This window comes from Betta splendens, chromosome 22 (genome assembly GCF_900634795.4).
Source record: "Betta splendens chromosome 22, fBetSpl5.4, whole genome shotgun sequence".
Lineage (NCBI taxonomy): Eukaryota > Metazoa > Chordata > Actinopteri > Anabantiformes > Osphronemidae > Betta > Betta splendens.
The window spans coordinates 11,788,040-12,072,680 of record NC_040900.2 but is presented as its reverse complement, the minus strand read 5'-3'; the positions used below and the strand labels follow the sequence as shown (position 1 = coordinate 12,072,680).

The 284,641-nt window shown below is 44.8% G+C and overlaps 14 protein-coding genes, 2 long non-coding RNA genes and 1 pseudogene across 32 annotated transcripts in view; 13 read left to right on the top strand and 4 right to left on the bottom strand.

Annotated features, from left to right (window-relative positions):
• LOC121201981 (angiomotin-like) overlaps window positions 1–1,091 on the top strand; it is a 1,500-nt gene extending 409 nt beyond the window's left edge. The window contains exon 3 of the mRNA XM_055505725.1: window positions 1–1,091. This exon is cut by the window's left edge and continues 146 nt beyond it. Within this exon, the coding sequence (XP_055361700.1) occupies window positions 1–1,026 (1,026 nt within the window). The 3' untranslated portion in view covers window positions 1,027–1,091.
• A 571-nt stretch (window positions 1,092–1,662) lies between these two features.
• Window positions 1,663–1,759, bottom strand: LOC114850788 (U6 spliceosomal RNA; annotated as a pseudogene).
• Window positions 1,760–3,537: 1,778 nt separating this feature from the next.
• On the bottom strand, window positions 3,538–8,542 carry jkamp (jnk1/mapk8 associated membrane protein). The gene is made up of 7 exons (XM_029140044.3): window positions 8,378–8,542; window positions 7,329–7,408; window positions 6,575–6,729; window positions 6,155–6,361; window positions 5,355–5,536; window positions 5,197–5,273; window positions 3,538–4,638 (listed from the first exon to the last, which is right to left on the bottom strand). The coding sequence occupies exons 1-7, from the start codon at window positions 8,379–8,381 to the stop codon at window positions 4,420–4,422; spliced, it is 924 nt and encodes a 307-aa protein (XP_028995877.1). The 5' UTR covers window positions 8,382–8,542; the 3' UTR covers window positions 3,538–4,419.
• An 840-nt stretch (window positions 8,543–9,382) lies between these two features.
• On the top strand, window positions 9,383–13,002 carry LOC114848787 (G-protein coupled receptor 135). Of its 2 annotated transcripts, XM_041069162.2 has the most exons (4): window positions 9,383–9,796; window positions 10,381–10,479; window positions 10,915–12,308; window positions 12,621–13,002. In XM_041069162.2, exons 2-3 carry the CDS (start codon window positions 10,424–10,426, stop codon window positions 12,260–12,262), a joined length of 1,404 nt encoding a protein of 467 aa, XP_040925096.1. In that variant the 5' UTR covers window positions 9,383–9,796; window positions 10,381–10,423; the 3' UTR covers window positions 12,263–12,308; window positions 12,621–13,002. The 2 variants fall into 2 exon arrangements, with proteins under 2 accessions (XP_040925096.1, XP_040925095.1); XM_041069161.2 differs by having other exon boundaries at window positions 10,915–13,002.
• Window positions 13,003–13,367: 365 nt separating this feature from the next.
• LOC114848300 (disheveled-associated activator of morphogenesis 1-like) lies at window positions 13,368–24,807 on the top strand. 6 transcript variants are annotated; one of them, XM_055505430.1, is made up of 27 exons: window positions 13,368–13,539; window positions 13,767–13,808; window positions 16,167–16,382; window positions 16,499–16,588; window positions 17,208–17,279; window positions 17,396–17,490; window positions 17,573–17,792; window positions 18,194–18,307; window positions 18,704–18,814; window positions 18,922–19,025; window positions 19,100–19,166; window positions 19,250–19,367; window positions 19,460–19,598; window positions 19,783–19,841; window positions 19,955–20,139; window positions 20,364–20,615; window positions 20,833–20,940; window positions 21,056–21,150; window positions 21,251–21,335; window positions 21,425–21,531; window positions 21,633–21,721; window positions 21,832–22,000; window positions 22,085–22,192; window positions 22,488–22,548; window positions 22,624–22,758; window positions 23,576–23,746; window positions 23,880–24,807. In XM_055505430.1, the coding sequence occupies exons 3-27, from the start codon at window positions 16,191–16,193 to the stop codon at window positions 24,072–24,074; spliced, it is 3,141 nt and encodes a 1,046-aa protein (XP_055361405.1). In that variant the 5' UTR covers window positions 13,368–13,539; window positions 13,767–13,808; window positions 16,167–16,190; the 3' UTR covers window positions 24,075–24,807. The 6 variants fall into 6 exon arrangements, with proteins under 6 accessions (XP_055361405.1, XP_028994520.1, XP_055361404.1 ...); XM_029138687.3 differs by having other exon boundaries at window positions 21,053–21,150; XM_055505429.1 differs by having other exon boundaries at window positions 13,368–13,562; window positions 21,053–21,150.
• A 617-nt stretch (window positions 24,808–25,424) lies between these two features.
• On the top strand, window positions 25,425–32,157 carry LOC114848301 (mitogen-activated protein kinase kinase kinase 7-like). Its single transcript, XM_029138688.3, has 14 exons — window positions 25,425–25,773; window positions 26,068–26,178; window positions 26,442–26,507; window positions 27,014–27,059; window positions 27,881–28,019; window positions 28,235–28,359; window positions 28,573–28,701; window positions 29,068–29,198; window positions 29,480–29,564; window positions 29,671–29,786; window positions 29,863–29,986; window positions 30,385–30,446; window positions 30,690–30,805; window positions 31,171–32,157. Exons 1-14 carry the CDS (start codon window positions 25,708–25,710, stop codon window positions 31,337–31,339), a joined length of 1,485 nt encoding a protein of 494 aa, XP_028994521.1. The 5' UTR covers window positions 25,425–25,707; the 3' UTR covers window positions 31,340–32,157.
• A 2,553-nt stretch (window positions 32,158–34,710) lies between these two features.
• bach2a (BTB and CNC homology 1, basic leucine zipper transcription factor 2a) lies at window positions 34,711–54,978 on the top strand. Of its 3 annotated transcripts, none has more exons than XM_029138497.3 (5): window positions 34,711–35,123; window positions 43,446–43,716; window positions 46,170–47,462; window positions 50,300–50,506; window positions 50,956–54,978. In XM_029138497.3, exons 2-5 carry the CDS (start codon window positions 43,462–43,464, stop codon window positions 51,343–51,345), a joined length of 2,145 nt encoding a protein of 714 aa, XP_028994330.1. In that variant the 5' UTR covers window positions 34,711–35,123; window positions 43,446–43,461; the 3' UTR covers window positions 51,346–54,978. The 3 variants fall into 3 exon arrangements, with proteins under 3 accessions (XP_028994330.1, XP_028994331.1, XP_028994332.1); XM_029138498.2 differs by lacking the exon at window positions 34,711–35,123 and adding an exon at window positions 35,164–35,662; XM_029138499.3 differs by lacking the exon at window positions 34,711–35,123 and adding an exon at window positions 35,671–35,825.
• Window positions 54,979–55,030: 52 nt separating this feature from the next.
• On the bottom strand, window positions 55,031–62,623 carry gja10a (gap junction protein alpha 10 a). Its single transcript, XM_055505432.1, has 4 exons — window positions 62,464–62,623; window positions 58,057–58,550; window positions 56,027–57,409; window positions 55,031–55,294 (listed from the first exon to the last, which is right to left on the bottom strand). The coding sequence occupies exons 3-4, from the start codon at window positions 57,368–57,370 to the stop codon at window positions 55,256–55,258; spliced, it is 1,383 nt and encodes a 460-aa protein (XP_055361407.1). The 5' UTR covers window positions 57,371–57,409; window positions 58,057–58,550; window positions 62,464–62,623; the 3' UTR covers window positions 55,031–55,255.
• rragd (ras-related GTP binding D) lies at window positions 61,637–70,926 on the top strand. Of its 3 annotated transcripts, none has more exons than XM_055505433.1 (8): window positions 61,637–61,725; window positions 61,818–62,063; window positions 63,217–63,512; window positions 63,714–63,913; window positions 64,884–64,998; window positions 66,832–66,974; window positions 69,154–69,302; window positions 70,195–70,926. In XM_055505433.1, exons 2-8 carry the CDS (start codon window positions 61,958–61,960, stop codon window positions 70,347–70,349), a joined length of 1,164 nt encoding a protein of 387 aa, XP_055361408.1. In that variant the 5' UTR covers window positions 61,637–61,725; window positions 61,818–61,957; the 3' UTR covers window positions 70,350–70,926. The 3 variants fall into 3 exon arrangements, with proteins under 3 accessions (XP_055361408.1, XP_028994335.1, XP_040925084.1); XM_029138502.3 differs by lacking the exon at window positions 61,637–61,725 and adding an exon at window positions 62,262–62,338 and having other exon boundaries at window positions 61,740–62,063; XM_041069150.2 differs by lacking the exon at window positions 61,637–61,725 and having other exon boundaries at window positions 61,740–62,063.
• Window positions 70,927–85,025: 14,099 nt separating this feature from the next.
• Window positions 85,026–105,024, top strand: gabrr2a (gamma-aminobutyric acid type A receptor subunit rho2a). Of its 2 annotated transcripts, none has more exons than XM_055505754.1 (9): window positions 85,026–85,569; window positions 86,697–86,803; window positions 93,097–93,164; window positions 93,987–94,210; window positions 95,111–95,193; window positions 97,625–97,765; window positions 98,181–98,447; window positions 99,244–99,452; window positions 100,552–105,024. In XM_055505754.1, exons 1-9 carry the CDS (start codon window positions 85,382–85,384, stop codon window positions 100,885–100,887), a joined length of 1,623 nt encoding a protein of 540 aa, XP_055361729.1. In that variant the 5' UTR covers window positions 85,026–85,381; the 3' UTR covers window positions 100,888–105,024. The 2 variants fall into 2 exon arrangements, with proteins under 2 accessions (XP_055361729.1, XP_028994904.1); XM_029139071.3 differs by having other exon boundaries at window positions 85,098–85,569; window positions 98,295–98,447.
• Window positions 105,025–113,414: 8,390 nt separating this feature from the next.
• On the top strand, window positions 113,415–132,965 carry syne3 (spectrin repeat containing, nuclear envelope family member 3). Its single transcript, XM_029139469.3, has 17 exons — window positions 113,415–113,550; window positions 114,910–115,067; window positions 116,161–116,333; window positions 117,310–117,619; window positions 119,216–119,371; window positions 119,802–120,161; window positions 122,265–122,401; window positions 123,287–123,461; window positions 123,980–124,162; window positions 124,825–124,968; window positions 125,214–125,348; window positions 125,496–125,657; window positions 126,567–126,739; window positions 126,906–127,368; window positions 127,615–127,758; window positions 129,469–129,654; window positions 130,593–132,965. Exons 2-17 carry the CDS (start codon window positions 114,924–114,926, stop codon window positions 130,773–130,775), a joined length of 3,228 nt encoding a protein of 1,075 aa, XP_028995302.1. The 5' UTR covers window positions 113,415–113,550; window positions 114,910–114,923; the 3' UTR covers window positions 130,776–132,965.
• A 2,232-nt stretch (window positions 132,966–135,197) lies between these two features.
• On the bottom strand, window positions 135,198–137,145 carry LOC114848269 (uncharacterized). Its single transcript, XR_003784396.3, has 3 exons — window positions 137,009–137,145; window positions 136,675–136,737; window positions 135,198–136,569 (listed from the first exon to the last, which is right to left on the bottom strand). It is a non-coding gene; the product is annotated as an uncharacterized LOC114848269 (long non-coding RNA).
• clmna (calmin a) lies at window positions 136,852–263,706 on the top strand. 4 transcript variants are annotated; one of them, XM_055505427.1, is made up of 13 exons: window positions 136,852–137,314; window positions 143,486–143,547; window positions 144,938–145,033; window positions 145,114–145,197; window positions 145,573–145,665; window positions 146,647–146,843; window positions 147,182–147,375; window positions 147,799–147,881; window positions 147,962–150,034; window positions 152,112–152,236; window positions 152,572–152,638; window positions 152,708–152,763; window positions 153,572–154,853. In XM_055505427.1, exons 1-13 carry the CDS (start codon window positions 136,867–136,869, stop codon window positions 153,693–153,695), a joined length of 3,702 nt encoding a protein of 1,233 aa, XP_055361402.1. In that variant the 5' UTR covers window positions 136,852–136,866; the 3' UTR covers window positions 153,696–154,853. The 4 variants fall into 4 exon arrangements, 3 of the variants coding, with proteins under 3 accessions (XP_055361402.1, XP_028994462.2, XP_055361403.1); XM_029138629.3 differs by having other exon boundaries at window positions 147,959–150,034; XR_008693540.1 differs by lacking the exons at window positions 152,708–152,763; window positions 153,572–154,853 and having other exon boundaries at window positions 147,959–150,034; window positions 150,105–152,236; window positions 152,572–152,595.
• Window positions 156,385–175,854, top strand: dicer1 (dicer 1, ribonuclease type III). Of its 3 annotated transcripts, none has more exons than XM_029138634.3 (28): window positions 156,385–156,545; window positions 159,838–160,042; window positions 160,210–160,372; window positions 160,502–160,632; window positions 160,719–160,853; window positions 160,938–161,095; window positions 161,410–161,578; window positions 161,784–162,256; window positions 162,382–162,514; window positions 162,908–163,150; window positions 163,237–163,391; window positions 163,468–163,600; window positions 163,681–163,756; window positions 163,845–163,984; window positions 164,111–164,290; window positions 164,389–164,602; window positions 164,704–164,857; window positions 164,938–165,120; window positions 165,214–165,319; window positions 165,802–165,977; window positions 166,625–167,363; window positions 168,014–168,166; window positions 168,934–169,566; window positions 169,664–169,919; window positions 170,309–170,577; window positions 171,154–171,316; window positions 171,404–171,479; window positions 171,777–175,854. In XM_029138634.3, the coding sequence occupies exons 2-28, from the start codon at window positions 159,929–159,931 to the stop codon at window positions 171,940–171,942; spliced, it is 5,691 nt and encodes a 1,896-aa protein (XP_028994467.1). In that variant the 5' UTR covers window positions 156,385–156,545; window positions 159,838–159,928; the 3' UTR covers window positions 171,943–175,854. The 3 variants fall into 3 exon arrangements, with proteins under 3 accessions (XP_028994467.1, XP_028994466.1, XP_055361401.1); XM_029138633.3 differs by having other exon boundaries at window positions 160,935–161,095; XM_055505426.1 differs by having other exon boundaries at window positions 159,838–160,046; window positions 160,214–160,372; window positions 160,935–161,095.
• Window positions 193,470–197,169, top strand: LOC129603560 (uncharacterized). The gene is made up of 3 exons (XR_008693541.1): window positions 193,470–193,754; window positions 193,874–193,981; window positions 197,029–197,169. It is a non-coding gene; the product is annotated as an uncharacterized LOC129603560 (long non-coding RNA).
• gsc (goosecoid) lies at window positions 206,415–208,986 on the top strand. Its single transcript, XM_029139990.3, has 3 exons — window positions 206,415–206,890; window positions 207,245–207,504; window positions 208,451–208,986. The coding sequence occupies exons 1-3, from the start codon at window positions 206,575–206,577 to the stop codon at window positions 208,598–208,600; spliced, it is 726 nt and encodes a 241-aa protein (XP_028995823.1). The 5' UTR covers window positions 206,415–206,574; the 3' UTR covers window positions 208,601–208,986.
• On the top strand, window positions 259,458–263,482 carry si:dkey-87k14.1 (leucine-rich repeat transmembrane protein FLRT2). The gene is made up of 2 exons (XM_029140121.3): window positions 259,458–259,714; window positions 260,740–263,482. The coding sequence occupies exon 2, from the start codon at window positions 261,050–261,052 to the stop codon at window positions 262,997–262,999; it is 1,950 nt and encodes a 649-aa protein (XP_028995954.1). The 5' UTR covers window positions 259,458–259,714; window positions 260,740–261,049; the 3' UTR covers window positions 263,000–263,482.
• Window positions 263,707–284,641: the final 20,935 nt, after the last annotated feature.

Here is a 284,641-nt window from a genome sequence, read left to right as displayed (position 1 = left end):
GCCGCCGCTGCCGCCGCAGCTTCACTACAAGAACATGCTGCAACCACTGATTCACCAAAGGGTGCTGGGGCCGCAGCCGCCGCCGCCGCCGCGGCTGCCGCCGCTGCATCAGCTGCCTCGGCAGCCGCCACCGCTGCTGCCGCCGCTGCATCAGCTGCCTCGGCAGCCGCCACCGCTGCTGCCGCCGCTGCATCAGCTGCCTCGGCAGCCGCCACCGCTGCTGCCGCCGCTGCATCAGCTGCCTCAGCTCCCTTGGCTGCCGCCACCGCCGCTGCATCAGCTGCCTCAGCTGCCTCAGCTGCCTCAGCTCCCTCGGCTGCCGCCACCGCCGCTGCATCAGCTCCCTCGGCTCCCTCGGCTCCCTCGGCTGCCTCGGCTGCCACCACCGCCGCTGCATCAGCTCCCTCGGCTCCCTCGGCTGCCTCGGCTGCCACCACCGCCGCTGCCTCGGCTGCCTCGGCTCCCTCGGCTGCCTCAGCTGCTGCCGCCACCGCTGCTTCCTGTACCCGCCACAGTGGTCCATCACGGATGACTGTATGGAGAAGAAAGAAGGCAAAACAGGAGGATGCAGAAGCCTTAAAAAAGGAGGAAGGGCGCCAACAACAGCCCCAAGAGGAGCCCCAAGAGGAGCCCCAAGAAGAGCGCCAAAACCAATGCCGACATTGTGGACTTCCCAGGACCCTGTTGAAGGGGCATGCCTTTTACAAAGGGCATTTCTACTGCACACACACTGCAGGGCCTGGGGCAAAGTCTGCCAATGAGTGGCTGAAGGAGCAGGAAGAAAAGGAATCACCAAAAATTCCCAGGACAACTGCCTTCACCATGAAGAAAAAGTGGGAGAATGAGCATAGTTTCAAACCTCCAGAAAACAAAAGGAAGCGGAATAAACTTAGAATCTGCCAGCTGTGTGGCCTGCCAAAGCAGAAAGATTATGGCCACAGCCAGCACCAGTCTGAACACTTTTGTGCTCTTTACGCTGGCAAATCTGTAGAGTTGTGGCTGGCAGAGAGGAGGTGTATGGAGTGACCCACCACAATATCACTTGTGTCATTATGTTGTGTGTGTGTGTAATAAAAATATGTTACCTCTAAGTTTTTTTGGTAATTCTTATTATAACAATACAAATAATAATAATTATAATAACAATGATGATGATGATGATGATAATTTGGCTCGTTGGTCTATCTGATTCTCGCTCTGGGTGCCAGACGTTCAGGGTTCAAATCCTGGACGAGCCGTCTCCAGGTATTAATGCAGTCAACGAGTGCCACATAAGAAGCTAACTTAAGCGCTGCCGACCCGTTCAGGGTCTACCCTGCCTCTCGCCCATACCCAGCTGGGTTAGGCTCCAGCGCTCCCGTGACCCCGCATATGGGAATAGGCCGATTGGAAATAGGATGGATGATGATCATAATAATAGCTTCGATCTTTACGAGATGTGCATAAACGCAGCTCCCTCCGGCCACATGGCTAATTTGCATGCATGCGTCACAGGTCACGCCCCAGGTCACGCCCCAACTTCCTCTGTAACGTTCCGTTTTGTCTTCACGACGTCGGGCAAAAACCTAGGACAAAAAGAGCAGGAAACAAAAGGGCCAGCTGGCTGCATCCCGCGGAGACGCGCCGGGCCGTACCGCGTGTGGTGGGCGTGTCCGCGGGTGCAAAAAACTATCCGAACCGTTGCCAAGCATTGCGCAGGGGCCATGCTAATCTTCTCTGTATCGTTCCAATTTTAGTATATGTGCTACCGAAGTAACACAACATCTCACTGAAACCCACCCCTACTTATAGGAGCTATGTCCAGCAACACGCTGGATTATGGTGGCGTAATAATGCTAAAGGTTTGAAGTGCCAAGCAGCTTCTAGTGGCCTTAACAGGCTATAAAATATTGGTCTATACAGACATTCATGTTTTCAGAGATCTGTGTCTGTTAGGACACATTCTGACCCAGGTTTACTGCGATCTTGTCCTGTCTTTGCGCTCAGGAGCTCACGGGGCTCATGGGAAATATTTAAATCAGCCCTTACGTCAGGCGCTCACGATTGGAGGACTGCAGGTCATGGAACAAAAGATTCACTCATAGCTCCTCCTCCAACAACTGCCGCCTGGAACCTCACGCAGAAATGAGGGTGGGGGAGGAAGCGGTAGGGTGGGGGTGGGACACACACACACACACACACACACACACACACACACACACACACACACACACACACACACACACACACACACACACACACACACACACACACACACACACACACACACACACACAGGCGGCACACGATCCTTCACCTTGTATTTTCTTCACCAGCCTGTGCTCAAACCTCACCTGCAGTTTTTCAGTGTCACCAGCAGATGTCAGTCTGTGACCACTATTTGAAACAGCAGCAAATGTGAAACTTCAATGTTCGGTGTTGCCGCACTCACAATAGCACTGCTCTCTCCCTGCAAACAATTTAACGTCCTCGATTGAGCGGTTTCTGTCAGACAGCTGTGCACTCTCACATCTTCTAATGCTCCATGTTTCCTCCTGTGACGACTTAAACTGTTATGCGCAGCGACCAGCAGGTGGCGACAGAGCGCTTTACTGCGCACTGTTTGTGCGTGTGTGTTTTAATTTCTGGGCCGTTGAGGGATTTCTACTGGACAAAAACACGAGGACTGTACCCAGGGCTAAACACTGACTAAACAATTCATCAAAAATAATGAATATAAGTTGAGCTCCTATTTTAAAAAAAGACAACATGAGTAGAAACACGAAACCTCGATAATCGCTCATGCGATTAGATGAACGTGATATATGACGAGTGTAAAATAAGACTACTGACTTTCAGTTGGTGTTGAATCGCGTCTGTAGTTAGTGAGCGATCAGCGATTCGCACAGTCAATCTTATCTTATTAACCCTCCGGCTTTATGATATCCTCCACACTATGCACTTGAACATAGAAAAGTGATGATCACCCCTACACACACCACCCCAACTCCCTCCCTCTCACACACACACACACACACACAATCATCATCAGGTCCCCCCAGGACAGAGTAGTGCGAGAGTGGAAAACACCATAAAGATGATGCCAGCGTAACACAGTATGTGATATCTAGTGTGAATGAAATCAAGTCCAACTTCCAACTTCATTGCAGCTCATTGGTACACACACCTGCCAGAGACAGCCCACCGACCTGTGGTACTGTTCCACAACATCCTTGATGTTCTTGATGAATCCCTGATGGTGTGGCCATCGACCCGACCTGGCATAAGGATGCATTTCAAGGGAAGCCTGTTCCTAACAGAGCTGGGAACGCTTTGGTGACTCTTCTTTTTCAACGGCACCAGCACATTCCCGCACCCAGCCTCTGCCAGTGTGGTTAGGAGGAAATGGACAGAAAAGGACGCTCTGAGCCACTTGAAACATCAAAACAAGTTTGAGATGCTGCAAATGTGATGCCTATATTTGTAGTACATGTGAGTGTCACATGCGTCCATAAATATTCAAATACACTAACAGCAGACATGAACCCACATCTGCACTTGTTTTCAGGCAGGTTGCACTTTACTTCGTAAAAGTAGCTTGAGACATGTTTTCACAACAGTTTGCACAAATATTCCAATAAAGGAGGGAAAGAAACAGCCCATGAATTCCAGCTCCAGCCAAGTAGAAGCTGGTTGACCAGGCCTGAAGTGATGGAAGCGGTGAGTTGCGTGTTTCAGACTTCACTGAACACAGCAGAAGCAGCTACTGCTGTTATTTACTCAACATGATTTACAACTACTTACATATTTACATTAATGTACAGACATTCATCAACTCACAACTGACTGAAGGCATCTTCCATGATTACATCTTGGATCAGAACCAGCAGACAGGTGCTTCTGTTCTCCCCCATCCATAATCCCGAGAGGCTTTTGTCTTCATATGCATGAACATGTAACTGGATGTTTAAATTAAAAAAAAAAAGTTTTTGTATTTGTTTTGTTTTGGCTGGATGTGGCTAGATTCCACTTGATCACAGCCAGAAGTCTTTCTTTAGCCACAACAATGATTAATTATGAGAAAATGTACAATATTCACACATGGACCTCTAAAGCAAATGCGTTTTTTAAGCTAAATGTGACCTTTAAATTAAGTGACCTACTCTAAAAAAAAGGATTTCAACATGCCAGCATTCAAACATAACTACAGCTGCACAAATAGGCCTTCCATAGGAAGCCTTGTGGGTTTGATGATCAACAAATGACCACTTATGAGCAGTGAAATCAGATCATCTGTCCTGTTTGCATTAAAAGACAGGCATAATAAATAGATTGTACCGTTTTAAATAAGTATCACTGAGCTGTTTGATGTTGACAGATAATTTTAAGACAATTCCTCCAAATGAATTGGTTGAGCAGGTTTGGTCTCATCAAGTCGTCTTAGTGCCCGGGGCCGCCCTCAGACAGGATGCGGCTGGGCTCGGTGAACTTGGCTGTGGTGATGTAGAACAGCGCGGGTCCCGGCACGAGGGCCAACAGGGGCAGGTCCTGCCGTAGGTTGTCAAGCCGCGAGATGGAGATGATGCCGTATGCGTGGAGCAGCCAGTGGCTGAACAGGACGACCAGACGCTTTTTCTTTACAAGCAGGTTTTTGAAGGACTGATGGAGGGGGCGCACAAACACACACGGAAAGTTATAGTTAATGTCACTGGAGATCAGCTTCCAACACATTAAAAGCTATGTGATCATAACATACTGGTCATACACAGAATAAAGTTTTGGGGCCTGTAAAACTCCAGCCTCTAATATCTATATTGATCCTTTGATGTGAACAATTTCACAGCAATAAGTGGCTTCCTTAACTTCTTTAACACGTAATTATATGTTTTCTGTAGTTGTTACAGTTAATAAACATGCAGCCTCAAATTAAAAACAGTAGCAAATATGCGACAATAACTGTTTAGGATTTAAAGCTACAATGTGCAGCTTTGGGGCATCACGCTACCTGTAGTCAAGCCCTAAAAAGCAGTGAGACCAAAGCATCAAACACTGACAAAACCACAAATTCATGAGTCCCTCAGCCTTATATGTGACACTTCATACAATAGGTTACTGTGCAGACCTCACCTAGAATTATAATTATGGCTTCAGAGCATTGAGAAATTCATGAATTATGTACAGCGACAGGTGTGACAGGTGGCAGGTTAGCTTTGTTACCTGGATTTCGGAGGCGGACATGTAAACGGCCAGTGTGACCAGGGACAGGACCAGTATGATGTAGGGAAACGCATAGTCTGAAAGAGAATGCGTCAGTCACAGCAGCACCAGTCAGCCTAGGTCATGAAGCATGATACGATCACAGGGGTAGAACTCACAGAGCAGCCCTCCGCCCACAGCCTGCAGCACGGTGAGGACAGGGAAGAAGTACAGAGCAGCATAGATGCTCTTAAAGCGGTCAGATTTACCCAGACCGCACGCAATCTTCTTCACGAGCAGCGGACGCAGCAGCATCATGAGCACCAAGCAGAAGGCGTAGTAGATCAACACGATGGTGTAGCTGAAAAACATGAAAGCGTTCACATGACACCAGAACATCCGGGTTCTTGCAGAGCAAGGAAGACACTAAAGAGCACACAAATGACGGATGAGTCTGTAACACGAGGCAGACCTGTCTCGGTGGTCAGGCTTCCTGGGGCACATTGGAGTCACTGTTTTAGTGTTAGGGAGAGCTTGAGGAGGATGACTGTCCTGGTGGACGACATCTTACCTGCCATGGTCCATGAGGCCTGTTTATAGGCGGTCGTCCTCTGGTCTCTTCAGATTATTATCATCACTGTTATTGTTGTTGATTATTATCATTATGGTGGTTGTAAAAACAGAAACATTAACTCAAGTGGGAATATCTTATTGGACCTGTTTGCTTGACTCCCATGGTCACGGTGGTCCCATGTTCACAGTCACACAACCAGCGTGGGATCTCTGTTATCATATAACAGAGGTCCTTTTGTGTTTCTTTATCCTGAACTCCTAACACACTATACCTACATTTTAATATTGTTTGACGTCATTGTTTGATATTGTGATGATGTAGATAGTGTTACATTCTCTATGACAGGTTTCTCCAGAAGTGTAAATGAGATGAAAGACAGCAGTACAGGCTGACCTCAGTACTCACAGCGGGTAGACGGCCTCCTGGGTGCAGTGTAACGTGTTGACATAATCTGGACTGGGGTTGTATAGCATGGTGTACCAGTCCGACAGCATCTGGACTCGACAGGATCGGATGCCGAACATTCCCACGGGTTCTGTGATGAGCACAGTGACCACTGCTGACGCGCTGCACTCCAACATGGCTGTGACATGCTGCAGCAGAGCACTGGAGCTAAACACAACAAAAAGGTTTATGTTCAAATCAAGTCTAAAAGTCATGTACAAATCATACAGCTCCACTCAGGAACTACACACATCTCAGACAAGATGTGATGAAACAGGACACACCTGACTGCATTCTAAACACCAGAGTAACCCCCTAGAATATGTTCTACCAAGATGATGAGTGTAGTGTTTTTCACATGAGGCCAATGTGTAACCTTACCTCTTTTTCCCGGAGTACCACTCAATAAAGAACCAGTGCAGCACTAGCGGTAACATGGCCATGAATCCCAGATAAAGCCAGTCATAAAGATCTGGGGACCCATTGCAGCGTTCGCAAACCTTCTGGAGGTTGGCCCGTTCCCCACGTGGACAGACCTGTCAGGACACACAAATAACAAAACCTCATGAAGCCCCAGGTTTCATACTTAGAACTTTCACTTTCAGTTTTTACTTTTCCAATGGGCACAGAATTTCAAACCGCATCTGCCAGCATGATCACGACATTATGGTCATTCACACTAGTTGTGATAGTTACCTACTTTTATCACTCATGTGCGTTTACACCAAATCTCTATTGTTATATAATCATGCCTGAAAACCCCAAAATATCTATTTTTATGGCAACCTGATTATGAGCATTCTCATTGGTCTCAATAGAGTCACATATAGCTTACAAGCGTTTGCAATAATGAGCCAAAAACCGAGCCTAAGCCAGTTGGAACCCTGTTAGCAGGGTTTAGGCAACTTTCGCAAACATCACAAACGTATAAAAATTAATGAGACAGGAGTTTGACATATAGCACGTGGCTGACGACCTTTAGACCGAGGCCCAGATCTGCCATGAGGCTGTCATCCTACAGACCTTGCCATCAGTTGCATTTGAATCTTGCGACTGTGGCCTCATTTGGTTATAATCGTATTGTTATAGGATAAGTGGACAGCAGACAATGCACACCGCAGCATTTAGTACTCACACCACACAGTCCCTCCACTGATCCATTGACCATCATCCTGCCACAATACAGGCCCGGACATGTTGCGCTCATAGTCAGAACTGTAAAAACAAACAACTACAATTATTTGTTGTACAGGTGCAGAAGTGTTTGTACAGATAGGCTCAGTCTTTTGGTTAAAGTTACATCCCAGATTATGGGGAATGTCAGTTGTTTAGTCCCAAACTAAAGAGTAAATTAACATTCATCAGACATCCAGTTCCTTGGAAAAAAATCAGTCCTAGTTGTGTGGTGGTGGTGTGGGCAGAAAGTGAATAAAGGGGTCGAGCAGTTGCCCTGTAGTGGTTTCATTCCTTTATTTAACTTCAGTTATTCTATAAAGGACCATTTTAATGGAGAGATTTAAAAAGTACATCCCGAGCTTACATTATAGCGACAGCCAGGTTACACAAGGCATTCGCTTGTGTAGTTTGACAATAACTACTACTCATTTCAAAGCATTCTCACTCCTCACTCATGACGTTGAAGTAATATATATTAATCTAACAGCTGCAATGCTTCCATGGAGTCACTTGTCAAAGAGCTGAGTGTAAACTGCTAAAGTGTAGCCTTAACTGTTGTTATATCCTAACATGTGATGAAGCAGTTAAAGCTGAGGGGACGGAGATGAAGATTCGAACATTCTTGCAAAACAATAAAGCTCGTTTGAGGAGAATATCTGCTGTTGACTTAAATCCAGTATGTTAATATAGTAGTGAGAGCATCGTTGAAACAACGCGTTTTACGGACAAATGCAGATTGAACAAACGTGTGTATAAAATGTCAGGCCGAGAAAAAGCTTTTTTATGGCCGAACCACTAGCACCAGCAGTTTAGGTTTAGTAGGTAGACGTTTGAGAGTCAGAAAATCTCCTCAAAAAACGCCGAGTTCTCGAAAACGTCCCTATGGTCCCGTGTAGATGTTACGTCCATATAAATCTGAGTGTAACCAGCTAGCGCTACCTGTGCTAAACGGAAGTTGCTAGCTGCTTAGCAGCCAACGCTACCCCAGTGAAATGAAGCTTAACTTACCCATCTGAGCCAGCAAATAGTGAAATGATTATTCGCTAATGATTAAATGATTATTTTGCTTGTATGCGCCAGCGTCTATGGTTGACATCTAAACCGGATGAGGAAACACGGCGAATGGCTCGAGGCAGCGTCTGCAGGCTGAATTAGCGCCACCTAGCGCCAGCTAGCGTCCTGTGCTGAGGCGGCGCTGAACAAAATCTGAAGAGAGAACTACGAAAGTCAAAACAATGAAAAAAAAACGAACTCAAGCAAATCAATAAAAAATTCACGTGTTCAATCCAGTAAGAGAAATCAAATACGTAAAAATCGATGATTATAACACCGTGGTCAGAGGAAGTCTAGCATTCATTATCCTACTATAATTTTTTTATGCGAATAAAAAAATTAGACATTTGAAGGTCTGTAAGCGGTGGTTCATTTTATATCAACTAGCAGTATTATTGGATTAGACTTCATGTGGCGCTATACATTTTTCTACAGCAAAGGAAATAATACAAAAAATGACTGGCCTTTAATTTAATGATGTGACTATATCGAGTAAATGAACCTGTTAAATAAATGTTACAAAGTAAAAATAAGATGTTCTTCCTACTGCACTGCATGAAGTAAAAATAAAACATGAAATGTAAACACAATATACAGTAAATTAGAAGTACTGTAATAAACGATCTGTGGTGAGTGTTAGTGTGAAAAGTACAGTAAGCAAATGCAGCCGATTGCTGCTCATTGTATATTAAGTATAATTAAATATTAAATGTTACCATAACCATAATATAAATAAATGATAAAATGTTTCTAAATTGTAAATTGAAATAATTATTATTAAAACATTTTTAAGGGTATGAAAAAGGACGAAAACATTTTAGCTGAAAATAAATGAATACATTTTAATAACTGTGGCCTATTTGATTTGAATGTGCTGTGACTTTCCTCAGGTGAAATTAGTACAACAGTTGTCTCATATGTCTGTATTCTTGAGAATAAAATGTCTTTGCCCGTCGCCATGGCAACTACATCAAACGTCACACAAAAGTCATGGTGCACGTTCACGTGGAGGGCGTGGTTTAACACAAGGAGCGAACCCAGAAGAGGGTCTCGTCTCTGAGTGGATGTCACCTGCACCCGCTTCTGCAGCGGACTGTCGTCAGCGGAGAAGAGCAGCTTCGTGCTGCTCGTCGCCCGGAGGCTGGAAGCCGTTATCTCCCACGTCCACTGAACACGGACCCAGCGGCTTCTCTACAGGCCAGAAGCCGATCAGCCCGTTGATGAAGCGGGGTTGTGCTGGGTTCCGGTTCCCAGGTTGCACAGGCCACTGTTCTCCAGAACCAGGGAAAAGACGTGTCTTCCTGAGCTCCACGGAACAAAGCGGAGGCGCAGTGATCTGGAGGATCCACCGCTACAGCGCCGGAGGAAACCGGAGTGAGTAACGGTGCTGCTTTAGGAATAAACTGGACACAAGCAGCTGGAGCTCAGCCCACGGTTCTGTTATACTCTGTGGACCTTTGTTTGAGAAACTGAGCTTAGACTCAGTTTATCTTCAGATGTATCAAACAGTCTGTGATCTGTCTGAGGTTCAGCTGCACCAGCAGGACAGAAGCGGTGTTTACCAGCAACGGTATCACAACATGACAGTGATACTGCAAACGTTAAGTCAAACGATGTTAAAACGTGATTTCGGCAAAACATGAAGTCAGTTTTCTTTAATAATTGACCACGCATGCATTTCTTCTAATGCCGGTCTTCTATTACTGGTTTATTACTGGAGCTGTTATAATCCCATATAAACACTGTTACATCAAATGTTATTGTTAGATTTAAAAATATCAACCACCAATATTATGGATGGATTGGTGGATTTGAACATATTAAGAACTGATGACTTGAGCTTGGATGAGTTGTCTGCAGCTGTGGCAGAATCCAGGAAACCACGACGCACTGACTCTAATCTAATGGACGTCTTCAGGACAACGTGTGAGACCTCTCCTTTTGTTTTGCCCTGCTAGCACGGCCCCGCAGGGCTACAATGGTAGGAAGCACACAGCTGACATGTCTGGGCCACGCTTCAGCAGCCAGCTGGGCACTGCCCCACCTGTCGGACCAAGGTAATCCACATCCGCTCTCCATCAACTATATAGAATCTCTATTTTGCTCAAACTGTCACGATTCATGTTTATAAGTGTATTACAATGGAACCAACCTACAGCACGTGCTGCTCCTAAACATTGGGACGTTCACAGCTTCCATCACTTCTCAATTTAAGTTAAACACAGGAAATAATTCTGTTCAATTTTAGCTATATAGCAGAGTTATCTCAATGCACTTTACAATCAGGGAAGATTGAAAATACCAAAAAGGTATTATGAAGACAGTAAATACATATACATATATGTACATATCTACATACATATCTCACCTTGGCACCTTCCTGCAGTTGAAGGTTTATACCAAAACACTGATACTGGACCAACCTAGCACAAAGTCTAGTTGTAGACCAGGAGAAAACACCTGTTGATTTATACGTTATCTGTGTTCTCCAGGGTTGTTTCCATAGTCACCAGCCTTGTGACCACCACGGCAGAGGCCGCCGTTGGCGCCACAGGGAACCTGTCGGCGTTCAGGGACCAGCGGGGGAACGAGCCCGGCCGAGGCCCGGGGGCGGTCACGCCATCAGTGCTGAGCGCCGCCGACGCCAACTCCGTGTTGCAGGGCATCACGGTGGCAGCTCAGGCTCTGGTTCTCCTCTCCATCTTCCTCCTGTCCAGCTTCGGTAACTCTGCGGTCGTCATCGTCATCATCAAGCACAGGCAGCTTCGGACGGTGACCAACGCTTTCATCATGTCCCTGTCGCTGTCCGACTTCCTCACGGCTGTTCTGTGTCTGCCCTTCTCCTTCATCATGCTGTTCAGCAAGGACGGGATCTGGATGTTTGGGGACCGCTTCTGTGTTGCCAATGGTTTTTTTAACACCTGCTTCGGTATCATCTCCACCTTGACGATGACTTTGATCTCCTTTGACAGATACTACGCCATTGTCAGACAGCCACAGGCTAAAATGGGCTGGCAGAGAGCCACTCAGCTGTTGCTGGCTGTGTGGCTGACTGCTGTTCTCTTTTCTCTGCCTTGGTATTTGTTGGTGCCGACACCCGCACAGATCCACAAGCGAGGCTTCTACCACTGTATGTACGTGTTCCACTCGGGGACCTCGCGCATGGGGACGGCCTACAGCATCTGCCTCATTGTTGTCTGTTACTTACTGCCTTTCTCCCTTATGTGTTTTTGTCATTATAATATCTGTAAAACCGTGCGGCTCTCTGAAATCCGCATCAGGCCGGTGACCACGTACGCATATTTGCTGCGCTTTTACAGTGAGATGCGAACGGCCACCACGGTCCTGATTATGATTGTCTTTGTGATTTTTTGTTGGGGGCCATATTGTTTAATGGGCTTGGTAACGGCAATGGGAGACTACACATTCAACCCCGCTATGGACACGGTGGCCGTGTGGCTCGCGTGGGCCAACGGAGCCATCAACCCCCTGATCTACGCCCTGAGAAACCCCAACATTTCCATGCTCCTGGGCCGCGGCAGAGAGGAAGGCTACCGGACCAGGCACGTAGCCGCCTACCTGTCCGGCCAAACCCGCGGCCGCGAGACGCAGCTCAGCCACGCAGACCGGATCAGAGATCGGCACGCGAGTCGCGTGGGCGCGAGCAACAGCAGCCGGCTGTCGACGTCAAGCCCCGGTAAAGGAGGCGGTGGAGAAGTGGCCATGTGGGCCTGTAGGAACCCGGCTCTGTTCTTCTGCAGGGACGCTCAGCTCGACACCGCGACGCTCCCCAAGTCTGCCGGCGCACCCGCGACCAAGACGACGGACACCAGCCTGTGACGCGCCGAGTCACAGCGTGGAGGACGAACGTGCTGGAGGCCGAGCGGTGAGGCCCATTGGTCTTATTGGTGCATTCCTCAAGAAGATATGTTGGAAATGCTGCAGAGGTCACCTGGGTACAAATGTACTGTGAAGTAAATGGAGTGATCTTCATCGAAACATATCACCGAAGAGTCACTGCACAAACTGACACGGTTTAAAGACTCTGCAGCTGTGGATGTGTTCAACCAGGACTTCTGGAGACCTTTCTGACAGCATAGTTGTAATAAGCTAATGCTATAGCAGCTTCCTATATTTTGGACTGTTATGTGTGACAGGAGCCACTGATGCAAATATTAATACATGACTTTAACTTTAGGTGGACTCTACCTGTAACACTGGTGGGTGCAGCAGCACAGAGGAACCGTCCAGCAGACCCAGGCTGAGGGGATGACGATGATGACGACAGAAGTCAGGACTTACACCCTGGAGACACGCGAGGCCGACACCTGTTGAACAGAACAGAGGGTTAGGCGTGTCCGTAAAGGGAGGAGGACGTTGGGTGCAGCCGTCTGAATTAACGGGATGCTGCACTTTATCTCTGTAGCCAACCTGGTATCTGACCAACCTCTAATGGCTACAAATCACAAACTACACAAAGCAGTTGATTTGACTTTAGGTTTAAGTATTTTATATTTTTTAAAATTGAATGTTGGCTTTCAGTGTTAAAGGTCATGCCAAAATAAAGAGATACAGATGTAGATGGGAACTTGGTGTAATGTGTCTGAAACTTGGCAGCAGGTGAAGACTGAGCGGCAGTAATTAGAAAAACAAACAATCACGTCAGATGAGGAACTAAAATATTTAATGGGCATCGTGTGAGTGAGGCCAGAGTAGGTCAGGCGTGTAGTAAATCACCCTGATCTCAGCTGTAGGTGAGAACGGCACTCAGGTTGAAGTGATGCTGAAAAGTAAACATGACATTTGATCTGCAGCTGAAAAACTTTAAATGATCCTATACACTGAAACACACACACACACACACACTGTGCCTGTGGTAATGCTGTGGGCGAGGTCTGGGCGTCTCCACCTGGAATGCAGTAGTGTGTGTTTGAGCACTCGCATATTCTGCGCGTCACCCAGTCACAGGACGCAGAGGCGCTTGGACGCAGCTGGGAGCAGCTAGAGTTTCTTTCTGGTAGAACCCCGGCCCGGATCATCTGCTCCGGGTGGATTTTGAAATCATCTGACCCAGCTAACCTCTGGTGGATCATGACATCAGCCTCAGAGTGAACAGTGTGAGTCGACTTTACTGACACAGGCAGGTTTTCAGCTTTGCTCCTGTTGATGTTTCGCTGTGGTTGAGGCAGGCTCAGTTGCTCACTTCTTCTGTTCACCTTTCTACATTAAGAATATACAGTTCTGTTACTTTGAATATTAAGTGGAATCTTTAGTTTTTGTAATGTTCTTATGATTTCATTCATCTGACGTCAGACTGATGATTTACAACACATTTCTCCAACAGAACATGGTCTCTCACTGCATCACTTAGACGTGGATCTCAAAGGTATGAGACCTGTGACGGTCATTATTTCACCTAAATCAATCTTTGTATCGTTTTGTTTCCAGTAAAAACACAAAAAAAAATTGTACTCTATTAAATTTACGCGAAGAAGCTGCAGTTCACTTAAAGATATTCAACCCATCTGTGTAACTGACATCCCATAACCAAGGACTAATCAAGGAGCTCACATGTAGGCAGAGCTTCCAGAGCATCATGGAGCCACTGTGCTTCAGGCACCGGACCGGTCCATCCATACATTGTCCTGTGCTGGTCACTGGGCAGCGTTCATTCTGTTCATCCACCAGTTAATCCAACACACAGAAACCAGCAGCCCTCGCACTGACACCTAACAGCTGCTTGGAGTCACTACAGTTCACCTCACTGCAGGTTCTGTGTTTGCTTTTTTTGCAGCAAACGTAATCATTCAGCTGTGGTGTTGTGTGTTATTTGAATGACGTCCTGAAGACAGTAGTAATGTGTTCAGTTTACTTTGGCTGCAGACAGATGGACTCACTATTTATTGTACTGTAAAGGGCAATTTCTCAGGGTTTCACTGGCAAGACATCACTCACTGTGGTGAAATAATAGAAGTGTTAATAATTGTTAATGGACCAAACTCAGCAGCAGGCAGAATCTTCCAGAATTGTTCCCAACCAATAACCAGGCAGGCCAGAGCTCTGCCTGCACTAGTGCAGTAGTACAACTAGTGCTATTAGGAAGGGTGTTGATGAGGGTGATCAGATGTGCTGTGGAGGGGTTTCTGTGTCAACTTTGACCCGGTAAATGCCCACGAGATCGATGCAGAACTGGGTTGTTTCCTCGGAGCGAGCTCTGCAGGCTGCTGTGGCCCAGTGCCCCTCTGTCCTGCAGCCTGGGCTGGTTGGCTGCTTGCTCTCGCCAGCACCACATCAGGCCAGATGGCAACGCCGTACAGAGGTGGCAGCTGAGGCAACCACGGAGACGGTGGTCGGGAGCAGACTACAGGCGAAGCCCACTTGAAACATCCGCTGTGAGGATGGTTGTCATTGGGTCAGACAGAGGTTAACGTGTCCATGCTGCTGCAGGCCTTATTCTTTGAGCCTAGTCCTACGTTATATAGGAACAGACCACCAGACTAATGATGAAAGGAGACCTACCTCCTCCAACAAGTGTCTCCTCTAAGCTGCCTTCAGGTGTGCGGGGTTGTAGCATTACCCTCACAGTCACATCATTTACTTTTCATTGCATATTAATGAACTCTGCAGGTGTTTAGGTCTGTAGGCACCAGTGTAGGTTCATTCACGGGACACCGTCTCCCAGCAGCAGTAGCGTGTGTATCTGGGCCTGATTACCGATCAGTACTAGCTTTTCCTGCTCAGGGTGTGTTACTGGACACGTCTGACAGGTCCGCATGCTCAGTGCAGCAGCCACTCCCCAACCAGTTGATTCATTGGTGCCGACTGTCGCTCACTAACCTAACCAGCGCTGGTCTTGGCTCAGGTTGAAACTGAAGATGTGTTTGATTGGGAGTTTTGATCCTGTTGCTTCCCCAACAGTAACCTGCACTTTAGTTCATACATGTGATTAAAGCAGGGAAACGTAAAAGGGCAAATATTAACCTTATATGTTTAATTATACTATTTACTATTTACCTATTATACCATTTACTTATCTGTTGAGAATCTTACAGATACAGTAGTTGATGAAATGCATTGGATCCACCGAAGCCACAAACACTAACTTAAAATTGTGTGACTGTGGAATGTGACTTTAATTAATGAGTCAGAGGAAATAACAACACGAGTCTCAGTCTGTGTTTTGTTTCTGTCTGGACGTATGTTTTCACGTGTCTGTTCTCACACCTTGGCCACGCCCCCATGCATCATGCTTCCTGGTTCACCATCCCACAGGACGGCCCCTTCCACCTGCACTCTATTTGCTGGATTCCCCTCTTATCAGTGTGCCGTGTTGTTTGTTCTCTTGCTTTGTCCCACTTCTGACCATCACCTCATCTGTTTGTGTTGGTTTTTGTTCTTGCCTGTTTGAATTGATCGTTGTCTCATCCGCTTCGTGTTTACACATTCCGTTATAAACCTTTTGTTTGTCCGGAACTGTGGATTCTCACTCTTTGTGAGTGAAGGCCACCATTTCATACTGTGCATCTCAGTGTGTAGGTAACAACTGAACAACTCAACTTATTTATTACCTCAGTCTAAGAAGCATTTAAATCTAAGTCTAACTCTTGGCTCAGTGACCTGGACCAGCTCTAGTAGCATTATGAGCCTCGTGTCCCTGAACCTGAAGCTGGCTCCACGAGAACCACGGTACCAACATATTGGCACACATCCTCTTATGCCAGTTGTCTTAATTTTTTTTTGCCAGCCAGTGCCGGTCTCTGCTGGAACCATGGCATCGCAGGACACGCAGAAGAAACCGCTCGGCCTGTCCTCGTTCTTCCCCTGCTGCTTTAAAGACCGGGATCAGAGATCACCAGAGATCACCTACCGCCACGATGACGTCATCGCTGCCTCTGTTCTGGAGCCCACCCTGCCCATGCCGGCCCCTCAGGACCTGGACTCCATGTTCACCGAGCTGGTGGTGAGAGGCCACACAGCGCTTTGTTGTGCACACGACATTTAACATGTAACATTTGCGGTTGTTGAACACATTTCCTTTCCTTTTTCATTCTTTCATTCTGTTCGCTTGTGTCTCAGGACGAGTTGGATCTCACAGAAAAACATAGAGCGGAGATGTTCGCTTTGCCCGCAGAGAAAAAATGGCAGATCTACTGTAGTAAGAAAATGGTATGAAGTTATGTGTGTGGTTTGAACGTCTTGGTGGACTGGTCACACAGGCCTTCAACATGACATACACTGTAAACCCTGATTAGTTAACAGAACTCAAAAAAGAAACAAGGCAACTGATTGCCTCAAAACCTTTAATTTTATGATCTTCAAAGTCAAATGCCACAATAACTTAAAACAGTTGATGTTACATATTATTTTTTGATTGCTCAGTTGGCTAGTATTATTTTGGAACACCTGAACACCTGAGAGAGCTACAGTCAGCTAGCAGTCAGTGAGGCGGCGGAATAAATTAAATGATGCTGCGTTAATAACATTAATGCTGTCTTTTTTATACAGTTCCGAAGCAGCCAATCACAAAGCTTCAAATCCTGTCTCCATAGAGACACAAACACGTGATCATCACTAACAGTTAGTGTTTTTTTAACCAGATAAAAAGTTCAAGGTCATCAAATATTATTAGTTTAATTTACTCAAAACAAAAAATGTCACAGTAACTCAAAATGAGAGCTTTTTTTAAATAAAAATGTGTTTAATCAATTTAATTATTTTTAACATTCAGGTTTACAGTGTACAACACTTTATGTCATGTATGTGTTTGTATGTCTGTGCTTTTCAGGAGGCCGAGGAGAACAAAGGGGCAGGTAGATGGCCCGAGTATTACATAGACCAGATCAGGTCCATAGCTGCTGTGAGTCACAATCTGTCTCCAGGTGTAATAATGATCGAAATGCTAACTTCCTGAATGAGGTGAGGACTCAGGATCCAGAGTAACCATGTGAAGAGGCTGCTGTTGTTTCTGTGCAGAGGAAAACCCTGCTGGCACTAGAGGGGGAGGAGGAGCAGGAACGCTACAAGGTTATAGACGCTCTGAAAACAGCCCTGAGGACACAACCCATGAGGTGCTGCTCCCACTGTCCCACTTCCCCTCATGCCCTGCACTACAGGCTCCGGACGTTCTAACTCTTTCCTTGTAACCTGCAGATTCGTGACGCGCTTCGTTGAGCTGGACGGCCTGTCTTGTATACTCAACTTCCTCAAGTCGATGGATTACGAGACCACGGAGTCTCAAATTCACACGTCACTGATCGGCTGCATCAAAGCACTGATGAACAACTCCCAGGGCAGAGCTCACGTTCTGGGCCACAGCGAGAGCATCAATATCATTGCACAAAGTCTGGTCACTGAAAACATCAAAACCAAGGTACGGAAAAGAAGCTGAGTGTGAACGGAACAGGAAAGAAACTTATTTAGAGACACACTGAACTGGTTTGTTAACTCACACATATGCTGACAATGTTTAAACACATTCATTTTAACCCATCAACACAAAAGTGTAAAGATGGCGCTAATATGAAATGCTCAAAGTAACTATGAAAACATGAAAGCTATCCCTTAAACCAACTAGACACAGGGCAAAAACAAGTAAACAGTGATTCATAAAGGTCTTCACGTTGTGCTGTTTATGTTTACTACTACACGTGAAGACCTTTATGAATGACACGTACTATAAACATGATTTGCCTGACATTACCAGTGGGACTCGGCCTGTTTCGTGGGTTCCATCAGCTCGTTATAAATCCCTTTTGCACATTCTGCTCACAGGTTGCAGTGTTAGAGATCCTTGGTGCGGTGTGTTTGGTGCCTGGAGGCCATAAGAAGGTCCTGGAGGCCATGCTGAACTACCAGACGTTCGCCTCGGAGCGAGCTCGCTTTCAGGTCTGACTCTCCTCCACCTGTGTCTCAATCTGTCGGCCCTCGGGCCTGATGGAGGCGCTTTGTTGGGTTTCTGCAACTCACTACTCTGTCGACGCTGTGTCCTGTTTCCTGTTTCCTGCCCTGAATTCTTCACCAAAACTTTGATCACTTGGTCAGAGGTGGTTGTTGATGTTCATTTACAGGAATAATGTCTAAAAGTCTAGATTAGCAAATGTCAATTTGTAGTAATCTATTAAATGTGGTTTAACAGAATCATCAGCTGATCAAACGTACAAAAGAAGCTATTTTTAATTCAGTCAAACAATTAATCTGTTGGTTACTGAAACTACTGGGAATCAGTGGGGTCTAGTGGAACTGATCGGAAACCTGCATCGCTGTGTCTGAACATGTGTGCAGACGCTGCTGACAGACTTAGACAGATCCACGGGCCGCTACAGAGACGAGGTCAGCCTGAAGACGGCCATCATGTCGTTCGTCAACGCTGTGCTCCGCCCGGGAGCAGGTGAGGTGAGGAAGCGCCTCTGCCCCCGTGTCTGCCCTCCCTCCAAACATCCAGTCAGGTCATGGCTCCGTCTGTCTGGTCAATAGGAAACGTGTATGTGTGTGTGTTTCAGACTAGCTTGGAGTTCCGCGTCCATCTGCGCTATGAGTTTCTGATGCTGGGCATTCAGCCAGTCATTGATAAACTGCGTTCTCATGAGAACGCCACCCTGGACAGGTAGAGTACCCGGCACGACTCAAAGCTGCTTCAAAGCTCCGGCTCCAGCCGTGACAGTGCTTGTCCTCTTCCAGACACATGGACTTCTTTGAGCTGCTGAGGAATGAAGACGAGCTGGCATTATCGAGGCGTTTTGATGCTGTACGTCCACATGTGACCGATTACAGTGCAAGCGTGTCGTTCATGTGACTCAATCCAGTGAAAATGTCAATGCATCACTCCAGGTCCATGTAGACACTAAAAGTGCCAACCAGATGTTTGAGCTGATCAAGAAGACGCTGAGCTACACTGAATCCTACCCTCACTTCCTGTCCATCCTGCAGCACTGCCTCCTGATGTTGTGTAAGGCTGCTTCACTGTGCCTGTAATTCACTGCTCATAAACTTTATCTGTGAGTCTAGTAGCTTCTCTTCAGCTCCCTCGTCTGCTTGCAGATAAGCAAAGCAGAACCACGCACCAGTACTGGGTGTTGTTGGACAGGATCATTCAACAGCTGGTGCTGCAGACGGACGCAGGTGAAAACCCTGATGTTGCTCCGCTGGACGACTTCAACGTGAAAAATGTGGTTCGCATGTAAGTGTCCAGTGTTTAAAGGAGAGTCCAGCAGCATGCATGTGCTCAAACACACAGACACAGACCGGGTCCAGTTCACCTGCAGCTTTTAGTTTTGTTGAAACATTGCTAAGTTCAGACTGAGTCCAAACTTGGACAACTTCTGTACTGTGTGTTTGTAGTAGTGACATGTAACTGTCTATAGGCTCGTCAAGGAAAACGAGGTCAAGAAGTGGAAAGAAGAAACCGACAGTTTGAGAAAAGGTAAACACGACTTTCATACATTTTGTCTTTACAGCCATTGATGGATGCACAGACTCATGAGTCTTGAATCAAAATTATTAGATTTTAGCTAATTGGCTTTTATTTTTCTGTAGAACATCACAACCTACAACAACGGTTTGAGAAGAAAGAGAGAGAGTGCGAGGCCAAAAATAAAGAAAAGGAAGAGATGATGGAGTTGCTGAACAAGATGAAGGAGAAGCTGGAGAGAGAGATCAAGGACCACAAAGAAAGCAAACAACAAGTGTCACTCCTGTCTGCTCAGCTGCAGCAACGCAATGTAAGTACGAGGTCAGCAGACAAAGGGCAGGCAGCAGACAGTGACTTCACTATATCCAACAGGCTAGATGAGTAAGACAGGCCCAGCATTACACAGGGTGAGGGGTGTGACTAGTAGCAGACCCAGGTGGAGCAGCGGTTGAAGCAGGGTGAAGGGCTGGACACACAGAGCACCAAGCTGTGTGTGTTCCTGTGCTAACGGAGCAACTGTTCTCTTCCCGTCAGACGTCCAGTGTTCCAGGAGGACCTCCTCTCACTTCAGGGTCAGTTCTTCCTCCACCCGTCCCAGACCCCTCAGCGTCTCTGGTTCCTCCTCCTCCTCCTCCTCCTCCTCCTCCTCCCGGAGGCCCACCAGGTTTTGGCACGGCTCCCTTGGCTCCACCTCCTCCTCCAGGAGCTCCGAGACCAACTCGCCAGAAGAACATTCCTCAGCCCTCGAACCCGCTCAAGTTGTTCAACTGGAGCAAACTCCCTGAGGTGGTTTCATCCCTGCTTCTACTGCTAATGTAGCTGGGGCAGCTGTTGCTATTGGCAGCATGGATCCTCCCAGTCCTGGTTTATCAATGTGTTGTAATGTACAAATGAACAGAAACTATGGAAATCATGACGCTACAGGATCAGACGTTTGGTTTAATGTAAGGGTGCAGGAATTTGTTCTCCGTGTCTCATGCCACAGTGTGATCCTTGGTTTCAGAGCAAGTTGGAGGGAACCATATGGAAAGAGATAGATGACCTCAGGGTGTTCAAAGTTCTGGATCTAGAGGAATTCCAAAGGACCTTCTCTGCCTACCAGAAGCCACAGGTGTCTGAGCGCCTTTGCACTGACAAACGTGAAGTCAGACTGACTCCGTTTACGTCACTGTAAATGTGTTTCCTTATATTTTATCCATTTGTTCTTGTTTGTGTATCGTCAGAAGGACAACGAGGACGACCACGCTCTGGCTAAGAAAGTGAAGGAGTTGTCAGTGATCGATGGGCGTCGCGCACAGAACTGTAACATCCTGCTGTCACGGTCAGTGTGTGAGGGTGAGAGCCGGAGGAGGCGGACAACAAAGAGGGAACGTTAATACACAGCCAATGGAATCATTACATTGAACACGTGTGTGGCACAGGCTGAGGCTGACCAATGAGGAGATGCGCTCTGCCATCCTCAGCATGGACGAACAGGAGGACCTGCCCAAAGACCTGCTGGACCAGGTACAGTACCCCGAGCTCAGAGATACGGATGCTGCCGGTACCATGGCCTCCGGGCTCTAACCAATCAAACGGCGTGTCTGCGTGTGAAGCTGTTGAAGTTTGTTCCCGAGAGGAGCGACATTGAGCTCCTGGAGGAGCACAGGCACGAGCTGGATCGCATGGCCAAAGCCGACCGCTTCCTGTACGACATGAGCAGGTAACGCGCAGCAGAGCTGGCCCGGCGTCAGTCTATGAGCGGGTCGCGCCCGTGAGTGCCCACTCATCGCAAATGGGGTTGGCTCTTTTGTGTCCGTCCAGAATCGACCACTATCAACAGAGGCTACAGACTCTCTGCTTCAAGAAGAAGTTTGCTGAAAGAGTAGCAGAGCTCAAACCTAAGATCAAAGGTAATAAAAGGTTGCGGGTTGTGTAGCACTAACATCAGATTAAGGCGGAGGCTGCATAGGACAGTGTGTGACAGCAAACAGACCGGCCAGTGTGAATCCTGTGTCTGCAGTGCTGTGTCTGGCGTCCAGGGAGCTGATGCAGAGCGCGGCCCTGCGGCAGCTGCTCGAGCTGGTTCTGGCCTTCGGCAACTACATGAACAAAGGACAACGGGGAAATGCTTTTGGATTTAAAGTGTCCAGCCTCAACAAAATAGCTGACACCAAGTCAAGCACTGACAAGTACGGACGCCAAAGCGGTTTTCACAGTTTTCACAGGAGACATGTATATGGAACCAACTGTCACCCGCTGCTGTGTCTTTGCAGAAACATCACTTTGCTCCACTACATGGTCTCTGTCATAGACAGGAAGTTCCCTGACATGGTCATGTTGGATCAAGACCTGCAAAATGTGCCAGGAGCTGCTAAAGTCAGGTAAGACTGAACATACAAACACACCAGAGCCAGTCACACCGGAACATTTATTATCTAGTTAGGTTCTGGTTAACACACCATCATAAACGCATGAGATGAGCAATAACGGACTCTGTGTAACAACGTCCTTGTTGTCTGTGAGGGTGTCAGACAGCTGTATCTGCTCTAACCTACCGTAGCTTTACTGTCGTCAAGGTGTTAATAGATTCAAACACAGGCAAACACACAAACAAACAGTTCTTGCTTCAGAGGTGATGGTGCAGTCAGTAGGCCTTTGTTGATGTCACTTTGCCAGTATGACCGAGCTGGACCAGGAAGTGGGCAACCTGAGATCTGGCCTAAAGAGTGTAGAGGCGGTAAGTGACCTCATCCACCAACAACAGGTACGAACACATGAACAACACCTGGATGCTCCTGTTGCTCTGTTGCAGGAGTTAAACTACCAGCAGACCCAGTCGCCTCAGAGTCCTGGCGATAGGTTTGTCCCTGTGGTGAGTCAGTTCATCACTATGGCCTCCTTCAACTTCTCAGAGGTGGAGGAGTCGCTCACTGAAGCCAAGGACCTGGTGAGTGGGTGACAGATGGATGTCATACATGTGGAGGGTGATGTGGTGGGATCCAAACGGATGGAGCCAGGTGGATGTCTATAGGCGCAGTGGTGGGATCCAATAAATGGTCAAAGTCTCTGCGTCGAAAGGTTCTTTTTGTTTAACTGACATAATTTTGTCTGAATGGTTTTTAAATTAAACTACATTTAATTATTATATTTAATTAAATATATTAAATTTACATACAATTGAATACAATTAGTTAAAGTTGAGTGTGACATACGAGCTGTAGCTCATTTTTAATGCTAGTTTGTTTTTGAGGAAATGCTGACTTTGTGTTTTCTCCTGCTGTTCATCCATGTCATGGCACAAAACGTTGGAACAAATGACAGAGTTTATGTTTTCTGCTTTCATTTGGAGACACAGCAGTTTAAAGCTCATGTTTAACACTTTTTATCCAACCAAACTGTGGGGTCTTTTTCTATCCACAAAAACAAACCTCTATTAGGATTTTTCCTTGACTCTTATAACGCAATAGTTCCAAACTCTGACTCTCCCCACTGCATTATGGGATTTGTAGTTTGTGAGGCTTCATATCTGCGTCATCTACACCAATCACTGCTTCACCTGTGGAGTCACAGGTGCTGACAGTCTGTGAACAGTCCAGGTTCTGTCCTGGTTCACAGCGATGCTCGGCTGCTCCATCCGCGTCATCAGGTGTACGTGGGTTATGTGACAGACCAGCTAGGAGTTCTATGTGGCATAGCAACATCTTTACATGTGTTTAGAGTAGAGGAAGCTGATTACATTGACCCTTTTATGTGTCTTATTGAAGTTTGGAAAAGCCCTAAAACACTTTGGAGAAGACGCGCCCAACCTGCAGCCAGATTACTTCTTTGGGATGTTTGAAACCTTCCTCACAGCTTTGTCAGAGGCCAAACAAGACAATGAGAACATGGCCAGACGCAAGGTTGAGGAGGAAAAACGGAAATCGGTGGAGGCCCAGGTTAGTAGACGGAGTGGAAGCCGAGACCAGAGCCACGGAAGCTGTTCATTTAAAAGGACAATGCGTAACAACCACTTCATTTGCTCAAGTCAGTGGATGTTCTGTCTTTCATGAGCTTTTCTTTCTTATCCAGTTGAAGAAAGACAGAGAGACAAAGAAAGGCAAAGCTAATGAGGAGGAAGGCGGTGAGTTCGATGACCTGGTTTTGGCTCTGCGGTCTGGAGAGGTGTTCGATCGGGATTTGTCTCAGATGAACCGCAGGAAACAACGAAGGAACAATGTCTTTGACGGAAGTCGAGAGAGACCAGTGTCAAAACTAAACCAGTAACAGAAACGTCATGGAAACCAGCACCTCGGGAGAAGAACTGCATAGATGTCTGCCTACCACTGTGTTACAGAAACAGTATATATGTAATATATAGAAGTAATATATAGTCTTATTCCACTTCCATGCACTATGTACAGCCAATATTAAGATTGCACTAAATAGTTAATTTCTGGTAAAGTGACCAGAATGAAGAATATAATGGATGTGTCAGTGTGTTTATAAATCTGCTCAAAAGCCAAGTTTACATGTTACCCAACACGTCAGTGCTTGACACAGGATGACGCCTGTCTTGAACCTGGCAAGGACACCTACACACATCTACACTCTTTTCTCCCCACGGGATTTGCACAAAGAACTTCTTGCATAAGATGTGAGTGAGGTGTTTGTAAGAGTTCTTAAGCTGAAGAACTAGGAACTGCACTAAATATGATCTAAAGGTCCTTCACCCTGTGTTTGTGTGTGTTTCCTATGTGTGCATTGATGGGACATTTGGACGTTACGACATCATGTATCATAAACCATGAAGTTTTCTGTTTATTTGTTTTTACTTTTTGATGCATCTTGTCATTCGAGCAGACAAAAGTCGACGCGGCGGTAGCGATTGTATGCTTGTGATTGTATATTTTATATTTGCCAGATTTGCACACCTCTTGCTTAATTATTCTTTAGAACACAAGAAAGCTGATTATTACAATACTGACCATTATGAGATTAACACAATTTTCAAAACTGACATTTTACTATGTCTCTTTACTGGTTTCACCGGACTCTGACGTCATTATGACGTCAAATTAACCCGAAGGCGTGAGCGTAACGCCCTTTGGCAAGTCGTTTTAACATTTAAGGGTTTTAAGGTGTCCGTAATTGTATTTTATATATCCATATCTGCCTAGGTACGTATTTTAAATATATATACAAAGTGGTGAATTATAGATATCTGTAATTGCAATTGTGCCTAGGCGAAAGGGAATTATGGTTATCCAAAACTACTTTCCTATTTAAGTCAATGGGCAATTTTGCCTAGGCAAAATTGAATTATGGATATCCAAAACTTCAATTGTGCCTAGTTAAAATGTAGTTGTGGATATCTTAAATTATAGTTTTGACTAGGTGGAAAAACATGCCGGATATCTATTTGAATTCTGACTATCTAATAAATGTTAAAACGGCTTGTCATAAACGCCAGATACGTCCTTGGTGCAACGTAAAGTTACTGGTTCCTACGGCAGTTTTCCATGACTGTCGCCCCCCCGTGGAGGCTCCAGGAAAGCCAAGCTGCGTTCACAATCGCCAAACAATGACGAATGACGTTATTGTCCTTTATCATGAAACATACGGTTGATGCAGTTGGTTTTGTCGGTTAGGACTGACCGCATTGCGGGCAAGCACGTAGGAACCGCCGCGTTTGCCCGTGTTTGGCTCCATCCTGAGACGTTCCCCGTCGGACGCTATTTGCGGGTGGACCAACAAGCAACGATTACGCAACAGAGCTGCGCGAGCTGCTGCTACTTCCTGAACCATAGTAACAGATGAAAAAGGAGCTTTTAGCCGCAGCCAACAAGCGGCCCAGACTGCGATTTGTCCCCGCGAGCACCGGAGAAGCGTCGAGGCTCGTCTCCAGCAGCGTGCTGCCATGGTGGAGACTCCGGCCGGCTGTCTGTTCGAAGACATCCAGTGCGAGGACATCCAAGTGGAAACGGTAAAGTTCCGTCTCTGAGCCAGCACCGCTGGTTTAGCAGCGACATGTATGTTTTCACCAGATCAGACACAGACACGGTACTGTTGGTACGTTTAGTTACTCTGGGCCGAACAAACAGGGACTATGAAAAGCCTTAAAGGCGTTTAAGGACCAGATCGGACGCTAAAACGCAGCTGTGGAATTATACTGTGATCCTTGTATATTGAGGGACACGGTTATAGTCAATCAGTCAATCAAAGCAGGGGATGGACCTCTCTTCTCTACATGGTGCCTACAGTGTCTTGTCTCCTGCAGGCTGTCGGCAGAGGCACGTTTGGAGTTGTCTTCAAGGCTGTGTGGAAAGGAAAGGACGTAGCCATCAAGACCATTGAGAGTGAGAATGAGCGCAACGCTTTTCTTGTGGAGGTACAGTAAGACGGCTCCGGTTCTTCGTCCTTAGTTAGAGCTCGTCACAGGTGATGGATCACTGCTGGATGAGTGTAGGCAGCGACTAATGTTGTGGTGCTCCCTGTTGCTGAACCACGGAAGTGTGGACTCCACTACACCCTGAAGCTGTTCTGTGGGATGTGGCAGCAGTGCCTTCTTTAAATCAGTATAAACTGTGAGACAACCCATGTTTATGGTAATAAATGATTGATAATGCTGCGTATGTCTGTCTTTGTGCACAGCTCCGTCAGCTCTCCCGGGTCAACCACCCCAACATTGTTAAGCTTTATGGCTCCTGTGACAGTCCAGTACGTATATAATATTGCTCTAATATTGCTCTAGTTTTAGGAGGGTTGCTGCTCATTATTGTGGTTTGATGAACTTGTTGCATTATTATGATTAATGTAAAGTCCACATAAGGCTCTGTTCCATCCAGTATTTGCAGCTTATGAAGGTTCAGTCTCTAGTTAGAGTTTACTTTAGTTACACTTATCCTCTGTTATATAGCAAACAGAAGATCTACATTCATACACCTGCTATAATTTTGTCTTTAATCACAGCAGGGGTATGAATGCTCTTTTATCCCCACTATCTACACCCTATCTACACCAGGCTTGCCTTAAAAGCTCATCAGAAATCTGTGCAAATAAACCAGGATTTTTCTTAGACCCTGGAGATCTTCATATCACAATCACAACCTGTAGCCTCAAGTTTGACGATTGTGAAGCAAATTTTACAGTAATACATTTTCAGGCCAAGATGATATATTTGTATGTAGGAATTTGACTGCTGCTAACATAGTTTGTGTTTTCAGGTGTGTCTGGTGATGGAGTATGCTGAATGTGGATCTTTGTACAACCGTAAGTCACATTGTGTAATGTGAAGGTTTGACTCATGATGGGCTCAGTGGTGCTCGTTGTCTTTAAGGTGCTCAGCAAACAAACTTATAGCCCCTAAGCCTTCCCACGAACAGAGCGACACAGAGTGGCACATAATTATAAAGTAAAAGGGAAGTGATAAATGTTTTCCAAATTTTTGAAAGCTGAACTGAGATGTGGATCTCTGCAGCTCCTATAGCGTCACTGTGGGCCTCTTGGCTCCTCTGATTAGTGGCCTTCTTCAGCCTGTTTGTTGAGGTTGGTGGCCTTGTCTTGGTAGGTTTATAGCTGTGCCATACTCTTTCCATCTTTCAAATGAGTCGACCAGCGCTCCCTAAGATACTTAAAGCTGGTGTTTTATAGCCTAACCTGCTGTAAACCTCTCTATCCAGTCTGGTTCATGATGCTGTTTGTTCAGCTTCACTGAACAGCTGTCTTCATACTGACATTAAATTACACAACGGTGGAATCTATTCATTAGTTCACTAGGTGATTTCTGAAGGCAACTGCTTCCGTTGGATTCAGTGAATCAGAGTAAAGGAAGCACCCCAGCCTGTTGATGGCGTCATTTGTAAGAGAGTTTCCTACAATTTCCCAATTATTTGTCACTTTGTGTTTGTCATTTGTGCTGCACGTTGGCCGGATGACGGCCTTCTGACCTGTCCAGACTGCACCACTGGTCTCAGTCACATCGTAACTCTAAGATGTTCCAAGCTGCATTAGAACCTGACAGCAGGCTAATGGTATGGACAGTATGACAGACGGTATGTATAGTCATGCTGTGTTTTCTGCTTTGTTTGAAGTTTTGCATAGTGCTGACCCACAGGCCCAATACACAGCAGCCCATGCCATGAGCTGGTGCCTGCAGTGTGCCCAAGGGGTTGCCTATCTGCATGCCATGAAGCCAAAGGCCTTAATACATCGGGATCTCAAGCCACCAAAGTAAGAACAACCCGTTTTTAAACTATAATAGCTGAGGTGAGTCATTCTGTGTGGAATCAACAAAGTCCTCCTGTAAGCTGCACAAAGTTATGCTAAAATAGCAACTAGTAGCCGTCAAACAATAATGGTTGTGAAGATACAGACAGAAGCTTGAACCTGACTTGTAAGACCTGACCTGACCTCTGCAGCACCTCTGACCTGTTCTCCTAATTCAGTCTGCTGCTTGTCGCTCGTGGTACCGTACTGAAGATATGTGACTTCGGTACAGCCTGTGATATTCAGACCTACATGACAAACAACAAAGGCAGTGCAGCTTGGATGGCACCGGAGGTTTTTGAAGGTGAGCTACTAGCACTGCTTCACCTAGTGGGAGATTAACATCCCAGTTTGGTGTGTCTCTCTCTGAATTACATGACCTTCATGTTATAACTCGGCTGATGAATAGAGTCTTCAACAACATTTACAGTAGATTAAGCCTCCATCCAGTTAGTTTATAACCCTGGTTTTACCTGCATACCTGTCCTATAATAACTCTGACCTGTGCTTTCTTTAGGCAGTAACTACAGTGAAAAGTGTGATGTGTTCAGCTGGGGCATTATTCTGTGGGAGGTCATCACACGCAAGAAGCCCTTTGATGAGATTGGTGGCTCTGCATTTTGTATAATGTGGGCTGTTCACAGAGGTGAGTGACATCGTGTCTGATACTGCAGTATTGTATACAGCTCCCCTCCAGGCTACAGGTTCAACAGCAACATGCTTTAATTATGCATCGAACACTGGTGAAGAAAGAGTCAACAGTTGGCTGAGTGTGTTTGTTCACTGGTAACAGTTATGAATGGACCAAAGCTTTGCACAGCCAGAGGACATATTAAGTCTTTGTCGGATCAAAAGTTCTGTCAGTGCCCAAACATTCTGACTCTTGCATTTATGCCCCGGAATTTACTTAACCTACTGCAAACTGTGGATGTCGCAGTTACATAATCAATATCAACATTAATGATACCTGAATGCGATGGGAGCTGACCCGATTCCTTTGTTTGTCATGCAGGTACACGGCCTCCTCTGATCAGAGACCTCCCTGAACCCATAGAGACTCTGATGACTCGTTGCTGGGACAAAGAGCCCAGCCAGAGGCCTTCCATGGAGGAGGTCACAAACACCATGAGCCGTCTCATGAAGGTACGAACCCAGCATGTAACAGTTGTAGACAAATGTTCCTAAGGCTCCTCCATAGGTGTCTTCAACTGCAACGGTTGCTTTTAAATTGTATTGTACTAAAAGTAACAAAATACTAGTAATAAAGTACAAGAACCTAAACATTGTGTGTTAGTATAGTGTTTATTTCTACGCTTGGTTACCTCTAAATCAAGGGTTAGTGTAATGTACTAGCAACAACATGGCCACACATGATGCTGTTCATTTAGGACAACTTAATGTAATGCTCTGTTGCTGTGATTTAGTTTTTCCCAGGTTCTGATGAACCACTCGACCTCCCCCACCAGCCTTCGGCCAACAGAAGCGGCTCCTCCCCAGGTACAAGCTCAGGTAACCGTCAGCTCGCTGTCTTCTACTGGTCCATAACTGCCTCTGTTGACCCAGTGCATGTCACAGTTACGATGCTGTTCCATGACTCTGTGTTTGCCGTGTGCAGACTCGTGCGCCGACTCCACCATCAACAGCACCAAGAGTGATGACAACACAGATCCCAGAAACTCCCTGGGCAGAGAGGAAACCCTGAAGATCCCGCTGCAGTTCAAGCCTTCAAAGGTAACGGCACCTCCAGGCTGATTCACACATGGCTCAGCGGCTCCTTGATGAACAGAAACCTCTCTTTCCTTTTCAGACTGCCACGTTGCGTACTAACGTGTCCAGGGTAGAAAATCAGGCAGCACACCCCCAAAGCCACTGCTCCAGTCCTGTCATCACCAGCGGCCAGTCAGAGCTGAGGATGACCTTAAGTTCCACAGGTACAGGAAGTAGCTTTATGTACACAAAGACGTCAGCTGATGCCAAAGCTAAACTCCAAACTTGTTATTATTTATATAACACGCTGGTGATGATTAACTATATCAAGTCAATAATGATTCGTTACCCAACAGGCACACAACCAACCTTCAACATTAAAATGTGGATAAAAATAATGTCAGTTGTTTTTGTGCCGTTGATGTAACCTTGAAACAGCATTTAATGCTAATGCTTGTAAAAATATTGATTTAAACATTGTCAACATTGATTTATCCTTTAAAATCAAAGCATGATCCAATGGTTATTCAACCATGATCCATGATGTTGATTTAAACATAAATGGGCCAGTAGTTGTACTGTGTCTCTAATACTGTGTGTGTGCGTGCGTGCGTGTGTGTAGCCATCAATGGCGTGGACAGCTCTGTCCCCATAGCCTGCCTCAAACTCGACTACCAGCTGCAGGTGAGTGAAAAGTGCACATGCAATAACTTAATGTGAGGTTAGTTTAGTGTGAGGAAGGTGTTTTCATTGCTTCAGTGCCTATGCATCCAAACACAACTGTGTATGCATGTGCTATACATGGTTCCAATTATCAAGTGTTTCTTCAACTGCCACCACTCAAACATACTTTTAACCATCTATTAAGTAACACACCTATGATGTCTTCTGGCATAAGAGGGAATAAAATGTTTTTAAATCTTTCAGCCTCTGGCTCCATGTCCAAACTCTAAAGAGTCCATGGCTGTGTTTGAGCAGCACATCAGGATGGCACAGGAGTACATCAGAGTGCAGTCAGAGATTGAGCAGCTCCTTCAGAAAAAGTAAGTCACTTGCGTATTTATTGTCATTATTGTTTCTGACTACATCTACGAACATCTTGTGTCGTGTGAATACTTAAGCTTTAAGCAGCAGGAGTGAACAGATCGGTCAGGGACCTGCTCTGCAGCTGCTGTCCTTAACTACAGAGTTAAGCAATGCTAAGCACAGCGTCTAGAAAGTGAATGTGAGCTTCAGTATTTTACAAATACAAAGTCATTTGTGTTTGTGTTTTGTCTGTTTATGACGGTTTAACATAGTGTGGCTCGATCAAAGAACATGTGACAAGTTGACCAGTTTATGCGGAAAGACAAGACAAAAGGATTGATTGTGAGCATTAACGGACACCTCGTGCTGCTGCTGTGTCCAGACAGGAGCTGATGTCTCAGCTGGAGCAGGAACAGAGGGAACAGCAGTCTTCATCTCGTCTCATCCAGGAGCACAACAAGCTGCTGGAGGACAACGGTCAGCTCCTGGCCTACAAACAGGACCTGAAGAGCAAACTTAGTCTGATGAGGAATCAGGAGCAGCACAGTTAGAAGGGGACTGGACCACGGCCGGTGTCCTCCGCTGATGCTCCGCGGATCCTCCCTGCTCTCCTATGGACCTGTGTATCTCAAGATGAAAACGGGAGAAAACAAAAACAAGCCAAGGAGCTGTGACTTTTAAGTGCCTGCATCATTTATTTCACTATGGACGCTGTTTAAATCCACAAATTACCAACAGATCATGAGCAACTTTCCTCACAGCTTCATTTTTGACCATATTCCAAATATAGGCACTTTGTGTCTACATCACATTTTATATTAAACAAAATGAAACTGAGCTCATTTGACTATATCCTGCCAACAAATCAAACCCCACAGGATGATTAAACCTTTAAGTTCTAACTTTTAAAATATGTATTTATTCAAACAAAGGTTAAAGTTCCATCCCATTCACAGCACAGACGTCTGGACAATAGTGGGACCAACATACAGACTTTTATTGTAAAGTGGCTTTTTATTGTTTATGAATAGTTGGAGGAACTTTTGGATTTTGTAATTTCTGACTTTATTCATTCACTTGTCACATTTTTCTTGTGTGTGTGAGAAGAGGGATGATGTTGAGTCAGTGTTCGTGTGAATACCAGCCTTACCAAAGCGACAAGCCTTCAGAGGTTTGTCAGTGTTGGTTAGTTTGAAAAGGAACTGCTCCGCATGGTGTAGTCTCTTCAGAGGCTGCTTCATTTGAATGCACATACTTTGCCTTAGGTGCTCTGTATAGTTTACGTGTTTTCATATTTGTTTAACATATAATACATTGAGTTTTTTTGAAAAATATAACTGGATGAATAAATAACAGACAAGTATATAAATCACAGTGGAAGTATGAAATAATGTAAAACACTCGAAGCAAAAATATTACTAGCTATGACGAATAACTTTAATTATATGACATCACTTACTTTCCATTTGTTCCTGGAAAAAATACTGTCAAGTTTTTGGTCACTAGCGACATGAATACTACGACATGTCTAAATGAGCAGATCCTGAGGTGGAGCATAACTATAAGGGTCTATAGGGCAGCAGGTTGGAACAGGTGTAGTAACGCACCACAGCTTGTGTGATGAAAGCACATCAAAGAGATGGAAGGAAGGACAAAGGAAGGATGAAGGAGAGGCTGAGCTTCACCTTTGAAGACCAGGAGTCGTGTCAGATAAAGTCAGATTAAAGTGGTTTGGACGTGTTCAGAGGAGAAAATATTTATCAGTAGACGAACGCAGGCGTTGGATGTAAGCGAGAAAGTGAGTTAGTTGGTGTGAGGGAAGAGGAGGCCGAGAGCCAGGAGAAAGAGGAGACGAGCTCAGGTCCTATTTCAGAAACATCATCGCTGCCTGCATCAGTCAGTTAAAGCATGAAGGTCGCTGCTTTTCAGAGGCTCTGACTCGGCCACAGTGGGAAAACGGAGCAGCTCCATTAAGGAGAGTTGGTGCCACCAACCCAACATTACTTATGAGGCTCATTCACAAGTAAGGTCACACGCTGACAACAGCGTAGGAGGAGGGTGGAGACACCTGAAGGGCAGAGGTGCAGCTGGAGAACAGGAGGCTTTCAGACTGACACACAATTTGATTCCACCTCCTTCCCCCACTTTCACACAGTGGATCCAAGTACCAGCCCCAGATGGTTCCTCCCTTCCCCCGTCTTCACACCTCCCTCCTCCACATCCATCCTCCTTCCGCCGCTCCCCAGCTCGGCCCCTCTCTCCCTCAGACTGGGTGAGGAGACGCCTGAACTGTGCCGATGAGCCGCGGTGGTGACGTGCATCTTCAACCCGAGCCTCGGTCTGCAGATGATCCAGTGTGGGTCCAGCGCACAGACGACCCAACGCTCATGGAGGCCAGAGGAGGTTCCACCGGAGCCACCGGTCCATCCGCTGCACCTCCATGGACCCGCTGCAGGTTGCTACAGGACCAATACTGGGCCGGATGCACTGTGACCCACGTGGACACACAGAGCTGTGTGTGAAGCTGCAAAGACAATGACTAATGCAGCTCACTGCGTCTGTAGCTCTGTGTCTGTGCTTCGCAGCTCTGGGTTTGCTGCTCACTGCTGTTCACCACATAAACCTCAGACTTCACACACAGCAGCTGTAGCTTCCAGTTCTTTCAGCTAAATCCAACCTAATTAACTGATTCATCTCAATAAACGAGGCTTATTAATCCCAGCCTGACTCGTTGTATGATCATGTCCTACGTCCAGGTCACGGGGGCAACTGACAACAGATGTGGCTGCTACAGTCAATGAGCTGTATGGTGAGACAGACACAACAAAAAACCACAGACACAAACAAATCCCGGCCTCAGGCAGATTAAGCTGATGCTTCAGCTTGTGTCTGTCTGGGTTTGGTGACTCTTCATTTATAGCAGATACTGAAAACAGAAAACCTGTACATCACATGTAGAACAGTCCCGGTGCTGGATGAAGTTAATTGGCAGCTTGTGTGTAGATTTCAGCACCATGATTACGTCATCGCTCAGCAACCTTTACACTGCAACCAATTCAATTCAATTCAATTCAATTCAATTCAATTCAATTCAATTCAATTCAATTCAATTCAATTCAATTCAATTCAATTCAATTCAATTTATATAGTGCCAAATCACAAAATAGTTATCTCAAGGCACTTTACAATGTAATGTTGAAGACCATACACAACCAAACCCAACAAATACCACATACAGCAAGCCTTAAATTGTAATTATGACAATTTGACAACAGTGGAGAGGAAAAACATCCCTCTCTGAGTAGAACCAGGCTGGATGTGGGCGGCCATCTGCCTTGACCGGTTGGGGTGAAGAGAGAGAGGGAGAAACGAGCACAAGAACAATCAACAACAGAGCAGAGACTGGACGGTGGGATGAGCAGGAGGGTAAACAACACAAAACTAGATATAAATGCCTGCTACTCCTCCACCTCCACCTGTGCTTCTAGGAACATAGACTCATTGGCCTCACATCAACTCTTAACACTTGGAAGGAACAATATGGGTTTGTGCTTCTCCACATAACAACAGACAGAAACCATGTTGAGGCATTAGCTTCTTCTCAGCCTCGTGGATTAGAACATCATGTCCTCTGTGAGCTGGGTTAACGTAGGCTGATCTGATTCATTAGAAGGAGGCTCGCGCTGATCTGGGCCAAAGGATGAAACCTTCCAGCTCCATCATTTGTCCCGTGCTTCGAGACAATGACGGGCCTTCCCGCTTGGACTACAAACATGGATGCTCAGTAGGAGGTTCGTGTGCCACTGGATCACACGGGCTACGGAGGAATTCAGTCAAAGAGCGAGATAAACAAGCATCAGGCTCCTCGAGGCTCAGACGCGGACAAAGGGACATCTGGGAAGGTTTCTAAATCCCCGTTCACGTCCGTGTCCGACCTCTGAAAATCACAGCGGTCTGTGTTAGAACCGTCGCGTTTCTCAGTACAAAGTCTTTATTGTAGCCGCTGTGTGTTTGTCACGGTGGGCTCTGCCTCGTGAATGAATGAACCTCCAGACGCATCCACACAGCGGCAGAAAACGCGTAAACATGTCGGCCGCATCGACGCGTTACGCGTTCGGCGGGGTGGGTCCGTGGCCGCGCGAGGGGGGGCTCGGCCGCGGTTGTGAATGGGAGCCAGCATGACGTCAGGGAGCCAATGTCAACAATGCAGCTCCTGGAGGAGAAAAGGCGTTTCATCCCCACACACTGACGGATGAGCAGCGGCGGTTGCTGCGAGGGCTGCGGGGAGAAAACACGATGTGGACGCGCTCCGTCTTTCTGAGGAAGTGAACGGAGGTGAGTGGCTCCGTCGGGGAACGCGCACCGCGGAGCCTTTTCTCCGCCAGGATTTGTTCGCGCTAATCCGCCCGTCCGCTCGCGCCGCTCGTCGCGCCCACGGATCGCAGCTCGCCGCTGTTCCGTCGCCTCCATGTGCCGCGAAACCGAGCGCGGTTCCGACTTCCAACTTTCCACTCAACGCACGCCCGCGCGCACCACCACAAAGGCCGGATACCGAGGCGACGCTCGCGGAGCCTCGTCGGCGCGCGGCTGCAGCTCGTGTCGCCGTGACAGAGAACCTTGGCGGGGGCTTAACCTGCACGAGCCGACCGCCCCCGCCCGCTGGGACCGCTCCCTAACCCCGGCGTGACCGACGGCACCGGACGCACATGGTTCCACGGGAGACGGTGCCACAACGGGGGCAGCGCGCTTGGAGGAAGCGGCTGTAGAGGGACAAAGGACCCGGGCTCCTGCCGCCGCGTTCCCGCCCTCTGCAGCTCGACAATCGCGTCGCCGAGCGGCCGCTCCGGAGCAAGACGGACACGCGTTCGTGGACGGTGTGTTGTGGTCCGTCATAGTTTGCCTCCGAATAGCGGCGGGGATGCGTCCCAGAGCGCAGCGCAGCCCTACGCGGCCGGAGGTTCGCAGCAGGAACCGCCGAGCTCGCTCATAATCGTGGCACGTAGACGTGAAATGACGCGGGGGTCGTAGCCGCTCCAGGTAAGATGCGGTGTAATGACACGCGCGAGTGTCCGCGTCTGAGCTACTGAACACGCGCTGGCGTAAACAGATTAGCTCTTTGTTATCCTGTTATCCTCGAGGCCTTCCTCCACAGCCCCTCACCCCCTCATCTTCCACCTTCCATCACTCTGCAAAGTAAGCGGCACCGAGCCGCCGCTGCCGGTCCACGGCTCGCCACGTCTCCGTGGACGCCTCCCGAACAAAGAGCCGTCAAACGCGGCTCTGTCTTTGTTTGTCATCATCCCTAAAGCTCGAGGCTACAGTTCAGTCATGTCGGTTAAATCTGATTAACTTGCGTTACAGTGTGAAAAGGGGGCTTTGGGGGGGGGGACAGACCGTGGAGGTGCATTGTGGGAAGTGATGCTGCGTTTTAGGCCACAGTGCGGACGCACAATCGCTGGGCCCGAACTGACGGCAATCGGTTCGCTAGTGGAAGTTCAGCAGAGTAAACACGGGTCCGTTGTAGCGCTGCAGCCTCGCCGTCGTCCTCGGTGGCGCCGCTAGAGGGCGACAGCGAGGCTCGAAGCGAACCCTTGGTTTCTGAGGCGTTGTGTCCTCGGGTGATTCGGTCCAAGGTGTTTGCATATTGAACCCATGAAATTTATTGAGTCGTTCCAGTAAAAGCATCATGTGTTTTAACGTTCACCACACGCAATGGTGAGAACTATTTGCAGTATATGACTATTGAACAGATGAGTATTACACTACATTCTGTGACACACAGACTTTCCAAACAGCTTGTGTTCACTTTGTCAGTATGTGTAAACACATAAATGACATTTGAGCTGCAGGTAAAAACAGACACATTCATTGTGACTGGCCCTGGGGCTCAGAGACGGATTTAACAAGCAAAGATGGGAATGTTTGGATATTAATACAGTCAGTTATTAGACATATGCATTGTCTAGCTTGCATGCATGTTTGTTTTTGGTTGTTGTCCCAAATCACATGTTTGCATCACTGTTTGTCTTGTTGTCAATAATCCTGATAATTATTAAATAGCTCAGTTAGAGCAGGACACACATTCAGCTCCACAGGGTTCTGTACCTGAAGACACCCTTTGTGTTTAGGTTTGACTACCATAATAATTAGATTCACTCCCCAAACCCCCATAAAGGAACACTAGCTGATGACACGCTGTACTTAGAGTTAGGAAGGACACTGCTGACTGGACAAAGGCATGTGCTATGGTGACAAAAACAAATGTGACGTGTTTGTCTCTGAAGTGGTTCTGATTCTGGTTCTGTGGTGCGTCAGTGACGCAGAGGGATGCTGCGCTTGTTTGGGGATTCATGGTCAGTTAGTCTGTAAAGGAGGCTGAGTGTCCTTTGTGAAAATGACACATAACTGACATTAATAGCACTTTAGTGTCTGTCTGTCTGTCTGTCTGTCAGGACACAGATCAATCAAAGACAGACTTTGGAATGAAAGTAATGGATTTGTCTCTGTTTCTTCTTTTTTGTATGTTCACTCTCAATTGATTTATATATTACTTACCTGGACTATTTATTTGCACCAGTCCATCCACTTTTTGTCATATTTGTAGCCAATAATTCCTGTGCTCCTCCAGTGGGTGAGATTTATGAAAATCGTAGTTTCTTAAACATTGACTGGTCTTAGATGTTGTCTTCATGTGGTTCATTCACGTCTTCATTTAAAGACTTAATTGTCCAAAAAATATATAAATATATCCAAATTCAAGTGTGTGGGACCAACAATAAGGATAAATGCATTCCATTCCAAAGGTGCTTCTGGGTCACTTCAGTATCAGATATGTTAATGTTCCTAAACTACAATTTAAAAAGCGCTAGTTAAATGATCCGAGTTTCATGATTTGATCAGTTAAGCTGTTCAGAATGTGAGACACTGACTGTTTAATGATACTGGTGAGGATCATGTGTAACAATTATTATGTTATAATATTATACGTCAAGATTCTGTTGATTTATGAAAATCGCTATTGTGCTTCTAAGCGCTTGAGGGACAAATCCTGTGTGAGCCCAGGAGTTGTAGCGCGTACCTCTAGATCCTGAGTCTACGGTTTGAAAGAATGATTTAATTAGCAGCATAGTTCTGGTTTGAGGATAAATTATTATTATCACATTAAGATAGAAACTGGTCGCAGGCATATGACATCAGAGATTTTAGTTTAATGTTCATAAAGTTGTGGTAGAAATCCTGATTCTTCAGATTCTGGAGCAGAGTCCGAAGCTCCGGTCGGCTCCACACCAGCACACGTGGTGTCATGACTTGTTTGATTGAAACTCACCACATTGCACACAATGTGCACATTCAGACCTATTGGATTCTGTCTTCATCCCTGTTACACTGAGTTACCAGCAGCCATTGTTGTTTGGAAAATCGCAGGGACTCGAACCGTCCTCTACATGTCCAGTGAATGTTGGGGCATTTGGTGCATGAAACCTCAGACCTGGCTCAACCCGCTGCTGTGTTCAGGTCCAGTTCAGACTGGAAGGATGGAGATAGTTGCTGGCTGAGTCCTGTCCCTAGGGTCAGTGGGTTCCTGGGTACTGGTGACCATAGTCTTAGTCTGGCAGGTGCATGGTGTGGCTTTCCTGCAGCGCTGGTTCTGTTCTGTTCAGACTGAACTTGTTGCTGTTATTGACATGATCACGCTCTTGACTGCTGTTATCATTGTCTGCTGTCTGTCCATTTCTCCCTCTGTTCCCTTTTAACCCCCTGTTCTTTCTGTTCCTCACATCTAATCCGAGTTGTCAACGTATATGAACCACATCAAATCTAACTGGGTTTCATCTGCAGCCCAGCGGTCCACGCTGCAGCCTGAGGTTCTGTGCCATCACGTGCTGCTGCTCCTGTTACAGTAAACTTCCTTTTCTGACTTTCCTTCAGGGACTTGATTACAAAGATGTTGTGGTTTCCATTTACTGACAGTAAAGTGAAGTTGGTTCCGTCTGTAGAACTATATTTGATGCTGCCGATCAGGCTGCAGCCGCTTCCTGAGCAGCGGTGGATGCTGGGAGCTCGCTTATCGGCTGCTGGATGCTGTGAATGCTCCACATGTCGACACAGATTAACACGCGCTCACGTTAACGTCCGTGTTTACTGTTGCTGCGGCTTTGATGTGATGCAATTTGAGTTTGTGCTGTGAAGCACTGCAGCAGCTGCAGTGATAAACAAGCACTGGTGGAATGTTTGGACTGGCTGTGTAATAATGGGCCCGGACATGGACTCTTCTTCTGCTGGGTTCTGTCAGACTCCACCTTGGACCTACATTACTTGGAGACTGTGAAGGGTTGTCATGGTTACTGAACACTGCAACTCACTTTTAAGGCTCTTCCCTAAACACTTGGTGTTTAATGTTGTGGGTCTTTGGGGGTTTAACTAATTAGCTTCATCAGGTTCATTTACCTTCCACCAGGCTGCCCAGAGGCTCATAGTTATGTGTCTACTCCCACAACGCTATGGTTCAGTTCAAGTTTGACTTTGGATGTCTTAATGTATTGTTTGGTCTTTGTACTGAACTTGAAACAATTTTTTTGTCTTCCATGATTTTTATTACAAATACACGAACACACTTAAAATATGTTAAAATGACCACAAGTGGTCACATTAAAACCAAAGTTAATCACTCAAATCCCCCTTCAGCTGCTCGGAGCTGCTTCAACAACAAAACGAGTCTGTTTTCGGATAATATTTTCTAATACTACAGGGGTTTGTGGCACCAACAGCTTAAGCCCCAACATCTGTTCATGATGCCCGGTTAACCAGATAGACTAAATTAGGAAAGAAATGTGAGCTGATGGGAAGGAAGCCATGGTAACCATGGCAACAGTCCGTCCACCCATCACCATGCCAACAGGTGAAGGACTGCCACCAACTCTCAGCTGTTTAGGGTTGATAGACAACATGCGACCAGCACAGACTGACATGAACGGGCCGTGACCGGTGAAGTCATCGTTAGTAAAGCTTCAGTTACTGTGACTCGTAGCCGAATGCGGCGCTTGGTTGTGATTTTAACCTCACACCTGACTGTGTGTCATGGGTAAGGTCAGACAATGGTTTTGGGAGAGAGGCGATAACACCTGCTGCTCAGCATCTCTGCAGTTGCAGACCGATGCTTGGTATACACATAATTAATGAGGCCTGGATACGTTAGTAAGGTCACATAGAAACACCCCGGTTAGCGCTAGTAACCGGTAACCGGGGCCACTGGCTCATAGAACCCACCTAGTCTTGCATAGTAACTGGCCCTCACAGATGGTGGTGAGTGAGTGAGTGGCTCTGATGGAGTCTAATGCTTGTGTGTCTGCTCTCAGCACTGATGGAGGCAGTGAGAAGCTTTGAGGTCAGATGTTCAGATTCCAGCTTGTCGTTACTCAGCGTCTTCAGTCCAGTTCTGCCTCTCGTGCCTGCAGACCCTTCAGACCCACCCCCACCGTTCTGAGAGGAGCCTGTGTGGATGAGGATCAGACACGGCCAGCAATGACCTCAGAAGTGATTTATCAGCACATCACAGCTCAGCCGGCTTCCAACAAAGGCTCATTGTTGAGTGGGAGGATGATGTCATGGTGGCTTATTTCCGGAGGGAGGCCGCTCTGGCTCCCACTGACACTACGTTGCAAGACATTAGAGGAGCTGCATTGACTGGACTAACTCAGCTGCTCTCAACTTACATTAACACTCGAGCTTTTACTGACTCAGTTTTATGTGGTAGACATGCGACAGAAGGGATCTCTGTCCGATACAGTTACAACCTCTGTTCTTTCCTCATTATCTGACATTTGTTTTTGGTGAGTTTAGTAAAATAATTTCCATGTCTCAGTGATTTGCAGCCTTGTCTTTGTCTAACAACGCTGGTGTCATTCAGGTCACGTTCCTCACACAGTTCTTTGTGAGGTCTCCTCCTCAACGGTGACTCTGTGTCAGTGTTGGTGGGACTTGGTGGGGTCGTTGTCCATTTGTGTTACAGAGCTGCAGCTTCTGCGGTTATTTTAACCCTCAGCAGTGTGGAACTTCACACACTCACCTGTGAACACACACACACACACACACACACACACACACACACACACACACACACACACACACACACACACTTGCTCCACTTTCTCTCTCTTGCCCTTATTATGTCTCATTTCCATCTAACGGGGTCTTGGGGGATCTGCCTAGCTTCCATGTACAGTCTCTGGCTTTGCTGCTTCTGTGATGAATAAAACTGTGTGTTTGTCGTGTGCCTGCTGGGCGTGTTTTTACCTTTTGCTCATTCTGGCTGCGGGTTTGATTGATGCTTCTGTAGGAAAGTACATCCAGCATAAATCTGATCAGTTGAGTTGTTTGTGTTGTCGTGTAGCTGCTGGTTCTAGCTGTGATCTCTGTAGCAATGCTGTCCTGCATAACCGTGAAACTGAAGGACTTATTATATGTACAAGTCATTTCCAGTCATCATCATGGTTCTAAGAAGACTCTCTAACGATGTAAAACCTTCACACCAGATAAAGTTATAAAAGGTTCCTCCTTGTTGCAAAATGCAAATGTATCATTTAATGTAGTTCTTCTCTTTTGTTATGGATCAGTTACAGTTGATGCCTGTGCTTGCCTGTCTGTCTGTATCTGCCTGTCTGTCTGTATCTGCCTGTCTGTCTGTATCTGCCTGTCTGTCTGTCTGCCCGGTGCTTCTCTGCTCACGTTAAAGCGCAGCCTAGACAGGATGATGCAACCACTGGCAATGTGTTTCTGACCAAACCCCTTCCACTGTTTCTTTTTTTGCCCAGCGTGGCGAGAAGCAGAACGTGGTTATACGTCAAAGACCAGAAAAGAAATTTGTCCAAATAGTTTCTACTTATTCATCTAATGTGCAGCCAGTGCCTCACACAGCAGCTGCTCACGTCTGTAGAGTCTGTGTGTCCATCGTCCATCTTCACGGGGCAGCGGTCTAAGCAGGAAGCTGCTTCCAGTTCCTCTTGGGAAACATGAGGAAACCACAAGAATTATCTAACAGCATTATTTATACAATGATGATGCCTCCTACATTTTAATACATTTCTGCTGCCTCTAATCTGCCTCTAAACTGTTGAATCCATTGTAGAAGAAAAAGATTCATGAAACCTCTTTATAAATGATCAACAGCTTATCAAGGAAATTAGACCCATAAAATAAAAGGGATTATTGAATTAATTCACATAGCTTGAGAAAGCACAATCAGCTTGAATGCTAAAAATTAAAGATGAGTCCTGAGTACAACTGTAACCAGTATGAAGTGTATCACACTGACGCTGCCTGTGTGAACATCCTCATGGGGCACAGACAAAGGGTTGTTGGCATTAACGTTGAGGTCTCTGCATCCAGGAAACACCTCCTTAGCAGCCTCGACTGCAATGCAGCCATTTGTGTCAATAGGCAGGAGGCGGGTTCACTCTGGGCAGGAGCTGTCAATCACAACCTGACTCTGGACTGTGAAACCGGACCTGTGCAGACACCAGCACCACACGGCACCTGGGTTTAAATCAATAAATCAGTGGTGCAAAGTGTAAATCACTAATATTTGTAAAAATTGGCACACATAAATAACTTAAAACATTTTTTACCAAGTAAAGTATTTATATCCACTAGCAGCATCTTTGTAAATAGTGATAATGAGGAAGTTAAAGGCATCGTGGCCTGATGTTCTCCTGTGGGGAAGCAGCAGATAAAACGTGAGATGATCGGCCTGTGGGGAGAGAAGCCAGAGCACTGCTTCAGCTGTGTGTGTTCAAAAGGCATGACTCAGCAGAAACACACACACACACACACACACACACACACACACACACACACACACACACACACACACACACACACACACACACACACACACACACACACACACACACACACAGCCCAGGGCTGATGAGACAGACAGGACTGCGTGCTCAGCTGTCTGTGTCAGGGCTTTATGTGCTACAGACACAATGAGCAGCCTCTGTTCGCTTGGAGCTTAATGGCTTAATGTGTGCTTTAGTTTCTCTGCTTTTATGGATCACTATGATTATTATATACATGTGTGTCTGCTATTAGACGCTGGGATTGTAAAGTTAATGAAACACTGCAGCTTTCATGTAACAAGGTGTATGTTGAGTAGCATGTCACCAAGTCAGGTTACCATGGCAACACCAGTACCAGTTCCATCAGGATCAGTGTATTTATGGAACTAGACATCACTAGACCCAGCCTCATGGCTTCTCACATCTGCCTCGACGCACTGAAAAACACTGATAGGCAGCAAACAAAGCACAGGCAGCTGGATCCAAGAGAAGAGAGAGAAGCTTAGAGGAAGTTAGAACCCGTTTCCAGCGCGTCCACTTCATAGCAATAATAGTGGTGAGACACACGTTACTCAGCTGATGGAGCAGCTGTCTTCATTGGAAATGAACTGGACTCCAGTTGATTTGTTTTATCTGGATGATGAAACGTGGTTTTGTTCATGTCCATGAACTATATGAGGCTCTTAAACCAACTGTGTCCAGCCATTCTGTCCTTTTACCTGAGATAGACAGATTTAGCTATAGATATTTAACGTGGATGCTCAGATGCTGTGTTTATGGCTATTATTGTATTGTAACGCTGCTTTCTTCTGTGCAGGCTGCTAAAGACAGTGATGTCGGCGGACAACGAGGCGTCGGCGCCTTTGTACGTGTACGAGTCCAAGGTCCACTGCGCCAACGTGCTGCTGAGCCTGGACGAGCAGCGGCGGCAGGGCGTCCTCTGCGACGTCACTCTGCTGGTGGAGGGCAGGGAGGTGAGAGCTCACCGGGCCGTGCTCGCCGCCAGCAGCCGCTACTTCCTGCAGGCGCTGCTGGGACCCAGCGGGTCAGCGGGCGACGCCGAGGCTGTCATCAACCTGCCGGACAAGGTGGGAGCCACAGTACTGCTGCTACTGCTAATATGACTGTATACTGCTACAGCTAGTACTCTAGTACTACTGCTACAGCTAGTAGTCCAGTACTACTGCTTGTACTCCAGTACTACTGCCAGTACTTCAATACTGCTACTGCTAATATGACTGTATACTGCTACAGCTAGTACTCCAGTACTACTGCTACAGCTAGTACTCCAGTACTACTGCTAGTACTACAATACTGCTACTGCTAATATTACTGTACCACTGCTACAGCCAGTACTAGAGTACTACTGCTAATACCACACTACTACTACTGCTAATACTACACTATTGCACTACAACCGCATTGTGTCTACTACCAGTAGTACAGTACTACTTCTTGTAATGCTAATAATACAGTACTACTAATACTAATGCTACTAATACTACATTACCACTACTGCTACTACTGCTAATACTACAGTACAACTAATAATAATAATGCTACTAGTACTAAATGTACAACAAAACTATATGTTGGTTCTTCTGAGGCCTCGACCTCAGCCCCCCTTCTCTGTTGAAAGAGTCCCTTGAACAGCCGCTAAATGGAAGAGAAGACGGAGGAGGATAGAGAAGATGATGCTAAGGAGGCGAATAGAGATGATAATCAGCAGGTGTATGATAATGATGGTGAGGACGAGAATGGAGATGATGGTCAGGAGGAGAATGAAGATGATGGTCAGGAGGAGAATGAAGATGATAGTGATGATGATGATGAGGAGAATGGAGATGATGATGATGAGGAGGAGGAGGAGAATGGAGATGATGCTGAGGAGGAGAATGGAGCTGATGATGAAGATGAAGATGAGGAGGAGGATAGCCAAGACCGTCACAGACACTTACACAGACCCTGAGACGTCCTTGTGTCACTAACCCCTGTCATTCTCCTTCTGTGGCTCCTCCTTGGCTCATGTGTTGTGGTTTAGTTTGACCACGACAGGTTTAACCTTCACACATGGCCTCAGCTGCTGGGGGTCACTGCAGTGTCAGACATGTAGAATCCGTCCCTGCCTCGGATCCATACGTTTGACCTATTTGACCTCAGGCCCAGTCATGTAAAGAGAAGAGAACATTGGGCCAAAGCCGAGGTAACCGCTTCCTCAATAATCCAGCCTGGTGGAAACTCCAGGACTGACACACATATGAATGGTTTTGCCCCATTAGTTGCAGATGGAACGTTCAGGGAGCGGCTCCTCATCCCGCTGGCTGCTATCACCATATATACCCCAGATCTGTCAGATTGATGAATAGATTTCTACCCTATACTGTAATAACTCACACACACCATCAACATGCTACAGTGTAAAGTCCTAGTGTGTAATCACCGTGTGGCTTCACGAGCTTTCTGCCGTGAGGCATCTAGGTGAGAAGGTGTCCCATAGCTACGCTGTAGTAGAATAATATTAAATATATATGAATGCCCCTATAACTATAAATAGAAAAGTCGAAAAGAATAATAGAAAAGTCTGTTTATTGAAAATCTAATGTTTCAAATCAAAACCAAAATGCAGCCTTTCTCATAAATATATGAATCTACAAACCCTTTATTGTTATAAGGGTTGTAGATTAAAAGGCTGTGTGGGTGTATATACAGTATACACTATGTATACACTATATACACTGAATACACTATATATACTGTATACAGTAACAGATCTGGATCAGTAAACAAAGCCAAACATTTTGCTTGTTCAGTCTCTACAAATATCTTTTTTTATGTCTTTTTAGGCTACATTATTAACTTACAAAAATAATTTATACAGTATGACTACATGAGTTTGAGTTAATGAGCGTTTCCTGTAGCTGAAGGTTAGTTCTCCAGTAACCAGTCACTGGAGATTTCTTCTATTGATGGGAGTTTAGCCTTGTTGCTGAATTAATTGACCCCAGGTGAAGATAAGATAAAGTATTCCCAACATCAACATGGCTGCACTCAAGCAGTTTACTATTAGAGTCTGGTCTGGTTCTGACTGGGTCAATCCAAGAGGCAACAGCTCATTAGAAGTAATAGTGTCTTAGCAGAGTGGGTTTCTTCTGCCTGTGGTCGGATTTGGACGTTCAACCTTCGTTCTTTTCTTTACCTTTTTAACGGAACCAGTTCAATGAGTTGATCTGCTGCAGTTTCTGGATGTTTCCACTGATGCAGGTTAGCAGCGGTTGACTGGTGGTGGTGCAGACATACATGTACGATCAGGCGGCAGGTTAAGAATTTTAAAGGTCCAAATTGCGACGGGGACACATCACCAGCAGTGGTTAGTGTCCTTTAGAGGTGGCGATGTCCTGCTGCAACGCACAAATGGTTGAGGAATAGTCTGACAAGCATTACAGGCGGTATGTGGTGTACGGTGTGATGTCACAGGGATGTGTCTGACCAGCACACGTAATAAAACACAGACCTGAAAGGTTTCCTGTGCTCTCCCCTATAGGTGACCGCTAAAGGCTTCGCTCCTCTCCTCCAGTTCGCCTACACAGCTAAGCTGGTTCTGAGTCGGGACAACATCCATGAAGTCATCTTCTGCGCCGACTTCCTGGGCGTTCACAACCTGGAGGACTCCTGCCTCCGATTCCTTCAAGCCCAGCTGCAGAACGACGGCCACAGCAGCAACGGAAAGGTGGAATATGCGGATGAACCCGTCGCTGAGGACGCTGAGCTCTCTGAGGAAACGTCCTTGGATGGTTCAGCGGAGACAGAAGCGCAGCAGACTAATCATGTAGCAAGGACTGAACCGCTTCCTAACGACCTATGTCCTAAATACAGGAAGTACCAGTACCAGACATGCGACAACAAGCACAATGGAGAAAAGCATCACGTCATTTCCAGCCATCGTACCTCAGACAGCCCTGGAAGCTGCGCCCCTCCACAAAACCTGCTGTCTCCCTCCAGAATCAAAGAGGAGCCCTTTGCGTTCGAGGGGGGAGACGAGAGGAACGGCTGCAACCCAGAGTTTGGTACTGAGGAGGTTTTGGAGATGGAGCTGGAGGTGGAGGGGGTTCCCGTGGCGGCCGAGCACTCTCCGAGCCGAGGCTCGCCCTCCTCCTGCTTGCGCTCCTACCTCCAGAGGGGAGGCCGGGACCTCGCTGCGGTGCCCAGCGCCACCATTCAGCAGCTGCTCACCAACAGGCTGTCCCTGAACCACTACAAGGAGCTGGTCAAGGACCGACAGTGGGATAAAAGGGAATCCGTGCTAGCCGACGTGACTGACGCCGGGAGGAGCGCGGACGGGGCGGCGTCCTCCAAACAGGAGGGGGAGCTGGACAGACGCAGCGTCATCTTCTCTGCCGGCGAGCGACAGGTCTCGGCCCAGTCGTACGTGGACCAGAAGTTCAGAGAGAAGCTGTCCACCCTGATGCAGGTCGAAGCTCCTTCCTCTGGTCCTGGCAGCCTCTCCACCAGCTGCCCCGTCCCCATCAGGACACTGGCCACGTCCCCGTCTTCCCACCCAGAGGACGCCGGCAGCTGCAGCTCGCCCTCCAGCCTGCCACCGCTGGACTTCTCCTCGTCCCCGCACTCAGGCTCCATCTCCGGGCTGTCCCGCTGTCTGGTGGGCGTGGTGGAGGAGAGGAACCCCCACGGCGCGGAGGTGCTCTTGTCTCAGGGTTTCACCAAGATCAAAAGCGAACACGCGTTCGGCGCCAGCGGCGGCAACTCCAGCGACGAGTCGGGCTCCTTCTCCGAGGGGGACAGTGAGAGCGGCGTGTCCCGAGTCTCCGGCCCTGAGGTTAGTGGCTTCCTGCTGTTCTTCTCTGCTAGCGCTGCTCAGAGATCCAGAGATCAGCTTTGCTGCTCTGCACGTGTGACAGCAGAACCAACTGCTTCTAGCAGCTAATGAAGCCGTTAAAGACGCCCCCGTGAAATCAACACTGCTGCACCAATCTAACAAATAATGACTTCATTCTGTGTTACACTAAGAGGAACCATTTTACCTTAATAGTTTACTGGAATTTAATGATTTACATAAATGAATAGAAAGTACAATGGCCATCCTATTCCTTATTTCCGATTCCTAAGGAAAGATTAAGAACAACGCCTCCAACACATCTTCCTTGCGGTTAAAGCTGATGTATGGTTGCCATGGTGACGCAGGATTGCGCTCTCTGTCCTTTTCTGACACACATTGGCTCGTCCTCCCTCACTCTTGGTTTCGTTCGAGTGAACTGCTTGTAGCGACTGTAAAAATAGACTTCACTCTGTGCTTTGTGCAGATTCTCTACTGTTGTCGGGGTTTGGTTTATGAATGTTTTCCCACAGCTGGCTTATGTCACAGGCTGAACATGAGCCCTACAATCAGGTATGACTGACAGGCTGATGGTTTGAAGCCGCTCTGTGGCCTCTGGTTCATTCAGAGAGTTAATTCCAGACTCTCTGTTAATGTGTAGATTGATCTGATTGTTCAAATCAGACAAATCTGGCTGAACCTGAGGAGCTTAGATTTAGGAATTGTTCATTCTGGACATTGTTGAGGGCTGACTGAGGTTTGCTGCCAAAGGCTTCACTTGTTTTGTCATCCATCATGCTGCTAGTTTAATAGAAGCTGTGATGATGCAACAAATCCTTGTGAGGAAATGCTGCTGAGTTTCAGTAGTTTATTTTTTCTACAGCTGGTTTGGTGATTTTCTTTTACATGGTAAAGGTGTTCACAGCCTGCAACCGCGTGTTTATGGTCAGATGTTGGCTCCTGTGGCATACATCCTCCTTCTTTTTCCTTTGATTGCTCATTACAATGTATGTTAAGATACTTGGCAGATGTTCTGATGAACAGATGTTGGTTTTACTTGCTGATTGTTGATCACATGACAATATTTAAATGATTAATGAGCCAGTTAAGCTTTTGCCTCTTGCTCAGATTGGATGCCTGCATTAGTGTGTTTGTTTCCTCCATCAGGTGGCGCCGTCGTGTTAATAACCACTTTATGTTCTATGTTGTTGCCGTTATGCTGCACACCCACATCATATCTGTAAGACTGCATCGTGTGTGTGTGTGTGTGTGTGTGTGTGTGTGTGTGTGTGTGTGTGTGTGTGTGTGTGTGTGTGTGTGTGTGTGTGTGTGTGTGTGTGTGTGTGTCCCACTTCCTTGCCCTGACCCACTTGTCTCGCCACGGAGCGGCCACAGACGCACCCTGGGGTGCCCTGTAGGCAGGTGTCCTGTTCATGTTCCTCCACCATCTGCTGCTCCTGACCCCAGATCTGCCCGCTCCAATTAGGCCACAACCGCTTCAGCGCGTTCTGCTTGTTCCTTATCACAGCAGTTGCCTTTACCTTTGCTGCCAACACCTGATTCTAGTTGGACCAACTCTGAATGGAAAAAAACCTTCTGAAGAACCAAAGCGTGAATGGAGGCTGTTTGACTGAGCTTAAATGTCAGACACTAGATGCTCGTCCACTGCCTCAGTTAAGCTTACTGTAGTGTTGAGGTAAAGACTCAGACAGCTTTCCTTTAGGATGAAAGCAGCTAAACATGCTCTCTAAGACGCTGAGCTCATTTTCATTCTGAGCATTACAACTGAAGTGCAGTGCTATTATTATTAGTCTGCTGCTCTGTAGGTTTCCTGTAGGTCCTGGAGACGTTAGTGACATTAAATATACCACAGCATGAGGAAATGAAAGTCTCTGAGGATTCACACAGGTTAAAAATGGAAACCAGAACAGAGAGAGAGAGAGAGGGAGAGAGAGAGTTTGGTGAATTTATGAGGATCCAAATCTCACTTTGTCATTCCAACCTCATTATGTGACGGCTGAGATATATGGTCCACAGTAGATGTCTGTAGGGTAAAGGACAAGCACGCGCAGACACACACACACACACACACACACACACACACACACACACACACACACACACACACACACACACACACACACACAGTGGATGATGTCATCCTCCTGTGCTGTGGTAAACACTACTGCGATGGAGGAAACGTTGCTGAGCTGCTGTCGTCTGATGCAACGTTTACATGAAACAGTATTCAGATTTATGTGGACGACCTACATGCACACAATGAAACTGTATTTGTGACTGACGGCATTAATGCCAGGCTCCAAAATTAAAGCCAAGGCTTGCAGAGACATGTAGTGTGTTAAAATGCAGATACACATACGGTACCAGAGTAAGAAGTAGGTAATAAGAGCAAGACAAACAAGAGACTGAAACAAAGAGCTGATCACTGAGCAGCTCAATGCTGACACCTAGTGGATCCATCCCGGCGCTTTAGGAGTCAGATACCATATTAACAAGCATTAGCACGTAGATATCCTGGACTCAGAATCTAAAGCACTAAGTAACAGCATGAAAGAGGGTTTGTCCCGCTCCAACCAGAATTAGTGTCATTAGTTTAACTTAACCAGGATAAAGAATAATGAAGAACAGTTATCTTTATTATAATGTACCTCTCTGAATCAAAAGCTGGTCTGAACACCCTTTTCTCACACTGATAAACCAGATGTTATCAATAACTAAACATTTTTTGCTCTGGGTCCATGACTTGATGATGATCATACATGTGCAGCAGCTGGATGAACAAATAGTCACCTGCTCGTCCACCCTGTGTGCTGCTTCAGGTGAAGCTGCCGTTCCCTGTGGACCAGATCACCAACCTGCCACGCAATGACTTCCAGATACTCATCAAGATGCACAAGCTGACCTCAGAGCAGCTGGAATTCATCCACGACATCCGCCGGCGCAGCAAGAACCGCATCGCGGCCCAGCGCTGCCGCAAGAGGAAGCTGGACTGTATCCAGAACCTGGAGGGCGAGATCCGCAAACTGGTGCGACCACGCTCATGCATACACACTTGATATTATTAGATTATTATACTATTGATTAAGTACATAAACGAGGTGAAGTGACAGTAGCAGGTGTTTACTACTTTTGCAGGACAGGAGGACAGGAAGTCATTTTCAACTTTTTTTGTGTGTACACACTGTGCTTTGTTCTGTTTAAACTTACAACAACTGATCTCTGCTTCACTGAGCCACTTATATAAGAGGTCAGGTTTTCTGATGTGTCCCACACAGTATTTCTTAGTATTTGTTTGATATTTCCTGAACATCTAATAGCAGTTTGACTAACGGACTAAGTAGTTATGACTCTGCAGAGGTTGTGTAAAAAAATCCAAGCCTCACACACACGGTGAAAGGTTGACTTGGACTTGACTTTGCGTATTTGGGAGCAGGCAGCGTTCCCCTCCTAACCCGACTTTGTGTTGTGGATGCAGGTGTGTGAGAAGGAGAAGCTACTGAGCGAGCGCAACCAGCTGAAGGTTTGTATGACTGAGCTGTGGCAGAACCTCTCCTTCCTCTCCCAGCAAGTGTGCAGGGAGGTGCAGGGCGGCCAGACGCCCGCCGTCTCCGCCAGCATCGACCTTACGTCCAGCCCGCCGTCGCCTTCTTCTGACAAGGGCTCGTCACGACCGTACGGGGCTGCGTGTCCTGACGCCGGCCACAGCCAGAGGCCCAGTGGGGTCCATATGTCGCGTGTGGGGCCAGAGGACTGTGCGCTGGAGCCCGGGGCCTCTGAGGAAGCTTGTAGCCCCACCGTAACAGTGGACTTCTGTCAGGAAATGACTGAAAAATGCACAACAGACGAACAGAAGGAGTGCACTTAGAGCCGCTGGCAAACACTCACTCGTCTCGTCAACTATGACTTTGGAGTATTTTTCCTGTTTTGTAATGGATGATAATCAGCAATACTGTTCAAAAGCTATTTTTCGACTGGTCTGAAAACAAAGCACTGGCTTCTTTCTCTCACTCTGTCATCTTGACTTTCTTCCTGTCAGCTTCCCTGCCTCTCACCTCACGGGAGGAAAAACTCAGGAAATCAACAGAATGTTCAGTGAAATCCCTGTTGACATTTACATGCACTTTACTTTACAGTCCTGTCTAAACTGAATCCTTATTTATGGTGCAAAACAATTGTGATGAACAAAGTTTGACTTGTAGGACACGTGTAATATCATCTGTCAGCTTGTTGGCAGCTTTCTGGCTTTTTAAATGATCCACACATGGTACAACTTTAGACGAGAAACAGGACTTTAAAGTAAAATGTTACCAAAGGTGTGTATTTGTAAATGAACTCTCATTATGCAAAGGTTCGTTTGTCAAACGTTACTTTTACTTGTTCTTGTACTCAGATGGATGTTTTTACAAATCTCTCGTCTGCCTTCTTTCATACACCTACACTAGAGGTAAAGCACTGCCCAGCGCCTCCAAGAGGTGAAGCCTGGCTGACTCATTGTGGCACTTAGATCGGTGGAAAAACCATGGTCCGTCACTGCTTCATGTGTGTTGAGTTCATGTGTGACGGTGACCGTGGGGGACCAAGGACAAACCAGGAACAGACCAGGGAAAGACTACGGATAAGCTAGGGATGGACCAGGGAAGACCAGGGATAGATCAGGAATAATCCAAGGATTAGACCAGACGTGGACCAGGGACGGACCAGGGATAATCCAGAGATAGACTAGGGATAAAATAGGGATAGAATAGGGATAAAATAGGGATAGACTAGAGATACACCAGGGACAGACCAGGGAGGGATCAGGGATGGATCAGGAATAGATCAGGAATAGACTAGAGATAGACTAGGCATAGACGAGGGACAGATCAGGCACAGCCCAGGAATAGATCAGGGCTAGACTAGAGACAAACTAGGGATAGACCAGGGACGGACCAGTGATAGACACCGGGGATGGCAGCACCTGCTAGATACTAAAGATTGCCCAGTGTCCATTTGTTCCTGCCGACGGCCTTCCAAAGCGAGCTGAAAGGTTTTAAATGGGGTTTAATTAATTTGTTACAGAAATCATTTTTGATTTAAGGAACGCAGACCTCTCTTCATTTTACTGGATCTACATTTACAGTTTACACTTCTAATTTAAACGAAAACTTCTTTTGAACTAATGTCGTAAGGATCTCAACACATTTGTGGTGTAGTTATGTTCACAACGATCCTAAGTAATTTTTGAATTAACACATACAGTAAGTACAGATTTACAAATAAATGATTTAATATTCTTGATTATTTCATCACTTCTTTTTTCATTTGGTTACATATGTGAGAAGTGATAGGTCCTTTAACATGAAGCGTTGTCTGAGTGTGTGACTCACATTAAGTTCTGGATTAGGAATCATTGTAAAAGGAAACAACCTGAAACATCTTTGCTTTGGTACGAGTCTGGCAGCAATGGTCCATGTTCAGTGATACTAATGTCCACATAGTCATTGAAACACAAATCATAAGTGCTCTTTCTAATGTCTCATGATAAGAGTTTAGTGTTTCTATTTATGTAATCGTGTATTTAGTTGCAATGTTCTTGGATTGTACATAAGTGGAATATTCCTCTTAAAGTATTTGGTGGGTTGGTGTGAGACACTTTTCACATCCACATATCATGTAAATGTGTTTGACCACTAAGCAAAAGGATCAATCCCTACTTACGAATCAGTATTGCTAATAGCAAATGGTATGAAGTTCAGAGCTCCCAACAAACACACAGCCATGGTATTGATTTAGGGAGTCGCCATATTCATCTGCTGTTGACGAGTCGATGGTGCAGCACGTGGCTGAGCTGAGTGCTGCACCGCTGCACCGAGGCTTCACACGGAGCGTCTGAAGCAGGACGAGGGTAGAGTGGAGTCAGTGATGCAGGAGCCAAGCACATTCTACTGCACTCCGGTGAAGAGCTGCAGTTTAGTGTGATATTTAGTCCCATTGATTAGTAATGAACTGAACCAGGACACTGAGCTGAACCAGTAATAATCTAATTAGAACTGAGGAAGACTGCACAGCTGATGGTGACTGGGACCTAGAACCAACTGCATAGATGTTTAATGTAGGTCTCTATGGTTTTTAGTGGTTGTATTTTTTATTGTTGACAGTTTCATGAACTAAGTCTTGATTTACACACATGTACCTACTTAAGTTGTAACATTTAACTTAAAGACGTGAGTATGTTTACAATTTGTGTGCTACCTGTTCTTTTACTATTTTGTAAAGATATACAATCTTAGAATTAATTTGAATAGATAAACCATCTACTTCACAAGTTTAAAGTGTTGATGACAATGTGAGAAAACGGAAAAGGAATTTGACAAGTGCAGCTACGATGTCTTGCCTTAGAGTCAAACCAGCCAAAACGGACACATGCATCTTTCACTACAGTTTAGAGACGGTTCCAGAAAACACGGACGTGGCCTCGTGCCAACAGGACACCAGGTCGTAAAGATTCTGTTTGTGACAGATTATAACATATGTAGCAGCAAAGCGTTGATATTAGATGATAAATGGAAATGGTACAAAATACCTCATCATTAATGGATAATTGGAGAGAATTATTACGATATTAATATTTAAAACTAATTCCGTGGTTACACTATATATATTTCTATATATGTAATGACATCAGCTAAGTATTTAATATTAATCATGGTTTTACACCTACAAAAAAAAGACCAACCATCATAATCCTTTAGGTTTGATCGAGTCCCATGCATTAATGAATGCAGCATCCAGGCTTCGTCGGGTGAATCAGGCCTGAACCTTTGTCACAGCAGTTTGATACAGATGGATTAATGACATGAAACAATTCTGTGCCTTCTCACGGCTTCTCAAATTCACAGACCACGCATGTTCTCACTCCTTCTCAGGCTGCTGCTTTACTGGACGCTGCGCTTCAGAGACGTGAGGTCCAAACTCCCCAAAATGATTTTATACTTAAAAAAGTGTCTGAAAGAACTGGAAAAAAAGCAAAACTGCTGGACCAGGAGTGAAACACGACAGCGGTCAGAGACGTGTTGCTGCACGTCCACCCGCTGGTTGTTGTCAGTTCACTGCTCATCAGCCAAAGTCCCATCAGTGTAAACGTCTCTGAACGCAGCAGCGCCGTGACCAGTGACCCGGGACCATCTGAGCTCTAACGTTATCTACCTGGATGATTCAGCATTACCTCTTCTTCTGTAGAATAGACTTAGGCAGTTTGTGTGACATTGTTTTCTAGTGGTTCCATCGTTGTGTTAGTAGATCCTGGTGAGCCATGTTTGGACATGACTGTTATTTGCAGATTCAGCCTTTTTTGATTCAGTTCTAATCTTTGAATGTTTTAAAAACCTGCGTTTGGTTTTTTGTAAATGTTGTGCATCATGTCATGTTTTGTTCATTTGATATGAAAAAGGTTTTAAATTAAAAAACGGAATTTTGTCTAGACCATTTTTGTTGAGAAATAAAAGTGAACGCATGAGAATTCTACTGGCTTGTGTTGATGTGTGAAAGCAGATAAAGTGTGTGTGGACACATCGTTTGCTGTTTTGTTAAGAAGCGTTTAATCCAGTGAGAATAGAAAGTATAGTTGCTGACGTAACCACTGTACACATACACAGGTTCTAATCGTCCTCCTTTGGTGCCGGTACGTAGGCTGCCTGGGTTTGGCCCCATGTGACTCGAGGGCTGGATCAATGTTGATGGCTGGAGCGCTGATACAGCTTCTCCATTGGTCGTGGTCCAACATGAGTCCCACAGCTTCACTTCTTCATGATAGAGGAGATGTCCAGGAACACACTCTGAGGAGACGAGACCAAGTCAACACGTCAGCAAGGATCCACACACACACACACACACACACACACACACACACACACACACACACACACACACACACACACACACACACACACACACACACACACACACACAGGCTGCACATGCTTCTCAAACAACAAAGTGGAAACTGATGTTTTCCTGACTATGACATAATTTCATGATTTCTCATGTTCAGAAGGAAAAACAAGCATTTCTCATCTCGTCTTTATGTTGTATGGTAAAATTGTATTTAAAGTTATTTCTCTGTATTAATTACTCTCTTAAATTTCATCTAATTATGCTTATATTGCCTATAAAGTTATGATCTATATATTACATATATTAATAGACAAATAAATGGTGCTTTTTAATTTGTGTATACGTTTGTGACCTTTTCATTTTTAAAATGACCTTGACTTTAATCATTTCTTGTCTACTACTACAAGCTACAATTACTAAAATATTTCTCTCTGTCTCGTCAGTTTGGTATGTTTTGTAAGTTTTGAAATTTTTGTTGTTGTTAATAGTTTGCGTGTTTGTGTGTTAGCTAGTCACATTGTTACTGTATTTTGAATTAAGACGTTTTGTTGCAGAAATTTGAGCCTGGCTCGGTCCAGTTTCTGAGGCTGGTTCCGTTCTCTGGCCTGTACTGTACATATGCACAGCCCACATTATGGACCGGAACAAATTACAAAGCTCTGCTCTTCACTTGCCATGGACATGCGTCGGCCTCCGGCAGGCGGCATCATGGGCATGTCTCCCTGCAGGGAGCCCAGCTCGTCGGACTCCTCCGAGCTGTGCATGGATTGGCTGGTGGAGGCGCTGATGGAGGACAGGCTCTCGGACGGGGGCCTGATCATGAAGCTGGTCTTCCGGGGGTTGGGGATGAGGACCTCGCTCTCCGCCGACTCCCTTCGCTCGCTGTCATGCAGGGGCCGTAATGCGTCGCTGGACAGCAGAGCTTCCAGGTGTCCTTCATGGGACGCCTCCCTCTCCTGACTGTCCTCGTCGAGAGGAGAGGCCCAGGGCAGGTGTGGGTTCAACACAGAGGCACGGTTCAGGTCAGACCTGGGTGGAATCCTGGGCTCAGGGCAAATGTAGCTCATTTGTCTTTGGTCCACGTGAGCCACACTGTTGTGCCTCGAGACGTCCTGGCTGTCTCTGAGTCCTGAGCTGTAGTGAGGCAGCTTCACGTCTTCCTCTGGAATCACTTCGAAGGTTTGAGTCAAAGGCCCGTTGTGAGGTGATACGTTGCTCATGACACAAAGCTGAGACTTCTTCCTGGGAGTCTTGTAAATGAAACTGTCATCCTCCGCGAACCTCTCTCCGTACAGTGTTCGTTGGATTTTCCTGATGCCCAGATGGGATATTTCCAGGATGTTGAGGAAAAGCGACACACCGGCAATAACGATCATGAAGACCATGAAGATGGTCTTCTCCGTGGGCCTGGAAATGTAACAGTCTACGCTGTTTGGGCAGGGCAGCCTCTCACACTTGTAGAGCGGCTCCAGGTGAACACCGTAGAGCAGGTACTGGCCCATGATGAAGCAGACCTCCACCACCGAGCGGGTCAGGATATGAATGATATAGGTTCTGAGGAGAGAACCTCTGAGCGGAGCCTTCTTCACCCTCCTCTGCTCGTCTAGCTTCCTCAGCTCCCGCTCCATGCGCTTGTGCTCCTCCAGCGCCAGCTCGGCCTCGTCCAGCTCCTCCTTCAGCTGGGCCCGTCTGCGGTGCCGCTCCTTCTCCAGCCCTCGGATGCAGTAGAGGGCGTGGCCCATGTAGACCAGCGACGGCGCCGACACGAAGATCACCTGCAGGACCCAGAAGCGGATGAGGGAGATGGGGAAGGCACGGTCGTAGCACACGGCCTTGCAGCCTGGCTGCTCGGTGTTGCAGACGAACTCGGACTGCTCGTCGTCCCACACGTCCTCGGCGGCGGCTCCCAGAATCAGCATGCGGAAGATGAAGAGGATGGTGAGCCAGATCTTGCCCACGATGGTGGAATGAATGTGGACCTCCTCTAGGATGCTGCCCAGGAGGTTCCAGTCACCCATGGTCAGGTTCTCCCCTCTTCACTGCCTCATGTCCTCAAACTGTGGAGCAACAGCGCACAGCGTTAGTCGGTCCTTCAGAGCCGCAGACAGGATTTAACATTGGAGGCCACGCACGCTAGCTGTGATAGAGCTAAACCCAGAGTGATTGCACTTCACTGCACAGAAACGGGCTCCTGCAGCTGATCATCACCATCACACAGTCAGACAGTCTAAGGGTTTGTTTAGACCATGAAAACCAGGTAAAACTAGTTAGTTAGTTTACAGTTACAGCGGGTTCTTGATACCAACAGGCAGCTCTGCTCCACCAGCAACGATTACATCATCACAACAGTCCCGGTGTCTAACACGCGTTCCACTGAAAAGCTTTTCGGGCCACAGACACAGGAACTGTCTCGTCCTATTCTAGACCCTAGAACTATGTCGGCGCAGAAGCAGCTGAGCCAGGACGGAGCGGGTCTGTCTGACATAACAGAAGAACATCTGCTCCCCCCTCATACAGACCTTTTAGAAGTCTTCTTCTAAAAGGTCTGTAGAGTCAGAAGACTGTTTGAACTCAGCGGAACTTCCTCTTCCCAACACTACATCCACTAAACATTCACATTCAGGCCACTGGTCAGAGCTGTTTCACGGGAGGATGACATAACAATCCATGGTTCCCCTCAGAACAACCATGGAGCTTCACTTACTTTGGCTCTTGATACACTTCATGCTTCAGGCGTCCAGACACTGACGCTGTCTCTATGTCTACCCCATGGAGGTGTTGGACGTCCTCTTGGTGCGGTCCGGCTTAGGTCCACATCCCTCTGCTCCCTGGACTGTGTCTCTGTGCGGCTCCTCTGCTGGGAGTGCTCTCCCGTGTTCCATGCAGGGTTCACAGGATGTGAGCATCGATCGGCTCCCGACGGGACACGGCCTCCCACCCATCTCCCCTCTCCCACGCCAGCAGGCCAGCTCCAACCAGTGCTGTCAATATCATCCTCTCTGACAGGGAGAAGTGATATTTGTTTATGAATGCATGTTTAGGGTGGGCCTGCTTCTGGAGTGCTCAACAGAAAGATGTTACTGAGGCGGCTCACGAGTCTCCATGTAGACGAGGTTGTTGTCATTCGGATGACATATGGTCCAATGCAGGAAATGTGTCCTTCCTTTCAGCAAGACAGACTGCAACCATCCACCAGCCCTGGAAGGAGAGTCCAGGAGCTGAACTACCGAAGCAGCCATAGACCAGGATACTTATTAAAGGTTTATATATCATGTTGGGACCATACAAAAGTCAGGACAATGGCCGAGCCAGGCGCCAAGCTGGAAGTACAGTATGTGAGAGGTTCCAAATACTCCCAACATCCACAGTTTCTACCAGTGGGACTCATCAGGTCATGAGGTCATCCACCGTGTGGACTGGAGCACTACTGAGATGCTTATCCTGAATGTTTACATCCAGTCTGTGTCCAGTCTCTTAACATCAGTCTGCATTCTATTCATTCTCATAACTTACTGTGAGAGCTTAATAGCTGTTTCTTATTGGCCCGTGTCTGTGAGGCTTTTTCTCTGTCTTTACTCATTACAAAGTGTTTGCTCCACTTCTTCATGTTAAACTGCTGCTCTGAGGGGAGCGTTGCACATTGTATCAGTAGCTCTGTGGTGATACCATGACATGACTGTTATCTACACTGGCTTCACTCAGCTGCTGCTTCTTATCCTGAGCAAAAAGCCAGGATGGGTTTAGTGGAACAGGTCGAACCAGGATGACTTTTAAAAATAGAATACATCAGACGGCCAGAGGCACTAGAGGCTCAAGAGGCAGAGCAGCAACCAGGGTTTGATCCCTAGCTTCCCTGGTCATTGGTCAAGTTCACACCCTGAAACACCTCAGTGTGTGTGTGTGTGTGTGTGTGTGTGTGTGTGTGTGTGTGTGTCTGTGTGTGTGTGTGTGTGTCTGTGTGTGTCTGTGTGTGTGTGTGTTTTGCAGGTCCACCTAATTACAATTCAGTCAACATGAAACCAGTCTCCATAGCAACTAGACTGGCCTTAACTCATCCTAACTAATCCCTCACCGGGGTTTTGTGTAATAAGCCTCTGATGTGTATTTTGTGATGACTAGGCAGATGAGTTTGTTTAGCCCAGAATGCACTGCTCTATGTCAGAATCCTTTTAAAAATAGCACAATGCAGACACAGGCCGGACTTTTAATGTATTGAGTGCTGACACTGTGCTGCTCAGAGTAAAGCAATAGTACATATTACCGGCTTGATCTGAGAGCTGGTGTTTGGCTGCATAAAATGACCAGCTGTGCCTAGAGGGCCTTTAATTAGGTTTCCATCGCGCTCTGACACAGTCAATGGTGCATTGATTTGATTTTCCCTTCAGAAGCTGCGGCTGTGGTCGCTGAGGCCAAATGCCACACCAGGATCATTGGGTTACACAACCAGCAGCTTCACTCAGCTGACTGACAGCTGAGCAGTGGGCGGGACCTGGTTCTAGGTTAACCACTAGCCTCCTGTTTGTGTTGGCTTAGTCCTAGTGGGGACTGTCAATGTATTTATGGTCCCAGCGGAAGTAAGACTACTACAACAAAGCAACTAAACAACAAAGTGAAGCAACATTTACTATTTATGTTCATTTATACCGAAATCCTAGAGTTCAGAGCAGAGCACACGTGCTGCTTTGACTTGGACTTTTACAACAGAACCTAATAAAGCGACCAGTTAGTGTCAACAGCAGAACGTCTATCTGTCTTTTGATTTGTACTTTGGTTTATATTCAATAGTATCTGGAAGAGAACGAGTAATACAAGCTTAAGAACAGTCGCTCACTCTGCCTCTAGTGTGATGCAGGCTCCCTCCACCAAAACTACCGAGCACAGTCTGTCACAAGAGGCAGATGTCTGTACCATCTGTAACGTGAGGCTGTGTCTGATCGGTCTGTCGCTCTCTGCTGTAATAATCTATGTACTATAACTGAATATATGTGTTAGTGGAGTCATGTCCGATCTTTGTCCAGTTGTTTACTGCACTGATCACTGCTCCACCTGGTGGATCAATCCTCCCTCACCCAACTCCCACACAGCACATGTAGGCTGCTAACACTCATTAGATCCATCGTTTGGATATGACTCACACATCTTAACAATCTCCTACATTACTAGTGTTTCCTACGTCAGGAAACAGCTGATTTGTGGAGGCAGCTCATGTAGACTGGAAATAAGGAGGATTTATTCCAGCCTATGATTAGTGATGATTTGTTTTGACTTTTTTACATTAAGAGAGGCCCATTATACAAAACTAGTAAAGGGATTAAGTCAGGATTTATGTCCGGACTGAACTTGACTTGGATGCAGTTAGCAGAATCAGTTACCATGGAGACACATGTGTTGTGTTGCCTTCGATTAAATAAAACAAAATTTTAAATATGCCGAAAAACATTAATTATTTAGTCCAGAGTTAAAGCTGAATGACGCTACTGTGGAGATTTATTGTGTGAAGGTATCATGAAGGTTCAGGCTCTAGGTTCTTTTGATATTGTTATATCTACTATTTATTTCTATCTACATCATTTGTACTGTAGCTCTCTTCACGACAGAGACACAGGTCGGTTCATTTATAACGGGCGTTCATTCTCCTGTTTCTCCATCGCGTTACCACGCCTTCACGCCATTACCACGCCGTAAGAACGTGTTGGCCGCTTGCCGTGGTAGTTCCTCGTTAAACTTAGAACCTGCAACTTGTAGCAGAGCCTCGTGTGAGTTGTCTGCTCACCTGCAATCTAATAGGAGATCTCTGCGCAATCTCTTCCCGCTAACTCTACGTGCTCTCGCGAGACTTCGGGATTTCTTACAAACTATGCTGCTCATTTCAAAAAAATATAGAGTACCGACATTTAGATCAAGTTAAATATTCACATAATACATATACTTAATCAATTTACACACTTCACATGCCCATAGAACAGCACTTACGTGGTTAAACTGGAAAAATAATAAGAAATCCTTGATTACATATAACAGCAAATTGTTGAGTTGAAGATGCAGTGTCAGAAGTTAAGTTGAGTTGGCACAGTACAACGCTATGAGTAGAGTGAGTAGTGTATGGAGTCATGGGAATAATTATTGCACATTATATTAATATTTCACAAGTTTACACAAGTATTGCACTGAAAAGGGTGTCAACATAACCACTGATGCAGTGGGTGAGTTATGGGTCAGGAGGTAATTAAATGTGCACCAGAAAGTTTCAAATACACACTACCACATACTTTTGTTAATATAGTTAATGATGAATGGATTTTGAAGGAACAACTCAGTGCACCACCAACTGAACCAGCAACTGTGCCAAAGACGGACCCAGTGACTCGCAGCGGTTCGTTGTCCGCCTCCACCTGCCGGTTGTAAATAACGATCAGTCACAGAAGTTGAAGACACTTGAACACAACATTCTGTGTTTTATTGCAGTCCAGTTCGGAGCCTGTTCGACAGAACTGCAGCTTTATATCCTGGAGCTTCTGTCTCCGCGTATCGGGTAACAACGAGCCTAATTTGGACCGAACCGGCGGCTCCACGTTAGAAGCGTCGAGGACGGACCGAGACGAGACATGAGTGTAACAACCGACAGAGCGTCGGTGCTGCGGGAGGAGGAGGCGGACGGAGCGCTGGGGAACTACGACGACGACGACGGAGACGGCGTGGAGGCCGACGGAGGTACACACACACACACACACACACACACACACACACACACACACACACACACAGCTAACTGTCCCGTTAGCCCTTTAGTTTAGCAGTTTGGCGGTTGTGCGTTTGCTGTGCTACATGCTATGTTGTGTTTCATGTGGTTTCTATTGTGCTTGTTCAGTATCATTTTGTAAAAAGTGGTCTCCCTTATATCCGTCTTAGAGGTCGAACAGGAAGCCATTGTAACGTGTTCTCAACTTTGTTTCCCGGTAATATTCTACAGCAGCGGAGTGATGTGTGTAAGTAAGTTATATTTTTAAATGTGTTATTTATTCCTTGCGGGTCGTGTTGTTCTACTTCGTATTAGGTAATTGTTAGTTTTGGTATTATTTTCACATTATTGTGTGTTAAAACTGATAGAGACCTGCTTCTTCTGGAGGATCTTCTCTGTCATATTCTGACATCAGGTTTGTCAGCTGGTGTCCAGAAGATGGATGGAGCAGCTCTGCACGTGACTATATATTATCTGTAACAGTGACTCAGATCACTACACTGGTTCATAAAACCATGTTGTTGCAGTCCACTTTTCAGCTGGTGACTAACAGCTGTTGGTAAAGTCTGGAGGTGGAGCAGGATGGGAGGGGTGAGGAGAGTGGGCGTGGCTAAGGCCAGGAAACCCTCAAGTCAGCTGTGATGCCTTGAAAGGCCTCTGTTGTTGTACTGTTTTGAGGTGTAATGGGTTAATATTAGCTTAGTTGTGAAAAAGGACCACTTGTTGTGAACATGGCTATTTGGAGGCTGTGAAGAGGGAAAAGTCCTGCACACGTGCTCGTACACGTGTCCATCCAGTGTGTTATCTGCTGTGGATGTCAGCTCAGGAGTCGCTCGCTCGCCTCCGCCTGCTCTTTTCTCTCACCCATACCACATGAGAACTTCACTGCCAAGTTCAGAACCTATCAATGCCACAGTACCAGCGCCATCTGCTGTTTTTTTGTACAGCATCAACACGTCAGTGTGTGAAACTAAGCACACCTGTCAAATAAACTAAGGTTTTAAATTTGATTTATTATTTCTGCCCATATGTTCATCATTATTCATTTCTGTTTTTTCCATTATTTTGTCACCACCACCATTTTCTGTGAGTTTAGTTACGTGATATGCCGTCTTTCATGTGCAGAGATGGGTTTCACTGACTCTCTGAGTGGAGAGGTCAAACCTCGGATCCTGTTGATGGGCCTGCGCCGCAGTGGGAAGTCCTCCATCCAGAAGGTGGTTTTTCATAAAATGTCCCCCAATGAAACCCTGTTTCTGGAGAGCACCAACAAGATCTGCAGGGAGGAGGTCTCCAGCAGTTCCTTCGTCAGCTTCCAGATCTGGGACTTCCCAGGACAGATTGACTTCTTTGATCCCACATTCGACTACGAAATGATTTTCAGAGGCACTGGAGCGCTTATATTTGTCATTGACTCACAGGTCAGATCACAGGACCTCGCTTCTATGAAAGCTCCACTACTATGCACAATCCACACAATTTCTATGATGCTAGAGTTCTATTTAGGGTCTGTATTCACACAGCTTCACACAAAGAGCTTCTCCTGACATGACACAGCACAAAACAAAGACAAATCTGGACTCAGCCTAAGTAGCTTAACAATTGTGTGCTCTTTTTCTCAGGACGACTACGTGGAAGCTCTGAGCAGGCTGCACCTCACGGTGACCAGGGCCTACAAAGTGAACCCACATATCAACTTCGAGGTGTTCATTCACAAAGTGGATGGTCTGTCCGACGACCACAAAATCGAGAAGCAGAGGGACATTCACAAACGAGCTAACGACGATCTGACAGACGCCGGCCTCGAACACATCCACCTTAGGTGAGATCCGTCAGAGAGGCTTGATCAGAAATGAGTTTCCAGTAGACGGTAGTTTTAGTGATTAGAGGTCATCTGTTTGGAACGATGATTCGTTTAGAAACCAGTTCAGATGTTACAGCTACATACAAACAGCAGGGGTCCATCCCAGAGAATCAACAGCCTATGTGGTTGTGTGGCTCTAGCCGGCTCCAGGCCCTAATGCTTATGAGGACTAATGGGTGGAGGCTGAAACGTCCTTACATCACTTTTCCCAGTAATAATGATGTCTTTGGGTCCAGCAGGATAATGATGATAATGACAGCAAACCCAAGATTATTAGTGAACTGTACGCTAATGCTTCATTCTTAGCTGCCACTAGGACGCATCATGTTTGCAGCAGGACACATGAGCAAAGTGTTGCTCCACAAAAAAGCTTTGTTTTTGCTTCATTTCTCATTAGTTAAATATCCAGAGCATGTAATGATGAAAAATAATTTAAGTAAGTAATTAGTAATTTAATATTGAGAGCTGTGTGTGTGTGTGTGTGTGTGTGTATAGGAGCAGAGGGATGGATGCAGAGACAGAGACAAACCTAAGCAGAGCACAAACACAAGTATAACAGAATCATACACAGCCTATCCTGAGTGACTGTGTCTATACCTGAGTGGGTGTAATATATATTTGGCCATGTTTGTAATAATATGGTGAACTACTGCACTGCATAATGATGAGGACAAATTTAAATTGACTGACATTAATAATGAGCACGCGAATGTTGTGCTTCCGTTGTGCCGTGCTCAGAAATAGAGCCAGCGCCTACAGAGCAGAGAGACTTTGTTTGTTCCCACAGGGAGGAGACAGAGATTTGTTTGAAGCAGTCACTGCAAATACAAATGAAGAATCATTGTCCTTTAATAGAGAAACAACTTAAGGCCTAATTAAGACACACTGATCAATGCTCAAGCTGTTCTGCTCTCCTCTGTCTCCACAGCTTCTATCTGACCAGCATATATGACCACTCTATATTTGAGGCATTCAGTAAAGTGGTCCAGAAGCTCATCCCACAGCTGCCAACTCTAGAAAACCTGCTCAACATCTTCATATCTGTGAGTAAAGCTGCTGCTGTGGCGCTGCACCCTACTGTGCTGCTTGTACTGTCTGATCCAGTCAGTAGGTGGCGATGGTGCATAGCAGTGATACGGGTGCTTCACATTGCGCTAATGCAGTCTTGCATGCTTTTAGTCACAGAAGCACATGTGTGTTGTTTTCACTGGAAGCTGAGATGAGATAGATGCTGAAACCACCCATTCAATAAAATGAGCTACTGCATGCATGACGCCTTACGCACATGTTCAGGGACTGCAGCATATTTGCATAAAGAATCAATGATACAATCAATAAACAATATTTGCTTCATGAACATATTGCATCTCTTCATGTTTTTTGTATGAAGCTTGGACAAGCATGTGGAGAATGTGTTTATTTTAAACACACAACCACTATAACGTAAAAATAACAATCAGTAGTAAATAAAACATCACTATAATCCTGATAGTAGCTACAGGAAAAGTATGGCCAGGAGCCAGTATCTATGTATCTATGTATCTTTGATTTCCTTTTCCACTGCCCTGCTCTGACTTCAACTAAATAATTTCTACTATTAGTTAATCTTGCTCTTCTGCTTATGTGTGGCACTGTTGTTTACTCTCATGTTATAGTACACCCTTTTTAACCCCAGCCCTTCTTAGACTGAGCTCCAGCTCAGACACCAGCCTCACAAAGTGAATGTTCCCCCGCATTTAAATGTCAGCTGGGCGCCTGACAGATGCTCTTAATAATAAACAAATATTTTTTCTTTAAATTCAACCACTTCAGAGCAGTGATGTTTTTGATGTGGTACCAGCCACGCTTGACCTACTCCACGTTTACAGTGTTACTATATAATCAATATTATGCTATTACTTCTTGTCAGTATCATTGAATTCAAAGCCACATACAGTAACAGACCTTCTTCTAGAGTCTGTATGAAGGATGTGACCTAAGAAGACAGTCTTGGATTAATCAGTGGAAGGTGGAGTTGAAAGATGCAGTAGAGCTGCTTTAACTAAGGATCAACATAATTAACATTATTATTATAGTTACAACAACATTATTAACCTAATTTATATTACATTCTGTATGTTTGTAGGTGGGTCCGCATGAAATCTAATGTTTATTGACTTAGCCATGTGATGAAGCCTCTAGAGCCTCTGAAGCTTCTGGAGCCTCTGGAGCCTCTGAACAGCCACTGGTAACTGTTTACCAGCGACTGTTGCTGCGCTATACATATACTGCTTATATATATCTCACTAGACACGTAGACAGGTATAGGTCCAGTGAGGACAATCTGGTTGGCGGATTGAATGAAAGCGCATCAGAAGCAGCTTCCTTTGAAAACAGACGCGTTGCATATGTTTATTGAAGGCGGTGTCTGGGACAGTTGTGCTTCTCATGTGGTAAAACAGACGCTGAGCAGAGCAGGAACATCGGATAGAACGAACCACATCAATGTATTTTGGCTGAGTGACAACCTGAGACAGTGTCCCAGACTCAGACTGTGGTTTTAGTGGTTTACATTTAAAAGTGACACAATGTCACATCACCATAACCTCATTGGCTATGATTCTGAGATTAACAATGATTTAAAGCATTTGAAACATTTGATCATTTACCTTCTTTTGGACTCCTCTGCAAGTTTGGTTTTATTTGCAACTGTTTTTGTTAAATCTGTATGTTTCCCTAATGTAATAGGTGCATGTAAAAAGGTGATGTGACTGAAGCTGGAGGCACCATCTGTCTGTATCATGATCACTGACAGGGTGGGGTTGACTCCTAACCACTGAGCTGATCAGCCATCGACCTCTGAGTGTCGCGTTTGTCTCGTTTGTCTCGTTTGTCAGAACTCGGGCATTGAGAAGGCCTTCCTGTTCGACGTGGTCAGCAAGATTTACATCGCAACAGACAGCAGCCCGGTGGACGTGCAGACGTACGAGCTGTGCTGTGACATGATCGATGTGGTCATTGACATCTCCTGCATTTACAGGTCAGTCACTGACTCACCGGCAAACTGTTCCACCGTGATGAGATGGTGCTGAGGGTCAATGCCAGGCTGTCATGGGCACCGCTGTCTCCTCCTGTCTCTGGGTGTGTCCTGTTGTCTTCTCGTGTCTCTTCCTGTCTCCTGCTATTTCCTGTTGTCTTCTCTTGCCTCCTGGTTTCTCCTTCTATCTCCTTGTGTTTCGTCCCACCTCCTGTTGTTTCCTGGTGTCTGCTTCTGCCTCCTGTTGTCTCCTCCTGTCTCCCGTTGTGTCCTGCTGACTCCTTTCTCCTACCCTCTACTGGCGTCTCCTTTCATCTCTTCCTCTCTCCTGGTGTCTGGTTCTACCACATACTAGCTACAAGTAACAGGAGAAAACAACACAAACCTGAAAACAATGAGTCTGGGTCTAATTTGGGGTTTGTCTGGCTTTTGGTGAAGGATGAATTGATACCTTTACTATTTATCTAACTTGCGTCTCCCTTTATGTTTTTTGAGCATCCAGGTGGTTTGGCAACGTGAAGTTACTGTTGCAGAGATATTTTGCATTTACTGTTTGTTTGTCCTGCTCTACTTTCTAATGAGAAACGTCTTAAAAAAGAAGGAAGGGCCTTGAAGTGAGGAGCTGAGAGAGTTGAAATCACTGCTAATGTCTGAACACATTCCGCTGGTCTACTCCTACTGTGCTTATCCATCCCATCCCTAAATCGGTGTATTTTTGTAGGCTGCCATTGGTTTTAGCATGTCAGAGGCCGTAGCAGCCTCTGCTCTGTGCGGACACTACATAGGTAGTAGCTGTACACAAAAGCAGCAAATCTACTTTCAGGCCAGTTGCTGTTCTGCACATGTAGCTGCATCATAAATCTGTCTGCCATGTATTCCCTCAGGGAACAACTGGCCACCTGCTGTCAATCAACCACCAACAGATAAGCCCCTCAAGCTGCTGCCAGTCACTGCAGCCGACGGAGCTAAGGAGGCTTTTGTCTGCATCTGTTAACGACACAAATCAACAGTAATAAAAACCCCATGACCACGAAGTGCTTTATAGCCAAAACACGTTTAGAATGTGTACAACTGAAATCAAGTGAAATACAGAATTTTTCCATCCGTCTGTGGAAGTTAACTGTTTTGTTCCACTGATCATCTTTGTGGTTAGGGCTCTATAGGTTGTTAGTGTCAGTTTGTTGCGTGTTGTCTGCATAGTTTTTATGTAACTTTTGTTTATCCTTATGAGCCCCCTCTGAGCCTCCTGTGACTTTTCCTGCTGATCTGTGGAGGAAGATACTCTAAGCTGCTCGTATCCAGGATCTTGTCCAGTCATAAAAGTGTGAGAGCGAGAACACAGGTCGACAGTGAATCGAGAGCTTGTCCTTTTGGCTTAGCTCCCCTCTGTAAATCATAATAGTTAAATGATAGTGGATGGGGTAAATGCAGAGGACAGCTTTTGTCTTGTACACAACTAATGACAAAGTTGAATCTACTGTAAGTCTTTCTTTTTTTGAAGTGACAATAATGATACAAATTCTGGCATGATGAACATTGTTCCAGGTGAATTCGTAGGAGCTCCAGTTAACCACCGAGTTACTGTAACGTGAGTGTAGGTGGTATGAGAACCTGAGCTGCCTGGAGACGTGGCCTGAAGAGGCCGGTTTGAAGTGGCTGCTGAGCCTCTGATCACTCTGATTACGCCTGTTTCTTTTACTGAAGGCAGCCGGTGATGTGGTGTGGGTGATGCATGTGTGTACATGGTTTTTGTTTGCAGTGAAACAGTCATGACAAGTAGAAACCAGGAAGGAACAGTCCTCCGGGTGATCCGTTCAGGTTCACAGTGTCCTGCTCTGCTCGACCCGGCTTCACGTCCAACCTACTCTGCTATTGCAATAATTAAATCAGACGGTAGCTGTGTCATCGGTGCTGTGAGCTGCTCTTAAAATCTGTTCAGAGCAAGATACAGTAACAGCTCATAATGGTTAATGGGCTGGAGGGAGGAGAGACCAGCTCCACTGTAACAGACAGTGGTGGAGGAGCAGGGGGGAGGATTCTGACTGGAGCGCTGAGGGACTGGACTAATTAGCACAATGTAGAAAGGAAAGGAGGAAGCCCATACATATGTAACATAGAGCCATAGAAATGTGCATCATAGACTGTAAACACACTCAGTACAGGTGTCTGTGTTTCCCCTCAGTCTGGCCGACAGTGAGGCTGGTTTACCCTACGACAAGGAGTCTATGGCCATCATCCACCTGAACAACACCACCGTCATGTACTTGAAGGAGGTCACCAAGTTCCTCGCCATGGTCTGCTTCCTACGCAGGGAGAGCTTCGAGAGGAAAGGTCAGTAAGTGGACACGTCACAAAGTCCCTCATGCTCTGCTGCAGGTGAGTTTTATCACATGGTACAACTTCACTGTTTGGCAGAAACATGTTTGGATCAGCATTTAACTGCAGCCATTAAATTGTGAGTACAAACATTGTGTCAGAAGTATGTAGTTTATTCAGAAATGTCAACACTAGAAAAGGTCACTTCAGAAGAAATTCCATGTGAGAGCTTCTCTGTTGCTGCTGTCGGCTCACAGGCAGGCAACATCAGAAAGTTGACTAAGACAAATGAATTATTAAAAATGAGAGAAAAGACAAATCTGACAAAAATCGAGACGCAACAATATGAACAAAGAGTGGGTTAACCTCCAGTGGAGTCACACATTGGAAACTGGGGTCACTGGTGTCGTTGTACAGTACAACCAGTATAAACTGCATTCTGACAGATTCTATGTTGAACAGCAAGGTTCTGTTGGGAAGTTGAAGGGAAGCATCCACATACTGAAGCTTTGTTCTTTGTTCAGACAGACAGGGTTGTTGTACAACAGGGACCTAATGTGATTGATTAGAAACCAGAAGAATTAGTTCTCACATTTTGTCGTGACACTCCAAATGTCAAGGCTTGTTTGGAAGCAGTTTTACCAGACGTGTGGTCAGTTGGGAGCATGTTCTGTAAATTATAATCTACAAGTAATTAATGAGAAGATCCAGTGCTGGGTCTGTGTCTGAACAGGAAATGGAGCTGGGAAACTTTTACTTTTGGTTACAACATCCTAGTCACACATATAACAGATAAATATATTATAATAATCTATATAATCTATCTAAATAATAATATGAGTAACAAAGTTGTGGTTCATTAAATGCCACCTATTACCTTACGTTTTCTTCTCTCTGTGCCTCACAGGACTGATTGACTACAACTTCCACTGCTTGAAGAAGGCCATCCAGGAGGTTTTTGACGTTCGAGTAAAGGTTCAGCAGAATCGGAAACTCCTCAGTCAGAGGAGGTGGAGCAGCCTGACTAAGACTAATGCAGTGTTAAGCAGCCCCCACTCATGACTGGAGATATCGAGTGTACTTCAGCTTCACTGTGAACAAAGCAGAGCTCCGTCCTCGTCCAGAGCGCTCATTCTTTTAATCCCCCTATCGCACACGGACAACACATTACTCATACCAGACCACGAAAGGGTCACTGAAGCAAACCTGGGAGCCTTGAGAGTCATCATGTCCCGTTATAACTTCACCACATATTAACAGCAGGGGATTTGTGCGAGTTGAACAGCTGTTTGGAGAGATTACCCTTGACTAAGTGCACTAGAGGAAAAAATAGACTGAGGGTATAAAAAGCTGTGTGGGGTCTGCAGAGAGCATGTGTCACCGAGTGTGGCTGCTTCACAAGGCAGCAACAACCACCATGTGAGTACGATGTCGCCATGTAAAGTTCTGTATATGACTCTGCTCATGTGATGCTCTGGAACGAATCGGAGGCGGCGGAGCCAGCAACCGTTCTGACTGAGCAGCGCCGAACATTTGACTGATGTTGAGACAGGAAAGCAGAGATCAGTAAAATCGAATGGGTTATCATCAAAGCAAACATTAAAAGCAATGAGATGCTGTGAGATTGTAAGAACTCAAACCAGATTCGTGTTTGATTCGTGAGACACGGCCACATAAACCACGCACCACAATCCACCAGGAGCACGTAAATTAAGCCAAACAACAACAGTGCAACAACTAGATTTCATTGCTCGATTGATTGATTTGATGAATCAATATAAAATGGTTTCTAGAAGTCTTTGTGTTCCGCTTGTAAACAGGACAATAAGAAAGCCTTTAATAGTCCCACAGTGGGGAAAAAAACCTTCACACAACAGCATAGCACAGCACAGTAAAAAAAAAAACCAAAAACGCAGCAACAGATGAAACATACAGCCACAAATCAAATTAGGTTGAGTTAAGGCACAATACAACACTGTACAGGTGGACAGAGTGAAGCAATGGGGGTAGGGTTATTGTATAGTGTATAAGTATAATATAAATATTGTACATTTTGGCACAAATATCATTTGTTTTGTGGGAGGTAGTTAACAGTGCTGATTATTATACAGTCTGACAGCAGCAGGTTGGAAGGATCTACGATACCTCTCCTTCACACAGCGAGGGTGGATCAGTCTGCTACTGAAGCTGCTCTCCAGAGCAGACAGTGAGTCCTCCAGTGGGTGAGAGTCCTGGTCCATGATGGATGTCAGTTTAGCCAGGACCCTTCTCTCACCCACCTCCTGCACCGTGAGTGCAGCCCAGGACAGAGCTGGACTTTCTGATGATCCTGTCCAGTCTCTTCCTGTCCCTCACTGTGATGCTGCTGCCCCAGCAGACCACACCGTACAGGATGGCTGATGCCACCACAGAGTCATAGAAGGTCTTCAGGAGTGGCCCCTTCACTCCAAAAGACCGCAGTCTCCTCAGCAGGTAGAGTCTGCTCTGACCCTTCCTGTACAGTGCATCCGTGTTAGGAGTCCAGTCCAGTTTAAGGTTTAGATGCACACCCAGGTACTTTTAAGAGTCCACTCTCTCAATGTCCCTCTCCTGGATGTGCATCGGTGTAATGACAGCCGTCGGGGGAAATCCACCCTCCTTCGTTTTCCCTGCGTTGATCAGGAGGTGGTTCTGCTGACAACAGTCCACAAAGTCCTGAGTGCGTCCTCTGTACTCTGCATCGTCTTCGAACTGCAGCGGGTCCAGGTAGGTTCCCACTGCAGAGCGGAGGTGACCCAGGACCAGTCTCTTCAGTGTCTTCACCAGATGGGGCGTGAGAGCCACTGGTCTGAAGCTGCTGAGCTCTGCTGAGGCCACGCAGGAGGTTTCCAGAGCCGTGGTACCACCCTCAGTTTAAGGCTCAGATTGAATACACGCTCCATAACTCCACACAGTTGGCCTGTGCAGGACTTTAGGAGTCTGGAGCTGATGCCGTCTGGTCCGGCTGCTTTCCTGGCCTTGATCTTCTTAAGCTCTTTTCTCACCTGGGTGCTGGAGAAGGACGGGTTAAAGGAGTGACTTAGGGTGGTGTGAAGTGGAGGAGTGCTGCTGGGATGAGTCTCAGGTCTGCAGGGCTGACGGCAAAGGGCTTTGTGTAGAGGTGTGGTGTGGTCCAGTGATGTGAGGCGTCAAACGGTTTGGAGGCAGTAGTCTGTAACTAACAGGACTCGTCTCAGACTCGCTGAGACAAACCTTGTGGTCCACAGAGATGAGCCAGTGAGTCAGAGTGGATGGTTGAGAGGTTCAGGTCACCAGTCCATCACTGGGCCACACAATAACTCCCAGCAGCACATGTGGACTGTGGGAGGAAGCAGGACAGGCTCCGTGGTGAGACCAGCATGATGCAGCAGCATGTAGAGGATTTAACTTCAACTCTGGACGCACAAACAAGACGCCAAAGTGAAATAGACAGAAAAAAACATTCTCATAGTCTGATCACACCACAACTGTATGGAAGAACTATGACAATATATGCCCCTGGTTCAGCAGTTGAATGAATGTGAGTAATGAAAAGAAAGCTGCTTCACAGCAGCCAGTGAGCACTGCACCATGACTCTGTGGTATTTTCAAAATAAAGGTGTGCAGTTACCAGCTGTGACACTAACACTTAACAAAAAACCACCGTGCTGCCTGCAGAAGCAAATAAGCTGATGTCCTGCCAGCTGCTGTGATCAACCTCTAATACATTTGTCAAATACTGGCTCTTAGTAATTTTAGCTCCTCAAACATCACAGGCCTTTTAAAAAGTTGCAGTTCCACCGCCCAGGGTTTCTATGCTCACACCTGTTTGTTTGTGTGTGTGTGTGTGTGTGTGTGTGTGTGTGTGTGTGTGTGTGTGTGTGTGTGTGTGTGTGTGGGCATGAGTCTGGGTGCACATGTGCAGCCATGCCTCTCCTCTGACAGGTCAACTGTGGATTGCGTAACAGCTGCTGGTGGCTGTCGCCGGCGCTACAGTGTGTTACATAAGACAATTTGATGTTCACAGTTCTAATCCGGCCTGTGCTGGCTGAGCACTCCCCATCTGGGATTTCCATCCTGTCCTTGCCCTGAGCTCAGCAAAGCGCTGCTTCGTACTCCACATACAAAGATGGGTCAGAATCTCCTTTTGACCAACATCCCAGGTCAGTTTAAGTTAAACGTTAGAAGATGGAAAAAAACATAAAAATGAATTCAGTTCTCAGCTCACGCCCACACATTTGCATCCACTGTGGAATTCATGACTTTGTGTTTGCATCAGTGGGTGTGGACGGATTCATGTCCTTTAACGCGACTCCACTGCATTGGCTCAACCAAACTACAAGCTACAACTCACCCAAAGTAACATAGTTGCGGCACTAATTATCAAAACATTATGGTAAAGTTAGGTTAACTCTTCAGTGCCAATAATTTAACATCATCACATTAAATGTTCCCAGCTGCTGCCTGGGCAGCGGGTGGCTTCGCCACAGGTCCAGTCACTCACAGGCCACATGTCACGCTCACACCTCCAGTTAAGCCTCAGACCGTGGGAGGCAGAGCAACATGAGAACGAAGGGGGCGGTGCTGCATCCTCCCGCTGCTCCACCTGCTGCATGCAGCCCGTTAACGGACGTCACCTCAAGGGTTCACAATATTATTTCCCACAAAGATTTTCTTCATATAAATTCAATAAATTCAAGACCTTTTCACTACAAGTAAGGACTTCCTCACTGTAGTGTAAGGATCCCTGGGCTCTCTCTCTCTCTCTCTCTCTCTCTCTCTCTCTCTCTCTCTCCCCATGCCACGCCCCCAGCTCTAGGCCACGCCCACCCCCTCTCCCCCCTCAGTGATTCATCAGTTACCCAGTCCGTTCCACGCACCTGTGCCTGCCCTCTGCTCTCCCTCACATACACGGACATGCATTGGTCTTCTAACCATGTAATGTGGCTCTCTGTTCTGTCATGTTCATTGTGTTTAGTGTAGATCTGCCCTGTTAGTCACACATTTCACTAATGTGAGCTGTGCATAGCGTCAGATTTTGAACCACGTTTAGCAGCGTTGGTGATGTAAGTCTTGCATTGTGTCTGTCTTGGGAGCCTGGTTTAGTCTGCCTGTTTTGAGTGTTTTTGGTTTCCTTTTTTACTGTATTTTCTTTTATTAAAGACATTTATATTTTTTCAAGTTCTGTTTCACCTCTGACTTGGGTCCCCTAGTTTAGCCACAGACACTATCCGCCATCTTGGATGGTCAGGATCCTAACACAACGGGATCCTTGACTGGCTCCATCCTGCTAGTTTAGTGTTATCTGACGGCTGCTGGGAGGACGTCTCTGATCTCTGAGATGAAGAGGAACTCAAACTGACCACCAGCATCATTTCCTCAGACAACTACCCAGCCGATGCTGGGCGCGTGTACGTGTATGTCAGCAGCAGCTGTGAACTCACCGGGGTGTTAGGTTCAGGGCCTTTTGAAGCCTCTCGCTCTGCAGCCTGTCTGACCTTTAGTCAGGACACAGGCTGCAGTAAATGCTAGATCTGCTGCATTTGATGCTATAGAGCGTAACCTTCTTTTATAGACACTGGAACAAAGCATCAGAATTAGGGGAACAGCCTGACTCCAGGACAGCAATCACATTTCTCCTCCATTAGCTTCCCTGCATCTCTTTATTTTCAAAGCTCTTTTAAAAGGATAAAAATACAGTATTAGACATTTTATTAGCAAAAAAAAACATCCAGGGAAAAATGGCAGTATTATGTGTTGTGGTTGAAAACGGTCATATTTTATAACACCCAGAATGCACTGCGCTATGAAGCATGTCCAGAGCTGCAGAGACTGGACCTACCTGACCCACCGACTGCAGGGCGCGTTACTCCTCCGGTTTAGAGGCAAATGTTAGGATATTGCTTACATTTACACTGATAAATTTTTAACAACACACATTTTACATTTTATATTTCAACAGTGTGTTTTAATAAAGATATTGTTTTGTCTTTTAGCAGCTTTCAATTTTGAATCAGACAGTTGTCAGGAAGCCACAGACTCTTCATTTAGCCAAGTTGTCTGCTGTTAGTGGCTGGCAAAGCAAGACCATTATAATTGTCAATTATATAAATTATAATTATATAGATTATAATTTATCTGCAGTGTCTCTTCATTCTACTTTAGTGCTTTTGAAACTTTTTTGCTTTCCTGATGTACAATACGTGATACCTGCTACTCTGTCGCTGGTGTCGCATAAGCACCACGTTTAAACCTCCATGTTACAGGCCAGATGATCAGGGCATCAATTGTCATGTTCGCGTATTACGTAAAGTGGAAAAAGTTGCAATTGCATTGTACAAAATTACGCAACACAACATAAAACAAAGTGGAACCACGGGATTAGAGTGGAGTGTTCCAAACGTCACAGTGAGGAAATTCTCAGCCACACCAGGACAACACATCTGGATTAGGATGGGAACAACCCTCTGATGCATTCCGTGCAGACGCTGCATGGGGGCACATCTGGATGAAGGCTGCATTAGCAGCAGCACTACGGGCACCTCAGGCACAGCTGTTCACATCCTGCTAAGCCCATCGTATCATATCAGTGAGTGAGTCAGAGGCTCAGGACTGTTTTTATTCTAAAATAAAGGATGTTCATTTAAGGGAACTAACGCATTGATTTTCTATTTGTTTGTTTTTTTGTTGTTCTTGAGTAATAGAAGTAATAATAAGGATCTGTACACATGAATTCAACTGTTCAGTGGTAGTATATCACCTTTTTCCTGTAATGTGCAGTAGTTGACTTGTGTCCCATGGACCAACGTGATCCTTTACATACACACACTTCATTGTTAAGTGGAATGATTCTCTCAGTGGCCATTTTTAGTGCCGTCCGTTCTCCCACAGGGTCTTCCTTGTCTTGTTGTGTTGGACAGTTTGGCTTTTTCAGGAGCCGCATATAGAGATGAAATCCTCCTGTTGATTGATGATCCGTGTTTATTTTTATTGTGGCCCGTTATGAACAGAGGTGATGTCAGCCTCAGCGTTGGACAGGCTGAGTAGAGGGACAACAAGGCAGGAGAGAACGGGAAACCGGGGCATCAGACTGAAGACAGTCCAATCACAGGCAAGGAGGAGAAACCCAGGAGTTTGGCTGGAGGGTGAAGCCTCCTGCGGGCGTCTGGGCTGAAGAAATCTACTATGTACAGTAGCATTGCATGAAGACTAACCAGAATACATTTCGAAAATGTCAGATCTAACCTCAATACTAATTAATAAATTAATTTTTAGAGCAAACAAGGAATTCGAGCCTCGTTATATAATCGTGAGCAGCAGAGCTCAGCTGCTTTAGTCAAACAGCTGGCATGTACAGTAGTTAGACTGTGACCTGAACCTGATGTTACAGGTGAAACAACCAGCAGCAGCTTCATGGCTCCTGTGGTTAGAGCGTCACATCACAGAATCCAAACATGGAAACGACACCATGAGCCCCGAGGCCACAGACGAGCAGCTGCTCTGTAAGTGGAGCTCCCAGCTTGGCTTTAGACTCTTAAGCTGTGTCCCACATACTAATCCTTCATACTGCTTAAAGCAGGGTCTGGGTCTGCAAAGTCCCTGGAGAGTCACAAATGATGGAGACGTGAAGAAAAGACCATACCGCCAAATATAAGTAGTTGTTAACTAATTGTCCAGAACAAAGATGAGACTGGGTCGATGAGTACAGTCAGTCAGTATTAGTCACATCAGCACCTCTATTGCTCTGTTTTCATCCAGATAGAACTAGAGTCTAGTCTACTTGGTTGTGGTTAGTGTGTTGAATGTGTTAAGAGCCCATAGACTTACAGTACATGTATGTATCATATGTTAAATGCTGTGAATGCTGAGAGGCGTTCATCATAAACTCAGTGGACGGGATGTCACGACTTCCAGACAACCTCACCTTTAACCTCACCTTCACCCACATACTCATGTCAGTACTGATGTGTGCTTTAAATATTCACCCAGACCTCCTTCTTCTGGAGCTAAAGATGGTGGAGGCCTGACGTTGAGGCTGGAAGGACCAGTTAGCGGCGGGTTAATTTCCTTTGTGCCCGTGTCATTTATTGACTCATGGACTGAACAGGCTCCAGGTCAGCGCTGCCTTCCTCTCCTGACTATTAGATGCTGGTTTAATCTAAATTTTGATTTCACATCGAATTGATTTTTTCATTGACAGCTGTGCTCAACCTCCAGTGTTTTGGTGTTTCATGTTTACTTTAGTACTGATCTGCGCTGGGTTCTCTGGTCCTGGGTCATGCGTCAGTTCCTCGGGGGCATTGCCTTTATTTAAGTTTTTCTGGTAAGCACATCAGATGACTAGTCTTTGCAGCGCTGCTGTGTGAGGCCGGACGGGTTCACTGATGAAGTGCCAGCTCACTGGTTTCAAAGCTGACAGACAATGTTCATGATGACACACTGAGCCGTAATTATCTGCATGTGCAGCTTAATGACACTGCTCCGTCTGCATCAGTGCTAATTACATACTTGGTGAGTATTTGAACGACAGCCACTAATCCTGTTGTCTCTGGATGCTGTAGATACTGTTGGACCCATGAATTACAGTAGCTCAGCCTGTGAACATCATCACCACATCATTGTGCGTGGAATGATAAATGCAGTAATGATGGCAAATAGCTCTGTAATTAGCTGGATGATAAAGCAGATGCTCAGGTCTCACTCAGCTGTTGGGGAGTCTTACGCGTCATTCATGCTGTGCTCCAACATCTGCATCCCCACGTCTACAGGTGCAACGGCAGGTGTTTGAATTCTAAGAATATGCAGGAGAACAGCTTGCTCCCAGTTAGGAGCTGTAGCACATGCATGTGAACATGGATCTTATGAAACTGGTTCATTTTACAGCGGGTTGGACGGAAGGTGCTCCTCTGTCCAGCCACACATTGTGTAGGGGGTGGGAGGAGTTGGACCAGCATCCTCCTCTCAGCTACAGCATGTAGGGGGTCCAGCTCCACCCCCAGAACAGAACCAGCCCTCCTGATCACTTTGTCCAGTCTGTTACTGTCTGCTCCATTCATGCTGCTGCCCCACAGACCACAGCATAAAACACTGGACCCACAGACTCATAGAACATCCTCAGCATGGAGCTGCAGACGTTAAAGGACCTGAGCCTCCTCACGAAGTACATCCTGCTCTGAGCCTTCTTGTTCACAGCCGAGGCATTTGTTTTTGAGTCCAGTTTATTGTCCAAGTACACTCGTTCAGTCACCACCTGCACCTCTTCATTTTTAATAGTGAGAGGGGTGACAGGACTCCCAGATTTCCTAAATTTAAAGCTTTAAGCAAACCTTTGGCTTCTATTAAACAGAGGAAACTCATCCACCACAGGCTGTTATCCTTCAGGTCTTTAGAGAAGACCTCTCAGATTAATACAAAAGGATTTCTACAGCACGTAGCAGATTAGAGCTTATAATGTTCATTAACTGGTGTTTGAAGAGCAATAATTCATTGTCTGTATTGTAGAAAACAGAGAGGAGGAAAGACACGCGTGGGATTAAGTATAGATATGAAACAATATCAAACTGGGATTAGACAATATTTAGTTGCCATAGTGATTTAGTGTAGCAACACAGTGGGCAATAAACGCGTGTCCCCAGGCTGAATCTACCCAGAGCTCTGCTCCACTTTCAGTAAAAGAGTCAGAAAGCAACAAACACACGTGATGTATAATATGTGCACGAGATCCCACACGGTCTGAAACTACAGTCAGGTTTCTTTATAAAGGATCTTCTCGTTTCCCATCATGTAGAAATGAGTAGGACCCAGTATCACACTGGCCATTCCCCACTGCTCTTCAGCTTCTTGCTGAACGGCGTTTGGCAGGCGCTGCGCGAGGAGCTGATCTCTGTGATGAACATGTCGTCTAACCACACAACACTGCAGCCCATCCTCAGAACCCGACCCCGAACAACCAGCCTGTTGCTATGGAAACGCGCCAAACATCCAGCTCCGACTAAATGGAGCAAAGGAAACGCTGTGTTTCCATTTGTTTGTGCTGACAGTCAAAGCACATCTTTATTGATGTTTCAGCTGTTTGCGTTCGAGCTCGGCTGTTTTAAGTCCCGACGTCTCAGTCACCACCTGAGTTTACATTCATGGCTTCTTTTGATCAGCGTCCGATGGTGTCGTTCTACAATGAAGTCGGAGCCACGTTCTTACGCCACACATCCTTGTCCCGTGTGTGTCCTACTTCATCAGACCAATTGTCTGTAATTGCTTGTTTCAGGCAATTTCCTAAAACATATTTGTTCCTTGTTTGTCAGGGTCTGACAGTGATTCTCCTGTTCTTTTACAACACACTGTGGACACACAGGCTGTAGCTGCTCATGGTACAGTGGTAACAACAGGCGCTTCACGTTGATAATACTAAGAATAGTTATAATTATTACTATAATAATAAGCTTCAGGGTAGAAATATGGAAAATGGGAAAGTGAGAAGGGAGAGAGGAGGGAGATAAATGGGGAGACACCTGTCACACCAGCAACAAACACACAGCATTGTCTGAGCAGAGAGAAGAAACTCAGCTCAGTGATGTCACAGACCAAAGGTCTGTAGTTGCTGCTGGTAAATCAATGCCAGTCTTCTGTGTAAATCCACTGAAACCTGGTTCTTAAACCCAGATTCATACAAAACACTAACAATGTGCTGCTGGAGGTGACAGACGCATCAGCTGACGCTTGTTTAGTCTCTCTGGTTTCATGTACTCACCCTCCCTCCCTCACACACACACACACACACACACACACACACACACACACACACACACACACACACACACACACACACACACACACACACACACACACACACCTACTAGTACACAACCTAGTCTCAAAGACAATCAATAAGGTGAAAATGTGTTTTCCTAATTTGGGAACATGGCGTCTGTAGCTTATTACTAAGGACAGGTGTCATTGCTAATTGCTGATGTTTGCCCTATATCCATCTTTGTGTTAACAGACGAAGGCCAGTGATACCAGTTACGTGTGTCTGGCTTTTCCCATCAGCTCAGCTTTACTCTTACTGGATGTTTTCTATTGGTGCTTCGCACTGTGACAATAATCTGCTCTGTAGTCTAGACAAGTGTTCCTCCTCTGAGAGCTTTGTTCAGGCCTGGAGCTCCGTAGCGGTGAACACCATCTCCAGCCGAGCGGCTCTATTTATTTCCCAAAGCAGAGAGCTCTTACTAAAAGCCTTCACGCATCACAGCTGGAGGTCTGCGCTGAGTTTAGTTCACTGGAAGCTTAAAGGTGCACGTCGCCATTTGTGTGATCAGGTCATTTCTATCCTTCCACCTTCCTCATCTTCTACTGTACCTCAGTCAGAGATAGTGAGTAAGTAAGTAAACTTTATTTGTTAAGCCCTTTAACACAACTGGGCTAAACAAAGTGCTCTACTGATTAAAACAAGATAATAAGAGACAAGTAACAACAGCACACAGTATGAAACCAATATCAATTAACAATTAGCAACAGACAGATAAAACAATGTCAAAACTCAAGCTGTGTCAAATGCCAAAGAAAACAAATAGGTTTTAAGAAGCATTTAAAAACTGTCAAAGAAGAGGCCTGTCTGATGTGCAGGGGAAGCTCATTCCACAGTTTTGGACCTGCCACCATGGAAGCTCTGTCCCCTCTCACCTTCCGTTTGGATTTCGGTACATTCAGGAGCAGCAGGTTGGCTGATGTGAGTGAGTAGAAACAGTAGAAAAGAATGCATAAATGCAGTTCAGAGTTCAGAGAGGTAAAGTGGGGCAGCACAATTTCAGTTAAAAGCAAACAAGAGCAGTTTAAAATGGATCCTCCCTGAAGTGAGGAGGAAATAGCTGTAATGTGCTAATGTTTATGAGTGCCTGTCAAAAGCCAGGCGGCAACCGCTTGGATGAGCTGCAGTCGAGAGATCGAGGACCGACTGGCGTCAAAATAATTACAGTAATCCAGCCTGGTTGTAACAAAGGCGTGGATTACTGGTTCAAAGAGCTGCTTAGTAAGAACTTTCTTAACGTTAGGCAGTTGCCTCCAGTGGAAAAACCCAGAATGAATCTGGCTTTCAAACTTTAGGTCAGTATCCATAACCTCAGGTTAACAATATCAGATCTGACGTATTGAGACAAAGGACCCAAGTCTACAGGGCAGGAGCCCCCTCAGAACCACCAGCAGCATTACCTCAGTCATTCAAATATAAGAGCCATCCAGGCCTTACTGCCCTTTAGTCTAATAAAGAACTAACTTCCTTTTAGTTAGGGACATAGATCCAACAAAACCAAACATTTGTTAAACACCCATATGCACATGACTGTGACCTCATCGTGACAGAAACAATCATCATGATGCTGAGAAGCCTGTGGCAGTGAAATGGACTTGATAGATTTATACCTACTTAAAAGGTGTGTGTGTGTGTGTGGATTAAAGGGATCAGTGGAACAATAGTGATTCATACGAGCTGGTGAGGGAACGTCACCACATTCATTAAGGTGATTGAATGAGCAGCTCACTGATCTTCAGCCCAGGTTTAAGTCATTTATTCGTTCTGACATCTGCTGTTTTGTGTTTCATCAGTAAGAACATGAAGGTGTGAAAGGAGCAGCTCCGCTAAATACAATGATGTGTGTTAAGTTTAATCTGGAATCAGCATCTGTTTTATGCTCACAGACAGAAGAGGACGATCAAAGCTGTACTTTTATACTTTCACTACTTTGTCTCGGTGTCGCCGACCTGCACTCAGATCATCGTTGTAATGTCATGGTTACAATAGTTATTGTGCTTTCTCTTCACTCCAACAAACAAGCTGGTGTCTGAACTCGCTGCATCTGAGGAACCAATGAGTTCATAGAGTTCATAAAATAGTGGTAAGTTCTGTAGTACTGTCAATAAAAATGTGGATTATGTCACTGTTTTCTGTGGAGCTGATTCTGGTTGTTCAGGTCCAGAACCACTTTAAGCCACACAACGTGCTGCACGGTGGGTCACAAAGGTCGAGGTAATAATGGACCTGGACGATCGGCCCTTGTCCTCTGTGGCAGCTACAAGAGCAAAGATCACACAATTTCAAGGTAGAGCAGCCTCCGTGTGTTTGTGGCTTCAGGAGAAAACAGTGCTGCCCACAGCTCCATCCCTCCACACAAAACCCCATTAGTAATTACAAGACCCGGATTTGTAGCCGTAAATGGAACCAATAGTGGAAACGTCCGTGAAGTCAAAATTCCGCTGGAACCAATACCATTGCTTGTGTGCAGTGTGTGTATGTGGTCAAAAACAAGCCATAGGATGATATGTGATGAAAAAAACAAGCTTTAGTGTCGCATGTGGTGAAAACGTGTGTTTTTTTGTCACAGGCTAAACAGGCTGTCCTCATAGTATAGCATGTGGCAGATTTGAGTACAGGTGGGAGCCCACAGCTCCAGGTCAGAATGGAATCTAGGACCGTGACTACGTAGGGCAGATGTCCAGACTCTTAATTTGCATTAATCTCAGAGCTACAGGTTGAGTCGCACATATCAACTGTCAACTCTAATACAGTGTTAAATAACAGGTCACATTCAATGTAGAGGTGTTGCAGATCACTGAGTTCAGGTTTGAGAGACCAGTGCCTGTTTTTAGCCACAGAACCTGAGACAAGCTACTGTATGAGGTTGATCCTGAACTGATCCAACAGCTCAACCTGTTCATCCTGTAACAGTCAGTGATTTAACGTCTGTTTGTGAAGATAAGTCAGAACAGTGTCAATGCTAGGATTATTTGTTGTATGTGAGATCCAGGGACTGTCTGACTCTGACCTGCAGTGCGGGGGCCCCACAGGGGACTGTACTGGCCCCCTTCCTCTTCACCCTCTACACGGCAGACTTCAGACACAACACGGACAGCTGTGTTCTGCAGAGGTTCTCTGACGACTCTGCGATCGTCGGACTGATCACCGATGATGACGACGCAGAGTACAGAGGACTCACTCAGAACTTTGTGGACTGGTGGAGGACTACTGTCTGCTCTGCAAAACAGCTTCAGTTACAGACAGTTTCACCCTCACTGTGTGAAGGAGATCCAACGATCCTTCCTCCCTGCTCCATCAGATTCTATATTAATCAATGTTGCATTCTGTAAACCTGTGCAAAATTAATAATGTGCATCATCTATAATTCCATATGTACACTTCTCACCAATGTCACCTACTTATTCATTTCACCCTGTACAGCCCCATCTTTCTATCTTCCAGTCAAAATGTGCAGCTGAGTTTTTTTGTCTTCTTTGTTCATTTCTAATACTCAGCTGTTGTCAAATGCATTTTCCCCCTGTACAAATAGAGGCATTCATAACCATTCTAATTTATTTATAAAGCACCTCAAAAATGACACAGTTGGCTAAACACAAATATAAAAACAAATAAAACATTTACAATGATAACATAGGTACAAAGGCTATTATAAAACCACATATTAAGATGATTTAATACTTAGATTAAGACTCAGAATATCTATCTCTATATCTATATAATAGAAATATTAGGACTCCTTCATCACCACATTGTGTTAAGGATATTACTGTATGTGACACATAGTTGGAAACAGGAAGAGAAAGATAAATGCTTTTTACAGATGAGTGTCTGCAGTGTGTGTGTGTGTGTGTGTGTGTGTGTGTGTGTGTGTGTGTGTGTGTGTGTGTGTGTGTGTCTATGTTCCCCGTCTGTAGAACTGCTGCAATTACTGTTTTCTTCCCCGAGAGAGTTTTTTTGCCCGTTCTGCTTTGCTCTGGCAAATTGGATGGAGAGTGTCTGTCAACAGCAGCTTTCACGTCTCTACAGATTGTTAACTGGGGGTATTTTGGGCCGGTGCAGCACATGAACATGAATCTGACCCAAGTCTGATGGGGCTGCGGTTCTGTACTGAACGTGTGTGTCTGGCTCCGCCCATCTCTGACTGGAGTCTCTGTCTGTGCTGGAGAAAAGCATCTCCACAGCATCATGCTGCCACCACCATGTTGCATGATGAGATGAAACTCCTCTGGAGTCGCGCCTCAGCAGCAGCTGCTGCATCTGATTGAACATCTATTAAATTAAAATCAAATCCATTATAATGGAATTTATTTACTACATTTACTGCTTCTATTACTGTATTAAATGTGATTTCCTTAAGGAAATCAATAAAGCACATCTCTTATAAGCTTCAGTTGTAGTTGTTAACGTTAATACACCAGACAACACTACACTCACGGTTTAATAAAACAAGCCACTTTGAGCTGAATGTTTTTATTGTTTTAAATGTGTCTTAGGTTCCGAGGAGTCAGGTTCCCTGTTCTTGGTTCACTTCCAGTCTAATGGGGAAGAGAGGAACCGTTCACGCTGCATATGTGAACTGCAGCAGAGCAGGGACGTGTCTGAGCTTTGGTGATATAACAGAAGATTCAAGACAAGACACAAGACCATCTCTGTCTGAACAGCTGGGCACTATTTACTGTAAGATGCTGCTCACGTGTCCCTAACCACAACATCTACACAATCAGCACTAAAGCTTGAACCAACTAAGACGTGATTCTTCCCACATTTACACCCACCATTCGGGTAAGAACGCCCCCTACTGGTCGCCGCCACACGTTAATCCGCGTTCAATTTTAATTTTAATATTATATTTGGGCGCTCTCATTTATTTTACTGAAGCACATCTTTACTAAGCGACAACTACAAGTCAGAGGCTCGTGAAGTCAAGTACTGCTGCTTCATGACGCTGTGACTCCCAAGCGGGCGCCTGAGTCAAACGTGACTTCTGTGATGAAGCTTTTATTTCCAAAGGGGAAATAATCCGCCTTCCTACTTGTGTCATGCCAGGCTGCAAAATAATCCCTGTGTGTGTGCGCGCGCGTGTTTATTTTCCCTCGGAGCATGTAGGGTACAGATGTTCAGCCTCTCTCTCTCCCTCTCTCTCTCTCTCTCTCCCTCCGTCTCGTGAGGTGATAAGTGCAGACGGCGTAAAGCATCGTTTCTCTCCCACAGGCTCGCGCGGCAGAGCCATGAGCGAGGACGCGTCCGTCCCCAGCAGAGAGCCGCGCTCCGCCGGCTGAGCCCCGCTGGAATGAACCGACTGGGACGGACTTCCAAGTCACTCACCTGTGGATCTGCGCCAGCATCGCTTCTAAATATGCCTTATTTGACCAAACCTCTGCTTCTGCTCCTGTGTCTGCTCGTCAGTGGCGAATGCCGTAAACACGGGCACCGCGTGCGGAGATGGACCGGTACCACGGAGAGCGACAAGCATGGCACGTAAGTAGAGCCACGTTTTAACTGTTATTCGCACATAATGAGCCAAGTGCGGCTGAATGTGTGTGTTTTACTGACGCCCATGTAGCCACAGGTTTAAATGCTGTTAAATACAGCGAAGCTTATAAATGTTACTTTTTATTTAGATGTATCACTGACATTGAGCATTTTTAAAGGACACCGGTCAGACCCGCTTCACACTAATCCAAGCCTGCTGCTCTGTCAATTAAAAAAAATGAAAGCGGCAGCAGTGTTGAAAAGCCAACGTGTTTCCACCAACACCTTCGTCGTCAGCAGCTGGACGCGGGGGAGCGAGGCTCACCTCTGCTTGAGGCGGGTCACGGTACAGGACGCGTCCCTGTGACGCCCCCTGAGACGCCTGCAGGAGGTGAGAATGAGCAAACAGCGCGTCCTGTCAGGACATGGGGGACACGGACCGGAACCATTAGATCTTTTGCCTAACTATAATAATTAACTAGCGAAGCGAAAAGCCTGTAGACCAAGCAGACAAGCAGCTGTGTGGAGTAGAAGGGTTGTAGTGGAAGCTGGAGGCAGAGCAGGGCCCTGGAGGACCAAGCAGTCTGCACCATGCTGAAAAACCACCATAATGTGATTCAGCTCCTCCATCCGTCCTCAGCCGCTTGTTCAGGGGCAGCAGGCTAAACGGAGCCCGGGACACCTCCTCTGAGGGGAGGGCTGTTCCCAGATCAGCTGTGGGTTCTGCTCCATCCATGTCTAAGTTCATCACTGAGGCGTCAGTGAAGCAGCGTCTCGCTCCGGGTGGTTCTGCAGTCAAAGTCTGCTCAAAGCCACCTAATAGAGGGAGATCAGGGCCTGTCTATTAATAGACATTTTTGGACCACATGTTGAACAGGAAGAGAAGAACTCCAGGGGTCGACTGATGGCGTTATTAACTTTAGCCGCTACCGTCAGTGTAGCAGACGCATGACATCATGTTCAGTCAAGGACACCGGAGTCACACAGCAACGCTTCCAAAGCCCCACAGAACTTGACTGGTTCTGTCTGTTATCCGTGAAAGATCCATACTGTAAAGAGGAGTCGACGCTAATTAGAGGCTGAGTTCCAGTATCTCCGTTGACCACCTGCTGATTCCGACTTCTCCTCCTCAGCTCCTTAACAAAGAAGCCCCCAGATGTTACCAAGTCTCGCAAAATGAAGACGGAGCATCTGCTCAAAGTAGATGATCACGACTTCACCATGAGACCAGCGTTTGGAGGTAGGTGAGGTGTGCTGTGCTGCTTCATCATGTGTTACAGACTGACGCTCAGCAGCCTCTGTCTAACCCGTGGCTGGGTTCATTCACATGTGGCACCTGGGGAGCTTATTTCTTTATTATTTTATTTGATTTGACAGAATTGACAGAATTACTGAAGTTTCATAGCTGTATATACATATACATATATATATATATATATATATATATATATATTAAAGGAAGCTTTGTGAGTGATATACTGGAAGTAAAGATTTGAGATATTTATTGGGTTTTTGGATTTTTAATTCATAGGGGTTTTTTTTACCTCTATTTGTATTCAGGCCTGTTTTCTGTCATACAGTACTCTTAACTTAGCTACTGCTGCCTTCAGAAGTCGCCTTATTAATTTAACATTGAGTAGCACATTGGCTCCTGTCTCTCTCTCTCCTCTGCCTTTTTGTCGATCGGGCCTGGACCTTGTGCTGCTGCTCCGTGGCCTTTGGCTCATCTGTTTGGCCTAATGGGTCCATGATCAGTCTTTGTTCTTGTCAGCTTGGTTTCAGTTGCTTTACTTGTGGATTAATCAAATTAACAAAATAAAAGTCTGGGTTAAATTAATCCATATCACAACACAGAATCTTCACACTGACTTAATTCAGCGGCCTTCAATCTGCCTCTGTGCAGCTGAGTCTGAGCTAAATGAACTGTAAGTGTTTAATCACAGCCCAGAATATGTCTCCATGGTAACTAAACTGACCCTGCTTCTGTGGAGCTAAGTCAAGGATGAGTTCAACCAAGAATCACCAACTGGTTGACTAAGACAATTCATCCCAAATCAAAGGCTGTATTTTGTCAACGTTTCAGACTGGAGCTGGAGCTGTTCCAAGATCGTTGTAGTTTTAGGCTTGGACCTGGTCCAATGTGTTCTTTTCCTCAGTGGAAAAGGGGAAAACGGTGATTGATCGTGGATTTGATCATTTACTGCCTTAAACCAGACGTCACCTTCAACCTCGCCATTTAACATACAGGTTGGCGCTGGTGGGAAACAGGATGGAGGCACATATGGATGGGGTCTCTGAGGGACAGGGCTACAGTGAACTGGGAAGGGTCTGGTTGAGCTGTACTGGAACCAGTGCTGTTACTGGACCTGGATTGGACCTGGAGTGTTTGACCTTGTGTTGGCCGTGTTCGTGGATGGAGGGAAGTGTCTGGAGTCCTAGAAGCAGAGCACTTGTGGCCTCACAGGTGATCGGAACCTCTGATATGCAGGAGGCTTTGATGCACGTACTACAGTATGTACTGTGTGTACTGTAGCCTGAGCCTGCAGTGAAAACATGTCACTAATCTTTAACTCTGACTGTTTACGTGAATGTGCAGCATTTCACCTTAACATAGGTTTCCCACGTTCTATCGCTTTTAAAACAACTCATCAAAGGTTCCACGTGTGATCTAAAGGCCACAGTTCACAAGCCGTTTTCTACACTTGTGTTCACGCCCACGAGTCAAATCTGAAGCTAGTGTTTTATCACGGGGATGTGTCAGAACTTAGCTGAGGGCCAGGCCTTTGTGGAGACGTTTTGTCTCACTGGAGAAACCAGAGGAAACCTGTGGAATTGGTACAAACCTCAGCTGAGCTTTCATGAAAATATTTGCATAGTAAAACACATCTAGACATGAAATAGGAAGGAAAAGGAATGTTTTCCTTTCAGCTCAGCCTTGTGCTCTGATGTTGTAGCTTGATGGGAGTGAACATGAACCCAGGCGTTTTTCCCCATTACAGCGATTGCTACATGGAGCAAGGCAGAGCACGGAGTAGCAGGAGGTCAGGGAGGAAATGGGCCTAAATATAGAGCAGAGGCACAAAGTCCCAGCAGAGGACACAAAGCAACGGTGATTCAAAGGGTTTGACTGGGGCAGAGACGGTCACAGCATGAGGAATGAAAATAAAGAATAAAACCCATGAACTAAAATAAAAACAGACTGGACATAAAAAATAAAAGCAGTAAAAGCAGCTGCAGGCGAACAGTCACCCTTCACCCTGCCTGGTTCTGACCCGACGATGCCTATGGACCTGCTGGGTTGGATCTGATCTTGGAAGGACTGATAAAGTCTACAGGACAGATGACCTCGGTTCCCTGGGTTCTGTTAGAACTCTGGCAGCATAAAGATAAAGGCTTACACACTTGAAGGCTGAGAGGCCAATGGTCCATTTGGGTTGTGGGTTGCGGTCCCGCCTATGACCTTTGACCTTTGAACTGCTTCCATGTGCAGAGTGTGAGGAGAACATCGCCGTCCTCTGACTATGACCACGCTCCGAGATGCGTCTTAATGGAGGTGCCTGCGTAGAGTTAGCAATAGCGTTAGCAATAGCGTTAGCGTTAGCTGGGCTCGATGCGGCTCCGCTGCAGCAGTGATGAGCAGATTAAGCTGGCAGAGGTTCTTCCTGCTTACAGCTTAGATTAGCACAGGCACCAATCTGTTACGCCACCAGACAGCTGTTAGCAGCAAATGACACTTTGTCCCAACTAAAGAACCGACACAGACGTTAGATGAGAGAAGCAGGACGTACCTGACACTAATGACGATTGTCCTGAAACACAGTCTGCATCAAAAAACTATATAAAAATTATCTTTCTTAATTAATTAAACTTAATTATTTTCTCAATATATTCATTTTGTAGATTAGTCTTGATTTATCATTGATGGTTAATGTAGTCGTTTCGTAGATCTGCTTGGCTCCGTTGATCTGCGCTGGGTTGACGTTGACGCAGTCAGAGGAAGATGCCTTCGTTTCACTGACTGTCTACGTATTACACATCTGCATCAGACGGACTGCTGCTCTGCAGGGAACCCTCCACGATATAAACACTGGTCAGCTGACGGAGGGCATCCTCTGTTCCTACTAAACCCAACATGTGGTGTTGTTGTTTTAAGTCACGGGCCCAGATTTAAGCTTTTATCACAGTTATGTAACCTACGAGAACTATTGTCACACAGCTGGAATCCTCCAGCTGCAGAATCACAGCTGGCTGCTTAAGGTCTGGGCAAAGTATGTTGTGTGGTTCCACTGCTGAACTATAGTTTACTATGATTAGTGATGCTGTTGCTGCTCCCACCTACTGTATCTCATTTACCTCCCACCTCCCAGTGACCAAGACAAGGCATCGAGCTCCAGAAGCAGGAGCAGTGGAACCCAGTCTAGTTACTATGGAGATATGGTACCAGCTTTTAAACTGGATTCAGGAGATCCCCTTTTTCTTACAGTGCATGTTCCACTGCCTGGTTCGTGTCCATCAGAAAGTGCTGCTCTGAGTTTAGTCCATGTTTAACTCAGTGATGGATACACGTGCTCTGTTTATCTCAGCAGCTCCACTTGACTTGGCTGCTGCTTCTGGACCAGGATGGGTGTAGTGGAACGGGTCAGACCAGGATGTTTCTGCAGGTCTTCATCATCCTGTGATGCGTTGACCTGTAGATGAGGCCGTCTGCTGCTCATTCATGTCCGATCACAGCGCGACGCATCAAACGTTGCCTTTTTCCTCTTCTTGCTTTGTACAACTTTTAGTAAATCTTTTATCTGAGGCTCTTTGAGCGGTGTTATCTCATGGCCTCAGGGATGCGCAGAAGTTAATCCCAGCCTTTTTAGGCACAGCTTAAGATCCTTAAAAGCTGAAAAAAGGACCAAACAACTAAGCTGTAACAGCCGAAGCGTGTCCATACGTACTGGACGTTGTTTAACAGCTGTTTTCATTCAAAGTCTGATGTAGACGTCACTCTGTGTTACATGTGGGCACAGCTCCACACATGTCTAGACCCAATAGACTTTAACGCTGCTCCATAGCTGCAAGTCCACTAATAGAATAGAGTGTCTTTATTCTCATGTTATAGGAAGAGGAGGGGCCTCTCAGACTTGTCTGTGTTGTTGTTCTGCAGGACATTCTACTACTTCTTGGAGCTACTGTTCATGCTCACAGGTCCTTCTAAGGTTCAGGTTTGAGAGCTCTGTGGTACAGAAATAATTAGAAACAATAGTTAAAACAAAAAAGTCAGAACAAACAGATGCCTGACTGAGCAAACAGCACAGAACACAGGTAGATGGGAATAACACAAGAAAACAGGGCCCAGAGACAGTAGCTGGATCCAACTGGATACAAAGCAGGGCCTGAATGAAGAGGACAGGTGTAATAACACTTGTTCTGAAGTGTGTTTCCATAAAGGATTTTGGATCCGCCACTCTCTGGGTCCGGTCTGTTTTGTGGGGTCATTCCAAATCCTAGAAAACCGCAGCAGCTCTGTGTTTGGACCACATAAAAGCCCTGCAGCCAGATGCTTCTCCAGCTGAGTCCTATTCACTAGTTCTGCCCGTGATACTTCAAATGACAACTCAAGACAACTCATTACCCCCAAACTTGAATTAGGCTCAAAGTCACACTTCCACACTTTCATCCAGCTACCGACCAATGAAAATAATCAACATATATTATAAATCCACTGCTTCCCACTGATTCTTTTTTTTGCTTCTCATGTTCATGGTTTCATCGTAAATGAGCTACTGACATGTTTCCTTCCTTCTGTCCTCAGACCTTTGATTTGACAGCAGTTGGTAGAGTTTAAATACAGTTTGGTCGCTTTGACGCAGCCGTCCATTGAAACAGTTCACACACAGGCCTAAACAGCTGCTCCAATGTCAAAATGACACGTTTTTGTTTGCTAAGGGCTCTAATTGTGTCAAAACATTTGAAAAATGCCACAAAAGCCAAATTTGCCTTCGAACAACACAACTTGCTAACAAGTATATGAACACGTCCAATCAGTCATAACACAGTGGACAGCAAAATACAAACCACTGAATCAGTGCATCGCTGATGTCATTGCAGCCTGTTGTTATTTACATGTATTGTCCGTAGTTTATGACAAATTGATTGTTTTGCAAATATTTGGATCCAGATTAAGAAATGCTTCAATGCAGTTTTATTAAATAACAGACAAATTGACAGACAAGTCACTTCTACTGACTGTAGTCACACGGATGAGCACAAAGCTGCTGCACCTTAGTCAAACTCAATGGTCCTAAAAGCTAAGCACCTGTGGAGACGAGGGGACGTTCTGTGAAATGAGTGTTTGACACAGCCGAAGGAGGAACGGCTTCTTCTCTCACATTCTAGTTGTGCTGTGATCTGCAGTAGCTGCCTTTACACTGATGACGTCTGACACACCATTTCAGTGGATCGTGTCAAGAAGCAGAAGAACCAGAGCCTTTCATCTGTGGCTTTGGTGACTCTAATCTATCATTTAGCATCTTTGGTAATCTCTCTGGATTATAGTCTGTATAGAAAAGTGATGCAAAGTGGTTCAGATCCAAAACCCCTTCTCCACTTCAAGTCTATTTACTGCACTGTATGTAGTGTCTTGATCTACACCATTAGTGTTCAGTAAGAAGCTGGAAGCTGGAGGTTGGCGACTGGGGGATGACAGCTGCAGATGGAGGATGGAGGCTGAAGTCAGAAAGCAGGAGGCGGGAATGAGGAGGCTGGAAGCTGTAAGTTGTAGGCTGGAGGTTGGAAGCTGCCGGATGGAGGGTGGAGGCTGGAAGCTGGAAGTAGGAAGCAGGAGGCTGGAAGTTGACAGCTGGACAGATGTCACTCTCAGACGAGATGATTGCATGGGCTCAGAAACAGGTTTACTGGAAAGGCTGGTGAGATGCAGGACAGGTGGAACTGACTGTGGTGATTAGTGGCATGTGAAGGCAGAATATGGGCATGAGTAGAAGCCATAGTAACCATGTGTTACCATGAAACTACAGTACACACTGTAGTTGTGTGTAGATTAAGGTCACAACATATTTACACTGTGCTATTTACTGTATTTTCCTTTTTTTCCATATTCTGTATAAGGCTTTAGTGAGGTAACATTGTGTTTGTGTATTTGTTAATAATTTCTTCTGTTTTCAGTTGTCACTTTCAACTATTTAACACTAAATGTATAATATGAATAAAACAGGATTTTTTGATTCACCTCATTTCATCCCAACAAATAAAAATATGTTATTTGTGGGGTTTTAGTCTGTTTCAGATTAAATCCTTGCAGATGTTTACACACAGGACGTCACCCATTGACTACAGTAGGTTCACTCAGCGTTAGCTTCCTTTAGCCAGTTATGACCTCAGAGCTCAGCTCAGTACCTGGTTGCACCAAACCCAGAGTCCATCGCTCACACCTCGTGCTCCTCAGTGATCACTAGGTCGCAGCCCTGGAGAAAACCTGGTCTAACGTGTTTGTGATGCTGTGTTCCCACCATGCGCTTTGTTTGGCAGGTCCTGCGATTCCTGTCGGTGTAGATGTTCAGGTGGAGAGTCTGGACAGCATCTCTGAGGTCGACATGGTGAGAAAGAGCGTTTGTTCAGATCCACTAAACGGACGACAAGGAGGAAAAAGGACCACAACTGGGTCTTCATCTCTAGTTGTAGTGACATGTAGCAACCAAGAAACAGTGCTGTTAGAGCAACAACAGCGGCACAATCACTGAAATTTGAATGTTTGTTTGTTGTAGAATTTGTTGTTTAACAGTAGTAAATGTGGTTGTATGTATTACTGTATAAAACATGCATCTCAGAGCTGAGGTAAAAAATAAAACAGGAGTGATTTAAGCAGATAAAATGTCCCAATACATTAATAATGAACAGGAGCAGCTCCGAGTAGAACAGCATTTTCTGGAGTTGTTGCTGGCAGTGAATGCATCATGTAATTAAAGATGTGTTTTCTGGAGGTCACTGTATAAATGAGTGTCACTAATAAAAACAATGTGACAACACCAACGAACGCACGCTGGTGCGATGTGACCTTGACCTGTAGCAGCTCTGGTGCAGCCTCCTCCCTGTCCTTCAGTTAAATGGAACAAAGAGAGGCCACAACCCATGTTGTTTGATTACAAATACTTCCAGGTCTGTTGGTTACCATTGACAACGGAGGCAGTGAGAGACATTTCTAGTTATTTTTAGTTTTATTTTGAACCTGGCCTTAAATCTGTGCTTGGCAGCAAACGCAGAGACACAGAAGGTCTGTGGTTCACGTTCTCCCGAACCTGGGCAGCTTCCACCTGCTGTTCATTAAATAAATAAATAAATAATAATAACAACTGTAATAAATAAATAAACAACCAAACAAATAAATAAAGGACTCTGACTCATTCTTAATCCTTCTCCAGGACTTCACCATGACCCTGTACCTGAGGCACTACTGGAAGGACGAGCGTCTGTCGTTCACCAGCAGCACCAATAAGAGCATGACGTTCGACGGGCGCCTGGTCAAGAAGATCTGGGTCCCCGACGTCTTCTTCGTTCATTCCAAGAGGTCCTTCATCCACGACACCACCACCGACAACATCATGCTGCGCGTCTACCCTGACGGACACGTTCTCTACAGCTTGAGGTTCGTGGGAACCAGAACTCGGCCCACTCAGAATCCAATCATGTGGTTCAGGTGTCACTTCAGAGCAAAGAGGGCACATTTCAACAAGCAACCTCTTGATTGCACATTTCACATTTGTTTTACTTCCAATAGTAAATTAGTAAAAAGCTTTTTTTTTAATCTGGATTCATCGCTGCTGCTGAACGTTGAGCTCGTCACCTGAAGCAGAGCTGACACAACGTAACGTTTACCTCACGCCGGCTCGGCTGAGGACACAGCCTGGTCTGGAAGGAGGCAGCTTAATGTGGAGTGAACAAATGATTTCCACCTGGTAATTTAGCAGCTCCCCGTGAGTCGGGAGAGGTGGCGCACAGCAGGAGGCCGAGAGCAGCTGGGTTTGTCAGAGTCACCTGAACCCGTCGCTTCTATTTACAGAGGCTGAAGATCAGCTTTATGCTCAGCTTTATGGGATGAAGCCGTTTGGTTTCCAGGCCATAATGTCCTACAGCCGCTCAACTATAAACATTAATGCTGGAGCCACCAACAGTCAGTAGCTAGTTCATCTCAGTTCATGCTACACATTTTGTTGTTTACCTGCGTTTCTGTGATAAATCGATATTGAAATGTTTTCTGATCTATATCAGAGTCAGATTAATGAAGGGAGAATCTCAAACCTGAAGCAGGTGTTCATGTCCAGGATGAGTCATCTTCTCCAGATGTCAGGAGACATCACAGATGTTTGGACTCTCACACTGTGTTCTATAGTAAATTCGAGCCTCTTTCCTATAATTCCTCTTCAGAGCTGTGAGATGTGCCTTATTGCTCAGAGGTTCAGTGTGAGGCCAAAATGCACATTTAACCCGTCCTACAGTCAGTGCTGATGAAGAGCCTGGTGATTTGACTGTCTCTCCTGTTCCACAGAGTGACTGTCACAGCAGCCTGTAACATGGACTTCAGCCGCTTCCCTCTGGACTCTCAGACCTGCTCGCTGGAGCTGGAGAGCTGTGAGTAGATGAAGCACGTCGTTCTCCGACCAAACGTCCAGTCAACGGCAGACGGCCTCCTGAAAGGCCCTTTATTAATAGCAGCCAGTGGAAGTTTCACAGTTAATCCAGATAAATGCTGATAAAAATAGCATATGAATTAAAAGCTGGAGGCAGATGCACTTACTCAATTACTGCTCACACGGAGCAGAAGGAGGGGACAGGGACAAGCTGTCTGTCTGTAGCCGTGCAGACGTGATGAGGCCACTGCAGCCGCTCGTTCAGCTTCTTCCTCGGGTTCTGCTGTCTGATGCTCTACAGCTTCTATAGGGCTGGAGACAGTCACAGCACAGAGCGTGGCAGCCGGACACCAGTAAAACCTAATGATCTTGCAGCTGCTCCATGAGTCTATGGGTCAGTTTGATCCTCTGTCATATGAACACTACACTTTAACACACACCTACAGTACAGCCATCCATCCTCACATCGTAATCATGACATCATCACGTCATGATATCGTCAAATCATCACATCGCAACATCTTCAAATCCTCACATCATGACATCATCACATCATCACATGTCCTAGGACATAGGACACTACACTAGTGCTGTGTTGTTCTACTGTCATTTATTCAGTGAAACAGTTAAACACTCCAGACCAAGAAGTTGACCAGCCACAGAGAGAAGTTTTTTTATGTATAACACTAATGTGTAGCTGTTTGTCTCAGGACATGACAGAAAACGTGTCAGGCCTTGGATGAGTGACAGTAATTACACTGTAATTGATCAGAGTCATGCTTTTATGACGACGTGTTGACAGTTTGTATAATAATTATCCAACAAATGTTTGTTCTTCTCCTCACTGCCTGAAATTCATACAAATGCTTTAGGTGTAAACACATGAAATGCATTAAAAAAATTAATTACAAGCTTCATCCTCCAACCATCACAGCTTTAATGAAACCTCGGCATTTGTGCCCAACTCATCTAAACAGAGGAAGCTTCCATACAGATATACAATATACACGTGACTGATCAAACCTGGAGCTCTGTGGCTGTGTCTCATCTTAAAGCAGCACGCTCGTGTTCAGATGGAGAAATAAGTGAAGTGCATTGAAAAGGCTTGTTTATATTCTTTGCAGCCAGGGTTCTCATTTTGTGTGCTTTGCATTTCTTTGCGTCTCCGCTCCATTTTCTGTAGCTTTCTCTTCTGTGGTCGCAGAAAAGGTTTTTGTGTGTGTTTGAAATCCTCATTTTGTAGAAATGGTTGTTTCTTTCATTAGAGCACATATTTAGAGGAATCGTATGTCCTGTGGTCTCATAACCAACATCATAGCGTAACAAGGTGTGAATATGATCTTTTATTGCTGAGGAAATAATTAGCATAAAATTAACATACTATGGCTTTGATGTGTGGAGGGACACGGATTCACCATCGCTTGGCTGGAGGCCTCAGATTTATCCTCTAGTTACAGTAATTGTTAAGATGAGACTCATTATGTGGACAAAGGATCCAGGTAGAGAGCACATGTGAACTCCACTCCTCCATCACAGGTGGGGCAGTGTGTCCTTCATGGGGTGAAGAGCTCTCCAGCTTCCTGGACAATAAACGGAGCTATGACTGTACAAACCCATGTCATCACCGTGTCTGTGCTCATAACCTCCAACCTTTAATCATCAGACGTCAGAGCTACAGTACAGTACCAGGAAGAACCCAGCACAAACTGAACCAGGGGCTGCTTCACAGCATTTGCCGCTTCATCCACCCAGCGCTGTTTAAAAGTCAGCTTCAAAACATCAACATTTAGCCGAAGTTGCTTTCAAGCACGCTACAGAGCGCAGAGATGAAAGCAACAGAGAAAACCTCCACAGCTCCTAAGGTAAAGAACCGCGCTCAGCAGGGGGCCTGCAGTCAGAGCTAATGGGATCCTTGAGCGGAGCAGGAACTGGCTGTTCAGGTTGCGCGTTGGTGATAATAATCATTTGCTTCTAAACACTAGTAAACAAGAAAACAGATCATGATCAACAATCAAACAGTCACTAAATAAGTTCTCGTTTTTTTCACTGACATTAGGAAAAGTTCACGTCACACAAGAGACTCGAACTCGCTGAGAGTCGACTCATTAATTTGTGAACTTCGTGTCTTATGGGAGCTGCTTTGCCTCTTAATGAGCAAAGTGAAGCATGTTTTAATTCACCTCTGACAGGAAAACTATGGGTGCAGATGGAAAGAATACTGTACGATTGATATTTTGTGAATGAGTGTCGTCAGTCTGAGGTTGGATTTACACCCAAACATCCTTTCAAACCTCATGTTCAGCATCTGTAAACATCCAGTGTGGCTCCACCAGGTTCATGTGTATGACATACATTTATACACACAATTTACAGTATTTCATACTGCTGCCATGACTCAGAGAATGAAGTGAACCATGACCTGTCCTATGCAGATGCCTACACCGATGAAGACCTGATGCTGTACTGGAAAAGTGGCGATGAGTCTCTCAGCACAGACGATCGCATCTCCCTATCACAGTTCCTCATCCAGAAGTTCCACACCACGTCCCGCTTGGCCTTCTACAGCAGCACAGGTACACAGTCACTTCTTATTGGACCTTTGTCTGGTCCTTGGGCTCCACTGCCTCCTGTCAGGGTCTGACTTATGTACTGAAACTAGCTGGTAAATGGAAGGAACGTGATGCAGCTTCATACTGGGAAACAATGAGGGACACATGTTTGGAGTGTGAGAACTATATAAAAATATATATATACTGTATATACAGATAGAATATGAACCGTGACATGAGTGTGTTAGAGTTGCAGGTAAATAAATAAATCAGAGTCACACAAATAAAACATATCTGTTGGAGTCTAGGATTTAAATGAGCCCCAGTCAGCAGCGAACAGACACCATGTTTCACAGCAGGTTTGTGTCGGAAAACACATACTGTACTACTGAATAAACGTCTCCACACACGACCATTACTCTCTTCCCGATAAACACAGACGCTGTGATGAGTGATGATGATGATTCATTCCTGTCTGGGGCTGGTGAATGGAGCCGCGACGCTCCCCCAGCTCCACCCTGCCTCACGACGGCTGCTCCCTGCTGTGTTTCAGGCTGGTACAACCGTCTCTACATCAACTTCACGTTGCGCCGCCACATCTTCTTCTTCCTGCTGCAGACCTACTTCCCCGCCACGCTCATGGTCATGCTGTCATGGGTGTCCTTCTGGATCGACCGCCGAGCTGTGCCGGCCCGGGTTTCCCTCGGTACAGAAGCGCCGGTGTCAGATGTGTTTGAAGGGGAATGTGATGAAAGCTGTGTGTGACGCGCTCCATCAGGGAATACACAAGCCTTCCACACGCCAACCCTCTGACTTTTCTTTCAATTATTTCCTGCACTGAGGCTGTTGTGGTTCTTGTCATCCAGGCGCCGTCCTTAGATCCGCTCACAGCTCAGCTCATCGCTGTTAAACTCAGCTGTTAGCGTGTTCTCGCTGGATCGTTCCTGCCATTTATTATTGTTTACTTCTTCTCTTCTATTTCTGAATGTTTGCTGCTACTTAAATAATTTATGCAACAATAACAAGTGTAATATTACAGTTTGCAGTAATGAAGAGAAGTAAAACAAACAAAAAAATCTGCTTTTTTTGTATATGTGAGGCAAAGGACACAATATTTAAAAAATAACTATAAAAAATAAAAATAAAAATAAAATAGCAGTTTAGTCTGCAGATGGTTCAGCCTCATGATTAGGTACAAGCCTCTAATGTTACATCCCTGTTTCAGTTACAGTAAACATGTGACCTGCTGTCTGATGTTTCAGGCTAAAACCAAATCCTATGAACTTACCTTTAGATTCTCAGTGACGCCTGCTACACTACAGCATCCTTCTCATCCACGCGCTGCTCCTGCCCAAACGCGCATGCACGCTCTGAGCGAGCCGTCTGTCAGCACTGGATCTGACGGCATCAGTTCACAGACTGTGTTTTCAAAGACAGGAGCTACGTCTAAGACATCCGTTTCCAAACTAGGATGCGGTTTAACTGCTTTGCTTTGTGCGCAGGCATCACCACGGTGTTGACCATGTCCACCATCATCACTGGCGTCAACGCGTCCATGCCGCGGGTGTCCTACATCAAGGCCGTGGACATTTACCTGTGGGTCAGCTTCGTCTTCGTGTTCCTGTCTGTGCTGGAGTACGCCGCCGTCAACTACCTGTCCACGGTGCAGGACCGCAGGGAGCGCAAGCTGAGGGAGAGGGCGCGCTCCCAGGTTCGTTGAGAGGAAACACTCCACGCGGCTTCTAGTGTTAATGAAAGGAGGCAGTTTATGAGCTGGACCAGACCCTTGAGCTGAAGCTGCAGACAGGCTCTCTGAGAGAGAGTCTGTGTGCAGCAAGGAATCAAAGGCTGCGAAGGCCAGCGGCCAAAATCTGTGTAAACAAACGTGCTGCTCATCCAGAGCGGCTGAAGTAAACTTAACTGGATCTAATTACTGCAGTGCGCTAATGAGCCTCACCCTTGGCCTAAGTCTGACTGACACCAGTCACCGGGTATCAGCCTATTAGTACAAGGGGGCTGTTATTGTGTCTTAATGAAATGCAAATGTGGTCATTGGCAATTATTAATAATAAATGTGTATAATAATTGTTAAAAATATATATGTTTTGGAAACAGGAAATGAAATTAATTAACTAATTACTAATAATCACATGGTCATTCTGGATCGTCTTAATAAGACGTGTTTTTCAAGTGGAGCAGCAGCGTTATGGTCTCATGCTGCTGGACGTTGAAATGACGGACTGGTTTCTACAAACTGGTAACGTGTTTATATGTTTATGTACACAACAATCTTAAACTCAACCTGGTCCAGTGATCATAATCATTAACCTCTCAACAATAACAGAAGGAGCTTGAACAGAGTGGTCCTTCAGAACCAGTCACTTTGGAGTGAGGGTCCCAGGGCCATGACGTCACTGATGTTCAGGTGTGGTCCTGGTTAATCCGCCGTTTTAACCAAGTTAACCTTCACCTTTGACCTCTGAACGCTAAAATGAAATTCTTTTATTACTCGAGCTCAGGTGGACGTTTGTGGTGCTGCTGCTCCTCTGGTGTCGCGTTTTCTGAAACGATGCTAATGGGATCTTCATCTAGTGTTTGTGCGTAGAGCATCACTCACCCACCACCATCATCTCTCTTTGTTAGTGTAGAGATCTCAACACGTGAACTGGCTGACTCACAGGAACTTTTTCCAAGGTGTCTGAAGATTCCCGTTGTGTATATTGGGTGCCTTCAGGCCACGAGCAGACTGAAACAACCATTATTAGCATGGACATACAGTAATGTCTGTTCTTCCTGTTTTTCACCCCCAGTCGCTGCCCTGCACCTGTGGCATATCCCAGACCCGGACCATGACCATGCTGGATGGCACCTACAGCGAGGCTGACACCAACAGCCTGGCCGGCTACACTGAGGAGCCCATGGTCCCAGAGGAGGAGCAGGAGGAGATGCAGGACGTCCCAGAGAAGCCTGAACACATGGTGGTGCACCTGTCAGTGAGCAGCGAGTCCACCACCACCAAGAAGAAGAAGAGCCTGCGGGCGCTTAACATCATCCAGAACACACACGCCATCGACAAGTACTCACGCATGATATTCCCTGGCTCTTACATCTTCTTCAACCTTATCTACTGGTCTGTCTATTGCTGAATGACGCCACAGAGACAGGGAAATGCTGCATCACCGTGACAGTGCTACCGCACTGAAGGCACAGCGCTGATCGTTATATTCAGACTCCGAGCTCTTCTCGCTATCCTAGTCCTTCATGCAGCAGTTTGAATGTTCAGTAGTTCTCTAAACCAGAACATGTTCGTTTGGATCACGTCACTGATGCTCATTATCTCTGTCGGCTCTGTTTTTTGTCACTGCTGAAAATCAGCTGTGATCAATCTATTGGACGTCTTACATTGATGGACGCTGTCCACCTGCATGTCTTCATGCTGCTTTAATTATTATTATTATATATTCATATGAAACAATCACCAGAGATGAATCGTGTTTATCAGGTTCCTGGTAGATTATCCAACAAACAGGACATTATTACTAGACTAGTTAGTCTAGACTAGACTTGACTCCACTAGACTGAAATATACTAGACCAGGGGTCCCCAACCCTCGGCCGCGGGCCGGTACCTGGCCGTGAAAGAATACTTAACTTACATTTTTTCCGTTTTATTTATTGTGTGATTCTGAACGATGTTTAGTTTTGGAAAATTTACCGGAGACTCTCGGAGCGCTACATCCGTCTACGATGTTTGCCTCGGTCACGTGTCTTACCTACAACCGCTACCTTCATGAAGGGGCTGCTCTGGCCGGTAACACATAATACATTACCACTAAAATGAAACCCATAAAGGTTTTTATGCTGGTAGTATTATTTTATTTTGCTGTATATTTTTGCCACACCATAAAGACCGGTCCGTGAAAATATTGTGTGACATCAAACTGGTCCGTGGAACAAAAGAGGTTGGTGACCGCTGGACTAGACTTGACTATACTGATGAGATGCGAATCAACCAGACCAGGAGCAGATAGTGGAAGCGGTTCTGGAGGCTTGTTTAGTGGTGCTTTGAGCTGTAACATGTTTACATGATTACCTTGATTCTCACAGTTCAGGTAAGGTTGATGAAAGTGTGTCTGTGCATAACCATAATAATTGAAAACCCTTGACTTGGTACAAGATATTCAACAATTCAAACTTTTTGCTGTGATGTTGCTCTTTTATTCAACAGCAAACTTGTGATTCCACTACTTGCAGATCAAATAAGATCAAACATTTCAGAAGTTTTCCATATAACAACAAACCTTAAGGTGAAAGGTTCTTGTGATACAGTAACTGTAATGTGTCGATTTCTTTATCTGGTGGTCAACTTAGTGTCAGCAAACATTTCTTTTATGATTCCATCCAAACCTATTACAGGAGTATTAGAATCCAACACAATGACACAGATGATGACATCTCTAGTCATATTACAGAAGAGGAAAGTGAAATGGGACACATCAACCAGCTCACTTGCTCCAGCGTGTCTGGGGGTGTTTATAGTGGTGCTGGCTCTGGACCCACTCACCCCATCACTCGTACCACAGACCCTGACCCTGAAGCTCAGGGCCCAGGTCTGCCCTCACACCAGCAGGAAGCCTTACTGTACCTTCAGAGAGGTAGATGCATTGTCTGGTCTATTCTGCACCGTGTGTTTGGAAGTCATGTCCAAACGATTTATTCATTCTGTTGGAATCTTTCTGTTTTTGCCTTAAATATGGAATTTGCTGATATTCTAGAAATCTGGTTCTAGTGATTCCACAATGGGACAAAATAGTTGCTAGAGAAAATGTGTTTCTGGTGTGTAACATGTTTATTATGCCAAACCATGAGATGTATTATCTGAAAGATGTCTGAACTGTTTGCGGAACCGACCAAGCAGCAAAAACTAATAGAACCATCATTAGAATCCCCACAAAACTGTCAAAGGGACATTAAGATACCGCAGTACTGATTATGGTGTTTAACTTGAGAATGATCTGTAAATTTTGTTTAATTAAGAACCAGAGTCTCCTGGAATAGATTTATTTATTCATAGATGTGTAGTAATCTGTTGGCAAAGAAGTTTAGAAGAATTTATTCTATACCACCACAACCTTTGCATAAAAAGCTGATTTGTAGTGTTTTTTTAATGCACGTGTCCAATGCCTTAAACCAACTTAAACCATACCTGAAAGTTTGGGATCATTGACAACAAATAGTTCTAGGCAGGACCATCATTCCGACAATCATTTCATCATTCCATGTGACAATTTATTACTGTATGTGTGTTACAAACCCACCAACAGCAGAAATGAAAATTCTCTGACCAAAGTATTTATTAAACCAATCAAATGCTGGTACAGGCAATACTGAAAACAGAAAGTACAATATTATACAAACATTTGAATCCACACGGGATCATCAGGAGAAGCCCTGGGAAACAAACTCGAACCCACATGGGCCCCACCTGGGACCTGGGACTGCAACCAGGTCGCCTCTGTTGCTTTCAGTAATAGGACGACATCCATCTGTATCAGGCATGAGGCCAATTCACTACATACATACATATCTACTGTTCCCTGAGTAGTGGTAGGAGAGGTGCTTTGAAAGCTGATGTTGATTGGCCAAACTGGAAGAAACTGAAAGAAATGAGACTGAAGTCTGCAGGTTTTGGAGAAACAATAATACATCGTCAGCGTATAGATTCATTTAATCATGTACATTTTTTGATTATTTCAGTAATTTCAGTAATACAAATTCATTGTTTTGTCTAATTGCTACAACTAATGTTTCATTGACGATTACAATGAACTATGCTAATGATCTAGAGATCATAGAGATAACAAACTCAGAGCCACTTATCATGGGTCACACATACTTTTATAAAACTAATCTGTGTAAAGTAAATGTTTGCAACACAACAGTAGATGCTAACATTTTGTAAGTGTCACATTACAAAAAGACAAGAAGTTTTATTTGTCTTACTTGTCTGTTCATATGGCTTGTAGTCATTGGATAGCCTGTCCAGGGTTTACCCCTCCAGCACAGGGTGACCCTTACCAGGATGTGGGTCAAATGGGATAAATGTTAAAACAACACAATTATTCTTTCATATTTTGAATCAAGACTGCAGCAGCAACATCCTGTAGCAGATTGACAGTCATTACATCATTTACTACTGTATACTGTATGTGAACGGTGTTTAACAATCTGCTCTGTCTAATCAAAAGAGTCAAGAGTCATGCACCATTAGGTGTGAATTTTGGAATAGAAAGTAGAATCAAATTTATTTTCGCTATTAAAATCAAATAATTTCCACTTGTTCAGGAGAAAATACATTTTAATCCAACTATAACTAAACAGTGGCTATGTTGGTTGCCACCTTTACCTTCCTTTTAGTTCCATTAATTATGTTCTCTTACAACACAAAAGCTCTTTCACAGTGTGGTTACCGGTCTAAGCTTCATTCAAATATTTGTTGGTTAATTTAATCCAAGGCTAAAGGTGCTGAACACTTTGATCAAACAGGCTCAAATGATGTGGGAAGAAAGAACAGAAACAGCAGAATTAAAATGAGGCCATTTGAGTTCAATGATGTTCAATGATGCTTAGGGACATTTATCAATATTCCCTTTAATATACTGCTACAGAGGGAACATACTGTACAGTATGTGATGAAAATGAATCATGCAGCATCAAAACAATTCAGTCAGCATCAGGAATGAAAAGGTAGCAGCTACAGTACATGTACATTTTCTGCACATTTTCACTATAAGTCGTCTGCACATTTTCACTATAAGTCGTCTGTTCTGTAATATTAGGTTAGTTCAGTCTCTGTCCACTGTATCACCTCCTCCATCTACTGGCCTTTGTTTCACACTCCAAAGGATATCAGAAAATATGGGTACCAAGCAGGATGTGACATGTCAGGAGCTGGTGAATTTAACGAAATGGCCAAGATACAACAAGCTAGAATTTCACTGCAGTGTTTTAGACCCATGGAGCTCTTTGCTCTCATACAATGTAAATGTAACACACTGGTTGTTTAAAAGAAGGACGTGTTTCTAATTTACTTTTTTTTCTTTACAGCTTATACACAGAATGTGAAGTTAACCCTGTTTAGGTCACCACGTTGTGAGGACTGCGTTGCCTTTCTCATGCTGTCTGAGAATCTCTACCTGACTTAGCAGAGCTTGTCCTTAAAATTGTTTCTAAACTGTAAATTACAACGTTGTTTCAAATAAAACACAAGTCAAACAAGTTAAATGGCTTTGAACAATTGAGTGTTATCTTAATCCAGTGTCTTCTTTGACTGAACACAACACTAACCTCCTCATGGTTACATGAATGTAAGCAGCACCTGGGGATTCATGTACAAAGACTTGCGTAGATTTCCTCCAGAAAACTACATACAGTAAGTAGAAAGAAGAATAGATGTATCAACCTCTACTAAGCACGGATCTACGCATGTTTCCTTGATAGTGACCAATCAACGTGGAATATAAGCCTCCATATAAATATTTAAATTATTTAAATATGATCTGCGTCTGTGCAGTACAGTGAGTGGGACCGTGTGTGTGGAGGTGCCAATGTTGAAGGGTCCACACAGTCAGGGAAATAATAAATTAGTGGTCTGGCAAAAAAGTGTACGTGAAGCGAAAAGCCAAGGGTCCACCGCCAAAGTATCACAAAATAGGTGGCGGTGAAGGAGAAGACAATCTGACCCCTTGACACTGTGTTCAGCAACTAATGGAAAGTCTCTACATTGAACTACCGACTAGTGTTGACGCTGAAGACAGGATGTAATTAGGGAATGGTGCTAAATAAATAAATAAATAAATTTTTATCAATTAAATCAAATAAAGCTACACCTTTGGTAAACAATTAACGCATTATTACGTAAATAACTGCAGTAATGTTGTTAATGGTTAAATGCATGTTAAAACTTTCACAGACAAGAACAGAAGTTTAAGGAGGTTTAATGCGTTCTTAGTGGTCAGACAGACGCAGGTCAGTACGCTGGTTGGCATGAAGACAGCAGCACTTTAAACAGGGATCAAGGGGTCAAGCAAGGGTCAAAATACCAGGCGGAGTCCAAAACCAGAATCACAGGGGCAGGCGAGACGAGGTCAGAAACAGAATCTAGAACTGGTACCCAGACAGAACTTACTCATAAAGGACACTGGAGCATTGACACAGGTGAGCAAATAATACGTGCAGTGTGGTCTTAAATACACAGATAGATTACTAATGAGATGCAGGTGGTGAATCACATGACCAGATGTAAAGCTAGACGGAACTAACACAAACAGGAACTGGACCAGACATAGTAAAACAAAACAGAAAATGCAGGTGAGCTTGACAACGGAGCCAGAACTGTGACCAATACTAATACAAGTATTAAGGTGTGTGCATATACTTATATATAAATAGATTCATATACATATATCTTATCCTGCAGCAAATATATAATCTAGCAATGCATGCTATATCTTGATACAAAGCTGAGAAATTTGGGAATCTGATTCTATAATCGAATTTAAGATTCAACTAAAACTGAAAACGCTATAACTGAAAATGTAAAAAGGTGGAAGTGAGGTGGCTGGCGTTCCTTACCTTTAAATGGAAGAAACTCCTGTCAAACATTAATAAATCCATAAATCCATACGTGTAAGGTCCCATTTTGTCATCAAGGCTTCAAGGAACATAATAACAGCATGCTTTTTATGTCCAAAGCTACAGTATGTTACCCAGGAGAAGAAAAAAAAAACCTTCCTGCAGAGTTGCACACACACAAAAAAAAAAATTCATTTTTTACACTCTCCCGGGTATTTATGAGCTGTAAACAAAGCCATTCTGCCACGACAATCTCATGGAGATGCAACTAAATCAGAAGGGCCCCATTGGGGGGGTCTACAACCAACCAGTTCCATTAGAAGCCAGGATTGACACATGTCTGAAACCCCCTGAAAGAGTAGCATCCCCATCTCTTCCTGCTCCTCTGCAGCCAGTCAGAAAGCGCTGATCTCCACAAATGAAGAACAGATTTACTATTCCGGGCATATGTGGCATGCCAAGATACAGTAAAGGATCATACAAAGACCTTTACTCTAGTCTTTTCCTACATAGTTTCACTGGCAGTTTTCAATGCAGAATGTCCACACTACACCACCTTCTAGGCTTGTCTATGGAATAGTTACTGTATATCCTACAGTACCACCTTAAACTGAACCTGAAAAAAAAAACTGAACCTTAAAAAAAAACTGTAACTAAAACATTTGAAGACACAGGTTCTTTGGGCAACAAGAATTAATATTAGGACCATTAATATTATTAATATAATTTACTGACTAAGAAGCCACCTATCTGGTACCAGCTTTAAACCTGTTCCCAACTATGCCGTTCATTAAAACGAATGGATCATCATTTAATCAGGCACCTCGCCACGACGTTGGTTACAAGTAGCTGCATTTTGGTTTTTACTTGTTATTTGTATATTGATGAAATGAAAATGTTTCCTGTTGACATATGTCACTTTATCCTGTGACAGTGGTTTTATAGCAACGTGTCCAGTTGTTGGCTCCGATTACATGAGGTAAACTGGCTCACGCTGCAAATTGCCCTTTAATGTTGCCCTCATCAATCATTTTTTTCAAACTCCTGAAGCTACTAGCGGCATCTTCACAACATGTCCAAACACTTCGCTCACTGACAGTCGCCAAGGTCAACCAACAGTATCCCCATGTGTGTTGTTAATGTCCCCGACCCTCATGGTTCATAAGACGTCCTCCAGAGGATGACCAGAGGTGAGTTGCAGTTGCAGCCTGCTTGTGTTCAGAATGTTCAGAGTTGCAACGAGATCCACTGTCTGAAGAAGCATTCAGGCCTGGGATTAAAAGTGTGCTTCCTGACAGCATGTCACTGTCCTAAATGGGGAAAAGCACCACATGAATATGTATCACCTGATAAACACAAAGCAGCAAGCTGCTCACTGTCTGTAGCAGCAGGTGTCACACCTACTGACAGAGCAGAAGGCTTCCTGCATCAGCATCTAGTGAATTCACAGGTTTGTGTGTCCTCTCTTGTGCTTCGTGTCTCTCGTCCTTGTTCCTTTCCCCTCCGAACGCAACCTGCTTTAATGCCTGTGTGCCATTGTGTATGGAGTTTAGATTCAACTTGGGCTCTGGTAAAGACAACACGGTTATTGATCAAAACAAGGCATTAAACCAAGAGCTGCTACTCAAACACTGAACATTATTTAGTCATTTAAGGCTAATTAAAAGTAATTCATTGACATTATGGAAGTAATTTCTACCACATATCTACAGTATATTGTCGTCAGTCACCTGTGACCCTGTGTGTGCATGCAGGTATTACATAAACACAGTAAGCAGCCTGAGCAGGTTTGAGTTGTCAGCTACATGACATTACCCGATTTTCTCCTTTCCTTGGATCCTCACAGTACGGAGTGTCTTATATGTTGATGACAGCATGTAAGATCACAGCGGTGAACATATTAAGGAAGCATATACACATGACCAGAAAAGCATCTGTTAGTAAGCAGATGCTTCTAAACTCTTTATTGTTGTTTGTACAGTACAACTAAAGAAGTGCTGTACAGTAGCTGTCCACTGATTTAGCCTGTACCTGCACAAGCAGAAGGAATCACAGCCCAGTGTTTACTACTGTACATAAACTTCAGTCATTGTATAAAGCTGTTCAATACACGTCAGAGTTTTACACCTCGTCTCTAAATGGTTCGGTCACAAAGACGTCAGGATTCCGATCTCAAGTGAGCCAGATCAGGGACGAGCTCCCTCTACTCACCTACTGCTGAGATATCACGAAGGACTGAAGAATCCTCAGAATCCTCCATCACTTGGATTCATTACAAAAACAACACACACTAATAGAATTAACAGCCCCAGAATGTAGTGATTTAAATGAAATACTGGTTCACATTGTGGATTAAAATAAGCTGCGTCTGAGTGAATACCACAGACATTTGGTTCTTACTGATTGGTAACTCCAGTTGGGGTTTACTCGTATAGAGGCCTCCTTTCAGCCTGGTGGAGCTTTGTTGGAGCCAGTTGCTGCTTGAAAGGAACCAATAAGACTTGCTGGGATTAAGTCAGTGAAATGCTCCTGCAGCTTCGTAGCCAATCTGCTACTGCCGGCAGAAGGAAGCGAAGAAGAAGAAAGGCTCATTTCAAACAAACAGTGAAGCACCAGCAGCAGGAGGGAGCTGATGTTCTCATCTCTGTTCTCTATAGACAACAGGCCCATGTTACCCAGATTATATTCATCTCGTCAGTGACTCTGTGGTAAACGAACACAAAGAAGAGCTCAGTCACACAGAGGGTCCAGGGTTCAACCGAGAGAAGACCCAAACCCACGGTTTCACTTTATCTGTTTTCACCACAGATTCAAAGCCAAAAATACAGCGTTCGCTTACAAAACAAAGGTGAAACTGGAGACGGGGATGAGTCGTAACAGTCTAATCTGATGGAGACACAGACAATGTGAAACTAAAAGAAAAAAGCTTGTGTGCTTCTGCTGCCATCTTGTACCTGATGGGCAGCAGATGTCCTGTTTCCACCTAAAACCCCTGGGTCAGGTAGACTGACCCCGTGTGATGTGGCTGACATCCAAAAACTAAATGACACAAATATAAATGTAAATGGTAAATGTTAAATCTAAATGTTAAATCTAATTGTTAAATATAAATGTAAATGTTAAATGTAAATGTTAAATGTTAAATCTAATTGTTAAATGTTAAATGTAAATGTTAAATGTAAATGTTAAATATAAATGTAAATGTTAAATGTAAATGTTAAATGTAAATGTTAAATGTTAAATCTAATTGTTAAATGTTAAATGTAAATGTTAAATATAAATGTAAATGTTAAATGTAAATGTTAAATGATCGCCGAGTGCAAAACTGAATATTTAAGTAGACTCTACCCTCTATGATCCTAGATCAGTGACGCGGACTCAAACACCTTAAACAGTCCCACATCTGACTCTGGATCGGTGGACGACAATACTGGAGAGAAGCCTGAAGTCGAAGCCATCATGGCCGTCAGCTCTGACTCCCTCACGTTGGGGGAGATTGAACAGGCTGTAACGGCAGGTGTGCGGGCTGAGGCTCCGCTTCAAACTGCTGTTCTGTCGTAAACACCATTAATGGGGAGTTAAGTAGGTTTTAATAGAGTATGTCTGTGGCGCCGGTGGAGAATTAGTTGGCTAACTATACTAGCTAGCCGAAGTTAGGTCCAGGCTAAAAACAAAATTTTCCAGATCAGATGTGGGCGGGGTTTGCGCGCACTGTTTGAGGTGATTGAGTTCGCGTCTCTGATCTGAGACCAGCGCTATTTGAGGGTAGGGTGGAGTCTACTTGCACATTCATGAATATTCAGTCTTGCACTCAGCGATCATTTAACATTTAACATTTACATTTACATTTAGACTTTTGCACATTTAGTTAAATGTGAGAAAACTAGTTACAGGTGCTCCTTTTACATTCGACACCCCATAGGCACAAGCGTGCACAAGCAACGCAGCAGAAAACACAAGTACGTACAGTATTGAAAATTAATTCTAAGTAGGACATTATATCATGTCATCTCACCTGAAGACTGGTCAGACTCAGACTCGAATCCAGGACTATGTCGTCTGCTTCTGAGTCTGCTGGGTTGATGCCGTCCAGGAACATCACCATAGACTCTGTATTTACTTCTGGGCATTTTGCTTATTGTAGAAGCGGTCCGTACACAACAGTTATTCTGTAGGGCGACGAGTCCCAGGGCATGCGCACAGATGTATTTTTGTTAAGCTTTTTAATGGAAGTGTTGTGTTTCCCGGGAAAGCGGTGGGGGGGTCCTTCAGTCCCTTCAGAGGTAAGGAACCTTTCCTCAAAAATTCACTATAATGTGTGTTTGCAATTGTGCAAATATAGTCTGAGTAATACTGTGAAAATGACACATTGTTATTAAGAATAAACCGAGTTGTTTTTCTTTGGAATAAGTTTCCTGTGTGTCCGATTATGTGAATTTCGCTCCATTTCTACTTCATATATTAGTGGTGGATGTTGAGTCAATCTTCATCTGGACAAGATGTTTCACTACATGTTTTCCTTCAACTGTAGAACAGAGAAAAGATGGCTGGAGACCACAAACGTACAGTATCCTCCAGCTGCTTCCACTCCACATCTTCACATACTGTTGGAAGAGGTGAAATCAGGGTCACAAATCACAACACTGACTGAAGAGGTTTGAATGGTTGAACACAGTTTGAAAGTGCAAAATAGAATTCAAACATTAGAAAAGAAGATCTGAAAATGCTTTATTCCCCTCAGTGCCTCTGCAAAGTAAACCTAGTTTGCAAAAATTCAGATTTGTCATTTCACTGACCCAGAATCTGTTTATTGACCCTGTTTAACATTAAATGTTTTCACAGCTAAATCATATCTGAAATTTGTTATGCTACTGTACAAACTGTAGGATGGTTGGCTATTCAGAAAATGGTTCATTTAGTTATAGCCATTTCATAAGTGGCCTTGTATCATAAAATCTGACACATCAAAACAATGCCAGAACATTCAAGTTCTCTGGAGGTGAGATCTGTATAAAACCTGTGAGTTCAGCTGGTGTATTATATACTAGGGATGGGCCATGACTCTAGAATGTTTGGAATGATATCATTTGATATGACGCATTAAAAAGCACTGCCAACATTTTCACTGCTCACATTTCAAAACAAGAAAATACAAAAACTAAACCTCACAACCACAGCGACTGTGACTCCAAAGTAGGCTGGAATAACAAACATTCATATAAAACATGTTAAAACAAACATCATCAATAAAGAGGAGGCTGATATTATTTATAGCCTCTTCCTGTCCAGTACCTGCTGCTGTTAAACTGCCAGCAGTGTCGTGTTCCAACGTTCAAGCTGTGTTCAAACTTACAGAACTAATAGCACTAAACATGTGGAATCTTTCTATTATAGACCAGCTTTTGTACTTGGGCCCAAACTCACCACATCTACTGTACCAAACCATTAAACCGACCTTTAGAACAGCACAGTGTTCAACAACAGACATTTCTACTTCCATCTCACCTCACATAAACCTGATGGTGTTTGGCAGCAAGACAGATTCTGTTTGAATCGGTTGTTTGTAATTTACATGCAGCAGGGTGTGGCGGGAGAGGAACACACAGTCACTTGGAGACACAATGGCATCAGTTCTGTGAGTGATTATCAATCAATCCAACAAACATCTCTACTTTTACTGAAGTTCCGCCGACCTACAGTACAAACTAGTACAATCTGTCCAGCTCTGCTGCTTCTGCCAGTGTTTAGATGTCCACACGTTGCCGGCACCATAATTTTTTATTTTACTACTTAAATTTTAAAACATAAAACCTTCTGCTTATATACTTATATATAATATTTCTATTTGATTTGCAGCCATATATTTGTATTGTGGATGATCATTTGTTAGCAGCAGTGATAATAATATATTTAATAAAAAGGAATGCCAGATTACATCAGCAGCTTGATGGGGCTGCAGTATCATCAACCAATATATTATTTATTGACAAAAGAAACATTCGAACATTTCACAGAAAATATTAATTCATTTTAAATGTGTTAGCAGCAACAAAGGTTGGAAAAATGGGAAAGAAAGGCTGGAAATGAAAAAGAAATGAATGTTGTGGTCTGTAACACGACTCTTATGGAATAAGAAATTTCAGCTCTTCAGTTTCTAAAGTTAAAGAAGGACAGAGGTTCACCAATCTGCAACAGACTGCATCTAAAAATTGTGGAATATTCTCAGAAAAATGTTCCCTTGAATTAATAATTGCAGAGACTTTGAAGATTCCACCTTCTACACTAAAACATTTCACTGTAGATGCTGTAGATAGAAGAGAGTGGCCATAGAGTAGAGAGAGTATTTGGAGCAACTTGTGCTTCCATCCACACCGCGTCTTCTGGGCTTTAGGCTAAAACACTGACTGCATCCACCCACCAGCTCCAGGAGGAGACTCCAGGACCTGAACCGGCCTGATGCTGTCCTGACCTTCCACCAGCACAAAACACTGGGCTCATCAGCGGCAGAAGCTCTCCTAAAACTCCTAAAGCTCCAACATATCAGCCTTACAGGTGGAACGTACGTGGACGCAGACTTTACGCTCTGTGTCAGATTCCTCTTCTGGCTCAGTCTGGTCTGATGATGAGTTCAAGGACTCTAGAACGTACTGAAATACAGGCATTAGAACAATATCGGTTCAAAACGATGCTTGCTGCCTTTATTTCAGTGTTGGTTAGTAATTTTAATGTGTCTACATAGATGTCTATACAACTTAAAACTGCATAACAAAATAACAAAATTTCTATTCATTTTCATTAGCATAAGCCTTTATAGAGCTTCTTAGATATGTGGTAAACACATACAATCACCTTAATGCTCGAAAAATAAGAAGTAGTAGTAAATGTCATTATTTCTATTATACTCTGTTTTAATGCACGCTTTATCAAAGGCGTATTTGATCTCATACTATTCCGTATTTGTGTTTTAATTTTGGTAGAGCAATGAAAAGCAATTTAGTAATAAAAAGCTGCAGCAGTAGGTGTTGTTTCCACAGAGTCCCTGAAGGCAGCATGACAGCCCGTGTTTTAGACTCCAGCCCCCGTCGGCCTGGCTCTACTTCCTGTCTTCCATAACTTTACTGTAGACAACCGCCGCTTTCACGGTAGCAGCTCGTGTCATCGGATAAACGCAACGTCGTAAGTGGTTTCATTTTCCCACTTTAGCAGTTGAATAATAAGTGCACACCGCTGTTGTGCTAGCTTAAAAGCCGCCTGCACGGCTGCTAACGCTACAGACAGACTCGGTGGCTCCGCAGCCTCTCGTGCTGCAGTTTTATTACTGTTGCAATGAGCTGCGTAGATCTGCTGCTTTCCCGTTGTTTGTCTTTGTCTCTTTTATCCTGAAGGCTAAGTCTAACTTTAACCCGTCACCCAGAGTTAGCATAACGGAACATTTGGTTCATACCAGGTCGAAGTTTTCACTGCAAGTTAAACTATATATGTGGAAACTATATATGTTATATTATTAACGAGCCCCGTAACAACAGCTATCGCGATAAAATAAGCGGAGATCTACCGGTCGAGATTGGCACGTGAGGCTGAAGTGGATTAAAGTCCGCGTTAATTCGAGTTTAGGGCACGAGCTGTCAAAGTGAAGGGGGCGGGGCTTCAGCGTCGCAGAGCAAGAGTCATGGCGAGTGATTGATAGGATTGTTACGATACAGTTTATGTTCAAGGCCCCATAAAGTAATAAAGACCAAAATGCGATGATGCTGAGACCTTAAATCAGATCAGAAAAGGAGGTAGTTTACTAAACTGTTCATTAGACGTATTGTTTTTAAACAGTGCGGAAAGTGTTAAAATAGGAATTTTAGTAAAGGTAAAAAAAGTCAGCTTCTACAGCAACTAAATCACATTTTCAAATGTTTTGTTCAGTTTCATGAGGAGAGTGAACATTGACTGGTCTGTTACTGGCGGGAGGAATGTTGTGGTCAGGACAAATGAGTCATGTAGGAAAGTAGCCCGAGCCTTCATTTGAATGGATGTGCTGCTGCGTTGCGAGGCCTCCTCCTGCTGTACGCTGCCTCCTGCTGTGTTCAGGAGTCACCTGAAGGCAGATGTGGCCTTAAGAGAATCTTTTTCCTCCTAGTAATGAGTCACAAGCAATTCCGATACAAAGATTTAAGGGTCATAGCTACTCTGGGACCCCACTCCTTTCAATCTTGCTTTCTCTCTCTCCCTCTGTCTCTCTTCTAAAGTCTAGTCTCTGTCTAAAGATCCTTATTCTCTAATTACTGTTGATCATCAATAGTCTGATATTAGTCATTCTATAATTGGACACATTGTTATTATGCCAGATAGCTGCTTTGCAGTCTTGAAGATCACTACACTGTGGGCTGCTGTGAACTGGAAATTTGGACTCGAGATACACTGACACATCCGTTGCAGGGTTTGAAACGCGTCACTGACGTAACAGCAGCATCAGGGGACTGCCTTAACAAGCTCTGTAAGGACTAAGCTTTAGGTGTAATTTATATGACTTCTCATTCTTTTAAGGGCCAGGACTAGTCATGACACAGCCAGAGCAGCAGGAGTTTACAGAGAGCCTGGAGTCAGCGCTGTCATGGATGCAGGCCATTCAGGAGAGACTGAAGGGTAACGACAACACCCAAGGGCCTCGAGATGCCCTGGAGGCCCGACTGAGGGAGACGGAGGTAAGAGCCTCCGTTTACTTTCTTTCATCTCACTATCTCTTCTGTCGGTCTCGGCACTAGAAATCCTGTAACCCATCAGAAATACTAACTCCTTTCCTGTCTTCACACCATCTGCTGAGAGCACAAAAAAAACAACAGCAAACTGCTGGAAGGGATTTCATGCTATGCAGCCTAGATGACCTGTCCTGTTCATGTAGACCTATTAAAATAATAAGGCTCATCAAGTAGTTCCTTACAGACTAGCACACTCATTCAAAATATGTGAATGAATTAATTGCTACCTTTTACCTTCTACCTAACAGTTGCAGCATGCACTAGTAGCTAATGATTACAAAATGTTCATTCCAAAGACAAGATGGATGATGAGCAGAAGTAAGCAAAACACAAGGCTGACTGATGTTTCCCTACAGTATATAATCTACTGTGTTTGTTTGTGTGTGTGCATATCTGGGTTTTATTTTCCCTCCTCCGCTATTTGTTGGTATTGGGCAATGTTGTTATTGTTGTTTTTTGTTGTTGTTGTGCTCGTTGATTGAAAGTTTAGTGCTTATGGATTTGTAAGAATATGAATCCGGAGTCACTGAGCTATAGGACAACAACTGGGCCAGTCAGATAATGAAGGAACGGAACCACTTACTGGTCTGGTTTCTTCTTTATTTTCATGTCTCTAGTTACAAAGACTATCTAAGCTTTAGAATATGTGGTAATGCTGGCAACGCATTCTATTGACAGAGACGACTCTCATCAATTACGGGTTTTGTCCCTCAGAACCAACTCTGAAATTAATAGGGAAGGATTACTACGACAGTGTGTTAACTAGGCTGTGTGTGGGGCCCGGTAAAGGTTGGTGAATATACAGTAGGATACAGGAGCCAACACTGCATCAACTACGCACTGAGCTGAGCAGAGCAAATATTAATGCAAACACTTATTTCACCTATAGTTTTTTTTCATAGACCTTACTGTTATAGGTCCTGTTTTTCTCTCTGAATACATTTACATCTTCTGTTGATTTATTATTGAGGCTAATTGCTTTTTATAGACACCGCATGTACCACATTAAAAAAGAAACTCTGCTCTGCTGAATGTGCAGAAAATCCATCAGTCGGAACAAGAAGGTCGTATGAAGATGGACAAGGCCTTGGTTCTGGCTGAGAAGGTTCTGCAGAGTGCAGATGAAGAGTTGAAGAACCACATCCAAGCTAAGCTCAAGGGCCTGAAAAGCCAGTGGGAAGAGACCTGCACATACATCACCCACTGTCATAGGTACGGCTGCTCGCCACACGATGTTGGTGTTTGCTTCAGCACATGCACAGATCACCTGTAGTAACCATCTCTGACCTGACACAGAACTGTTGTTGTACAATAAGGCCTGTCTTCTTAGGGACTTTAGTCACTCACTTTAGCCTAAAGTTTTGTGGATTTTGTGGATGTTGACTGGAGCAGTTTGAACTGCTCTATAACTTTATAATGCTCTATCTTCCTCCATGAGCCCTCATTCATACTGTAAAACAATCGGTTCCTCCTTAAAATGTGTTGAGATTCATCCACTGAGGTTGTATGAAGGAGTCTGGTTTTAAGGGTAAAGTTTAGTGGCTAAACCCATCCCTACCAACAGTAGAAGACTGGCTTGAAATAACTCTCAAAATCTATAAAATGGGGAACTCAACTTACTGTACTGCTTATGGATTCAGATAAATTTGATCTAAACTGGAATAAATGGATACAGGCTAAATTTCCTAAGCATGCAGGCTTTTGTACAACTCCCCTTAAGTAACATGTTAATAACACAGAGCAAGGATAAACTAAGCCTAATAAAGTCTCCAGTCACTACTTACACATGGCAGCTGTGGGATGTACAGTAGGAGCCTCGCAGGCTTTTATCTCCATAGCACAGGTCTCCTGTATGTTACTGTGGTGCAGTCTAAGGTGAGCTGGAGACATGAAAGAAAGGAACAAGACATGCATTCAGATGGCTTGTGCAGGACATTTTTAAGATCTTATAACTTGAATATTAATCATCTCTCACATCCTGATCTTGAAGTTACATGTTTTTTGGTTCAACGATATAAACACCACACACACTGTAGTTATATCGGAGCTGAGTCATAGTCATAGTTGCATTATTGAATGAATTTGCTAAATCACACAGTAAAAACTAAAAAAAAATTTTTAAGGCACACTATTTTCAGAAGCTCTTGCTTCCAAGCCCAGAGATAACCTTCCTTTTGTTCCCCTCCAGTCGGATCGAGTGGGTTTGGCTCCACTGGAACGAGTACCTGAAGGCCTACGAGGAGTTTGAACTGTGGCTGATGAAACAGCGGCGCAGCGTGGATGCCCGGGTGGAGATGCAGCTGGGGGTGAAGGAGAAGCTGTGGCAGGTCGACCAGCAAAGGGTGGTGGTGAGCGACATCGAGGGCCAGGCGACGCTGCTGGAGAGGCTGCTGGACGAGGCTGCTGCCTTGCACAACAGAACCCAGGATGCTAGTGTGGACGCCTGTGCCCAGGAAAGGCTGCAGGAGGCCTATAATGATGTGAGGGAGCGAGCCAAGGTGAGTCGAAGTCCGTACTCTACATTCATTGGTAATTCAGACTACGATTGGCATAAAGCTCTTGGTCATTTGATTCTTTTTTTATTTTTATGATTGAGGCTGCAGAGTTTGCTGCAGTAGCTTGTTTCACCACGGTGGGAACGCTGAGCTTTCTTACATACAGCCCTGTTCAGTGTTAAATACAGTATGTGTTCTGATTCTGCCGACATTAAAGCTAATAGAGCAACTGGAAACCTCACAAAGAGCCGAAGGTACATGGATGTTCACCGTCTCACAACTGGTTAAAAGTGGCTTAAATCCAAAACAGGCATAAAACCAACTGAAGGAAAGAACAGAAACGTTTAGATGTTAAGTTATTTACATGACTGCAGGTAGTGTTGATTTCATGTTTATTAGGACTTCTTGCAGACTTGATTTTAAAAACTCTTGTTTCTTGACCTATTTTCTCAGTCAGGAGCTGATTTAGATGCGCTTGAGGTTTGCACATGTCATGATTATTCAAACAGCTTCTTTTAATCACTGGCAGTTTATCCTCAGCAAATTCCAGCTGAAGCCACACTAGCATCATAATACTGAAGAATAACGAAGAACAGGCCTCATTTGTACAGTAAGTGTAAGTGTAAACCTTTAGTGTCACTGAACTTGAGCATAAATGTCAGTGATCCTCAACATGTTTGGACAGAGCCTCGCTCATGCGGTGTCAGCTCTGCCTGTGTAAATGCAAAAGATGTGGCTCAGGAGGAGATGGTGGAATGTGCAGAAAATATGTAAAAGCCTAAAGCACAGAGGTGAGAAAGTCAATGAACGAATGACGATCGAAGCCAGAGAAAGAAAATGAACCTGTTCTGGGGGATCAATGAAGCTCGCTCATCATCTGGAGCCGAGGTTTCTTTCTCCTGCTTCTTTACTTACTGTCACAGATGCTGACACACACACCTGCATATGCATGGCACGTATTGTTGTCAGTGTGTCTTTAAGTGAACGTTCAGTGTTTGAGTATGAAACACCCTAATTAGTATAAAGCAGCAGCTTTTGGATTGCTGTTTGTTTCTTCATTTCCAGCAGTAAACAGTAAAATATGATATTTGTTCTGTGCATTTTTAATCCACAAAGCAGGAAAACACTCAGACAGGAATTCTTTTCATTTGCTGGATTAGTCAGCATTAACAAATGCATGTAGGCTGCTGTTCCTCTTTATTCTTCTCGTCCTCCTTCCTTTTTACCACACACCCACATCAGCTTTCCATCAAACTAATCTTCTGGCAAAGCTCTACTTATGAATCAAAACCGTGATTTTATTCATTTTATTCGAATGAATTACGTTTAATACCATTTTAAAGCTGACTGTTGGAGTTGATCACGTCCTGAAAAGTGCCTGCTCCTTGTTTGCTAGTCTCTCTGTTCATGTTGTCTAAACTTTCAACGTATTCCAAGTAACAGGAGGAAGACGAGGGTTTCACAGGAGAATTCGCATTCACATTTACACTCCCCGCTCAGAAGCCGGCTGCAGCCTGTGATGTGTGCTGCAGGATCATGATTTGTTTTGAGCAGTGTGCTGATAAAAATTACCACGAGGTATGTCTCCTGCTGTGCTAGGAGCGTCTGTCACTGCTTCAGAGGATCGCTGAGGAGCACCAGATGTACCAGGGCTGTGTTCAGAAATTCCAGTCCTGGCTGCTGTCGAAAACCAAGGAGCTAACTGATCTAATGGAGAAGCAGGATGCAGGCGAGAACAAGCTCAAAGCCTTACAAGTGAGACTCACTGCATTTGTATTAAGCATCGACTGCTCATGTTGCCATATTCAGAATCTCAAAAGCTGCTTTTGTTATTTTGAGCAGTTTAAAAAGGAAGAAAATGTAGAGACCGGCTTGTGTTTTTCACCGTCAACAAATGACAAAGTATATACATGAAATTCGTATACTGTAATTATTCTTCCTTTTGGTGAATAGTGAAAGTCATTTGTAAAAACATGATTTGTACAGTACAGGTGAGACCTGTTGGTTGGGTTCTATGAAATGACAGATACAATGACATCTTTTACCATCAATGTGAATTATTGTATGGTAGATGTGCAACATCTAACTGTTTATGTTTTACTTGGTCTTTGTAAGTGACCGGTTTAAATTAGTCTCACGTTACGGAAACCTTTACATATTGTTTGTGCTCGTGTCCCTGCCTCAGGTTCTGGATGACAGTGTAGCCAGTGAGGAGAAAACCCTGCAGCACATCGAGGGAGTGGCAGAGGTGGTGAGGAACAACACCTCTCCTGCAGGGGCGGAGGCGGTGGTGGATGAGGCTGAGGAGCTGAGGCTGGGCTGGCAGCGGCTGAGGCAGGGCCTGTGTGAGGCCGGGGAGGGACTCCGCCTCAGCCTGAGCTCTCACAGTCAGTACGTGGCCCGCTGCCAGCGGCTGGCCGAGGACACGGGCCGGCTCAGGGTGCAGCTGCAGGGGCTCGACCACGAGCTGGAGAACGGCTGCGAAGCAGGGGGCCGCGCCGAGAGCACCGAGGAGCAGATGGTGGGCCGGTGGCACAAATACACGGTACGCTCCTCTAAACATAGCAGCACTCGCATGCAAGGGAAAATACAGGTTTTCTTTATTGCTATTCCTTTACTGGCGAAAATTTCAAAAAAAGTTTTCTAAATGAGCAAATAGTGTGCAGAAATGAAACAAATGACATTCATAACATGAACACAGTCATATATACGATAACATTTGGAACATTTGGTTTATTTACATATTAAAGGGTAAATTCACAGGCCTGCATTGTATAATACTACTACTACTACTACTACTACTGATGATAATAATACATAGCAGAAACACCTGCCACTCAGAGGCCAGACTGAGACGGTTTGGACATGTGCAGAGGGGGAATAGTGAATATATTGGTAGAAGAATGATTTTAGAGATGTAGCTGCCAGGCAAGAGAGCAAGAGGACGACCAAGGAGGAGATATATGGATGTGTTGACAGAGGACATGAGATTGGCTGTTGTCAGAGTAGATACCGAGGATGGAGTCAGGTAGAGGAGGATGATTCACCGTGGAATCTGATGGGAACAGCCTAAAGAAGAAGCTGAAAACACACCTGTCAATGACGGATTAGAAGGGTTAAAAGTTTGTACTTTAAATGTGTGCAGTTTGCTGAAGCATCACTTGTTGAGTAAAGGATGTAGTGTCTATTCCAGCATCTATTATTAGTTATGTTTGTTTGCTGTTCTGTAAATACAGTTGTGACAGGAGAAGTGTCCTATGACATACTTTGTTCTCAAGCAGTGTATTACTAGTTGGTGCTCGGACATGTGTTTGGTTGCTAGAATTTTATATTCAGTCATAGGTTAGACTTGTGCTTTTATTGTGAAATCCCTGGGCTCCTGTCCAGCATGTCAAAGCCTTTGCTCTCCAGCTGTCCTACTGTTATATGGATCCTTTGCACACCTTTGTTAAATGTATTTGTTTTGATGCCTTTTCTTATCCTCTCCCATCTTCACATAAGCATCTTCCATCTCTAGCTACTAGCATTAGTGTCCAGATATGATGTCTCCTTTAGTTCCAGCACGGTGAGTCACCACCTGCCTAACACACCAGATTCCTGCCAGTGAATCTGCTTCTACTTTTGTGGATGCACTGAATACTTAGGTGAGGAGCGGTATAGTCACCGTGAGATGATTATTTCTATTATTTCTATTTCTATCACACCGTGACATAACAGGCTCATATGCTGCTTTGTCTGGCACGTCACCGCTGGCTGTGGGTTGACTAGCACTTCCTTTCCATCGTGAGGGGGGAAAGTGGGAATAAATGTGACAAGTTTTGCTTCGGCTTTCATACGTCTTCTGTTCATATTTTCAGTAAGTGACAGATGGCAGAATCAACAAGACACTGCTCCCAGGGAATAGTAGAGAAGCTCTGTACCTGTGGAGCAGCTTCTTCTGGGTGTGACTGGAATGCAGAATGATCTGGTGGATACTTGGCTAGCTGTCGTCCGCTGTCACCTCACCGCGCTGCTTTTATTTTTAGAGTGTGCTGTGAAATGGATTGTGAATTATTGCATCTGCAACGGACTTACAGAACAGTAAGACTGTCAGGAAATGCTGATAGATCCCATATACGCTCCACTAGTGGCCCCAGCGTTAGGTACAGTTGTGTATCAATGTACTGTGCATTACCTTACACTTATCTTCTAATTACTGACATGAATTTTAAGCAGAATGAAATGAAATTTAAATGAATAATGAAGCTGACGTCACATAATTATTTTTGCTCTGGATTATTTGTAAACATTCTAACATTCAACTCAGCATCAACATCTGTTGTCTCATTGTAAAACACAAGAGCAGAGAGACTGAAACAATAGAAAGACAGTGATGGGGTGCCACCAACAGACAGCTCATGGAATCTACAGTCATGACACTTTCAGTGAAACGTTCCATTGGTACTTTAAAGTTTGCTGCACATCATGGAGTCAAACGTTTGTGATGCTTTACAGGAAGACATGACCACATGTACCACCTATTTACCAGAAGCTTGGTTCTGTATGATGTATGAAGCATAAATAAAAGCTGGGTAATACGCCTGTTTCTTTTGGTTTTGACTTTGATGGCAACCACACGTCTTACCAGAGTGGCTCTTGTATGTTACAGGGTGTGAGGGAGGTGCTGACGGAGGAGGAGTCGCAAGTGGAGCTGTTGAAGGCTCAGCTCAAGGAGCTCTTCAGGTTCTCGGAGGACTCGCAACATCTCTCTGATGACGTCTTGGCTGTAGTCAAAAAGCATCAAAGGTATGTGACAGGAGCGCCTTGTGGTTCTCACCTTTGACCTTCACTACATCACTGAATGTTTCATTCTTTTTGTGGCCTATGAATTAGTGCTGATATGCAGGACCTAGTGAGCTTCTGGTCTACACATGTTTGTCAAACACAAGCATATGCACAAAGCCACGATATTCAAAAATAGTCACTATTATACGGATTAAGTCTCTAGGTGAAGCAGCACCGCCTCTCCTGTCTAAACTTATCGTGTGGCCGCTGACTCAGGGAGAACTACCTGCGTGCAGGCACAAACACCTTTTAATTGATTGTGCCATGGAAGGACTACTGTTTACCCACCGGCTCCCAGTTTGTCCTGGAGGCATTCACAAGTGCTGTCATTCGTGTTTTGTCAGACAGCGGCTCTCGGCCAATCCGTCAGCCCACGTCTCAGACTGTAACCTGCAGCGTGAAGAGTAGACTGTATCTCTGAGCAGCCTGGACTCACATGAAGATTTGTTGTCTTGTTGGTTCTTGTTCTTCATAAATGACCCCGTCTTGTCGCGGCAGTAAAAGAAAGCAGGAGAAAAGCAACTTCAAAACCAGAATAAGCTGACTTTGAAATTAGGAGAGCTTTAGTTGTGAGGCATCGATGAAGCAGGAAGAGGGATGGGAATAGGTTGAGGTTGATGGGTTGTTACAGAAGGACTGAATGAAATGAATATATCATCAATCTAGGTCGCAATATTCAATTTAGGATTTCACCTTCCATTTCAGCACTGAAGATCTTCTGTAGCATCTGCAAGTGAAGCTTTCATGGGATGTGAACCCAGCAGCAGTGTGTCTGTGTGACATACTGTACAGTAGCAGTCACTGTAGCTGTATCATGTGTGACTATATGAATGCTTTGTGTTCCAGTGTGAAATCCAGGGCCACCAGGTTGTGTTCAGAGTCAGAATCAGGGCTGAAGAGCATCCTTCAGGACCCACTGCTGGTCTTTGCCCACTGGAGCCACAGGGTCTCTCAGGTGCTGGAGGCTTCTGCTGAGGTCACGGACTTTTCCCACATCGCCAAGTTGGTCCAAAGCATTGAGGTAATTTATCGATATACAGCTAACACATTTTGTCTGAAAGCACAATTAAGCGTAAAGCAGCTCCTCAGAAGCCTGTTTGCTGTTTGAGACTCAGATGTCTGCAGCTTTTTTACTTCCTGCTCTAATCCAGAGGCTGGTTTCTACCACCACAGCCTCGAGCCGGTGTTTCACAACTGGAGGCACTCTGCTCCTATTCAATAACATGAATAACATGATTTTCTGCAGTTTTAACAGACATTGAGTCTTAAACTAACTGAAGTTGATTATCTTATCTGCTGAACCTCATAAAGATTTATAACTGTCAACATTAAAAGAAGCTTCAGAGTCAGAGCTTATGTAAGAGTTGCATCACCATGGCAACACTGTAGCATAGCCAGAAAGATAGTGTGTGAGGGGCTACATGGTAAGTGTATGGATTTAATCAGGAATTGCATTAGTTACATTTGTATAGTTTCCTGCCTGGGCGTGAAGGAGAGTCACACATTCCCTGTGCTCCTCTTTCCCTTCCACTGTGGTAGCACCTGCTGAAGGACAGTGTGCAGCTGCAGGAGCGTCTGAGTCTGCTGCAGGTAAAAGGAGAACTGCTGGACTCTGTGTTTGGTCCTGAGCAATCAGCGGGTCTGCAGGACGAGCTGACTGCTGCCGTCAGGAACCGAGAGCTGCTGCACACACAGCTGCTGCAGAGGAGGAGCAGGCTACAGGTACAGCACCATCCTGCTACCTACGCTCAGCTCACTAGAGTGTGAATATTCAGACATCTAGACGATGAAAATGATACTGTGGCTGCTATCTTGTCCTTTTTTTACTTCATGATGCAATCGAAAACTTGAGTGGAAATGATTTTGAAAATGATCATGAAACTCCCCAAGCTGCTGCTACTAGCATCTGAAAAGCACAAAAGAGGTTTCTTTTTGATATGAGCTGAATTAAGTGCCAAACAATTTGGAGCCAAATTGTGGCCAAACATTTTGTCCATTCATTGATTTACAGCCATTATCAGTCAAAAAATGGTTTCACTTGTGGTTGAAAAAAGGTGAGCAGCAAGCTGGAAGAAGCTAAAACTAAAAGTTTTAAGCTTTAGATTTTTTTAACAATTAAAAAGGAAGGAAACTGGCTGAATATGGACAAGGCTTCACACTGTCCGTACCCGGCCAGTTTCCTTGATCCTAAGGAATCGTGTTTTTAGTGCTGCCAGGTTTATAAATGAGGTCTGTTGTGACTTTGCTAATGATGATGTACAAACATGAATCTTACAAATGCCACAACTATATTACGCTTTGGGATATTCACAACAAAATACCCTATAAATAAATATGACCAAGTGCTAGTATGATGCCACTTGAATACATTCTTCCCTCTCCAGGGCTTAATCTCAAGAAGTAAGGACTTTGGAGAAGCCTCCCAGTTGATTCAGTGTAAGCTGAGTGGTCTTCGAGACCGACTGGTGGCAGAAGACGTCCTGCAGCCTGACATCCTAGCCAAGAAGACCCAGTCAGACCAGTTCAGGGTAGGTTTTACTAAGATCCGAGAAGAGATGCACAGGATACGGTTTTCATGTTTGCAGTGCATGTTTGACTCAATTCACAACGTACAAGTAGAGACAGGTGTTTATAGAAGGAGTACTTGATGTGTTAACTCTGGAGGCTGTGGTACTGTTACTGTATGAGAGGCGAAATGTTGAATGATGTTTCTGTAACTCCGCCTAAGGTTTAGACCATTTTCATTGACTGCCGTCAATCTGTGTGTCTTCAGGTGATACAGAAGGACCTAGAGGACTGTGAAGCCCATTTAACAGCAATAGAGACTCTGGTCTCCTCCAGTCAGAGCAACAGGACACAGTTTGAGAAGCACTTGGCTGAATGGAGATACTTGTACAACACCGTGAAGGTAAGACGGGGGAGTGGCCTCTAGCCAACTGTCCTCAGACTGAAGAAGCTACCTGGACTCCAGCTGTCATGATTCAGCTTTCAGATCGTACATTTGGATGGCTGTTAGAGTCACTTTTCCAAACACGCTGGCCTTTTTTTCTTGAAGGGGAAGGTTGCCGACAGTGAAGAGAGTATCTCAGACCACGAGAGCTTCCACGAAAGCCTCCTGAACATAGAGAAGTGGCTGATGATCATGAAGCAGAAGCTGGAGTCCTTTCGTAGCCCCTCAGGGACGTGGAGCATAGAGGGCCGTGAACATGAAGCTGAGGTTGGTTTGCGTCTGTAAACTTGTTCCTTCGCCTCACGTAGCAGCACACGGAAAGCTTTAACAACTGTAGACCGTCCATAAGTCGGTGGCGGGTCGCTGGATCATCACTGGATCACTTCTCAGCAGATTTAACACGTTGAAAATAGCTACTCTAGCCAGAAATTAAATGAATAATCAACAAATCAATGCTCTGCCTGAATTAGAACCATTAGGGCAGTTTGGTGAGATTGTCTTGGCCTATTAAGAGATGTTACATGTATAACAACACACATTGGTTCTAATCGAGCCTGAATTCAGATGCTTTGCACTGAATTATTTTCCTAATACTAATGTGAAAATGTTATCACATAAGGAGGTGACATCTTTATAATTACACTGACCTACTGTACCTGCTTACACAGGTTTAGAGGCTTCAGTTCTGCATGTCAGTAATTTACAGCATTGTTAAGCGTAACACTGCTCTGTTAAACAATACCGGGTATTAAATATGCATATCTGTGTGGGGAACAATCAGCATGGCGAAAACATGGGCTCTGTAGTTGGTCTCCATTAACGCTTGATCAGAGAAAGCATTCGAGCGTAGGAAGTGTCTGTCATGTTTTTATAGTTTGAAATTATTATGTTCAGCATCACGGAGGAATCTTGTCCTGTTGTTTTTTACGCTGTTGTTTGAGTTTGTTGAGATTTCTGGACATTTGTTTATGCAAAGCTCTTCCAAGTTGCAGCCAGAGCATTTCACTTGGGTTGAGGTCTAGGTATTAGACGTAGAGAAGAGTAGGCTGTTCTTCAGCCACCTATTTTTTATTATTTTTTTAATGTGCTTTGGATCATGATGTTGTTATGTGCTCCATTTTTAACCTTCAACCCAATAAATGGTTTGCACTCATCACAGCTTCTACCTGTCTGCAGAAAGCACTGGGAGAATTTCCTGAGAAGGAACTTCAGCTGCAGCAGACAGAGATCCAGGGTCAGGGAGTTTTGAAAAGAACTTCGGAGGATGGACGTGTTCACATCCAACGAGACATGACCCGCCTACAGGAGTCCTGGACAGCCCTGTATAACACCTATCTCAACATTCACGGGTACAGGGATGGAGGAAGTTGGTTCATGACCTGACAGTGCTGAACAAATGCATGCAGAGTCTATTAAAGTTCTTTCAAATCAGACAAAAGTAGTTTGTGGCTGGGAAGCCAGAAGGGATATGACGTCTGTGTTGTGATGGCCTTTGTCTTTCTTTCCTTGTCTCAGTCTGCTGAACCACTCCATGGAGCAGCCACACTCCGGCTCACGGAGATTTGGAGGCTTAGTCGAGGGCACAGTCCCAACCATATATGAGGGTCTGAGAGACAGCTCTGGACATGAGAGTGGGGGGAGCCTTGAGGGGAAAACTCAGGAGGCAGGCAGCGGGCACTTCTTAAATGCAGATGAATTAGATTCATCCGCTTCAGGCTTTCACAGCACATCAGGCCGGAGAAGTTCCCCACGCCGCGCTACTGAAGGAAGCCCTGGCGGTGATAAATCACTGGTCGGCTGCAGCAGCATCTTAGGTGAAGACAGAGCGGAGACTATGACAAGAGCCATCAGCTCCAGCGACGGTGCAGCAGGCCGTTCTAGTGAAGGCGGTGTGGAACCAGAAGGTCTCAGCCCACGAGGAGGAGCGTTCCTGCCATTCAGAAGGACCCGAGCCACTGCACCCACTCAACAGCCAGCGGTACTGTTGCTTTGTGTTTCTGTCAACTCCTCTCTTTCACAGTGCAATCACATACAATAGATCCCACAGCAGCATCGTAAGGCTTGAGTCTAACGAGGCTCTGTGACCCGGCAAAGCTGAACAACAACAACAACATGCATTTAAGTCTGGCCATATGTCTGTCTTTGAGCTTTGAATGGTTCTAATCAGCATTTCCTGCCTGTCAAAACACCGGAATGAACGGGTTTGGTGTTTGTATTTCTGCAGGAGAACTCAGGACAGTATGCGTCCAGGAAGCAGGAGTTCAGTGCCTGGCTGTCCAGACAGAACGAGCTTCTCTCAGGGATCCTCAGCACCAGCGACGCACCAATCAGCGCCAGAGACGTCAAGAGGCAACAGGACACACTCAAAGTGAGTTCCTGCAGTGTGTCTGTGTACCTGAACTGACTAAAACTTAACCAGATTTTCAGTGTTTCATAGCCTTTCTTTACAGGACAATATCTCAGATGCTACTCATCCATGAGAGGTGTCCTCAGACTAGCTTGCATTAACCTTTTGTACTTTAGAAAGTGATTCACACTCTGTGTATCTACGGACCGTGTCGTCCAGTTACGCTGACAGCTGTTTGACTTGGGTCAACCTTGACAGTAAAAGTCATCACTTCATTTACTTAAGCAAATGAGTAAACCAAGAGCATAGGTGCAGTAGTAGGAAAGCCTGATCAGTGGGGGACAGCTCACGTTCTATCAATATTTATTACACTTTGAAGTCATTTAAATGCAACAATAGAAAAGTGTGTGTTGCATGGGTAATCTCTGCTTTGTATGCAGTAACGCCTGCACAAGCACAGCACTGACCGATTCCCAGTCTCACTACAAAGTTATGCATTCAAACATATTACTGTTTGTGCTTTATTGGGAGGAATGATGCGTATTACATGCAGAGCAGCCGTCTACTGATCCCAGGTTTTCTCCTGCCACATGTTGACACGTCTCCTCCTGAAGCACAGCTGCCTTTATACAACGAATGCGCTTTCTGTTTAGTCCGACCTGATTTTAGTCACTTTAAGTACAGACATGTGGAATTATTTGTATAACAACAATATGATGGGGAAATATTCCCTTTAAGGTAAGAAGGCAGAACGAGACTGCCCTGAGGGTGGACAAAGTCAATGACAACATACAGTGGATGGAGAAGGACAGAGGAGCTCCATCTGAATCTGCAGCATCTGTTCTGTGCTGTCTCACATTTAAAATAATAAAAGACCTAGTCCTAAACATGACAATTACCCACCCCCATCACCGCAGGTCAGACGGAGATTCTGTAGGTCATGGCTGCTTGTCCACGTTTTAGCGTCATACTGTAATAATGTATGACGGTCTGTGGTTATGGTCTATGCAGTGAACCCATCAGAATCCCATTCTGTCCTTCCTTTGGCTCATGTCCTGCTCATGAGTAACTACCTCCCTGTGGCCCTGCTCGCATCCTTATCGCCTTGGCAGCCGTGCTCGTTCAATTTTTTTGACAAGTACACTTGCTGCTCTCGGGCTCATTCTGGTCCTGCAGCTGGCTGCTCGAAAGGGCTCATTCTGGGGCTCATCAAAGCTCCTCTCTCTTCCATGATAAAATGCCAGCTTGAACAGTTGTGACACTGGCAAAGCTGTGTTAGCAGCGGGTAAAGGTACGGGTTTGGCTTCTGTAGAATGGCACTGGGAGCAATAACAAACGCGACAACCACTCCTGGGACCAGTGTGTGGTGGTTGCAAATGATAAATGGTCCAAGTCCAGTAAGTCTGATGAGAAAGAGAGAGAAAGATGGCAAATGCAGCAGGACAGGAGTCCTCAGGCAGCTACAGCAGATCACATGGTTACAGCAGGACGAAGGGATAATCAGCCTGTTGGAGGCTGCAGACAGTTTAAGCATGTAGTTAATATTACTTCAACTGGAAATAATTGACTGCAGTTACATTCCTTAGTGTTGTCCTGAGTTAAAGATAAAAGCACTGACCTACACATCATGAGTGCTGATCAATGTTCAGACGACAAATGATGACAAACTATAGCCATCCTGATCTGTTTCTTAATGACCAAATGTGTTGTTTGCTCATTTTCTCGCTGCAGGCTCTGAGGAGAGATGTTTCCTGGGGTCAGGAACAGTTGCAGCTGTTGCTCCAGGAGAGTCAGAGCAGTGACACTGACTCAGGGTCGGCAAACGATGTGGGTCTGGAGGAGCTCCGCTACCGCTGGATGCTCTACAAGTCTAAACTGAAGGAGGCCACACCGGTCAGGGCCATGACTCCTCCCAGGGTAGGAAGACCTCACACTCATAACATCACCTGTTTTTAAATAAGAATAAGAAAACCTTTAATAGTCCCACAGTGGGGAAATGTTGCCTTTTAGTTCTAAATCCAGTCTTGGCCTACAGGCCTCAGCCTGATGTACAGTATAGACTTTCCATATATATCTAAACACAATGTGCAGCTGGGAAGGTGGTTAGATAGAAGGAAGGTTTTAGTGGGCGTCGCTTCAGTAAAGTAACTGACACTTGCTGAACCTCAGACAACAACTCACCTACAGACAATATAGACTGTCAACCTGTTGACATCTATGTGTACATGTGGCCCTGTGATGGAATGACCACCTCCCTTTAGTCTGATTGACAGCTGGGATGGACTCCAGCATGAGATGAATGAGGACACTGTCCTATAGGCGTCATATGGTGTCCTCAGTAAAAGCACTGCTGTGTGTTTACCACTAGATGGTGCTGTGGTATAACTCAGACCACTGCTCAGGGACGAGCCTTTCAGTTTTACACTACACTCAACTAGTACGGTGGCTACAGAAGATAAACACACAACAGGTTGAAAAAAAAAGGATAGAAACACACTGAGGAGTCTGTGGAGTAGAAGCTGATTAAACTAAAAATCATCTGTTAAATGTTCAAATGCACATTTCTGCCAGTTACTGGATTTAGTTTCTCCTGTGTCAGTGTTGGTTTGATGTCTACACGACGCCTTGAACGGACCAGAGTCCTACTGGTCAATCACCTATTAGTGTCTGTGACTCATTTGCTGGAGGCTGCTGTTGAGGTGGAGGCATGAGCCATCAATCATTAACTGTGACACAGAAACACAAAGCAAGTGGTTCATGTCGGTGTTTGTCCTGTTCCTCTGAGGTATTTGCCGATCTCTCCTCTTCCAGCTTGGTTGATGCCACAGGTTGTGTTTGTTGTTGTTCTGTTGCAGAAGCCCGGCCTGCTGCAGCGGGCCTGTGGCCTGGCTCTTCTGCTGTGGCTGCTGCTCCTGGCTCTGCTCTTCCTCGCCTTCCTGCTGCCCCTCATGGACGAAGGCAACAGCTGCTCCCTCTCCAACAACTTCGCTCGATCCTTTAACGTCATGCTGCGCTACAACGGGCCTCCGCCCACATAGACACAGCCTTGTCCTCTGCTCCTGCAGCTCATTAGTTAAATGTATATACAATGATGCTGGACTACAACCGACTGGCCGGCCTGAACGCTGTAGCTTAGTGTTAACCACACAGGAGCAGGTTCCTCTGATGCTTATTATGCTAACTGTGACACTCCGTCACTATGCTGCTCTTCTGTTGGTTGGGTTTTTATGAAACAGCCCCATGCTCCACCCACTGCCCCACTCACTACTCCACTCACTCCACCCACTACTCCATCACTGCCCCACTTCCTGTTTCTCTCACTGCCCCACCCACTCCACCCATCACTCCGTCACAGCTCCACCCACTGCCTGGTGTTGGACGAGCCCCAGTCAGTCGGTCCATGGATGTTGAACCAGAGTCCAGTCCACCTGTCAGACATTCTTTACTTGTGCTAATGATACGTAGCAGCACTGAATGCAGCAGCTAACTTACAAAGAACAGTGTGTTTTTATTTGCTTGGAGCAGAGTGCGGAGACGTCCTGCGTTTGTAATGATCTATAGATTCCACTTAGTCAGGACCAGTCTGGTACTGTAACATCTGTCTATTATTGGGTTCAGCTTTGTAACGCGTTTGAACTGTGTTGAACAGTTTCATATTACCTCGTGTGAGTCTTTTTTACAGATATATATATTTTAGGTTGTACACACACACACACACACACACACACACACACACACACACACACACACACACACACACACACACACACACACGCAGAATATATAATATATTACAGTATATCTTCCTTTGTGTCAAGCAGTAAATGCCAAAAGGATAAAAATTTGTAAAAGGAAAGCAGGTTTACAAACTATGCAGACAGAAGGAGAGTTAATTAAGCGTCTTCAGCTGCAGGACAATGACTGGCTGCTGTTTAGGAGGAAGGAGCTTTTCTGTCCCTCTGAACTCGGTGTGTGTTGGTGATAGCATCCTGGATGATGGAGCACTCGTCTCTGCAGGCGTCATAGATGTGTGAGAAATTGTCACTTTGAGGTGGTTTAGTTGCTCATAGAACAGAATCCAGCCTCCTTCAGATTTTAATGTTTGAACTTCTTCAATTCTTGCCTGTAAGCTTTAATATTTTCAAACTGTTCTGATTCTGTGGCGACGGCAGAACATTTAAACGTTCACCGTTCAAACCCTGTTACAGTTCTAAAGGTGCTGTTTTAGTCTTTGTCCCGCACTCCTCTCCAAGAATACATGCACACACGCAGGAACTTTGTCCGCTGGCGTCCTAAGTATGGATTCAACTTGTTTCTGTGGCAACAGGGCTGAAATGAAGTTGCACTAATGCGTCCTGTCAGAGACTGAGGGTCTGGTTTAAATGAGCATAGTGCAACGTGAGGTCAGACGGATTCTACCTCTCAAGGACTCCTGTCTGACTTGATGCATGTTTGACTTGGCTCAGGCAGTTCCCTCATCTCTTGACTTGCTCAACAATCCTAGTCTCCATGTGAACCCATTACCTTCATTACACTGACCTTTGCCTCCTCTGTGTGTCGTCCTTTGCATTGTGACACTGGTTAAAAGCCAGGAGGTTATTGGGTTCTAACAGGTTAAATGGCCCAGTAAGTTGTCCACCAGCCACCTGCACTGCGTTGCTAAGCAACATGGAGATGACGGCTCAACTACTGTTGGTCTGACGTCGCCATGTTCAGACAGTGACCTTGTGGCTGAGTGACAGTGTTAACACTAGTCACGTGTCTGGTTCCAGTAAAAGCCTCCTGATGAATCACGCCCATGAGGGGGAAACACTTCTCCACAGGTGACTGTGGGTGGAGGTGCTACATGTGGGGGGTGAAGGCCTTAAAGGTTCTGTTCGCCAGCTGGGTGTGTCTTTGCTCCGTCTGGAGACGCTGCCCTAACAGTTCTACCAACATCATGTTGATGCTGCACCATGTTCTATATCGGGTTCTGCTCCTTAGTGCTTCGTCTTCTCTTATGCAACGTATGAAGAGGCTTGAATTCACACTGGTCCTAAACCAGGCGCCTGTTGGATGGAGACATTGGTCTGAGCACTCGTTATGCAAATGTATTGTACCTGTCATTGATCATGGAAATGTCAAAGCTTTTCTATTAAATCCTACAACTCTATTTTATGAATGTTTTTAAAGCTTGTATGTAACCAGGACCTTTGTATTCTGATATAATGAAGGATCCAGAGCTACAATGTGTCTGTGTTTTTCTTACTCATGAGAAACACTGATTGTTCCTGATAAGGTTCTGAAGAACTGGAGCCGGTCACGTCAGAGACTGTGGAGCTCTGCAGAGTCAGCGTCGCTGAATATTTCTCCTGCTCCTGTGTTGCTCGTGTGCTGCTCCTGCTCAACCAGGCCCACGGCTGCAGCCTGGAGCCCGCTCTCTGCCAGCTCCAGACTCCAGTAAATCTGTGGCCAACAGAGAGAAGGTCCTTTCTGGTTGGAGCTGCCTCCTGCTCTGACTAATAGCAACCATATATAATAATAATAGGGAACGGGCTTTTATCATCGACGGCTGACTGCAGTGAACCAGCGTCCTTGTCAAAACACTGCTTCACTTTCCTGTTTCTTCTCAGCATCCTGTTTCTGATCTCTGGGTGAAACACTTTCATTTAGGACGTTCCCTAAATGTTGAAGCTTCTTCACGGGTTTGAATTGACTCCGTGCTGAACTGTCTCTCGTCCCATTTGATGCTGTACAGCTCTTCTCCCGGTAGCTTGCTGTTGAAGGCGTCGCTGATCTACAGGGAGAACCAGGGCGTCACTAAGGGCAGCGTTGGTGTTGGAAGCACACATTCAGAGGCTGATCATTAGTGCTCACATTGATTTGTCCTGGGGCAGGGGCCGCGATTAAACAAAGAGCTTTCAGTGCTGCCACAGTGAAGCAAAGTGCCGTTCTGATGGATTATGTCTGTGGAATCGACTTGGGTGCCAGGCTTCATAATGTACGAGGCTCGTGTGGAACCGTCTGTGTGTCTGCAGCTGTTGTGTGCCTGCAGACGACTCCCAGGGTTAAGACTTAGCAGCGGGACAACAGGGTAAAGCTGCTGTAAATGCACTGTAAACAGCAACAATCAGCTTCTGAACCCAGACACCGGTTTGACTGTCAGAGCAGAATTTATCCACATCCTGCAGAATCTGAACTGACGACTTATCTTTGTTTTGTGTAACGCGTCGTCAAAGCTGGAGCGCGTGTGATCAGAGGTGACTCGATGGGACACGTCCCTGCAGATCTGCAGACGCGCTGGTGTTTCTGCAGGCCTTTAAAGAGCGATGAGGCTGCAGCTGCACCCACCCAGGCCTGGAACAGGCACCGGTGGCGCCTAAGATGACAGGTCAGTCAGTCAGTTCATCCATCTATGAGAGACTAGACCGTCCCTCACGAGCAACTGATCGCTGGCAGATACGCAGCATCAACGCCCGGTGTGATGTTCATACGACCGCTGAATATTTAGACGCTACTGGAACATGATTCAGATTCATGGGGAAACTCACTGAGCCCATTGAGATGTGGCAACGTTGTTTTCCTCTAACTGAGAAGATGAGAATGCGCGATAGCGATGACAAGCTGTGTGTGTGTGTGTTTGTGTTCTCACAGCAGATGGACATTACACATACAAGCTCGGTTTCTCCTTCATGGATCTGTCTGTTCTCGATCTTTTGCGTGTTAGACGCCAGGTGTTGTTACTCAATGACCCTGGATGAACTATTTACAGACAGATTGAAGCTCAGACAGAGCTTTTCAGAGAGACAGAGCAGTTCAGCATCGAGGGACATCAGCCTTGAGGAGAACCACAGATAGAAGAGAGTGTGAATCACTTCCTGTTTATCACACTTGTTATCTGAATCCCAGAACCCAGACGATGATTCCAAGCTTCAAAACGCACGTCGAGCACATGCAAATGGACAAAGGAAAATCTGCCTAAATATTCTAGAGCAGCTTCACTAAGAGACAGTTCCTGAAGCATTTCCAACCAGAAGCTTCATTACAAGGGACGGTTCTACTAAAGTAGAACCTGAACTGAGGCTGGTTCCACAGAGGAGGATGGTGGATACTTGGTTCTGGTGGGAGAAGGATTTTAAACTCCTGCTAGTCAGTTTTTAACCTTTTAATGACTTGGTTTGTTTAATATAAGCATTAGCATGCCTGCATAGCATTGCTGTTTATTATTAAAATTGGTGATCCCTGAAAATGGGCCAAGACAATCAGGTGACTGGTAAAACAAACACCACAGAAGAAGACGATCCGGTTCTGGCTCATGTGCTAAGTGACTTGTTTTGCATTTGCGTGTGTGAGAATGAGACGCGTAGAGGAACGCGTGAGAGCGGAACCTCAGCCTGTCGCCAGGTTCTTCGCGCAGATCAGGTGCTTCGCTTCTTCAGCGCCGTCAGTGGGAGGACGGCTGTTACATAAGCGCTGCCTCTGCTTCGTGTGGGCTGACTCTCACTGCTGTTAATAGAACTGAGCCTGCTCCTTTAGCGGTTCCGCTGGCGAACGCATCATTTGCCAGTTTAGTTTTATTTCTCCATATGAGCTGAAGAGGAAGCAGATGAAGAACAGCGCGCTACAATTGGCTGGAGTCATGACAATGGTCATGATCCACAACATTCACTCAGAAGCTTCCTCCACATAGAGACAGATACTTTATTGCTCCCAGTGGGACATTCACACATTTCAGCAGTGTCCTCGGCTGCAGCAATAAATTAAAACTAAATAAAAAAGAATATATGAACCACAGATGAACTTAATAAATGCACAGTACAACATCCTTGTTGTGGATCCTACGCGTCGGCCGGTGTGAGGGAGCTTCAGCTACGAGGTGCCAATGGAAAGTGAAATATGATATGTTTCATATTGTATAAACATGTTTCATGAATATGACGGTCATTTCCTGCTCGGTGACAGAGGCCAGAGCCCAGTGATCACAGCACTGGAACAGACACATTATTAACTGGGAGCTTCGTCCGGCTGCTGTTTATACAGAGACCCAGTGGTTCTCTGCAGAAACGAATGACTTTTCTCACAGAACAAACTAGCTTTTAATCAGATTCTTTATGTGCTGTGTATTTGTCTGTTGTGTTGTAGTGTGGTCCTTTCATTCTTAGACCCCACAATCCCATGACAGCTGTTATAAGTAGTAAGTCAGACACAGCATTTGTACATTATTATATATGAAAACATCACTGTGTGTATCACTAGCATTAGTGCCACTAACCTAGTTGCTAATTTTATCTATTCTGTCTCACCGTCTCGTGACCCAACTGCTGCTAGAAGCTGCACAAACAGGACACTTGGTGCCCCAGTAAGTATCTGGGGCAGCAGGATGCTGATGTGTGTGTCGTTCTGTGCCACTTCCAGCATCGGTACCGCCTAAACGGGCCAGGCCAGCTGCCAGAGGTCAAAGGTCACTGAGCAGGACATGCACATCTGCCACCAGATGTGAGACAGATCTGACCAGAACCACACGCTGTGATGCTTGATGACGGCAATCATTCATGACATGTTAGTAACACAGACTCTGTCTGAGTGCAGGACGACGTGAACCAGTTGTCCTGTGATGGATGTCACACTTTTGACTTTATTCCTCCTGTGATTGTTGTTCTGTGAGTTCGGCTTGTCCTGTGTGACGTGCAGGCTTGTGTAAACGCAGGCACGCTAACGTTCAGCCGGTTTTAGTTGGTGACATTCTGATTGAAGACGTTGATTTTCTCTTGCTAAGCAACAGGAGCGTGATCGTCCAGTTGCCATGGGAAACAACAGCTACTGTTACTGTACGGGGCTCCAGACGTTCAGTGTCTATGAGACAAGAAGGTGCAGGTTCAGGCAACGCTGGATCACAGTTGAGGCTGAAGCTTGGAGTGTGTTTATATTATATCATATTAAAATTAATCGCTGTCTTACTACTTATTGCTTTCTCTCATCACTTCCACGTTTGTAACTGATGCTCACTTGCATCCATTCCTCCTGGGGACAAACAGACGAAACAGTAAACTAACTCCGAACGCACCGTCGTTCACTTTTTAAACGTTTCAGTTTGTTCTAAGTTTAGACCAGATCTGTCTCATTCCTGTAGCAGCAGGTTGAAACAGACAAATGAGCGAGTGTCCAAGTTGGCAAATCCTGCTCGAACAGAGGGAGAGAGGGAGGGGGGAGGGGAGTGGAGGGACAGAGAGGGAGGGGGGAGGGAGAGAAGGCGGGCACTGCATCGGCTCCATCCCACCTCGGAAATACCAACCAGGTGCTGCAGCGTCTTCCTCGCTTGTTTCGCTCCGGATCCTCCTCAGCTCCATCGTCCTCCCCGCTGCTCAGAGACGGGACGACGCGGCAGCAAACGGATCGCATCCGATCTGCTGCGGGTCCAGTCGGTGGGCCACTTTCCGCATCGCATGGCTCCCGTCCGTCCGGCCGGACAATAGCAGCTCCCGACTTCCGGCCCAGTGTCCTGCAGGTCTCCAGATGGCAGGACACGAGTGGGAGGACTGGTTCGAGCGGGAGGAGCTCATCGGGCAGATCAGCGACATCCGAGTGCAGAACCTGCAAGGTAGGAGCATCGGAACCGCGCGCAGCCTCGGCGCGTGCGCGCGCGCGTGACTTCGAACGTGAGAAGTTTGTGCCGGTGGCGAACTTTCCTCATCGCCACATCGCGGGTCCCTGCGTCCATCATGTATGTAGAAGCTGGCGGCACCGTTCGATCCATCAGTAGCCGCTTTTATTATACTGTTATTATTGTTGTTCAGCTAAATGCAGCCCAGCTGCGTTTAAATGACACACAAACCCAAAGTAGAGCCAGAATAATGGATGAGCAGCGTCTCAGCGTCTCACTGGTTAAAAAGCAAATATAACACGTTCTTAGGTTTAACTTTACGTCTGAGTCTGGAGATTAACCTGTTTAAGATTTTAGAAACAGGAAGCAGCTCTAAATATGGACAGTGACCAAAACTAGGCGTGTGGTTGTGTCAACATTAATATTGTATTGGTAAATATGGTAACAGAAAACAAACAGGATTCGATTTCACTCACCTCCAAACACTGGTCACACAGCAAACACTGAGCAGACTATATATATATATATATATACACATACACACACACATACACATATACTGTGTATGTGTGTGTGTGTGTGTGTGTGTGTGTGTGTGTGTGTATATATATATATATATATACACACACACACACACATACACGGGTGGTCCCCGGTTCGAATCCCCGTTAGGGCAGAAAAAAGCATCCAGTGTGGGTCCTTGGGCAAGACCCTTCAAGCTACCGCCTACCTCATATCATGAGAGACAATGAACCACATGAGATACCGGCTCAGACGTCGCCCGGTCTAACAAGGTCTGCGTCAGGTGTTGGGGAACCAGAGCACCTTGGCGAGAAGTGGGCTACTGGAACAAGAAAGAAATGGCTGAGATGCGAGAACAAGGCTCTGTTGGAATGCGACTACTCAAGTAACCCTAGTCAGAGGGGCTATATGCAAAGAATATATATATATATATATATATATATATATATATATATATATATATATATATATATATATACACATACACATACACAGAATATGTGTATGTGTATTACTAGTTTATTTTTTAATATTTTTAACCTGTCAGCGGATGAAGCGTAACGTTTGGATGTGTTCAGTGGAGGATGTGTCACTTTTAAGGACAGACAAGCAGCGCTTCAGGCTCATGAAGTGAACATTCACTGCAAATATACAACAGGTGGAAAGGCCTGCAAGAAAACCACAGAAGAAGAAAGTCTGCTAATGTGACGGGTCACAGGCTTCATGCAGCTCTGAACCAGCAGTGGAAGCAGCTAAGCATGATGGGACATGAACAAACTGACCTTGAGCCTTTGGTTCAGCTTGTTTTCCTCCTCCACGTCTATACGTCCCGCTTCACTGTTACTGTTTATGAGGAGGTGCAGGTTTGAACTGTTAGTGCCACAGATTAGCAGAAGAGTTTGACCCGTCCGACTAAGGAAGCTGCTGCTGCTCGAACTAGAGTGAACCTGTCCATCGTGGTCAGGTTGCCAACAGGGCTTGACTGGGATCAGAGGACAACTGTTGTTCTCTGGTGGAAGTAATTGATTTAATGAGTTGAGCTCTAACCTGAATGGACTCAGTCCAGCCTCCTGTCACTCTCCGACGCCGGCAGACAAACAGTGTTTGTCAGTGTTCATTAGGCTGCATCCAGTGCAGGAAGCGTGTTTACAGAAGCACAGTAGTCACAGGTTGTCTGATCACATGACCAGACGGACTCATCACCTGCTGCCATCGTGTTTGATACTGGTTTCTGCCTCTGTCCAGAGTCTGCTTAACGTCACACATTTAGATCAACGGGTCTAATAAATATTCTCTCTACATTTAAACATTTAAACAGACACAATCCTTTACTAGTTACAGTAGCAGCAGCTCTTCATATTCCTCCTGAGCAGATGAGCCTGAGCCAAGTGATGATCGGCTGTGATTGCATAATAACACACACACACACACACACACACACACACACACACACACACACACACACACACACACACACACACTGTGCCACCACCCACCTCTATGAGGCACATTTCTCTGGAGTCAGTCCTACAGTCAGTTGTGTGGTTTGTGTTTGAGGCTGGTTCATCGTGGAAGCGTTTGTTCGTGGTTCCTAAATGATGTTGTTGACAGCTGAGAGCAGCTCTGTGCTCGTCGCTGCTGTTGTCTTCGTCAAGTGAACCTTTGACCTTTGCACCTTCCTCCATTCTCCGTGGTAACGAGTATCATTGATGCAGTGTCGTGTTTTGTTCCAATCACAGATGTGCTTTTAATTTGGAATTGACTGTGACATTACAACTTAACTAACACTGGTTAGTTGAGGCTGATGCCTGTCAGCAGCTTCTTCCTGCTCTGTTCTGAGGACTGAAGTATCGTCTGAGTCCCTGACCCTCCAGCGAACCCACCATGCTTCATATTCAGGAGTTTCTCATCATGTTTCCATTCCTCTTCATGGTATTTTATTTATAGTGCGTCATCAACTAAGATTCCACACACACCAGCATTTTTTGTTTGCCTCTAGATTTAAGAGTTAATAATTTCCTACGCATCGACTGCTTTAACTTTGTTTTGTGCAAATACATGCATTTGCATGTTTGCTCCCGGCCGCTGTGAGCTGCGCCCACAGTGTGTGTCCACTCCTGCTGTTTGTGTTCTCAGAGACACAACGTGTCACGGTTCTGTCGCGTTTCATGTTCTGAGCAGTGAGACGGTGACGCCTTCGGTTACTCCGTGGGGGAACTTGACGTGTGCACATCATTCACTACATAGGTCTCAACACTGAAGAAAGATAAACTACCCTGGAGCCTTGTTTGGTTTGTAAGTCATTAGAGAAAACTACCAGCTAAAGGCTCAGATCCACCTTTTCTGTCAAACTCATCAAAGGGGCCGCGTAGAAAAAACCAACCCCTCACAGCTGATCTCCACTGAACGCAGCGGCTTCAGCTTCAGTCTCTGCTTCCATTAAGTGGCTGAATGTTGTTTCTGTGCTGAACAAGTGTTCAGATTGTCCAACTCTGCAGTGAGAGGATGCTGGAAGTGGTTTGATGCGAGTGTGGGTGTGTTGAAGTGATGATTAAGCAGCTGCTGTGGAGGCGGCGATGACAGATGAGTTGTGCTTCAGGTGTTGCTGCTGGCGGAGGCCTGATGGATCAGCTGGTCTGTGTCATGTCGAGTCTGAAGCCTTGAGGATCCGACTACATTCATCTCCTGACTACAGGCCGGCTCTGTCCAACTTGGTTCTGTTGCTAAATACTGTGAACAGCCATCGCTAAACCTGGGTTAGACCCCCTTTATGTCCCAGTATCGAGAAGATGCATGTGTTTCCACTGTTGGACGCACACACACACTGCAGAAGCAGCACCATCCGTGCAGTCGTCAGACGGATGCTCAGGTTGACCTGCAGCCTGGAGGCTTCGGAGCTCCAGAGAACACGCCGTCCCAGTGATATGAACCGATCCACTCCTGCAGTGTTAGCTGCTAAAGCTCCTCTTTGTTACTTCGTGTCCTCAGGTGCTGCGTGTTTTGCTGATTCTATCCAGGAGCTTTCCAGGCGCTTCATGTAATATGTTGGAATGTGGAAAGTGTTTGATGTGGGATGACATCATCCGCCGTATGTTGTGCTGAGATCAGATCAAATCAAAATGAGCTTTTTCCAGGTTGTGGGGGATCACGAGCCCATTATGACGGTGTTACGTGATCAGACCTGATTCAGCAGCTCCTCTAAGGCGTTTATGTGATGTGCAGAGTATACAAAGTATATTAGAAGACAGCTGCATCTGGGCCGCAGTTTGATTATGATGAGTCACTGAATGAAAATCTGCACATCTATGATTTGAGTGAACAAATCTGCACACAGTCTGGACGCAGTTAAAGCATTTAGCTACTGTTCTGGTGGCTGCTGTTTGGTATCTGCTGTGGTTTATTGTCCTGCTCAAGGATCAAAGTTAAAGTGCTGCCGTTCACAGAACCCTGTTTAAGACGGCTCAAACAGACACATTCCACGTTGGAGCGGTGCCCGTGGAGCATGTGTGGTCCCAGGCCTCTGACCACTGAGCAGTGATTATAGAGACAACTAAAGGAGATCCTTCAGGGGAAGGAGGATAATGGTTGGTTGGAGGCTGTGGCTTCCAGCCTGTAGGACTGCAGCAGCTCAGGTGACGCGCTCATGCTGTGTTCGTGGGGATGGAGCTTGTACAGTGAAGACGAGATGTTTAGATAATGACAAACTGGAAGGAGCGAAACAAAAGAGAACATGATTAACCAGCAGATTTCCCGTCATGTGAGGAATGTCTGACACTCCTCCAGCTGTTGGATTCTGCTTTGCTTCATGTTCTCTGTCTTGTTTTTCCACTGCCAGTGTTGGGTGGCTCAGATGAAATCCCTCTGTATGTGATGTATCTCTCCCCCCGGTTCTGATTGGATTGTTATAGAAACCAAACTGGTCCCAGTGGAGCTTTGCACCAGAAGCACCAGATATTCCACCTTAACTTCACCCCAGCTTGTCCTTTTAACGACACCAGCAAACCTCTGCTCCAATAATCATTAACGTTTTATGAGAGCCTAAAGTCAACAGCATGAATCACATGAAGACGTCTTACAGTCACATCCAGCTGTCCACAAACCTACATGCACTAAACATGTGACCTCACTGAGCAGCACAGGTTGAAGTCTTTGGATCTGGAGGATTGTCAGGTAAAAATGACTGAGGTTCACGTGACTGCGTTAGAACAAACCACACAAGGTCTGGACCAATGTTCTACAGACGAATGATGCCATACAGTATTACACACGGCGTTACCACGGCGATGGGAGCATCAGAGGATGAGCAGAGGTTAAGGGTAGGCTGGGTTTTTATCTAATCAGATTATAACCAGCTAATGAGCCCAGCTTTCAGCAGCCTGGAGGGTTCAAGCATGAATCAAAGGACTGAAGAACAATTAGGACGTTTCTTCCACAGCTGAAACGATGCGTGTGAGGCTACAATGGATGTGAGCTCTGTAATTATGTAACGTCTCAAGCTGATGTGGCACTGCAGTCTGAAGGGAAGGCCGTAATGTGAATATTTCAGAGAGCCGTCCTGTCATTTTCCATCTGTAGCCTTGAGACGCTTTCAGGCTCCGACTTGTTTCCCAGGGAACAACTATGACTCGGCCTGTTTCATCTCCTGTGTCTGCGTAGGTGGTTCCAGAACATCTGTAGGCGTTGCTTCATCATATGGAGGAGTCCAGCTCATCTTAGATTATTAAACATTTACATTCAGAACTAAATCATTTGTTGAGCTCAACCCTTATTTTCTGACTATTAATGTTTACATTAGACGTCATTAATGTCAGGTACAATTAAAGAATCCTTAGCTGCAGTTCAGTGAACCCAGTTACCCTCATGAGAGAACACCTGAACAGGTGCCTATATACAGGGAGCCGATGAGAAACTGGCGACTGTGATTGTCGACACGAGTCAAGGTAAATCTGAATAGAGAGAAACAGATAGTGAACCTTCACAGTAAGAGACAGAACAGGAAGTGGATGTTAACTGGAGCGTCTGCAGCTGGCTCACAGTCCTGTTGACAACATCCTAAACCCTCCATCGCCTCCATGTCTGTCGGTGCTGGAGTTCAGGTCACGGCTCTGGTTGCTGAGCCATTCATGGTCAGACAGAAATAAAATAAATAATAAAATAATAATGATCTGCTTGAATGTGATATTATTTCTAAACTCAAATGATCACAACCGCCATGTTTTATTTAATGAACAAAAACATTTTCGCAAAGCTTATCGAGTTTGTTCGTGTGTTCTCGTGTGTTATATGGCCTTTATATGTGTCAGATGTTAAGAATTACAAACATTGTAATTCTAATAAATTGAATATTAATTGAAAAAATGAAGAAAACTTCAGTTTGAAAATTATGTTTTATTTATTTATTTATTTTTTACCTGTCCGGCAGGTAAAAAATAAATATATCATAATCAAACATGGATTTAGATTTTTATAATAAACTGTATGTGTCACAGAAATGTGTTAGCGAATGAAGTCATGGTGTCTAACATTTGGATCAGTGTCATAAACAACAGAACTGTAACGTCAAGTAAACATAAATCATGAAGACACTGAGAGGAGGTGATGCTCAGCTCTGCACACTCACACTGATCTCTTCTGTCTGTGTTGCAGTTGAACGGGAGCTTGTTCAGAAGAGGACCTTCACCAGATGGATCAACCTTCACTTGGAAAAGGTTTGCACAAACACACCGAGCCTCAGTGAAGAGGTTCCTCAGAACACGAGGACAGACACACACCCATGAATTATACAGCTGCCACATGAAAGTTTGATTGCACGGTGAAGTGTTCATGGGAGGAAGCAGCAGCGGCTCAGTGCTGGTGCTGAACCACTGAGGATGGAGGGGTCAATCATACAGTAGACAGCATGAAGCAGGATGAAGCTGTGGACCATGTCTCCAGATAATCCATCCTTCGAGTTGAGCTCCATTTCCAGTGTCACGTGGTTGGAGACACAAAGTGGCTGATGCCTCACGCCGGCTTCTAACGACCCCATCAGGAGGTTCTTCACTCATTAAAACGTCATATCTGAGATATGTAACACATTAACATCACTGCATAATGCCTGTTAGACCCCATCAGGAGGTTCTACACTCGCCTCAGTAGCAGCTGAAGCCCAGTCATTAATACAGAATACAGATCACTGCTTATAGATCATTTTCCTTTACCTCATAATTGTTTTAAACTAACGTCAGTGCTTGTGTAAATTGAGAGGAACCAAAGATGGCTCACAGGTCAAATACAGAAAGAGGTGAAGAGAGATGGAGCTGGTTCTGTGTGTCGATCCTGGGATGAGTCCCGGGACTAACGGGCCAGAGCAGAACCAGAGCAGAACCAGAGCAGAACCCAGGCCAACGCAGTCAAATCAAACCCTCCTGGTGTGAGTCTATGAGTCTGTGCTTCCAGCTCCAGCCTCCCTCACGCCGTTGCATTTGCTCTGACACTGGATGTTTTCTTTGTTCCAGAGTCTGATCAGCGATTTTGTTTTCTCTCTCACAATCAGTCTTTCTTGTCTTACTCATTGTTTGGCCTTGCATCAAATCTCTGACCCACTAACTGACAATGGTCTGATTGTCTCCTCTACCCACCTGCCAACCTTCACCGTGCCCAGACAAGTGCTGGTAACGGGCTTGTTGTGGTGACGGGATTAGTGCTGTTACCAGGTTACGCTGGTGTCATCACTCTGCATTTATGTTTGTTGTGAGTTGAAAGACAAATCACTGAACTTCTTGTGTTGCGCAAGCTCCACATTTCCTCCTGTTGACACTACCTTAGCTTCGGTTACAGATGCTCAGATAGTCACTCTCAGCGTGTAACATTGGTGTGAATCTGTGTTTACGATGTTTGACTTTATGTGTGTCAAGTGTCACGGAGTGACTTTTGCTACTAGCTTGTGACTTTAAGATGGAGGTCATATACTGCAACGCAGAATGAGAACATTTCATATAACAGTGGTTGAGGTAATGACCAACCCTCGAAGGTGTTGATTCCAGTGACTTCCAACCACTAAACAGCTTTTAGTCACATCAAACCAAATCAGCTGTGAATGTCCTCCTTGTTCCTCAGTGTAACCCACCCATCGAGGTCCACGACCTGTTCAGGGACATCCAGGATGGACGCATCCTCATGGCTTTGCTGGAGGAGCTCTCTGGCTGCAAACTGGTCAGACACAACCTGTTTCTAATTGATGTTTTCACATGGTTGTAACCACCAACATATATTCAAAATGAATCATTTTCTAGCTTCATGGGTTCAAGAAGTCTTCCCATCGGATTTTCAGACTCAACAACATAGCCAAGGTCTTGTCCTTCCTCGAGGAGAGAAACGTGAGTGTCCTATTCAATCAGCTGTTACTGTGCTTCATTACTGACAAAAACTAACTAATCAGCATCGATAACAGTTTCACTACAGCTGCATATGTACATGAAAACAGAACCTGGCAAAGTGTGTGAATTTAAACAGAATCACTTCTATGGCATATGAAAACTAACAGATCAAGCCAACACAAAGATGAAATAGATAAAATGCACAAAATCAACAAAGGAGAGTAACCGCTGTGGACTGAGTCATAGATCATATGATCATAGAATCCAGGTGTGTGTAACCAGGAAGTATGAAGTTATGCGAGACGGGGCCACGGTGAGTGACAGGGAATAACAGCAACAGAAGGTTCGTGCTTATACAATGCTTTGTGCTCTTAGGTAAAGCTGATAAGCATCGATGCGGTTGATGTTGCCGATGGCAACGCATCCATCATCCTGGGTCTCATCTGGAACATCATCCTCTTCTTCCAGGTAAAATCATCACTCCCTTCCACTCCCTTCCATTGGCTTTGTAAAGTAGTTCATCCTTGTCCAGTCTGACCGAGATCATTCAGGTCTGTGTTAGTATCAACTACAGCCCAATTACACATTAACTTCATGTTATGTTCTAACTCTGTATCTACCAGTGAGGGGGCCGCTGCTAACGACTGAGTCAGACCAATGCAGCCTCTGCGTGTGATAAACTTCAGCTGCAGTGATTTACATAATGACGTTGACAACTTGACCAGAATTTGAATCAGAATCAGAAATGTATTTATTGCCATTATTACAGTCAAGGTTTTACTGTATTGGAATTTGCTTTGGTCATTTGGTGCTTGAATAGAACATAAACCAGTGAATTAGTGCAGTAGTTTAAATTTGAATTTAAATACAGTGCAAAGTGGGTCAGCAGGTTTATAAAGACAATATTATTTAAAGAAGAAGTAGGAGCTGATGAAAAGCTGAGAACTATTGAGTCAGATGACACCTATGGAAAAACCTCTGGATTTAAAGCAGAGAACGACTTTTTTAACATCATGCTAGTAACGGTATGACCAGACTGACATAAGGGAACCTTCCATCTGGCTCATAGATGTATTATTTGCTTAATGGACCTCCAGGTTCGTAGTTGTTCTGTTTTCACAGGTTGATGTGTGTTTGAACAGACCTTTACAGCAGATTTGATTCTTCGTGGTCAAACACTGAACAAAGTCTGTTCTCAGACTTGAGCTTTAATTCTAACGGACTTCGTTTGGTGTGATGTATGCAGTGTTGTGGTTGCCATGGTAACCATTATGTAATATTTTTGTTGCTTAGTGCAGATTTTTTCCCACCTGTTCAAATTATTTGAAGTTAAACAGTTCCGAGCTTTTACCTTGGCCAGTTTCTGTCCACAGCTCATTTGTGTTCCTGAGCCACTCCAGCACTTTCAGTGGGATACTAAAATAAAGCACCGGCTCCGTCTCCCTGCAGATTAAGGAGCTCACAGGGAACATCCGCAGCCAGTTCACCTCCTCCTCCAGCCTGTCGTCCATTCCCACCAGCGCTGACACTGACACGTCCCACTGCAGCAGCCCCTCAGACGACCGACAGCCGCCGTCCACGGCCATGCGAGAGCATGGCAAGGCCATCAAGACGCTGCTGCAGTGGGTCCAGAAGCGAACGCGCAAGTGAGTGGTTCAGTTCAACGTCGGACGTGTGATTCCAACCTCTTCTCTGATAGAGCCAGTCCCAGACAGATAGTTAGACATATACAGACAGTAAGTCTGAGTTCAGTAATGTAACAAATAAGCTGGACATCATCAGTCAGTTTGATATGAAGACAGATACTGTACACATGTTGATTCAGTTCAGACTGAGGCACTGCTCCAGTGGTTGAGTATCTGCAGACATATATGTCTGAGGCTCCTTCTAATACTACACACTGCCTTATTCAAATGAACTACATTTTTAAACTTTCACTAAGTTGTGGTAGAGTATTAAACTGTACCCACATTTCTTCTCGTAGGTATGGCGTGGCCGTTCAGGACTTTGGAAAGAGCTGGACAAGCGGCCTGGCCTTCCTGGCTGTCATTAAGTCCATTGATCCCAGCCTGGTAGACATGAGGAAGGCCCTGCTGAGGAGTCCAAGGGAGAATATGGAGGATGCCTTCAGGATAGCCCATTACAGCCTGGGTATCCCTCGTCTGCTGGAGCCCGAGGGTAACAAAAAAAACGTGTATCAGTACACAAGAGACTGTTCTAACAAGTAATAGAACCAGTAGCTGGTTTGATGCCACAACAACAAAGCCTTTATGTACTTGCTTTAGGAGTGAACAGTGGTTTTCAATAACAACCAACCTTCAGTAACTCGCCTCTGACCTTTGTATAAAAAGATCATTAGCTTAAGCAAGTCATTTCAGCCTCTGATAGACTGTGGTTCATGTACATGGGAAACATCAAGGAGCTGCCACTAACGCTGTGGTGTGGGGGACAGCAGTTGGCTGTGTACTAACATAATTGTTAATATTCCATTTTATAACTAAAAAGGGAATTTAGCATTAAAAGGGGACCTTTAACAAAATGCAAAAATCCAACTGAGATTCTATATATATTTTCGGTGTGGTGACTTTTGTGTCTGTCCAGATGTGACCAACCACGCACCAGATGAGCAGTGCATTATGACCTATGTGTCCCAGTTCTTGGAGCACTTCCCAGGCCTGGAGGAGGTAAGAGTCCTTCTTAATAATGCATATAAAACTGGTGTCTTCAGATTTATCTTCCAAGTAGTGTGCTTCTGCCTCAGCAGGAGGAGCCTTCCCTTCTCACGAAACGCGCTGTCTCTATGGGCCGACTCAACTTCCGCGACAGTGACTACCGTATGAGGAATGGTGCTGATCGGAGAAGAGTGCGGGAGAGGTCCTACATGTTCCAAAAGGACTGTGCCCAACCCCCACCCAAAATCTTGATTTCTTCCGTGTCAGAGGACAGGACCTCCATGACACCTCGATGGAGGCCAGCAGCAGCTCGATCATGGTCCAGTGAGGATGTCTTAGCAGATTCCCCCCACATGGAAGACATCTCTAGGAGTGGGACTGAAGACCCCAAGAAATCAGTCAGTGAGGTCTTAAGCAATTCAGCGATTAACCCCTCACAACTGTGTCATACTCCGTCACCCAGCAGCTCCACTGTGCCCGAGTCAGTTGCTGGTGACTCAGCCATCAACTCGCCGGATTCTTGGGTGGAAAGTGAGTTTGGAACAATGTCTGAAAAAATTGGCGAGAGCGCAAGTGACAGTTCACTGTGTGACAGTGGAGCAGCCTGGGACGTGTACCGCGCCACTCCAGTGGAGGTGACCAATTCTGATGAAGGCTTCGTCCCATCAGGGGAGGACAAAACCCCTGACGAGCAGTCCATTACCGAGTCGTATACTGATGAAGGAATTTACTCATTGAGCTCCTTGGAGAGCACTCAGGAACAGAACCAAGGGCGCTCGGATAAAAAGATGCAAGATGAACACTACAACCAGTACAAAACAGTAGAACAGGAACCTGAGATTCCTAGAGAAGTAGACTTAGACTTAGTAGCACACTATAAACCAGTGTGTCCAAGTGGACAACCAGATGAAGGACCTAAGGAGGAACCGTGTGCTGCACAGATACTTACCAGCTCGTATGCTGATGATCTGCTTAAACCTGATGAAACAAACCAGTCCCACCTCAGTCCCACAAATGAACCAGCACCTCTAAAGCTTTTTGAGGAAGTAACGCAGCCAAGACTTGGGAACCCAGACAGGGAACCGGCATGCTTGAAGAATCTGGTAACACTCACAGAGGTTGGACAGGACACCGTAGAACAGAATAATGATCAGATTGAAAGTCTGCTAAAGACAAACAACTCAGAGGATGATGAAGTGGAAAATCAAACAGATCTTATTTTAGAGGAACCAAGAGATTGGTCAGAAATTTTAAATGACCCAAAAGAGAAGCTTGAGGACATACCAGAAACAACAAGTGAAGCCATTTTCTGTAATTGCACAGAGACTAGTAAAGCTTTAGCAAACACGTGTCCATCCACCCAAGAAGTAGCAACAAACCCACGGCTGGAGCAAGGCCTGGAAACCAGAGTTCCTCAAATCTCCATCTCCAGTGAACCGGAAGAGCAGATCAAAATGGAAACATGTGACCTAGAAAGACAAGCTGATGAAAAGGTAGCTAGAAGTGAAACGACAGACACAGCTGCCAGCAGCTGCACAAAGTCAGAAGAAATGACCGGTGATGAAAAAGCTCTCATTGACATTAATTTCTGCATGATACCAGAAAGTCTTCAAACAACACAAAATGAGGATGTAGAACATAGTGATGAAGTTGATGATGGAAATTGTTCCACTGTAGACACTAGTGTTCCAGCAGATAAGAGGGACATAAGTGAGGATCAACAGCAATGTGAGCTTGTTCACAACACTGATGATACTGACAAAGATGTCACTGCTCAGACTGAAGCTGATGAGACGATCACTGGCGACACCTTTTGTCTAAATGATGGAGAAAACACTCAGCAGAGCAAGGATTCATTCACCTCAGACTCCGACGGAACCACCGGGACATTGTGTTATGAGGCAGTTAGTGTCTCCAGAAACATGGACTTGTTTTATGCAGATCGAAGTTCTCCCACAGAAGATATCGATGGTGAACCGGTTGAACCAATGGATCTGTTCTACCCTGACAAAGAAGAACTCGTTTCCACAGAGCCATTCGACACCGACATGCAGAGTTGGCCTTCTGTTTTGAGTGTGTCTGCTCTTGAGCCTGCACCAGCTGCAGCTGCTCTAGATGAGCAGCCACTGCTCGTTGAAGACCTTTGGAACCAAGAACATGACAAGGTAAATATAAGTTAAAGTTTCAGCTGAGGAGGAAGCCAGATGAGAACATGACAGAACCCTGTCTCCTCAGTCCTAGATACTCAGAGATGGATCGTCCATCACTCTCACTGAGCCCCCTAAGGTTGTTTATGGGACGGCAGCCTGTGTGGATCACATCCTTCCTGAGTCAGTGTCTGGATGCTGAGGGGCTGTCATGGTTCACATGCATGTGTAGTATTGTCCGGAGGTTGGATTGTACAACCAGGTGGAGGTCCCTCTTTTTGAGGAGGGGAGAAACAGAGATCCAGCTTTTGGTGGATCGCACTTCTCAGCCTTTCTCTGGGTTAGAGGTTAAGGAAAGACAATAGCTCCCTGGTTGTGGAACACTGGACGAGCTCAACAGCCAAGGTTTCTGGTGGGTCTGGGTCAGGGACCTCAGGGCTGCATTACTGCTTTTTGCAGATGATGTTGTCCTGTTAGCTTCTGCAGAGCATACGGTTTGTAGGATGGTTCTGCCAATTTGGTTTGCAGCCAAGTGTGAAGCAAAGTCTTCATGTCTGAAGCTGCTGGTAGTTTAACAGATTTACCCTTTGAGCTACATTCCCAAAACTGTGTTTCCTCTACGGAGTGGTGGGGTGCTGGGGAGCTCTGTCACTGAAGGTCTCTGAGTAGAGCGACTCATCATCCCCATCCAGAGGAGCCAGTTGAGGTGGCTTGAGCGCTTGTGTTGGGTGCCTGGACATTTTCATCGGGACATGGTCCAGGTGTGTCTCACTGGATGGATGATCCAGGACACGTCAGAGGGATTATGTCTCTCTGCTTCCCGAGACGTGGGCTGAAAGGCTAAAGGAATAGGGTTGTTGTGCTGAACTGCTGCCTTCCTGGTCCAACCCGTTTACTGTAGGTAGAGGTGAGATGAATGGGTGGTTTCAGGACATTCCAACAATTTCCATTTTAGCAGCATTGTTAAATTAAATGTAGTCAAATCAGTGGTTTAGAATTGAGTAAGTTGCTATTAAATGATCCAATTAGATGTACACACAGTACACTGTATCACATGATACTAGGTTTTATTTAGTAAAGAAACACAAACCAAACGCTTCATGAGCAGGTACAGCAGCCAGAGATTCACCCAGGTTCAGCCTCGTCTTCTGTATGAAGCCTTCTTGATAATGAATAATACATCACCGCTGGTTAGATGCAGTGTGTGAGGAGGGAAGCGTAGAGCTTCTCTGTGACTGCAGCAGTTACTTCAATAACTGGCCACCATCATCATTCAACAGCGATGTAGCGGTGTTCAGTTCATCTGAGTGATGCAATGCTGTGATGTTATTGTGTGTCAACTACTGTAAGTGATTGTGAATGATGATGAAGAACACGTAGAACCTGGATCTGTTAGGCTCCAACCCACAAAAGTCAACAATCTCACAGTTGATGATATCTGTTCCACATGGAGGCTGAACACGAAGCTTGGATTCAGGGACCCTTTCATTCAGGGTGGTAATAAACAAGCCTGACTCCTGTGCTGCATCCATGCATTTTTGCTGAGGTTTATAAAATGATCCCTTTACTGCATGATTTCCCGCCTGAAAAACACTGAATCAATGCAAATGTGTATGACACATATTTAATGTATGCTGTAAAGCTGACAAAATGCTCTGATTTCCACATCAGACTAATGCAAAACTGCACGTTTAGTTAGTTTAGATAACATTAGCTAGTCAACTTCAGAGTCTGACGTCACCGTCTGCAGGAAACACAATTTGTCGAACTGCATCAAAGAATCACTTCATGTGTGTGTTGACTCAAACAGCAGCGTGAGGCGATGTGACATTGCTCAGTCAAGAGTCAGACTTGCATCCGGCCTTCATCAGGAAGCTGTAGGGAAGCTTACTGTATGTTTGTTCCTTTCTTCTGCTATTTGCAAGATTAAAATGACATAAAATCGCATATTTTGCATACGAACCACAAATCAGACTGGCTTGTATTCAAAGGACTTAATGCGCCGGCCTTTTGGAAGACTTGATGCAAATGTGCTCAGGATCTTACAGCAAAGCTCTGCCAGTCGCTGCGATTCCTTCTCTGCTCGTGCCTCCAGGTGAGCAGCGAGGAGCCGGAGCGTTGGTCCGGACAGAGGATGGGAGGACGGTCTGATGTCTGTGATGTCGCTGAGGCTGCACCACAGAGCCTGGGCTGCAGCAGTGCAGCCTCGGAGCCTGTGAGGTAGGAGCAGCCAACGGTTCCCTACATGTAGCGCAGCACGTGATGCTGCCGATGGTCAAATGCACCGTCACAGATATTGACGTTATATAGTTTAGCTCCATACTGTATATCCAGTATTTCCTGTATGTTTGTCAGCAGGAACCGTTCATCATAGGTGTGTAAATATTTAATGATTTGTGGTCACATGTTCAATGTTTTCATCATAGTAATAATTCTTTACATACAGATTACAGCAGCAGTACCTGCACTATAAGTGTTAGAATGAATAAAATCTATCCATCCAAGTTCACAAACAGGCTTCATCTTTTTTTTTTTTTGCTCATATCTTCCAACAGGCCAGATGGAAGTGCAGTCCCTCCAGTTCTCCGTCACAGAAAGGGGCCTCGCTTCACTCCACCCACGGTCAGTTCCACAGCTTTTCCCTCTTCACGTCCACCTCATGGATCCACGCTGACATTGTGTCTGTCACAGGACGGTCCCACAGCGGAGGCGGCAGAGACCTGGGAGGCTGGCGGGGCTGACTCAGAGTAAGAGCCTCTCCTTCTTGCCTTGGTTCTGTTACACGTGTTCTCACTCCACCTAACAAGGAGGCAGAAATGCATTGATTGTTTGGGGTGAGATTTTGTGTGAGCTTGGCTTAGTCACGGTCATGGGTCACCACTGCGTAGCTGGACTGTACCTTTTGAATGTGAGAATGTGAGCGTTACCGGGCAGAGTTTGATTCAGTGTTTGACCTTGTCCAGCTACGCTTTCGTTCTTTTGATTGTTCTTAAAGTCTACTTTAATTACATGATCTGAACATCTGTCACTGGTGAAATCTGATCATATTGAGTTACAATTATGGAGTCAGTGTTGCCTAAATTTACACAACCTCTGTGTTCAGGCAACATACTGTAAGTACTGTATTTCTTCCATACATAAATCACTGTATAGCATAAATTATAATAATACTGAGCTTCCAGCATTTGACTTATCTGTAAAGGTAAAGTTTCCAGAATATCGTTATGGGGTAAATTTTAACTTTGGTCAGTATAGTAAAGTATTTGAGCACATTTCACATGAAAACAGAGCAGCAGCTCATTAAAGGCCTTCTGTCAAACCGCACGTCTGGACATGAAAACGCTTTGTCCACTTGGTCGGACAACGATGTGTCCTCCATAGCTACAGCAGGAGGGGGCTCCTAAACTGGGATACGTCTCCGCAGAGCACCCAAAATAAACAGGGCTAAAGATATCTCTCCCGATCTGTGGCGCTCAGACGGAGTCAGAGTCTGGGTTGAGGCCCAGAGGCCGCTTTGCTGCCGTGCTCGCTATAACCCTGCTGCGCTGTGTGTAGGTGCGGGGACAGCTGGGAGCTGTATCTGCTGCTGCTGCTGTGGATGCTGCTCTACAGCGTGTGGCTGCTGCCACAGATGGACCTGAAGACACTGCCCGGCCTGCTGCTCAACCTCCAGCCCTGAGCACAACCCCAGCACATGCACAGACTCACTGCCACTGCTCTGCTCCTGCATCGTGCTCCACATCAGGTGAAGGAACCGAAGATGTATATTCGACAGCTTTTAAGGCTTTTTAGCTTTTGAATGTGGCTTAAACCTTGTGATCTGTTGTTCTGAATAGGAAGAGAGGACCACTGGTGGAATCAAATCTGAATGCTTTAAAAGGAAAAAAGTCTTGTTAAGAAAAGAACAACGTAGTGAAACCACACTATCACCTAAATTGTACTAGTGATGAATTCTTCTTTTTTTTTCATCGGATGATTGTAACTTAAATGTCTATTTCCGTTGTCAATATCTTCTATATTTTTATTTAACTTTATTTAACCACGTTAATAATAAAATGTCTTTTTCAAGAGAGATTTTTTAACCAGATTCATTCATAATATGAGCACATTGAACAACAGAGAACCACAGAGCTACAGTTACATCGATGAACTCTTCTTCTACCAGTGGTCCAAACTATTGAAACACAGAATATAGAATGTCTCGATTTACTGCTGTGCAAAACAAGCCATGTAAAACTATTTGACTGTACAGCTCCTGCTGATTTGTTGATGTAGGTAAATATGAACATGCCACACTCCTCCAGGGTGATGAACACAAGAATATGAAGCCACTTCAGAAAGTGTTTGGGCCCTTTGGCTACAGATCTGTCAAGAATCTACTGACGTGTCTAAATACTTTGGTACGTGACAGATTTGGATCTTTCTTAAATTTGTACAACTTTTTAAGGACACGTTCACTTTGTGCTTATGGGCTTTAGAGAGAAGATGTCAGTTTTAAACGTAATGAAACACAAAGTCTGCCCATGTGTCCAGGCTTTTTAAGTTCCAGTGCCTGTATCATGTTTAATAGAAATAATGAGTCCAAATGAAGGTTGGGTTTAAGGCTCTGGTGCAAAAGAGCACATTTTACCACAAACCCAAGACTGAACATGTTATTTTTAAGAATAGACCGTGTATTGAACCCAAACTCTGCTGTACAATACCTGAGACTAATGTATAATTGGAATTTTTAAGATGTTTTATGATAAAGACATATTTTGTGTGATGGAGCTTTTGCGCTTTAGCTTGTCAACTTCTGTCAATGCAGAGATGCTTCACAATAAATGACCTTTCTATATGTTGTCAAATGTGTCTAAATGTGATGAAGCAATGACTCCCCGTGAACCGTGGGAGTGTCAGTCCAGTGGCTGAAGTGTGTGACCCTCCTTCATTTCACATCAGCCCAAACACAGATGTCACTGTAGCACAAAGCACGAGAACTGTGATGATGCAGAAAGGAGGATCATATATTGTTGATATCCGTTCAAATATTCCATCAAATATTAGTTAATTACAGAATTAATCACAACAATCATCATTAGGTGATACCTGAAAAACACAGCTGACGCCATCAACGACAGGACACAAAGTGTGTAGATCAGTTTCTGGTTCTAGTTAGTAGTTATTATTTACTGTATCACAGATTGTCGATGAGGCAAAAAAGTTACTAATCACAACAATATTGTAAAATGTCATAAAAATCTAACTGATTAGCAAAGAATAAGAAAGACATGCCACAATGAAGATATGAACAGAATGCATGATACAAACATTCAACCATTATGCAACAAGGATGACAAGTCCCAAAAGTAAAAAAGTAAAAGTACAAAGTCCAGGTGTAATTGACAATGATGATTAGTCCACAGGAGAGAACAGGAAACTGGAAATGATGTGAGTGTCCCCACTTTTAGGCTGTTGTAGAGTTTTACCTCAAAGTAGCCAAGACAAAAATGAAAACAGATAAAGATAAACAGATAAACAGCTGATGAGGAACATTCCTTGTGTGTACATGTAGTTATGCTGCCATCTACAGGAGGTTTCAATGAGATTCAGCTGGATCCATGTTTGATGAGGATGTAGAATGAACCCCCATCACTAGTTTGATGTACAGGACTGAACGGCAACATACCAGCACATGGAATGATGGCAATTATAGATGAAGCCTAAACAGATGCTAGAAGAGGGTCTATTATGGAAGCTGTGTCCTTGCAGCTCAAATGTGTCTCATATGATTAAAATGGTGACAACCTACAGGCTCATCCTTTAATGCCCAGTATTTGTGAATTTCCTGTATGAGGTTGTCTGAAAGTTGAGTCGTATCAACTATTATTCAATTGACACAACTCTACTTTCAGACAACCTCATCTGGATCACTGGGAATTTTTACCGACCTGTATGATGGTTGATCACACAACCTAGACACTGTAGCCATTCTGTCATACCACACTGACTTTACCTTTACTTTTATGATATCTGCTGCACATGCGTCACACGTAAAACAGTGGTTCTACACGTAATTCTAATACAGAACTTTTCAGGTAACCTTTAAATGTCTGTATCACAAACTAATGTAGAAGGTGGGTGGGTATAAAACGCTAGAAATATTTACATATTATCAAATGTAGTTGTGTAATATTTACAACTTCTCACACATGTGCATATATTTCATAAATTCCAGCTTTTGTACCGTAATTACTAAAAATAACACGCAGTAACGACAATGTTGTGGTTGACTTGATTGCGATCTTGTAACGACAGCTCGCTTTATTGTAGTATTACGGTCCCTTGAGGAAGTTGGCGTGCTGGCGAACGACCGCTACGTAGTTTACGTAATTATTTAGCGCAACAGAGGCCCGGGTGGAAAAAAAGTGGTCCCACTGTGGACGAGTAGTCACCAAATTGGGACAGCAATGGTGAATGGCGGTGAGAGAATTTAGCAACTGCTTTGAACGCATTTAGCCAAGACGATCAACTGCAAATCAAACATCAGGTGAGCGTATGAGCCTAAGCGCGCGACTTCTTTGTGGATCATTGAGCTGTATGCGCTTGCCTTGCTAGTTATTAGCACGCTAAGCTAGCTAGCTAGCTGACATGGTGATGGTGCATGCTGGCTGCAGTCAACGCTACAGTCGTTACGCGCTTTAGTTTTAGGTGAAGCAACGTGTCACCTTTGCTCAATTAATCATGTTATACGAGCGGATATGCACGCGCATGTATGTACAATTATGGTCATTTACGTAGGAGAGCTAATAACCGACTTCTGACAGGCGCGATCCGTTTAATTGAACGGTTGAGCTAGGTCGCTAGCTTGAGCTACTCTGTCAGGCCGCTTTGCATGTATAAGTGACGCTGTGCCCGGATATAATGGACACTGACATGGCCTCTGTTGTTATAAGAATTTGTGGAACAGAGACGTTCCAGTACAATAGCAGCTAAACACTGCTCAATTTAAACGTGCGATGGTAACATTAGCACCTAATTGTGTAGTTATGTAGCTAACGTTACGACATTTCCCTCCAGGTATCAGGCCAAGGGCATCAAACGAGTCAGTTTGTTTTAGGGCAAAGACAGACAATTGAGCTGAATGACACGAAGGGCCTCGTGTGTTTGTGGATCGGCTCACTCAGCCGGTTGATCGTTGGGTGAGGCATAAAGGACACACTTTCTCGCTGACTAGCTAGCTTGCTAACGGTCCTTGCTTTTGGTTTAACATATCTTAAGCAGTTGCTCATCTAAGGGCTGGTATAGGATCCAGTTCAATACGTTAACAATATGACGTATGTAAGACGTAATCGAAAACAAGTGTCGTCAGTGTATCGGACAGACGCTGCTTCTCACCACCATGATGATTATAACATACAACAGAGGACAAGTATAGTGTGGGACTGCATTGTTTTCCAAGAAGCTGTCAATGGAACCACTTGTTGGCATCAACCAGGAGGCATCTCACTCTAATTTTACTACTTCAGTTGATTGAGCGTTGCGGGATTTTTACTAGCGCACACTGCTGCAACTGCACAAACGCACAGCACATGGTGGCTGAGGGGTGTGTAGGCCCATAGTTGAAGAGTGACGAATTGGCCCTATTGAGGTTTTACATAAAGACGTAACATTTTCTATTGGCACCTGCTTTGTTTGTGACTGCTCATCATACAGTATAACCATTCCCTCTTCCTAATTAGAACTGAACCCAAATGATAATCAATAGTCACAGTCCTATAATAATATCCACAGTGCTTATTGTCTCTTTATCACAAGGTCTAAAAGGTGAATTGGTTGTAAATTGGGTAAAAAAAATGTGTTAATGTAACATCTGGTCGATAATGCAGCTCACACTCAACTATAAGACTATTCTGTGTTTATGATATTTAAGTTGTGCGTCTCATCATCCAGCACCAAACACACCCAACCAGTGGACCAAGAGACAGCTACTGTAGTCAAAGTTAGTTGAAGACGGCCACTGCCTTAGTTGTGGAAGGGCTGTGTACTTGCATCGCATATTCTTTTGCTGCCCATCTACTACTGATCTCTAATTTAGTAACTCCAGAATGAAGAATAAACATTTCTTATATTTGACTATTTTAAATTTATATTACAGTAGTACCGTATAGGGATGTAGAAACTGAGTACTCAGAACTCAGTGATTGATGGTTGACACGAATCGTTCTGTACCTAAATTGCTCAAATGATTGATTACAATCTAACTCGTTTGGGCCTTGTGGTACAGTACATTATTAATTTAAACTCATTTTATTTTGCTATATTATTTTAGTATATCCAATAATCCATTGAGCAGTTGCATGGGGAAATTATTTATTTTATTAAGAAGCAGCATTAAATATAAAACAAACTTTGTTTCATTGACTAAAGGATGAAATGAATAAACCAACTCCCCTCTGTTCCTATTACAGCATTGTGACATTTTAAATCACTGTCACAGTGTAGTACAGTGTACTGTATTAGAAAAACCTGGAGCGGATCATATTTCTAACAGCTGCATGGGCAAAGTGTGAAATGTGCTGACTTCACCACAACAAACAGCAAACTCAGAGCTACATTTTTGTTAAACCGTGCTGACCTTCCCTCCTGAATTCCTTAGCTGAGTGATGACAACTTGTACATTTAAAATGCTGAGTCGGCTAGTATTTGAATTGAGTTGTTTTAAAACACATCATTCTCACAAGAAACATGTTTCACCGTTCTGAACTACAACACTTTTCCACATTTCAAAATTTATCTGGCTATTGCCTGCCTCTGTGGCACTCTATACAGTACATGAGCATCAGGTCACATTGTGGTAAATGGGAGTTGCGTGACCTACTGGTCAACACACTACAGTGGTGTGGCCTGGTCCTGACTTTAGGTAATGTCATAAATGTGTTGAAACAGGGCCTCAGTCTAGTGATGGATGTTATATTCCTTGACATCTGGCACTCAGCAATAGGTCGATATTCTCCATTTACTCTCTGCTTTTGATTTTGCAGGGCTGCAGGTTTGCGTTAGCTTATGTGCAGAGGTCGGAGGTTTTACTTGAGCAAGCAACAATGCTATCACAGAATGACTGTCGGCACCTTGGAAACGAAAGCAGGCCCAGCCTAGCAGACCCAGCAGACCCAAGCATTTTTGTTACGTCTGGGGTGGAAAAGGCCAGATATGTGTAGAACAAATGACATTTGTTTAAATACAACATAGCATGCCCAGCTAGCTCTACAAACCAGGATTTCCGCTTTCCCCTGTTTCATCAAATAAACTAGAGTGGAAGAGGAGACATTTGCACGTTGGCAAATGAGAAAAACCAGGAAACCAGCCAGGCCCTGGAGTGTGGTTCCTAGACAAGGGCATGTGGTTGAGAACGAGCTCCTATAACTTAATCTAAAGCTGCGCCATGTTGCCATATCAACAACCCTCCATGCTTCTCGTGAGCAAGGAAAGAATTAATCCCGTTTTTTATGTTACATGTAGTTAGAACTTAGTGGCTCATATTAATGCAAACCTACAAGATCATCTAACTTATGTGAAATCACTCAAGGGAGCAACCAGTTGGTCTAAACTAGAAGTGAAGTGAGATTCAGTACAAGATGGTTAGTTAAATCATTTCCAAGTATATGGACAAGAATATACTTTTTTCATTTTGTCAGCTAAGGTTTGTCAACGTGTTAAATGTTGTCTTGTAGGGTTCAGTACCAAAACTCTGCATTAGAACTGAGTTTGAAATACTTGCTCATCAATTGTGATTTTTGATTTTGCACATTTAACCAAAACTTAAACATTCTGTTTTCCAGGTGAACTTTAACAAGGAGGAAGATGATGAATGAAATGAGATAAAGCTGACACCTGGAGGAGCCGGGCCCCTCACCTCCACCTGTTTAAAGCATGGCAGGCTTGCAGCTTGTCACCCCTGCCACTTCACCCATGGGGCCCTTCTTTGGCCTGCCATGGCAGCAGGAGGCTATTCATGACAATATCTATACACCTAGGAAATATCAGGCAAGTCATTCATTCCTGTTATGTGCCATGTGTTGTATGAATCGGGCATGTTAATGTTGTGAGGAGCTGTTGCTGATAGAACTACAGAATGCTGCTGGTGGTATATTTATCATACCTAACACAACCTGGCAGCTGAATCTCTTCTAAACCTGAACATCTCTCCACAGGTAGAACTTCTTGAAGCAGCTCTTGAACACAATACTATCGTCTGCTTGAATACTGACTCAGGGAAGACCTTTATTGCAGTACTTCTAACAAAAGAGCTCTCCCACCAAATCCGCGGACATTACCAAGAAAATGCGAAGAGGACTGTTTTTCTCATGAACACAGGTACAGCCTATGCACAGTGGCTGCTTTTATTGCTTTCACTTATCCAAATGTTTCTTTTAAATTCAGATGTAGTGGCTGACATGACAGCTGTTTTCCTAGTAGTTAATTTCTCTGCATTTATCTGTCCAGCTTTGTCTGTAGTTCAGCAAGCAGCTGCAGTCAGGACTCATTCTGACCTCCAGGTGGGAGAGTACACTGATGTGGATGAGACTTCAGCTTGGACTGCCCAACAGTGGAGTCGACATATAATAGAAAACCAGGTGTGACTTTTGTGCCTGCTCTAATATCTGGGTTAACACTGCTTTCATAGTAAAGTTAGGTCTAATTCTCTGCTTTTCTGTTACAGGTGCTGGTCATGACTTGCCACATATTTCTGTATGTTCTGAGGAAGAAAATCTTGCCGTTGTCAAAAATCAACTTGGTGATTTTTGATGATTGTCACCTGGCTATCACAGACCACCCCTACTGTGAGATAATGAAGGTGAGTTTTGTCTCAAGGAAAACTGGAGAAAGTCACCAGAGACCTGTAAGTAATGTAGATGTCCTCTCCCCTTCTTTGCAGCAGTTTCAGGGCTGCTCGTGCAGCCCTCGTATCCTGGGTCTGACAGCTTCCATTTTGAATGGAAAATGTGATCCTTCAGAACTGCAGGAGAAGATCCAAAATCTGGAGAGAATCCTGAAGAGCAATGCTGAAACTGCCACTGACCTCGTGGTCTTGGACAGGTAGGGCATCATACAGTAAAAGCATTTATAAGTGTAGAGGGCGGATGCGTGTGACAAAGAAGTCTTTCACTTCAGTGAGCTCTGTCCTGCTGTCTCTTTTTCTTTCTAATTTTGCTTTGGCACCATTTCACATTCATCTCTCCTAGACAGACCTCTTACTAACAGTATCACTCAGGCACCCTTTGCTACAATCTGAGTGATAAGCCTGAATAAATGTCTGTACTTTCAGCCATGTCTGCATAACTTGTACATTGCTTCAACCGGTGTCTGCATGCTAAGGTCTAACCTGTGTGTGGTATGTTCACTGGTTTCAGATATGCCTCCCAGCCAAGAGAAGTGGTGTTGGACTGCGGCCCTTACGTAGATAAGAGTGGCCTTTCCCTCCGTCTGCAGACAGAGCTGGATGAAGCGCTCAACTTCTTAAATGACTGTAACATGTGTGTCACCAGGGAGGATCGTGATCCCACATTCATCTCCAAACAGGTCCGAATGCAAGAGTTTATAGATGTCACAGCTAAACTTGGCCAGGTTCCGCTTTTCCCATTGCTAGCTCAGTGTTTTTAGCAGTGTTGGTCTCTAACATGTAAGGCATTGTTGAAAGCAGGCTCTCTAGCTTAGGAGACATAACTAACATAATTATACAATTACTGGAAGGTGTCACACTTAACAGTGTCAATGTCATTCCCAGGTTCTGAGTGATTGCAGAGCTGTCCTGCAAGTACTGGGACCCTGGTGCGCCGATAAGGCCGCAGGCATCATGGTCCGCGAACTTCAGAAGTACATTAAACATGAGCAGGAGGAGCTCAACCGCAAGTTCCTACTGTTTACCGACACCATCTTGCGTAAGGTTCATGCACTCTGTGAGGAGCACTTCTCCCCTGCGTCACTGGATCTCAGGTTCGTCACCCCCAAGGTCCTCCGACTGCTTGAGATCCTACACGAATACAAGCCCTTTGAGCGGCAGCAGTTTGAGAGCGTAGAGTGGTACAACAACCGAAACCAGGACAACTATGTGTCCTGGAGCGACTCTGAGGACGAAGATGAGGACGAGGAGGTGGAGGCCAAAGAAAGGCCTGAAGCTAACTTTCCCTCACCGTTCACCAACATCCTGTGTGGAATCATCTTTGTGGAGAGGCGCTACACAGCTGTTGTCCTGAATCGGTAGGGTTATGACTCTGGACCCATGTCTTGTAGTGTAAAGTATACAAGTTGTATGTGTGTAATTTTTACCCATTTTGGGGTTCAGTGCGTTTCCAGAGATGCACACTTTGTTTGTTTTTCTTTAGTCTTATTAAAGAAGCAGGAAAGCAGGACCCTGAGCTGGCCTACATCAGCAGCAACTTCATCACCGGTCACAGTATTGGCAAGAACCAGCCCCGGAACAAGCAGATGGAGGTGGAGTTCAGGAAACAGGAGGAGGTATGTGGATGATGTAGAAGGTATATTTTCAATTCACATCAGTGTAGCCTCACCTTACAAACACAATGAACACAGCTAATGCAGCAATCATTTTTATGGAAAAGTGATTAGAAAGGGTCAGCACCAGATTAGTCTTTATTGTGGACCAAAGGGTTTGATGTTTAAAAAAAAACATGTCTTTTTGTAGCTTATTCACAGTTTAACGCCAAGTTTTACAACATACGAGTATCTGTAGTATGACCTTTTGGCTGTGAGGTCAAATACCTTGACTTACTGCAACTATTGGTCTCAAACCTGAGCGCTTTCAGGTTTCCATCACATATGGCTCCCAAACGGTGAGCAGAAATGCCATCCGTGTGAACCATGCTTATGATATAACTTCATGTTCTTCAGGTTCTCCGTAAATTCCGGGCTCATGAAACCAATCTGCTGATTGCCACCAGCATCGTAGAGGAAGGCGTAGATATTCCAAAGTGTAACCTGGTGGTGCGGTTTGACCTGCCGACAGAATACAGGTCGTATGTCCAGTCCAAAGGCAGAGCTCGGGCACCTGTCTCCAATTACATCATGCTGGCTGACAGTGAAAGAACCAACGCCTTTGAGGAAGATCTCACTACCTACAAGGCTATAGAGAAGGTAACAGTGTCTAAACCAGTTATGTCAGTAAAAGTAAAGTGAGGCACAACGAGGTGGTAAGCATAAAGATTTGTATGCTTGGACAGATTTTGAGGAACAAGTGTTCTAAGTCACTGGAGGTGAGTGAATTTGAAGTGGACCAAGTGCTGGATGATGACAACATCCTCCCACCGTACGTGCTGCGGTCCGAGGATGGCGGTCCAAGGGTCACCATCAACACAGCCATCGGACACATAAACAGGTCCCAGAACATTTCTATACTTAGAAATAGGATGAGTCTGGAGGGAACGTTATTTTAACATGTTTTACCCATTCAGGTATTGTGCTCGACTGCCCAGTGACCCATTCACTCATTTGGCCCCAAAATGTAAAACAGCAGAGATACAGCTGGGACGCTTCCAGTCCACACTGTTCTTACCCATCAACTCCCCTCTGCGGGTTCCTGTTAAGGTGAGAAGGCACCTCCTGGGTGTTGAGTTCTGGTAGTGGTCTTTCCTCTCTAACCGTCTTCTGTGGCTGCTTCTTCACAGGGGCCTATAATGAACTGTGCCAGACTGGCAGAAAAAGCTGTTGCACTAGTATGTTGTGAGAAACTCCACAAAATAGGTAAAACACTAGATATGTTGCAGATGTATGTTCCTTTTTGTTGACTACATTTTTCTTGAGCGTATTCATTTTGCTTTCTTCCTTTCAGGTGAGCTGGATGACCACCTGATGCCAGTGGGGAAAGAGACCGTGAAGTATGAGGAGGAGCTGGACCTTCATGATGAGGAAGAGACCAGTGTGCCAGGCCGCCCCGGTTCCACCAAGAGAAGGCAGTGCTACTCAAAAGCCGTAAGCGAAGTTGGAATAAAAGCTATTACTAATGATGTTTACTGTGTCTGACAATACTGTCATTTACAATATAACTAAATGAAATGTATAGTTGTCAGTATGTCTCTGGCCTGCTGTCCTTTACAGATACCAGAGTGTCTGCGGGACAGTTACGCCGTACCAGGACAGACTTACTACCTGTATGTGATTGGGATGGTGCTCACCACCCCACTGCCTGATGAACTTAACTTCCGCAGACGAAAGCTCTACCCACCAGAGGACACCACCAGGTGCTTCGGTATCCTGACCGCCAAACCCATACCTCGGGTAGGTTGGCTGGTCAAAGCCTTCACCTATTGTTTCAGAGCTGGCTAGTCATTTTATTTTTACCACGATGACTTAGACCAGATGCTTTGTCTGTCCAGATCCCCCACTTCCCAGTGTATACCCGCTCAGGGGAGGTGACCATCTCCATTGAGCTGCAGAAGTCTGGCTTCACGCTTCCCACTGCCCAACTGGAGCTCATCACACGCTTGCACCAGTACATCTTCTCCCACATTCTCCGCCTGGAGAAACCTGCGCTGGAGTTCAAGCCCATGCTGGCTGACTCTGCTTATTGTGTACTACCTCTTAATGTTGGTAAGTGAAGGAGTATGTTCAGCTGATTGTCTGTCTGTGATTTCATTCCCACCACATCCCTCTCTGCCCTGGATAATCATTGTTTTGTTTTTTTTCCTCAGTTGGTGACTCCAACACACTAGATGTGGACTTTAAGTTCATGGAAGACATTGAGAAGTCTGAGGCCCGCACTGGCATTCCTACCACGCAGTACACCAAGCAGAACCCCTTCACCTTCAAGCTGGAGGACTACCAGGATGCTGTCATCATTCCGAGGTAGCGCAGCACTAGAGTCGTGAATACGTGATTAACTATGTAGATGCAAATGCTCTTTTTAAAAACACCTGTTTTGGCAGATACCGTAACTTTGACCAGCCCCACCGCTTCTACGTCGCTGATGTGTACACAGACCTGACACCGCTCAGCAAGTTTCCTTCCCCAGAGTACGAAACATTTGCAGAGTACTACAAAACCAAGTACAACCTTGACCTGTCAAACCTGAACCAGCCGCTACTGGATGTAGATCACACTTCCTCTAGGTCAGAAGCTCAGAAACCATGATCATTGTGGAACTTTAACAATTATTTGGTAAGACTGAGATGAAGAGGGGCCTTCTGTTTACTTGTGTTCAGGCTGAATCTGTTGACACCTCGGCACCTGAACCAGAAGGGCAAAGCCCTGCCCCTCAGCAGTGCAGAGAAGAGGAAGGCTAAGTGGGAGAGCCTGCAGAACAAACAGGTACGTCTGCCTGCAGACAGGTTCAGGGTGTTTTAGATATGTGTATCATGCCTTAGGTCTGGGACTTAATCTGCTCGTCCATTCTTAAATAGTTTTGATACCTGCCTACTTTCATTGTGTTCATTTTAGAAATCTGATTTTCTAGCTACCGTTCTCACCATCTTGTTGTAATAGGGTCAGAGATACTCTGGAGTATTAGTCACTTCGCGTACCTGCCTGTCTAAATCTGGAATCTACTAGTAATTTTATGCCAATAAGGAAGAAATAAAAGCTGGATTTTTTAAAAATTGGTGTTCACAGGCTTTAGATGAGCAAATTAAAGCATAAGGAAACACATTTCTTCCTTCAGTAGTTTGCTTTTTGTTCTGGGTTTCTAGTGAATGGCACCCAAGCACAGTGTTAACTACTGTGTGACTACGAAGGACTGATCTTTAGCTACACCACCATTATTTCAGGCTCAGAGTTTGCGTTTTGTTGGACAGATCCTGGTCCCAGAGCTGTGTGCCATCCACCCCATCCCTGCTTCCCTGTGGAGGAAAGCAGTGTGTCTGCCCAGCATTCTCTACCGCCTCCACTGCCTTCTTACTGCAGAAGAGCTCCGAGCCCAAACAGCCAGTGAAGCTGGCGTGGGGGTCCAAACCCTACCACCTGACTTCAGGTCCCTGCTAAGTACACCACACGACACAAGTGGGATTTTTTTTATCCATAAAGGTCATATTGTGGCAGACAGTCTTAATGCACTTTCAACCTTTACATATTTTGTCAAATTACCACCAGTTATCTAAAAATCAGTAGTACACAAAACTGGCCTGGTTGTTTAGGTCGGGTATTAATATAATAATATTTGTTTATCTTTCAAATTTTCTTGTTTGTAACATGACAGAAATTCCAAATGAAAAACTTTAGGGGTATGAATACTTTTATGAGACGCTGCATATAGGCAAACAAAAGTAATGTGCTATGGGGATGTGAACAACAAGTGACGTCTGATGGATTTAATGGTTTAGTCCTAAATGTTGCTATGTGCAGCTTTTTGCATGAAACATGTAATTCAGGTAGTACATCAGGAGTCAGAATATGATTCATACCAGCAGCTATATGCTGTATGTTTGTATTGTTTACTTATGCAAAGGGCTTTGGGTTTTGTTTTCACATTCTGCAAACTGCCTGTGTTTCAAATTGAGAGTATTGCCGAATTAGCGATTGCACTATACACATGGATGTAGAGAAGACGGAGAGCATAAATAATTGCAGATTCTTTACTGAGTAAACACTGTAATTTGATCATGGTCTTTAATTTTGTAGGTATCCAAACTTGGACTTTGGCTGGAAGAGATCTATTGACAGCAAAACATTCATCTCATGTCCTGAATGCTGTAGTGAGGAAGATGAAGGTCACTGTAAGAACCAAGAGGCTGCGGTGCCTGACCCCAGTTCTCTAACACAACCCAGCAGCCACCCCTCTCCCCCGTCTGAGCAGGAGCTCCTCCCCTTTATTAAGCAGGACGATGTCTCCTTGGCCAGGAATCTAACTAATGGCAGTGCCCTAGTTGCAAACTGTATCAACAACGGCCACTGCGACGAGCACGCTCCCCATCATGACAGTTGTAAACACTCCCAGCCCAGCCTGCCTGCGCTGCAGAGCCCCGAATCAATAAAAGTCGCTACCTCAGTTCCTGTGCATACGTGTCACAGCTTGAAGAAGCCCAGCACCAGTCCTCCACATGTTTGTGATGAATGTACAGCAGGGGGGGCCTCAGACCACAGGAATAAAACTACCTCAGCCAGGTTTCCCAATGCTCCCACAGCACCTTCTCCTGGTCCTGCTGCCGGCCCCCAGGCAGTAGACTCCCCCAGGAACCTGGGTCCCAATCCAGGCCTGATCCTGCAGGCCTTGACTCTGTCAAATGCCAGCGACGGCTTCAATCTGGAGCGGCTGGAGATGCTCGGTGACTCTTTCCTGAAGCATGCCATCACCACATACCTGTTCTGTACCTACCCTGACGCTCACGAGGGGAGACTGAGCTACATGCGCAGCAAAAAGGTGAGGAGGGTCTACTCTGTTTGTGCCTCAGTGATTACATGCAGTGGTGGTCTGGCTACATATGCTGGTGTGGTTGTGTTGACACCCACCTACATCGTGAAGGTATTTCCTGAGTACCTTTTTTTTTTTTTAACTTGGTGGATGTCAAACAATTAGGTTCAGTCCTCAAATCTATCATTTTAATTTGTGTTTGGGGGGCTGATTTCTCCAAACAAAGGACGGAGTCAATACATCATCATTCAGCAATTGTCAAACAAGCTAAATATTTATTAAAAAATAAAAAATGGAGATGGCATATTTTCCTGTTGCCATCTTTGCTTTTGTAAAAAAAAAAAAAGAAATTCTGTGAAAAGTCGGGACTTATTGTTTACATCAGCAAATAAATAATTATGGTTACAGTCCAATGAGTGGTCTGTGTGAGGAAGCATTTACAGAGCACTTTAGTTTTTGATGGAAAAATCCTTCGAATTTTAATCCATTTGATCTTGAAGAAACTAGTATAAAAATGTTTTCAATGTCGAGCTTCATCCATTACCCTTTTTACGTGATGTCTGATGCTGGTTTGATTGGGAAAGGCATCTAGCAGACAATAAAGCACCAGAACAAAGACAACAGCGTGTTGACAGGGTGGCTTTGTTCTTTGTTTCCAGGTAAGCAACTGTAACCTGTACCGCCTGGGGAAGAAGAAGGGCCTGCCCAGCAGAATGGTGGTGTCTATCTTTGACCCCCCTGTTAACTGGCTGCCTCCTGGATATGTGGTAAACCAGGACAAGAGCAGCACTGACAAACTGGATTCAGACGAGGTCAGTGGGCTTTTTGCGGGGTTCCTGTGCCTGGTCTGCCTTTGGTTTTATCGTGTTCACATAAAGGAGGGGGCAGCATTTGATTCTAAATCTCAATCCAGTTTTGTAACTTGTGTGGTCAGTGCTATTGTCCAGACACTAGAGGGCAGGCTGCTGCCTTGTCTGCTATACCTCACAGATGTAGATCTGTAGATGAGTGTGGTCATAACAGCCCTCATAGCACAGATATTTTTAATAATCTTTGCTGCAGTATCATACATTTTAAGAAAATTTTATTTAATTAAAAAAAGGGTGACATACTCTACTCATATAGAACAATAAGGTTTAATAACTGTTCTACGTGTAGGAGTAGAACTAAAGGTTGTGTGAGCAGACTGGAAAACCAAGCCAATGTGGTTGTAAAAACATAATAGCTGAAAACCTCCTAATGGCTTAATAGGTTAAACAGATTTTTAAAAGATATTGTTTCTTCATTAAAAAAAATGGAACTCATTCTCGTGAAAAACTTTAATGAGTTGATTAATTGTTTGGTGCCATAAAGTACTAGCTGCATGTGTGATCATTTTGAGTCATTAACTTGAAGAACAGATGTATTGATTGTAAGGTTTCATTTTTTTAAAACACATGTTTTTGATCTTATGTCCAGTCATTCAATTTACAAGGGGAAATACAATATTAATACCTTTTATCTAACAAGTGTTAAGGTTGGTCCTCTGTGACAAGTACACATTTGAACTCCTCTGTGCTTCCATGTGCCTGTAATCTAGTCCAAAGAGGAGCTTCTGGCCAATGGAGGTTCTGGAAACGACTACCACGAGGACAACGACGACGGGGAAGAGTTGGACGAGGATGGTGAGCTGATGCTTAAGGGCGAGCCCAAGGATGACGTCAACATGGAGGACGATCTGGAGTACTACAAGGAGCACATAAAGTTCATTGACAACATGCTGCTGGGATCTGGTGCATTCGGTAAGAAGATCTCTCTTGGTGTCTTTCCTCCCTCCCTGACACCGGCCTCTGGTTCCTCTGCTATGGACTCGCCATATGAATGGAAGGCCCCGAAGAAGCCCCTTCATCCAACCTCGGCCCATTACGCCTCGGAACCGATGGCCAGCGGCCCATCAGCTGAGGAGTTTGACTACAGCTCATGGGACGCCATGTGTTACCTGGACCCCAGCAAAGCTGGAGAGGAGGACGACTTTGTGGTTGGGTTTTGGAATCCATCAGAGGAGAACTGCGGTGCGGAGCTTGGAAAGCAGTCGATCTCCTACGACCTGCACACCGAACAGTGCATCGCGGACAAGAGCATTGCTGACTGTGTGGAGGCTCTGCTAGGTTGCTATCTGACCAGCTGTGGGGAAAGAGCTGCCCAGATGTTCCTGTGCTCATTGGGCCTCAAGGTGCTCTAGAAACTACTTCCATTCTTCTGTAGTGCCCTTTTCATAAATTCTTCAAAATGCAGTTGGAGAATATTCAGTTGTCATTGTATTATAACAGGTGTTGCCGTTGGAGAGGGGGACCTTGTCAGGGGCGGTATTGCCAAGCTGTCATTCCACAGCCAGTGGAATGTGCTATGGTTGGCTGAAGATCCCACCCCGCTGCATGCTGGACCATCCTGATGCAGAGAGGACCCTCAGTCATCTAATCTCTGGCTTTGAGAACTTTGAAAAAAAAATCAACTATACCTTTAAAAACAAGGCTTACCTCCTGCAGGCCTTCACCCACGCTTCCTACCATTACAATACCATCACAGGTGAGACACACAATACTATGTAAACCAAAAAAACAACACCGCAACAAATTCAAAAATATGCATAAATCAGAAATAAATTCAAATATTTCAATATCTTGAATTATCTCATATGTATTTCAAAAAATAAGGCTTGCCTGGTCAGTAAGGTCATATGCTCCACAGTTTTCATTTGTTTCCTGTACAGTCATCATGCGCAGGTACTAATGAGCAAATTCTATCTCAAAAGATGTGATGTACACATCTTTTGAGATAGACTTTTCCCCAAGTCTTTGTGGGGAAAAAAATTCTTCTTTTATTTGCCAGGGGTAGGAATAATTTTCATCTCCACTGTATATTCTCGGGGAGCTTTGTTTAATACATGCCTGACGTCCATTCTGTCTCTTCTGCAGATTGTTATCAGCGGCTAGAATTTCTTGGTGATGCGATTCTAGACTACCTCATAACAAAGCACCTTTACGAGGACCCGCGGCAGCACTCCCCCGGCGTGCTCACTGACCTGCGCTCAGCACTTGTCAACAACACCATCTTCGCCTCTCTGGCTGTCAAGTACGACTACCACAAGTACTTCAAGGCCATTTCCCCTGAACTTTTTCACGTCATTGATGACTTCGTGCAGTTTCAGCTGGAGAAGAACGAGATGCAAGGCATGGACTCAGAGGTGAGCATGGCTTAGTCGTAGTGGAGGAAGCCTTGGGTTTAATGCAGGTTTTTGTTTTGGGAGGAATTCAGAAAAGATTGACCTGAGTAACAGGTGGGCTGCTTTAATCAGTATAGACTTAATTTGGCTCTGGCTCACGCAGCTCTACACTCTTTTTCTTTAATGACCATTTGATCAAGGCCAGTGACTGGACATGTTAAATGGTCCTGCACTTGTATAGAGCTTTTCTACTTAGTGGTACTCAAAGAGCTTTTTACACTACATTGGCATTTACACACTGGTGACAGAGCTGCTTTGCTGACACCAGTGGCAACTTGGGTTCAGTGTCTTGCTCAAGGACATTTTGGCACATGACTCAGGAAAGCCAGGTACCAATGACCCTATGGTTGGTGGCCAAAAGCCCAACAGATATTTTGGACATGAAATCAGCGGCAGCTTCCAAATGAAGCCACAGATGTTTGTTAGCTGAGCGTCTTCAGATTTGCTCAATAGTTTCATTGTCTGTTTCTCAGACAGCTCCATTGCATGATTAATAGTTGTTTATGCTGATAAACTCTACGACCTGTGGTTCACCAGCTTCGACGCTCTGAGGAAGACGAGGAGAAAGAGGAGGACATTGAGGTCCCTAAGGCCATGGGGGACATCTTTGAGTCACTAGCCGGAGCGATCTACATGGACAGCAGGATGTCACTGGAGACAGTGTGGCAGGTGTATTATCCAATGATGAGACCTCTTATAGGTAAGCGATGAAGAGCAGTGCCTCAGGATATTTGAACTCATTGTGTCACGAGTGTTGATGAGCCCATTTGTTCTCTACCACTTAAAGAAAAATTCTCTGCCAATGTGCCGCGCTCTCCTGTGAGGGAGCTGCTGGAGATGGAACCAGAAACTGCCAAGTTCAGGTAGGCTGTCAGTTCCCTTAGTGTTCCTGTAAAGGCTTAGTTAATCTTATATTTGTATTTGTACTCCAACGTTAGGTTTGAAACCTTTGATTATTCCTAGAGTTATTAAAGTGAAAGTGATCATTTATTTAACCATGTGCTATATGATGTTGTTCTTAACTACCTACTATCTAAAGTCGCTAAAATGGTGGATAAAACTTTTGCTAAACACTGTCGGTGGACACAAAGAGACCGACCTTGAGTTAATTGCGAGGCTGTTTCATTTTGGTGGTCTTACTAACGCTCCTCCTCTTACAGCCCTGCAGAGAGAACATACGACGGGAAGGTGCGTGTGACGGTGGAGGTGGTCGGTAAAGGCAAGTTTAAAGGAGTGGGCCGCAGCTATCGGATCGCTAAGTCGGCTGCAGCAAGACGAGCTCTGCGCAGCCTCAAAGCCAATCAACCTCAGGTCCAAAGCAACTGAGCTCCTCCCCTGCGGCTCCCAGCATTAGCACTAAGCTGTTGTCGCTAACGGAGAAAAGGCAAAGCGCAGTCTCCCAGTCCAGCGTGATGCTGCGCCCGTATCGTCATCCTGTGCTCGCGCAGCCGAGGCTTCCAGGGAACAGAAGCAGACTGATCTCACAACAGATTTCACATCAGATCTTTAACCTTTTTTTGTTTTTGCGCAAACACAATCTTTTCTTTCCCCTTTTCTGCTTTGTGTAATCACGAGTGCTTTATTAACGTTTAGCAATGTGGTTAAAACGGTCAGGTCGCGATGTCTGTTCCTCAGTTCAGTTATCGTTTGTTTTTTGATAACCTTCGTGTCTGTGAGATGAGGTTTCTGCTCATCATGTAGTATTAGATTGTACATAGTGCAGTTAAAGTCAGCCTGTGCACTAGTGCCACTCGGTCCTGACAGACATGGCTAAACGAGCAAACACCTGGTGGCAGTTCTGTCTGAAATTGTCTTGAAATGGGATTCTTAATCATTTTTGCACTTATTCCATTAGGGTCTGTTATTTTGAGAATTGTGTGGTCACATTGACACCAAAATCATATTTGTAGCAAAGTATATAAATGTATATAAAAATATAAAATACACGAATGATATTTTTGGCCTTAGATGCTAAGACACACTCGTATCCTGCAAAGTGGATTCCAACATTCCCAGTTACTGTAAATTGAAGTAGAGTTTACGTGCGCTTGAGGTTGCATGTCGTCGTAGCTAATGTGTAAACCATGACAACTGGACGGCTTCTGTAAATGTTCTACACCTGTGGGTTTATGTAGTGTGTGTGTGACATGGAGTCATCCCGTATGGACAGGACAGAGGACATATCGCACCCACAATATGCTGCAGACTTTTCTACTAATCGGATGCTCGTGCGAGGACGCGGTCCAGTTGATTTCAAGGCACCAGTGTTGCTCCCATCCCACACCAACCAAAGCTAGAGCAGATGTGACACTACGAGGTTGAAGTAGGACACCAGCCTTTCTGCAAGTTTTGCTTCTTGCTCAATGTCTTTTTAATCTCATCAATGGGCCCTTTTCACCTAAATACCTCAGTTAATTGCATGCTTTTCTTGTCTTTTGTTTTTTCATTATTATTATGATTTTTTTTTTTGGTGCTATGTTTTTGTATTAAGCTTGAATTTCTCATCTTTTGCACTGTAACTATAATACCTCTTGTTTGACTTTGATTTTATTTTGGAAATCTGTTTGATTTGGTTTTCCTGTTCGCCAAGCATCAAGCTGTAGAGATGAGCTGTGTTTTGTCTCTTCCTCGTCTCATACTATAGTTTTTCTGGGGGTGAGAGGTAGTTGGATCAGTTGAGTGTTGGTTGCTTGGACACGTGGTCAGATCACACTCGCAGGATGAAGAGACCTTCACCTGTGTGCCTCAAACTAAATAACTTCACACAGGAGCTTCTACCTCAAAGGACCAAGCACTCAGTGCTGGTTTGTGATTAATGCTGCAGTTCGTTGCTGAACTGACTGTGACTCTGCTCTTACTGTGAGATCTGTACATAATGCACAGATAAGCTAGAGTCCTCCCACCGTGGCAAATGGCAACTCTGGACACTAGCTTGTCAATAGAAGGTAGTGTTCTGGCCCACAATCGTGTTGTCATATGCACATCTATTGGTTCCACTTAATGAATTAGACGGTGTGTTTGAATATAGACTGAGGGCTTCAGGATGCTTGGTAGGAGTGAGTTTTCAGGCTAAAGACTCGCTTGAGTTATCAGCTGTGGCTGGTATGTGAATGTAATAATAGGAACATTTGACTTAACACGATGTCATGTGTATCAGATTGCAACCTCGATCATCTGAAGTGATGTTGGAGGTCGTAGAGACAAACTGATTCTCAGTTTAAATGAGAAGCAGCACTGAAGCGTAAGTCAGTAGTCTAAGATGGTGTCACCTGCATGTAGTCCTGAAGTGTATCAGTGCAGAAGAGGCTGGTGGAACTAACTCATGTACAACTCTAAGTGAAATGATTGAAATCCACTTCAGCTTCTAACACTCAGGGCTCTGGTCTTTCTTCGCTTGCTCCATGTTTAGAGGTTTGGGTAGATGATGTGCCCTGCAGTCAGGCCTGTGCTGTAGACCCAGCCTGGTTCTTGCAGGCGTCTTCATTGTGGTGTGGATTCGTGAAGGCTTCTCCGACCTGCGAGTGTGATCGCTCCGTTGCCGAGCAGCCGCCTCAGATGCGACTCCTTCTCTTGTTCAACACACTAGGTATCCATGCGACTGGGAGGGACAGGAGAGGTTTACTATGAGAATGTGAAATGACTCCCAGCGGGCCGCAGTTCAGTGTTTTAGCTTTGACTAAGCGTTGCGGCGTTGGCATCAGTGAGGGCATCAGAACCTGACGACCTTTGCCTCACGTGTGTATTAGAGGAGATCTTGGTCTCGGTGGGTTCCAGCCGGCTGCGTTTTCTCGTACTGGCAGGTTTTTTTCTTATTTGTACATGTAGCACAATTAAGCATTGCACTTGGGCACCATACTTTACCTCATGTCAGAGTGTGTAAGGGAGTAGGATGGAGACGTTTGGGTGTGATGCCGTAAGAATCCAGTTGAAGCTTTGCTGCTGTTTCTACTGCTGGTCTTACACAAACCAGAATCCGGGGCTGTGGGAGGAACCGTGTGATGAACGTGGGACCTGACGAGCAGATCTCCAGCCAGGACTTGAATGCTGACCTGCCCCCAGGTTTTGATTCTCATGTGACAAAACCTCCCGCAGACCTTTTGTTGGGAACTTAAAGGAAAAATCCACCTCATCTTGCCTTTTATGTTTTACATGAAAACCCACGTTTGTATGTGGGGACAATGAGGCTGCTCCAGTTGTTCTGTCACGGTGATGCTCTGCTTGACACATGCACGTGTGAAGGGAACGTGGCTTTGTGGTCGTGTCTGCTCCAGCGATGCTGCGTAGTGTAAACGGGTAAATGCTGTTTCAGACTTTTCGATATTTGCTTGAGGCTCCTTCGGGTGTTGTTGTGGTTCTGTTGAGCTTTTGTCACTGTGGCTTCTGTTTGCTGAAGCTCACAGGAGCATCGTTGTCAGGCAGGAATAAGGTCAAGCAGCTGATGTGAGCTTTTGGCTACGTCAGAGCCGAACCAGGCCTTTCACGCTTCTACTGCCTGCTGTAGATACGTCATTAGCATCATAATCACTCAAGTAGCAAAAGTGAAACTAGCAAATAATGCATTCATCTGTTATTTTCCGACCTGAAGGCGTTTTAGCAGCTGGCAGATAAAAATTCTGATATCTAGATGTTTAATCTTTTTATCAAAGTTCCATTGACATAGTGTCTGATGTGTCTGTGAATGAAAGCTGAAAACCACAGGCTTCACCTTCAGTAACTTGGTATATTGTCATCTGTTTCATGTAAATCTGTGAGGTGTGTAATGTATTGAGTGTCAAACGTGGCGTCCAGCTGCGACTAAAGCAGATGAAGCCTGGTTGACCCACAGGTCGATGCTGTTTCTCTCTCTCCCTACTGCTTTTAAATGTGCCTGGTGTTGTAAGGTGGATTTTTCCTTTAGGGGCTGTTTTTAAAAAAAAAAAAAAGTCTGAATGAAGTTCAGTGAGCTGATTAGAAGTAGGAGAATGTGAAAGGAGGATGAGGAGGATCTCGGTGGTCACAGCAGCCGAACGCCAGCGGAGCGGAAGCTACGAAGACGGACTGTTCTCATTCTGCCATCACAACCTGCAGCAACATTTAAGGGACATTGGATTAGAACGGACTCCTCATTCATACTGTAATACCGTGCTGCAGTGGTTTGCGGTCTGCACCTTATGGATCACAAATACCTTTTACTTTTTCCCCTTTTTTTTAAAAATAATTGTAGCCCAATATATCTACAATAAAGTTAATGTTATGGTTGTGGACTTTCACTTTCTTGTCAGAGCTCTGAATCAACCAGGCTGCTGTTTATGGACCAGGTGCTAAAATCTGAAAAAAAGGCAGTGATTGAATGTAGTACTTTGGCAAAACGTCATAAAGGTCAGAGGCACATCGCAGCTGTCCGTCACCAGGGCATCGGGCTATGACGTCATTACGTGTAATGGAAGGACAGCGGAGGCGAGCTATGACGAGTCCATCGCTGCTCCTGGATCTGAGGTTTAACTGTGCCTTTTAAAACATTTAATCCAAACTAAACCGTGATGTTTCATTTAATTCCAGCAGCATAGAGAACGTCTGCTTTCCTTTCACAATGCTTTATAATGCAGCTTTTGTGCCGCAGGCCTGGACCAACGTGCCAGTTGGCTGATGCTCTAACGCAGATTAGTTTTCCTGGACACGACCACTAAATAAACCACAGTCTGGTAATGAGCAGTTGATTAATCAGTGTTTTTTCTTTCTCCCCTGCGTCTCATCCTGGCGGGGCTGCTTCTCGTCGTCCAGCCCGCCTGTCATCTGCGTCCAGCGCTGACGCTCGTCAGCAGCACCCACTATATTGGCTCTGTCCTGACGGGAGACGCGGAGCCGCAGCCCCGGGCCGCTGCCCGTCTGTGCTGCGTTCACGGCCGCCGCTCCGCTCCGCTCCGCGCGGCGGCCCCGCTTCGAGGCGGCGATGAGGCCGTGCGGCGTCGCTCGTCTCCAGGTGCGCGCGTGCGCCCTCTACGACGGAGCGTTTCGCCGAACACGAACGTGTCTGTAGGTTTAAACTGCCCGTGAACCCGGCGCTGACGTGCGCGGGTCCTGCTGGTGGCGAGCAGCGGAGCTCGGTGCGCTGCGTGGGAATGAGCAGCTTAATGGTGACTTATTGCCTGCGTTGATAATGTGCAGGCTAGTGCTGTGTAACACGAGCCACTTATTCTGCTCTGGAAAAACAAAAGGGGCCCCGGATAAATGTGCAGGAGCGATTGATGAGGGTGATGGAGAGCCGCGCGACCTGCGGAGCCGCGGTCCGCTCGGCCCGCACGCGGCCGCGCGTCGTCTGGCACGAGGCGACGCACGGAGCGTGACCCGACGACGCCCGTCGCTCCTGGTGTGTTTGCTGCTGACCTAGCGTTGTTCATCAGCTCATCGGGGCTGTCCCTCTGCCGCCAACGTCAAAGGCCAAACGCTGACGTCACAAGCTGAGCTCCGCTCTCCGCCATCAGGTCACCGGTCAGTGGCAGCCACATGTCCAGTGACCTAGTGCTGTCTCTGGCTTCACAGCTGAAAAGAAAAGCGTCATCTCCGCTTCCCAATGATCCCCGGACATGCTTTTGTTCAAAGCCTGAGACTCTGTTGGACCCTGTGGGAGGTTAGTGGATCGTCCAGAAACTTTGACCCGACCAGTTTAAGCAGCCATTCTGGGCTGGAGGCCATGCATGACATCACTCACACCGAGACCAGCTACTTCCTGGCTACTTCCCACATCATCCCGAAGAAACAGAACCAGCACATAGGAAGAATCTGGACCTGTACTGAGGAGCACTTAGTGGTAACCTGATGATTAGGCGTGAGTCAATCTCACGGGGACTGAACCGATGGCAGAACCCGAGCCCCAAAGGCAGGAGCAGACGTTGGCACCCAGTGGGCCCGTTCTAACGTGGGCAGGGTAGAGGTTGCTAGAAGACATAAAGGAAGAGGCGGAACCCTTACAGAACCTAGGGCTGGTTCTGAGCCGCAGCATCGATGACGCCTATTCCTACTTTGTGGTTAAGAAGGACCGACCCCGATCCGATCCGATGGCCTTCGGGCCTAATTGAATATGATGTAGCTGCTTTAATTCCCTGGCAGACAGCGAAGCCGAACCCTAAAGCAAACAGAGGTAAGTTTGCCACAAGCCACAGTTTAGTTGCTGATTCTGTGTCTCAGCAGCTTAGTCTCCGTAATGAAAACAAGCTGCTGATTGAAGCTTTAGAGCCTATTAGCGAGAGGAAACGAGCCCATGGCGTCGGCCCAGACCCGCGATGCCGCCGCCGCCGTTCTTATCTGTCTGCGAAGCGCAGCGGCCGCCACTCGGACAGGTTCCCTCCTCACCTCACATCTGATGAGACGCAAATATTGAAATGAGGTTTGGGCCTCAGAGGCTCAGCTAACAGCATGGGGACAGTGGAGAGGGACTACATAATTAAAAATATCATTTCAGCTCCTGCTCGGCCTATTTCCTTTCAGCATTACTGTGTGTCTGCGGGTAAATTGCTGCCTGTATTCCTGCGATGATGGTAATGAGCAGTGGTTAGGCCTGACACCATGTCTCTTTGATTTAACCTAAATGAGAAATATGCCATCGCATCGGGGGAGGGGGGCTCAATCATACCGCCTTTAAATGCGATCGGAGCCCAGCTGAACGCGAGGGGGCGAAACGCGGCGGAAAAGTGTGATATTATGTGGGCTGATGGAAAGGAATACTCACATCCTGAGGCGAGCGCGTCCTGTTAGCTCTGCTGGAGGAAAAACTTTATTATGCAGATAATAATGCATCAAAAACATGTCAGCTCTGGCCCCGGTCCCGCATCCACCATCACTGTTCTAATTGCACAGAAACTATTTAATATGATCTCTTTATTTGGGACAAAGTCAAACCACACTTCTATTAGTAAAGCGAAGGATGTTGGTAGTAGATAGACTCAGGTACAGTTCTAAATGAGACCGAGTCAGGAATGAGGTGGACAAACGATATTTAGGTCAAACTGAAGCAAAGAACTGGATCTGACTTTTTTTACTGCGAACTGCAGCTATGTTCATATTCTTCTTCTTATTGTGATGATGAAGGATCATATACAGAACCTGGTGCTGGTCCTGTGCTACAGCGTACAAGTTGAACCCTAGAAGAATTGGCCAGAATATCAATGTTATAATTCTTTGGTAGGTTTTTACGTGACGTCTCTTTCCATTATTCCTAATGTGGGGTCCATTCGTCAGCAGACGCTGTCGCTTTGGTTTTGACGGGTTTTAGTCTGACCCTGATTGTTTCATCCCACTCTGTAGCACACCACAACCCGGCTCAGCATAACATTTCCATGATGCAAACCCATGATTATTAGTCATCTGTAACTCAAGATGAAATATTAGCTTGATTGTGTCTGGTACCTTAAACGCGTCGCACGCTAGCAGCAGCAGCCATTAGAGGGAAAGAGCCACATGTCAATGATCACATGAACTGTGTGTGTGAGCGAGAGAGAAAAGACTTGAACACAATTGTTGACTACCTCATATAATGTAGATAATGCGTTTACACCTGGAGGTTGTGCTGATTCCATTACCACGGCTTTACTGGTTCAGTGAGTGCATATGCATTGATTAAAGCTGCAACAAACTGAGAATTGAATCTGCTTTTACATCAAGAGTAGAGTTTTTGTTACGTGTGATTTTTTACAGTGTTCATTCATAGAAGTGAATGTCGAGGGCTCAGGCTTTGGAACCAGGTGAGGAGCGTTTTCCTGTCAGCAGCTGCCGGCGACGGTCAGGTTCTCTGGCCTCGCAAGCGCTGGTCGGAAGCCTGGAAAGTCCGGCTGCCTGGTGGGTCCGACCTGACCTGGAAGCTGGGAAGTGTGGCCTTCCACGAGGAACGCGGCTCCGCGGCGACAGCACCGCGTGACGGCTGATGGGTCGGGATCAGCCCATGCGCCGACACTGACACTGATCCCGCAGAGATCAGCTGAGACGCGGTGATTGATAATACGCTGCAGCTGTGACCATGAAATCAGGACTTAGCGTAATTAGCCACTTTGAAGTGGAGCTTTAATAGCAAATAGCCGAGGATCTGGTGCTACTTGATGCTGATCTGATGTTCCAGCCGCTCCTCTCTAACATTGTGGGCCGGTGGGAGGGAAGCTGGCTCCCATTTGCTCCGTCTGTTCGTGAGCCAGACAGAAAGGCTGCGGTGCGCTGCCCTCCGTTCCTGTTAGTCGCAGGGAGCCCGATGTGACACCAGCACTTTGAGGAGGAAAAACGAGGGGCCTAATATAATGTTACAGTGTTATTACGCTGGTATGTCATGCAGCTGTGGCGCTAACAGACGACGGCAGAGTTGGAGCAACAGTTGAGTAAAGTCGGATAAACACTGTGCATCATCATAGAGGACACGCTGGACGTTGTCGTGACGGATATATTTTCTGTTATTTTATAAGAAACGAACAAAGTGAATGTGTCAAAGTACGGGAACCAGAAGCTGCACGGGCTCTAAGTGTACGTGGGCTGTGTGACCAGAACGTGGCCGTTGTGTGATTGGATGAAGTGGTTTCACTTTTAATCTTTAGACTCGTTTTGTCTTGTGACTTTAGATAATCTGTCATTTGTGAAGTTCCATCCAGCTGTTACTGCCTCTTCGTTTTTCAGCTGTTGAGCTGCTGGACTTCTGCACCAGTGATGCCTTTAGTTCAATAAGAACGGGATGAGTTCTTCATTTTGGACCAAACCTGTGTTTTCACGCTGACCCTGGTTTTGTTGGGATTAGTCGTCAGGAATAAAAGGTCAAAACGTGAACATGGCTCATAAATGAATGTTGAATCGGCTTTTTCTTCCTGGTTTCTGTTCTGTGTTTCTGAACAGGTCCAGACAAAGTAATCCCTCCTAAAGTCACAACTGGCCGCTGGCACCGGATCCCAAAACGACATCCAAGCTAATTTAGCCGACTTTGACTCTTCACCGCTGACGAAAGCTGAGACGCTGGCGGCTGATGATGAATCATAAACGGCCCAACTCCAGGCTCCGCTCTGGGCCTCTCAGCTGTTTAATGCCTTCCCAGCGCTGCAGAGCTGCAGCACAACCCACTATTAATGAAGTGCTTTCATATGGAAAGGCTTTTCAGTCCTCGCAGCTCCTATCAACCCCCCGTCAGGTCCACAATAGGAGACTTAAGTGAGCCTTGCCCCCCCCCCCCCCCCCGTCTGTGGACACCAAGCCTACAGACCCGTTCAGTGCTGTCTGTGTAATGAAGCTGTGATATATTTATGGCCGGCCAAATCCCGCTCTAATCCCACCCCTGATAATAACGGCTCAGTAACAGTTTTCCTGAAACACGCTCCGCCAGCGCTGGCTCGGGACCCACGGGCTTCGGCTCTGCGGTTGTTACTGGGTAACCTAATTTGTACTTGCTGTATGTAATGCACACTGATGCACGGAGGGAGGGGAGGTAGCGGCTGCAGGTCCCGTTTGCATCGCGGGATGAGGGGTCAGGGGGCAAAGGCAACGGCAGGGCTGCGTCGGCGAGTAACGAGGTGTCGCTGGACCCGGAGTCCAATTACATCAGAGCTCAGGAGGGCCACAGTCAACACCAAGAAGCCGCGGCGCAACACTAAACCAGATTGGAGAGCAAACAATAACACGCCTGTACAAAAAATGACGTCGGGGCAGAAAGAACACGTGACGTTTGCGTTGGCGGCGAGCCACGGGATTTCACGTCTCGTTGTCCACTGTAAACACGAAGTGTAATGAACACAGAAACATGTCGCTGTGCTGCAGAGACGCACGCGTTGTTCAGAAGCATTGCAAAGTTAAGGAAAACATATCGCTGTAAGTTTATTTGTATGGAGTCACATTCAGGCCTTAAGTGGAAAGATAAAATTGTAACACATTTTGGTTTTGTTCAAAGCAACCACTTCAGTAAGTAATGTATAATCTACAGTACGAGTGATAATGATTCCTGGTCCCGCAGCTTATAAATGATTCTGATTGGCCGTTTATGTTAGCTCCGCCTCCTACGCCAAAACATGGCCAAAAGTCTGAAATAAAAAAAAAAAGTAATTTCAAACTGTGAAAGAGAAAAACGAAGATCTGAAATCATGGAAATAAAAAGAGGAACATTTGAAAACATAGAAGCCTTATAAATAAAATCTATAACTCACCACCAGAGGAAGCTCCTGCATTTTCATCATCTAGATGTCAGAAGCAGATCAAACATCGATCTCCGACGATACATGAGTGAAATGGTGAACCTGTTCTCCTGATAAACCCCCGTCCGTCGTCTCAGGAGGACCTCCAGCGCATGTGCGACCCGTGAACCGCGGCGCCGTTCCTCCCTGCGTGACCACCGTGCAGCTGTGAGGCCCGGCTGGAGGCGGGGGCCCTCGGAGCCCCTGGGGCGAAGCCTTCACACCTGAGCGGCCGACGGTCCACGCGACGTCAGCGCCGCTCGTCCAGACGCTTGAGGAACAACAGAGGCTCTCTGTGGACCGTCGGTGCCGTTTCAGGCGAGCTGTTTATTTTCATCAGCTCACACAAGAATTTTAATTTATTTCACCGTCCTTTCATTTAGCTGAGTGTTGTTTAAGGATACCTCGGCTCCCCGGGCAATTACCGTGTCAGAAGGAGTGAGCTTAAACATGTGCAGCCGCTGAGGGAGATTTAGCTGCATCTGTAAACCACTTCTCCGTGTCATCGCGGGCGTGATGTGAGCGGCTCGACCCGTCCGCGGCAGCGACGCGGGCTTTTATCTGCGTTTGCAGGTGGATTCGACTCTTATTGTCGTCGTCGTGTGTATCGTCAGCGGAGGAATCCTCCCTCTTAGCAGCTCACACTGACAGTTGGTGGGGCGATGCCTTGGAGCTCCTTTGTTCCCTCTGTGCCTCTTACACAAGCGCCTCGGCCCGGCGCATATGGGCAGTGTCAGCCATAATTAGCTTTGACAGGGGCATTTAGTGGTTGTAACTCAAATCTAATTCAGAACATCTTAACCCTGAAGTCTGTCAAGACGCTTGAAATTCACTAAAACTCTCATGGTCCCAATCAGGCGAGCGTTTGCGTGGCAGCGCACGGATGTGTCAACGAGGCAGGTTCGAAAAGTCATTTATAGAATGAATCTGCTGGTGGTTACTTTTCCTCGACCTGCGACGCCACAGGACAGTGTTGGTGGTGGAAAGGAAGACGCGTGGAGGTCTGGTGGAAGGAGAAGCTGACCTTGAGTTGAGGAGCTGGCCGGACCCGAGCGGCGTGGAGCTCTGTAATCCCTTTGAAATCCACCCGTGGCACTTAGCCCTGTGCCTGGAACAGTCTGCAGCCGAGGTCCGAGCCGCCTCCGTGGTCCGCGCTCGCTTTACGCTCTGCAGATTCAGCCACAAAAATGTAGCATAAGCAGGCGGCACCTACATGTTCCTGCTGAACACTGACCTGGAGAAGGAAAATGTCTTCAAGCCCCGGGTCAAACAAAGTGGGAGATTTTACCCATAGCTTTAAACAGAGAAAGAAATTCTACTAAATCTGTTCAAAGTGTAAAATTGAATGCATCTGTCATAAAAACATAAATATACAAATTAGCATATCTGTATAAACTAAATCAAATCAAATTCGATTTGAGGTTGAATGTGCAACAATCAGAACATAAATAAACGCAAGAAATAAACAAATAAAGACACAAAATCAGTAAATAACAAAACTATGACCTAATCTGATTGAACGCATGTAACCTGAGTGCATAGAAACATATAACTGGAGAGACAACAGGCGTTTAGGACACCATTATAGCATATTCATTATATTAGTTTATTTTGATTTAAATTGTTTGATTATATTTATGTTATTAGTATATGTGTTATCTATTATGGTCAAGTGTTTTTTATTGACCACCTTTGGAACTTTCTTGACATAAAAAACAAATGAATGTCTATCACTCTATAAATATATAAATATATACAAATATTCAATATCCAGATTAATAGTTCAATATTTGTCTTTCTGACATTTCTATCATTCACAAACATGTGATTGGATCAGAGTTAATGCCAGAGAGCAGCCGTTTGCCTCCTGCCAGTCCGTCCTTCACTCAGCGCAGATGACTACTTGTAATTGTCTTTACAGTGAAAACAGTGAGCAGCGATTCAAAGCGACGCCAGCTGTCGGCCCGCGCCCATTTAAGGCAGCGTATTTGCATTTCTCCCATAATATAACACTTGTGTTAAGTGACACATGATTGATGACGGGAGCGAGGTGGCTTTTCTAACCCTGTAAGTGCTCTAAAAACAAATTAGAGCTTTCATCATTGTAACATGTCTATTACAAGATGTGCTAATAGCCCCTCGTTGTATCAAATTATTTGTGTGTCTAAATAATTTAGAAAAATTAAACTATTAATCATCCAAGAGAGCGTCTGACAAAGGATCCCGGCTGGGCCTCGTGGAGCGTGCTGGGCCGCTCACAATGCACTTAGTGGTGTTTATGGCTTATACGCCATGGAATGGCTCTAATTGCTTAATTGCTCATCAGTGTTTTCAGTGCAAAAGTTTCAGTGGAATTATCCAAAGTAAAACCAAATGTTCACTTTCATTCCAGATCGTTTGTTGGAGTTTGGTCCTGGACACATTCAGGCTTTGTTCAAGCTCAAGCTTCTCACAATAAACCTTATAACTGACCTTATAATGAACCTTATAATAAACCTTACAAACAGCCGCCCCTCGGAATCAGACAAAATGAAATATGCAAATGACATTTTTAACACTTCATTGGTTTAATTCTTTCTTGTCTGACTTCCTGAGCGCGTCCTATCCCTGCAACTGTGTGTCGCCACACTGGGGAACGGCTCCGGCGAAGCCTGGCTCCGAGCAGCGAGTTCACACATGGAGGTAAGTGGAGGTGCTGACTCTTCACGCTCCGGCAGCTCTGCGAGACGTTCACATGCCGAGCGTTGTCCTACGCTCTTTGTTATTAAGCAGGTCCAAGCAAAACACAAAGGCATACTGTGTTTTTTATATGAGTAATGCATTAACCTGCTCAGGAAAAGTTCATGTTAAACGTATGAGCTCGGACAGCACAAGATTTATGGCAATGGCTGCAGAAATTATGCTTTTCTTCCCCCCAAAGGCACTTTAATTATGTAATTATTGCCAGCTGCTTTTCATTTGTGGTTGCCGTTAATTAGGACCCTGGGTCTGCAGTTCAAGTGCTGGGTCTCTCCTGCGCTCTGATAGGTCCAGTTGTCCCGGGGCAGCAGCGGCCTGGGATGATTAGCCAAATCCTCAGCAAAACTCATTTGTTATTCAAGCTTCAGCCAGCAGCCTCCTGCCGGGCCGGAGAAAGAGCCCGGAGCCCCATTTCCTCCATATCCTTCTCTCCTTATCCCTCCACCTCATCAGCAACAATTGTCCTTAAATAAGAAGCAGAGATGTCTGTGTTTGCTTTCCTCATTAGGCCCCAAATGGAAGGAGAACACATCACCTGATAATCTGAATTAATCTCTTCCATTACATTTACAGTGGATTCCTCCAAGGGAGCAGCGGGGTGGGGGTGGGGAGAGGTGAGGCGGAGGTGAGGGGAGGGGAGGGAAGGGGATCCGCAGAGGCCTAGAAAGAAGATCTGTGTGCTTCCCCTCAGTGATTGCTGGATTGATATTCAAGTCAAACGCTTCTGAAGCAGACAAATTAAGTGTAAACATCGGCGACCGACTGTTTGTTTTCGTCCCAACAATCAGCACGAGGATTAAAGCCACAACACAAACCTGCTCAGTCTGAACAAATTCATTCAGATCTTTACACAACTGTTGCTGCGGGTATGCGAGCTCTAGGGAAAACCTTTAACAGAAAGAAATATGTTTTTTTTTTGAGAGTAGAAGATGCCAAAGCAGCTGGTGGAAGACAATTTTCTGTGGTAACAGCCTGAAGATAAAGACCAATATAAAAAAAAGATCCTTTATGATGAAATGAGCCAGAACAAACAGCTTATCAGGCAAATGAAAGCTCATCTGCTGAAGAATCACCACAAAACACAGAACAGGTGGAAAAGCCTGGAAGAAAACCACAGAAGAAGAAAGTCTGCCGACGTCACGGGTCACAGGCTTTATGCACTTGTTAAACACCACTATGTAAAGTTTGATCTGTCTCACATGATAATATTTCAAACTTTTACTCGTTAAATATATTGACAGTGACATAACTGTGTATTTATTTATTTGTTTGCATGTCTGTCTGTAATATTTCAACACCAGGATAGAATAATGGAAATGATGAAACATCCCCCAAAAAATTACTAAAGCTAGTAACAAAATAATAAATATAAATAACAATAATATTAATAATTTATTCTTCTATTTTAATAGAGGGCATATTTTATCCAACCAAAATAACCTGCTGCTTCGGTTCAAGTGAATGTCATCTGGTGTTAATGATGTGTGTGTGTGTGTGTGTGTGTGTGTGTGTGTGTGTGTGTGTGTGTGTGTGTGTGTGTGTGTGTGTGTGTGTATATGTGCATATGTATGTATGTATGTATGTGTGTGTGTATGTATGTATGTATGTATGTATGTATGTATGTGTGTGTGTGTGTGTGTGTGTATGTCTGTCTATCTCTATCTCTCTCTATCTCTCTCTCTCTCTCTCTCTCTCTCTCTCTCTCTCTCTCTCTCTCTCTCTCTCTCTCACCGTTTGTGTGTTTGTGTCCCCGCCCCCCGTCTTATTCATCTTTTATTTACATTGCCACAACAAATAGTGACAATTACTACATTATTCCCTTCTTAATAGAAAAGCCTTTATTGGCTGTTACAGCAATTAAATTATAGAACATCAACCTTTCAGGGTGGATGGTCTCCTAAATAAAAGATGAGGAATACGTTTTTTCACATTGATGCCTCTTGCACATCATCATATTCATTTCAAGGTCCAAAAAAACTTGCAGCAGGTTGAATAAAAGTAACTTTACCAGCATTTACCAGTATGATCTTCATGACACACACACACACACACACACACACACACACACACACACACACACACACACACACACACACACACACACACACACACACACACACACACACACAGCATCATTGGTTTAGACTTGCTTAGGCAAACACAGGTAACACAGACTCACACAGACGATGACATGGGCTTTGCCCTCAGAACCTCACATCAGCGTGAACAAAGACACTCAGAAGGGTGACTCCCACTGAACGCAGCGCCTCGGCCACCGGCGTCCTCCTGTGGTGGTTCACGTGAATATCAATGCAAGCGAAGCCATTTGGCAGTGAAAGGCAGGGCAGGAATGGAAAAAGCAGCCGCTTCGCAGCACATGGGACTCTGTGTGTGTGACATGTGTGACAGGGGCTTGATATTTTACCCATGGAAATGATGCCCTCACCCAGCCATCAGTGTCACACATCGTCCCTGCCGTCCATCACAGGCTTTGGAGGACTGTTAAAAAAACACGGGAGGGAAGAAAACACACTTTGTAAAATGGATGTTTTTCATGTTCCGAGTGGTCGGACGATTGGCCTGTCAGAGGGGAAGTGGTGACAAGTGACACACATGTGATTACCTATGCATTAGGGCAGATGATGAGGGCCTTAGCTCGCAGAGAGCTGCATTAAAGTGTAGGCCTGTTTATCTGAAGCTTATGTATTCCAGCTTCCATAAAGCTGCGGCTGCAACCGAACCTCTGGACTGTGGAGCCTCTGCTCAGCACCATTTTCCCAAGCGGTCCAGTTTGTACAACTCATTTTAAAAATAATATCATTTTATTTTATATTATCATGTAACAATTAGTATTTCACACATGGTCTATAGGATATATACTTTACTGTACTGTAGATATATAGACTGTACATGTGTGTCTACATATATACAGTATACTACTGTAAAACATTTACATATATATAGTATACTATAGCACTGTATTGTAGACTAAGCGAGAAATAACAGATGGACAGATCTCTCAATCATCCCAGTACACTGCTGCTTGTGGCTCTGTCCTGGAGCCTTTATTGCCTCAATAATTAGCTGCTCCTTCTTTTCTAGACACTGTTGAACCTGAATCAACCTCTTGAGGTTGTACATTTAAATATCTTTGAGCTGTATTGTAAATACATTTTTGCCCATGTGAGACAACTCCTTTCCATTCACACCTGAAACAGTCAGGATTCATTCCAGCCTCTTCCACACATGCGCAGCCGACTACATCCTTCTTTCCCCCAGAACATGAAGTGATGCAGAGGATGCACTAGGAGTTACCAGTTACAGGTCCACCTGCCTCTTCAGCATCTGCTCTGTCAAAGTCTGCAGCTCTGGCTCGTCTGGACCAGCAGTTCTTCTAGCTTCATGTCAGGACCAAAGGGCAATCACTTGGTTCAGCCTCACAGCTCTCAGACCTACTGAGCTACTGCACATAGAAAACCTAACAAATCCACCTGAACAAACTAAAACTTAATAAGAAGTCAATAATTCTCTTTTGATAAACCAAGAGTGGAGAAAAAACTAGAATCAAGGCTCAAGGGACAAAGGCCACGACCCCACAACAGCTGTTGTTAAAGTAATAAAATATATTACTCACATTTTTACAGTGTTTGTACATTATTACATATAAAAAGCATCACTCAGTATTTAAATATTCTGTTGCTTGACTTTGACCTGCTGCATGTTTATTTCAGATTAAGGTGCATTTATAAAATACAATTATATAAAATGAACAAATGATCATATTATAGATTTGGTTAAGTATAAAAAACAAGCAATGTGGGTTTTAAAGCAAATTAAATGTGAGCGGATTCTCCAGTGTAACATATTTACTAATGATCAAATCTAAAGCTTTTATAGTTTTAAATAAGACTTTTTCTGTAGATCACTGCTTTTTGACTGGAATTAGACGATCCTCTGAGTTTAGTCCATGTTTAAGCAGTAACTTAGTGATCGATACACATGCTCTGTTTATTTCAGCAGCTCCACTTCAATATGAGTCACTGGTTCTGTGCTATGAGGAGTTGCTGCTTTAAACAGAGGGAACAACAATAAGCAACATTCATGAACCCACTGCGTTGATTCATCTGCTCGCAGGCATTCTTAAAGCCAGGCATTAACTAAGGTTCTAATGGAAAGAGAGATTGAGTGTTGCATGAAACCAGGCTCTGGTTTCCAGCAGATATATGACCGCTCTCACTGGGACTGTTCTGTCCATTTCAGCCAAGGCTTTCAACAAGCAGAGTTATCAGTAAAAGTCGACCTGTCGTAGTCGCACACGTTTGGACCGTGAATATGGAGGAGAAGGTCATTTACAGGGAGCATCCATCAAAGGTTGACGTGCTCCTTAAATACCTCAGTCTCATTCACATATGGTTTGGGAATCAGCTTCTACACGACTATTCCTTCAACCTGCAGCTTTAAAAGCTCGTTGTCCTAAACGTGCAGCAAGTGGCGATGTTAAAGTTGGTGGCCTGAAGTCGCCTACACAACAGAGATGTTCCCCTGCAGTGACGTTAGTGTTAGTCTCTCTGAGCGCTTGGGTTCCCGTTGCTCCTCCTTCGCTCCCTCACTCTTCACCATGTGCTGCCAGAGGCTTTCCCCGCTCTGCTCTCGCTCAAATGAAAAGTACCATTGTTGGGAATTAATGTTCAAAAAAAGACATAGTGGGGAAAAAAAAGCCCACGGAGGCGAAGGAGGGGGGGGCGCTTGATTTTTACGAAACCCAGACCTCCAGAGTTAAAGGTTGAGAGAAATACCCTTGATAGTTCTTTATACGAGGGGTTTGAAGTCCTCGTCTTGTAATAATATATAATGCCTGCCTGGGTCATCTGCAGTGAAGCGGTGGCCGTGACCTGAGCTAATCACACACAGCCATCAGCAGGAATATTAAACCGCCTTTAAGGACCTGAACCTGTTCGTGTTTGTCTCTGGTGGTAAAACGAGACACTAACGACACTAATGTCGCTCCTCGAACCTTCTTCGGTCCGAGAAGCGTTTTCTGGCACGTTTCTCGTTTTCTCCCTCGTTGTGGAGGTGTTTGCCTGGACTGGGCCTAGGTTCTGTACCTGTGTCTGAGCCGCCACCCAGCAGCAGTGACTGAGGACACGTCCAACTGGTTCTGACAGTAAACGTATGAGCCCTGTTTTCAATCCTGATCCTACAGATTTATTGGTGCCTTCCCCTGTGTTCATCCTGCATCTACACAGGACCTATGAGGCTTTGACAGGGTTCAGCAGCTGTTTATTAGCTCCAGCTGCTGGACTCCATAAACCTTTATGGATATGGGATTCATCCTCAGCCCACCAGCAGAGCTGAGCCACTGGACTTAATATGTGGTAGCTTCCTTCAGTCTCACAACGCATCACTTATAAAGACAGTGTAGTGCAGTCAATGGACGCATCAAACATCATTACGGGTGAAGATGCAGGATGAAATCAGCTGATCCAACAATCCTGCCCACAGTGACTGAGGCGTGAAGGTCAGATGTGCTGTACAGTATATTGTAAAAATGAAAATCTGGTAATAAACCGGCTGCGGGTTGTAACAAATGCTATGTGAATGTTTTATGACGTTCGGCTGCATCTACACGATTTTCTGAAAACCTAACGTTGTCCAGGAAGAGAAGTAAACAGCGGTGGAGGAGCTTGATGTTGGATCATCAACAGTATTAATTGGATCAGACCTTTCCCTAAGAGCTGCTGCCCACGGCTTCACCACGTCCACGATGTTTATCGGGTCGTCCTGCTCCTTGTTCTGTGTCTGACTGTATATTTTTGTGTGTATGTGTCTGTAATCTGCTGGGGGATTACATCACACCCCTGTGGTTCGCCAATTACCCCAGTGACAGGCCAGGCAGCAGTAATGACCTGTGAGAACGCGGTTCTGCTTTCTGGCCTCGTCCACTCACCGTAAACCAGTTTGACTCTGGGTATCTGTCAGAGCCTGGCGCTATTTAGACATAACTCAAACAAGTGGGGGTCTGCTCCCTGTGTGAGGTATTCTGGCCCTGACAAGTCCAAGGCTGCCTCAGTCCACCACCAGGCTACACGCTGGAAAACTGGGAATGGAGCAATTTCTTTGTCAACGTCTGTTGTTGATGATACTGGAACAAAGCTTCATCTTTTCTCTGCAACGTCCCAGGAATCACCGAGACGAAGGTCCAGTCTGAACCATCCTCATCCTCATCCTCATCCCACTGATTTGTAGGTAAATCACGGCTGTCAGTGTAGTAGCAACTGATTAAGGTTCAGGGGTTTAATAGATCATTTTAAATAAGCCCCAATGACTGCGGTCCACCTGGAGCCCTGCCCCGGGTGCATGGCAGTCTTCAGCCGTCGTGGGCCGAGCCAAGTCCAGTCTCGTGGTTCCTGCCTATTCCCCCAGGACGGTGCGCTGCAGGCCTAGACCAACATTCTCAGCTGTGTTCAATCTGCTGTGAGACAAGCTGGCTATGAGAAATGCAAAGGGAAAAGGCAACACACACACACACACACACACACACACACACACACACACACACACACACACACACACACACACACACACACACACACACACACACACACATCCTTGTATTTGTCCATCGAAGTGAGGACCTCTATTGACATAATGCCTTCCCTAGCCCCTTAACCTAAGCCTAACCATCACAATTAAAGGCAGACGTCTAACCCTTGCTCTAATTCTAACCAAAACTCAATTCTAACCTCAGCTCTAAAATCACACCTTAACCCTCAAACAGGCCTTCAAAGAAGTGAGGACCGGCCAAAATGTCCTCACTTTCTCAAAATGTCCTCACTTTGGTAGGGAGATACAGGTTTGTGTGTGTGTGCACACACACACACACACACACACACACACACACACACACACACACACACACACACACACACACACACACACTCAGCACATTCAGGAGGAGAGAGAGACATGGAAAACTTTGGAACTTTGGACAGTTAGCACACTTTGCTCACTTGGTTCAGCTGGAATCTGCCCAAAAACACCCTTAAGCGCGCACACACACACACACACACACACACACACACACACACACACACACACACACACACTCTCCCTGGGTGAGTGGAGCCCGGTCCAATTAATTGTGTTTAACCATTCTAATCACACTTTAGCACATTAATCCTATTTTCAGGCCAAAACATCTGAAACGATGTGTGCACGCGTTTTTTTATTGCCACTGCAAATCAGATGCAGCCCAGCGCTGGACACAGGCCCCGGCTTCAGCTGCACTTTCACTGAACTCATAGGTTGAATTTATAGCACGATGCTGATGCCTTCAGTCAAAATATGTCCCTACAGAGTTGAACAATTACCTTGAGTGAGGTAATAAGTAAAAGGCTCAGTTTAAGGAAGTGAAGGTTTTTTCCTCTGCGTTGCTTGATTATATTGTATCGTTGTGTGTCGTGTGGATATGGTCACAGTTTCTTATCAGCTTGACCTCCTAAGTTCCTGTGACAGCTGGGTCATTTGAATCCTATCCGTCTGCCGCTGGAGGCGGCTCATGATACTGGCTTTTATTCCCTCCGTGCGGGAGGTCATCAAACACACTGATTGTTGTTGTGCTGTGAAACTATGTCTTAAAGGAAAATGGCTGTTTTCTACTTCTACGTTTCTGTGCTTGAACGCTCTCACGTTGGCAGCGGTGAGGTGTTTAGTGCCCCCACAAGGTTTCTGTTGGAAAGCCCTGGAAAAGTCACAGATCCACCTCTCTCCTGCAGCTTTTACCGGCTGCAGCCAGGGCCCTATAAAAGGTGCTGGTGCCTTGATAATTGAGCCCCGCAAAGCAAACACAGCGTCACAAACGGTGCTTTAATGGCTTTTAGCCACACTGCTAGAACCCAGGACACCTTCACCCAGCCGAGCTTTAAAATCACTGTAAATAATGTAAAGAGTCATATTTCACATCCTGAAATAAACCGAGCTGCTCACAGTGACGTCGCTTAGTCCAAGCTCAGCGTGTGGGTGAAATGATGTCATAGGAGCTGACCTTACAGCAGCTACGGTGGTTAATTAATCACTGCTTCATTAGTCTCTAACACTGACTGTCGGACACACTGTGAGGCTCTTAATGTGGCTGCTGCTTAACATCAGCCAAGAAAACAGACATTAATCCACGAGGAAGTGGGAGGATAGAGAGGAGGATGTGCATCATCTGTCTAGTAGCAGCCGAACGCAGGCTGAGCTCAGACGCTGACATATGATGTGAAACAGCAAAACGAAGATACAAAAAACAAGCAGCTTTCGCAACAAGTGACGACTTTAGACTCAATCTCATCACAAAACCCGGTTTGTTTTAAATGAGCAGCCGGGTACAAGTGTCGGCTGCTGGACCTCATGACCCACAGCAGAGCAACATGTGACCGTTCATTCAGGTTCATTTCATAAAATCGGCGATTTTGTTTGTTGTGTTTATTTATTTGTGTGCGTTACACTTCATAATAAAACGGTTTTATAGTGCACTGGACCAAACTCCACCTACAAATTACACCAAAGGTTCATTTCTGCACAAAGTGTTTTTCCATCTCTTTCAACATATTTATGCCAAACAAATCTTTCTGATTAATCTCAATGTTCCTTTGCTTCATTCCAAGAACCTCGGACGAGAACAGATCACTTTCCAAATCGAGGGGAGGTAACGAAGCTGCCAAATCTCCCTGTTAAATGATTCAACATACAAACACAACAGCAGGATATGTGGCTCAGAGCTGCATTCATTCATGCACCCTGGGTTTCTCTGGTGCCGTAGACTCCTGTAGATGAAACTCATGTGACCATTAAAAGCCCTAGTGCACAGACTGGTGTCCTACACTGTGATGCTCCGGGGGAGAGGCCGTCCGTTGCTTAGTGAAGTCGCCGTGGAAACAGAAAAGCAGGTCTAACTGAGCTGGACGAGCGGTCACTGTGGGACCAGCCTGTGGCCTCCAGGCGGCAGACGTGGTCTCAGGGGGGCGGTCAGTAGGAGCTGTCACATGATCCTCCAGTGGAGATGCAGATGAGCCGAGGAGGCGCAGTATGGAGCAGTCCTCGCCCGTGCAGGTGAACACGCCCACAGGGGCTGAAGTGGAAGTGTGGATTCATCTCCGAGGCTCAAAGACATCCATCCAGGAACCACTGACATCCTTCATGTCACTTAGTCTTTTAAACGCATGACGCCGGAGATGTTCTGGACTTTCTCAGGTCTGACTGTAAAATATTTGCAAGCTCGAAGTGACCTGGATTTGCCCCCTCGCAGCGGAGCCTATATTAGCTTTACACATGCTCTGAGAATGACTCTTTGTTTCCTCCCTTTTCCACAGCCACCACTTAATGCTGTGCAGAATAAATAAGCTGGCAACGCAGGGAAACACTGGTGAGACAGAGTGTGTTCTCTGGACCCGCGCCACTGCTTGGTTGTCAGTGTAAATGTAAGTAGGCCACAAGTGCGAGCAATCACTGGAAATTATACGCTTTTAGAGGGATTTGATATAAAGGTATTAAGCCGGTCTGAGATGTTTGGCAGCCCAGCTCCATGTGAATTATATTCATGGATGTGATATGCACCACGACTGCGGCTTCTTGTCAGTTCCATCACGCTGCATACTTTCCGACTGCTTGCGAATGTATGAAGTCGATCCCAGCAGATTGGTATAATAGGATAAATGTGGCTGTGCAGTGGGCCCGGGCCCGGTGAGGGCACCACATGGTGGGAGGAATGGAAACCCGACCCTCCAGCCCCTGTCTCCCTTCCATAGAACCTCTGCTTGTCACTGGAAACTTAGGAAAGCCTCTAACAGGATAGTGAGGATGGACCAGGCCCATGGACGGGTGATGAGGTAGTTCATTCTACCATCAAGTCCCAGAGTGGCCACTTGTAGTCAGCGTGCAGACATGCAGATCCAAAGCATGAGGTGCACCCTGCTCATCAGGTGAATACTCCACTTTCACCACAGCATCTGTCTAATAGCGTGGACCTCATCAGGCCCGGCCGACGTGGCTGAAAGGCTCCCTGGACTCTGTCCACCAGTCCATCACAGGGAAACGACAACAGGAGGAAGCTTCACACAGGAAGCTGACAGCTGGCACATCTGCAGACTTGACTCTGTGCCCCTCACTGGGAGCAGTGAGGTGCCACGTGGCGGCGCCCGGGGAGCTAGCGTGAAGTGTCTTGCTCAAGGACACACTTGATGCCAGAGCTGAGCTATCAGGCCAAGGACGAGACACTGATGATTCTAATGGAGCAGAGGTTCCAGACGAGCCGGATCCTTTGACTGTGAAGAACTCAGTCAACATGTTTGACACGTGGACATTGAGGGGAAACTCTGTACAGGTGCTGTGTCATGGCTCCTCCGTGTCCAGGTGGCCCCGATGTGGCACAGAACCCGTCTCCCACTGATTCATGGACTGACTGAGCCTTTTAACTCATTATCTGGTGTTTTTGAAGATGACTGTGGATTGTTTTTTTATCGATGGTGCTGACGACAGGTGAAGTCCTGTGGACTCTGTGGTCTGAACTTTGGTCAAAGCCAAATCACATCAGTGGTGCTGAGGATCATCTGTTCTGTTCTGTGGTGGAGAGGACCGTGTTTTTACTTCTGTTTTCAACTGACCTTTAGCCCATTTATGTTCATTTAATATAAGTTAAAAAGTCATTTTTAAAGTCTCTTGTTTACTTGTTTGTTTGTCATTCAATTATGACCAAATAAAGTTTATTAAAAATCCAAATCTCTCTGCGTGTGACCACATGTCTGATCCTAAGGTACTGACTGAATAACATCAGGTCAAGAGGAGGTCACTCTTGTACTTCATGCTAAGCTGCTGCTCAGGACAATGTCCAACATTTGTAGTTTCACTCTATTTATCAGTACAAGCTCATCTGGAGAAGCAGCGTTTCCACCAGCATCCTAACAACACATTCACTGCAAGTGTCGAGCTGTACAAGAGTCCGTTCCCATCGTTTTAAAGTAGATCTCCTGCAGCACGAAGTGTTAAAAGTCATTTCTGTGTATAAATAAGTGAATGAAACAATACAACGGCCCACTGTCTCATTTTAAATGACATCTGCATCTTACTCATGTTTTTCTAGGCCCCACTGTCTCTTTATAAGATGACAATCAGGTACTGAGTTCCACCGTATCTTCAGCTGCCGTGATCACATTTCCTCCCTCTTAAAATGGAAAAAAAAAAGAAACTTAATAAAAGTCTGCCGCCAGGAAAAATAACAGCAAATAGAGTAACTCGGACCACATGTAATGAATATGAAACAAATGAAGCATTATGGCAGGAGGTATGCCACTTTAACTCTCTATCGCCGATGCGTCGCCTTTATCAATACAATCTAATCCAGCCGAGTCTGAGCCAAGAGCAATATTCACTAAACGGAGAGATGCATGTTTGTGCTGGTGCTGTACTCACAAGGTACACAAGACAAATGAATAGATTTCTTTTCAATTCGTCACTGACATGTTGTTATTAAATTCTTATGTTTGCTATGTGAAAGTGACATGATGCGAAAGCTAAAATGCATTTGTGGAGTTACAGCCGACAGGCCGCCCATTACTTCCTATAACAGATGGCCTGAGCCTGACGCACGCCTCCAACTTTCATTTCGCGCTCAGAGACTTAAGATTTCCCAAACCTCATGTAGGGATAAGAAACTTTTATATTGCTTGTTTTGACATATGGGTGTGTTAAAATTGCTGCCAATGCAAAGCTATTTGCCTTGTCAGAGGTTTGGAGCAGCAGCAAAAAGTATTTACTGGCATCTCCGAGGGATATGATAGAGACGGGGACCAAACTATTCCAAGTGATGTGGTACCTCCAGAAATTTGCACTTATATTGTGAGTCTGTGTAATCGCCTGACGCTTCCCTCTTGTACCGTCTGTGGGCAGTAACAGCAAAGACAAATCTGGCAGCAACACTTCTCACAAAAATGAAATATTAAACACAATGATTAAATAAAGACATGTTATTGTTTTGCTTCTTCAACAAAATGTTTCTAGCCATTTCTTCCTATAGATATATTTATAAAATATAAAAAAAGATAAAAGAATTATGTACGTTGATTAAATGACATGGAGCCAAGAATCAACTGAAATGAACAGTATTTAAAATCTAATTGAGTTAATGCTGATTAACTAAACACACAGTTACGTATGAAGCGTGCCTGTCGAGGTGTTTAACTGTAAGATTCATATTGAATATACAGACTAGTACGTAGCCACTGGTGAAATCAGAGCCACTGAAGGTTCTGGTCTTCTCCATGTCGGGTCCCTGTGTTTCATCTGAACACTAGATATTTAAACAGGTCCACAGCATTTACATTGTCTTCCAAGGCGTGTTTACACTAATGAGCTAGATTTGGGCCTGTCGTCACACTGATTCCTTTGTATTGATTGACCTTTTAGTATTAATTAACTGCCTGTATACAGTAGTTGTGTTATTATAACCAGGTCTGCTTCTTTTCTTCCACAGAATCTATGTTTCCAGATTCCAGGTGGCCGTTGAAGCTGAATGTAGCACAAATATCACATGATCTGACACATTGTCTCTAACCATACAGGTGATGCTTCGAATTCAAAGTACAGAGTCAATGTCAGTAAATGTATGTGTCTCGTGCACACTACAAATATACTAACATTTATGAAAGTCTTAAGTTAAGTTGTAACAAACTGTATTCATTGATTATCATAAATATTCAGGACATGACCAAGAAAGAACAACAAAGAATCCAAAAAGTGTTACTTAAGATTATCGACTCAAACTTTATTACTAATCTCAGTTTATGCAGCACCGGCACTGATCAACAAGCAGCAATTGCTAAGACAACAATCAATGATCATCCTTATCTTCTACTTTCTGCTCTCTGCTCACATGTTTTTTGCCTGGTTTGTGTCGCTGGTTTGTGTGTGATGAATGGAGAGGCCACAAAGAATCTGACCGTCCAGAATTTATTTAAATGGTAAATATTGTGAATTTCTGTGGGGTTTCCCTTAACATCCTTCAGGGTTTATGACCCAGGTCACAGTTTGTCTCTTTGTCTATGTATAAATATGCTTACATATATTAGTAATATTAAGCCCCAGCAGGAGGGGTTAGAGAGGAGCTCCAGGAGGGACGATGATGATTGAGATGTTTGTGCCTGTTGTCAATTTTTAGTTTACATAAACCTGCAATGAACCTCAGAGACCAGTTCCACAACATCTCAAGCTGCTTTGATTAGCTTGATGAGTGAATGCATGTTAATGTCTACAGAAACACTGTGCTGGTTCCACAGAGGATTAGAACCTCTGTGGAACCAGCATCAGGTCAGGTTCTACTTTAGGACCAGGCTTAGAGCTTAACTCGTAGTAAAGCTTCTAGTTACAGATGCTCAGGTCACTGTGAACCATCTTAGTTGAGCTGCAGACTTAGATGCTGGACGTCTTTCAAACACTTTCTTCCTGGAAACTTGTCAAACCAGGCAGATGCTTGTGGATTTGTTTAGGTGTGAACCTCCTTCTTATCCGCTTTAGCTATGTAGAAATTCAACACAATTCATTTTGTGTTTTTCTAAAGTTCATCTTAATCTTAAAATGAAATACTTTATACTTTAATTTGTCTCTATTCTTAGTCATCTTAATAAAACCAATATTCATTAATTAATAGTGTTACATTTAATGCAGCACGTGTCAAATCACTGCAGATACTGGGGAAACAGACACAGCAACATTGTGTGTGTATATTTTCCAATGCACCATAATCCAGTTGTGGCCTTATGAGCCTCAGGGCTTAATTTAACACTGAGCGGGTTAATGTTCACAAACAGCAGCATTAAACACATGTACAGGACCGAGTCCCCCGTATAAAGCAGCGTGGCTGCTGCTCAGACCACCCCTGAGCATCAGATAAGTGTGTGCCACCTCCCCAGCTACGCAACCACACGTTTCCTGGTTATAGACTCCTCGCTCTCCTCGGAGCCTGTTTATTATTGTTCCAAATGACAGAGTGCAGAGTTTAAGAGGGTTTAAGGCGGAGGAGTCGCTCTGATGCTGCTGAGGGCTGGTTCCTTTTCACTGGTATTCTGTACTTACTGTATGAGGATCAATGGTAGATGGTAGAGATTGAAGACGGTTGCGACAGCAAAGACATTTATGAGGGTTTGGGTTCATGACAACTTTCTGCAGAAGTTTAGTTTAGGTTCCCGGAATGCATCAGACCAAACATGTGGCTAGTGCAACATTATCCAGATGTTGTAATTCAAGGACAATGCCAACATCGTCACAGGCATGTAGGGAGGAGATGGCACAGTATTCACCTTATTCGCCTTATTCATATACATGTATATAGAGTCCATCAGGACCAACCAACCAACCAACAAACAAACAGAGATTCCTAGAGATGTCACAAAACATAACACTGGACACTGAACTATTGCTGTTGCCAGTAAAAAACATCACATCCTTCACTTACTTCACAAAGCTCTGGCCACCTAGCCTGGAAATCACAAACCACCTTATGCTTATATGGGAGTGGACAGAGCCAGAGTTCTTTCAGTTCCCACAGCCCATGAAGGCAACCTGAACATAACATGATGTTTATAGGGCCTCCGTTTTAGTCCCATCTCCTTTACCAGAACGGGCCAAAGTCTGGAAAAAAAAAATTTGTAACATATCGATTTAATGTGTAGTAACACATTATCATCTTACTGAACTCTGACTCACATCTCATATTCAGTAAACATCTGATTTCAGTGAAGTGGTTCTGGTTAATGTTCAGCATATTATTTGTGTAACAACATTTGTGCAAACTGTTGGTCTGTCGTTGTCATCACGCAGTTTGGCCTATTTGACTAATAAAATCTGCGCTGGGAGTGAATCCTACTTAAAGCTAAACACGGTCACTGCATTCCTGCAAATGCTCACAGTCACTTGGCTTCCACTTCATTTGACACAGCTTTCCTACTTGTTCCACCGAATCACTAAATCAACCAGATGTGTCGGACAAACCACTGAACTGAGACTTGTTTAAATCATGAACAGAGCCAGAGATCATCTGTGGTTTCGCTAGAATCAATGAAAAGTGGTTACGATGTTAAATTGTCCTTATAGTAAACAAGTCCACACACACACACACACACACACACACACACACACACACACACACACACACACACACACACACACACACACACACACACACACACACACACACACACACCGTCGTCGTTTGTTCCTTCTGTTATAATTGAGGTGGGATTAGGTGGCTCCATCAGCTTTAAGCCGTGTTTTTAATGGCCTCCTGCTGTTTGCATCTGTATTGAGCACAGGTCACATGACCTCAACCTATAGAACGTGTTGCTGTTATTACTCATCGAGCCAACAGCCAAATCGAGGCTGTCTGCTTCATAAAACACGTCTGTTTATGCCAAACATCTCACGAAGCCCAGTGTAATTCAATAACTTTGCATCTCGAGGGGAATAAATGTAACCTGATACAGAGATTTCAATAACAATTGAATTTTCTAAATATCGTTGCTCACCACCAGGAAAGGGCCAAGTGTCTTTAGTAACCAGGGGAAACTTTATCCCAGGCCGCCCCAGAGTCCCCCTCTGTCAGCTGGGCAGGACGCTGGAGTCTCACTGCTGATTTAATAGAGTAGAAACAGGATGGATTTGGGGATATTTCATTAATCTTTCTTCTCTTTCATTGCTGGGGAAATGAAGGCGAATAGAGTTCAGAACAGACGGTTCCCCCTTTCCTCCCTCTCTCATGCTAAATCCTTGCAGAGATTATTCTCTACCTTTCTCTGTCTCTTTGGAAAGTTAAGACCTAATTAAGTGGCCAGATTCCTGGCTGATCCCGCTGAATGAGGGGATGTGTATTCTGCCGCAGGTGTAAACAAGCCGAGCGCCGACGTTACGGAGATGCTGCTTCGCTTCACAGCACGCCAGGCGTCCAGGAGCTTATGACATCAAGTATGACAGGCGCAGGATCCATGAACAAGCAAAGCGAACACACTAAAATACAGACGGGGAGGCTAATGAATAGATTCACAAACCAGCTGATTAAAAAAAATATAAAAACAAAACTGGCTGTGTTTCATGGAGTGGCTAAAAATGACAAACACAAATAAATTAAATGGTCTTTAGCAAAAATACCAGCGTTAAGGGTATTTAGAAGTGACATCAGGGTGACGCAAACCCAATGGTAATCAAAACAGGCTAAATGTGAAAATTGTCACTATTACTGTGTAAATTATTGAAACTTCAATAATCACAAGCAACAAAGAGTTAGTTATTCAAATATAAATGTATATTAACTAAATTAATTTTATAACACTTTCAATATATAGTATTTCATGTCTTTTTTTCATTTGCAACTTTCAAATCAACAAGACTTATTGATGAACCCATCTGAAAGGACTTGTCATGATGAGACTAGTTAGAAGCTCTTGTGCTGTGGAGAACACTGTGACACTGGCCATGTGTGTCATTAGTTAATGATCAGGGTCAGTTCTTTGCTCCGTATAAAATGTTGACTTGAATTTGAGACAAACTGATTTTGTTGAAGCTGTTTTGCATTACAGCCTAAACGTTGCACATGACTGTCGTTTCACAGGAAAATGAATCTTGAACCTGGAACATTTTGCTGTTCATACTGACTTGCATTATCTGCACATCTCCCAGATTTTTCCCATAAATGCATATTAACATAACCCAGTTGATTGGTTTGGGGCTATGCTTATTGAATCAGCAGCCTGCGATAGAGATCTGCAGCAGTTATGTGCCAATAACAACATGCTGAAGGGCTCTGACTGAAGACGGAGCATTGAGATTTCAAAGCTCTGTTACGTTGAATATGCTGTTTAATGAAATGTTCTGTGGATTTTAGACTGGGACATGTAGCAGTGTTAATGGGATCTGCTAAATATCCATATCCCAGAAGTTGTAAACACAAATCTCACTTCTTAAAACAACATTTGTCTGTGTGATTAGAATACTGTGGTGATTATTTGAATTATGGTTAATTGAATTTTGCAGCAATTCGTGCAGTAAAAGCCCGTCCTTTCCTTTGTGAGGGAGCTGGAGTGGAAAGGGGAAGTCTGGAGGTGACCTCCTGGGACGGAGCAGGGATCCAGAGCTGCGGGGCAAAGCTCTGACGAAGGAATGTTAATGTGTGTTTCCAGGATTAGTGAATTATGAATATGACAAATGTCTGAAGGACCATGCGGCACAGCTTCGTGGTCACCTCCATGCTCCAGTTACCCCTAATGATGCTCATTATTACTTAGCTTAACTGTAATGCTGGACTGATTCTCAGGCTCCTGGAACCAGAGCCTGTCCAACAAAGACCACTTTCAGGCCGCCCTCACCTTCCACCTCACAGAAGACGTCCCTGGAGCCGCCTCGCAGCCTGTGTGTGAGCCACATAAAGATGGGATTAGAGCCTAGTCCACAACAACAAGGAGGAAGATTGAAGGTTTGGAGGGAAGTATGCGGCTAATTCCATTCTGTCAACAGTGGATATTAAAGATTTTTAGCTGTGCCGTCAAATTATTTGTAAATCACAAAGGCGGCACTGTTAAAATCTGCTTTAATTTCCAGGGCACAGAGAGCAGAGAGTTTAAGTGAGCTTTTGTGTCATCTCATTCATTCTGGTAAATTATTTCCTGTTACCTGATTTTGCCTCTTTCTTATTTTGGGCTTTGTCTATTAAGCGGTACATATCAACAGCGTCTTTGCTGGTTCCCCCAAACCTGCACGGAGGCCCCTGTTTGGCACCTGTACTGGATTAATGAGGGACCTCTGCCAGTAGCTCCAGTTCAGCCTTTAGATTGAATTACACGGTGGGACCGCGTGGACCAGGTGCTGCGTGGGTTCCAACAGTCTGGCTCTGTTTCATCAGAGGCAGTTAACAGGTTGCACACCTTCACAAGCAGATGGTGTGACATCAGACATCAGAGGGGACTGGATTCCCACGATGCTGCGTCTGACAGTGTCCTTCTCAGCCTGCGTTGTTTTCCTGTGCTTTGTGGAGCGAACTAGGGGTTCCATGCTGGATGTCAGACGTGGCTCACAGACGCTACAGCTACGGCTTCGATAAGACGGCCAACGTGACCATGTTGTGGTTTATAGGTAAACTCCCTCATCGAATTCCTGAATGTAAGCGCGTATTTGCATGTTCACAGTCCAGTGGACATGTTGGGACTTTTGAAGTGTGGTGACAGGTTTAAATTCTAATGTGTTCCATTCATCCTGGCTGTGTCAGTGCCAGCTTGTTTTGATAGAATAATTCTAGGTTGTATTATGTTCCTGCCACGGCCGGCAGAGCTGATTTGAATTTCTTATAATTCCTAAGTGTGTTAAGTAGCACCTCTGTGCAAAGAGCGGGGGGGTCAGAGAGCACGTTTCAGAGCCTCTAATGTGTAAATGTGTTTCTGATTCGGTGTGTGGCTGCCTGTAATCAGTAATTACCAGGATTGGTTGATGGATTCTGGTTATAATAAATGATTGATGACCCCTGAATAAAAGCAGCCAGGCCATTTGTGTCCGGTGACAGCATGACGTTAGCACTGAATTGGAACCATTTAAGTAGAAAATGAGTGGACGCGGGCGAAGGCTCAGCAGCCGCTTCAACGCTGCCACTTTGGACGAGTTCAGTGAAAGAGGAAACCAGCACACGGGTGTGTTAAGGTTCAAACACGCACACACGGAACCACTGCACAACCATGATTCTTCCACATCTGGGTCTTCCTCAGTTTGACTTGTGAACATCTGGACTTTTTCGCAAGTTTGCTTTTGTGTGTTGCTGCACTGTAGCATGAAAACAAAAGTAAAACTGCCTCGTTTCTAGTAAAACCTGGTTTAGGCTCCATTGATGCTAATGTGTGGAAAGGTGTGATCATCGTAACCGTCTCCATGGAAACACATGGTGTTCTACAGTACAGAGGCTTCTCACATGACTGATGAGCACTTCAGAGATTTGTTTACGCAACTTCCGTTGATCACAGCTTTGTTGGAGATGCACAGGCTGGATTACAGCCTCTCTCACGCTGGGCCTTCTTCTATTATTACACTGCATTTACAACTTAGCTGAACCGTGTGCGACTAACGCGCTGTTCGCTGTGTGAGGCACATGTTGAATTAGTGGTCATCTGCAGGCGTTTTGTGGTTTTCTTCTTACAGTAGTGGGATGATGAGGTGCCTCCTGGGCAACACATGGCTTCGATTGTAGACTGTGTGACAAGAGCGACGCCCACAACAAGCGAGTGTGTGTCCGTGAGTATGGACTTAAATCAATACATACGAATCACCTCACATTTAACATAATGTATTTTTCTGTATTTTGAACTTTTTCATCACACACACACACACACACACACACACACACACACACACACACACACACACACACACACACACACACACACTGTACATGTATGTATGCATATAGAGACTGAACAATGAACAATATACAGTATAATCATAATAATAATATATTTATATACTATATACTACTACTTTTTCTTTCATTTTTAAGATTTCAGGATTTTACATTTTATCACAAGCCTTTGATGCCATTTAATAAATGTTTATTTATACTGTCTGTGAATGTTCAATGGCTCTGATTATTATTAATATACCAATTAATATACCAAAGTTTGATTTTGTTTGTTTTTTAATTTAAACATTTAGATTTTAGAGTTGAACATTTTAAAAGTTGGGGGGTTGTGTCAATCTTCCCACCTGCTGGACAGAAGCCAGGGAGTAGTGTCTGTTTCCATCTGTAGTGAATCATCTTCACCTTCACACAACGTCACAGAAATAAACAGCCCCAGCAACGTTAATGCAGCAAATGTATTTAAAGCAAACTGCTGCTGATAAGCGCCATTAATACGATGCGTCAGCACACGACTCGGAGCTGAACTGGACATTTCAATCAGGTTAAAACTACACGTGTCTGTTTACCTATATGTCGATTATAGATGCACTTTCTCCCGCAGTCAGTGAATGCACCGTGTATTTATCTTCTGTTATGAGGATGCATTATCAGGTTTCCTGTTTTCTTTGCCATATTTAACCAGGTTTTACAGATAAAGAAGCCTCTGTCACTGTAGCTTTGTGGCTCCTCGGGCTCCAGCTGCAGCCTGATTGACGTTTCTATTCACCTATAAGTGCTGCCTTCACGCCACTTTTCCACAGCTCTTAATTTCAAATAGACGCTGGGTTTTAAAGCAAACCTCTTTTTGCTCCCGTCCTTTCACTGTTATTGGAAGTAGAAATATTTGAAAATAATAACAGCGTATGTCTCCGGCCCTTTTCCCCTGGAATCACAGTGTGACTGCATTACAGAAAACAGGCTTTTAGGCAGGAAACGCGCTTCCAAAAGGAGGCGACAAGCAGAGTCGTTGCAGGACACGGGGAGGATTTAATATTATATGTGTCACATGTTCAAATTACACCAGCCTGCATTTTTTTAAATTCATTATTTATTCCTAAACACAAACTACAGTAGCTGTTTACGTGAGAGCTTACGCAACAATTTAGCACCTGGAAAGTTTTTCATATGCAAACGGCCCTCGAATCACGCCAATATCAAAAGCATAGAATTATCACATAAAATGTGTAAATGTGTAAAAGCATATAAGTAAAAACCTGATCCTAGTTTACAGAGCAGGAGAAGTCACTAAGTCTCAGCACATTCAACTATTAAAATTTCAGCATAACTTTGGCTCATTCTTAAAGCAGAACATTCACTTTGTCTTAACGCATTAGCTGAAGGCGGCCCCATCTCTTATCTGTGCGCCTGACACGAGCATGTGTTAAGGCCCCATTGAGCGTTAAATGCAATCAGTGAGTCCCATTAAGGTCTGAACTGGGAATCCACGTTCCTCCACAGCGGCAGCGGCTCCACTCAGGCCATGCTGATTAGCCGTGTAAATATGCAATAAGGCCCCTTGTTTGCGGGCTGAATGGAGGCGATAATGGCTCGTTATCTTATCCCGGTCAGGGGGAAATGTTCGGCGGTGTGAACCCGCAGAGAAGGAGCCGCAGCCAGACGAGGAGACGCGCTGATCTGCGCCCCGCGGAGGACCGAGCGGAGGCTGGATAATGAGATGAAGCCCACATATGAGTCTCAGCGGCTCTGTCTGACACGGAAGCGCGGTTAATGTCCATTTACGACCAGGGGGAAAGACGGACACCGGCAAATACAAGCGTGGGTCCTCTGATTCGTCCAGGTCAATGGGCTGTTTCATAACCCTTCATTAATAATCCTGCATCGGCTAGTAGCCCGAACTACTATACTAATCAATAACAAATTAAAGACCAGCAGAATTACGGTCATGTGAAAACCTTGAAGCGCCTTCTGACACGTTTGTTCTAGTTTTGTTAATTATCAGTAAATGTTTAAAAAACATTTTGCATTTTTGCACCGACTTAGGCCCGAGGTTTTGCAAAAGCCTTTATTTGTTTTTACACTAAGATTCCGCGAATGTTAATATTTCAGTTAAACAACAAAGTAGTTCATTCAGAACCTACAGGGATTGTTTGCGGCTTCACTTTTACGTTATCCTAAACCTTCCTCGTTTTTGGAGCTTTTTGAAAGCGCGAGGCCTCAACACCGATGTAAATGTGTGTCCGTAGATTAGGATGCCTTTACTGACAAGGAAATAATCGGATTACTCTGTAAAAAGAGAGGCCGCATCGGAGTTCGTAAAAGTCTGCAAACAGCGCGGATTATCTTAATTGAATTAATTCTCAATACACAGGTCTGCGGCCGTTCACGGCGCGAACCCCAGCCGCTGATCCCAGAGCAGCTCCAGCGCGGCAGTGACGTCAGCGGCGTATAAAGCCAGCCCTACTCCCAGCTGGTCCCATCAAAACCAGCGCTCCACGTTCGTTCCCGAGACGCCCTCTCGGAGTCGCGCGCCCACTCAGACACCATGACGCACTTTTAGGAGACTTTTTTCCGCGGAGAACGGAAGCCCGCTGTCGCTCCACCGAACACTCTCCACTTTGTTTCCGCAGCGCCGGTGTGATGCCCGCCGGGATGTTCAGCATCGACAGCATCCTGTCCGGTCGGCCGAGCTGCAAGGAGCCGCTGCTGCTGCATCGCGGCGGCCCGGTGGTGCTGTCCGCCGGCCTCACGGACTCTATCTACACCGACTACAGCGGTCTGTACTCGGCCACGTGCGGGCCTCCCGCCCCCGGAGTTCAGCCGGTGAACGGCACCAGGATAGGATATAACGGCTACTACTACGGACAGCTGCACGTCCAGGGCGCCGGAGGAGGGCCGCCGTGCTGCGGCTCCGTGCCCGGCCTCAGCCCGCAGCAGTGCCCCTGCATCCCGGCAGGTAGGAGCCCTCGACCGCGTCTCATTATTTCAGTGGGGACTCGGACAGTAATGGAGGTTGTAGGTGCTGTGACGGGTTCGAAAAGTTCCCGGTGCGCGCACGCGCTTCGTGTCAGGCCTCGCCGTGAACTTGTTTGAGATTCTTTACGTTTTCCCAGAGGACACAAGACAAACATGATGATGGTCGAATGCGCGCATGATCACACTTATACCTGCACGTGCGGGCTCGATGATCCCGGTGTTAGACGTACACATATATATGATCTGCGCGATCGCCGCTTCCAGTTAGTTTCACACAGTTTACACGATGTTCTGCGATGGGTCCCACCATTTTCTCCGTCCCTCCGCTCCGCAGGCTACGACTCCCCGAGTTCGGTGCTGATCTCCCCGGTGCCGCACCAGATGATGTCTTACATGAACATGGGCAGCCTGTCTCGGACCGAGCTGCAGCTCCTCAACCAGCTGCACTGCCGCAGGAAGCGGAGGCATCGCACCATCTTCACCGACGAGCAGCTGGAGGCTTTGGAGGGCCTCTTTCAGGAGACCAAGTACCCGGACGTCGGAACCCGGGAACAGCTGGCCCGCAAGGTCCACCTGCGGGAGGAAAAGGTGGAAGTAAGTGGGACTTGACTTTTTATTATATTCATAAAATTATTATAATTATTATTGTTAATAGCAGTAATGGTGTAAATTACTTATCCAGAACGTACAACTGTTAAAAGTTATTATTACTTGGTTCCAATATACAAACTTTACTCTTTAACGGTTTTACAGTTTAAAAGTGTATTTGAAGCAGCTTGACTTGAAAGGGCCAAAAAAAAAACAAAAAAAACCCAAAAACAAAATAGGGAATCGAATAAACAAAACAAACAAAAAGAAACGTTGAAGTGAAAAGTTCGCTCGGCATCAGAGCTGTGAACATCCAGCGCCGACATTCAATCATATCTGTCAATAAAACAGTTCAGGTCCTAAATAGACACATTATTATAGTTCACAGGTCAAAGAACTGCTGTTTTTCCAGATCATAAACGTTATAGTAAACTTTAACGACGCCCTAAAACTGAATAGACAGAAATGATTTAAACTATTTTCAGGGACATTCGCTACGTTAAAAATACAAATTGTCAATGAATGCATTCATAATATTATAAAGCATTTTTTGTCAACATGAGCACAAGCGGCTTTAATATAACGAGATGTGTCCCGGTCGTTCGTCTCAAACCAGTAGTCACATTTTCAGTAATTATGCGTGAGGCCTTTTTTACTTCACTTTGCAAAAATATAACGAGCTATTTAATTATAATGTGACTGGGTACGTGCGGAATGATGCATCTGTGTGATTAAATCCAATCATGACTTACTTGGTAACTTATAAAATACAAATAACGTAGATCACGTGCGTGATGCGCCGTGGACACGCGCTCCTTCAGGCGTGAGGCTTGTGTACGTCACCACCTCCGCGCTGTACAACAACGGGCGACGGAGGAAATCCTTCTTTTGTTGGCTAATTAGCAAATCCAAGCAGAACGAACGAGTCAAACTGTTGTTTCTCATCACGTAGGTTTGGTTCAAAAACAGACGCGCGAAGTGGAGGAGGCAGAAGCGCTCTTCGTCCGAGGAATCGGAGAACTCTCAGAAATGGAGCAAGTCCAGCAAAACGTCCGCAGAGAAACCGGAGGAGAGTAAAAGCGAGGTGGACTCAGACAGTTGATGGCACCGCGAGCGCGTGCGCATCCAGCGGGCGGACTCGGCCGCAGCCGGTGGTGTTGCCTTGTTGCACAGTTGTACATATTTACACATTATTTTGACTCTTTGTTCGCTATTTATAATTAATTTAAGTTCCGTTGTGTTACGCGCGCCGGGGGCTCGTGACTGACATGTCCGAATATATCTCAGTGTTACATGTGACGTTTTATGGATATGCGCGCCTTGTTTTTACCTGTAAATGATTCGTGACGCTCAGAGACTCGCACAGTGTGAACACACACCCAGAGCCGTGGGAGCAAGATGTGAAGGTTTCTGTCATTTCATTTTACAAAAATATGAAAAGGTTAATACAAACAATTATAGGCTGCATTAAAATGTAACTGAACATCATCATCACGGTGTCTGACGTCATTATTTCCTAAAGCTCGAGAGGCATCAAACACTAAATAATACGAGAAGCATGAAAACGCAAAAGAGGATCTGAAAATGTGTAAAATATATGTATATATATTAAGTCAAACGCGTACAGCTGTGGTTGTTTATGTTTAAATAACAATACATTTTATTACTTTAAAGTAAAATTTAAAACAAAAACAAAGCCGAGGGCCTCGATGCTGAGAATCCGAACTATCAAAATAATACGCACAAATTACTACTACATATTAGACATACACGAGAAGAGAGTTTGTTCGTTGACTGTACAAATTTAAATTTTAAACCCCAAGCGTTACCATTATTTAATTGTTATGTAAATGTACTAAAATAACGAGAAATGCTGAAGCACGTTACGCTACGTTATTAGAAAAAACGGAACGTTTTGTGTTAAAACGGGAAATATTCTAAACCCAGAATCAGAATTTTAAAGAGTCTCTTTAAATTGATTTAGCGTATTTCTAACCTTAATTTCCAACGGCTGGAACAATCGCACCCAGCGATGTAACAGCTGCTTTTTTAATATCATAGTAAAGAAATCATGATCAGCTCACTCACAGCAATATTCATTATAATAATAATGATAATCAGTCTAGCGCCACATTTAAAGTCTCTTATATCAAACATTTAACGGCTTATAATTCTTGATTCAGATCCAAACCAAATGAGAATGTAGGGTGTTGAAGAATCGTTCATAGAAAACCTAAAAATAAAGTACATTCATTTTTAAATGTCATTCTAAATGTAATTTAATGTTTTGATGTTGACTCGAATAAGTTAGTTCAACAGAATTAAAGCGAAAGCTCTGTGGCGATGGGATTCAGTGCGTCATTACTGAATACCATGGAATCATAGTTTCCATAGTTTCTCCTCTGTGTATTTCCTTTGACTGTGTATCTGAGTGTTGAGTTCATCTCACTGTAGCTGTCAGTCATGTCGGCTGTGGAGTATATTAGCAGTGATTATCCTTCCTGACTTATTAATATCGTTCTTTATCTGAGAGCTTTTAAAACATGCTTATACATGTTCATAGGTGATTACTTATGTATTAAACTAATGCCGATGTAAAGTTGTATGTTCATGTGAAATAAAGTTTGTAGACTTTGACTCCAATTCTCCTGGCAGTAAATGACAGCAACATAAATATTGGTGCTTCAAGGAATATGAAGCTATTTCTGCCCCCAACCAAACTCTTCTCTTTCTCTTGCATGATAAAATCAACGCTTTGCGTGTTTAAAACATCAGGACAAAGCTTCATGGAGCATTGGTATGAGCCTGTGTTCAGCTGTGTCAGACTGTGACGACAGCATCACTTGCCTTTCTTATTGTGAAGGGCGTTTATGAACAGAAATGATCCCTGGAAGCCGAACGTGCAGCGCTGGACTCAGCAACGCTTCAACTGCAGCTGCTACAGAACGAATGATACTGATAGATATATACGTGACACATTAACATGAAGGCAGAGCTGGTCACCAAGTATGAAGAACCTTCCTCCTGGACTTTGACCTCATGATCAACACCTTTAATCTTTTATTATATTTTTAATCTTTTATTTGAAACATACTGTCCATTTTCCATCCTCTTTAAAACAACAGGTGAACTGTTGTCACTGCTGTGAAACCAACACTGTTACGTTGCACATTCAGCAGTAAAAGCAGGTATTTGCACAACGTGTCTGTTTGCAGACTGTACCACTGTTATTATGGTATTAACAGTGCAGATTATGGTTAATAATGGGTTTTACGCTAGTTCAACATTTTTATGCCCATATTGAAATTAATATCAGCTGAGCTTGAAGCCTTTCCCTAAACAATACAGATTTTTTGATAGTGTATGGAACAGTGTCACACATATCTACACAGTCACTGACTACTATGACAGTGTCTTTAAAATTTGACAAAAAGAGTTTCTGACCAAGAAAGAATTATCCAACGAAAGGAACCATTTTGTGTTGAATCTGCCTTTAGACTGTCAACGGCAGCAACGAGACTCTGAATAGGACGTGGATCTTCACTAGTAAATACTGAACCACAGTCTTTGACTTTAACTAATGTTTCACATCACAGAAACCCAAACAAGCATATTCAGTTCAATATTTCTTCAGTTTTGCCTTTCGAAGCTGAGTGATAGATTTTCTAGGGCCCAGATTCTTCAGCAGCGATGACTGTAGAGCACGACACATGGAAGGCTGCTTCCTCTGATTCAGTTGAGTCCTTGATGTTGATGCAACAGAAAATGTTTTTTTTTTTAGCTTTGTAACTTAAAGGTCGTGTAGGTCCACTATGTTGGGTCAGTGGAAGTAGAAGCCCCTCTGTAAATGAAAGGTGGGGGTCACTGGACAAATAGTTTGGATGAAAGGCCAGATGAGCTTCATGCGGAGCCTCCAGCGCTTAATGGTGTCACTGCGGCCTGCTTCACACAAGCATCAGGTGTCTGTGTGTGAACAGGTCGATGTGAGTGGAGCCAGTGGCAGCACATGGACTCAACAAGGCCCGGACTCTTCACTTGCTGGACGTTTGCGTGTGTTTCCGCGCGTTAAAGAACCTCAGAGCAGATATGATCAGGGCAGCCTTACGTAACAGCAGGCTTCTAATGTGACTCTCAAAAAACAGATTAGCGCAGGGCCCAGCTCTGACTCCCTGACACTTGGCACCGACGCAAGCCATGAAAACACACTATCCCTAATAATTCCTTGTGCGCACGGCAGTGATTTATTAGGTGCTTCACGGTGCAGCACCAGTGAGATCCACAAAGCCCTCAGCCTCTCATTAATCTCCTTTTCAGCAGCCGTAATTTTCTCTCTCACAAATATAATGCAAGTCGTTTTTTTTTTAAGCGTTACTTCTTTGAGCCTTTTATGCACATTCCCAGCACTTGGAAAAACAACGGCGGAGTCCAAGAAAAATTTGTTTTTGAGCAGAAAAATCCAAGCGTTTTGGAAGCGGCGTCCAATTCCCAGGCCTGATGTCTGTGCGAGCGTGCGCTGCTGGGTGGGTGGAGGTCACAGGAGGTGGGGGGGGGGGTCTAACGATGATGCTAACGTTCGGGGCTGCGGAGCCTGAGCAGCCGCGATGGACTTGGCCGGTGGACTGACAGCTTGGGTGGATTCTCTGCTCTAAAGATAGACAGGGGTGTTGGCCGCTCTGTGGTCCACGTTCAGAAACATTCTCAGCCAGTCGTGAACCAGCGCTAACACAAATAACAAAAAACCTAAACTTCCTTCTATATTATTACCATATTTTTGTGGCTTGAGCTTTGTTTGTGTTTTGGCCCGTGACTTTCTTTACGGCCTCTGGATGTTTTTTTCAGAGAGCCCGAGGCTTGAGGCCGGATTAGGGCTGCATGGATACACTGATATGCAAGAAGGCCTGTGCAAACACACGCTGCAGCCGCTTAGCATGTGGCCGCCTGTTAACTGTCTCGCCACATGGCTGCGATTCAACACATTTAGTGGATTAGAAGCACGCTTGATTCATGTGCTACACAGTTTATCTGATCATTTTCTGCAGTAAACCGTTTCACCTACAGCGCCTAACGGCTTAACAGACCAGATGCTATCAGACTGAGATCAGACAACGACAATAATAAGAAACAGCACACTTTGTTAGTTATAATATTGCTTATTCAACATTTCAGAGTGTCTCATATGAGCCTCCTCTTCCTTTATCCACCTGTTGCCTGCGAGTTCAGTCACTGAGGACAGTCTCACTAACAAAATACCAACAAAGAACAACAAATAGACACCACTGCTTCACTAAAGTATTTTCTCTTCCTAATCTCTTTTTAATCCACATTGTTAATTTCCTTTTTATATCTCCTGTGAATTTCACAGTGCAACAAAGGTTAGATTTTGGATAATTGTGTCCAAACAGCTTTGTCTTACTAAACCCAGGAGCAGAAGGGTTGTAAAAATATATCATTAATTCACAGCAGAGGTGGTCTCATGGCTGAATAGGTTTAGACATTACAGTTTACAGACGTGCAATATAAAAAGCCCAGTTATGTAGACGGCACCACAGACACAGGCTGAGTCTGATGATGCAGCTTGGTGTCCCTGCAGGACACTACGCCTGCATTTACCTCAAGGAGCCTAATGAACTGCACACGAGCGTCTTTAAGCAGCATGATGTCGCAGGTGACAGCTCAGCAACAGAGAAAACCTCCTGGGAGCTAAACTGCTCCTGAACATTCTGCAGGTCTCGAATACAGGAAGCGTCTGTTTGAGGTTGAGGTTTGAGCACTTTCTAAATCTAAGGATTCACTTTATTTTTCCACCTTGCTTAAAAAGGCCTTGATTATGTGTGCATTTAACGTTTGCCGGTACTTTATGTGGACTGGATCACGTTTCACTGCCGTGGCTCCAACGGGTTCTCTTCCAGCAGTGGATCTAGAGCCTGTGTGCTCCTCCGATGAAGATGAATGGTTCTTTAACATCCATTTTGTATTTATTGATCATTTCTTTCCATTCTAAGTTGGAAATGAAGGATTTATTGCCATTTCTCCACTAGGTGGCGATGGAGATGGTGTCCTCTGGATCCTGTGCCCTCCCTCACCAGGTGATTAAATGCATTTATACTCAGCTTAATAATTATCATTTCTGTGTCTATTGGGCTCAGTCTCCTGTTTGCACCTGCTAGTTACGTGGAGTGAGTTTATTTGATTAAGGTGAACACAGATTGTTCTCCTGCTTTAGTTTGTTGTCTCCTTTGTGACCTTAGTTCCCTCTGCGTAGCTGCAGTGAATGTCTAGTTTCAGGATTTGGTCATTTGCTCCATCTCTGATTTTCCTCTGTGCTTGGCTTTAAAGTTTGTTGCCATTGTTGCTGTGATTTGGAGTTTGCTGTAATAATCCTATTCCAAACAGTGTCACTGTCTGCTGGAGCTTCTGCATTGGAGTCCATTTCATGTCACTAAGTTCCAGCTTGTGACACAACAGGCTCAGAAAGACTCAATAAAAGACTCATTCAAAACCTAGTTTTACCTTTTTATAGCTTTCTGTTGAAAATGAAGGCAATAATGAAACAGAGAGGACTAATTAAGAGCAATGAGCAGCAGATGAAGGACACAAGTGTGTCAGAGGCTCGGTCCGACCCGTAAAGCTGTCACCGTCAGGTGTGACTCCAGTATCATGGCTGCAAGCTGACACTCATCAACCCTCAACATAGGTTTAGAAAGCACTGTACTGTAGAAAAAAAACAGAATGATGGAATGTGACGTGGACCCGGTTGCGTCCCCCCTGGGCTCTTTACACTCAGCATCTTACTGTGTTGGCTTCGACGGGCTCGTGCCAAAGCCAACACACACTGTAGAACCCCGATGCAGTACGAGGAACGGCTCATGTGGTTTTGAGCTGGTCCTGAGGTAGAGACTCAGAACCGACCACCTATTACTGCTGCAGGGTGTGGTTACAGGCAGTGTGTGTGTGTGTGTGTGTGTGTGTGCGTGTGTGTTGTCACTAAGAAGGATTAATCTGATAATGGAAACCGGGTCAAGTTATTATTACGTTTCTTCTAGAGCTCCATACTTTACGACTTGAAGTGTTTCTTAAATGGCGTCGTGACGCGTGGAGGCCTGTGTTTCTGCTTCACATTGATTATTGATTAATGTCTGAACGCGACAGAACCGCTGGCCACTTTACAAAGTGCGTGCACAAAACGGATGCGATGACTAAAGAGGTAAATTCTTGCTCCGTGCGACCGCTTCAGATCAACACGGTGCCACGACTCGCGCCTCAGTGATGGAAGCTACAGTGGGATCAGCGGGACCCGTCTCGGTGCCTGACCTCTGTTACTGTGCAGCCCTGGAGGAATGCTGTTTACCTACAGACAGGCCGCGTTTCCTGATTAATGAGCGTGTGCTGACTGCTGTCCTCCGGCTCTCGGGTCTATGTTGTGGTGTTGGGGGCTGGGAGGTGCGGAGGTGTACGCGCCCCGATGACTCGCAGTGGAACATTTGCTCCCAAGTTCAATCCGGCCCCGGGGGGGCCTTTGGATCCTCGCCGCCTCTCGCCTCTGTCGCCAACATTATCCAGAGAGCCTGGAGCACAGAACCACCTGAAGCGTCCAGCGTATCTCAATGGGCCCGTCCTCCAGCGTTTCCTCGTGACCCCAGAACGCCCCCCACCGCCCGACACAAACACACGTCTGACTTCAGTCCGTCTCCTGGTTGCTGAGCGCGAGGGATAAATAAAACAATGTGTGGATTAATGATCAAGTGATTTGAAAGCTGTGTTCGTCCAGGGGCCAGAGCAAACCGCTCTCTCTTTCCCCAAAGGATAAATCAAAATTATGGGCTGTATCAACAAGCGCCGAGTTCCCCGGGGAAACAAGATGATAGATCATCAGTGCAACAGAGTCCCTTCTGTCTACTGATCTGATAATGTGGACTCCTTCACAAGTCATTAACAAATCTGTGTGATAAATATGTCAAATGCTAAGTTTGCTAAATTTCACATGTTGTTGCTAAAAAACAAGCAAAAAACATTTTGATCCACGTTCAGTGAACTTGAGCCTTAATCCAGAGCCTGTCTCCTAAAATGACGAACGCTTTTTTTTTTTTTACAGCAAATGTGTTTTGGTGAATCAGATCTGATGAAGCTCATGAACATGAGGAAACGTGTCACATACACTACTTCCAGTGAGGGAGGGACAGAACTGTAGTGATGCGCACATGCTCACATACATAAAGTAGGTAGTAACCTGGTAAACCTAGTAACCTTGTTAACTATGTCTCTGTAATAATATATTATGTATAATAATAATAATAAAATAAATATCAATATAAAATAATAACATGCCCAGGTTGCTGCACATTTAGTTCATTTCTCTGTCTGAGGCTAAAAGCTGCTCATCGCTACTCGCTCGGCTACCAGTCATGTCAGGAGCAAAAGGTCCTCTCCCATATTTGGTGTAATGGCCGTCTTCAGTGTTCCCTGTCTTTCAACATGTATGTCCTGCAGAGCGTCCCCCGGAGCTGCAGCTTCACCCACAAACAGCTGCATGTGCTTACGGCTGACATGCAGGGAGTAGGTCCTAATTGACTGTTGCATTAGATTTGCTTGTCAGGCTGCCAACTAGTGCAGCAGTGCGCATTGCTGAGGAGAGTGGGTGGTGTTCAAATGCATGGGACGCAAGAGGTCAAAGTGTGGTGAACGGTGTGATTCCGCCCCCTGCTGGAGGGAACCGGTAGCACACCAAGGAGATGACGCAGACTCAGACAGAGACTTCAATCCACTAGTTCCATTAAAATACAATAAATAAACAAGGGAAACTATTAATGATGCTGTGTCGGCAGGAAGCTGTGATCGCATTTGTCCACGCTGGGTTTATTGACAGTTCACTGTTTCCCCCCAGACAGCGCTGGTGACAAGTCTTTAGTTTAGTTCACTCACTGCTAAACCAGCGGGTAAAACAGCTCAAAGTTGGGAGTTGACCTGGAAAAAAAAACATGTCAAAGTCCATCATCTACATACGAGGCTGACAAGAAAACTACTTTTCTTGTCATAGAAATAGATGCTGGTGATGACATGAATGTTTCCTGTGAAGCCAAGCAAAGGCAGCACTGACTCATATTGCTCATATTTGGTTTATATTTGGTTTGAGGGATCCAAGCTCCGGCTGTGTGGACCTTTGTTTTGTACGAGATGTGTGCGTGTCATGCATGTGCAGAGCTTCATGCATCCACAGTGTGGTGACTAGTTTGTGTTGTTATGTGGGTCATGGGTTCCATTTAACTATAGGCAGGCAAATATTCTGCAAAATAACCCAAGTTTAATATGGGAAACGATCAGTAAGTGGGAGGCAACAGGCTGTTCTATGCTCCTCATTATAATCACAGACTTTTCCAAATGCTGACATAATTATATGCATGACCTGTGTCTCAGATTTCTCTGCTGATTTTAGGGCAGATGACATGATATCTGCAAAGTCCCCCTACATGTATACACACTGTGGGCTGCAATCAGCACACGGGCTCTCAGAGGAGTCCCAGCTCCGTCAGGCTTGATGGACAGAGAGTTTACAGGGTTCGTCAGGCATTAACAGATTTGATCCTTACTGGAAGGAGAGAGGCCTTTGGGAGGGAGCTTTGTGGGATATCACCACAGCTGAGGAGGCGGAGGGCCTGTGTAGGGGTGGACCGAGCCAAACTCAGCCAAACATCCGCTCACGGTCAGGGGAAGGTTCAGGTTCTTTGGGTTTAGTATCATCATCAAACCAGACCGTTCTAAGTATCTGAACCCAGCCTAAAGCCTCGGATCCATGTTCAACGGTCAATTCAAATTGGACCAGAGATGCCCTTTGGTTCAGCAGCCCTTTGAGCCAAAAGAGATCACCTTTAAAAACAATCAAATAACCCTGAACTAAGCCAAAACTATTGATGATATGACTTCTGTATACGGTATCTCCATCACAGACACTCTTCAACAAACTGTCCTCTATTGGCACATGCTGGTGGTGTCTGTCATTAGACTCAACGTCACAGTGTGGAGGATTCAATGCAGTCGGATGTAAACAGGAAGTAGTGTCAAATCATGGAACATGATAAAATGTTCCAGTCTTCTCATCATCAGCTAAAACATGGGGCTGATTCCAAACCTTCCTACAAGTCTTCTAAAGTTCTATTATGGTTGTTCTGTTATTATGTTGTTCCCTGTATTGCATATTGCATAAACAAGAGATCTGAGCTTCTCTGATATTCTGCTGACCTCACGTTCATCGTCTGTGAACTTGAAGGACAATGATTCCTTCACACACCTTCAGTTGGAGGACGTCTCCTTCTGTTGAGATACTTTACATCTCTGCACTCTTACTCAAGTTACTGTAATTACGATAAATGTTCTGTGCGTGTTTATTAGTACATTACTGTTTTAAATGTCTTTTACGTTCTCTCTCAAGTCACTTATGGTTCCACACAGATCATGCAGAAGATGCTGCGCTTTTACTGCACGCTATATATTTTATATATGTTTTTGCTTTATAAAATACATATATGCTCAATGTAAAACATGAAGTGAACAAGCAGCACTAAATAACAGTGAAGAAGTAAGATTTGGGGAACAAGCTGACCCAGAAGAGGCCGTAAACTGGAAAAAAGCGAACACATCATTTAACCTTTAGGCTCCTGTTGTTGCTGTTGAAATATTACTTCAATAATAAAACGGGTTTGTGCCTTCACAAGACATTAGTTCCTTGTGTTTAATTGCTTTGTTCAGGTCACTGGAGTTTCAAACCAAGATGATGTTTCTGGGAACTGTACCTGTAAAATCCAGCCATGATCCAAACATCTCTGTGAAGTTTCATGAGCGATGAAATTTGATTATGAGGCAACTCAGACATTAGTGTAAATATTTGAGTTTCTTTTCAGGTGAGTAAAAGGACAAAGGCTGAGACAGGACTCGGTGGTGGCTGGGGAAGGTTCACAGTAATGATCCAGGCCTCCCTGCTGACTCACAAGGACTGTGGTGTTGGCAGCTGCTCCCCTGTCTAATCTCCGTTTGCTAAGTGAGTAATTGGAAGTGAGAGCTTATGTATTTTTGTAATGAGCTGACAGCATATTTCCACTGCTTGGCCAAAAGTTTCACCTAATCAACATGGTCACGCTGCTTCTCTGATGGTGACAGCTCTCACCACAATGGCCATGACAATGTCAAACAGTGTGTGTGTGTGTGTGTGTGTGCGTGTGTGTGTGCGTGCGTGCGTGCGTGCGCGTGTGTGTGTGTGTTTGTGTGTGTGTGGGCTTCCACTTCTACCCAGCACTACGTCAACATCACTTCTCCAGTCTGCAGCCTGGACAACGAGCCTCTTGTCCCCACGTGATAGATGATTTACATGGAGGTGACGCGTCTGTGACTGTGACCTCTGGCTGGCACGCTCTCCATCACACACTCACTCACTCACAGCGACGGCAGCAGTTACCAGCGAGGGCGTTTTCATGAGCCAGGCATTGTTTAGGAGCAGAACGTTAAGAGAGGACAGGGAATACTCTTCTGCTTCTAACAGTCACGGAAGAAGAAACAAACACAGACACTTAATATTACATTAAGAGCATGTATAAATGGAAGCAGCTACTAAACCACGATCAGCACCATAAATATATAATATAAATAACATCTGAGCAATAAAATTACATTAGATACAGACTCAGGCAGCAACAACAGCAGAACTTATGGAAGCAATCAAAGCTGACACACACTCTTAACCAGACTCACGTTCTAATCAGATCATCCATGGCTCCATGTGTAGTAAAGATCCCTCAGGTGTTTCTGACATGTAACCACAGTGACCTTGACTCACAGCCTCAGTCTGTCAAATTGCGTGTGGGAAATAAAAAGCGTAGTCAAATGTTTAAGGCAACAAATAAGCCGGTTGTAGTCAAATCAGTTTTCGAAATAGATCATCACCATCAAATCAGTTGTGTCCTTTGTTGGTAAATGTCAGAATATCCAATATAATAAAACCCTACTAATTATTATTTGTTATTATGGAGGCCATAGCATGGAGCAGCAGCTAGCGTTAGCTCACTAATCACGACATAAACACTTTAAAACCTTAGCTCAGCGACCTGATTCCTACTGAGGCGGTGGTTTTGTCTTGCCTGGTTTGGAGCATTTTGCTGGAATATGCAGGTCTCTGTCAGCTTTTTATTTGCGGCTGCTGTGTTTACAGTGGAGGACATGTGCAATTTGGCCTCTGGCCACCAGGGGCGTCTCTAGTTACCTCTGAATCGAGAAAACCATTCCCAGCCTGTGTGCATGTTTAGGTATTTAATAAAGCAACTGGTTCATGTTGCTCTGGTCTCTGCTAATCTACAATTGGGCTCAGTCTTGTTCTGGGTTTGTAGTATTGCAACAAATATGATGTCAGTCAAGGCAGAAACACTTCCGGTGAGCTGTGTGTGTGTGTGTGTGTGTGTGTGTGTGTGTGTGTGTGTGTGTGTGTGTGTGTGTGTGTGTGTGTGTGTGTGTGTGTGTGTGTGTGTGTGTGTGTGAGAGTCTAGAGGCCATAGATGCCTTTGAGATTCTTTTTGTTGTTATTGCTTATTAACCCTGGCTTCACTGTTTAAGGTTATGTGTAGTATGACTTATGACACCATTTACCATCACAATGGTGTTAACTGGGGGACTTAGATTTGGATAGTGCATGGTATGGTTAGAGTGTTATTCAGAGAAACAGAAGGTTGCTAGTTTGAACCCATTTAAGCCCTGGTGTGTACCAGGGCTTAAATGGCTTGAAGTATAGCTAGATATCTTAGATAAAAAGCTTACATGCTTACACTTACACAGAATGATGGTGGTTGGTATCAATCTATCTTTCAGTTCTCTTTAGTTCTGGAATCAATAAAAGCATTTTTTCCAGAGAATAATGTTTTGTTGTTGGATGGACTTGTTTGATTGGAATGACTGCAAATGAGCTGAAACATGACATGATGGGAGCTCTTTCCACGTAGACCCCCAGAAACTAGCCTTGGCCCTGGGCTTCACGGATTAGACCCTACCTGCCACACTTCATCTGGAGCGCCACACCCAACCACAAAGGCCAAGCCCCCTGTCCTCAGTCCGAGGATCGTCAGCACGGATCACTTACGGAGGTGTTCCATTTAAAATGCCAAGCCTGTTTCCTTCAGACCTGCTGCTACTCCGTTTTAGAAGCCATCCTCTACCACTTAACCCACAACGCGAGTCTTGAAATGTGACACTGGTGAACTCTCAGTAACCCACGCAGGAAGTTTGCTCAGGACCTGCTTCAGGCTTCACATGCCGCCAGACGAAGGCACAACACACACTGTCCTCGGCACAGACCGTCCCGTGTGTTACTTATTTCCTGCAAAGCTTTTCCTTCTGCGTGTCCTTCAGTAATCTGAAGATCAGGCCACTGCTTGGCTCTGGTATCTGTAGCACAGGGCACCAATCCATGCGTGACCATATGTAATATAATCAAAAGTCAGTGCTGTGTTTTATACAACCAATCAGAGCCAATCAGTGTTAGCCCAGCGTGCACTGGGAAAGTTGAAGAGGGGGGTTGTGGGTCGTGTGTGTTACTCATCAGTCTCCCAGCCCGGCGCTCTGTTTGGATTGCTGTGTTTGGATAAAGCAGATTGGTTTGCACTTAACCCTGTAATATACGCAAAAGTATTCTCCTGATAATATTCTTTAGACCAGGCCAGTCACCGTTGTGGCAGATGCCGTAAACGCAGCACAGACTGAAGGGAAATGACAGAAAATGAATTGTGACACGGTCGCAGAGGGAAACACCCGGCCTCCACACACACCTCACGTCTGTGGTGTTAACAAATGGGTCCAGATGAACCGCAGGCCAACTGCACAGACAGAGCAAACAATGGAAGGGAGGCTGTGTTACAGGAAATACACTTTCTAGGAGTAAGAAGACAGGAACTGGAGCTAGTAGCCTAGCTTTGCATTATTCCTGGACACATTAACCTGTTCCAGTGTGTATTAAAGCCATAATAGTGCTGTTTTCACTATTATGCCTCTAAATCTGAGCCTTGTTTCACAGTCGTACCTCTGAGTCCTATGAAGGTGACGTGTCGGGTTCTGCATCATGCAGCCACCAAACAGACAGACAGACAGACAGACAGACAGACAGACAGACAGACAGACAGACAGACAGACAGACAGACAGACAGACAGACAGACTCTTAACAGCAACTAATCAAATCTGGCCATTCTCCCTGGGAGAAAATAAACTCACCACACCACTACAACATCAATCATAATAATTATCCTAGTTTATAATAGTGTCAGAGAAATAGAGAACTCTGTATAAATAGTGATTTATGATAAAACATGCGATGACACAGTGATGCATGACAGATAGTAGGAATGTTAGCGTTAGCAAAGCTCCTCCAGACAGTGATTAACCATCCCTGTCTAAACACTTGACTAATGGGAACTAACTGCTGCCTCATTACCACAGCTACACTGTGTGTGTGTGTGTGTGTGTGTGTGTGTGTGTGTGTGTGTGTGTGTGTGTGTGTGTGTGTGTGTGTGTGTGTGTGTGTTTGTGTGTGTGTGTGTGTGTGTGTGTGTGTGTGTGTGTGTGTGTGTGTGTGTGTGTGTCAGGGAGATAAAAGCACTGCCAGGAGGCACAGCCTTGGGGAATCACTGGAGAGCAGCCTGGTGGGCTTCCCCAGGACTCTGCAGACTGTGCTCTGGCCTAAAGGGGGCATTGGCCAATGCAAATTATGACATATATGTTCAAATGTTGGGTCTGAGATGTACATGACCTCTTACAGGGTCTCTTACAAGGTCAAGGCTGATGGCAGAGCTAAGACGTGGAAGTGTCAGACTGAATGAGAAGGGCTTCAACAGAGCAGCTTTGAGGCCGGTGGATATTTATCTGGACAATGAGAACCATAACATTCCACCTATATCACAGCAGCAGTGTCATTCCTGTTAGTGATGTTAATATTCTGTGTCCAGATTGAGCTGTCTGTGCTTTAGCTGCTGATCTATGTCACGTTCATTACCAGCAGAGGGCAGCAACAGGCCTTGAAGAAAACGTTTACAGTTTCCATCCAGTGGAGATGAGCTGTCACTGTACAGTTAATCTTATACTAAATATCAGATAGAAGATTCATAGTAAGTCTGGGAACAGGAGAGAAAGGTGAGAACATCTGCCCCCTCACGCAGAGTTGGATTCTCAGATAACGTTTGACTCTTTAAATAGTAACATTAGGATTAGACACGTGTTGGTAAACGGCCTGACAGCATAAAGTTTTACTGTAGTACCAGACACTACACTGTACATACTTTATCACCCTAATGTAACAATGGTTTGGTTCACTGAAGCATCTTCTGTTCTGTTAATAAATGACCTGCACAACTTCACAAGTATTTCATGTGTTTCCTATGTATTTCCCAAAGCAGAGTGTGTTTATATCACACGCTCTCCAGGCTACTCAGCATCAAGGGACCAATTTATCACAAATCCATCTTTAATATGGAAAATAAGCATCATGTTTGATGTGAAATCATTGCCTAAGGTGGCGCACTGAAGTGTCTAACTTACATCCAAGTCATCGGATTTACAACACACACACACACACACACACACACACACACACACACACACACACACACACACACACACACACACACACACACACACACACACACACACACACACACACACACACAGCACCCGTTCTTCCAGCACCCATGAGGATGGTGCTGTAGCATCATATATCTTGTGCAGAGGAGCTGAGGAGCATCCTGACAACCCAAAAGTAAAAGTTGTGTTTGGCCTTGGGCAAAAAATGAAAGCCTTGCAAAATAACAATTCACCCTCAAGAAAACATGAATATTCATATTTGATATGCTGTGATGGACAATATAATGTTCCTCTAGTAAATGAAGCTGAGTAGGTGTTAGCACAGAATACACATGTTCTTTGCCTGCACATAAAGAGATGCTGCTGTGGTCCAAAGAGCTGGATAGACATACTGTACCTGATGACTGTCATCCACAGCTTCAGCCCTTTACAGCAGTGTTCCTGAGTGGCTTTCCCTCAGACTGGGTTGGAGAGAGTATGACAGCCTCTCATAAAGACACAGCCAATATTTATGTAGATGGAAGGTTGTAAATACAAATACTATAAGCAGACAGAGAGGAACATTCAGTCTACAGCAAGTGAAAAAAAATATCTTCATTCAGTATTATTCCCAAATCTCAACTGTGACCTAGCCAGTCATAGTCACGCATGATGTGATGACTGTAAGCTAATCGCCACCTACAGGTCATCATGTGTTATTATATATGCGCATGTATAATATATATACATGCATTATAATATCATGCTGTGGTATCGTGGAAACGGCTCAAATTCAATTCAATTCAATTCAATTCAATTCAATTCAATTCAATTCAATTCAATTCAATTCAATTCAGTTCAAAGAAGCAACAGCGGGGCACAGGCATGGCTGGGCCAGGGACTGGACACAGATAGGATGAATAGATCAGAAACTGGGCACAGGACGGTTGGACCAAAGACTGGACACTGGATGATTGAACCAGGGAATGAACACAGGCAGGATGGTTTGTCCAAAGATAGTCAGTCAAGACTGACTGAACAAAGCATCCGCAACGAGACGCAAATCCACAAAGAGGTAAATGTACAATGATGACAACAACGTCATACTCTCTCATTCTCTAGGTGGCAGTAAAGCACCATATTTCCTCCATTTGCTGCCTCCTACTGCATTATTGCTTTCACCAGTTGGGACCTAAGGCAGAGACTAGAAGCTACAAAGATCAACACGTACAATGAAATATCAAGCAGGTTGGTGCAGACAGAATCTAATCTCTACCTGAGGCTGTTATTATCTCAGACTTACATCAGCCTGGTCTATGTCCCAAACATCACGTCAGTGAGTGTATGCAGGCATCGTCATGAAAGACTTTTGATTTGCCTTTTTAAAGGTATTCACAAAACTAAAAAAAAGACACATAACAAAGTTAGGGACAGAGGTGTGTGATTGCGGATCACACACCATGCTACTGTACGCAGTTGTACGACCTTCTACCAAAGTCTGCTCTTCAGCTGACTTTTCCAACTTCTTAGAGCGGACAGACACACAAAGGTGTTTTAGGTAAAATAGAGGGAATCTGCGATCATATCCTACAACACCCAGTATGCATTGCACTCTGACGTATCTCTGCACTCTGTTCCTTTAAAAACAATCGTAAACAAAATTTGAACATTTTACCATACTGTATGATGCTACACTTTCAGTCACATAAACTGCAACACACAGATTTTATTTACTGTTGGAAAGATGTCCTTTGCTTTGATGTACATATTTTAATACAAACATGATTACCACTGAACTATGACTTTGATGAAAAGGCCTCCAAAGTAGCCCAGGCTGAAGCATCTGACAGCTGTGTGAAAGCTTGTCACTATTTTCAGTCTCTTACTCCTCCAAAAGTGCAAAAGACTGTCTATGATTCAATTATTGCGCCCTGATGAAGTTAACGGTTGTAATTACAACAATGATTACGTGGTTAACTTGTAATACTGACTTACACAACACATGCTGATGTATAATATAAATTTCCCCACTGCATTGATTTCACTCACTCACTTTATCTTGTATATGTTTCAAAAAGCAGACATTTTTCCTGTCAGATTCGGATCCATCTCGTTGTGACACCTGTCAGTCCGTCTCATTTCAGTACAAGCGTCCATACCTGCATCACTCTGCCCTCATCTTTCTCATTGATCGCATTGTTGCCAGCTCCTCCTTTATCTTGAAGTCCTTCATTATTCCACAGACAAATACAAGTAACTGTGCTGTCACAGTTCTCTCATCCAAAGCCAATGAGAATAAGCATCACATCAGTAACACTCATTTTTACACCAACTTTTACATCTCACAAGTGACCCCTATATTATGGCATTTAAGTTCCTTTAAGTAGACTTTGTGGTTGCAGAGATAAACTCATTTGAATGTACCTATGCCATTTTCCAGAAGACCCCCAAATAATAGGTTTGAGATTTCAAAGTTAAATACTACTACTGCCATAGCATGTTTCTCCTCCAGTTATTTTGATGGTTCTTGTCTTTGTTAAAGGAGAGTTTTTTGTTTTTTGTTTTTATTGAAATCATTAAAGGGTTCTTGTTGCATCTGTTTTGTTCTTTCAGGCTCTGACTCAGTCCAAACAACACCCAAGAACTCGATTTGCCATCTTGGATGGTGGACCATGACAGGCGGTTTGTCAATCACTGGAATAGTTTGGTTCAGAGGGATCTGCCCCTGCACATGACGTCCCAAACACCTCTGGCTTTCAATTATGACTTGCCTGGCAGTGTTCTGTGAGAGACTGAGATGACAGTGGTGGTGCATGAGTCTGACGTTGGGTGTGACATTCAGCCTCCCTCTTTTAATTACTATCATACACAGAAATTCATGCAGCGTCAATAACTCACCATCTAATATGATTTGATAAGCAATATTCAGACTTAGCTGGTTCTGTTGCATTGGTCAATTCTTTGGGATCCTACAAACTTTTCCTGACAGACAGAATGCTTTGATGTCATGCAGCTTCTATTATCTTCAGATAGTTATAGGGCACTGGAAGGAAATCCTGGGCAATATGGTAATGGTGTAAAGGTCTGTACCAGAAAGCTCTGAGAAGATGGTATGGAACAGTTAAGCTTGTTAAGCTAAAGTTCCTTAGTGGTATCCTTCCTTGGTGAGCAGTAAATACTTACTTGAATTTAGCAGCAACAAATCTTATTTATTAGTTCTTATGTTTATACTGCATAGCCTTAGAATCACGTAATTTGCATGAGTCAGTCAAAAATCATACTCAGATACTCAGTCGGGGTTGAAACCTACGATAACATTATGGGAGCTACCCCAGATTTCAGGCTGCTGAGGAGCCATGGAGGGAGGATGGTTGGTGTGTGTAAGAAGTCATGACACGCTGGTTGTAATTCAGATAGTTAATAGTGTAAAGCTTTAACTTTCACTATAACTGTTAAACCAACAAATGCACAACTGCTACTACATGTTAATTTTGTCTTTCTTAATGCAAGAAGGTCAATGTGCATCTATATGTAAAGCAGCTGCCTTGTGCTGCCCACGCTGTCACAGTGTTCCCAACTACTGAAAGTTGCTGTGATCACAAGAGGCAAGGGCACCGACGACCGTGCTGTCTAAGGCAGAATTACAATAGTGCTATCAATAACAATTAGAGATGAGCTGCAGCAGAAACCTGAGGGGTCATCACAAACAGGAGTTACTGTAAAGATCCACCTGGATCAGTTGACTTAGAAAATGCTGCTTCACATCTACGCAGCTTTTTAGTTCATTCATGCTCGTTGTTTGGGGTCAAGGATCAAGAAAGCTGCTTAGCTGAAGCAAATTTTATGGCAATGACCGTGTACAAAGAGAACAACGCTGACTAACAAGGCTGATTCAGTGCTGACCCACCTACATTACTACATTTACCTGAAAACACCAGGAGCTTGATGGATGACGTTTATAATTGGCCTTGTAGACAGAGAGCAGCAGGCTGAACTCCACACACTCCCTGGCCTCCGGAACCCAACCCTTTGAGAGGGGCTGGACTCTTTTATACTCTGAAGTTGCACACAGTGAGAAGCATGCTGGAAAGACTTGGAAGGCCCAAACGTATTGTAAGAGTCTGTTGGGAACATGTGGATGAACCCTCTGTCAGAGGGATCTTCAACCCATACCTCCAGGAGAGTTTCGACCAGATCCTGAGGGAGATTGAAGACACTGAGTCCGAGTGTGCCATGTTCCCCACCTCAATTGACACGCTGCCGTTCAGAGCTAACGCAAGGTCTCCAGTGCCTGTCGTGGTGGTAATACCTGAGCCCGGTGGTGGACCTGGGAGGAGTTCAGGGAAGCCATGGTGGAGGACTATGGCCTTAAAAACATTCTGGCAAACCGTTCAACACCTCAGGAGGGAGAAGCAGTTCTTCACCAACTCTGTTTTCAATGGAGGCAGGCGGCTGTTGACCTTGACGGAGGATGGAAAGATTGTGTTGAGGAACTCCTGAATCCCTCCGACAGACCTTCTGCTGAGAAAGTCGAGGCAGGGGACTCAGAGGTGGAATTGCCTATCACCCAGGCTGAGGTCATTGAGTTACTGTAGTTTAAAAGCAGGGGGGGGGGGGGGGATCCGTCCTGAGTACCTCAAGTTTCTAAATGTTGTGGGCGGTCTTGGGTGACACGCCTCTGCAACATCGCATGGGCGATGGGCACAGTTTCTCTGGACAACTGGGGTGAGAGTCCCTCCTCATAAAAAGGGGTGCAGAAGAGTGTATTCCAACTATAGGAGGATCACTTTTCTCAAAGGCTATGCCAGATATACGTAGGGTGAGGAAATCTGTCACCCTGGAGGAGCTTGGAGTAGAGTTGCTGCTCCTCCACATTGAGAAGAGCCAGCTGAGGTGGCTCAGCAACCTGTTTCGGAAGCCTCCTGGACGCCTCCCTGGGCAGGTGATTCAGGCATATCCCACTGGTAGGAGGCCATGGAGAAGTCCCAGGACACGCTGAAGGGGCTATGTCTCTCAGCTGGCCTAGGAACGCCTTGGGGTCCAACAGAAAGTGCTGGAGGAAGTGTCCAGGGAGAGGGAAGTTTGGAGCTCTCTGCTGAGACTGCTGCCCTCGCCAACTGGACCTCGGGTGAGCAGTTGAAAATGGATGGATGAATTGATGGATGGACCTACTGTATGAGCAAATACTGTGAGGGGGCTCCTTCTTGCTGCTGTTCAGGCTATCATTATCAATTATTTAATGGTGTTGATAATATTCTGCACATGTTAATAAGGTGTATGTATGTATATATATATATTACTGGACAATATTAGCATCTCAGTGCTTTAGTTGGCAACTATTACCAATTATTTGTCTGTTATGTGAGCACCAACAATAGTGACCTAAAAATATTTTCAGTGTTAAATTTGAGCAACCTTTTTTGCTTTATTGTGACCTGGTCACACAGAGCTCATCTCTGTCATGTGTTCACTCCAGCTGCAACTCCATGCTGGAACACAATGAGTCAGTATTTTGTAATCCTCAGCAAGGAGCAGTCCGTGACTGCAGAGCTGATCCTGTGATCATCTCTCATCACTCCTCTCCTGTGAATAGACCGGGGAGATGAAATTGATGGGGGAGCTTTAATGTAGTCCTGGAGAGTTCTCATCAGCATGATACCAGACAAGGGAATGAAACCCAATGAGGTGTTTATTAAATTTCAGGGCTTCCTGACACACTCTGTAGACACATACTGACAGCGCAGTCGGCTGCAAATCCCAGGCACTGGACGTGAAGTGAGATTAAATCATTGCGCAGCTGCACCCGATGGAAATATATTTAATACTCGCTCCACACACCCTGAAACCATTTCTTACCATAGTCCTTCACTTCCTAAAAGACAAGAGTTATAGACGTGTAGTCTTCTGCTAAGAGATCACTTCATGTAAGAAAAAAATATGTATATGACCAAGAACTAGGAAGCTGTTGCTCGGGAGATAGAAAATTCATCAGTTCGTGAAGTCAAGCAGCTGTTTCTATGAAAAAAAGCCTGAAAGCACAAGCCCAGCACCTTACCTAAACAGAGGTCACGAAAAACAGGAAGTGTTTTTGCTTTTCTTCTTTCCATTAAATATGGTTTGTTTTCCTGTCTTTTAACTGTTTTATCGCAAAACATCTCTTATGTCAACATCTATAAGTCAAGTCCTTCCTCTCTTCAACGTTAACAACTTGACGCACCCTCTTCTTCTATAATATATGGGTTTCACTTCACACTTAGAGAATGTGTTGTCTTTACACTTGTCAGGTTAAAAGAGAACGGAACAAGAACATCGTTCTTGATTAGACCCAGTCTGTGCCATCATGGCTCAAGTACATAAGGGAGGAAGGTGTGTAAATAAGTGGATGATTTAAGGCCCACAGCTTGTTATATGCTTCATAATTAGCACTAAACACTTAAGGCTAATTGGAATTGAATAATTATCTATCAAAGTATGAAACAGTCAGTCATGGTCCTATTAAAGCTTTTATCTTTTGTAATATTAAATACGTTATGCTGACTTTTAAAAAAAAGCCTGTCTACCCACCAGCCATTACTAATAAACAGCAATCACATAAATAAACAGAAATCATGGAAACAATTACAATCAACTTACATGTAAGTTAAGGATAAGCAACAACAGAATTATCTTCAACTATCTCCATCACTATCTGGGTAATAATATTGAGGTAACAGAAGGACCTGTGACATGGTGTCAGTGTATGAAATGTGGGAATCACCTGCAGCTGCTAACACCCCAACAACATGAATGACAAAGGTTTAGAGTTGGTTCAGTGAGTAGCTCTGCAGAACCTCACAAAGCCACATATCGACTGCACTTCTCTTTTCCAACTCTACAAACCAAGGAGGATGTAGGATGAATTGTACATCTGAGCTGCACAAATGTTTGATGAATCAAGAGGAAATATTTCTATTTCGTCTTGAAAAGAAACCAAGCTTAATATATTACCATAGATAAGAAAAACAGATGTGGTCGTCAGTCAGGTCCTTTGATTGCTTGATCAGAGATGAATCCTCTTTGTTGTCAGTAGTTTCATCCATGTGGCTTCTTGTCCTCTACTACAGCAGTTGGGACCATGTTGTCAGCTCATCCATCTTTATTAGAGAGAGAGAGGGATAGATGCTTTCTGCAAGGATGGCAATATATGATCGATACTTTGCTGTAATTCAAACCAATCCAGCCCTAAATTCACATCACATCTTGTGAGGACCGGACAAATGTCCCACGTTGTCAAGATGTCCTCACCTTGATAGGAAAAACATGTTTTTTGATCCCCACGTACAAACAAAAACAAGTACACACAAAACACACACACCACCATCATCATCATCATCCTCATCATCATCCTCATCATCATCATCATCATCATCATCATCATCATCATCATCATCATCATCATAACATCATCCTCATCCTCATCCTCATCCTCATCATCATCATCATCATCATCAGGGCAGTTTTAAACAAAGAAGCCTGAGGGTTCTGTCCAGGTGTTGTGTTTATATGTTGTGATAGTTTCAGTGGCTGCACTGTGACGCTCTGCCCAGAAGGTTGTGGGTTACTATATTCAGGTCGCTCAACAGTGAAATTAGTAGAGGTGCCTCCAATGTAAAGTGTGAATAAAATGACTCAGAGGCTGATTTGACTTCACATTATATTCTTTCAGTTTAAGAAGGAAACAAGCCACTGCATAAATATGTTAAAAACGTGTTTAACAGGGATTCCACCAGGGCCAGTTCAACAGAAGCATTACCACTGGCAGGAGTCTCCATCATTAGGCCCCGCCCTCTAATGGCCGGTTCTCCCAGCTGCTGCCTGGCCAGAGGTGCAGGAGCGTCAGCTGCAGGTCTCAACGGTGGCTGAACAGTTTCTTTGCATAGGCTGTGACAATGATAAATGGAGCGTGCCTCCTTCCCATCCACACACCCTGTAGGGGACTCAACACAAGAACTGCTGCTCTCTGGCGTCAGTGCAGCATTTTGTGCTTCTCTTCTTTCTTTTTCATTTCAGCCTGTGTATTTTATAAATGCTGTGTGTGTACCTGACACTGGAAGCTGGAAATCCAACCACCAACCTTATGATTGGTGGACAACTGCTCTTGATAATTAGAAGTTCTCATCTCTACAGGAGAGGTCTGACTGCTGGCTGTCACACATAGTCTCACTGATTTAATAGAGAATCACTGTCAGACAGAGGCACATCGCATGCTTCAGGGCTGGAGTGTTTAATGCGCGGCCTGTAGTTTAACAGGGTCCATTCAGACCTCACCCCGCTGCACACATTGTGTCTGCTCTGATTTGATTTTCTGTTGCTTCACATGTTAAGCAAGCCACAGTCTTTGTTCCATCCCCTTGGCGCGTTTAATTCCAATCAATAAACTTACTTACTTTGAATTTAAATCCGATGTGAAGCTACTGGAGGCATTTGAAGTTGAAACATGTCAGACGTCTGAGTTAAGGTGACACCTGAGCCCTGTGGCAGCCTGCGAGGCAAAGCGGAGGCGGGTGAAGACACGACAGCCTGACAACTTAACAAACCGTTTGTTACCAACATTTGCAGTTCATTGCCAAAGGGTCAAAAAACATGATAAACAATTAGAACCATAACAAAGTCTTACTGTTGGACTTTGGTTTTGGTCTGTTTTTACCTAAGTAGCAGTGATGTCAGAATGTTTTGAATCAGTTCACTCAGAAGCATTTTGTTCTATAATAAGGTAATAAATATTACATTACACCATTAAATAAAATAACAATTAAAAAAAAAGAAACAAAACAATAGAATAGCAAAAGAGTCCATAATATGGATGCTGTAAAAGGCTCTGTCCCCTCTAAGCTTCCTCCTGGGTTCATTACTGTCAGGAAAAGCTGGTCAGCTGAGCAGAGAGACCAGGGGGGAGCATAAGGACCAGCTGGAGACGTGCTGGAGAAGACTGCACATGTTCAACACCGTCTTTAGACATTATCATTCTAAAGTTCTCATGTTGTAATGTTGATTTTAAAGTTTTATGATCTGTAAACACAATAAACACTTATTACACTCTATCCTGTTGTGAAATTGTAGGTCACTGCATCATATACTTTATAATAAATTGTGTTTGGTACTCAGTAACAGGCCACTGCTGTAGCTGCAGTGGACTTTGAGCCTCCTGCTGGTTGGAATGTGACCTACAACCAGCTCTTGTTGCAGTGCAGGAGTTAGAATCCGTCTCTGCCAGTGTCAGAGCTGAGTGATGGAGGCTGTGCTGTGAGTCTGAGATCAGCATGCGCTGGCTGAGAATCTCGTTGTTCTTCACTTCAGTGCCAAGGTCATCTGACCTGATTGGTATCACAACATATTAGTAAACCATTTGACTGAGTAAACTGTAGTAATGAACTCACAGCAATTTAATTTAGCAGAGAATACCAACCTCTTCCTGGTTGGAAGCTGATTAGAACCATATAATCCAACCCAGGACCTTGTAAAGGGTTGTTATCAGTAATCCTGACACCTCACATCAGTTTTCTTTGATAAACTCTGGACATAGAACACTTAGAAGAATCTCAGGGCACCAAACAAAAATGTCATAAAAGTATAATTCTGTAGCAAAGCAGGTCAGATCGACCACAGGCAGCACAAATTTCATGTTAGTCTGGAGAGTCAGCAGTGCACTGGCTAATGTAGTACAGAGGACATGGGGCGGAGCTCTGGTGAACTAAATGGTGACACACAGGTCCAGAGAGTGTGTTATGATTCCTAGTGGGATAAACGTGCCAAAATTTATAATTTGTCTTGACATAATAACTGCACATATTCAGATCAATTTAGTCTCTTTCAGCCACCAATTAATCCACTATTTCTTGACTTTTGAGTTCCAGTTGTGAAGTGAGTTGGTTAGACTCCAGCAGACACTGGACCAAGCACTAGACTTGGGTGGAAGCGCAGCAAAAGGTCACGGCAGCACAAAAGAAATGTAATGTAATGAACCTCTGCAGAATCTCCCACTGCCCCAATTCTGTGTCTGTGCAATAGCTCATCACAGGCTGATCACTCCACTCCAGCAGCTAATGGCTCCATCGAGCCTCTTTTAGCCCCACTGCCCCTCAGCCATCACGTCCCCCCACCTCGCCTCCTATGATGGGCATGTAATAAATCTGCTGTGATGCTGCAGGAGGCAGACCACGCTAGGCTTGATTTGATTCGCTGATTACTTTGCTCCCAAGTTGACCAAAAGTCTATTGTTCCATGTGGTGGTGGATGTGTAGCAGAGGTGAAAGGGCTGATGCAGTGGGCAGCTTCATAATCAGCATGTTTACAGGGTCTAGGGGCAGGATTGGGGCCACGGAACTGAAGGAGTCTCTTTAAATGTGTTTGATAGCGTAACATACAGATATTCAGACTACACAGTGACATCGCGGGTAAAGTTACATCAAGTAGCTATTGTTCACCTGGAAAGAAAGTGACATACAGTAAGACTTAGATAGGGATATGGTCCAATCATTGGTTTTAATTAGCATGAAAACACATGACAGTGTGAGGAAGACCCTGTGAACAAGCCTGTATTTTCATAAAGGGGTTGGAGGCCAAACTACTGTGTATTATAGTTACTTTAAATGTATTTAATAGTATATGTGCCAGTGAAAGACATTAAATTGGTTTGTTATTTGTGCACTGTGGTCTAGAAGGTCATTTTAATTATTATTTTTGTCACATAAAAAACTGGAAATACCTGATAAATAATATGAAAAATTAAACAGTCAATAGTGGTAATGAGGCATTAAATCGTTTAAAGGAAACTAAACAAAGAAGTAAAGCATAAAAGTAAACATAAGATCATTATTAAAGACTAAAGGATTGTGTTTCACTTGGTGTGAAGGATAGCTTCTAAATAGCGTCTATCCTGAATCAAAAGGAAGACAACAAACAGAACACAGCTGTTAACATGAGACAGCCACTAAACAATCCATTAAATTGGTATTTTACTTGTTGAAAGCTCAGGTCAAATGTTGGTATTTAGGAATAAAGGTAAAGGACATAAGATTCATGATGGCAAGAGACATATTATGATGCAAAACACCATGTGCAACATTAAGATGTAAAATGTCAGAGCTGTCATAATGTCATGCTGCACAAGCATATCTCTCCGCCAAATGCCACATGCAGGCGGCGCATACAGATGCTGAGGATCAGCAGCCTAATGCGCTATTAGCATCACGCAGGAGTCTCGTGTGTTTATGTGAGAGCATGTGAGATGCTAGAGAAGTCTGTCCCTCAGGTGGATGCTGTGTTTCCTCTCGTAGAACTGATGTAACTGCATGTGAAATTCTCTGTGGAAGATTTTTCTTCAAAGTTGGAACTTGTCGGAGACACATCATCATCGATAGCGGTCTCTTGTCATCCGTAGCTGAAGCGTTTAATTGATATGAATATTGTCCATAATAATGCTTAAACAGATTCCGCAGATTCAAAGCACTGAGTCGACGAATAAATCAACAAAGCCCAGGTCGCTGGTGGCATTCAGATGTCAAAGTAATGAACAGGCTGGGAGAATAATGTGGTAACGTGAGAAAGAGCAAAGAGGAACATGATTGACATCTTAATATCCACTACAAGCAGCATGTAGATTCAATGTGAAGCAGAGGCTGAAGCATAACGTCAGGAGTCGACTCCCATCTGCGCCTGCGGTTGACAGGTCCGTCTCTGCTGTGGCCTGCTTCACATTACATTAGTACTGTACATCTACTGGGAATGACAAAGCGGCCAGGCCTCTGCTCCCTGCGGTCCAGTTCACATCTGTGCATACTGAATGTCAAATCGGATAACAAATTAATAATTTTGTTTGATGAATAATTCAGAGGAGGAATGAAAAGTAGAATTGTGCCATCAGTGACGTAATACAAAGACTCAACTGAATGAATGTTGAAGACAATGGTTTGTTTCTCCATCTAATGTTTTTTCTTTGCAGTTTTTAAGTACTGTATTTACCATTTATTGCTTTAGTACTGTACATTCAGTATTTCGGACATAATAAATACTCTGTAATGTACACTGTATGACACTTGTCAATTTTGTTTGTGCCTCTCACTGGTTCAGGAACGATACTTAAGGTCCAGCCCTCAGCATTCTGTTCACAGAACATTACATAGCAGTGGCTTCACAGACAAAATCATTTATACCAGACTAGTGCACACAGATAATTCAGGCAGTTTACTTTATTCCTGGAGTTTGGTCATTTAACCTCTAAGTTTTGTCATTGTAATTTGATAATTTTTACTGTATATGAAATAATTTTACGTTTTTGTTTTTTTTTAAATAGAGCAGTTATTAAAAAGACAGTTGTCTGATGCCCAAAGAGACATTTAGTTTGACCAATAGGTGTAAAAAACGACTGTAAAATGAGACATGATGTGTATAATTGAGTCATAAGTCTGCAGTGATGGCTGGCAGACGTGTATGCATTTAAAACATTCTTATTAGGAAAGCGCTGGAGCTGCCTCTTGTGACAATGATCGCAGTTGGCACAAATAAGATTTAAATGCCATTCAGATCACCAAAGTGCCTCATGGTACTATTTGGCATTCAGCAGAACAAAATCCAACGGCCTCGGAATCTCAATGTGCTGCTGATACCCCTCGCAAACAGCTCGTACATATGTCTGAGTCTTGGGCAAAGCTGCATGTTCTCATACTTTATCTACTCTTGCTATAAGTGTTGGGTGTCTGTGAATACGACTTCATCCTAGTTCAGTGGTTTGCCTTTGTCTACATGCCAGCATGTCATTATCTGAAAGGAAATTGAATGATTTCTACTGTAGAGTCGGCATGAACTGGGGCGGCAGTAGTTCAAGTCATCCACCGATTGGTGGTTTGATTCCTTGTTGTCCCCTGGTCGTGTGCCAAAGTGTCCTTGGGCAACACACTGAACCCCAGGTTGCATAGTTGCTCTGCCACTGCTGTGTGCTGCTGTCGGCACAGTGTCAAAGCCTTTTTTCAGTACCAATAAGGTAGAAGACCTTCATGTGCAGACTGTTTATAGTCTTTAGTGACAATGAAGGACATATTGACAAGCAATTGTCAAAAAAAGACAAAACTTATTATTATTGTTATTATTATTGACAGTGCGATCCGCATGTTTCCAGCTACAATTCCAATCATTTGTAATTCAGATTTCAGCCAATATTCTGCTCATTCTACATGACAACCAGTGACCCTGCTCACCCTTCCATTGCAGACACAGTAGCAGTTTACTGTCCTTTACCTTTACCACTTTTGTGAGAAGCAGTCTAATTGCTTCCATTTTGAAACAAGAAGCAACAAGAGTAGGAATCAATGCCTCACATCTTCAAAATCGAGGAGCCATCACATATGACTTATCAGAGTGAGAAGAGGTGGATTGTGTTCATGTGTCTGCTGTGTGCTCACACTAAGAAAATACAGTGCTACTTCACAAGCTGTATTTTAAGCAGCGGGGACAGGAATTCATTTAGCCCAGAGTAAATCAAGGAAAGTGCTCCTCAGAGATGTCAATAGCCAACACTCAGCATTCTTTTCCCTCAATGGCAGCTGCTTCTTCAGACTGACCACTTCATCCAGTATTTGAACAGAGCCAGCGCTATGGCTGTAATTACCAGCAGTAACTAAAAACTGAAATTAATGAGCCAAACTTCCAGATTGAATTGGTGAAGTTTTCTTTTAATAAATACCTGTCATGGGGGCGTGGCCACCAACAGTGATACAGACTGTTAGATCAGCTAATCTTAAAGATGGATCACGAGAACTAACTGATCCTATATGTGAACTGAACCTGCTCTGGACCAGGGGCCTCATGTACAAAGACTTGCGTAGATTTGCTACTAAACTTGGCATAACTTCAAATCCAGGAAACTGTGTAGGTACAGATGTATCAATGGCAATAAGCACGAATCCACGCATGTTTCCGTCATACTCCCAGATGGAAATCCAAATGGCTGCCTGTTGTATGTTGGAATGGTTGGAATCGCTGGGCCTAAAATAGTGATTGGGGTTTGTGTATCCCAACGAGTAGGATCACACCACAGGATCAGCCAGGAAGCCATTTTGGCACAGTCAGAGGCTGGTTTCATCTTTGCCAATGGTAGCAGAGCCTTAATATTCTGTAAAAAAAGGTTGAGAGAAAAAAAATATGAGGAACATATTATCAGCAGCATTATAATACTGATGAGTGAGTGACTTGACTGAGTGATATAGTAAGGTTTAAATAGAATCAAAGCAATTAACACAATGCTGGCAAGCACCAAGCATATTATTAACAGTTACAGATCTCTCACTTACATGTAGTAGTAAAGACAGAGCTGAGATGATTGTGCAGACAGTGATTCCACTGGATTTGTGCCAGTCTTACATCACAATCTTAAGAACAAGCCTTCGTTGTTAGAGCCCATTCTTTATGCTCTCGCCAGGCCTGCTCCCTCTCGTCCCCTCAGTGGACTTATTCAGTAATCAGGACAATTCATCTGCACCTGTGCTCCACCTCCTGCACCCTTGCTGGCCATATATAAACTCACCTCCACCAATGTCTCAGTTACTGGTTCATTGACATTCATTGTTTATCCCGTCGTTCATACCCAAGTGATCTGGGGTAGTGATGGGCAGATGAAGTTTTATGAAGCATTGAAGCCTTTCATCAAACAAACACTGTGACACAGACAACGCTGACGACCCAGCAGGGGACGAGTGGATGAGGTGGAGTATATAAGCAGAGCAGAGCATAGGAGAAGGCACAGGTGAGTGGAATCAATCAATCAATCAGTCCAGGTAGCAGGAGGCAGAGGGGAAGATCAGGGAGGAGGTGTGGCCAGATGCAAGGGCAGGAACAGAGGGAAACAAAGGCAGGAATGGGCCGAGGCCCGTGACAGACATGATTTATCAGAATGACTTTTATTAAAATGTTTCTGCACCAAAGTGTTACGGACAAGGGTCAAACTGGACTGGACTGTATTTTAAAACACACTCACTATGAGTGGGGAACAGGCTACAAAGGCCTTCAAACTAAACTGGAGGGAGGACCCAAATGCACGACCCACAGACAGGACTGACAATAAGTGATTTAATAAATAAATAGAACATACAGACTGAGAACAATACAAACTAAGAACGCTGCGACTGCAGGATAAGTCAGAAACAAAAATGCAAACTAACACATATAACTCACAGGTAAAACAAAAGATCACTGCAAAGCAGGAAACTAAGTAGCCATACTAAAACACAAAACATGCAAACAACAGTATCCAACACAAACAGTGAACAAACACAAACCTGGACAGAGCACAACGACACTGCAACACGTAACATATAACCCCTAACCAGTAACAAGTAACCCATAACAAGTAATGAGTAATGCACCAACAAAGACTGTACCCAAACCAGAAACTTAAATACCTACTAAAACAGGTGACTCTAATTAACCTAATAACAGGACATGACATGACAGGAAATGAAAAAACAAAGAACCAACCAAGAGGGCCTTAATGCCACGTGAGCCAGAGTGCCCTCTGGCTGTCTGGAAGCTGACTCACAACACAAAGTGCTCTTCATTACTTCATGTCCTGAGAAAATAAAATGATAAAATAAAACAAAAAGATTTTGTGATGAGGTAAATGGACCCTCATCTGCATGGAAATCCCCAGGAATGTTCTGTGAAAGGACAACGACAATTTGTTACTCTCTAATGTTAAAAAGGGTCACGTGTTACTGTATATAGTATGTATCAGACCTCTATGGATCTCAGCACTATATGAGAGTCTAATTCACTCTACTCACTCTAATTCGGTCACAGAAGTGATCTCTTCATCTTCATCCTATAGTGGAAATACTGTATGCAAGTACAGTATACTTTATCTGGCAATGACTGTGTGGTTTCTGGTGGGTCCCATAATATAATCTATCCGTCAGTAACTGCAAGACGATGCAACCTATAGGATCAATGTGCAATAAAATCAGAGTACTACAACATTGTAGAAGTCTATACACAATATGTAGTTAAATTAAATTAGCCTGCATACTACAGTTAAGCTGATTCAAAAATCCTACTGACAGATATAGTAGTTGATATGAAGTCATAAAAAATCATATGAATTAGTAGTATTGTGCTAAACTTACATCTCAATAAGTTACTTCTGTCATGGGAGGTACAGTAGTGTGTGATGAAGTGCCCCAGGAAAGCCATCGACCACCGGTCGCCCTTCAGGAGCGAGCTCCTCAGATGGGGTGAGGGGAGGTGGTGGTGCCCCCCACCTATCTAACAAGCCTCTGCCTTCTTTCTATTAGCTACATTATAGAAAAAAAATATGTTAAAACATGTTTAATACATGTTCTTGTAATTATGTAATCAAATCTTACTTTTTTTTTTCATTTTGACTGTGGACAGAATTCTTCTTGCTTCGGAAGGATAACACCGTGTTAAACAAGAATATTATTATGATCCAATATTATTTTAATCTTAAGAAATTATTAGTAAAAAAGAAGTTATGATTAATTTTCCATTACAATAAAAGAGGAGAGGTAACATAGCTGTAATTAAATAAACTCACGCACTTACTGTGCATCATTTATTTTTTGCTAAGGCAACTCTTGCTCCTTCACTGATGCAGCTGTATTGCTTTTTCTTAAAATTATAATAGGCTTAAATTCTTCATATGCCAGCATTAAAACCTCCAACTCCGCCTCTGTGAAATATGCTGCCCTTTTCTTGTCACTTTCTCATATCACACAGTGATACAGCCAGTCAGCAGGCTCTCAATGGTCCACCTGTAGAAGTTGGTGATAATGCTGGTACATAATGCCAAACTTCCCAATCTTCTCAGGAAGTACAACCGCTAGCGAGCTTTCCTGACCACGGTGTCCGTATGTACTGTAATGACCAGGACAAGTCCTCTGTGATGTGGAGGCTAAGGAACATAAAGCTTTTCACCTGCTCTGCCTCAGCGTTGCCAATGTGGATGGGGGTGTGTCTGACTCTCCGCTGTCTCCTGAACTCCACTATCATCTATTTTTCATATTTTGCTGACATTGAGGGAGAGGCTGTTTTCCTGACACCAGCTGGTCAGAGTTCTCACCTCATCCCTGTGGGCAGTTTCATCATTGTCAGTGACAAGGCCCAGGATGGTTGTGTCATCAGCAAACTTGAGGATAGAGTTTGAGCTGTGCTTGGCTGCACCAAGACAATCTTAATCTCTGCTGCCTCCATCTCTGTCTCTTCCTCATTGCTGCCATCTCTCACTCATAGATCAGAGCTTCTCTCCTCTGTCCACCTTTCACACGCTTCTGTCACACAACACTCTGGGCAGATATTCGTTACAGGAGCTCTTCCTGCCTGTTATATTAGTTACATGTATCAATTTGTTTGGAACATGTACATTTGAGAGAGAAAAAACAACGACCATATTCCAAACAGTCTGAAATGACTAATTAACTAATTCCTGATAGGTGAGTAGACTGTAGCAGCTGCAACTGAGATCACACTATTACGTCCAAATGATCTGGGGGATCTCTGCTTAAGCTTTGTTTATAAGAACTAAGAATTCCAACACTGAATGGGAAGGGTGGTCTGTGGTATTCCAACACCTGAGATATTGTGTTAATGTTCAATGATTTTTATTCAAACATGAAAGATGAAAGTGCATATTACTCATAAGGTGTGAGCACAAACCTGCATTACATACTGTACTGAGACCAGCAGGTGACGTGTGCAGAGAAGATAGATGTGTCACAGGATAGAAGCTAATGCTTCAGCCTGGGAACTAGCAAAGGTTGGACTGTGCATTTGACATTTATAGTTGCCATGGAGATGCTGAAATCCAGTGACTCAAGAAGCTGACATCTGTGGAGAGTAAGCCTGCAACTAACGATTATTTTGATAATCAATTAATATGTCAATAATTTTTTTGATTAATCAATTAATTAATTAATCGGATAAAATTGCTCACTTAAGCGGAGTCAAACCTAAATGGCATACTGCTACGCAAGCAAACCACACCAGACCAACTAGATCCCCAGATTTGGAATGTTTAAAATCACTCTGACCACCATTAATCGGACCAGGGCCAGGTCTAACAAACACAGACTAGCAAAAGTTAGAACCCAAATGTCACAACCCACAAATGAAGAAGCTGAGTTAAAGATTTTAATCGTTAAACAGGAAAACCACTAAGCTGAATAGCAATGCACATGCAGGGTAAAAGATTACTAAGGTCTAGGAATGCAAGCACATGTATATTATATCTTTCATATTCCATATTATTTGGTTCGAGTAACTCCTTCCTAGGTGTTTTATCTGCAGAGTGCTGATCTCTCTATTAACATCTGATCAGGCAGAGTGTGACTGTACGACAGTCAAAACTCGTAATGAGACACATTTCTCCAACGTGTGGTGAAATCCATTCATCATTCCATAGTCACCAGGGAGGTCATATTATCTAGGCCCAGTTTGGCAATTGATTTATGCTCTTCATGCCTAATAAATAATGTGACCATGGCAACATATTGAAAGAGGCTTTGTCAGCTCCATCTGGGAATAATGTGTTAACACCTGTGACTAAATAATGCACTTTTATGGTCCCTCGGTACTGACACAACATTCACAACATTGCTGTGAGCATAAGTGAATGTTCAACCAAAATGCTATTAAACAAATTGTGGAGTCAGTGATGGCGGAGTCTATAAATCAATGTTGACATAGGGTTGAAATAATGTCAGTTGTTTTCATGACGTTGATGCAACATTGAAATGTTTATTGCTGATGGTTATGTCTTCAACATATATTATTAGCTAGACTTTATTTAGATGTAAAAAATATATTTATATTAATATTTTATTGAATCATGTAATGATTCATGTAAAAGGTTTCGGTCATCATGCATTCCATTTTTAGCTGTTTTAGTTAGTTCTGTTCATAGATTGTATGTGGTTCTCCACTACATACAGTACTGTAGACTATAGTCTCCATAATATACTGTAATTCAAACGGTGATGGAAAAGTATGCGCTGCAGCAGAGAAGAGACCCAGCAACTGTTTTGTCCCTAGATGCTGTCAACACAATTTATAAAACTACATCATTAAACATATGGAAAGTAATGAACACATATGCACCAGAGAGGTTGGTTGGTGGTGGAAAAGACATGTAAGTGTTTCTGGGTGCTTTTGTTTTTGTGACAGCATTGTCTGTGACATTACATGAATTTGCAATACAAAAAATTTTTGCCATATGACAATCCAAATACTAATGTGCTCACACAACTCACACAAAAACTACTTAAACTATAACAATAACTGCTTAAGCATATAAACAGAAACCCAGTGTACCTTTTACACTGCATTACAAATTATTATGCAAATTGGATGTAAGTGTCATAAACAGTAAATGTTTAGTTTTGAAATTAAATAACTAATAAATAATTAAGTAACTTTTAACATAGTGGCACCTAATAAGAGTCTTCGTGTGATGGATAAACAGTGTTTGTCACCGCTACTAATGTACATCCGGGACACCGGTGTTATATTCTTATGTTCTCCTGTGTCACTGTAGTATTTACAAACCATGAGCTGAACTGAAGAAGTTAGGGTGCAGCCTTTGTTCTGCTGCTGCTTGGTTTGTTTCCTCCAGCATTTTGCCAGCGGCTGCGTTTTTTTGCCGCCAATTATTATCGTCACTTATTATCGATTCGTTAATTTGTTGTTGCAGCCCTACCTTAAACAAAGATGGTCGATGGAAAGACAGATGGGCTGACTACATCAGTAATATCTTGCCCATTCTTTTTATAATAGGAGAGCCCTTGACTTAAAAAAAAATATGAGAACATCAAGTACCACCTATAGACCACACTGTTGTTAAAAGTATTTATTTTATGTTGCGAGAAAATTTGGATTATTCATCTGTCCACTACTTTGGACATCATGCTTTGCTGGTTCAACAACAATTTATTCTATTATCAGAACTTTGTTTTTATTTTAAATAATATAGTTGCAATCCCTTTTTTGGCTGTAAATCAATCTATGTATGCTATTAAAATGTAATTAGCAGGTTTTGTAACGAAAACTTTTTTTTGTACATGTAAAAGAAAAAAACTTCAGTTTATGGTTTTACTGTATATGCCCAAAGGGTATTAAAATCACTGAGAAAGAAAATCTTGACCGTGGCTTTCATAACTCATACATGAAAGAGTTAAACTCGTGTCTCAGGGCTCTTTGGATCACTGAAATGAATCTCAGAAACCTGTGATAATGAGTTTACCAGGTGAACCCAATTAAAGAAAAACTACTGAAGAAGGTTGTTCTAGCAGGCCACAGGTTTTAAGCAATTAGGGGGAAAAAGGATATCTCTGATGCAGAAAAGCATCAAATAGTACAATGCCTTGAACAAGGTATGAAAACATTAAATGTTTCACAAAAACATAAGCGTGATCATTGCACTGTGAAGACATTTGCGTCTGATTTAGAGCACAGACGGGTTCGTGCACATACAGTAAAGGCAGACTGAGGAAGGTTTCTGCCAGATAAGTTCATCGGATTAAGTCCCATGGAGTCTCACGAACCTCAAGGTGAAGGATCCTTCAGAGGCTTGCAGTTGTGCAAATCCCTTCTATTCAGTCACCCCTAACCAATGCTCACTGGCAGAAATGGTTGCAGTGGGCCCAGACATACATGAAGACTAATTTTCAAACAGTCTTGTTTACTGATGAGTGTCTTGCAACCCAGGATGGTCTAGATCGATGGAGTAGTGAATGGTTGGTGGATGGCCACCATGTCCCAACAAGGCTGCAGCGTCATCAAGGAGGTGGCGGAGTCATGTTTTGGGCTAGAATCGTGGGGAGAGAGCTGCCATGGGCATAAAATGAGAAACTCATGGTGTGGCCACCATCCTCCCCTTACCCAATTGAGAACCTTTGGAGCATCCTCAAACAAAATATCTATGAGGGTGGGAGGCAGTTCACATCAAAACAGCAGCTCTGAGAGGCAATTCTGACATCCTTCAAAGAAATATGAGCCCGAACTTTCCAAAAGACAGAGCTGCAATAATTGTGCTGGTGATATCAAAGAGGTGGGTCCTATATCAAGATATGTCCTGTTAGGATGTTTTTGATTAAAATATCTTTTAATTTCAGTAAATATGACCTTCCAATGGTGCAAAATCAACAGAAGCCCATTTTCAGTTCTTCACAACCTATAAAATGTTTTAACTCTGTTGTCGATAATAATCTGGAAAAGTGCATTCTCGGTTTGATATTTTTCTAATAAATATTGTCATCATTAGAAGGTTGGTTCAATAAAAATCAAATGATACCCTAATGGTTTATTACTTGAATATTGTACTGACTGTCATTTGCATTAACTAATTATAAAACATCAAAGAAAGACACATTTGCATAATAATTTGGAACACAGTGTAATTCCATTCCAGATACAAGATGTGTTATTTATATTCATGAAATGTCAAGGAACAAAGTCTTGGAAACTAAACGCTGTGGAAGCCTTTAAGTTTTAACCTTTATACAAAAAAACATTACTGTATAAATGTTTGTAATGTATAAAGGTTTTTCCTTTTCTTCTAGCTTTCTAGCTTGAAGCTTGAGCTCCAGGAATGGCCAGTTTGCAGCTCGGGCTGCACAGTTCCATCATTCTTGTTCATCGTTCACAGCTCAGGCTCTGTGGCGAACAGCATGTAGTACAGTTCTTTTGTGATTCGTTTATTCGAATCCTTACGGGCGGTTCTTTCGTTCATTTGTCATGTGACCGCTACCAAGCGACTCTCGCCCTGTTAAACAACAACAGCAGGGAAGATGCAGGACATAAGTCAATTTATGTACTTTACTGTACTAAATTGCGCAAAAACATGTGCTGTTTATAATTCATGTGATTTACGGCCTTTTGTCCTGTTTTGGTTCGGTATGCGTTCTCACTAGAAGGACCGCATGAGAAGTGCAATTACCATGTTCACAACAGACAGAATAAACTGCACCAAGAAGGAAAACAAACTTTAGTTCGAACTAAGACCTGTAAGTGTGAAAGCACCTTCTGTTACACTTTGTCTTCCAGAAGCCAAGTGGCGCTGTTTGTTCATTTGTGGTGTCATGTGATTTCCACGTCTGGTTCCTGTTTGTAATCACGGTAACTTGTTTCACATGTGGAATAAGTTTGGTAAGTTAGTTTGATTCATGTATAGTTATTGTCACTGTCAATGTCAATTTTAATGACAGTGTGAATTAACCCTTATGTTGTGTTCCGGTCAAATTTGACCAATCTCAACATATTGCTTCTAAAAAAAATAGTTAATTTTGTTCAACTCATTTCAGATTTTATGACTTACGACACACACAGCAAAATGTTTTAATCTCCAAGCATTTTTGTGTATTTAATTTTTCAAAAATGGCAGATCATTATAAATGACAGCAGGGACAGGAACATTTTCCCAGTAGAAGTTTCCCACGGTACCAACACCTGTTGGCAGTTCTCACAGATAGTTGCAACATTGTTTCAAAAACGTATTTATGTGTCACCTAACATTTTTCCTTGTGGCTTTGGTATATATTGTTTTCTAGAGGCCTTGCACACCGTTAATAGTGAGGCAGGACTATGGCAGATCAATATGGCCTAAATGAGGCTCTGGAAAATATATTTGAAGATTTTGATGAGTAGGAAACAGACTTTTGCAGTTTACTGGCACATCAGTCCGAGGAGGACAGCACGTTGGCCCATGGTGTTGTTTTCAACATCTTAGTGATGATGAGATGTGAAGACATGCACACAAACACAAGCATAATGTGTCATAAATGCAATGACATCTTGTCATACTGTAAAATTTTTAAGCCTAATTTGATTTGTACACAGACAAAATAATTTCGGTTTATTTATTAATTTCGGTTTTATTTCGACCAGAAACCCACCAAGTGATGTTTTTTTTTAGAAAATGCTAAGGAAAAGTGTGGAAATATTTTAGGAAATAGTGTGATTTGGCCTTAAATAATAGGTATTGTTCACAAGAAAAATAGGTTGATAAAACAATCTAACACACGAAATCGGGATAATCGATACATCTTACAGTTAAGATGAGTTTTAAAATAGAACGGTCATTTTTGACCAGAAACACTAAATTGCTTAAAAAGAAACGAACACGAGAGCTAATGGACATAAATGTTAGCTTTACAATGTTAAATGCTGTCCTGGAGCCAAGTGTTCCGCCTGAAAATATTTTATTTGGGCACAAAGCATGTGAAAATAAGCAGCAGTATAAGACAAGACGTAAAAGTTTCTTTGATGTATTTGACTTTTTTATTCCTCTTATGTGCGTGAAGCCAGTGAGATATGAATATTTTATATTTGTTTTCTGAACTATGCCAAAGTTGTTAGAGCATTTACTTGGGAAGCAGAAGGTCCCAGGCACCAGTGCCAACTTATTATGATTGTGAGTGAATACTGAAATGTACTCCGATGGACTGTATTCACCAAAACCTGTATTATATGTATTCCTAATGACTGAATACTTTATTCAACATGGATGATACCAACAAAGAAAAGGCATCTTTGTAATCCAAAAACAAAAAAATTTAATTATTCTACTTGCAGAGTGCACTATAGTCCTAAGATGCACCACAGTGGCCAAGCATCTCCTGGCCTGATCGTACCGTCCTCTGGGTCATATCAAATGAGACAACAAACCAGTCTTCATACATGTTAGTATTTTATTATTTTTACACTATAGGCTGTAATATGCTGTTGACTGAATACATTTTACATTCTACATAAATTGTTTAAATCATTATTATGAAAATCCAGGCCAAAAATATCTTTCTAACACTCCTACAAAAGATTTTGACAAATCAAGAAATGATGATGAACCAAATGAAAATATTTTTTACAACTGTCCATCGATTGAGATCTGAGGCTGAGGAAGAGATAGGTGTTCAAATCTGCTGCCTTTAGCTGATTCTCAGTCTGTGGAAGACCTCAAAAACCAACTGGTTAAAAAAAACAGCTTATCTTCAGAGATTAAAAAGATGTACAATGTTAACATTTATTTATATAGGATTTAGAGAATGTTGCTGAGACATGTAAAAAGGGAAAAAAGGAAATAATGTGGATTCATCTAACAGCAGTTTTGACAGGTGTCACAGATACTGTACCTTGAATGAAAGTAGTGGAAACCACAGTAGCACTGACTCAGCAGATTTTCTGCTGTTGAGGGCTTAGGGCATTTTGTGCTGCCGATCAGCAAACATACTGTATACTATATATTAATTTACAGAGAAATGCACTGGCTCTTGAAGGTGGGGGAGACATACTGTAAGAGTATGTGAAGAGAGTCATGGGTATGACTTTACCACATTCTCTTGCCATAAACATAAAAACTGGAAAAGAATTTTGGAAGCGTGGCTTCCAGCACCTTTTGGATTAAAGAAGTTATCATTGATAAGTTTGCCTTACTGACTCCCATCATTGGACTTGTTTGACTGTGGTGTTCAGATTTGAGACCTGTGCAGTAACTGAGGAAAACTACGCACTTCGGTTTGTCTCTCAAACAGACATAAAAAATTCAAGGTCATCTCAACCTGGTCAGGTCACCAGGTCACATCCGTGTGTGTGTGTGTGTGTGTGTGTGTGTGTGTGTGTGTGTGTGTGTGTGTGTGTGTGTGTGTGTGTGTGTGTGTGTGTGTGTGTGTGTGTGTTTTAGCAGAGATCAGATTACAGTTTAGAGTGAGACAGGAGAGAAAGTTTAAACAAAGACACACTGCTCTTCCTCTCCACTTACTGGCCGTCCTCGGGGTCGAGTCAGTCTGTCTCGCATCCTGAATGTGAGTCTGCCTGCACAACAAAGGTTTCAGTTTCCATCAGAGGTGGCCATCAGCATGTCTGCTTAATGAGTTTGACATTGGCATGGACACCCAAGGCAGAGCATTTGAAGATGACTGCTTTTTCCATGCTGTCAGTCAGAAGGCCCTCCATGATTCCCTGCTGCATATGCTCCATTCACAAAACTACTATTACTGTATGCTTTAATATTATGCTTATTTTCTTCAACATTACTAACATTGGATATTGTAATGATAATTTCATAGGGATAGTAAGTGCAGACCTAGTGCTACATTCCTATAGACTCTACTGTATATTACTACAGTACAGTACTACTACTACAGAAAACTAAGAAACACCAAACGAAGTGTTTAGGACAGTAACACACAGACAAGAAACAGAGAAACAGACAAATACTGACAAAGACATGTACTGACCATGAGTTAACCAGACAAAAAAACGGACCCAAGACCTACGAGTCACAAAGAACTGAAACTAAGCTGCTGCATTCCGACTGCCGAAGTGTGACACAAACACTAGGTTTACACCAGGATGGGATGCCTAGTTGCCTCTACTCTAGTAACATGGCCTCTAGTAACTCAGACTGGAGCCCAGAACGCAGAGTCGCAGTCTTACACGCCTCTCTGCATGTTCTCTACAGCCGCCTCCCACTCTTAGTCTTAGTTATTGCATAGAAACTGTGTCTGTTCCCCGACCACCTAAACTATACAAGTCACACACAAATCAGAGAGGAGCGACTTACCAGAATTTAACATCAAAATGGTTCCTCTTATTGGCCGGGTGTTCATGTGATCGGCTCGCTGTAGCTGACTCAGAGACTTGTGTGAACGGCTGCTTTTGTTACATGAATTGGTCAACAGTCTCTCAGAGAAAAACGAATAGAATGAAGCTGAAGAAGGTTACAAAAGGGGTTCGTTTTTAAAACCTGGCTCACAGAACTAGACACCACAAAGGAACTAACACAGAGCTGAACCAAAAAACAAAGAGAACGTGACCTGGTGCCCCGTTTTGGATGGAAGCATCTTCAGCACACATGGGTTTTTCCCTTAATTAAGATCTATTTATAACATAGTACAAAAAACTGTTTCACATACAGTATTTGTAAATAATAATAAAGAATTAAGTACATTTCAGCAATCATTCACAATTCTAGCAGTGCCATGGTATCTCCCTTCTGCATTTGTCACTAAATAATATAACAGCACTGTGTGGGCTTGAACCTGTAACCTTCTGGGTTCCAAGTCAATGCTCTAACCACTAAACCACTCATCAATAAATCTATGACAAAGAAAGAAACGTTTTTTGTGTTAGACTGTGTCTTTTTTGTCACTTCTTTTATTCAGTCCTTCATTCTGACTGCTAAAATGAAACTCCCCTTTTATTGTTTTATTTCCAAATATATGTAAAATCATGGTCAGCAGTGGATGTCACGCATTGACCCATAGAAACTGATTGCTGTCAAACGCAAGAGGGGCTTGGTGCCTCATGAGAGTTTTATTGTATTTCCCGGTAACAAATACAATAATTATTACTCATAACACCACAACATGTGGCGAGCGCCGACCCCCAGGCTCTCACTTGAGCCCATACAAACTGCTTGCTGTCAAGTGAAAGCATGAGGGTCAGTGAGAGAGTGAGAAACTGCCATTTGCCTTTTACTCTTTGCATATGTGTAAAATGTTTTTTGGTACTATTTTTATGAATAAGTCTGTTGTTTAAAAGAAAAAGACGCATGTGTGGATCTCGCCATAAGATGGCGTAGTGAGACACAATGTCTGAAAAATTCTAACTAAAGTCGAGGTCAGAACATTCTGTAGACCCAAACAGATTATCACTAAAAAGACAAACTAAGGTCGAGGTCAGAGACACAACAGACCCGATCTGCATTTTACCAACAAAATAAAGTGACAGAAAGACAGGTTGTGCCTAGTTCCCAACAAACAGACTATTTTAGATTTGAACCCTTGATTTCCCAACCACTTTAAACAAACAGAAAAAGGCAAAACAAATGGCAGCAGGCGAGCAGTTCAAGTGACAGTCCACCTGCCTAGAGGGTCTGTGAGCTGCCCTTAAATGTCCTCCATACACGGCGGTCCTAGCTCCTGAGGGGTGGAGGCTGCCACGTCCAATCAGTGAAGACCACAGGTTGGAGAAGACATGAGACCAGACCATGGAGAAGACCAGCCGTAACAATAAACAGAAGCTGGTCGCCATAGTCCTCAAACCATCTCTGTGGGACTTCCTGTTAGGAAGTGAAGACACTGTCCAGCAACAACACAAGACAAAGTGATGACTGTAACGTACAGTAGTAGAAGGACACCAACACAATGTTGGTTGGTTTTGCCTTTTCTCTCACATTGAATAACATCACATTAATGATGAGGAGGATGTTCTTTAGGCATGTTTAGCATTTACTGTTGCAGTTTTTTTTCTGCCCCCCAAATGATTCCTCTCCAGATAATCAAAGAACAGGGCTTCTACACCACTGTGTTGTAATTCATATGGTTCATAATCATAACTCAAGCTGTCACGATAATTAGGTAACTGTGTAAAATCAATTGATCCTTGGAGAAGTGATGTTTCCAGAAGCTCTTCCCAGCTGTGGTTTTGTTGCCGACTCATTTGTAACAACGTTGCGCTAATGACTGTTCATGATGCCAATGTGGGGGTCAGTGGGAGGCCTGCTTACACCCATGTTCTGGCAACACAACAACCTCTTGACCAGACAGTTCCTTGTAGTTCACACCCTGAGGGAAGCTGGCAAGGTGGTGAGGCACAGAGGGAAGAAATATCCTCATGCTGCCTGCATTCTCCTGAGACAGCCTTCCACTCCTCCTGTTCCTCTCTGTCGTTGCTTCCATCTCTGCTGTTTCTTCTAATTAATTAATCCCAAAAGACCTGGACGAGTGTGAGATAACAGTCATGACACCTACTCAAACTGAGGCTGCTGCTTTGTTTTACAGATCTTTTGTATTTGTTACCCCTGTGAACTCACACACAGCTAATTTTGTCTTTTTACCGTTTCTGTTAAAGCTATAATGACTCTTTCTTGTACTGGGGATGAATGTGGGGACCTGGTGGCGAGTTATGACCTGGTTTGGGTCCTGGTGTTGTCCGGGCCTTGCGTGTTCTCTCAAAGACACACACTAAATATGTGACTCTATCACTGCCTCTAGTTGTGAGAGTGAATGTTTACCTGCGTGTGAAAGCCGCCGTGCAAAAAATGACATGAGAGATACATGGATGCAACTGGGAACAATGCACTCAACAGTGTGGGCTTTTGTTTCAGGTCAAATGAAAACCTATGCTTTCTTTATACCAATTTGACTGTTTGGAATGTAAAGTATACTACACTACACTGCTTGCATGCAATTTAATAATGATTTATTAATTATGAGTCATTTATCTCTGTACTAAAGAGGCTTAGTTTGTGTCAGACAAACTAGTACATTTCAGAAACCACAGAAGGAGGTGCTGAGAACAGTCTGCGTGTCAGAGATGGGAAGTTCGATTCTTTTAACTGAGTCGGATCTTTAACCCTCGAACGGTAAAGTGAACAAATCATTTTGAGTCATTCGTTCATTTCATTAATTTACAGCAGGCAGTGCTGTGGGCGATGTAAAATTGGTTGCGGTTCTCAAACACTATATACTGAAGACAACATGGTTCGCTTCAGCTGACAAATTATAATCACAAAATACCTCGAGCCATGTGAAAACCTAGCAAATACGCAATACATTAACGTGACTTATGTCCTGAATCTTCACTGCCATTGTTGTTTAACATCACGACAGTCACTTGGTAGCGGTCACATGATAAATGAACAAACTAACGATACGTAAGTATCCGTATGAAGCAATCATAAACGAACTGGAGTTCCTGAGGAAGGACGCTCAGTTGAGTCGTGAATGAATCATTTCTGTTTCCTGTCCTTCTAACTGAGCTGATGCAGCTGCTGCCGTGTGGTGAGAGAAGGTACTGCATGAAAATGAACAAATCGGACACTGAGAGGACTCGTTTCTCCCGAGTCGTTAGTTCATATTGAACTAATTGTTCACAAACGACACCTCACTACTGCGTATGTGAGCTGGAATGACAAGGTTTAAACATTTCACTACAACTAGGTGATGTTTGTGTTGGCGCTCTCACCTTTCCTGCGTGGTAAGGTCAGTATGTAGCAAGAGCAAGAGGAGTCACCAGGACACCAACCTGAGTCCCAACCAAGGTCTCAGACAAAGGCAGACAACACAGTGACAGAGTGGGTGTTGTCTGCAGCAGCACTTTCTCCTTTCAGGGAAAGGTGGGCAATTATTTATTCACTAGATGCATTATAGATGAAGACCAAGGTATGGAGCATAAAGGCTGTAGTGGCCAGGGACTGTACTGTAGGCTGTCAGGAAGGAACATGGACACCACCTGCCTCGTTTATTTCCTGAGCTCCAGCCACTTCTATGATGTGAAAAAAATGCTTTTCTCAGACTTTCTTCCACTTTCCCTTTTCTTCATTTTACTATACGCATTCACTGGGGACGAAGGAGGAAACCACTTTGTGGAGTATTTTTGCACACTGCACCTCACAAAGCCCCATCATCTTTCACACTGAAGCTTGTAGTCACTTTCCAGGTTTTTGGAGCAGGCTGAAATAACGTGCTGTGCATGGGGGGTTGTGTATCTGTAGGTGTGTGTGGTCTTATCCAAGCTGTGGCCACAAGAGAGTTTGGAATATGAAAGTAAGCCTGTCCTGACTGGAACACGCAGTACTTTACACTTGCTTTATGTGCTTTGTTAAGCAGCTGCAAGCACATGTTCACATTGACAACACATAAATCCATTATTGCATGAGGCTGCAGAAGCGCAAGCTGGCACAAAGTGACAAGTCTCTCGCCTGAACACACAAAACGCCTGCTGTTCGTTCCGAGGAGGCGATCCTCACAGACGGGGAGACATGGGGGCCATGCAGCGAGCTGTATACAGTACGTGTGGGCATGTGTGCTTGATAAGAAACAACTTTATGCAGCCTCACCAGCCTGTCTGTCCATCATCTGTCATTTAGACTGTCAAAATGAGTTGTCGTCAATAGAAAAAAAGAAATGTAAATAATAAATAATAAAATACATAAAATTTACTTTTTGGGCATCCCAGTGTTACACGTCTGTGGGGTGTGTGTGCAAGTATTACAAGTACATCAAGTCTTTTTATTTTGTGAGAAACACCTCGTTATGATGTGGACCAATGAGGTTCAGGTGTCAATTAAACCTGAGTTACAGTCCTCCTGCTTCCTGCCTGATCTGCAACCATGCCAATCATGTGCTGCTGTATCTACTGTAGTATTCCCTTCCCTCACACACAGTTTGTTCATGTGTTTGCTGCCTGTTCTTCTGTTGGCCCTGTTCCTTCCTGTATTGCCTGTCTTCTGTTGTTCACTTTCTGGATTCTGTTCCTGTTTCTGAGTATGTTCTGTTCTGGCTGGTTTCTTTGTTAGGTTTCTGTATTAGTCAGTAGGTTTATCTCTTAATGATATCTTCTTCTGCCTTGCAGTGATATTTTAATTTGTTTCCTGTTGTGTTTCATTGTTCCAGCTTGTTCCTTTCTGTTTCCATTCAATGATTTGTCTTTTGTATGTTTTGTGCATGTGCATCTTCCATCTGTTTCATCGTTTTTTTCTCTGTAGGGGAGTTATTGGTCTGTCAACCTCTAGTAGCCCAGTTATTCTCTGTCTGTCGCTCACTTTGTAGTAGTAGTGTGATATATTATTTGTAATAACTTTCTGATTCCTAGGACAAATTACATATGTCAGTTTAAGACTGAGCCACCCTCATGTTCCATTAATTTGAGAGCACCTGTGAACTCGGTGAGGGTTGGTGTTTGGGTAGGCTCTCCTCCTGGCCTCCTCCTCAGCTTCCCCTCATGGTGGACTCCCTGTTATGTCTTTGAAGTGTTTGCCTGCCAGCATCCTGATTTTGCCTCAACTGTTCTCTCCATGCCTGCTGCTGCTCCCTATGGGGGGGATGGACACAGCTTCCTGAGGCTGCTACAAATCTCTATTCATTCTGGACAATAGGAATAAATGCACCAGTCAAAGGTTGTTTGCTACTCTGTTGATAACATGGATAAAACAGTAAATACCAGGAAGTGGTTTCATTCAGGAGGAATAAGACTTAATAAGAGAAACCGAAGATGACAGTAGCAGCAGAGAGCGGTGCTCTTGGCCTGATACTCTTTGACTTCAGGGAGCAGCAGCTTCACCTCCCTAATGTGGAGGCTAGATTGGTCTGCAGCACTGATCTTTACACACACACTCACACCGGCAGACATTATTACAGTACATGTCATACAGTATCTCCCCTCGCATATTTATATGTATCTTGTATCTTGTCAAGTGACAAATTCAAGAAATGACACTTTGCTCTAATGTAAAGTGATACAGCTTGTATAACATTGAACATTTTCTGTCTCCTAAAATAATTCAATATAGTCATTAATGTCTCAGCCTCAGAACAGAAGTGAGTACAGTTCCAGTACAGGACACTCTGAACTTCCAACCTTTACGTTTGTCTGATTTAGGTCACATCAACGCCTACCATGATAACACACCAAGCAGGTTCCCTTCTGAAAGACTACTAGTCGTGATAATAACAGGTATTACATTGCCTTTAGCATTAAGATGATTACATTTCAATTGTCTGCCAAATTGGCATGAATTATGTGAGCATAAAAAAAGAAAACTAATTAGTAGTCTGAAAAAGCTAACTATTACAAAAGCCTATGAAGAGCTTTTATTTTAGTTCATATCCAGCTACAGAATATAATTCAACCTCAAAGTTCACATTAAGCAGATTGTAATAAATGGCAGGATTATTTTCCAAGATCCTGCGTTTTTTAATTTATATAATGTTTTAAAAAAAACATTATTCAGTGAATCAATGACAGGGGTCAAAATGTTGCATTCAGACAACTTCTCCTAGGTCCTTTTGTCATAAAACAAAACACCGGATCACCTCCTGAAACACACTGAAGTGAAAGTTTCCGAATCTAGTGTATTTGAAAGCAACAAATACCATTGTGTTTTAATGGCTTACAGGCAAACACTAAGGTTGAATGTCTTTCCATGGCTCGTCAGCATGCTGCCGTGGTCTGCCTCCTAATGCCTGCACGCGCCCTCATTTGGACCCAAGGTTAGCTCGCTGACATTTCCAGCTGATTAAGAATTTGCCTGGGCTGTAACCTTTGCATGGCGTGAATCTAGCTGTCATTGCTTTAGAGCGTCCATTAACATGCACTCACTACTGATCACCTGCAGCTCGGGGCCTTTGTTCCTAGATGTGAAGGTGGCTAAAGGCGTCTTCATATATCTGAGAATCATTTGAACAAAGATCCACATCACAGCAGAGGCTGTGAGCTGTCATGTGTTTATCTTTATTAGTGTCATTAGAAAAAAAGATTCCTAATGCGTGGCTTCATTACCTCGTACGTAATGTGTTCATTTAAAGACAAATGAGAAAGTCTCCAATGGAGACTTTACAGGTGTGAGAGCAGGGTTGACTCATTCCTCTGGTTTAAGGTCATAGCAGTGACCAACCACTGTTCACCACAGCCCAGCGTTGGATACTGAGTAGCGTGGGTCCATTTGAAGCACAAATCGTGTCATGTTCAGTCAGGCCAGATTTGTAGACAGTGTTTCCACATTAAAGTAAAGAGATGTTGTGGAGACCTCAGGAAAACAAGAAAAGGAGAAAGAGCATGGCGCTGCATTGTCTGAGCTAATCAGCTTGATCTGCATCTTTGGGGTGTGAGGCTGCAGCCACAAATGTGCTGCATGTGCACGTGGACAGTCTGTGGTAGCTTACTTTGCGTCAGATTTCTTTTGAGCCGGCCTTGCAAGTCCTGTTTTAGTGTTTTTTTTTTTTATTAGCACTCAGTCCTCTTGTTTTTTTCCCTACCTTTGTGTCAGAACTTACCTTTCAGTTCAAGTGCTGTCATGTCAGTTTTTGCCCTGCTTGCAGTGATCCTAAGTTGTTTGTAAATTGCATCAAATAAAGCCTGCGCTACGCACCTCCTGCCTCTCTGCGAAAAGTGGTTATTGTGGAGTAGTAGCATGAACACAGAATAACATTACAGTAATAGTACAGAAATGTCACATACTGTACGAGAGACATGTAAACATTTAAACTTGTCCTTCTCTCCTGTCTTTCATCTTTCCAGTTCCTCTTGGGAGGAAAAGTCATGCATTGTGCCAGTGAATAAGACTGCACGTCCCAGAGTCCTCATCGACTGCAGACCCGTGGCTCTGACCTCTCATCATGAAGGCTTTTGACTTTTCCCGGCTTTCTCTGGTCAAACCCTTGGTCATCAGACATCTGCTCCATCGCACCTACAACCACCTGGACAAGCCTGGCGCCCCCCCCCCCCCCCCCCCCGATTTCACGGATCATGCACTATCTCACCAAACAACTCTGGGAGTGCTGTCTCACCTCTCACCATCAAAAATTAAAAGGTGGAGGTGGCGGCCGAGTACAAATACCTGGGAGTGTACTTGGACAATAAACTGGACTGGAAAAAGAACTCCTCAGCTGTGAAGAAGAAGGCTCAGAGCAGGATGTACATCCTGAGGAGGTTCAGGTCCTCAGTAACAGACTGGACAAAGTGATCCGGAGGACTGGTTCTGTTCTGGGGGTGGAGCTGGACCCCCTACATGCTGTAGCTGAGAGGAGGATGCTGGTCAAACTCCTCCCACCCCTACACAGTGTGTTTGGCTGGACAGAGGATATATGAATGTGTGTATGTGTTATGTATATTTGTGGGTGTGCAGTATGTGTATACATATGTAAGTAGATGTATTTAAGTCTAGATAACACTTATATAAATGTATGTATATATATTTTTACTTTCCTGTCTATATGTGAGAACAATCACAAGTGGGCAAAAAAATGTTTTCACTGGAATCATTAAAGTTTTTTTTTTTATCTTGAATCTTAAATATCACACCATCCACTATTACATACTGTGCTGTATGTCTAAATATTTACATAGTTTGCTATAGTAGGGATTCAGTTTAACACACACAAAGTTGTCTGAGAACAAAAGCAGCAACGAGTGATTAACTGTGGTCAACCAGCTATCATTTATTCATCCGTCATTGAGCTGTGCTAAAAAACACTACTGTACCAACGTTCTACAATTCAAAGCAGAGCACAAAATGTGATGGTCGCTACTTTCTGTTTTTGTTCTAATTATGGAAAACGACAAAATAAACATTATTTATACGTATGATAAAGCTCGGCGAATGACACTGTAACGTCAGCAACTTGACTTCAGGTCTGGGAACTTTTATTTTGCAGGTTTTGTAGACTTTCGTTTGCTTGTTCTTTCACCTGTTGCTGTGTATTTAACCCTCTTGCAGTTTCTCCCTCGCTGGATCATTGTTTCTCATTGTTTCCCCTCACAGCCTTGAGACTAAAGTCGAGCGACCGACCATTCCTCGCCACAGTTTTCAAGCTCAGGTATCTGCTCATGTTTCGTACGCTGCTCTGCGGAATAAGATGGCTTCTTGTTTTTGACAGAGGTTGGAGTCATAGTTATCTGTGTCTGACAAATGCTAATTTAATCATTTTAGATTCTGTTCATAACAGAAAATGTGGACTGGTCTCAAGGCTGTACTGTGCTCCCTGAAAAATGAATGAACCCAAACCGATGGAAGACTGAGGTTGATAATCCACCTCTCACTGAGCCTTTCCCTCATTAAAGAAACCCGAGACTGATTGAAGCGCCTGTCACCACACACACAAGGCTAACAAAAACCCTTTGTTGTCGCCTGCCTGCTTCTCTATTAATAGTAGACGATGCAGGAACACCAGCTCCTCGCCCAAAGGTCAGGACACAGCGCAGGAGTGCGGGCATGGATGGATGTCTGCAGCAGCGCACGATGGGCAAATAAAGTGTGTTCTTGGATGCATCAGGCGCTGCACAGTGGTTTTGCTGAAGACTTCAGCAAAGTGCCCGCGATTCAGGAATCACTATTAAAACAACAACAGCAGCCACTGCTTCCGTGCTTGTGGCCTCGGGGTTCGTCTGGTGTGTTTCACCAAGTGCGTGCTAGGGTTCAGGACAATGGGAAGCTGTCTGTGTGCTGGCCCTCCAGAATCAGCTCACACCGTGAGGCGCTGCAGGGTCACCTGCATCTGGGCTTCACCACCGACTGCTGCAGCTTCAAACACATGGACCAGCTACATTTCACCCAGCATCTGTGTTCAGACATTACATAAGAAACCTGTAGGACAAGTGTTTTTAATTGACACTTGTGTGTTTTACTCATTACAACCTAAAGCACTTCTCCGCAAATCCCTGTAATCCGGTCCTGGACCCAGGGCATCCACTGCCCAACCCTGCAGCTGTGCAGGTCGCCCCGCGTTTCACACAGCAGCAGCCAGATTACAGGGACGTAGCACTAAGTAACTCGTCATGGCCACGGACTCCACATACGTCGCGATAAGCTGCAAACAGATTTAGCCTGAATTTTAATTTAATAGATTGGAGCAGAGAGGCAGCAGCAGATGTGATGCTTGGCAGCGTTCAAACCCAGGACTGTGGAGCCAGGATGAATGACCCCAGTGTGTGTGTGTGTGTGTGTGTGTGTGAGGGCACGAAGGCAATGCAAGCTTACGTCACCGCACCTGGAACGTGGACGAGAGTGAAGTGGGTCTCAGAGGTGATCACACAACACAAGGCCTGGACATAATTCACTTCAATTTAGCTTTATTTATATGGCAGCAAAAGCAAACTGTGACCGAAGCACAAGGTGAGACAACATGTGCTTTGTTATCTCACACTGGAAACACGCGGCACCTCAGCTCACACACATCTCCACCACATGGGAAATATACAACGTACACAAGCTCGAGCTGGTGACACATCATGCGGATCAGAAATAAGCCCTTGGCATAAATGCTGAGGGCTTAATCTTCCAGCCAGGAAGGAGCTGATGAAGCTAATCATTGTAAACTAGATTTGTTCCAAACATATTTTAAGGTTTTGTATTTTATATGACAAAAAATTATATATTTTGTGATCTAAAGCTTCACCAAAGGATGGATGCCTTATCATAATCATCTGTATTGTTTAATGGTCCTGTTTAGCATGAACTTCTACATAACCTCTACTGTAGTAATTACATGTAGGCACATGCTTTTTTAACTGGACGAGGGTAAATCAACATAATTATCAGCACCTTCGACTTCAAACAACTAAATTTTTCATGCTTGTTTTTGTTTTTAAGCACCCGTTCTTAACGAGTAACGATTAATCGGTGTAGTGATTTATACAGTGAACACTGAACTGTGTTACCACATGCAGGTTAAAGAGAGAGAGAGAGAGAGAGAGAGAGAGAGAGAGAGAGAGAGAGTTACCAGAGCTCCATCCACTCTCTCCTCATTCACCCACAGTGGACCCCGCATCCCGGTCCGGTTCGTAGAGTGGCAGGACTCACGTCGGGACCGTCCAGCTCCAGCCTTAGCAGCGCAGCCGACACAGGCTCGGGCTCCTCGGGTTGTGAAGAGGCGAGAGGGACGCGCACCCGATCCAACCTCGCGCCTGCACATGAGGCACCATGCCACCGTTCAGACCGAGCGACGCGCAGCCGGAGCCGCAGCCGGAGCTGGAGCGAGGTTCGGGCGCAGCGGGGAGGATGCAGACTTTGTGTCCGGTCTGAGCGCAGCACTCGGCGGAAAGACGAGCGGTCGCACTGGATGTGGAAAAGCGGGACTGTCGAGAGAGTCCGCCTCCCTGAAGGTAAATGAGACCCGAAGTGCCTTTAAACCAATGGCGACGACTCCGTTAGCCGTTTAGTAACTATGTACTATTAAGATCAGTGGGATGTAAGGACGTGCACGTGCGACATCCAGCCGAATGAACTACTGGAGGCGCAGGTTTTGTCTTTGGAGCGATTCCAAAGCCCCCTGCTGGGAAACAGCCACGAGGAGGCTCAGTGACTGGACTGAGTGCGGTGCCTCCTCACAGCGTCCCCCAAACAATGTTGCATAACTCCTAAACGGCTTTGGCCATAAATCAATGCAACCTGTCAATTTGCTGCTCACACGCGCTTGGTGCCATTTTATTAATCATCCCTTCACAAACCACTCAAAACAAACCGCCTTCGTATGCTCTGCATTGTGCATCACTTTTATTTATATTCACATTTGGTCATTTTAGGTGCCTTAAAAGCAACAAAACAGTAAAACGAGTCATGGGAAGCCCTTGTGGCTCCTTTCCTTGTTGCGAGAGGCTTCATTGCTTTTAGTTTTGTTCCCATGTGAGGGATTTGTCTGGCGTTATCTCTGCTGACAGGCTGCGTTCATCACTAGCCAGCACGCGTCCTCTGCAGCAGCACAGTCAGACTTAACATGGCAGTAATCAAACCCGGTGACGTGTGTCTGCGCGCTCGTAAATTCCCTTGGAAAATGATGCTGCCCCGGTGCCATGGAGCCCTGCTCGTCAGCGATCCGGTCGCCTCCTCCTCCAGCTCACTTCACACCTCATTGCACACACGCGGCTCCTGGCGCCCACATTTTAATCCTTCGGATTTGGCAGTTTCTGAAATCTACTTTTGTCATTTTGTTCACGTTCACAGTTGGAAAATCTGAAAAAAGTAGAAAAGGTTCTAGAATTGTTCTGCTTAGTGTTGGGCTAAATTTTACATTCAGGCTCATCTTGAACCAGACCTTTTTTAACATTACTGCAATGCCTCGCTTTGCATTTGAGCAATGGCAGGAGAAGAATTTTGTTCTTTGAGTGTTTCTGACATTTCCATTTTCCAGGTCTCTGGTGCCAAGAGAAGCTTCATTGTACTGGAGCCGGCAGTCCATAACGGGAATGGGACAGAGAGTGGTCCAGTGTGGTTCGTGGCCCAGTGCTGAGTTTCAGGAAGTGCATTCTACAGGTGGTGAAGGAGGAGGGAGGGAGAACATGTGATGGGACAGCTCAACGATGGACAGAGGCTGCCGGAGGAATCATATTGTTTAAAGATTTCAGAGGATTAGCCTGAGCCAGTGGCTTAACAGTCCACATCTTCTTCTGGATTCCCCCATTACTATCACTTGGTATTACATTCTTTCTGATCTGTTTCAAATGGAGTCCCAGTGGCGTTGGTGGAGTAAGGACTGGCGCTCCTATGTCGGGCCGTGGCTACCTCTACTGTTAGGCCTTCATCTCCATTGGTCTCGAGCCTCGAACTGTCCTGAGGAGTGCCGCTGTGATCGCACCTTTATTTACTGTAATGAGCGCAGCCTGACCTCAGTGCCTCTGGGAATCGGCGAGGGTTACAAGACCCTGTACCTCCACAACAACCAAATCAGTAACGCTGGGTTTCCCTTGGAGCTTCATCACGTGTCCTCTGTGGAAACTGTGTATTTGTACGGCAACCAGCTGGAAGAGTTTCCCATCAACCTGCCCAAAAATGTGAGGGTTCTCCATCTGCAAGAGAACAACATTCAGACCATCTCCAGAGCAGCTCTGGCTCAGCTTCTTTGGCTGGAGGAGCTGCATTTGGACGATAACTCCATTTCTACGGTAGGGGTGGAGGAAGGAGCCTTTCGTGAGGCGGTGAGCCTGAAGATGCTCTTCCTCACAAAAAACCATCTGAGCAGCGTGCCTCTTGGCCTTCCAGACGACCTAAAGGAGTTGCGATTGGATGAGAACCGGATTGCGGTTATCGCTGAGGAAGCATTTCGGAATGTCACCCGCATCGAGCGCCTCTTGCTGGATGGAAACCTGTTGACTGATGAAGGGATCGCACCAGGGACGTTTCAGGACCTGCTCACCCTGAGGGAGCTGTCTCTGGCTCGTAACTCTCTTACATACCCTCCCCCGTTCCTCCCTGGAGAGGTGCTCATCAAGTTAAACTTTCAGGATAATCTGTTAAACCGGATTCCTGTCAGGGCATTTGCTGGGTTGCACAAGCTACAGAGACTGGATATTTCAAACAACCAGCTGCAGTCACTGAATCAGGGGGCGTTCGATGACCTCGTCAGTCTCAGGCAGCTTAGTGTTCGGAACAACCTTTGGCTGTGCGACTGCAGCATCAGGTGGGTGGTGTCATGGCTTAAATCTCTGACCTCCTCAGTCAACGTCCGTGGCTTCATGTGTCATACACCTGAGAGGTTCCGGGGCATGTCGATCAGGGAGCTGGGTGCTGAGCTGGTCCTGTGTCCACCTCCGCACACCCCAGCTGCCGATGGGTCCTCGTTCACAGACTCACCTCTAAACTCACAATATGTTTCCTCCACCTCAAGACAACCCTTACCCACAATAGCCACCCCCCCTTCACATACAACCAGGACTAAGCAACCACTAGATCCCCAAAGGGAGACTCTGCAGGTCAGGTTTTCCTCTCTAAACGACTCAGCGATACATGTCGGCTGGGTGGCTGCCTTTCCAGTCACCGCCTACAAAGTGACGTGGGCTAGGATGGGCCCGAGCCTGACAGGCGACACTGTCAGGGAGAGAATAGTGGGTGGGGATCACAGGGGCATCAGGTTGGATAACCTTGAGCCAAAGTCTACCTATCGTATTTGTGTCATTCCCTTGGATGCATTTAATAACTACCGGCCCAAAGACGATACCGTGTGCACTGAAACTGTGACCACTCCATCCTCACCCAACCCTGACAAAGACAAAAAGTCATCAGGGCCTGAGCAAGCCTTGCAACAGGAGCCCAGCTCACCTCTCCTGCTGGCGGGGCTGATCGTTGGGGCAGTGGTTGTGGTGCTGGTGGTGCTATTCTGTGTTTTCTGCTGGCATGTGCACAAGGAGAGCCGCTCTAGATGGAAATACAACCGAGGCCGCAGAAAAGATGAATACTGTGAGGCAGGCACCAGGAAAGACAGTTCTGTCCTGGAAATGACTGAGACCTTCCAGATCGTCTCACTCAACAACGAACACGTCCTCAAGGCAGATTTCCACATCCGGCCTATTTACACCCCTAATGGCGGCATCGGCCTCCGAGACTGCCCCCTGGGGATCAACAGCACGTTCTACTGCAGGAACAATGTGCAGGAAGCAGACCTGTGTCGCACATGATGCTTTTGCAAAGCAAAGCATTTTTACTCATTTTACTGGACAGTGTAAAATGTTAATACTATCTGAAAAGCGTGTGTCTTCAGAATGTAATTTATATCACTTGCTGGAAGATATCTTTTATATAACAAAGCTGAATTTATAAGTGAGTTTATGTTTGGGTCACAATCAAATACATTTACTTGCACATAGCGTACCAGGGCAGTAATAATGAATGGGTTCGGCATTGGACACAGGAGAAACACAAACAAGAGATGGCATCCGAGAATCATCACTTACTGGTTTTAACCACTACAATGTGGCACATTTGTTTAATTGCTCTCAAAGGAGTTGCATAATGTTGGATTCCTGCTCCAGGAACAGGACAAATGTGTATGCAAATGTGATGCGTCTGCTTCACAAAGGAAATGTAAAGGTCACAGTCATTACACAGGCTGCAGGGCTTTCACCTGCTTTTCAAGATTAATACATTATCACAGTTGCGGCCACAAGGTGAGCAGCGATGGTGAGTGTCAAAGGCAGCAGCAACGCAAAAGCACTTCCGCCGTCTTCTCCTCGTCCACCACCTTCAGAAGCAGCTCCTTCTCTTTTGTTTAGCAAATGTTTGTGCCTTGACGTCTTTTCTGAATCCTTGTTTTTGCACAAAAGGTTTACTGTGTATATAGCTGAAGCTCTTGGTTATTTATTTACTTCGGTACACATTTAATTAAAAACTTCTTCCTCATGGTCTGTCCTCAAGTAGTCTTCTGTGTCAAACCACTAAACACCATCTGTGCTGTAATGTGTTTGTTGTTTAACGTGTCCTAGTGTGTGAAGTGTCAGCAGTGCTGATGTATCTCTAGAGACCTGTCAGAGGTGCCATGAATGATGTTCTCAGTAAGATCGGGGGATGATGAGTGTATTGTTTGTCCTCACTCAGTTTTTAGTGCTAATTAAATTCCAGGGTGTATCTGTGTGTCTGAAGACAGCAGTACATGTACAGGTGTGAACGTCTGGTTATCATATCAAACATACAGCAGAAAATATATGATTCAGAAGAACTAAAAGCTTCATTTAGACCAGTGGTCCCACCAGTTTCCTATGCACATTCACCGAACCCGAAGTGGGGCGTCATCAAGGGTGTCATATGAGTCGGGGACGTGTCTTGTGTCTTGACCTCCACCGAACCCCTGAGAATGACTCACTGAACCCCTAGGATTCGATCGAATCCAAGGTTAAGAAACACAGATTTAGACTAATTGGCTTTTATGTGAGAGAAGCCACCCACACACACACACACACGCACGCACGCACACACACACACACACACACACACACACACACACACACACACACACACACACACACACACACACACCAACATCAGTGTTCTTTCAATGATGTCAAGAACCATGATGAATAATTGATGTCATTGATAAGGACCTCGTTAACAGTTAATTAGATATATGGTCAAACCATGGTCAAGTCCATTTAACTGCAACAAGTACCTATTGACAAAACTGTTTGTGTCTATTTTTAAGGACCTGTTTTGAATTATCACAAATATATATATTTTTAAAAGTATATATCTTTTTAAAACCACTATTTCATTTACTTGTTCTTATTCTACTGTCAAGCTGCTTATGAACAGGTCCCTGTGCTGTTTCCTGTGGACCCACTAATATCAGTGTGTGCAGTCACACTGTTTTGCTGTGGTCCCTGTTTTATGACGCAGGTGAATCATGCAAACACTGCTCACGTTGTGGGTTTTATTTGCTGAGATTTCGATATGAGTTGTTGCTTCAAACCTTTCTTGAATTAGTTGCTTCCGTCATCTGAAGTTGGCATCTGGTGTTAATGCAGCAGTGTAGTCAGTTGTGTTTGTGTGGTGTGTGGAAAACAGTCACCCTCTGCTATGATGTGTTTCTTTTAGAAGCATGTGTCTATAAATGAAGGCTATGCATCCTGTGTATGAACATCAGCAGAACGATAGAAGTGCCCACATACCTGTTTAAACAGAGTGATTAGGTTGTAGTCTGCCCCCATGTGGCCAACCTTTAACAGCTGCGTGAACTATGAGCATTCTAATATCTAATAGTCCTCATCTAAGTCATTATTTGTGATGCCCCAATCCACACCTATAGGACAACACAGCTGCATTTACTGTACATAAAATATTCATGTTTCCTCCACAGAGTTATAATGTTGTTAGTTATCATCTTGCAATAATCTAGTGCCATTAATCAAAATGGAAGTGGATTGGTCTGGATTATAAAAATGCAAAAGGCAGGATTCAGGCTGTATAATGGTGTAAATGCAGCAACATTGATGGTGAACTAAGTTAGACTCCACGCACACACACACACACACACACACACACACACACACACACACACACACACACACACACACACACACACACACACACACACACTCACACACACACACACACACACACTCTCTATTGATCTTTGGAGCTGCAGTGGATTATGAAAAATGGCTACTGACCTTAATGACACTTCACCTGAGACAGACTGCCTCTTCCCCTGCTTTGCTGCTGAGGTAAAGGGAAAGTGGTGGTGAAATGTTGTTCCCGCCTGGATCTGTATACATTGATTATCTGTAGGATCAAAGACATGCAGAAATGATTTATTGAAATGATGAAGGGATTAAAGGTTTAGTGGTATTATATCACTCAGCACAGTCTGTTAGTTAGAGGTAAAGGGAATCGTTGCACTAGTTGTATTATAAGCTTTTACTTTTGCAGCACTTTTGTCGTATGCCCTTAATTTGAATTTTCCTCAATGTAAAATCCCCAACACAAAACTGCACGTGCAGGCACATGACATAGACGCATGCAGGTATTTGATGAGGCACCTCCCACTAAGAAATCCTTTAATAATTAAATGTGAGTTGCATAGGTGTGGTCTCATTTACAGCTGCCGGGTTGTTTGAATGAAATACGTAGAAAATTGTCAGATACTAATTGATTCAATACTGATTCCAATTAAGAAACGTTTCAATCAACGAGGCCTATTACAAGTCTGACTACGGCTATAGTTGAATCTTTGTGTGTGTAAAGCTATTTGAAGAACTCTGACACACTACTTTTAGGAACAACAACAGACCAGATTAAGACTGGAACACTGGAAGGCTGTTTTCTGTGTGTAAATTCAGTATGCGATGCATCGGTGACAGTAATTAACAAACAGCAATCATTAAGGCAACAATCATTCATCGATTGTTCGTCACATGGTCTCGCTTTGACCAATAAGTTAAATTTATTTTTTAACTTTGGTGATGTTCTCCAGTGCCTTCAAAACTATAAGGCCAGCACTTCTGAGAGAGGAGCTGGAAGAGACAGTGGACAAACAACTCCTCGCATGTGTGGTGTAGTTACTGGTAGTTTGGGGAACTTCCACTGATGTCACATTAACCTTATAAAGGGAGAAGCCAGAGACTTCGTCAGGACAGATCACGACAAGGGTCAAGACAAAATCAGGGGATAAAGGGATCTTGTCAAGAAGCGACAAGTTCATGACATGCGGGTTTCCCTTGTTTTAAGGTGGGAGAATTTATGGCTGGTTTATATTGTTCTACCTACAGTACGTGCAGAAACAATGATGGGCGATACTGTGTGGCATGCAGGCGAACAGCAGAAGGAAAAGTCCTTTTGGTGTTGCAAACCTCAAACCTAACCAGGTATGTGTAGTTAACCCACCTACTAGGCCTCCTTAATTATTATATGTAGTTATACAGTATATATAATTATTATTTATAGGCATCCCTAACGTTACTGTGTTTGTGTCGTACTGTAGGAGAGGCCTGCTACAGTTTTTACCCTTATTTATCAGACACAATTAATTGCTTTTAACTGGTTTTCTGGTACCAGCTGCAATGGAGGTAGTTTTTATTTGATCAGCTGAGGAAGCCAACTATTTTTAATGGTTATTGCTGGGTTTTAATTACAAAGTTTTATTGTGTCTTAAAATGTTATGGATGGGTGTGTAAGGGTTAGCCCGTTTTACTCTGAGCAGCTGATCCACCCCCAGTGAAAGTAACGGTACCACAAATCCTTTATACTCATCACTGTTTGATTGTACAACTCAACAGTCTGATAGTACGCAGTGTTGGATACTTTATCTACCGTGTATATATGTAAAGTGTAGCGCTGTTACGGTACATGTTCTTTTAACTCTTTTAACATTAAGTACATTACTATATGTGCATGTGTGTGTTGAATTATGTTATATGTTCCTGTTAAATCTTTGTAAATTCTGTACAGTGCTGCTCAATTTTTTTTACTGTTTATGTGGCTGCTTGGGTAAGATGAATAAAGTTCCATCCATCCATTTTCTTAACCGCTTACTCCCTGGTGCGGGGTCACGGGGGTGCTGGAGCCTAACCCAGCTGGCTACGGGCGAGAGGCAGGGTACACCCTGGACAGGTCGCCAGGGCAACAGATAGACAGACAACCATTCACTCACACACTCACACCTACGGGCAATGGAGAGAAGCCAATCAACCTAATGCACGTCTTTGGACTGTGGGAGGAAGCCGGAGAACCCGGAGAGAACCCACGCAAACACGGGGAGAACGTGCAAACATGAATAAAGTTGATCTACTTATTTTATCTTATCTTAACCTACATAGAGCTGGTATGTAGAAGAAGAATGGAGAAAGTCTGTTAATTACGGCCAGCTGATGGTCAAGTATTTGCATTACAGTATATGACCACATGGGAAAACCCTAGTCCACCAGCAACCTGACACCTTTTAAATGTGTTCATTGAATCTGGATGTCCCTGAGCAGAGCTCTTTTACCAACAGCTGTTACAGTTGATGGCTTCTTTTTACTTTCTTTACAACTTTTTTACTTTATAAAGTTGCTTTCTACTTGGTAGTAACTGCTGTCAAAATAAAGTTATTATCAACATGGCCTTTACAGCACTAAATACAAACGGCAATTAAGGAGAAGAAACAGGCATTCAAAATCTGGCGAGAATCACAGCAGAATAAGCCGATATATGGCTCACAAGACATCAGACACATCATGCACACCAAAGAAACTGACAACTGAGTCCTCAGTGACCCAACGGCATCCTGTATGTTGGTCAGATATATCAATTCAATTCAATTCAATTTTTTATTTGTATAGCGCCTAATCACAACAAACTTATCTCAAGGCACTTTACAAAGTAAGGTTTAAAACCTCACACAACTAAACCCAACAAATCCCACAGACAGCAAGCATTTAATTTGACAGCAACAGTGGAGAGGAAAAACTCCCTCTCTAACAAGGAAGAAACCTCCAGCAGAACCAGACTGGATGTGGGCGGCCATCTGCCTCGACCGGTTGGGGTGAGAGGATAGAGAGAGAGAAAAGCACAGCAACAGCAACAAGCAACAACAAGCAACAACAGAGCACAGGCAGGATGGTTGGATCCGCAGCTGCCCATCACAGACACCAAACTTTGAGTCCTATGATACCTGTAGGTGAGGACAGAGAGGGAGAGAGAGTGGGGGGGGGGGAGAAGCACAACTACTGGAGAGAAAGAGACAAGGTTAGTTAAACATGGGACAATGATGGGAGGTTATTGGACAGAAGAGGTAGAAGGAAACATAGGAGCTCAGTGTATAAATTAAGTCCCCCAGCAGTCTATGTCTATTGCAGCTTAACTAAGAGATGGTTCCTGTGACTAACTACCATTGCCAGTGACCTGAACCATATCTAACTATAAGCTTTATCAAAAAGGAAGGTTTTAAGCCTAATCTTAAAGGTGGAGAGTGTGTCAGCTTCTCGAACCTGAAGAGGGAGCTGGTTCCAGAGGAGAGGAGCCTGGTAGCTAAAAGCTCTGCCCCCTGTTCTACATTTAAACACTCTAGGAACCACAAGTAGCCCAGCGCTCTGAAAACGAAGCATTCTGCTGGGAGCATAAGGAACTATAAGGTCTTTAAGATTAGAAGGAGCTTTATGATTGAGGACTTTGTAGGTGAGTAGGAGAATTTTAAATTCTATCCTACATTTTACAGGCAGCCAGTGCAGAGAAGCTATTGTAGGAGAAATGTGATCTCTCTTTCTAAGTCCTGTCAGGACTCTGGCTGCAGCATTTTGAATAAGCTGTAGGCTTTTTAAGGACCTGTTAGGACATCCTATGAGTAAGGAGTTACAGTAGTACAGCCTAGAGGTAAAAAATGCATGGATCAGTTTCTCTGCATCACTCCGAGAGGATGCTTCTGATTTTAGCTATATTTCTAAGATGGAAGTAGGCGGTTCTGGAGATTTGTTTAATGTATGATGTAAAAGAGAGATCAATGTCAAAGATGACACCAAGGTTCCTCACAGTAGAATCTGAAGCTAATGTTATGCCATCCAGGGTGGCTATCTCACTCAATAGTATCTCTCTCAGATTTTTATATATCTAATCAGGTGTCACTCAATCAGTCTGTCTCAGGCCCAGTGCTGCCGATCACAAGCCTAGTGTCACCAACAGTAAGGAACTGTAGCAGACACACATGCACAGCTCAGACAAAGCGTACAGTTCAGAAGGTTTAATCAGAGTTGGTGTGATGCAGGCAATGGTCGGTGCACGGTAGCCACAGGTTAAAGTACAGGCAGGGCTTAGGCAAACGGTGGTCAGGATCAGGCAATGGTCAAACGCTAGCAACAACAAGGCCTGGAAACAAGGCCAGAGCAAGACAAGGTCAGGCCGAGAGCAGTGGTCATCCACAGGTTAAACTTACAAGCTGAGTGCTGCACCGCTGGCATAGGTACGCAGACAATCTGGCAGTTTGGCTAGGTGACTGCTGATGCTTAAGTATGAAGTATAAATACAGATGGGCAGCAGCTGGTGAATCATGTGACCGAGAGTAAAGCTGTAAAGCAGGCGGGCAGGATGAGAACAGGAAGTAACAAAACAAAACCAGAACTAGAACTGCACACAACTAAGAAGCAGGGTCCGTGACACTTAGAAGTGAAGAACACAATGCAGAAGATAAAGAATTGAAAAGCTATTGGGTGAGATGACATTCCAGCCGAAGTCTGGAAGATGAGAGAAAGTGAATTTATATATTTAAATATATATTTGCGCCCATTTTTACTCACCACTTCTCCAGGTCAGTTCCAGTTCAGTGAGCGCTGCAGTGATCTTAGGCCCCGCCCCCAAAGGCTCTGATTGGGGCGTATCTCAGGCCAGTACTGATCAACAATCAACTGTTTGTATGTATGAGTCTTTAGAGCCAGTGAGCAACGGACTTTCCAAATATTATTAATGAAAATAAACTGTGTTACTGTGCATTGCTGGCATTAACAAAGTCTTGTGTTAATGCGCGAATCATAATCTTGGTGCGTCTGGCAGTTTCTGGCATGAACCATCTTCTGACATGCAGGAAACTGTGCCTTGAGAGGGCTTTTGTTGTCTTTGGGCACTACATAATGAACTACTTCATCATGCACTTATCAAACAGTACTATTTTCACACGTAAATGAAATGAATACTGGTGTAAGAGCTTTGATAACTGGTTGTGGGACAGAGATGTTGGCATATCAATAAATAAAGGTCAAAGGTCACCTTGCATGATCCCCTCTTGTAACAGCATATATGCCCTTTGGCATGTATTTGTCTCACGGCACCGGGACATAAAGTACTGCATAACTATGCACGGAAAATAAAAAAATAAAAGCAAACACTATTACAATGAATATTTTGCAACTTCTGTCTTTTTAAATAAAAATAAAAATAAATAAATTAATTAATTAATTAATCGATTAATTAATTAAAATTAAAATAAAAAAATAAAAAGATAATTTGTTTTTTGTTTAAAACTAAATTGTTTAGCATTAGTTCTCCTTTAAATAAAATCCTATGAATAATCTTGAGTTAACATTTTTTTTTGGAGACTCGTTTACAGCCTGTAATTATATGATTCCTTCCTGCAGATGAATGGCCTGAATTCCTTTCAGAATTGTTGATCTTGTGAGTTGTCACCACAAAGTTAATTTCCCCAGGGAGTGACATATAAATTGCTTGCTGCTGAACAGAGGTAATAGCTGTGATCTAGGAGTTTTTGGCAGCATCTTTGAAGAGACGAGCAGTGGTGCACCGCTGCACTACTGTATGTTCAATTCAATTCAGTTTTTTTTATATAGCACCAATTTACAACATAATTGTCTCAAAGCACTTTACAAGGTTCAACACCTCACACAACTAAAGCCAACAATTCCCTACAATTCATTTCTAATGATGCATAGGCTTAAGCCCAAAAGAAATGAAGGTCTCCTATATAACTCCCTGTTTTATTTACCCTTGATTTAAACAGGTCTACATTGAAACAATACCAAATACCAAACAGACAATACCAAATAAATAAAAATACAAAATCTGCCCCAAATTCCACATTCAGTAATATTCACTATTTCCAATCCTGACCACCCACATGACTTTCTTTGTGTGCCTGGTGATGTGTAGTAGTAGACAGTAGTGCTGGTTCACCTACAGGTCATTGTGATGTAACACATGCTGTGTGTCATCAAGTGACAAGGAATCAATGTGGAAATGGCACAAAAGCACAGTAGAGTCAGACAGACAAGTGCTGACACTGTATTTTTAGATAAAGGAAGTTCCATCAATAAAGTCCTGGGACTACAACCACAAAAAATCCATATGCCTGTTAAAAACCTCCTGGCTTCAGACCACTGCACAATCATAGCCTAATACACCACCCATCATGTGGCGAAAGCAAAGCAATGTGTCAGCTACAATGCTCACAGTGTGAACACAGGAAACCGACATCACCTGTCCCAATACCCAGTGGAAGCGTTGAAAACATAATTGTAAATGAGTCTAAAATCTAATTGTGGGGTGGATTTGTGTGTCTGTGTAGGAGCACACACATCCTCATATGCCAGTGGGAACAGTCCTGATTGGGTGGCTCACCCCTGCAGGGCTGCATCTGCCTGACCCCAGGCTACGTGATTGGTGTGTTTTCCAATCAGAAGTGGCAGGCCTTATTACACAGGAGGCCTGGGGAATAAACGGTCTCAGAGGAACCTTGGAGTCACCTTACACCATATAAGTTAGTGGAAAAAAACACTGTGTCTGTGTCACTTAGTGCCTACACATGCATCTGGAATAATCCCTGCAGGCCCTGGGACTAAAGGCTCCAACAGAGTCATGGTTCAGTCTCTAATTAGGAAACAAAGTTCATGAATCAACAAACTATTTCCCGCTGAAGAAGCATTTAATGAGTTTGGGATTTCATTGCATAGTGATATGAATCTGATTGGGGCGAGCAGTTTTTCTTCATGTGCAAATGTGATTTGCTTACAGTGATGCAATGTCAAGCAAGAGTTTTCCCAGCAGTTATAAGTGGAGAAGTGAGCTCCCGTAACTGTGAATGAATCAAGCTACAAAGTCAGAGGAATGTCAAATCCCCATTAAACTTGCAGATACCACTGGGATGACAGGAGCAGCGCATCTGTGTCGAAGACAACTCTTTAATGTTTTCCTTACAGCCCTGACAACGCTGTCCTCAGAGCTAAGCTGCACAGAGTCAATAAATATTTCAGCACTTCAGCAAATAAACTGCTGTCTTTTCTTAGACATTGGTATTAGTCCTTGCGCCTGTTATGGAGCTTGCACTGCACAGACCCTTAAACTCAAGGCAGGGATTCATGCACTGTGTTTTCTATTACTGGCAAATCCTGTGAGTGTGAAACTGTGCACAGTCGGAAACAACATGCATTGTAAACATATCGTCGTTTTAAACATGAATACGGCCAGTGGGCTTAAAATTGATGATTGATGATTGATCCAGGGCTAATTGAAGTTGTTCCATATAGTGGAGCTAATGCTAACACCCTGGTTGATGATGAGGACAGCTTCAAACTACAGTGTCTGTGTCCATGTGTGGCCCTGTGATGGACTGATAAATGCCTGTAGGCTGATATGAGCGCTGGCTTGCCTCCAGCCTTTATGAAGAATAAACGCCAAGGTAGTGAGTAGGTGAACGTCATTACAGCAGAAGAGAAGAAAAATGTGAAAAAGAAAATTCAGTTTGTCTAAGTTAACCCTTTAATGCATAAATAATGAGAACATCAGATGAGAGGTTTTTCTAGCTTAGATTAGTTGCTTGCTGCCCACTGCAGTGATCACTAAGCATCAAAGGGTTAAGGAAAAAAACAATCACTATTTCGTGCAATATCCCTGAACTGAATGACATTGATGGAAAGACTGCTGCTAACTGTTCACAAGTGCTCTCATCTGTTGTTTCTTGAACCTTAGCAGAAGGAAGCAGATGCTTCAGGTTTGTATCGCTGCAGGAAGATGTGACACTGTCATCTACATCTTGACTGCTCTCAGGAGATCAGGGAACCATTAGCATTTTATTACCAGGCCACAATGATGAATTCTGTTCATCAGCTCCTGCTTTAACGCTTTTGCTCCCTGATGTCTTTTCAAAGGCACTGCTCTATAAAAGCTATATGAGGTGCATCCGCAAATGAAATGTCGCTATTAAAACTGTCTATAAAGGCAATGTTTTGCACTGCTGTCCCTCACAGCTGACATTACTTCTCCCTCGTCTCTTCCTCTAAGGAAGGACATACTGTATTTGCACTGTATCTGAATGGGAGTACGTGAACGCTCTATAGGCCTGCTTCAGGAGCTAGGGAGAGGTGACAGTAGCTCTTTCATGCATGCGAGTTCAAGGCCCAAGAAAGTGGATTATGTTGAGGTCAAATCTAGCATGTAATGTCTATAGTCAAGTCCCCTGTACATTTCCGATTTAGAGCAAAATAAAGTCCTTTGTTTGGGGGAAGCTCCAGTGACCTGTCACCCATAGGTCCTCTGCTCCCTTTCTCCCTCCATAGCTCTCCCTAGTGCCTCACCTCCTTTTGGGTTATTATCTTATTTATTAAATAGCAAGGATGTATTGAGTACAGAATTAAAGAGACTTATTTGCAGCTACCTGTGGTTCTATTTAACTCCAACTCCGTCCTAGAAACTCTCAGATTCGATCCGCCAACTTTGACAGTAGACACTGAATTGACCATGATCTCTGACCTAGTGACCTACAGTAGTATCTAACGCTATACAGATGTTTGATGATTATTAAGATGGTACATTCATGGTGAACTCTGGTCTACTCTAATGCTCTGGATAAAAGAGGAATGGTGTAATCCAGTGCTTTGAGCGTCTAGTGCTTGTTTGAATCACACACAGTAACAGCTGTGTGATTAATAGATCATTAAATTCTTTACTAATACTCTGGCAGCTGTTAATGCTGAGTCGAAGCATTGATCATGTCATTGCCCCATGTTGAGTCCACAGCAGTCTTCTCAGTGCGTCACGTTGGACATCCAGGACCAGAACTGCGTGTTCTGTGGCTTGCAGCCTTTAGTGTCCCCCAGCTCAGCAGAGCTTCTGTCTCAATCAATAAGGCCAATAACCACAGGCTCCAGACAGCTTGTCTGTCTGTCTGCATTCCCTCTGTTCCTCCATCTAAAGTTACACTCACAAACAGCACCCAGGATAAGGGGAACCAAACACAATACAGTTACTTGTAGCAAGCATCAACCTGCACACTTACACACACTTACTCTCGGTAGGGTGGAAGTTTAAATTCAAGATGGCTTCCACGCTTGCAGGAATGATAATAAAGCACCATACAGTATAGCTGGACTGAATGGATTCAACCCAGACTCTTCCAGGTAACAATCTAGAGTACGGGCTGATCAGAAAAACAATGGAGGACCTGAGACGTGTTGGTTGAGTAAACTAAAACACACAAATGGTTCTCAACTTTCAGGGCAGGCGTGAAACAGATACAGCTGCTGAGAGGTCATGAGCGGAGAAGAGACAGATGCCTTCATGATGCGTCTGCAGTACCTCATGGAGGCCGTCCCATCGCTGTGGAGGTCAGTGTGAGGTCCTCTTTACTGAGGTGGAGAAAATGGTTTGGAGCAGTGTAAACTCTGTAGGGTACCAGCAAAGCGTGTGTCTACACGCAGCCCTTACAGTATGTCAGTCAGTCTTATTAAGGAAGACCTTCGAACCTTCGTTGAGTCTTTGGTCCCACATGCATAAGTAGCATGGTGATCACAAAGCTCCTGGTTTATGGGCACAGCCGTCACCTTTTCGCCTGTGTTTGTTCTGTCAGTTTGATGAATTGCTTCTACCTTTACTCCATTACTGCTGGAGTTAGTTGTACGTGTGGCTAAAGGGCTGTGTGACTTCAGTGCTGCTCTCACCGTGTCCGTGCTCATTCCTGTCACCTCTACCTTGCACAAGCTAGGTGTAATGTCACTCTTGTTAGTTCAAATTATTACTTAAGGATGTTACACAGTTTTTTATTTGAGTATTACATCTGGAAAAGATATACTGTTACAGTAACTCCCTGGAATAAAAACACTGTAGCAAATATCAGCAAGGAACAGAAGCGAGTGAAACTTGGCTTCTCACGAGGCAATTAGCTGAGTGCACAATGTACTGCACTCCAGGCTGACGAAAGAAAACACTGTCACATCTGGATCGATATGCCCCACAGCAATTATCACACATTAGGACATCACTGTTTGGGTCAAACCACATCTGCAAAGTCAAATAAAAGATGGATGTCCCTCACTTTTTCTTACATGTGGCCGCACCCACTACCCAGTTCCCCTTCTTAACCTGGTTCATATCACAAAATATTGACACTTGTGCATCCCTCTTAGTCGCAGTATATATTCATTATATCCATGTTTTTTAATTGTCATTCCAACCATGTACATATTGTAAATTATATAACAACACAATTTGTAGCACAAAGTCAATTATAGAGACAAGAGGCAACATAAGGTGCCTGTGCAAATGTGCAGTTGTCAACAACAAGCAGAGTGACAACCCAAAAAACGTGACAAATTTTAATATCTTTATGGTGATGAGGCAGTGAGTTGAGGTAGATGGGGAAGAAACAGTAAAACAGTAAAAGTAAACATTGTTACAGACGATCTGCTACGAAAAGAGGCATCTCAGCAGACATTAGAAACACAATCTTTCGCTCAGGTTCTAGACTACAATATTTAATGTCTATGCCTCTGCTTACTTCCTAGATTTACTAGCAGAGTAAAAAGTAGTAATTATCAGCATGCGTACCTATGTGCTAAATCTGTATACTGTACTCTACTGTCAACCAGGAGCTACCAGGCAAAGAGGAATTTGGTTGTGCTTTATGAAATGTGATTGCAGTTTCATGTATAGATTCATTTTGAAACACTTCCTTGTTTTCACTCTGTATTTTTAGCCCTTTTTCATTTCAGTGTAGCGGCCTGTGGGCTGTGACTTAGAATTGAAATCAAGGGAAACATACAGTATCTGTAACAATCAATATTGTTTCTTAGCATACTCTTTGTTGTTTGAGGCAGAGCGATGGCCTTACATCATTGTGGGTTCTATGGTGTGTGAACAAAAGAAGATGCTAGCTGGGATAAAAAGCAGGGGTCTATGTGGATGTGACCCCTGAAGCAAAAAGCAACAACTGCTATATGGTGCTGCAATTCATGACCAAAAGCAGCTGGCTCTGTGACCCACATGCAACCAAAAACCCTGTAATCTCCATCCAATATGCCAAAAAGTGTAAAAAAAAAACTGTAAAGACTTCACAGTGGCACCTGTCAATGGGACATGCCAGATGTATCTGAGTAAAAGAACAACAACCAATATAAATCTGTATGGTGTGGAATTGAATATGTATCAGTAAAAACAAAAGGTTAAGGAAATGAATGACTAAAAACGTGATTAAGCAGATTCATGCCTGGCCGTAATTAGAAAAGTCAGTAGAGGACAGCAGCTGTGCAATAACCAGATGTGTATGACAGTCACCGACTATGTGATGGGCTTATTATTCACCCATCCTGTTTCACAAAGCTGTTGAAAGCCATAAACCATATGCCCAGGAAAAAGAACATCTAGTGTTCCAGAGCCCCAGTGGCAAAGAGGCTGCTCAACACAAGGAAACAAATGCACCGGGGCAAGTGCAGGGTGTGCAATCCTGCCTAATGGGCTCTTAAATAAAATGTACAAGTTGTCAGTCAATCTGACAATTTTACATCAAATCTTTCTTCATGCAGATGTCAAGGCTGAAACAATCAATTACTCTGAAGCTGAGTCTGGTCAGAAATAGGAAAAGACTAAATCCGACCCTTTCGGACTTTGGGTCCAGCATGTGGTCCAGCATGTGGATGTCACTGCCTCAGCTTCGTCCAGACCTGGTCACACACACATGAACACTCTATTACCTGATGACTGTGGCCTCCTCCAGGTTCAGGAATGGAATCCAGCATCTGTGGGGTGAGATTACGCTGTAGTTATAATAACCATGGATTAGAATCAGATTACAGCAATCATCTGTAACATCATCTTCATCAACATTTCACCCCGACACAGAACAACGGAAAGCTTTGGAAGCTGACTGAGGTTTAGCAACACAGGGGCTTATTATTAAAAATGACTCATTTCATTCTCACATGTATGACACAAAATAATTTAACTTAGGCGTGTCTTTGGCAGTTCTGCTCTGACCATATGGTGAGAAATGACTCAGAAGCAAAGGTCGATCATTTCACACTCTGAGTCAGGAGCGGTGTCACCGTGGTCCAACATGCTGGGTCTCCACTCATGGGCCGTGGGTGCAGGGGTCCAATAACTGCGACTGATCCATCCATTAGGAGGAGCATTTTCTTCTGCCTTCTACAGAGAGGACAAACACCTGATATGATGTGGTCATGTCTGTGGCGTCTGGCCTCCTGGCCCTGGGTGCCGTAATGGTGAAGTTTACTTTTTTTTATCTTTTTCAGATAGAAAAAAATAAACAAATCAGCATGTCACACATACTGTATCTCACAAACCATTGCTTCATAATTATTGATCCTGCAGTGGGGAAATGTATGATGCATTTGCCCGATCCTCTAGGGGCGTCATGGACAGCCACAGTGTGGCGTCCAGGGAGCTAGCGTGAAGTTTCTTGCTCAAGGACGCACTTGGATACAGAGGTGGGAATCAAACCAGAGACCTTCTGCTTTCCAGGTCAATGTTCTCCCTACTGTACATTTACCATGTAAATGCATCTAGTTCATGCATTAACACATGTAATTATGGGATAACGTTTCTCCATTATTTCTATTCATATTAAATCAAGCATAAAATTAGGTGTTGCCTTTTTTTGATATTTCATTCATTCATATCTCATAGGTAAAAGGTGGAACATCATCAGTTACTAGAACTATTGTAGAAAGCAGAGGACATGTCAGCTTCTCATGCAACATGCAACGCGCATCATCATTGTCCATGTAGCGTGGCTGTAAATGTAATGGCTGTTATTCTGCAGCATCATTTTCATCCCGAAAAGTGTGTAGGTGAGCGACAATTATTTTTCCATTTCCTTGATTTTTCTGACCCAGCAAGGCTCTGCTTTGACCACATGTTTTAGCTAATTGCTCTAGAGTCAGCGGTGTGAGACAAAAGGTCAGCGGTGCCTTGGTAATGGCTGGCTGACCAATAAGAGCCCCTCTCTGGAGATGGCCTGCTAGTACCACCACTTTCCTGCATGTCACAGCTCCTTCCATTGCGTTTGTCTACAGCTGTAGCTGGAGGAGGGTCTCCCGTCAAGACCACGTTGGTACAGAACACACTGTGTTAGTGAGCATCAGTACATAAGCACTGGTTTAATCTCCTGCCTACTGGAATAGAAACAGAAAAATCTGAATAGTTTGAATGTTTTCAATAATTATAATACAAAAACATGAACATGGTATTACTCGTTTTAGACACAACCTACTGTTTCTGTTAAGTCACATTATATCAGACAGTGAGCAAACATTGTGTGCCTCAATAATAATCCTGATTTATCGAGTCTCAAAGCTAACGGTGAGCCAGAAGAGGAGGATGTCAGGTTTTCGTTCCTGGTTTTATTTTGAAAGGACTCTTCTGTTTTTGATCCCAGTTTCCGGTTTTATTTTGTAAGCATTTCCGTTTCTCATCACACCACAGCCGTTCCCGCTTCACTCCCGGTCCTCATTACACTCACCTGTTTGGTATCAGTGATCGGCTCCGTGTATTTAACCACCACCTGTCACATCGATTCTCTGCCAGATCGTTGTTTACTGATTCCTGACTCTCACGTTCCCGCAGCTCCTTACCGACCCTGTAAGTCATCGTTTTGTTATTGACCACTACCTGTTTTATGATCTATCTAAGTCTGCCGATTTGGATTCTAAGAGCTGAACCCTTTTTCTTTGATATTGGCCTGTGTATTACCCGGACTGTTTCGTGACTTTGATTTTGGGAATAAACCCTCATTCTTTCACCGACTACGTCGTGTCCTGGCGCTGTGCATTTGAGTCCTCTCCCTGCCGATCCGTGACAGAACGATCTGGCCAGACTTGGACCCAGCCAGCGCCCAGCCTTCACCCCGGTCAGCCGCCGCCGTCTCTTCTTTTTTCCCTCTCTGTTTGGCTCCGTGTACAAGTCGCTCACCGGAGCAATGGATTTCGTTTTCCTAAGTCTACCGGAGGACATCCGTGGCGATCTCCAGGGCTTAGCCAGGAAATATGCAGAAGCACCCAGCCCCCAGGTTCGGCTCTCCGTGGTAGAACTAGCCATCGAGATACTGGAGGACGAATACTGGTGGCGTGAGTACCCCGGGGTGCAAGCGTATTTCGAGGGGCTCCGACTAACGCGGAGGGACTTGACACGCGCTCTGCGCGTATCGCCTGGCCGCGCCTCTGTCGCCGCTCCGACGGTTCCCGTTCCTGACGCCGCTCCGGCGGTTTCCGTTCCTGTCGCCGCTCCGGCGGTTTCCGTTCCTGTCGCCGCTCCGGCGGTTCCCGTTCCTGTCGCCGCTCCGGCGGTTTCCGTTCCCGTCGCCGCTCCGGCGGTTTCCGTTCCTGTCGCCGCTCCGGCGGTTCCCGTTCCTGTCGCCGCTCCGGCGGTTCCCGTTCCTGTCGCCGCTCCGGCGGTTCCCGTTCCTGTCGCCGCGCCTGCGGCTACAACCCAAGCTCTAGACGCCGCCGGTTTGGTTCACCACACGGACCCCACTACAGAGACCCAGCCCCTGCCGCTCTCAGCGCCTCAGGCGACGGTCAGCCGCAGGCGCCCCAGACGACGTCGGCGAGGGCACGGGTCTGAGGTTCAGGGCCCAGAGACCTCGGTCGCAGTGCCCGAGCAGCTCTCCCCTCCCGCGGGGGATCCCCTCGATTCTCCGACTGACTGTGTCCCTCTGATAGCAGGCATCTCAGACAGCGTCGCCCGACGGGTCCACCTCCTCTGCTCTCCTCCAGTTGCGTTTCTCTTCGCCCACCTCATGAACACCGCCGATTCGGCAGCAGACCAGGGCACGAGAGAACAACTGTTCGAGGAAGCAGCCGCTCTCGTCCTGAGGGAACCTGTCCTGCGAGAGGTCCTGCAACTCCCGGGCCTGCAGCCAGCAGCCGCTTCATGTCCCACCTCTCAGTCAGGTCAGTCAAGCCACGCTCAGTCTCCAGCCCTAGTGCAGCCATGTCCTGTTCAGACTCCAGTCGTAGTTCAGTCGCCCCTCGTTCAGGTTCCAGCTCAGCCTTGCCATGCTCAGGTCTCCGCCCAGTCACGTTCTGTTCAGTCTCCAGTCCAGCCGCGCGCTGTTCAGTCTCCAGTCCAGCCGCGCGCTGTTCAGTCTCCAGTCCAGCCGCGCGCTGTTCAGTCTCCAGTCCAGCCGCGCGCTGTTCAGTCTCCAGTCCAGCCGCGCGCTGTTCAGTCTCCAGTCCAGCCGCGCGCTGTTCAGTCTCCAGTCCAGCCGCGCGCTGTTCAGTCTCCAGTCCAGCCGAGCCCAGTTCAGTCTCCAGTCCAGCCGAGCCCAGTTCAGTCGAGCCCAGTTCAGTCGAGCCCAGTTCAGTCGAGCCCAGTTCAGTCGAGCCCAGTTCAGTCGAGCCCAGTTCAGGCGAGCCCAGTTCAGTCGAGCCCAGTTCAGGCGAGCCCAGTTCCGGCCCCAGTTCAGGCGAGCCCAGTTCCGGCCCCAGTTCAGGCGAGCCCAGTTCCGGCCCCAGTTCAGGCGAGCCCAGTTCCGGCCCCAGTTCAGTCGAGCCCAGTTCCGGCCCCAGTTCAGTCGAGCCCTGTTCCGGCCCCAGTTCAGTCGAGTCCTGTTCCGGCCCCAGTTCAGTCGAGTCCTGTTCCGGCCCCAGTTCAGTCGAGTCCTGTTCCGGCCCCAGTTCAGTCGAGTCCTGTTCCGGCCCCAGTTCAGTCGAGTCCTGTTCCGGCCCCAGTTCAGTCGAGTCCTGTTCCGGCCCCAGTTCAGTCGAGTCCTGTTCCGGCCCCAGTTCAGTCGAGTCCTGTTCCGGCCCCAGTTCAGTCGAGTCCTGTTCCGGCCCCAGTTCAGTCGAGTCCTGTTCCGGCCCCAGTTCAGTCGAGTCCTGTTCCGGCCCCAGTTCAGTCGAGTCCTGTTCCGGCCCCAGTTCAGTCGAGTCCTGTTCCGGCCCCAGTTCAGTCGAGTCCTGTTCCGGCCCCAGTACAGTCGAGTCACGTTCTTGTCCAGGTTCCAGTACAGTCCAGTCACGTTCCTGTCCAGGTTCCAGTACAGTCCAGTCACGTTCTTGTCCAGGTTCCAGTACAGTCCAGTCACGTTCCTGTCCAGGTTCCAGTTCAGTCCAGTCACGTTCCTGTCCAGGTTCCAGTTCAGTCCAGTCACGCGCAGGTCGTGTCCCAACCAGGGGGCACCACCTGTCGTACAGGTGCTATGCACACCCGATCAGGCCCGACGTCTGCTCCGTCGAGCTTGGCAGCGGCAAGTAGCCATGCCAGCTCCAGAGTAGATGCCGCTCCAGTCCCTGTCGGCCAAGTAGATGCCGTTCCAGTCCCTGTCGGCCAAGTAGATGCCGTTCCAGTCCCTGTCGGCCAAGTAGATGCCGTTCCAGTCCCTGTCGGCCAAGTAGATGCCGTTCCAGTCCCTGTCGGCCAAGTAGATGCCGTTCCAGTCCCTGTCGGCCAAGTAGATGCCGTTCCAGTCCCTGTCGGCCAAGTAGATGCCGTTCCAGTCCCTGTCGGCCAAGTAGATGCCGTTCCAGTCCCTGTCGGCCAAGTAGATGCCGTTCCAGTCTCTGTCGGCCAAGTAGATGCCGTTCCAGTCTCTGTCGGCCAAGTAGATGCCGTTCCAGTCTCTGTCGGCCAAGTAGATGCCGTTCCAGTCTCTGTCGGCCAAGTAGATGCCGTTCCAGTCTCTGTCGGCCATGTTGCGGCCGTCCCAGTCTCTGTCGGCCATGTTGCGGCCGTCCCAGTCTCTGTCGGCCATGTTGCGGCCGTCCCAGTCTCTGTCGGCCATGTTGCGGCCGTTCCAGTCCCTGCGCACCTCCAGGAGGAGGTCGCGCCAGCTGCAGTCCCTGCGCACCTCCAGGAGGAGGTCGCGCCAGCTGCAGTCCCTGCGCACCTCCAGGAGGAGGTCGCGCCAGCTGCAGTCCCTGCGCACCTCCAGGAGGAGGTCGCGCCAGCTGCAGTCCCTGCGCACCTCCAGGAGGAGGTCGCGCCAGCTGCAGTCCCTGCGCACCTCCAGGAGGAGGTCGCGCCAGCTGCAGTCCCTGCGCACCTCCAGGAGGAGGTCGCGCCAGCTGCAGTCCCTGCGCACCTCCAGGAGGGGGTCGCGCCAGCCGCAGTCCCGGCGGACCTCCAGGAGGGGGTCGCGCCAGCCGCAGTTCCGGCGGACCTCCAGGAGGGGGTCGCGCCAGCCGCAGTTCCGGCGGACCTCCAGGAGGGGGTCGCGCCAGCCGCAGTTCCGGCGGACCTCCAGGAGGGGGTCGCGCCAGCCGCAGTTCCGGCGGACCTCCAGGAGGGGGTCGCGCCAGCCGCAGTTCCGGCGGACCTCCAGGAGGGGGTCGCGCCCGTCGCAGTCCCGGCGGACCCCCAGGAGGGGGTCGCGCCCGTCGCAGTCCCGGCGGACCTCCAGGAGGGGGTCGTTCCCGTCGCAGCTCCCGCTGCACCTGCATCGGTTCCTGGCGGCCCGGCTCTGGCCGCACCTGCATCGGTTCCTCGTCGCGGTGGTCCAAGGAGGACGCCGCCGGTTCCTGCCTCGTCCTGGTCTCGGCTGCCGGACTGGTGGCCTCGCCCTCGGCTTCGCCTGCTGATTGGATGGCGCTGCCTCCTTCGGCGCCGTCCGCCTCGACTCCGCCACCGCCACGGCCGTTCGCCTGGGGTGAGTCCCCGCCTGCCACGACGATGGCGAAGCCTCTGCCGTCGTCGTCCGCCGCGACCCTGGGACCCCCGGAGCATCTCCGTCGGGGAGGGGGCTGGGCTCAGCCCTGCTCTCCCGGACCTCGCCAGCCGTCGTGGTGGACTCTCCTGCCACCACCCTCGTGAGGAACTCCTGGACTCTGTTCTCCCTGTCATGGACTTTCGGTTTTGGTTCTGTGGACTCTTGTTTTGACCCTCCTCCGGTCCTCCCTCCACCCACCCTGCTTGTCTGCCTGGAAGGGGAGGGATTCAGTCCCTCCTCCTGTGTCCACCCTCCGCCCGCCCTGGTTCGGGGGGGGGGCTTCCGTGGGCGCCGTGGAAGACGCCCTAGAGGGAGGGGTACTGTCAGGTTTTCGTTCCTGGTTTTATTTTGAAAGGACTCTTCTAAGAGCTGAACCCTTTTTCTTTGACATTGGCCTGTGTATTACCCGGACTGTTTCGTGACTTTGATTTTGGGAATAAACCCTCATTCTTTCACCGACTACGTCGTGTCCTGGCGCTGTGCATTTGAGTCCTCTCCCTGCCGATCCGTGACAGAGGAGGCTCCATTAAGCACATTAAAAGCCCCTACACCAAAGTTATGACTTTCATTTCCAACAATTTAAAGGCAATGTACACAACAAACAGGCATCTGCATAATGTGAGCTCCAGGCTTCACATGTAAACACATCTAAAGTATAGTAGATGCAGGTCTACCTGCATTTATGCTCATGTACTGGTGTAGCAAAAATGAGAACACAAGCATCAAAGGGACAAATCCTGGATCAGTACTGGCTGCTTATGTGGGTTGATGTCTGTGTATCAAATCAGTTTCAATCAGCATCAATTAAAAATTGCACAGCACATAACCAGGCCATCATTAAAATAGACTGCAGTCTAGTTTGTCACATTTCTTCGTTGGAACACTATATTGTACAGCCGTTGGTTGTTGCCTTGGCAGCGCAAGCATGTACAGTCCTGTACTGTCCTCTTCACACTGGAAGCTAGAAAGCTGACAACAGCAGCAGCTTTGTATCTAACCATCTAAAACCACTGAAGAGTTGGAAGAGTTTCAGTAATTCTATACAGACAGTGGTTAATTAGCAGCAGGTCCAGTTGGGATGCACTTAGAGAAAGCACTGAAGTACCACACAGAGCTGCAGCTTCTTAAATAATGCATTTTCTACTGTAATGTGAGTGTCATCTCTTTCACTCCTCTAGTGTTGATACTATTGAATTTATTTATACTCTCACTCTATGCAAAGCGTTCATCAGTATTGTGTTTGGTCAATACTTTATACTGTAGGTCCTACTGTAACACGGAGACTATCGATTATTCAGACTTTTCTTTAGTTCTGCTCTACAACCTCAAACACTTTTTAAAATGTGAAACCTACAGTAGACATAGATCAAGAGCTTCTTTTTAAAGAAGAAACATTTTTCAAGATTTTTTGTAAATT

What these genes read in the sequence shown, in the direction of transcription:
- jkamp (XM_029140044.3), bottom strand. An exon ending in CAGTGGAGGGACTGTGTGGT is followed by an intron (nt 6,730 to 7,328) that starts GTGAGTACTAAA and finishes GTGTCCTGACAG; the next exon opens with GTCTGTCCACGTGGGGAACG. An exon ending in TGTCCGCCTCCGAAATCCAG is followed by an intron (nt 4,639 to 5,196) that starts GTAACAAAGCTA and finishes CCCCTCCATCAG; the next exon opens with TCCTTCAAAAACCTGCTTGT.
- gsc (XM_029139990.3), top strand. Translation starts at nt 206,575, where the DNA reads ATGCCCGCCGGGATGTTCAGCATCGACAGCATCCTGTCCGGTCGGCCG. An exon ending in GTGCCCCTGCATCCCGGCAG is followed by an intron (nt 206,891 to 207,244) that starts GTAGGAGCCCTC and finishes TCCGCTCCGCAG; the next exon opens with GCTACGACTCCCCGAGTTCG. An exon ending in TGCGGGAGGAAAAGGTGGAA is followed by an intron (nt 207,505 to 208,450) that starts GTAAGTGGGACT and finishes CTCATCACGTAG; the next exon opens with GTTTGGTTCAAAAACAGACG.
- rragd (XM_055505433.1), top strand. Translation starts at nt 61,958, where the DNA reads ATGAGTGTAACAACCGACAGAGCGTCGGTGCTGCGGGAGGAGGAGGCG. An exon ending in CGGCGTGGAGGCCGACGGAG is followed by an intron (nt 62,064 to 63,216) that starts GTACACACACAC and finishes TTTCATGTGCAG; the next exon opens with AGATGGGTTTCACTGACTCT. An exon ending in TATTTGTCATTGACTCACAG is followed by an intron (nt 63,513 to 63,713) that starts GTCAGATCACAG and finishes TCTTTTTCTCAG; the next exon opens with GACGACTACGTGGAAGCTCT.
- syne3 (XM_029139469.3), top strand. Translation starts at nt 114,924, where the DNA reads ATGACACAGCCAGAGCAGCAGGAGTTTACAGAGAGCCTGGAGTCAGCG. An exon ending in ACTTGTACAACACCGTGAAG is followed by an intron (nt 125,349 to 125,495) that starts GTAAGACGGGGG and finishes TTTTTCTTGAAG; the next exon opens with GGGAAGGTTGCCGACAGTGA. An exon ending in GCCGTGAACATGAAGCTGAG is followed by an intron (nt 125,658 to 126,566) that starts GTTGGTTTGCGT and finishes ACCTGTCTGCAG; the next exon opens with AAAGCACTGGGAGAATTTCC.
- clmna (XM_029138629.3), top strand. Translation starts at nt 136,867, where the DNA reads ATGAGCGAGTGTCCAAGTTGGCAAATCCTGCTCGAACAGAGGGAGAGA. An exon ending in CCGAGTGCAGAACCTGCAAG is followed by an intron (nt 137,315 to 143,485) that starts GTAGGAGCATCG and finishes TCTGTGTTGCAG; the next exon opens with TTGAACGGGAGCTTGTTCAG. An exon ending in TCGTCTGCTGGAGCCCGAGG is followed by an intron (nt 147,376 to 147,798) that starts GTAACAAAAAAA and finishes GTGTCTGTCCAG; the next exon opens with ATGTGACCAACCACGCACCA.
- si:dkey-87k14.1 (XM_029140121.3), top strand. Translation starts at nt 261,050, where the DNA reads ATGGAGTCCCAGTGGCGTTGGTGGAGTAAGGACTGGCGCTCCTATGTC.
- gabrr2a (XM_055505754.1), top strand. Translation starts at nt 85,382, where the DNA reads ATGAACCGACTGGGACGGACTTCCAAGTCACTCACCTGTGGATCTGCG. An exon ending in CTCGCTGGAGCTGGAGAGCT is followed by an intron (nt 95,194 to 97,624) that starts GTGAGTAGATGA and finishes TGTCCTATGCAG; the next exon opens with ATGCCTACACCGATGAAGAC. An exon ending in GCCGGCCCGGGTTTCCCTCG is followed by an intron (nt 98,448 to 99,243) that starts GTACAGAAGCGC and finishes CTTTGTGCGCAG; the next exon opens with GCATCACCACGGTGTTGACC.
- LOC114848300 (XM_029138687.3), top strand. Translation starts at nt 16,191, where the DNA reads ATGGCATCGCAGGACACGCAGAAGAAACCGCTCGGCCTGTCCTCGTTC. An exon ending in TGTAACATCCTGCTGTCACG is followed by an intron (nt 21,151 to 21,250) that starts GTCAGTGTGTGA and finishes TGTGTGGCACAG; the next exon opens with GCTGAGGCTGACCAATGAGG. An exon ending in TTCCTGTACGACATGAGCAG is followed by an intron (nt 21,532 to 21,632) that starts GTAACGCGCAGC and finishes GTGTCCGTCCAG; the next exon opens with AATCGACCACTATCAACAGA.
- LOC114848787 (XM_041069162.2), top strand. Translation starts at nt 10,424, where the DNA reads ATGTCTGGGCCACGCTTCAGCAGCCAGCTGGGCACTGCCCCACCTGTC. An exon ending in GCCCCACCTGTCGGACCAAG is followed by an intron (nt 10,480 to 10,914) that starts GTAATCCACATC and finishes TGTGTTCTCCAG; the next exon opens with GGTTGTTTCCATAGTCACCA.
- dicer1 (XM_029138633.3), top strand. Translation starts at nt 159,929, where the DNA reads ATGGCAGGCTTGCAGCTTGTCACCCCTGCCACTTCACCCATGGGGCCC. An exon ending in GCTACATGCGCAGCAAAAAG is followed by an intron (nt 167,364 to 168,013) that starts GTGAGGAGGGTC and finishes CTTTGTTTCCAG; the next exon opens with GTAAGCAACTGTAACCTGTA. An exon ending in AATGATGAGACCTCTTATAG is followed by an intron (nt 171,317 to 171,403) that starts GTAAGCGATGAA and finishes TACCACTTAAAG; the next exon opens with AAAAATTCTCTGCCAATGTG.
- gja10a (XM_055505432.1), bottom strand. Translation starts at nt 57,370, where the DNA reads ATGGGTGACTGGAACCTCCTGGGCAGCATCCTAGAGGAGGTCCACATT. An exon ending in GAGGCCGACGCATGTCCATG is followed by an intron (nt 55,295 to 56,026) that starts GCAAGTGAAGAG and finishes TCGTCTCCTCAG; the next exon opens with AGTGTGTTCCTGGACATCTC.
- LOC114848301 (XM_029138688.3), top strand. Translation starts at nt 25,708, where the DNA reads ATGGTGGAGACTCCGGCCGGCTGTCTGTTCGAAGACATCCAGTGCGAG. An exon ending in AGGACATCCAAGTGGAAACG is followed by an intron (nt 25,774 to 26,067) that starts GTAAAGTTCCGT and finishes TGTCTCCTGCAG; the next exon opens with GCTGTCGGCAGAGGCACGTT. An exon ending in CGGGATCTCAAGCCACCAAA is followed by an intron (nt 28,020 to 28,234) that starts GTAAGAACAACC and finishes CTCCTAATTCAG; the next exon opens with TCTGCTGCTTGTCGCTCGTG.
- bach2a (XM_029138497.3), top strand. Translation starts at nt 43,462, where the DNA reads ATGTCGGCGGACAACGAGGCGTCGGCGCCTTTGTACGTGTACGAGTCC. An exon ending in TCATCAACCTGCCGGACAAG is followed by an intron (nt 43,717 to 46,169) that starts GTGGGAGCCACA and finishes TCTCCCCTATAG; the next exon opens with GTGACCGCTAAAGGCTTCGC. An exon ending in CCCGAGTCTCCGGCCCTGAG is followed by an intron (nt 47,463 to 50,299) that starts GTTAGTGGCTTC and finishes GTGCTGCTTCAG; the next exon opens with GTGAAGCTGCCGTTCCCTGT.